This window comes from Eleutherodactylus coqui, chromosome 5 (assembly GCF_035609145.1).
Source record: "Eleutherodactylus coqui strain aEleCoq1 chromosome 5, aEleCoq1.hap1, whole genome shotgun sequence".
In the NCBI taxonomy this organism is placed as follows: domain Eukaryota; kingdom Metazoa; phylum Chordata; class Amphibia; order Anura; family Eleutherodactylidae; genus Eleutherodactylus; species Eleutherodactylus coqui.
In genome coordinates this window covers 176926795-177180510 of record NC_089841.1, presented here as the reverse complement: position 1 = coordinate 177180510, position 253716 = coordinate 176926795, and the positions used below count along the sequence as shown (strand labels likewise).

General features: G+C 44.5%; 6 protein-coding genes across 10 annotated transcripts; 3 read left to right on the top strand and 3 right to left on the bottom strand.

The window, feature by feature from the left end:
* Positions 1 to 28236: 28236 nt before the first annotated feature.
* On the bottom strand, positions 28237 to 100018 carry TPCN1 (two pore segment channel 1). 2 transcript variants are annotated; one of them, XM_066603828.1, is made up of 28 exons: positions 99843 to 100016; positions 94826 to 95080; positions 92181 to 92290; positions 83034 to 83210; positions 81584 to 81697; positions 80520 to 80650; positions 76341 to 76429; positions 73700 to 73734; positions 72994 to 73052; positions 72801 to 72900; positions 70074 to 70190; positions 59659 to 59783; positions 57798 to 57846; positions 54932 to 54995; positions 52906 to 52950; positions 46360 to 46416; positions 43379 to 43432; positions 41784 to 41856; positions 41146 to 41253; positions 40196 to 40267; positions 40034 to 40123; positions 36929 to 37044; positions 36540 to 36586; positions 35227 to 35295; positions 35057 to 35141; positions 33425 to 33552; positions 30915 to 30995; positions 28237 to 28854 (listed from the first exon to the last, which is right to left on the bottom strand). In XM_066603828.1, the coding sequence occupies exons 2-28, from the start codon at positions 94929 to 94931 to the stop codon at positions 28756 to 28758; spliced, it is 2400 nt and encodes a 799-aa protein (XP_066459925.1). In that variant the 5' UTR covers positions 94932 to 95080; positions 99843 to 100016; the 3' UTR covers positions 28237 to 28755. The 2 variants fall into 2 exon arrangements, 1 of the variants encoding a protein (XP_066459925.1); XR_010792856.1 differs by lacking the exons at positions 28237 to 28854; positions 35057 to 35141 and having other exon boundaries at positions 99843 to 100018.
* A 185-nt stretch (positions 100019 to 100203) lies between these two features.
* On the top strand, positions 100204 to 108172 carry IQCD (IQ motif containing D). 2 transcript variants are annotated; one of them, XM_066603827.1, is made up of 5 exons: positions 100204 to 100262; positions 103116 to 103921; positions 105186 to 105419; positions 105961 to 106032; positions 107227 to 108172. In XM_066603827.1, exons 2-5 carry the CDS (start codon positions 103193 to 103195, stop codon positions 107524 to 107526), a joined length of 1335 nt encoding a protein of 444 aa, XP_066459924.1. In that variant the 5' UTR covers positions 100204 to 100262; positions 103116 to 103192; the 3' UTR covers positions 107527 to 108172. The 2 variants fall into 2 exon arrangements, with proteins under 2 accessions (XP_066459924.1, XP_066459923.1); XM_066603826.1 differs by having other exon boundaries at positions 100217 to 100277.
* An 8534-nt stretch (positions 108173 to 116706) lies between these two features.
* On the bottom strand, positions 116707 to 123277 carry RITA1 (RBPJ interacting and tubulin associated 1). The gene is made up of 3 exons (XM_066603824.1): positions 123214 to 123277; positions 120748 to 121060; positions 116707 to 118868 (listed from the first exon to the last, which is right to left on the bottom strand). Exons 1-3 carry the CDS (start codon positions 123272 to 123274, stop codon positions 118442 to 118444), a joined length of 801 nt encoding a protein of 266 aa, XP_066459921.1. The 5' UTR covers positions 123275 to 123277; the 3' UTR covers positions 116707 to 118441.
* A 198-nt stretch (positions 123278 to 123475) lies between these two features.
* On the top strand, positions 123476 to 138616 carry DDX54 (DEAD-box helicase 54). 3 transcript variants are annotated; one of them, XM_066603820.1, is made up of 20 exons: positions 123476 to 123619; positions 124412 to 124526; positions 125900 to 125970; positions 126060 to 126248; positions 126381 to 126430; positions 127055 to 127096; positions 127214 to 127309; positions 127400 to 127521; positions 127626 to 127687; positions 128114 to 128245; positions 129874 to 130084; positions 130168 to 130302; positions 130382 to 130609; positions 131423 to 131496; positions 131598 to 131792; positions 134812 to 134948; positions 135101 to 135208; positions 136479 to 136583; positions 136761 to 136855; positions 137690 to 138616. In XM_066603820.1, the coding sequence occupies exons 1-20, from the start codon at positions 123506 to 123508 to the stop codon at positions 137935 to 137937; spliced, it is 2529 nt and encodes an 842-aa protein (XP_066459917.1). In that variant the 5' UTR covers positions 123476 to 123505; the 3' UTR covers positions 137938 to 138616. The 3 variants fall into 3 exon arrangements, with proteins under 3 accessions (XP_066459917.1, XP_066459918.1, XP_066459916.1); XM_066603821.1 differs by having other exon boundaries at positions 123476 to 123622; positions 130385 to 130609; XM_066603819.1 differs by having other exon boundaries at positions 123476 to 123622.
* Positions 138617 to 139492: 876 nt separating this feature from the next.
* On the bottom strand, positions 139493 to 153370 carry CFAP73 (cilia and flagella associated protein 73). The gene is made up of 7 exons (XM_066603823.1): positions 153274 to 153370; positions 150959 to 151064; positions 149747 to 149851; positions 147909 to 148109; positions 146125 to 146346; positions 143430 to 143588; positions 139493 to 139848 (listed from the first exon to the last, which is right to left on the bottom strand). The coding sequence occupies exons 1-7, from the start codon at positions 153327 to 153329 to the stop codon at positions 139762 to 139764; spliced, it is 936 nt and encodes a 311-aa protein (XP_066459920.1). The 5' UTR covers positions 153330 to 153370; the 3' UTR covers positions 139493 to 139761.
* Positions 153371 to 188806: 35436 nt separating this feature from the next.
* On the top strand, positions 188807 to 242571 carry RASAL1 (RAS protein activator like 1). The gene is made up of 21 exons (XM_066603822.1): positions 188807 to 189217; positions 203610 to 203666; positions 209223 to 209336; positions 209465 to 209526; positions 210170 to 210299; positions 219874 to 219955; positions 225942 to 226088; positions 226304 to 226395; positions 228524 to 228641; positions 228733 to 228883; positions 229125 to 229189; positions 230654 to 230766; positions 232206 to 232398; positions 232958 to 233095; positions 234037 to 234181; positions 238401 to 238573; positions 240041 to 240181; positions 240334 to 240469; positions 240549 to 240669; positions 242171 to 242250; positions 242330 to 242571. Exons 1-21 carry the CDS (start codon positions 189153 to 189155, stop codon positions 242449 to 242451), a joined length of 2445 nt encoding a protein of 814 aa, XP_066459919.1. The 5' UTR covers positions 188807 to 189152; the 3' UTR covers positions 242452 to 242571.
* Positions 242572 to 253716: the final 11145 nt, after the last annotated feature.

Below are 253716 nucleotides of genomic sequence, written 5' to 3'. Positions count from 1 at the left end.
CAATTGAACAATCGAGTTGGGACCCATTAACTTTTCCTATTTATGACATAATCAATGCGCGTGCCAAATTTCAAGTTTCCATGACATTGGGAAGCGAGAAAATTAGATTCCGTACGTAAAATTTGGACGCTAATTCTTTGGCGCTTAGAATTGAATAATCCAGTTGGGACCCATTAGCTTTTCCTATTTATGACATAATCAATGCTCCTGCCAAATTTCCTGTTTCTGCGACATCGGGAAGTGAGAGAATTAGTGGCAGTGATGGAAATCAAACGATCTACGTGGGGGGGGCGTAACTGTCGACGACGCTCGCACGCGCGCCATTTCTCGTAGAATAGTCTTACTATGCCTATAATCTTCCCAGGAGTGTACTCAACAACTTCCCAAAGTTTCATGGCGATCGGATGAATGGTGTAGTAGCGCATAAAGGACAAACACACAGACAGACAGACATACACGCATACATTCAATTTTATATATATAGATAAGAGCGTGAATCATCATGGTTTTTACATTTGTCAGTTTTCTATGTACATTTATATGTCTTGCACCTACTATGCCCACTTTAAAATTGTCTTTACAACACAACCATGTTTCATTGGATACTTTGCTAGTAAAAGTGGTTGGTGACAGATATCCCCCAAAGTTCTACCCCTTTTAGCTACAAATGGATACCCATTATCTATCATGCTGGCCAATACATTATCTTAATATAATATTGCTGTATTCCTTTTAACCAGCTCAACTATCTCTTAATATTGATTATATTGATCTGGTTAACTCCTTAAAGACCAGAGTGTTTCGGTCCTAAAGGACCAGACACTTTTTATCGATTTTACCCATGTGGTGGTTTTATTGCCCTTTTTTTCCTGGCTTGCCAAAATTATTTTTGCTGCAGGTTTTTTGCCACATATAGGGCTATTTTTTAAATATATTTTTTCCATTTTTCTTATTTTACTAAGGTAAATGTGCACAAAAAGATGTATAGTTCTGTATGTGTAAAAGTATTGTATTTACGTTAAAACACAGTACAGAAATGGGTTCGTCATTTTTTTATATATGTAATTTGTATAATGTCAGATTAGATGGAGGATTTTTTAATTTTTGTACATTGTGCATTAATTATGAGCCATACAGAAGTTATCAGAAGTTATTCACTTACCTGTTCCGTTGCCGGCGTCCTCGTCTCCATGGTGCCGTCTAATTTTTAGCGTCTAATCGCCCGATTAGACGCGCTTGCGCAGTCCGGTCTTCTTCTTTTATGAATGGGGCCGCTCGAGCCGGAGAGCGGCTCCTTGTAGCTCCGCCCCATCACGTGCCGATTCCAGCCAATCAGGAGGCTGGAATCGGCAATGGACCGCACAGAAGACCTGCGGTCCACCGAGGGAGAAGATCCCGGCGGCCATCTTCACCAGGTAAGTAAGAAGTCACCGGAGCGCGGGGATTCAGGTAAGCACTATCCGGTTTTCTTTTTTAACCCCTGCATCGGGTTTGTCTCGCGCCGAACGGGGGGGCTGTTGAAAAAAAAAAAATCAGTTTCGGCGCGGGACAACCCCTTTAACTGTAAACTCACCTAGAGCAACCAATGTCAGGCAGCTGCTGCCAAGGCAAATAGGATCATAGGGTGCAATAAGTTCAAAAAAGGTCTAGGGGCACATGTCGAGAGCATTGTTCTTCCTATTTACAAGTCACTGATCAGACCACACATGGAATATTGTGGACAGTTTTGGGTACCGGTACCTACGAAGGACATATCACAGTGGATTCAAAGATGGACAACTAAAGTAATAAACAGAATGGGCGGACTACAATACCCAGAGAGGTTATCCAAACTGAGGTTATTTAGTTTATAAAAAGATGGCTGAGGGGCGACCTAATAACTGTGTATAAATATATCAGGGGACAATACAGAGATATTGTAGGAAAAAAATATAGGATAAATAGAGGTTTGTTTTATAGTGATACATCACTGCAAAGCATGATAGACAAAACCACAGGGTAATACAATGAATGTTAATGTGAAGTTGTTTACCAGTACATAATTTATATGTGAATATTATACTCAGTGGAGTTGTGGATACAGTATTGTTTTATACCTTATATGCAGATACAAATCATAATAGTCCTTTAAAACTTAGTGTGAGTGTTAAGTTTCAGTCTGGAGGGTTTAAAGCAAAGTGTTCAAATTAATTTAAAGTGACAAGCTTCACCTGAGACTTCACCTAGGAGGTGCTGTAGAATTTTAAAAGTGAGCCATTGTCATGTCTATTCAACTTTGAGAAAGACCGCAGGAGGGTAGAAACGCGTTAGATGCCATGGCATAACGCTACACAAAGCTTTTAATCTTTTGTCTCAAGCTTTTATGTGAAAACTTCAAATAAGGGAATAAGATTTTTTTTTCACGTTGAACTGGCTATATCTACTTTATTGATGACAGTACAGAAATCTCTGATAGCCCCCTTTCTGATAGCACACTAGCAGCGGGGCAGGCAAGCACCCCTAAAGCATGTTGAACAAGCTCTGGCCATTCATCCAGCTTAGACATCCAGAAGTTAAAGGGGCCACACGGGAGCTGACATACTCTTGTACCATCTTGGATAAGTGCTACCTATGACTGTGAGTCTTATCCTGTGCTATTGCTGCAGGCTACAACAGGATGAAAAAACGATGCCACACCTCTGTTACACTTCCCCTGCCACTGGTGATGGTGCTGTGGCAGCGGCTTGCTGCTCATGCACTATGAGCTGCAGAGCTGCGATCCACTGTGGACGCATTCCCACAGCCATGGGGTAATGCTGTGCTCAAGCTGCTTAACAGTCTATTCTGATAGTGCTGCATTTTGAGGTCCATCTCCGCTGCCGGCATGAGATTTGTAATTTTGGCCTTGTTGCAGGGATCAAGGGAGGGCTATACAACGATCCTTCTGCAAGCACTTCAGCATAAAAGCACTCATATGCCTCAAAGTGCCTAATAGTGATAGCCCGCATACCTTGAGGTGAGGCCTAAGAGTATTGTCTGGCTGGTCCAGCCATCCACATAGAACAGCTGGGGTTAGTGATGAATGGAAGGAACATTGCACAGCCCCCTCCCATGCCTTGGATCCTGTATTATCCCTCACCTCTTCCTCTTCCTCTATACTTCTCCCATGGGTGGAGAAACATGTTGAAGACATCCCCCTTTCTTGCCCAAAGCCACTTCCTTGCGGTGTTAAGTTAGGAGATTGGTATCCCTTCCTCCTGTGACAACACGTCATTGTCCCTGAGTCCTGTAGCAGGTGGACAACAGGGATGGTCATAATGATCAATGCGTCATCTCGACTGACCATGTTGGTTGCTTCCTCAAAGCAGGCTAAAACTCTCCAGAGTCTGATTCTGTCAGGAAAGGCTGCACAATGTTACATTGTACTCGGACACCCCCACCTAGTAACTTCCAGTTGTCAATATATTCATGAATTTTTAGTAGCTCATTCACACAGGGATATGCAGTTTTCACGGACCGAAAAACACTTTGTATTCCCAGCGTATCTTGCCCTGCTTGCGTTTTTTAAGGGCTTCGACAGACAAGCGAATGCTTAAATACACTCGCCACAACGGAGCGGATTTGCGCATGAACAAGACTTGTGCACAGGGTCACACCCTTCACCTTGATTTTTTTAAACTGCCATAGACTTCTATAGCAGCTTTCTGCATAGCAGATCTTTTCTCATGTGCAGGATTTGCATGAGAGAAACATGCTCATGAGAACGAGCCCATTGAAATCAATGGCTTTGCTTCGTCACGTTTTGTGTTTCACACGCGCAAACACGTTCCCCTGTTTAAGCCCTAACAGCGTTTTCAACACATGCAAAAAAAAAAAGCCATACGCATGTATATTGATTTCAGGCAAAACTATGCAATAAATTTGATTTAAGCGCCGTCATTGACTTTGATGGCCTATTTTTATCCTTATTACAGACCAAAATAGGACGCATAAATACGCACATGAAAAACGCAGGTCTGAATACCCCAATGCAGATCTATATGGATTCAGCAATGCATGCTATGCGCAAAAACATACGCACATAATGCGCAGCGTATATCCGCCTGTGTGAACGAGCCCTAACAGAGGAATGGCGCACAACAGAGTTCTAAGAAAAGATGCTCCACAACTGTAATTTCATGACGTAAACATGTATTTAATGAAAACAGACATGTAAGTAGAGCTGATACATCTACGGTAATTTACTACTAGCATATGAGGGAGCTGCTGCTAATCATACATTCCTAGTATGTTCTTGGAAGTAAGTTGAAGCCATGCTAATATGTGGATTGCACGCCAGGTACCAGCTGGGTAGCTGTGCCTGAAATCTGTTGTGGTGATTGATCAATGAACGATATGTGCGCTGCGTGGCGTGCGGCTCTGCAGCGGAAGTGCATGCAGCTCTTGTGCTGTGTCTGCAGCGCTGCCTGGGTGAAGTCTCACTGCACTGTGGTTGAGCGCAGCGCTGCTCACTATGGCTGCCTGCTGTTCCCAAGCTGCTTCTGAACTTCTGACCCCCTTGCAACTCTCATTACTAAAAGCAGCAGGATTCATCCCCCCCTCCTCCCCGACCTACTTTCCACGTACCGCCCCACGATGCTGACACCTCTCAGCTTCCATTAGTGGCGCTGCCCAAGAGTAACACGCCTCATGCTGCTGCTGCTCAGTCCCACAGCCCACAACACATTTGTCTCCTCTGGTGTGGAGTTCAGCTGTTCTCTCCGCAGTCACAGTGTGAGAACATGTTTGTCAAGTGCACCTGCTAAATAACCCCTTTAATATGATATTTAGAGGTGCACATTTATGTGAAGGTCATTCCTCGGGTTTATTCCTTCGGATGGGCATTGAAACAGAATAATCGGCATATACTGCCCAGAATCTGCTTTCTGCTTTTATTACACATCACTAAGCATTCCCCTAAACTGCAGATCTGGGATGTTAACTCCAGCTAACCCCAACTTGTTTGTACACCACCCTACCAAAAGTAATTGGACAGCTGAGCAAGAATCAAAAGTAATATTTATTTTCATTTGTTACTACTTAATGGGGCCTCTTTTGGCCGTAATGACCTCAGATACCCTATGTCACATAGTTTCTACTAGCATCTGATACACTTGAGATGGTATTTCCCTGTATTCATCCTGCAAATGTCTGGTAAATTCTTTTAAAGAAAATGCACAGGTTCGTCTACAATAGTGCAAATAGCGTCCCCACTGGACAATTCAGTCATGGAAGAATGTTCTATGGACAGATGAATCACGCTACTCCATCTTGAAATCTGATGGACATATCTGGGTGGGAAAACTGCCTGAAAAACGTCATTTGCCTGAGTGTGTTGTGCCGATAGTAAAGTACTGCTGAGGTTCTGTGGTTTTAGTGGCAAGAACCATGAACATTGTAAACATGTAATTCTTCCTACAATGCAATACACCTTGTCACAAATCTATCGCTGTTTTATGCTGCTTTGAAGATATGGATGTTCCACGATTGACTGCCTGCCTGCATAGAATCCCGTCTTGAACCTTACTAAGCATCTTTGGGATGAACTGAAACGTTGGGTTAGAAAATATGAACAGTGTCCATCTACTTTGAGAGCACGTGCCAGACGTTTGCAGGATGAATGGGGGGAAATACCAGCTGAAGTGTATCAGATGTTAGTAGAAAGAATGCCACAGAGAGTATATGCCATTAGGACCAAAGGAGTAGGAGCCCTACTAAGATTATATGGAAATAAATACTACTTTTGATTCTTGCCTAGCTAGCCAATTACTTTAGGTAGGATAGTGTATGTTGCTCTCTTTTTAGCGTTTTCTTCAGGTACTTCAGTTTCCTTCCACACTCTAAAAGCATACTGCTGGGCCAACTGACACTGACCCTAATGTATATGAGAAATAAAGAAAATGGATTGTGAGCCCCACTGGGTTCAGAGGCTGATGTGAGTAATGACACTAATTGTGGGCACTGCAATATGAGCATTGGGAGACAAAAAAGTAAGTGAGTAAGCAGTGCGATGTTACTATCAGCAAAGATGACAAGATGCTGATTCACCCAAAAGCAAGGAAACAAGTTAATGGACACATGTAGAGACTCCTGTTCCTACCTGTATTTAACACATTAAAGACAATACACTATATACTTTTACAATTGTAAGGGGTTCAGTCCTTACGAGTTTTAGGACCCCACTCGAGGATGGCACAGATACTGACATGGACGCAGCAGGGCTAGGGCTGTATCACACGAATGTATTTTCACGCAATACATAGAAATTAGAACCCATTGATTTCAATGGGTTTGTTCACAAAGGAGTATTTTGCGTGCGCAATTGCATTACACAAAAAAACGCGGCGTGCTCTATTTTCCTGTGCACTTGCATAGGAAAAAAACACTTCTTAAACTTATTAAACTAATTGGCCATTGCAATGGCTGAAAGCATCGGCGCATGTTCTTTTGCGCATGCAAAAAGTACAGTAAAAAACGCTGTTGTGCCCACAAATACGCAACACCGATGTGCAAATATGCATATACTATATGACACGGACATTAACCAGGCCTTAGTCAACACCGCTGATAGAAGCAATTTGATTGTAAGTGGCTGAGCAGTATCTGTGGGTAGTTTTTGCAATGCCACGTGGCCATATAATCTGCTTTTATCTGCACTCAATAATAAGTGCATGCTGAACCATGATTCGTTCGTCATTCGGATTGTGCAGGCAAAAAAATCAGATGACGATTGGGCTGTGTAATAAGGCAGTCGTTCATCTATGAACAACTGCCTGTTTACTGTTAATGAAGGTGAACAGGCTGGAATGATCTCTGGCCGACTCAGCCTAATGATGGCTCCTGTGTAAAAGCACAGGCGCAATTTCGTTGGGACGGCTATCAGATGTTTGTGCATCCGGCAGTCATCCCGTGTAAAAGGGTATCAGTGGTTAAAGGCCGTTGCCGGTAAGTCTCTGCTTTAGGGCTCTTCCCCACTGGTAATAAGATTTTCCAGTGATGTGAGAGTGAGTTAAAACGCATGAGTTTGAAGCCAATGACTTTCAATGGTTTCATTCTCACTTGCGATGTTTTCACTCACTGCAAGTTGTTGTAAGAATATCTACGATATCGCTGGCAGCAGCGCCGGCCCCAATAAAAAAATGAGAGAAAATTGCGAAAGAGCAGTGAAATCCCTCATTGCAAGGAGAGAGATGGTGGTAGAGCTACAGGGGATCTCTTACATATCTCCCCATATTTGGAGAGATAGGGGCGGGGCTAGAGGACTTTTCCAGGGCTTCCCTGAGAGCGGGGGATGAGGGGCGGAGCTAGAGTTGTTCTCATAGTCACTATGAGAGGTACACAAATCTACCCCCTTGGAACTCTGACACAGTCCAGATGCCTTTCCAAGTTGGGGATGCAGCACGATTTATTTGTCAAGCATTTCCCAATTAATAAGAATCCACTGCGCCAAAATTTAACACAAATTTTGGCACACATGGCAATTAGGGACACTTTTTGGTGCACCTCACAGTCCATTATTATAGCAACACTTTAAGCCTTTGGGGGAAGCCCCTTGCAGTATCACAGACGTGTCAGGAGATTCTCTTATCAGGACTCGCTTTCGCCTCAGGTCTTCAGTGCAGCAGACCTCAATTCACACAATTCACAGTACACACTTTCCACAAGTGTTCCCAGGGTGGCAGATTTGCTAAACAGCACGGCGTAAGTTACACGTTAGTGTGTCTGATAAACATAAGCTGAAAAAAGTATGCAAAACATATACCTGTGCAGTCATACACAGATAGCTGTCAGTCACTGATAGCTCCACCCATTGGACTGTTCAGTTCAGGATGCGCAGAGATATAAACGAATAGAACACAAGGTATTCTGAATTTTTCCCCATGAAATTATATATCAATCTCCTCAGCTCCTCCTGCTCTATAATATACCTGCTCATGATACCTGCAGTTTGGACAGCTTGCTCCAGCTGACAGACTCCCTTTAAATGGTTTTCTGGGACTAAACTATGGATGAGCTATCCTTAGAAGGCAACGCTGAGTGCCGTTGCCTCTTCAATCGGCTGATCGTCAGGAATCCCAAACGGTGGACCCCTGCCGGTCAACTGTTTATGAGTACAGATGAGCGAACGTACTCGTTAAGGGCGATTTCGCAATCGAGCATCGCTATTTTCGAGTACCTGGTTACTCGGGTGAAAAGATTCGGGGGCGCCGGGGGGCAGCGTGGTGGAGCGGGAGGTAGCAGTGTGGAACAGGGGGGAGCTCTCCCTCTCCCCCACTCCCCTCTGCAACCCCCCGCTCACCCCCGCCGCCCCCGAAACTTTTCACCCGAATAGTCAGGTACTCGAAAATAGCGATGCTCGATTGCGAAATCGCCCTTAACGAGTACATTTGCTCATCTCTATTTATGAGTTATCCAACGATAACATCCATCAATATTGATATCCATCAATAGTTTAAGCCTGGAAAAAACACTTGAATGTTACCGTGAACAATCATCATCATTATGACAGCGTGCAATAATACATTCTCTGCCAACAACTTGCGAACAAAGTGCATATCAGAGCAGCAAGGACTTTACTAACAGTGTAATATATAACTTTGCCACGCATAATGGTGGCGAATGTGCCAACAGTCAACTATTCACAGTTCAAGGATACAGTGATTGGCAACTAGTCATAATAACAGTCCACATCAATGTCCAATGTTTTTCCACATAGGGGAAAGCTAAATATACCTAAAAAGTATATAAGTATATATAAGTAGATGTTACAGTACTTTCGCAAATTATCATTATCTGGGGTAGAATGCCTAAAGGGGGCGTATCATTAAGACAATCCCTTTTCATATATAGCATGTTATCATTGGAATTTAAAATGGGTCCCCCACTAGGGAGCCCATTATATGAGTGAGCAAACCCCATGCTATAGGCCAAGGTCCACCCCTTTAAGGTTGTCTTCAAGTGTCTATTGTTTACAGGGATTATCCTACAATGTCATTTTTTCTCCAAAAGCCCTTTGCCCTAATATCAAAAGTAAACAAACCCAGCTATGACATAAGTAACTTTGGGCACATTGACCTCTGCATTGGAGGTTCCGTTCGGAGCCTCTGTCGCAGATCTGGCAGAAAACCTCAATCACTTACATTGTAGTTTACATGGTTGCAGAATTGTGTCATGTATTCCGCGGCAATCCCGTAATGTGTGAGCTCTTCCATATTCTCAGTGGCTGGCAGAATGCATTGTGAGAGAACTATTACTCTTTCTGTACAAGTGTTGATATCATCTAATAAAGTATCTTCTCTAGAAAATGATTATGTAATTATCACAATTTAATTCATGAAATTCACATTCATTTAATCTAGCGCTAAATATTTTTAAAAGTGTATAAAATAAAGTAGGTAGGATTTAACTTTTATACACAAGAAAGTGCACAGAGTTGCTTTCTGGCAGGTGGCATATCAGAAGAGAAATTGTCCAAAGGTGCCCACTGTTTCGTCCAATCAGGAACGTGCTGGATCCATAAACCTGAAAGACTCACAGGCTGTGAACAAAGAGACCACAAATGTTACATCCGCTGGGCATACTAAAGCACCGCACCATGGCTTGGAGACAAGATGGTGTCCTAATAAAACCACAAACACACTCAACGTATCTGCAAGTATACATTACACCACTCCAGCCAAAGATGGAAGGAAATCTGTCCCTTACTAATCAAGGACAGTGGGGCACCCCTACCAAAAGCAGGGTAGGCGCCCTAATAAGGACAGCCCAACTATCTTTATCTGGGACCTGGCTATTCCTGATTAGGAACCTGAAGAAATGCACAAAACACAGGACATGGCAATGTTCACACACACTGAATACAGAACACGATACCTCATATCCGGCCACCAGCACAGACATTCAGAACACAGTAAAAAAAGAGGTCCGTGGCAGCATCAAATGGTGCAAATAATCTTCAGGTATTTATTCTTCCATGACCACTATGGTATGTATGGTTCACACCAACTCACCAGGTAATGCATATCACCCAAAACAGGACTGCACATACAGCACATGTCTGGCCACCTGCATAGACATACAAAACACGTCGCTGTTCACATCTACACACCTACACACACCTACATGGTAATGCATACCGCACAGAACAGGAAACCCACCAAGAACTCACATGCATACAGATAGCAAACCATAGCTAGTGCAAATGTCCTCACAACAAGAGGAAAGAGAGTTAGCCACTATGCTGACATAAAGGGAACCATGTCAGGAATCACCCATCTGACCATACGTGACATCAGACATCTTGAGGCCGCACCTGTCAAAGGGGAAGGGAGGGGGGTCCGCATAAGATGCAGACGGGGACTATAGGTGTCCAGACTGTCCTCAGGGAAGGAGAGAGAGACACTACAAACCAGCATGCATAACACCCAGCTCTGAGTGGGAATAACACAGAATGAGTAAAACAGAGTAAAATGACCAGCATCCTCTAATCAGAGAGGCTGGTATTTATATGCAGCAGACCAGAGGGGATTGGCTGGCTGGAAAAACTCCACACCCAGCCAGCTCAATTATCCCTCAGCTATGAAGGTGTGCTCCTGGAACCACATAAAACTACAAGTCCCATAGCACAACCTAACAACAAATGCACACACAAAACAAAAGTAAACAATAAAGAAAACAGAAACCAATAAAAACACTGTCTCTGTAAACCCTTTACCCAGGAAAGGGAACCAGCCTATACATAGATAATCGGCCCTAACAAGGGCGAACCTGACCACGTACTTAGGCCACTGGCAGACCCTACGTGGGAGAGGAGAAAACAACAGAGAACAAGATATCAACAATAGTAACTTCAGTACTTAGCTTAGTAAATAATCAGGAAGATCCGGCACCAACCTTAACTTCCACCACAGTTAGAAGGAGACTGAATTAAACAGCAATAAGCTAAAAACAAGGCCAGGTTAAACCGTCCTCCCAATTACCCACAGGTGAAACCAAGCAAGTCTCGTCTAAAACCACTCGCACCAGATCCAGAAGATGAAGAGAACCAAATACAAGACCAGAACCAGATTATTAGAAAGAACAGATCCCAGAACCACCCCAACACCCGCACACCTTCAACAACTGTCCATTGAACAATCGGGCCAACAGCTGTTTCTCCAGCTCCAACATACACGAGTGTTCGGCTCTGTCAAGCTTTTGTGTGTTTATGAAGGTAAACCACAGTTAGACAGCTCTGGGGGAATGAAAGGATCGGATTGAAATTGATCATCTGTCAGTAAAAAGTTGAGCAGCCGCCATACAGATTAGAAAATTATCAGGTTCGGTTGACTAAACACTAATGTGTATGGGTGTCTTCAGGTTAAAGAAAACCACTCAATTTGCTGAGATTCTTCACATGAACATAACTAGAAGCTCATTAACTCACTACCTCCTAGTATCAGTAGGAAAACCTGTTGTTTCCCCACAATCTCTTCCACCTTCCACAGTACCTGGGCATATAATATGCAATATGTAGTGTAATGTATTGGAGAGAAGTCTGATGCTTCTAAAACAACATGCACATTCTACAAACGTGTTGCAGATATTTCTGCAGTGCTACCATTTCTCTGAATAGCACTTTGCAAAAATCCATTCACTTACTGCAGTAGCTGTCCTATTCCGATATGTGAAACCCATTTTCAATTGCCAAAATTTTTACAACAAATCTACTGTATCTGCTAGGTGTAAATATATACCATAATTTCCAACAATTTTTCTTTAGCAAGGAGGAAGCCTTGACAAGAATGTTTTACTCTTTGTGAACTTCTACAACTACAACATTCCCATTTTAAGGGCAGCAGCTCAATCACCAACTCTAGAGCTGTATAGGTTAAATTATGTTCCAAGCTCATTGGTCTGGGAGCTTCATGGCTAAATATTACATGACTAGGAGATAGCAGCTACCTACCAACTTGAGGCCCATTTAGACGGGACGAATATCGGGCTAACAATGCCCGACACTCGTCCCCACATACATTCGCTCCAATGCTGTTGCACAGGAGCTAGTATCACTCCAGGGGGAGGGGGCTGCAAGAGATTTCACTTCACTCCCCCGCCCCTCTACATTGCCATAACATAGCGGCTGTTCAATACTGAATGGCTGCTATTTACACTGAATGATCAGCTCATCGTCCATCGTTTATGCAGAATAAACGATGGACAATGAGCTGAACGCTGAGCATTCAGTGTAAATAGCAGCCGTTCAGTATTGAACATCCGCTATGTTATGGCAATGGAGAGGGGCGGGGGAGCGAGGAGTGAAATCTACAGTCGCCCCGCTGTGAACCAGTGATACTAGCTCCTGTGCAGCAGCGCGAGAGCGAGTATTTTCAGGGATGAGTGTCAGGCATTGTTTGCCCAACACTCATCCCATCTAAATGGGCCTTTACCTCTCCAAAACTACACAAACTCCATTATGTGATGGAAAGGCCAGAGCAACCATTTATTAACACAAAATATACAAGTACAAAATCACTATAAAATAACTTTTGATACTATTAGCTCAACCATGCATTAGTAAAATGCAAACAATGATCTATGAAGTGCTTGAAGGCCTATCCATATGAGTGAATTTGCTCCTCAACCCAGCTCTAGCTGGTGCATGTAGCAAGAAGACCCATTGTGGCTCAGAGTGACCATCCATCCTGGGAACCCTATCTACAGGAAATGACCATGGGGACTGTGTACATCACCCAAGCTCTAATTCCCAAATTGGGTTTTTAGCGCCACATATACATTTAAATTGATAAATTTAAAATGTTGTTAAATTCTCTACCTGCAGAGGAAATTCCACCCTCCCAACAAAGATTAAGTATTACACAACTTTAACATCCTAGACCGCGTCTCTAAAGCCACCACTGCTTGTAGGTCCCTCACTTTTTCCTATGGCAAATGACATTCCATCCACTCAGTTTTGTCAGAGGTCAAGGGAATCTAACCACTGCCTGCTCCATTGTATGCAGCAAAACTGAACACACTCTAGACCTCTGTGGACCTACATACAAAACATCTTCAAGATAGTATACTGCCAATGTAGTCTGATGTTCCAGATGCATTACCTGCTCCAAAAAAATGCTAAATGTCTCAAACTTGGTGCAAAAATTGAGCCCATTGAGTGACCATAGTCTACAGAATACTGGTCCTGCCATAAACATCCCGACAACCTGCAGCTGTCTGGGTGAAATGGCAGCATGTGGAAAGCCACCACAGAGTTCGATTTGGTCAACATCCTCTTGTGTACTTGTGCACCAACGCTAAAGGGATATCGAAGGATATATGACACCTTGACAACTCTGGTTCAATTCACCAACATACTTGACATGTACAACAGGTAGTAGGTAACCTGAAATTTGTGCAGCTCTTTCTTGAGAACTAAACTCAGGGAAGAAATGTGCAATCCCACAATTGGTAACTCATCAAAGAGGCCTGCCATGCTCCCCAAAGAAACCCCTTTAAGCAGTTTCTCTGCTGCAAATTTGGTCTACACGAAAGTCGTTGGTGAGTTTTGCATTTTCCTCCTGGGCTGGGGAACAAGGAATCGGCCTGACCATTGTTTGTGTGTATAGCATCCCTCACTCTTCACCTCACCATACCGTGTACATCTCCAGCCCCTTTACCTTCTGTATCACCCCATTATCTGTAGTATGTAAGCTCGTTGGAGCCCCTCACCCCTACTGTCTCCATCAATTGATTACTTCATGTAACCGTGGTCTTGTTTTTATTCCCTTGTCTTGTAAGTGCTGCGAAATATGTTGCCACTATATAAATAAAGATTATTATTAGTAGTATCTTAAACCCTTCAGTGAAACCCTCGTTCAGAAGGACAGCTGCCCATTTATTTGGGTACAGTCCTAGAAACGGGAGTAACTTTACTACCTTCACTGGTGTCTCCCCTTTCTTGTTCAGAGTCCCCTCTTTTTCATTTCTTAAAATACCTTCCCCTACACCCTGAACATTCATGTTTGTATCTACAGTCTGATCCGAACATGCAATGGGCCTCGTTAAATTGCCAGCAACATCCTTTACCAAGCATAGCCAACTGACCAACATAGAAAAGGGTTCTCAACATAGAAAAGGGTTCTTTACTGTTAGAGCAGTGAGACTGTGGAACTCTCTGCCTGAGGAAGTGGTGATGGCAAAATCCATAGAAGAGTTTAAAAGGGGACTTGATGTCTTTCTGGAGAGGAAGGATATTATAGGCTATAAATCTAAGATTATTTGTTAATCCGGGTATACAGGCAGGTAGGAACTATTAGGGGTTGATCCAGGGAACAGTCTGATTGCCATTAGGGAGTTGGGAAGGAATTTTTTTCCCCAAAAGGGTTAATTGGCTTCTGCTCTTGGGGTTTTTTGCCTTCCTCTGGATCAACAACACAGGAGAGACAGGCTGGACTAGATGGACATTGTCTTCATCCGGCCTTACGAACTATGTTACTATGACCTGTTGTTGACCCAGAACTGCCGTCTGTCCCTGAAAGGACTGACCCGTCACTCTGGTACTTCCATGAGGACCTTGCAAAGACTAATATTATTGTGATCCAGGCACAAGAAAGGGTGCACTGTCTTCTGCTGGTGAAATTGCTCATCATAACAATTTTCTGGTGCTTTTTTGCCCACAATGCATGCCAAAATGGTGAAAATCTGCAACCAATTGAAGAATGCACAAGGAATACGTTTATTCCACCTATATCCCCCCTTCTTCAATCTTTTTTTCTTTGTTTTATACCCATTGACACCATTCCATTTTATGGCACCCTTTGACACAATTGCAACTTTCTTTTTTTTGCTATTGCGATATATACCCTTGTATTTATATTGTCCAAATCAGATGTATGAATTGCTGTCTTTTTTTAAAGATGAAATTGAAGTTTTTCACATTCTGCTATTCTGAGCGCTGTACACAGACACTTGTATGTATTATGCAACTCTTTTTGACTACATTCGCAAGTGGGATTTCAGTGTTTGTAACATTGCATATAACAATTTATAACATATCTGAGTGCAATGTGTTACTTTGTCCACTTGTGGTTTTTGTTCTTAACCTCTTCCCGCCCGATGCTGTACAAGTACAGCATGTGAGGGAGGCAGTTCCCATGAAATGACGTAAATGTACGGTAGCAGGAGCTGCCTGAAACTGATAGCCGTAATCCCACTGCAGCGACCAGGATCGGAGAGAGCGGCAGGGATGCAAGTTAACACATTACAAGCCGTCATCAATGTTGACCGGGGTATGTAAACAGTTAAGAGAAGGGGGTCCCTTTCTGACATCATGGGCCCTGCACCATCCTATCGTAGAGGGATGATAGGGTGTCATTGCAACCAGACATCTCATGGTGGCATCTTGGTCTGCCATGGCTGCTATTGCAAATGAAAAGAGATAATACACTGCAGTACAGAAGTACTTCCAGCTGCAAATTAGAAGTGCAAGCCAGAAAGGCATAGTGGAAGATTTTAGCTCTGACGCCTTCAGAATTGTAAATGCAGCTTTGAATTCTAATATTAAGTGTACTTAAGATTGTAATTGAACTCTCCCTGCAGATTCATGTTATATATTAGCTTACATGGTGTTCATACCTGGACATTCACTTTTAGTGTGAATCCACTTCAATGCTGTCACTTTTTTTCTCATCCGATAATGCAGAAAATCCTGTATGGTTCAATTATGCTGGATTATCAGAATGATACTGAGTAAATAGCGGTCAAACTTACATGGTCTGCTCATGACAGGTATATCTGTATGTTAACGGAAGGAATCAATATAATGTATTCTGTGTAATGTACATCTGTTCTACACCTGGCGTAGTAAATCTAAATATCACATTGTATCTCAGCCATTCTACCAGATAACTGTTTAGAGGAAGAGACGGTTCCCACTGTACTTCAGCCAAGGCAAAGAGGGGGTCAATTAAGGTCACAGTTTCAGACGAGTGTATTGTCACACGTCCATAATACCCATCTGTAATACAGACATGTTACAGATAACATTGCAGCCGTATGTATTTTCATATGTATTCGCTTCCTTTCTTTTCTTCATTCATTTTATTTTCTACGGATCCGTATTTGCCCAATAGATAATAATACCAATAAATGCGAATAGGGAGGCAAAAACGGACAAAAATAATTCATGCTACAGTATTAAAACACAGCTGTGAAAGATATGTGACTAAATACCCAGATTTACATTAGCTCCATATTCCGGTCTACTGTGATCTGAGGGTTGGGGTTAAGTCACCTAGACAGGTACTTCAATCCGACTAAGGCCGGGTTACACGACCAGGTCTAATTCTGCATGTCGGAGGCCCGCAACAGATTACCTTGCACTAACCTGTATTGCAGATGACCACATGGGCACACAGGCGGTCAAGCACACTACAGGTTTTTTATTTTTGTATTTCCCGCGCCGTCGCTTAGCGATGATGCAGGGATCCACAGTCCATATGCAATGTTAACTGCATATGGGCTGCGGGTCGGACACCTCCATTGACATCGATGGAGGTCGTCTGCGCAGAATTAGCGGTAAAATAGAGCATGCCGCGATTTTTCTTCTGCTCATGGAATACGCAATTTGTATCCGCAAAGGTGAAGAAAAAATACATGTCTTTCAATGCCATGGTTTACCGCAGATCGTCCTCACAGACGCCAATTGCGGAGTCCACAATTCAAATCCGGTCGTGTGAGCCCGGTCTAATACCCTTATACCTAGTAAATATCAAGCTGTATTGAGATGCTGCAAGCTGTCATTTACACAGGAATGTTTGGAATGATAACATAGGCGCATAACTGAGGCGAAAGTATTATACAGGGCATTGAGTGTTTAGATCCCGTTAAAAAGAGCATTACTACCAATGTTTGAGGTTTTTTCATGTTCAACGTTTCTTTCATATATATATATGTCATTCTTCAATTTAATATGGCCACAATTAAAAGTTGCACAAAGCTAATTTCAGAATGACAAGTCATTTTGGGCTACATTTCCGCTTAGTAATAATTATTAGTGGCATTCAGGATTCTGGGAAAGCTGGGTGAGGGCTGTTATGGCAGCCAGACATATATTACTAAGAATTAGCTCAATTAGGTAGAAAACATTTTAGGGGGAAAAGCTTTGGAAAATCCCTTCTGGTTGCTAATATTCTAGAGCGCTTGTGCCCCAACAGTCTGTAGTGTTGTCATTGAGAGAGGCAGACAAAAGCCAGGCTATCATGGAGTTGGAATACATTTAATTCTTCTGCAGAGAACTGGAGAGCCCAATAAACGCTCACCGCGTGAGTTTCTACGCCCTCTATTTATGCTACCTACCAGGACTGTGATCTACTTTTCACACTGTTCACGAGGACTGATTTATTTAAGTAGGGGGTTGGCGTTAGCAATGGCACATATGCTTAAGGCAGGGGGCCTCACATAACAACAGGCCTAGGGGGCATAAATGTCAATCTTGGCCGTCGTCCATTTTACTGAAGTAATATTAATGAGAATGCAATTCAGAAGTAAAGAATAGCTCATTTACATCAGTTCTCATGCATATTAATCAGCAAGTAGATCAGTAAAGTCGCTGGCTCCTGACAAATTGATAGATTGCACGCTGGTTCAGTCCACAAAACTGGTACTTTATAAAGCGGTGGAGGTGAGGTCCATATTTAGATTGATGTCAGAACAAATGCTGATGTACAGTTTAATCTGTCAAAACAGTTGTGTGGCTACAGGGGGTGCAGAGATTGCAGCTGTACGCAGACTTTGTGATTAGGGGGGCAGGAAGGTAGATTAGAGGCAAGACAGCAGCAGTACTAGAACAGGTGAGTGTGTAGAAGTGAGGACAGGTAATAACTGCACAACACGCAAGAGCACTTAGCTCACGGAGTATAGGGACCCCCTGTAGTGTGAAGTCACAAGTTAGGAGGTGGCTCAGGTACAACTTTTGCACCAGGGCCATAGAACTTAAAGGGAATCTGTCAGCTGGAACATGCTGTTCACACTGCCAGCATCATGTTATTGAGCAGGAGGAGCCGAGCAGATTGATATATAGTTTTATGGGAGAAAGATTCAGCATAACTTGTACTTTATTCATTTATATCTCTGCTCATTCTGAGCTGAACAGTCCAGTGGGCGGAGCGATCAGTGATTGACAACAACCCCTGTACAGTCATAAAGGGGTAGCTGTCAATCACTAAGGCATAGCTCCGCCCATTGGACTGTTCAGCTCAGAATGTGCAGAGATATAAATGAATAAACTACAAGTTATACTGAATTGTTCCCCATAAACCATATATCAGTCTGCTCAGCTCCTCCTGCTCTACAGCAGTTTGGACAGCTTCTTCCAGCTGACAGATTCCCTTTAAAGCCTACAAGTCTGCTGTTAACATTATAAAATAACTCAACAAATTGGAGTAAGAAAATCCTAACAAAATTGGAACAAATAGTATTACTATTATATATTGCACAAATAAACAACTGAATTGGGAACAGCAGACCACATTTCTAGATTATATAAAAAGTAAACTTATTTCTCATTGTAACCCTGATGGAGACCACTCAAACATTCACTGTCCGGTGAATGGTGGTCTATGAATACGCTCATGGTGCATATGGATTCTGGCTTGGTTTTCAATTCCCAGTTATTGTTGCCTAGACCTGTATAAAGGGACATTGCTTTGCAAGAATGCTTCCATCCAATAGGTGGCGCTGCAGAGGTATTGTTCCATCTTCCTTATTTGCAAATATTACCCAGAGGAGCTTGTATGGCCTTATAATTCTTCTCACTCACGTTTTCTTGGTGCTCTCCTTAAGGAGTGATGATACCCCTCCTGACCCATGTCATAGACCTCTCACCAGCCAAGTCAGAATCCTACTGATGAGGGGCAAACACCCTGAAACAGCTGTCTGTGTATGGTGTCTGGCTTGTTTTTTAATTCCCAGTCATTGTTGCCTAGAACTGTATAAAGGGTCCGACATGGATTTGAGGGAATGCTTGCATCCAATAGGTGGCGCCGCAGAGGTATTGTTCCATCTCCCTTATTTGCATATGGTAAACCTACACTGTGAAAAGAGCCTAAGATTGTCAATAATTAAATGAAGGTGAAGAGAAAAACATCACATGGAACTGTGGGAAACATTTGGAGATCTCACAGTACTATAATAGGAAATTCCCTAATATAGATTTATGACATTGGGTTTTACAGGCCTTAGTAGACTCAGATTGAAGCTGATCCTGCACTGTATTCTAAAGCTAAGACACCTGAGCCATTAAGGACCGCCACATGTTCTGTGGAGCCCAGGCCTCATAGTAATTGTGGTCTTTTTTTAAAAAGAGAGTTGTGATAGTAACATGTGACGGTTGCAGAGAGTTCAGCTTCCATGTGACTAACAAGTAGACCTATCTGCTGAATGCAGGCTGTCATTTGTGTGTCTTCTGCTAGGGTGGGAACAGGAAAACAAAGGGAACAATTGGGAGAATGCTGTGCATTTATGCAACCGAAAATTGCTTGCACCCACGTATTTTGCCATCTCCTAAGGGCTCATGTCCACGGGCAAAATAAGAATTAAAATCCGCAGCGGATTTTAACTCTTCTCCTGCCCGCGGGTCCACATCCCATAGGGATGCATTGACCACCCGCGGGTAGATAAATACCCGCGGATCGTCAATAAAAGGGATTTAAAAAAAAATGGAGCATGGAAAAATCTGGACCATGCTCCATTTTCATGCGGGTCTCCCGCGGGGACGGCTCCCTCGGGCTTCTATTGAAGCCTATGGAAGCCGTCCGGATCCGCGGGAGACAAAAATCGGATTTTACTCACCCGCTCCGTTTCTTCTCTTCGCCGCGGCGCCATCTTCTCTCCGTCGCGGCCGGATCTTTTTTCTTCGGGCCGGCGCATGCGCGGGGCACGTCACCGACGTCATCCTGCGCATCCGCCGAGCTGAAGAAAGAAGATCCGGCCGCGACGCAGAGAAGATGACGCCGCGGCGAAAAGAAGAAACGGAGCGGGTGCGAGGTAAGTTTATTCTTATTTATTCTTCTTTTCAGCGCTCATGTCCGCGGGGCAGGAGGGACCCGCTGCAGATTCTCCATGGAGAATCCGGAGCGGGCCTGATTTTCCCCGTGGACATGAGGCCTAAGGGTTTGGTGTGTGCAAAAAAACCCCACAGAATGGCCCATGTATTTATTGCACTAATGTTTATTCCCTGTGTATTTGTCCCAGCCCATTCTTTTAAATGGCCTATTGCAGTGGGTAATACGCACCAAAATAGAACATGCCATGTATTTTTCATGCAATCAAAGACCGAGTAAAAAATACGCTCATGTGAACAAACCTATAGAAATTGTAGTGGCCTGAAACAGATATATCTGGCCCCTCCATAATTGTCAGACATGTCATGTCTATTATGTGGATGCACTGTGTAAAGTGTCTTGTCTTCAGTCATGTGTATTGCACAGCTGCAGCATGCAAGAGGTTAATGTCTGCAAGTGGCTGGGATATGTCTGGGAAATGTAACAAGATTGTCTAGTCACGTGGTGTCGTATGATTATAAATATGAGTGATTGAGAGTTAGGTGGGGTCTTCTGTCTTCTTCAACGGTAGTGAGAGGAGTGAGAGTGCCGGCCACATGAGGGTACCTTCAACCCTCATGTGGTGAATGGATGGAAGCAGAAGAGAGTTATCCTGAGGTCCCCAATTCCAGGAACCGTGTGTGAAGTGCGAGGGGAAGCAAGGAGTCTGCCATGCAGTGTTCATGCTACAGAGTACAAGTGAGTGTCAGTGGGGTGTTCCCTTCCCTCCTCCCGAGTGTTCCCTTTCCAGAAGTGGAACTTACAGACAACTTAGCCTGAAGGTCCGATGTCATCCGTGTTCTCCTCCCTGACCTTGCCTAACTGTCATTCCTGGTGTATGAAGTTTTGTATTATAAGAAGTAAAGTTCCAGTCACTGCCTGTTTCTAGTGATTGAGGTATTTAAGTGTAACTGTGTGTGGATTCTTATTTCTACCGCTAGAGAATCAACGGTGTGAAGGAACGGTGGTGTCACGAGTGACAACTCCTACCATCCACTACACATCCCTATACAGGTAACCGCTGTCCCAGCGTTGCCTGGAAGAGGCCTAGCAGTGCCTTGACCGAGGTTTCGTGCGTCCCTCTAGGTAGGAGTCTGGTAGAGCCACCGTGACAAGTGCCAACTCTACCTCGCCAGCTCCTCAACGTGGGCCTCATGTCTCAGCCGCTGCTAAATCACTGGATTCTATTCCATGTGTATTACGCTAATGTGAACGAACCCTAAACTTTGGGGTTGTTACTTTTGCAGCTTATACAGTGTATGGCTGCAAAGACTGATCTAGCGCTATATCCTAATACTGGTGTCCTATATTGAAATAACTACCACGGTTTCCTGAAAATATGACCCTGTCATATCAATTTTTGCCCCAAAAGAGGCACTAGGTCTTATTTTTGGGGGATGTCTTGCTATAATTACCTAGCAGGCTCGGTCAACGCAATGGCTGTGATTGATTCTCGATCGCTGCTCAGCCAATCAATGCAGTCATCGCATTGGTTTATTGAGAGCTGCATTGATTGGCTGAGCAGCGCTCAAGAACCAATCAGAGCTATTGCTTCCTGGAGGCGGGATTTATGAATCCAGTAACTAGGAAGTGATCTTCTGTGGGTGACCAAGGCCTGCAGGAAGCGTGTTGGAGCTCCGGAGAGCAGTGCGAGGGGCCTGGCCCGAGTCTGCTAGGTAATGTATTGTTTTTTTTAACGTAGTGCAGCTAGGGCTTATTTTCAGGATATGGCTTATATTTCAAGCCTCCCCGAAAATCCTGAACAATCAGGGTAAGCCTTATTTTTGTGGAAATGGGATATAGCATAATTGAATAGTAAGGCATGAATGGGCCACACATTGGTATGGCACAGGAGCCCCTGTGGGCCCCAGAACATGGATTTCAATTTTGTGTTGTGGCCCTTGTAAGAGATAGAAAGTAAAACCCAATTACAAAGTTGAAGAGTAGCATATGAGAAGCAGAAATCTGCCTTCCGCTTCTCTCTAGGTCCCATGGGACTGCTGCTGTGACTGAAGTAAGGAAAGTGTACATGAAGTGGCCTCCGTCTGCTACAATAAGAGCAAATCTGCCAGGAAGTCATCCACCGTTGTCTGCAGGAGATCCAGGGTCCAATCCACATTAAGAGTCCCTGGAATGAACACAAGTCCAACAAAGCGATTGTACCAAATTCCAACCCACACAGTCACGCCAAAATTTGCGCTGTCTTCCGGTTGGGTCATGCTCTTACTAGTAATCTGCATTGCATCTGCACTTCATCGTTCACCAAAACGGTCCCGCAATGACAGCATCGGCCCTGGACTGCACTGCTGAACGGCTCCATGCCTGTATCGTCACAGGAGGCCACTTCAAGTACGCTGTCCTTACTTCAGTCCTAGCAGCGGTCGCACAGGACTCAGAGATGCAGAAAGCAGATTTCTGCTTCTCACATGCTACTCTTCAACTTTGCAATTGGGTTTTGCTCTCTATCTCACAAGACTGAAATCCATGTTCCGGGCCCCCAGGGTCCCCTGTGCCATACCATCATGTAGTGCATCCATGGCTTCCTATTCAAATACACTAGTGTTATTTCAATATAGTACACCAGTGTTGAGATATAGCGCTGGATCTGTTTTTCGACTACACCCTGTATTGATACTTTAGTGTATTTAGGCTGAAATTAAGCCTTCATTTAGAATACAAACGACCCAAGCAACCAACGAAGCCAGATGTTTGTAGAATCTTATGTGAAGATAGTATTTAAAAGGATTATTTCTTTAAATGAAAGTTATTCAAATCCGCCCGTCTTGGCTAGTAGTAGATTTTCTAGTAGTGTCTCCGTACAATATTGTTCTGTTCTCATTATTGTAGAAGAAGCCAAGTAAGAACATGTTTGCTTATGCAATCGTCTCAGTTAAATGACACCATCAGAAACAATATTTCCAAAGTAGCCACCGCCCACAACCTTCTTCTTACTAAGTGCTGTATTTCGTCTCTAAGACCTTATTATTAGGCAGTAATTTGTTTGTAAAAAGGCTTGTCATTTTTTCCCCTATTAACATACTGCATGTTATGGGAGTTTTTAGAAACTAGTGGTTACCAGGACTGTTTCCAAGACTCTGTGGCTTTCTGCCCATGTTACAGAATGCATGAATATTCCAGACAAGGCAGAGAAAGCCCTGACTTCTACACATCGCGCAGTTAGATCATCCTGACACAAGACGCATAAATCCTCAGCGCCACCTGCTGGCCACAAGCAGAAGTCTCCGTTTCAAAAACATTGGGGTGTGTATAGCAAAGCATTATTGTTCCAAAGTGCTTCTAGAAGGGTGATGTCATGCTACTGTATAACAGTTTCCAATACCGCAGCAGTCAATTTCTACTACATAACAGAAGTGAAGGTTTTCGGATTCAGTAGGGCAGGAAAGCGGTTAATGTAATAAATAACAATACTGAATCTAAGTGTTCCAAACCTTCTATACGGATTTGTTTTGCTGACCAAAGCAGGATAGCACTTTGTTTCTAGCGTTCGTATATTACGGTGAACGGACAAGCCGCGTAAATTTAAGTTATGGAACTACGAGTAGTTTTTAGTTTGAACCAGCATCCCATATATCCATAGGTGGAGATCTATCGTGCTATCATAGATGTCCTAATACGATGGTGCACGTAGAACAGAATTTACCCACAGAGAGTAGAACCCATTAAAGTCAATGAGTTTGTTCTCTTTTCTGTATTTTGCATGTGCAAAAAAATAGGACCTGCTCTATTTTTGTGCGCATGTGTGTGCCAAGGGCCTCATAGAAGTCTATGGGAGGTGCCCATATGCGCACTCAATAACTGTGCAATTCCGCAGGAGAAAGAACACATGTGGACCTCATTAGGCTAAATGGCCTTTTAAATCAGGGAGGGTGGGATGTCGCGCATACATGTGAAGTGGCCCTGTGTGCGCAAAATATATAGTACTATGTGCCAATATGCGTGCAAATTTTACTCATCAAACCTCATTCAGTCGAGCGTGTTTTTTGCACGCCTACGTGCGTGAAAAAACCCACTACTCGCATGAATGGAAAACGTGTGAACGGGCAAAGTTTCATATGTGTAGCACATGAGACTTTGCCCGTTCACTGGAGCAGCTGCTTCACAAAGGTGCCCTCATCACTGAACACTGTGACAGCACTGTCACAGTGTTCAGTGATGAGGGGACTACAGCGGGGATAAAAGAATCCCGTCACAGCTGTGGCAAAGGAGTGCAAAGCCATCCCATTACTTTCAATGGGGCCGGTGCTGCTGCCACCCCATCGAAAGCAAGGAGATGAACGCAACCCCCGCAGCGATAATTTTCAGAGGGGGGGGGGGGGGGGGGAGGGAGGGAGCTTGAAATATAAGCCCTACCCCGAAAGTCATCCTTAACTGTAGAAAAAAAAGTTAACTCACCTAGAAGCGCTGTCTGGCTCTTCTTCCTGTCCCCAGCAGTCTTTCTCTGTATTCTGGTGGCCGGGGATTGAAAAATACCCGCCTCCAGAAAGCGCTGCCTCTGATTGGCTTAGCGCTGTGACCAATCAGAGGCAGCGCTCAGCTGTCATTCAATGGCTGAGTGCTGCCTCTGATTAGCTGAGAGCTGTGATCAATCAGAGGCAGCGCTCAGCCAATCATTGAATTCATTTGCGTGTTTTCTTACTTATATAAACCTCAGAATCCTCAAATAATTGGCATTGTTGAGCTCCGTTATATATTAGGGTGGTGATTTTGGGACCTTTTACAGAGAGCAATTAATTGTTGGAACGAGCAAACAAGTCATTTGCTCTCAAATGACATCCATTTACATGTGCAGATAATCATTTCCATTTTTTCGGCATTCATTCCATCATTGGAAAAACCCACAATGCCCATTGCGCAAATGGGTGGGAGAGAGAGAGAGATCTCCCGCTGCCCCCCGAGCACGCTCGGACAAGAATGTAGTTACCCAAGAAGAGCGAGGCTCGCTTGAGTAACTGACTTATCCGAGCGTGCTCGCTCATCTCTAGTGCTAGTCACTGTGTTTTGCGCACACATATGTTGTGTGCGCAATACGCTGAGCAAATGCGTTCGTGTGAATAAGCTCTCAGGTTTAATTAACACATGGGAGATTTGCTGCAGAAGTTTCTGTTAATGGGTTGTGCAGAAATCCATGTAGATGATGTAGAAAAAAAACACATTTCCAGTTGCAGAAAGATCTGCAACAAATCTGCTGCATGAAGTCACCCTGAGGCCTATTTCACACGAACGTGCTTTTCTCAATAACCCATCTAAGTGAGTGCAGCAACTCTAAGGCAAGTTTCACGTGGGCGATCGCAATTTTGCCGCACAATTTTCTTTATCGCAAAAGTCAGTAGGACTTTCTAATCTTAAAATCACATAGCATTGCAATAAAAAGAAGCCTCCATAGGGAAACATAGTAGGAGATTTAAAAAAAAAACAAAAAAAAAAAAAACGCACATCGCAGAAAGATAGAGCATGCCGCAAATTTTTGTCCTCTCAACACCGCATCAGTAAAAACATCGGAGATGGGAGGGAAACCGTTGTAGAGCATTGGTTTCCTAATCTGCTTTTTTACCGATTTTTACTGACTATCGCATCAGGCAAAAATTGTTCGATTTTCTCGCCCGTGTGAAACCACACTATGGCTACATTTACACGCCGAGCGTGATATTGAGCTTGCCTAGATGCGATTTTCATGGCAATGCAAAGCGTTTTTGATTACATCGCCTCTGTGAAATTGCGATTCTCTCGCGTGTGATTGTTTCACATGTGGGACAGGATAGCAAGTGTTTCCCATTGACTTCAATGGAAAACATCGCATTGTACTCGCATACACATCGCACAGCATACGAGTGCCATGTGATGGCCTTTAAGGTTCCATTGAAAACAATGGGCGAAGGAATATCCAAAGATAGAATGTGTTTAGATGTTTTTGTCCTCAGAGCATCGTGTGAATAAATCTGTTCAAAGGAAGGGATTTCATATTTGTGCGCGTTTTCTACACATCGCAGAAAATTCATGGTAAAAAAAATAGCGTTCATGTGAATAAGCCCCAACAGAGTGTCTAAAATAGTCGTGGATAAGGAATGATTTACAATCTTCTGCTTTTGGCTCCAATATCTAAAGTATTGAAATGTTAAAGATCTCCACAACAGCGCCACAGTTGCAGCTTTTTGCGCCAAAGCCAGAAGTGGATCCAGCAGGAAGGAGACGTCCTTCCTTTATATTTTTCCAGATCTTTTCAATCCACTGTTGTGGTGAAAGCCCATGACATACTGTATGTGTGAGAACCACTCATAGGTTGTGGGCTTCACCACAGAATGGTAAAAAAAAACTAAAGGGTCAGGACATTCAGGGGGTGTAAACCTCAAAATGGCAAATATAACCTTGAACTGTTAAAGGGAACCTGTCACCTAGAGACACCATAAACTAACTTTATGGGCTTATAGAACAGGGGCTGACAAGTCCAGGGATGTGCTTTTCATACTTACCTGTCTCCCTCGTAGTCAGCTAGTGGTCGGTGCATCGGACTCACCTGAGCCATCAGTGCAAGGTGCAGACTGAGCCCCGTTGCCAGGACTGACAGAGAGGGACTAGTAAATATAAAAAGCACACCCCTGGACTGCTCAGCCTCTGTCCTATAGACACCATAATGGGCTTATAGAGGATGACAGGTTCCCTTTAAATGGTTTCCATTCGTCCTCGCTATAGCAGGATTAGATTTCAAATCTTAAGGGTACATCCACACAATCGAAAAAATTTGTTGCAAAAGAGTTGTTTCTGTAGTATTTGCATGAATCTCTGTCGCTAAAATTTCTGCAACAAATCTGTTGCATCTTAATTCACCTTAAAAGGCTTGTCCCCCTTCTAGTTGTGCTGCTGCACAAAGCAGACAGCTCCATACATTGCACAGTGGTCTGAGTTGGTACTGCAGGCTGACTCCTACTGAAGTAATGAGATTCAGACTGCAGTACCAACGTAGACCACTGTGCAATGTGCAGAGCTGTCTGTTTCCTGCATTAATACAGCCAGAAGTGGGACAAACCTTTCAAGGCTAATTTCAGATTAGTGTAATGTCACACATCCATAATACAAATCCATAACATGGATGTTTTACAGACAACATTGTAGTTGTAGGTCATCAGCATTTGCTTCTGTATTTGTTGTCATTGCTTTTATCTTTTACAGGGCAAATATGGGTCTGTATTTGCCCAATAGAAAATAATACCAATAAATGCAAAAAAGGAGGCAAATCCAGTAAAAAAAAAAGAAAAAGAAAAAACAGGTCATGTGGTGTTTTCATAATATACCAGTGAAAAATATGGCAATGCAAATAGATATTTGTTTTTTTGTTTCATTTAATGAAAGCTAATTCTTAAGGCCCATTTACACACAAAGATAATCTTTCAAACGAATGAAAGTTTGAGCAATCTTTTTGCATAAAGTGTTAATGGCCACTGATGGGCCAATTTATCATCTTCATTTGCATGTAAATAGGCCTCCAGGAGCTGTTTGCAGAGCCCAGTGTGTAATTAATCCCACACCCAGCTGTGTGCACAACTGCATTGTTCTCATCAAGGGTGTTGGCAGAATACAATGTAAACTGATGACTCCCTACACATGTAACAGCCTGTGGTCTACTGACAAATAAAGCACACTGCTTTAGCTCCAGTAGCTGAACGATGGATTTTAAGTTCACCTTAAAATCATTGTTCAAACCCAATGCCGGCGTTTACACGTAATGATCATCTCTCAAATTCGTAAATTTGAATGAATTTTGAGCGATAATCATTGCGTGTAAATGGGCCTTAACTCTATATTTGGACCATTTTTTTGTGGACTGTGATAAGAAGCTAATGTAAATCTTTATATTTACCTCGTTAATCTGTGTCGGGTAGCAGAAACTTCCATTTTTTAAAGAAATGACTGCATGATTATACATGGTAGTCCTTGTCTATGTACAGCGCTAGAGCCATCAGACGCCACGGTCATGTAGCAGCTACACATGAGGATACATATCAGTCATAGTACTTACAGGCTAATATGGGATTTTCACAGCAGAAAAAAAAATGTTGAATTGTAGAAAATTGCTGTAAGTGCAAGAGTGCAAATATGTCCTCTAGTACCAAAAAACATCTAGACGTTATTAAAAAAGAGGTTTATTAATATGTTACAAATATAGGTATCTGTATATAGCCGTGTCTTCTTCTTCACTGCTGGAGAGAGAACTAATGAATGAGAGGGTTGGAGAAGTGGCCAGCACAGGAACACGTTGAGGTCTGATTGTCTGTAGTGGAGGGAATACCCTTCATAAACGCTAGGGGAACATCTGGAGAAAAATGTCCATTCATCATATAGTGTAACAGAAGCAATAAGAAACCCACCCAACTGAATAGAGGATGGGTTGCAATTTGTGTTTCACAGTAACGATGCAGGAAATGAAGCTAAAACCTCATTAAAAACATTAAGCAGCTTATATAAAATAAAGTGTTAATATGTCCCAGTAATATACCTCCTGGACATGTTAACAGTACTTCATAGGATTCTAGAGGGTACTACACCCTCCTGGAATATCATCCTGGTTACTAGCTCTTGGAGCAAAGTTTAAATATTAATACTGACACTATTGCATAGTCATACAAGAAGTAGATGGCGGGTACGTTTAGTTAACGGTACTGGATCGAGGACGCAGGACTTCCTGTGGAGGCTGAGGCTCTACCATCTTCTTCCCCTGTGCCTGAGCATGCTCCTTGTACCATTCCTGAAACGCAGAGAAGAAGGTCAATCATTGGGAAAAATACAACATAGCAAATGGAGTCTAATTGCAAATGAGTTCTAGAAAGTGATTGCCAGTATTCCATAGATAGAACACTTGAAGTGCAATCCACCTTTATTCAATATTGGCTCCATAGTCCGCAATTCTAAAATCTCCATATGAAATCTATCCTTAGAAAAGAAATCATCTTTTGCGACCTGGAAACAGTTACCAAGTTGATGTCAACACATCTGATATTCTTATTACAGAGGTTTATTTAGTAGTTTTACATTAGGATGGTCAAGGGAGCTGTGCCCGTGCAATCCGCATCAGGAGCCTGGTTGTGAATGACCGCCTGACTCTTGCTTTAACAGCTGGGATCAGAGACCTCCGATTCCAATAGTGACCGAGGAATCTGAGGAACTTGAAAAAGGGAGGGGCATTTTCTGTCAGACCATCAACGCCCATGATGCAATCGCAGGGTGCCATCATGGCAGCTAAGGGACTAACAAAGGCCCCAGGTCTGCCGTAGGTATCTGTCTATTAGGCTATTATCTCACCGTGAAAAAATACTTATTTGGCAATGGACAGCAAAATAAAATGTATAATGCACAGCACAAGGTATTTAAAAAAAGGACCCCATAGTGTTACATCAAAGACAAAATAAAAAGGTTATTGCTTTTGGATGCAGAGACAAAAATGAATTTATTTCACACAAAAAAAACAACGTTTTTCTTATTGAAAAATACCAAAACTTAAATTAATTAAAAAAAATTTAAAAAAAAGATACAAATATCACTGGAATTGTACTGACCCATAGAATAAAATTAACATGTTTATTGCATAGTAAAAACAAAAGACGTGTGGTACGGTGTTAGCCAGTAGAGCAAAATGTGATTGTTCTCAGTAAGAGAAACCAAGTAATCTTGTAGATATGATACCTTTTAATGGCTAACAAAAATACATGATGGTATAGCGAGCTTTCCATACTACTCAGGGTTCTTCCTCAGGTTTAAATGGAATAGATGAGATATGTATATATGAGGTATGTATATAAATAAGGCAATTTCAAATCCCAATGGCACAGAATAATTTGGGAGTACAAGTTTATACCAATATTTGACACTGTCACGACCCGCATGAACCTCGGAGGGGGCTTTTTGCATTAGTGGAGAATAGGAGAAATCTGGAGCAGAGACAACACGCTGGCCTGATTTTCTAGTCTGGTGGTAGTTGAGCAGGTTATTAAAACTGTATTATTTGGAGGAATGAACATTGCTGCGAGTATATATTATCACTGCTTTATTGAAATAATGTGCTCATGGAACAAAGAAGGACGCGTTTCGATTCAACAGAATCTTGTTCACCTCTATTGAATCGAAACGCGTCCAGGAGTACATTATTTTAATAAAATAGTTATAATATATACTCGCGGCAACGTCCATTCCTCCAAATAACTCTGCTTAAAGACAAGTGTAACCACAAGGCCCGAGTGGTAGGATGGACGTGAGTATATACTGCACTGTGCACAGCATTTATATGAGCAATGGTCAACAGCTAAGAGGTGTGGAAATTAGATGTGTATTAAAACTGCAATTCTCCTCACTTCACAGCTCCCCGTAAAGGCTGGTAATGAGTTCATATCAGTATATGTTCTATAGACATTATTACGGTACTTATAATCGTTAACATTCAATCTAGTTTTCCAATAGGTCCATAGAAAATGAGGACCTGTGACTTTTAGATACCTTGCACAGGAAAATGAAAAATTGAGGTTGGGAACCGTTCTGCTCTTTTAGAGATAAGAGGTCCATGGACCTTGGCTGCCCTATCAGGGGTCACATATATGGTCATCTGGATGTGGCTCAGCAGTTCAAGTCAATACATAAACTCAATAATGGACATCAGCAATCACTTGTAGCTACTGGCTCCATGTTGATATTTATTGAATATATTCATATAGGACTATAAATCAAGGTTACATCTAGCCGCCAGAGTGTAACAAAACTACCTTTATACAGAGTAGTATTATAATGAAACAATCATAGAGCGGGTTCCCAGCTTACTTGGATTTCCTCCTCGTACATCTTCATGCTGAGGTCACTCTTTGTTTGAGATCTTCTGCCCACAAACAGCACAGTAGCAGCCTGGAAGCAAATGATTGAAGGTGGTAAGAGCGTTGCATTCAACATAGAAAGATGCTTCGAATGATCAGCAGGCAGATCATTCACAATGCAATAAATAATGGAACATGTCCTATTGGTGCGGCACTGATACCTGAACATGGGGATATGCAAAGTGTCACAGAGTTTAAGAGAAAGTCCAGGAGCCCGTTTATAGGGAAGCAGCCTGGCCATAAGAACTTCTGTGGAGACCAATAGAAAACAACCTAAAAGTTATGGGCTCTTCTACAAGGAGTGAAAAACTGTTCAAACGAGCAGACGATCAGTCATTTGCTTCAAAATGTGCAGATAATTGGTTAATTTTTTTCAACATTCACTCAATCACTGGTCTTTCGGGGGATTGTGCCAATGAATAGGAAGGACTGAACGATGGCTTTTTATATATAATGACTTGCAGACGACTGAATGATGATTTTTACGCTTGTATAAAATGAACGGCGAACATTAAGCAAATTAATTATTGTTGATCATTCCATTGTTGGTCAGGGTAACACTGATTGATTAGCATTCAGAGTCGCACAAGCCAAACATTTTTTTTTTTTTTAACTATAATCATTTGATATAAAAGGGGCATAAGGTGCCAGCTGAAAATTCTGCACATTGGCCATCTGGCTCCATGAATTAAGTCATCCATGGCTGAAGATGGCTGTTGGGTTAACACGACAAGTGGCGGCTATGTATCCTGTCATATAGTGGTGCACATTCCTGAGGCAGAAGTGTACTAATTTGGGAGAAAATATGAGTGATCCTGCTGCAACACCATCTGTTAATTTAGAGGTGAACTATTAATTTAGGATAGGAGAAATCACACAGATGTGTACATGTATGGACGGCCCAGCCTGGGTCGCTGCTGCACCAACATGGAGATCGGCACCTTATTCAAACTGATGAAAGGCCAGATCTAGCGGTTCAGTCCAGAATTTTGGGCACTTTCCTGGCAAGTCTGCTGCATGCCTGGAGAGCGGTTTCTACGTGACTACATCACCTTAAGGCCTCATGTCCACGGGCAAATTAAGAATTAAAATCCGGAGCGTTTTTCCTGCACGCGGATCCGCGCCCCATAAGGATGCATTAGACACCCGCAGGTAGCTAAATACCTGCGGATGTCATTTTTCCCTGCAGGCACGGGTCCCGCGTGCAGGAAAAAATCCGGACATGCTCCATTTTAGTGCAGGAGACCCGCACCTGAATTAAACTCACCTGCTCCAGACGGTACGGGTCTTCCCTTCTTCGTGGCCGGATCTTCTTTCTTCGGATGCCGAGCACATCCGCCAGGCCGAAGAAAGAAGATCCGGCCACGACGGAGAGAAGATCAGGCCCCGAAGAAGGGAAGATCCGGAGCGTCCGGAGAGGTGAGTAATTCTTATTTTCAGCCCTCATGTCCGCGGGGCAGGAGGGACCCGCTACGGATTCTCCATTGAGAATCTGTAGCGGGCCTGATTTTCCCCGTGGACATGAGGCCTAACAGTGAGGTTTGGAGGAGGTTCTGTTATGGTGTGGGGGTGTTTCTGCTGGAGAGCACTAGGACCATTGGCTATAGTGAAGACCACCCTGAAGGCTAATGGGTACAAAGACATTCTGGACAATGTGGCATCACCTACCCTGTGGCAGTTCAGTGTTTCTACCAACGGGACCGATCACCATGTCATACAGCACGCAGTGTTGAGACTTGGTTTAAGGAGCAAACCGTCTGCAAAACTTCATTGGCCAGCCCAAAGTCCAGATCTCAATCCCATTGTGCATCTTTGGGATGAACTAGAATGCTCTATCCATGCACACCCTACATACCATCATGCCCTGCATCACTATCTGAAGCACTCTTCAATAAAAGGAGAAAAATCTCTCCAAACATCTATCAGAATTTGGTGGGAAGCATGCCTAGGAGGGTTACTGCAGTCATTGATGCCAAAGGCAACCCAACACTGTATTGAAAAATGTGAATAAAATCAAAATTTCATCACCTTCTATGCAAGTCCCCATACTTTTGCCAACATCGTGTATATATCAAAGCTTATACACTATGTATAACACACATAGAAGGTAATGAAATTCGATTTTATTCCCATTTTCTATACCAGAGGTCATGTCAATAAAACACCCTGTTTTGAGGTTGAAGCCACTGGTTCAGTTACAGTAAGTTACACCGTGGAAAGGTTATCTTTCCCCAGTGTAACTTACTGTAGCCGAATGCTTAGATACTAAATATTCAAACGAATGGTCCACCATGAAATATATGGAATGACTTGTTCCAGCAGAGCAAGAGACAATCTGTGTTCATGGCTCCATGCTCTGGCTAATATAAGGTGGCTCCAAGTAGAAGACCCCCTTCTACTACTATATCTACATGCCCTAACAGGGGGTTAACACTATAAGAAGACAGCTATATGACCCACCTGGTTAGACTGTAAGTGAGAGAGCAGTTTTCGCACTTGATTTTTCTCCTCGCTGTTTTGTGCATGTCTGAGAATCATTGTTAGCTCTTCTCTGCCTACTTCCATCTCCAAAGTGATCCCCTTTTCATCTATGTTAAAGAAAAAAAAATGCAAAATCTCACTAAGACCCCCTTTAGACGAGCCGATTTATCGTTTGAATGAGCAAATGACATCATTGCTAGCCCGTTCATTCATGCACCCCGATTAGACAGGCAGATACATCGTTGGCTCGTTCAAATAAGAAATTGTTCTGAGTTGTTCAGTCTTTCACATTGGCTGTATAAGTGAATGAGGAGGACTGAACGGGGGCTGTTTAAACTGAACAATAAGTGAATGGGCTAACGATGATTTTTATGCCTGCTAAAATGAACGAAGAGCGAAAAGTGAGCGATTGTCATGCAGTCGTTGGCTCATGTTTAGACTGAATGATTATCGTTCACTTTCGCTCATTTTATCGGAGATTGTTTCGTCTAAAAGCACCCTTAGAATATGTACTGAAGTCAAGGGATGTCAACTTTTAAGGCCCATTTACACAGAACGATGATCGCTCAAAATTCGTTCAAACGACAGTTTAAGGCCTTAGTCAGACGGGCGTTTTTTCGCCCGATGTGCGCATGCTCATGCGTCCGGCGATTTTTTAATACCATTGCTTTGCAATGGTATTGGACACATGAGCGCTTTTTATGCGCTCGTCCGATAAATTATAGAACAGAAATCGCAGATCGCACCTATCTGCGATCTGCGATTCTTGTTCTCTTCTCTATATGCGCTCAATGGGGCCGGCGGCAGCAGCGCCGACCCCATTGAGAACATATAGAAGACAAATCATTCTTCTCTGCCACAGCTGTAACAGCTGTGGCAGAGAAGAACGATGTTTGCCCATTGAATTCAATGGAGCCGGCAATGCAGCCGGCTCCATTGAAAGCAATGGGCTGCGGGCGTGCGCGGGATGAATTGTCGGGAAGGGCTTAAATATATAAGCCCTTCCCTGCAATTCATCCAGAAATGTGTTAAAATAAAAAATATATATATACTCAACTTGTCCCGGCAGCCGGAGCTCAGCGTGGCCGGCCTGCAGTGGGTGTGAAGGGGGTGTGAGTCAGACTTGCCTCTGATTGGCTCTAGCTTGCTAGAAATCACCGATGAGCGAATAGTGCATGAACAGTGCACAATGGCCACACATTTAGACGCAACGATTATCGCTCAAAAGATGGCTTTTGAGCGATTTTTGAGCGATAATCATTGTCTAAATGGGCCTTTAATCATTACGTCATTTACACGTCACTGCTCATAGACTGGCTCTCTGCATTCAGAACCGCCTGTATTTTCAATCTACTTCTACAAATTAGTTGTACAGTAGTAAAGTCTGTCTAGAATAATCATCCTGATGAAAAAGGAAAACATAGCCCTTATACTTGTGCCAACTATAGAAATGCCATGGGGAACAAAGGCTGCCTGGATGTAATTCTACACTGCAAAATAAAATCTGTAATCTACATACTTTAAGCAAAAAGAAGAGCGCACAATACACAAAGTACAAGCTATTATTCTACACTAGAACTGTGTGTCAGCAATCTTATCACTTTACTGTACCTTCCGCATCTTTGTTCTTCCTGCAGTAATTCATTCGGAAAACAAAAGCATCCAAAATGCAGGCAACAATAATGGTTATTACAACCTAGGAACATATCAAGGACTGAGCTGTTAAGAATGAACGAGACAGATGAGATACAAGTATAAATAGTCTGACAGGTTATACTCACCATGGTGACAATATAAAACACCATGAAGTAAAGTCGTGCCCAGTGGGATGTTTGGGAAGTCACTCCTTCCTGAAATTAAAAATGATAAAGTGATACATAGATTGTCCCCGAACTGAAAAATGAGCAGTTAGCGCAGTTTACAAAGTACAGACAATATGCTCATTGCTTTGATTTTCAATTCTCTATCTAGGTAAGTTAATGAAGACTTAAGGTGCTTTTAGACGGAACGATTATCGTTCAAAAAATCATTCAAACAAGCGAAAGTGAACAATAGTTGTTCAGTCTAAATGTGAGCGAATGACAGAATGACGAACAAAAAGCACTCACTTTTCGTTCGTCATTCATTTTATGCAAACATAAAAATCATCGTTGGCCCGTTAACGTCTCATTCGGTTTAACCAGCGCTCGTTCAATCATTCTCATTCACTCATCTGCCCTGTGCCGGTCACTGCACTGGCTGCCCGTTAAATACAGAATTCAATTTAAACTCACTACCTTCATCCACAAAGCCCTCCACAGTGCAGTGCCCCCCTACATCGCCTCCCTCATCTCAATCCATCACCCAGCCCGGGCTCTCCGCTCTGCAAACGAAACTAGACTGCGCACCACTCTAATTCGAACTTCTCACTCCTGCCTCCAAGACTTCTCCAGAGCAGCACCGATCCTCTGGAACGCACTACCAAAGGCTACCCGGGCAATCCAGGACTCGCAGAACTTCAGGCGTGCTCTAAAAACGCACCTCTTCAGGGAGGCATACCGCATTTCCTAAACAAACACCTCTGTACTCCGCCTGATAACATGCTCCCTGACCTACTGACTGCAATCCCTGCTAGCCATCATAAACGGCTCCTGCAGTCATACTGATCCTGCCGTCACACGGCTAAATGTCTGACCATTGTCTATGTGTATAACATCCCTCACTCTCCACCCCGCCATACTGTACACATCTCCAGCCATTTTACCTTCTGTATCACCCCATTACTTGTAGTATCTAAGCTCGTTTAGAGCAGGACCCTCACCCCTATTGTTTCTATCAACTGATTACTATGTAACCGTCGTTCTGTAATTTTTGTCTTTCTGTATTCCCCCTGTCTATGTAAGCGCTGCGGAATATGTTGGCGCTATACAAATAAAGATTATTATTATTATCATATAGCGAATGTGAAAGACTGAACGACTTTTGTTTGAATGAGCCAACTAAGTATCTGCTGTATAAACAGGCTGCCCGAGAGCCAACGAGTCTGAGAGGACGTCATTGACTCGTTCAAATGATAATTGGCTCATCTAAAAGCACCCATAGATGAAACGCTTACCATGATGATATACCAATTGTTCACCACAGTCAGCTCAAATAACGTCACTGCAAATAAAGAGAGAGACAGGAAACACCATTGAAGGACTGAACAGCCAGAAATTTGAAAGAAAGTCTATCTTGTTCCGCTATGCGTTACTATATACAAAGCTAGTAAAATACATGGGATAGCAAACTGAATACATTTGGGCAGGTATGGCAGCTCTCCCTGGTGGTGGACTCACTACGATCCTCTGCAAACTAAATGAGGGTTGTTCACATAGCATAAAACCCTGAGGCTGCCTTTAAAGTGCCCAAGCATTGTATAATCCCGACAACTGATAAACAGTATCTTATAGGAAGTATACTTTACCATGTTGGAAAATGGGATTTAATTTCACCTCCTCTTACCAAAGCTGATAAGGATATTGTCAAAGTTGTTCAGATAGTAGTATCCTTCTTCTACCAACGTTTGGTTGCCCACAGTGTGGTTCTGCAGCCGGTAAGACTCTGCCACCGTACTCGTACTAAAAAGAATACATAGTTATACTTGAGTTGGCTGTTATTTGCGGAATACTTTACATGGTCATTCAAGATCTAGTTGATCACATTTGATATGGAATCTGCTAAGTATTTTACATATGATGGACTCATAAAAGCAGTCATAAACCTTCAACTGCATTACGTTATCTATGGAGAGATTTATCTATTCTACACATTTATATATCACTTACATATTCAGCAGGACTGTATATCACTTGATATTGAGTTTTGTCCCCATTGGGGTTCACAATCTAAATTCACATATTTGTATGTTTTGGGAGTGTGGGAGAAAACTGTACTACCCGAAGGAAACCCACACAAACATGCAGAGAACATATAAACTCCATACAGATGTTGTCCTTGGTCAGACTTGAACCCAGGACCCCAGCAATGTAACACAATAGTGCTAACCAATGCCCAGATATGTCACTTTAAGGGGCACTAACCCTTCAGACAACTTCTGCTCATCTACTAGCTTGTGCTACTCGCATCATTTCTGTAATATACTTGCATTAAAAGTGTTGATTTACCACTGTAAATTACTTTTGAAGTGGCTGCCACTAGGGGTCTCCCTTCCAGCTTCTCTGCAATCCACTCTCTGTCATTAGGCACATAGCTTCAATAGTAATAAGGACACAGGGATGTTTCCATAGCATCAGGGGTAGAAGTTATCTTAACAGACAGCTCCCATGCACTTACATGCTGACAGATCTGCAGACACTGTGATAACAAGCTCCATAGTCTCTTGCCTCTCTTGCTCTTATAACACGTATACATTACACACACATTATAATGTTTTTTTTTCTAAACATTTGGCCAGAATGGCTCTAAATGCCTGATTGTCCTGTGAGAGCAGAGGGATGGGCATTTAGGTACTGCCTCCCTGCTGACTGGACCAAAGACAGTCCAATGCGGCGTGAAAAATAAAGGGCAAGGACGTCAGGACAGTGAACTACTGGTGAATGCTAGACTTGCTACATTCCCCCTCCCTGAAAGTGGATTGCAAACAGCAGAACAAGAGAAAAGTGTGGAAGACCACCCGAACATCAGAGCGTACAGACACGAAACAGAAGCAAATGAGCGGGTAAGGAGAACATAGTATATTTTAGAAAACTTCTTGAAAACTCAGGTACGCTTTAACTACAGCACAGTACACTGATAAACATTGCAGCATAAACTAATGGATCCTCTGAAAAGGACAGTGTTGGCTGAACTCTGCTGGTTCCTGTCTAATGGACAAGGGCTTTATCTTACATATATTTCCTTTCAGTGACTGCAGTAATGTTTTTTTACAGATTTTTTTTTTCCGCTTCAAAGTAAGACAGAGATGTTACATAGCAATGGCCCTATGCTGGCAGTGGAGCATCAGTACTACAACTGTACTGCTTCCCTCCACAACACACACCATAGCACAAACCGTGAGCTAGGCTACCCCCCCCAATTGTAGGGTTGCAGTTTGGACAGGGATGATCACTAGCTGCTAAGCAGTTACAGCAGTAGTGATAATGACCAACTCCTTTTGTGCTCAGGAGACAAACATTTTTTAAGTTTTACGTAGAGAAAAATAGAGGACAACGTAGATTACCTTTTTTTAGTATTTAAAAGTGAGTTGAACCACACAAACTTTCGTCACAAAATAATCCCCGCACTTTTCCCATGTACAGTATGACATTACTAAATCGAAGTACTTTGCCCAACTTGCATTATTGCCATAACCCCAAGAATAAAGGTCTCCAGTAGAGATGAGCGAGCATACTCGCTAAGGAAAATTTCTCGATCGAGCATTGTCCTTAGTGAGTATCTCCCAGCTCGGAAGAAAAGGTTCGGCTGCCGGCGCAAGTGAGAGGTGAGTTGCGGCAGTGAGCAGGGGGAGAGAGAGATCTCCCCTTCGTTCCTCTCCGCTCTCCCCCACCGCCGGGCAGCCGAATCTTTTCTTCCGAGCGGGCAGGTGCTCGCTAAGGGCAATGCTTAATTGTCCTTAGCAAGTATGGTCGCTCATCTCTAGTCTCCAGTCTTCTATTCCTTCAGGTAATATATGCATTCAAGACATCCATATAAAATGCGCCAATGTCACAGAAAATAGTACCTGGCTGCATAGGTGTGTTGGAGGGGGTTAGAAAAGTTTTTTTTTTTTCCATAGGCTGTTTTAAAAAAAGTTTCTTTTTTTGTGTCTTGGAGAAAGCTGTGAGGACAAGTTGTGTTATACCAGAATTACTCTGTATAGGTAATAGTAATCTAATGCCTGCTGGCTATTCTGTGACAGGAAGCTGACCATTTATAGATGCTTTCCGGGCTTTTACTTTTGGTGACCTATCCTTATGATAGGTCAGCAATAGTTGATCAGTGGGGATCTGCCATTCAGGATCCCCAGCAGTGGGCTGAGCGATCAGCTTCATCGTTAGTGCACTGGGGTCGGACGTCATCATCGGGGTTGCAGCAAGAAGTCTAATAGTTATCTTTGCTCCCATTGAAATCAATGTGAGCGAAGCCACCCATTACACTTCCAGCTCTGATCAACATTATCCAGCTGGAAGTTTAATAACTGGTTTTGCTCCTTTTGACTTCAATGAAAGCATGGTCACTTATTAGACTTCCTGCTCCGCCCCCGATAACGACGTCTGGCCCCTGTGCAATGACAGTGGGCTGGGCAATCAGCTGATAGGAATTCACCACACAGGATCCCCATCTGCCGACAAACTATTGATGGTTTGTTCGGAAGACACGTCATCAATAGTAAAAGCTCTTAAAACCCCTATAAGCGCCTTGTCACTTCAAAAGGATTAGACTGACATCGTGGCAGCCTGCTCTCTTTAATGGCAGTATGGAGTGGTGGTTGCCACTAAACAGGACCCCATATATTCTCGCTCCAGATGCATGGGGCATCAGTGGATAGAATATAAATATACATAAAGTGGTTGTCCACGAGTTAAGCCATCAGATCAGCTTTCAAGAACATCTCTCTACACTACTCACCTGCAGCAGTTGGGGTAAAGTACACCAGAGAAAAACTCCATACCCACAATGGAAAAAGAATAGTAGAAGATAAGCAGCGTGAGTCCCAGGCTGCGGAGAGAGAAGAACACAGTTCAGTATCTTATAGGGCAGAAGACCAGGGCATGTAGGAGACTTGATTACCTGGCCATCCTTGGCAGTAATTCCAGCATGGTGTCCAGCACTGTCCGGTAACGCTTCTTCAATTTAAAAAGCCTGTAAAATATCGGGATGTATATTATATGAAGTATATTAGTACAAAAAAGGATAAAATAGGCCAGCACTACCCAATGGAAATCTATCTCAATAGAAATAGATAAGTGCCCGTTAAAACATGGCTGCAACATACAGTAGAAGCAGAAACCAAAAATGGCAACAGCACACAAAATAAATTTACTATTAGAGGCATATGTACCTAGAATCAATACTGCAATAATAAATAATACAAGGTTCTTGGTATATAATTTGATCAAATTACATTCGCCCCTCTATATATTTATATTGGGAAGTGCTGGCCTATTTTATTCTTTTTTGAACAAATAGTGTGAAGTTTTGGCTGCCTTCACTTGGCCGTGCACACCTGCCGCCCATTTACCTCCTGTCCCTCCTACTGGAGCATATGAATGGTATCCTACCTTCCCTGGTTTTATTTGAAGGTTTAGTCCCAAGAGAGGAGCATTGTGAGAGGTAGGTACCCATCTTTCCCAGGTGAAGATTAAACCACCTGGTATTAGCGTTAGGACCCACCTGGTAGCTTGGTCACCTGGATGTTGGTAGATGGGCCAATGTAATTTGATCAAATTATATACCAAGAACCTTGCATTCTCTAATGTGGTTAGAGCATGGATTATAGGTATATATACCTCTGATAGTAAATTGATTTTGCGTGCTGTTGCCATTTTTGGTTTCTGCTTCTATATAAAGTATATTAGACACAGCTAAGTCCCTGCAGTCAATATTAGGGACTACGCTACTACAATAATGATTTCACCCTAGAAATAGTTACCATAAAACAGATTTAGATCGAAGGCGACTGATTATCAAGCTGTTAAGTTAGGTATTCTACAACATATATTCATATATTACATACTCACCTGAGCAGCTGCAGAGGTCTCAATACCACAATGAAGTAGAAGGGCTTCATGTCAAAGGCCAAAGCGAGAAGTCCCAGCAATGCCAGCATGGTCACAGAGAAATCAAACCTAAAGAAGGAAGAAACAAGCAATGTAAACCGAGTAACTACTGTGAGGTCAATGGACCTACACCCAACATATGGCTGGTAATGTAAAAGCTGTAGTAAAGCCATAGACACCCATTTACTCCCTATGTGACAAATCGTACATATATCCTGGTCATTTCTAATAAAATGTACTTAGATTTCATTTACTGAAGAGGAAATTACTACACTTACATAGTAACATAGTATGTAAGGCCAAAAAAAGAGGTATATCCATCCGGTTAAGCCTATTACCCCCCCCCCCCCCCCCCCCATGTTGATCCAGAGGAAGTCAAAAAACAACTTCAGGCTATTAACCCCCACACTGTATTATATACTGTATAAATGTAACAGTATCTGCAGAATAGCAAATGTCCCTAGATCAGTTTTTATACATATATTACATACATTGTGCAGATTTCCATTGATTGGAAAGCTTCTCATCACAGACACAGTGTCTGAGGTTCACTTAATATGAGATGTAAATACTATTGTTTGCTGTCCGTTCACACTCACAGATTCCATCCTGATGTGAAGTATTCCAGTGGACCAAGGCCTGTCACCTTCAGAAGAACTTCAGCCCCGTATACTAGAAAGGATGGGGGGGGGGGGTGGAAAGTATTTTAGGGATGTTCTGAGGACTGACTGACATTGTCACAATAGTGTACGGAAGTTTAAACAATGTTATGATAAAAGTGGATGACAGTTTCTCCATAAATGCATAGTAAATGTTAATCAAAACCTTTTGAAAAAGTATCATGAGCAATAAGTCTTTCTTTCATATAGAGATCCAAATCCCTATCCCCCTGCACCAGTTATATAATGTAAAGTCACTACTACAAGGAGCAGAATGAAATCAAATTAATACTGATACACTTGGGTCAAGTTCACATTGTGTTATCACTTCACGTTCTACACATTCAACCAGGGAAATCTCCTGACCTACGCCAAACGTAAATCTCACACAAATAGAACTGTATGCCATACAGTGGAATACAACATAGTAACATACTATGTTAGGCTGAAGGGAGACAATGTCCATCCAGTTCAGCCTGTTTCCATCCCCCCTTGTTGATCCAGAGGAAGGCAAAAAAAAAAACCAATGAGGTAGAAGCCAATTAGCCCATTTGGGGGAAAAAAATTCCTTCCCCACTCCATAATGGCAGTCAGAATAATCCCTGGATCAACATTTGAAAGTTCCTACCTGACTCCAAGACCCGGATCAAACGCCCATAGTATCCCATGTAATAAAAATAATCTATTTATGTAGCGCCAACATATTCCACGGCACTTTTTGCCAATGAGAGGAAATGTGCCAAACAGACAAAATACGATGTTAGATACAGTAACAAACTAATAAAGTGTTTGAATAATAGAAACCAGGGTCCTGTTCACAGGAGCTTGCAATCTATGAAATAAAAGAAATGTTATCATGACGTTTCCTGGCCTTGGACCCAAAATTTCAATGTTTTTCTCACTGAGCCACTTCGTTATAACTTTTGCCTTGTGACATGTCCTCCATCATGCTGGTAAAAGGAACATTCCCAGCTCATATGCTGAATATAAAGAGGTGAATATAACCTATAAAGGACTCTGTCACTAACGCCTAGCAATCAGTGATGGGAGATACTGCGTCAGAGAGGGAACCATAAAGCACCAAGGCCACTCCTGCAGCTTTTTAAATCAGAGGACAAAACGAGAGACGTCTTCTGGAATACATTACAAGCTTGCAGAGGTCATCATCTGTTACTGGGTGCTTCACAAAACATGACAGGATTAAGAAGTACCAGATCCTCCTTGGCTCCATCAGGAAGGGTACGGCTTAAAAATACCTAAAGCCTAATGCACAACAATTTGTCTTTGGTCAACTGACCCTTTGTTTCATGCTTTTCCTCATTAATCTGATGGCCCGATATGAAATAATGGAGGGGGAACGGAGTTGCTGATTTATTGTTGCCATTTACTAAGCAACACAGGCCCGATAATGTCATCAGGCCAAAAGTGGAGTGGATTATCTGTTAAACACTGGAGCATCTTTTTACACGTCTGTAGATTGCCTACTTGATACAATCCCACCTCCAGCGTGAAGTTACAAGGTAATGGAGACTTACTTGTGAGAAAGACAACGTAGCTCCAGGGAACACCTTGAGGAAAGAAGTTGCCACCTAAAAAGAGAAGATATTCTGGGTGAAAGGTATTTGTAATTTCCCACTGTAGCACAATACACAAACCCCATGCGGCAACACTCGGACACCCTGCAAAGTATCTGCAAGCCGGAAGATGGAAAAAAGTCACATGCTTCCTTGCAGAGCAAGTCTTCCCCACCATGGTGGTAAGTGCGTGCCTGCGCTTCCCTTGCACCACTCATTTGCCATAAGTTTCTATGGCAAACAAATGCTGATCCTGGTACTGTGCGCCTGCGTCATTGCCGACATGACCTAACTAGAGATGAGCGAGTATACTCGCTAAGGCACATTACTCGAGCGAGTAGTGCCTTAGCCAAGTATCTCCCTGCTCGTCCCTAAAGATTTGGGGGCCGGCGCGGGTGACAGGTGAGTTGCGTCGGGGAGTGTGGGGGGGGGGGGGGAGAGGGAGAGAGAGATCTCCCCTCCGTTCCCCCCCGCCAGCCCCCGAATCTTTAGAGACAAGCAGGGAGATACTCGGCTAAGGCACTACTCGCTCGAGTAATGTGCCTTAGCGAGTATACTTGCCCATCTCTAGACCTAACACTTGCATTTTGGCTTCTGCGCATATGTGCATCCTGTCAGTGGACACCATGTGCTTTGGGAACTGTCATGACGTACAAACACCGCGGGATGAAATTCGATTAGGTAAAGAGCACCTTGTTAACCCTGTCAGGGCCACAGATTTTTCAATTTGGTTTTTCCCAACCTTTTAGGTTTTCCTGTTGATTTAGCCATATGAGAGCTTCCTTTTCGTAGGACGAATTGTATTTCTTGATGGTATCAATTAACATCCCATAGGTCCTTTGCATCTTGCAATGCATAGATGTTGAGCATGAGAATCTCCCCCTGAAAACGATTTTCGCCTGATGCGAGAGTTAGTAAATAAGCATATTTCTAAAACCAATGATTTTCAATGGTTTCCTTCCCATGAGCAATATTTTCACTGATGTGATGTTGCGAGAACAAAAAAATCGTGGCATGCTCTATCTTTCTGCAATGTGCGATTTTTATTTACTCCCTAGGTTTCCCTATGGAGCCTCCTTTTTAATCGCATCACAACACACGAACTTGTTGCAATGCAATTTTAACATTAGAAAGTCCTGTTGACTTTCGTGATAAAAAATTGCGTGATTTTATTGCGGGAGGCAGCGATATTTAAAAAAAAAAAAAAAAAAAAAGCATTGCTGATGCTCAAACATTGCAGGGATAAAGACGCGATTTTCTCGCGGCAAAAATCGTGATTGCCTATGTGGAACTAGCCTTAGTTGGATGTGAACCAGTTTGTTATCAAAACAACTCTGCCCTCATGTGTATGCATTATGTAACTACCACATAGCATCTACAGGGTAGGCCACAGAAAAGCAGGCTGCCACTTTTTTGCTCATAGCAACCAATCACAGCGCAGCTTTCATTTTGTATACTGCTGAAATAAAATGAAAGCTGTGCTGTGATTGGTTGCTACGGACAATATAGATTTTCTTTCATTCAGCTTTCATAATAGTGTTGTGTCGAGCTAATTTTCCATGCTCCACCCTGTAAAACAAGCTTAATTGGAATATTGTTTACCGGGAAATATTTTAATTAGATCCCGTGGAGGTGTCTGCAAAATTTGACCAGTATCTAAAAACGTAGGCCAGTGAGGCAACACGAAAACGTTCAACTAGTTTGGAATCACTTTTTTGCCACCTTCTACATGCATGCCCCTACAACACTATGAGTAAATCTTCCCATCTCCCACCCCCATTGTATTTGTGGCAAAGTACTGAAATGATCATTCTACACAATGAAAAACGTATCACTACTACCATAGGTCCCTTATACACAGAGCGATTATTCTTCAAAAAATCGTTCAAACGAGCAAAAATGAAACGATAATCGTTCAGAGTAAATGCAGCCAGCGACCGGATGCCAAACGGTAAATTTGTTCGCTTTTCGCTCATTTCATGCAGGCATACAGATCGTCGTTAGCTCGATCACTAATCATTCGGTTTAAATACTGATCGTTTAGTCGTGCTCGGTCACTTATACAGTTAATGTGAACGACTGAATGATTCTTGCTTGAACACGCCAATGATGTACCTGCTGCAGGGGCGTAACTAAAGGCTCAGGGGCCCTGATGCAAAACGTGAGCTGGGGCCCCCCTCTATCTGTATCTGTACCCGTACCCATACTTAAACCAAGCTGCACAGAGACATAACTTGAAGCTCCTGGGCCCCAATAGAAAACCTGTAACAGGGCCCCCAACTATAATGCTATATTCGTAGTACTGGGCTCCCTATATGGAGAAGAGAGGTCTTATGGGCCCCCTAAGGCTCTTGGGCCCCAATGCAAAACCTGTAACAGGGCCCCCAACTATAATGCTTTATTCATAGTACTGGGCTCCCTATATGGAGAAGAGAGGCCTTATGGGCCCCCTAAGGCTCCTGGGCCCGGGTGCAACCGCATCCCCTGCACCCTCTATAGTTACGCCCCTGATCTGCTGTATAAACAGGCTGCCCGAGCGATTCTGACATCGTTAGCTCATTCAAATTGTTTGGTTTGAACAGACCCTAAAAATTGGGGATTCTGCCCTTTTTAATATTTTGCATCATTATTAACTAAAAAGTCCTGAAGACCCCTTGCCTTGTTCTTCTCCCTCTGTCTCTTCCTATAGAATTGCTCGTACTGGCTTTAGGAGCCTTTCTACACCACGGCATGACTACACAGTCTTTTGTGAGGATCTGTGCCTAAAAGTGACCCACCGTATTACTTCAGATAGGGCCACAGATTTAGCATCATTCAAGTGCTTTTTGTTACATCCCTGAATTATAGATGTCATTTTGAAGTGAAATGGAGTGAATTCTGCAAGTATGAGATCATGAAAAATGCCATGTATTACATTCACACCTGTATAAATGTAGGCTCACCTTTCACCATGAAGGTCTCAATTAGAATCCACAATCCATTAGTAGCAACAACAGCATCTGGAGAGAGAAGAAATGGTGGGGGTGATAAGACAGACTAGAATTCAGGGACTTCTTCTCCGACAATTGACAGGGTCATGACAGGAATCAACAGTCTCATCAAACTTGGAGAACAAAAGGCTTGCACTATTGCTGTGTCATCTACTTCCTTTACTAAAGGCCCATTTACACCAGCCGATGATCGCCAAAAAAAAAAAAAAGAAAGCTAATCGGCAATTGTTTTAGCAATAATCGGTGCGTGTAAATGTGCACCCATCGTCCGCTTTTTGGGCACTGCTGGCTGATCGTTAAATTCGGTCCAACCTACAAATCGTTGTTCACTTTTATCAGTAGTTCTCCATGGGGAGTGCTAATAGCATTGTTTCCCCGTGGAGAACAAAGATCTGAGCGCAGATAATAGCCTCGGCCTTAAGGCTGGTTTACACGGGCCGATGATTGCTCAAAGATCGCTCCAATGACAGTTTGTGTGACAGCTTTGAGCGATCATTTTGCATAAAAATTAATTGGTACTTAAGTAGCTATTCAGCTACTTAAATAACAATTAGGTATGCAAATGAAGCCTTCACTGAACACGGCTAATAGCCGGAGGCTATTATCTGAGCTCAGATCCTTTGTTCTCCACGGGGAAACAATGCTCTCAGCACTCCCCATGGAGAACTTCTGATAAAAGCGAGCAACGATTTTTATGTTGGACTGAATTTAACGACCAGCCAGCAGTGCCCTAAAAGCGGACGATGGGCGCACATTTACATGCACCGATTATCGCTAGAACGATAGCCGGTTAGCGATTTTTTTAGTGATAATCAGCTGGTGTAAATGGGCCTTTAAGAAGGGCAATTAGCAATCGTGATCAAGCATTATCCATATGCCTCCATTATGCCGTATAATTAAATAAAATTCTCCTCCTGCACTAGAGGGGTGGAAGCCTTTCTTCACTACGCATTAATAGGGATTGCCCACCATATTGTTTTATGGCATGCCAATGGCTCCCAAGGCAGCCCATACACATTAAATAGATGTCTGCTGAAAGATCCAAACTCATGAAGTCAGACTACCGCTTTCTTACATGATGCACATAGTCTTATCCTCCACAGTCTGTGCTGTCCCCAAATTCTATCAACTATGGGACAGATTTATCAAAACTGTCAAAAAGTAAACCTGTCTTTGTTGCCTATAGCCAATCAGAACTCAGCTTTTATTTTACCACAGCAGTTTAAGAAAACGGGAATTTTTCTTACCGATAATTCCCTTTCTTAAAGGCATCATGACAGCATACACCTGGAGGTTGCTCACCTGCTGACCTGATGGGACAGGAAGAGGCAGAACATAAAAGGCACCTCCCCTCCACCAAACACCAGTGTGTTCCAAATAACCACAGTGACAGTATACTTAACCAGAAGGTGTGTTTTATTGGCACCACACACCTTAGACAAAGAAATCATAAGTATACACATTACCTCATGTGTTTAAACCAACAAGGGTAACCGTGTTGGTAGGGGGGGAAAAGCCCGTATGCTGTCATGATGCCTTTAAGAAAGGGAATTATCGGTAAGAAAAATTCCCGTTTTCCCTCCGACATCATGACAGCATACACCTGGAGGAATACCAAATAACTGGCATGGGCTTTTTTTAGGGAGGGATTACTGCTTGAAGCACCTTCTTCACGAAGGTTGCATCCTCACTAGATTTTAATGTCCAGCCTATAAGGTTTAATAACCGTATGACTAGAAGTCCACGTGGCTGCGTTACAAATCTGTTCGATTGAGGCGTGCGCTCTTTCTGCCCAGGAAAATGCCACCGCCCGAGTGAAGTGGGCTTTCAAACCTTCTGGGGGAGGAATGCCCTTGGCCTTGTAAGCCTCCTGGATGGCTCTTCTGAGCCACCTGGCTATTGAATCTCAAGAAGTGGCCTTCCCTTTGGCCTGCCCTGAAACTGAACGAAAGTTAGTCTTTCTGCAACTTTCCGTTGCCTCTAGGTACGCTAACGCAGCTCTTTTAACGTCAAGATTATGGAGCCTCTGCTCCATTCCGTTTTTAAAATTTAGACAAAGGCTGGAATGACTATTGGCTGGCCTCCGTGGAATTCTGACAAGACTTTGGGTTGGAGGGAAGGGTCTAAGGAGAATACGATCTCATCGGGGTGCATAGTCATATATGGGGCCCTTTGCGAAAGGGCCTGAATTTTACCCACGCACATAGCCGACATAACTGCCACAAGGTGGGCTACCTTGTACGTCAGCAAGGCGATGGATAGGTCTCTAATAGGTTCAAACGGGGAAAATCGCAGAAGGCCTGAAGGACTATAGTCAGATCCCAGGGGGGAAAGCACCATCAGCTTTATAAATGGATGCAGTCTACTCGCCCTTCTAGGAAATTTCCTGATCCCCTTGTGCTCAGCAAGCGTGAGATCAAAGAATGCCCTCAAAGCCACTACTTGGGCTTTGAGGGGATCTGGACTCAACCCTTTATCCGGGCCTGACCCATCCATTCTGAAATTTTTTCCCGACTTTGGAATAAATCTTTTCTGTCGAGGGCATAAGGCTCTCGTACATAGTGGAAACCCCGTTAGATGATGGACCTTTTCCTAGGAATTTTACCCGTTCAAGATCCAGACTGTAAGCCTGAACTTGTGAACCTCCAGGTAGAGGAGAGGACCCTACAGCCAATAGGTCCAGTCTTGACGGAAGATGGAGAGGCTCTCCCACTGACAGATCTCAGGAGAGGAAACCAAGGTCTTTTGGGCCAATAAGGCGCTACTAACGTTACTGACAGCCTTGGCCGCAGTAATTTCTTAGGAGTAGCGGAATCAGGGGTAAAGGGGAAAAAGCGCAAGCTACGTCCCAAACCCAGGGGTGAGAGGGGGCGCCCGTGCCTAATGCTTGTTTCTCCGAGTCTCGGGAAAAGAGAAGACGGCAATTGGTATTTGCACTTCACGCAAACAAAACTATTTTGGGTGCCCCCTATTTGTCCCGAGTAGGCTAGACACTTCGGGATGGAGTCCCCACTCTCCTGCGTCTACTTTCTTCCTGCTTAGAAAGCCCGCGACTGAATTCTCGGCTCCTTTTATACGGAAGGCCGACAGTTACTTAGTTGTGAGTTCCGCCCATTGAAGGAACCTTCCCGCCAAATGCTGAAGTAGAGGATTCCTGGTGGTACCCTGGTGGGGAATGAGTGGCACTGCCATCATGTTATCGGAAAAAATCCTCACATGCTTCATCCCTAAACGGTTTGCAGGCTACGTCGGGTTTCCCAAACCTCATTACGTTCTCTAACGTTAGATAACCTGGATCTCTCATGAGGGTCCTAAGTACCCTGTATATGGCCCCCTTCAAAGGTGACCCCTCACCCTTTTGCGCTGGCATCAGTTATCGCAGGATCCCCATTAAAAGGTTGTCTGAGGACAACCGCCAGCGGAGTGAGGATCTAGCCCTAATGGAAATAGAGATTGTCCTGTCAAGTGAGGACTGACTTGTCCCCATACTGGAGGATAAGTGTCTGGAGATCACAGCTGTGGAACTGGGCCCAGGGAACCACTCCAATGCATGAAGTCATTAGCCCCAGGATCCGCATCGCCTCTTATTGAAACTGTAGATTTCTTATAGAGAGCAGAACATTCTCTAGAATGAGCTGTTTCCTTAGAGGAGGAAGGGACGAACATTGGAGACGAAAATCCAAAATGACTCCTAGGAATTTTTTCCTGGTGTCCGGATCCATATTGGATTTCAAATCATTAATGATCCAGCTCAGACCCTTAGATAGCCGAAGCGTGGACCCCCAGTGTGACCTCAGAATAGTGAGGGGATCTGCCACCAGTAGGAACCCATCTGCTGAGCTATGCCCCCTTTCAGATGGGGGATGATGATAATCCCACGATTGTGCAGAAAGGCTACCATTTCAATCACCCCTTTGGAAAAGATCTGTGAAGCAGAGGAGATTCCAAAGGGAAGGCGCCATTCTCAGCGCAAATTTAGGAACTTTTTGCGAGTTGACATAATTGGGGGTGAGATAATACTCATCCTTTATGTCAATCGTAGCCATAACGTTATCCCTACCAATCAGGGGGGTTGCGGTTCTGATCGTCTCCATCGGTGGGAGCCATCTGGTTCAGAAAGAGAGGGGAGTAAAACCCTTTCCCCCCATTCCGTGTTAGGGATGGGGATAACTGCACCGATATCCAGCACGATCTGTTCACCCCTAAGTAGAGCCTGCTCTAGGGTTGGTGCCATGATGACGGTCACGGTGGAACCGGAGCCCGTACTTGGACCCAGGCCCACACAGTCCGAGGTTAAAATGAATCTATTTGGAGGGCGGGGTTCTAGCTCAAATCTTGTACCCCTCCGTCACCTGTGCTTGTGGGATCGACTCCTGTCATTAGGATTGTTTCCCAGCATGTGGTAGGCGCCGTCAGTAGCTATGTTTCTCCAACTAGTGCAGAAGTGAACTAATCTTCTGCGGACATGAAGATGCAGGTTGAGGGACAACAGTAAGAGCCTTACCGCTTCCTCCGGTCTTTCCATTCCCCACTTATAATATAGACGAGGCACATGGAATTAAGGCGCTTTTTGCGGAGTCTGATGACTAGCCGCCCCGAAAGGGTAGGGTACACAACCTATTTTTGGAGGTCATGTCTCTTGACCACTACTTTACCCCTGAATGACCGCCGCAGTGGTGCCGGAAAGCCCGTCCTTGGACCCAGGCCCATGCAGTCTCCGGTTAGCTCCCAGATGAGGTACTTCCCACTGGGGCAACCGGGGCTGGCAGAAGAGATGCTCGTGTTGGATAGGGCTGCCACGCGGGATCCGGAGCAGACCGTTGAAGCTGACCTAGTCAAACCGCCGTAGAGCGAGCCACCAAGGTGGCCGCAGTATTAGCTTTATAATGAAGCTGGACGTGGACCCAGCCTTACGCCTGGTCATGTCTACTTTGTTGCCTTTGAGTGGGACGTATCCTCAGATGGTAGTCCAGTTCTTTTAGTGTCAACATTTGGCGTCTCCTCAAGGATAGCCACTTCATTGTCTGCAAATAAAGGACACTCCTAAAATTCTTTTAGAAATTAACGGAGCTTGATCCATACAATTCAAATCATTAAGGATCAATGGTTTAAGTGTGGCGTTTACAGGGAATGTAGATTTACGTTGTGGAAGAGTGCAAGGTTTCTCTGTTAGCGTTTTTTCAAAAACGAGATATTTTTTCTCTCCCTGCGACACTTCCAAGATCTACAAGATCGAAATCTTCTGCCATGTCAGAGTCGGACTCTAACACTGCCGGAGCAGACCCTCTTGTGGCCCCTAAGGGCCCTGGTTGGAGGTCCGAGAGGTAGGACTGTTTCTTCCCGGACAACTGACTGGATTTCAGACATGGGGGAAGATTTTTCTTCCTGCAGAATTGTCGCTGAGCAGGAAGCGCATAATGTTTTAGAATAGGAGTCATCAAGATTTGTAAGCGTACAGGACGCTTTTTACTTCTCCTCCTAGCCTCCCTAGGTTTTGAGTATCCCTGTCGTATATGACAAGGGAGAGCTCTATTAGTAAGGGAAGTGTAGTGCAGGTGTCTGTAGGTTGGCCCACAGGACCACTTACAGCTTGGAGATTCTCTGGGTCCTCTCTTGGCCGACATCCTGCGCTTGTGGGATCCATTCCTGTCCTTAGAATCGATTCCTAGCGTGAAAAAACAAAACACCAGCCGACTCCCCCTGGTGCAGGGGCTTTAAATTTTGAATCTGGCGCCAAGCCGCGCCAGGCCACGCCCCCTTTGTGCGCTCCATCGAGGCCACGCCCTCTTGCGGAGCGTCTGGCGTCACACTCCTTGTGTTCCGCCCGCTACAGCCGGGACCCAGAGATGGCGGTCGCCGCCTGGTTGACGACCGCGGTGGTGCCGGAAAGTCCGTCCTTGGACCCCGGCCCACCCGGAGATGGCGGCCGCCGCCTGAAATGACGGCCGCAGTGGTGCCGGCAGCCCGTACTTGGACCCCGGCCCACGCAGTCCCCGGAAAGCGCCCAGATGGGGTCCTTACCACTGGGGTTGCCGGGGCTGCCCGAAGAAAAACGCCGCCGCTTCGCCGGTAAGTCCTCCTCCGGCATGGGACAGCGTCGCTGGAGCTCTGCCGTTGCTGTCCTGAAGGGACAGGAAAAACACTGGTGTTTGGTGGAGGGGAGGTGCTTTTTATGTTCTGCCTCTTCCTGTCCCATCAGGTCAGCAGGTGAGCAACCTCCAGGTGTATGCTGTCATGATGTCGGAGGGAAATGAAAGTTACTCTGTGATTGGCTGCTATGGGCAACAAAGGCAGTTTTACTGTTAGACAGTTGTGATAAATGAGACCCATTTTGTTCAACACTCAGAACACAACTCCAGTCTATGCGATTGGGGTTCTCCTTTAAGTTATGCCTCAGATGGCTTCTACTGCCTCTGACCAGCTTCAAGATCACAGACTTTGCTCCAACCTAATCACAAGGAGAAGTTAGGATAATGATCGTTAGGTTACTGTACTCACATACTGCATACTGAAATGCTTTGGAGTTCGCCAGGACATTAATACCTAAAGAAGAAAGTAGAGTACACCAAAAGTCAGAACAAAATCTCATAAACAATGCGTCAGACTAAAGACGGTGAGACTCTAATATTGTAGTTTTTTTTTCATTCTTTTTTTTGGGGGGGGGGAGGAGGTGGACTGATTTAAGTGGGTTATGTGATATATTAGAAACTCTGTGATGTGTTTAACAACAAGAATTTGTCTCCTTGTTATGTACAATCCTGGATGATCTCCTCTGCAAACAGCTTCTGCCAGCTGCTGCAGCTCACTGTTTCTGTGTGAAATCCGTATACGACAACTTAGTAAGTCATTAGGAAGTGCAGAGTCTCTGCAGAGCTTATCACTTCTTCCACACACTACAGGCAGGTTTTTCTGAGGCCAGTGATCTGCAGCAGCTGGCAAAAGCCATTGGCAGTCAAAGTCATCCAGGAGTTTCAGTTCTATTACAGCTCTTTCCAGCTTTGCTGTGTAGACTGGGGCAAGGTCACCTCATTATAATTAGACAGTGGTCAAGTTAATGTCAGCTCTAGTATACTGCCTAAATAAGGCAGGATAGTAGCATTATACACACAGATAAGATCCATATGCATCTGTCATCCTACACCTTGGTCTCTGGGATAAGGGTAGTACTCGATCCCTTTCTGGAAGCCACAAGGGTGCTCTCACATGTGCCATTTTGATTTTTAAGTTTTTTTTATGAACTCTTGGAAGCCAAAACAAGTAATGGATTTGAGAAAAGTAGACTCTTTCCTACATACTTCTACCTCCAAGCTCTTCTATGGGCATTGGCTTCAGAAACGGCAAAATAGCACATTTGTCCACTGAAACTTTTCTGACCATTAACCCCCACCCATTTCATCTACCGTAAAGCACGCAGACAATGCATGAAGGAAGTGTGGATCTCCAATATAGCCACCCCTAGGGGAACCTTTAAAAATAAAGAATATATAGTTACAAAGTTTAAAGAAACCTAACAAACATTTTGTCTTTTCTACATACTTACATCTAATGGATGAGACTAAGGCCAGAGTCATAACTGCACAGGAGATATTAGGAAGCCTCTAGCGCACATACGGCACAGAAGTTGAGCTGGGACAGCGCAGCATGCTGCACTATTTCATTCTAGAAAAATTGGGCTGGCATGCTGGACGGAAAACTTTATAGTCAATAGGGTCCAGCTGGTGCGGTTTGGATCTGGCATGTGCTGCACATGGTGGTTACACTAGTTTCGCTATTCAGCTCTAGAGCCAATCAACAGAAATCTCACTAAAGACAGGGCACTAGTGTGAATCAAGGCCAATAGAAAATACATTTCCTTTAAAGGTAAACTGGTTATCGCTTAAGGCCCATTTAGATGGGACGAATATCAGGCAAACGATGGCCGACACTCGTCCCTGCACATACTTGCTCCCATGCACCTGCACGGTAGCTACTATCGCTGGCTCACTGCGGGGAGGCTGCAGGAGATTTCTCTCCTTGCTCTCCCCAACCCTCTCCATTGACTTAACATAGCGGCTGTTCAATACTAAACGGCTGCTATTTACACTGAATGATCATCATTCAGCTCATCGTCCATGCTGCATAAATCATGAGCTGAACGATGATTGTTCAGTGTGAATCGCAGCTGTTCAGTACTGAACGACTGCTATGTTAAGACAATGAAAGCGCCGGGGGAGCACAACATTTGTCCCATCTAAATGGCTCTTTAGTAATGCCACAGAAACAAAATTAAGTCTATTTAAGAGGAATATGTAAGGAATTTGTATGATCTCCCTATGTTGACATGGGTTTCCTCCGGGTATTCTAGTTTCTTTCAACACTCCAAAATCATAATAGGCACATATAAATTGTGAGCCCCCCTCGGGTATACACCGGCCCAATATAAGTGATGACCATTTCTGTTCAGTTCTGCAGAATATGTATGCGGTATATAAATAAGCACAATAAACTAACAGTGTATCTAGCGGAAGGAAACAGCTGCTCACACCTTTAAAGATAAGAAGTGCTGTAGGAGACAAGTCATCAAACCAGTGCTCTCGAATGCGTTGCACCTGTTCAGAAAAGACAATGGTTATCGTAGAGGTCAATCACAAACAGGACTTTTACTACAGTAATCTACTGAAATGTTCAAAACAATCACATTCAACTTAAAGTTCTGTTAATAAGGACTTTTGGTGGTAGTGAGAGGTTAATTGGGGGTCTTAGTAGACGGTGTTCCCTTTAAGCTGCTCATCTGTAGACTGCAGTGCAGGAGGAACGTGTCGGCTCAGCTCTGTACTGCAGAAACACACAAGGAAAACTTAGAGGGGTTATCCAGGGAGCGCCCACCAGGATACTGTGAACTGGTGTCAGTTCATATCTGCGGACTATGTTGTCTGCAGTCACCCCTCCCCCAATCTAGGTTGAGGTGAGTGGCTGCATATTAGTCTGCACTGAACATTTAGCTCTCCCATATTGCAATCTGGCTCTCTGCATGCCACTAGGGTATAAGTGATTGAGCTGCCCTGCAGTATCAGGTGATGCATATTGGCTTCTTTTTCTCTGAGTTATGTCTTTGTACATTTTTTTCCTCTCACCTCTGTGATTTTATATTAATGCTGTGTTCATGTGTTAAGGTCAAATTGCATATTTTGCAGTGAATTTTGCATAATCTCAGAATATGTGAACCCTAATAATAACTCCATGCACTTTACATTAAGGATTTGTTCAGACACTACAGCAAAGTCACTTTTTTAACATAAATGTAGTGAAATAAAAATCAAAATGTAGGTTTGCAGGAATTTCACAAAAGTGTCATTCTGGCCCGGTGCGGTAGTAATTGCATTTAAAAAAAACTAACCAAAAAAACATGCCTTGACTGTACCATCTGAATAAGCCCTGATGAACAGGTCTCCCATCTTTGATGGATTATGGCCAGCTCCCTAACTGTTCCGCTCAGCAGCTACAAAGGTTTAGAGGAAACAGTAGTGGTAGGATGGGGAGAGTGCATAGAGAGTCATAGTTGGAGACTGCTGTATATACTAGAGCTGTATCTAAGCCTGACACATTAGGAATATGCTGTTGCTAATATACATATAAAAAAATGTATATAATTTTTTTTTTTTGGGGGGGGGGGGGTATGGGTGGGAGCCTTATGACCTCTATGTATGCTCTTTGATAGCAGCAATGTTAAAGGTAGCCATAACCTTATAATTCTGTTGGCCAAATCCCCCATACGCATGTATGTTCAGCTTGTCTGAGCGTGCAAGTATTCCCATAGGAAGAAGTGAATAAGCTGCTGCTATGCACCTCTTTGTCTATGTGAATAGCTACCTTTACTCTGAACAGCTGTGTAATGTGTAGGATTGCAGTACACAGGATAGCCTGCAGAGACCTATAGAGACAGGCATTCTGGTACTACAGAAAGAGTTAGGGCCCATTTAGACACAACGATTATCACTTAAAAGATGTCTTTTGAGTGAGTTTTGAGTGATAATCGTTGCGTGCCTTTACAGTGCAAGGTGATTGCTCAAACGTTGAGCAATCACCTTGCGCTCCGAGTGGGGTATGCAGAAGAAAAGCAAGGCCGCTTTTCTGCTGCATCCAGCTGTTCTCTGCTCGGAGCGCCCGACTGTTATACAGCTGATCGCTCCGAGCAGGGGATGCAGAAGACAAGCGGGGCCGCTTGTCTTCTGCATCCAGCTCTTCTCTGCTCGGAGCGCCTGTCTGTTATACAGCCGAGCACTCTGAGCGGGGTATGCAGAACACAGCTGGACCCCTGTGTTCTTTATACCCCGGCTGTTCATGGAGCACTCAGGTACTATACAGTTGTGCGCTCCGTGCGGAGTATGAAGAACACTGCTGGAACGCTGTGTTCTTCATACCCCGGCTGTGTTCAGGAAGCAGGATACAGCTGAAACAATAGTATCGGCTGTATCCTGCTGTGAACTCATAAGGCTGATCGTTGTTTTTCAGCATGAAAGACAACGATCAGCGACTAATTAACGAAAACTGCGCAATGTCAGTGCAGTTACACACAACGATTATCGCTCAAAAGATGGCTTTTGAGCGAATTTTGAGCAATAATCATTGTGTCTTTAAATACCTTTTGGGTGTGGCAGGAAAGCTTCAGCTCCTGCCACACTCAAGAGTGAGAGTACCAGCACAGCAGAGCTGAAGTGGGGTACAGACCAGTTTGCGCCAGTCACCCGTCTGACAGAGGAGGATGCCCTGCAGATGCCCCGCAGATGCCCCAGGCGGGGTTGGTGACTAGGACCCTGTGGGCTGTGAACCCTAGGTTATGGACTTTGTGCTACTATATGCTGTAGAAGTTTGCTGTATTGCTGTGAATAAATGCTTGCAGGTGACAGTTTTAAAAGAAATCCATCCTCCTGAGCCATTGTCTACATGTGTGGTGCCCATTTCCGGACCGAGAGGTCGGTGATCTGCAGGCAAGTGACCCCAGCTTGCCACAAATGTTTAAGGGATCTTTTACACAAGCAGATTTTCTGCCTGTAATAAGCATTAATAGACAATATTAGCATGCTGATCAGCACTCGTTATTTCCATTTACATGAAGCAATCATCATAATTGTATGTGACCAACTGATCGTTAGTCTGTATAGTTTTATTATGGTTACAGCACACCCCATTTCATGAGGATGTGTGCTGCTGACAGATGATGCTTGCAATGTGCGCATAATATATGTGACAGGTGACAAACGAGCCTTTGCTAATGTTTAGCCCGATTACTGAGATATTTACATGGGACGCTGATAGGAACATTGAATGAACCATATAAACAGGGCCCTTATGGAGAGTACACTTTGCTAGGACTACGTTCCAGAAGTAAGGCATCGTCTCCGTACACTTACCTTCCACTTCAAATCCACCACTTCATAAAAATGGTAAAATTCTTTTAGCCTGCAAAATACAAATTCCGTGAAGCTGTGCTGTATGACATATACCAGCATGCAAACGTTTAACAACTTCAGGACCAAGGCATTTAAGCCCCCATCTTCAAAAATTCACTTCTTGGAATGAGGAATTCCAGATATAAGTAGATGAATGTTCTATTTCTTACTTTACTTAAATAGGTTTTCTCTTTTGCAGACCAGATGGGGATTTGAAATGTTCCAGAAAGGAACAAGTCGCTTTAAGTTCTGTACATTTTATATAGCCGATAATGGAGAGAAATGTTACAAAGTATTACACAATTGCAGATACCATATATCTTCAAGAGTATCCTGTGTGATATGGACACAAAACTCTGAAGATATATGCATTAGTGTCTCCAGAAAGATCTCCAGATCCCAACCCCATTGAGGTGCTGTATCATGAGCATCAGCGGGGACCATTGGCACTTTGAGATTCACTAGAATCATAAAAGCATGATTAAGGCCGTCTTCACGCGAGAAAAAAAAAACAAAAAAAACACCCAAGATTTTTGCTTGGCGCACGAATATGAACCCTTATTTTTCAGAATTACAATTATATTGGTTCAGTGGGTAGCGTGGAGTGTGTGTCTAACCAGGGGCCCCAAATTTTCTGGTGTTTGTCTGGGCAACCTCTATTCTGGTATCTTATTTTTCAGAATTAGGTCATACACATGATGCAATGTGGGAAAGTAATCGCGGCACGTCCTATCTTTGAGTGTGCCATCGCATCTCCCATAGTTGTTAATGGGGCCAGCGGCAGCATCGCACCATGTTAGGTGCACGCATTGTGATGCGAGGTTTCCCCTTTGAGAAGAATGGGAGAAACTTGGTTTTGATATAAAAATGCCTTGCATCCACGGGAAAAGAAAAAAAAAAAAAAATCGCATGTTGGCGAGCGCAATATTGGGCCGTGAATCACGATGCGATATTGCACTTGCCTGTGTCAGAGGCGTAACTTGAAGCTCCCGGGCCCCGATGCAGAACTTGTAACAGGGCCCCCTAATTATAATGTTTTATTCATAGTACTGGGTTCCCTATATGAAGAAGAGAGGCCTTATGGGCCCTCTAAGGCTCCTGGGCCCGGGTGCAACCGCATCCCCTGCACCCTCTATAGTTACGCCCTGGCGTGTGTAAAGTTAGCCGTAGGGTGCTTTTACTCAGGATGATTTGTCGGGCAATAGATGCGCATCAGGTTGTCCGAGCGATAATAATTGTTCCTGTGCATTTACACAGGAACATGCATCACTGACTGAATCCTTCTGGCCCACCGGCCTCAATTCACAGTAAGCAGACGGTCGTTCAGAAGCGAACACTGCCTGTTTACACGGAACAATAAGCCGTTCAGTTTTCTGCATGCAGAAACTGAACGGTGAACAAGAAGCCCTTCACATCTCGTTTGTCAGTTAGTCAGTGCATGCATTGACACTGAACGCTAATCCTTCCATATAAAAGCACCTTTAGAAAGCTTGTCTTCTCCTCATCCTCCCCTTATGTAGCTGTAAATGAGACTGCTCCCCCCGCCTGCTGTCTAGTACATCTACAGATCTCCCTCTCCTGTTATTACATCCACAGTCCATCTGACTGACGGATAGTACAGGAATCTCAGTCCTCCAGCTATCACTGCAATGGGACATGTGGCGAGCCTAGAAAGTGGTTGCAATTTACATTCAATTGCAAATATAACTTTTATGTAAAAAATACATAGAAAAAAGAAAAGCGTCTAAAGTTTTTTTGGCATATTTTCTACATTAAGTACTCAATTAAATTGAAGACAAACACACATTAACCTACTTGTTACCTTAAGTTATCTGTCCTGTCCTGTTTCAGAGCCCTAAAGCATAAGTATCGATCACGTGTTGACATTCGTGGCTTGTAGAATCTCATCATTCCATCGAACTGTCGGAAAGAAATTCCTGGGGGACCCTGCAATATATATTCCAGGTAAAGAAACCTGAAGCAGACCACAGATGTACAGAAAAAGTTACAGAACGGGTCTGTGTGGGTATAAATGAACCTTTAACGCTCCAGGTTGAACAGTTACGTCACGAAGGTTTTGGGTTTGTATGGAGAGGGATTGGGGGTCGCTACAATGCAGGTATTGGCTGTCTCTGACAGCTGACACCCACCTGCAATAGCTATGATCAATGCTCATGTTGATCACAGCTGTTAACACTGTAAATACCAATTCTGACATTGGCATTTAAATGCCCCAATCAGAGTTCGGGGGTCCTGAACGGCTTTCTCGCGATGAGCTCATGGGGTGCCATTCCGTTGGCAAGGCACGCAGGGGCTTTCTAAAGGCTTACAGGGCTGCCATTGAAAAAGTCCAGTGAGAGCCAAATACCACAAGAAGAAAGATGCATTCCTTGGCTTTGTTATTGCTCCCGATTCTGTTTACCCATAAATATTAGTTAGCTAGTGAATAGATAAGTTCTGGCCCAATAACCATCTATTTAGATCTATTAAGACTTGCCATCGTTAGCAGTTCCAAAAGGTTTCCCAGACTGGATCTTACACTATTCTATCTGCAAAGGCAGACGTTAGGAGGAAGGACTGAGAAATTTGGAATTCAACATGCCTGATCCTTTTGCAACTTGCTCCCTTCCCCCTATTCAGAACACATCCACCCTCAACCAAGCAAGCCTGTGTAAGGAGGGCCATCTAAAACATATGGTCAACTTTCCTCCTGTTCGGCCTCCGGTGACACCAGCAGGGGGTACATGTACTTTCTCCAAGTTACCAATCGCAAAGGATATGTGCTCTTAATGTCAAAGTTAGGGGGATCCTTATTTTTTACTAAATGAGTGAGCAGTTGCACATTTAATCGATGCAAATAAGGAAGATGGAACAACACGTCTGCAGCGCCACCTATTGGATGGCATTTAGAGATGAGCGAACGCGTTCGTCCGAGCTTGATATTCGTGCGAATATTAGGGTGTTCGGGATGTTCGTTATTCGTAACGAACACCATGCGGTGTTCTGGTTACTTTCACTTCCTTCCCTGAGACGTTAGCGCGCTTTTCTGGCCAATTGAAAGACAGGGAAGGCATTACAACTTCCCCCTGTGACGTTCAAGCCCTATACCACCCCCCTGCTGTGAGTGGCTGGGGAGATCAGGTGTCACCCGAACATAAAAGTCGGCCCCTCCCGCGGTTCGCCTCAGATGCGGTGTGAGTTAGATGAGGGACAGTGCTGTTTGTACCGGAGCTGCTGTAGGGAAAGAATTGGTAGTTAGTGTAGGCTTCAAGACCCCCCAAAGGTCCTTATTAGGGCCACTGATAGCTGTGTGTTGGCTGCTGTTAGCAGTGGCAAATTTTTTTTTCTCAAAATCGCCTCTGCAGACCGTTGCACCTGGCATTAGGGACAGAAGTGCTGCATAGGCAGGGAGAGTGTTAGGAGTGAGTGTAGCCTTCAAGAACCTCAACGGTCCTTTCTAGGGCCATATTTATCCGTGTGCAGTACTGTCCAGGCTGCTGTTAGCTGTGCTGCATTTTTTTTTGCTTCTCAAAATCGCCTCTGCAGACCATTGCACCCTCCATTGATACTGCAGGGAAAGAATTGTATAGGCAAGGCCACAACACAGTTATTATTCATAGAATATACACAGTGCTGCCTTTTGGTGGAAAAAAACTGAAAACAAATCTATTTGTCCAGCCTCTGTCCGTCCTAAGGGCGGTGGACACGTGTGAGCTGCTTGAACAACATTGCTAAATCAGACGCACCCAGCTACGCTTTACTGCTGGCTTCGCCATTTGCTTTCCTTAATTGGGAAAAAAATACCTGCTCTCCAAGAGTTATAATAACTCTGCTACCCTCACGTTCTGTGACACATAAGCAGGGACACAGCACAGTTATTAAACTTCTCATGTTCATTGAATATACGCAGTGCTGCCTTTTGGTGGAAAAAAACTGAAAACAAATCTATTTGTCCAGCCTCTGTCCGTCCTAAGGGCGGTGGACACGTGTGAGCTGCTTGAACAACATTGCTAAATCAGACGCACCCAGCTACGCTTTACTGCTGGCTTCGCCATTTGCTTTCCTTAATTGGGAAAAAAATACCTGCTCTCCAAGAGTTATAATAACTCTGCTACCCTCACGTTCTGTGACACATAAGCAGGGACACAGCACAGTTATTAAACTTCTCATGTTCATTGAATATACGCAGTGCTGCCTTTTGGTGGAAAAAAACTGAAAACAAATCTATTTGTCCAGCCTCTGTCCGTCCTAAGGGCGGTGGACACGTGTGAGCTGCTTGAACAACATTGCTAAATCAGACGCACCCAGCTACGCTTTACTGCTGGCTTCGCCATTTGCTTTCCTTAATTGGGAAAAAAATACCTGCTCTGCCAGAGTTATAATAACTCTGCTACCCTCACGTTCTGTGACACATTAGCAGGGACACAGCACAGTTATTAAACTTAGATAATTCATTCACTAGAGGCAGTGGGGCCTTTCGTTTTCCAAAAAGGGCAAAAATTATATTTGGCCTGCAGTCTTGCGCCAATTTATTTCCTGCCTGTGAAATCAAATCACTGGTAATACAGCATGCTGAGGGGTAGGGGTAGGCCTAGAGGACGTGGACGCGGCCGAGGACGCGGAGGGCCAAGTCAGGGTGTGGGCACAGCCCGAGCTCCTGATCCCGGTGTGTCGCAGCCGACTGCTGCGCGATTAGGAGAGAGGCACGTTTCTGGCGTCCCCACATTCATCGCCCAATTAATGGGTCCACGCGGGAGACGGTTATTAGAAAATGAGCAGTGTGAGCAGGTCCTGTCCTGGATGGCAGAAAGTGCTTCGAGCAACCTATCGTCTACCCGCAGTTCTGCGCCGTCCACTGCTGCCAATCCGAATCCTCTGTCTGCTGCTCCTCCTTCCTCCCAGCCTCCTCACTCCACTACAATAACACCTGCTCAGGAGCGGGAACACTCCCAGGAACTGTTCTCGGGCCCCTGCTTAGATTGGGCAGCAGCGGTTCCTCTCCCACCAGAGGAGTTTATCGTCACTGATGCCCAACCATTCGAAAGTTCCCGGGGTCCGGGGGAAGAGGCTGGGGACTTCCGCCAACTGTCTCAACAACTTTCTGTGGGTGAGGAGGACGATGACGATCAGACACAGTTGTCTTGCAGTGAGGTAGTAGTAAGGGCAGTAAGTCCCAGGGAGCAGCGCACAGAGGATTCGGAGGAAGAGCAGCAGGACGATGAGGTGACTGACCCCACCTGGTGTGCAACGCTTACTCAGGAGGACAGGTCTTCAGAGGGGGAGTCAAGGGCATCAGCAGGGCAGGTTGCAAGAGGCAGTGCAGTGGCCAGGGGTAGAGGCAGGGCCAGACCGAATAATCCACCAAGTGTTTCCCAAAGCGCCCCCTCGCGCCATGCCACCCTGCGGAGGCCGAGGTGCTCTAAGGTCTGGCAGTTTTTCACAGAGACGCCTGACGACCGACGAACAGTGGTGTGCAACCTTTGTCGCGCAAAGCTCAGCCGGGGAGCCAACACCAACAGCCTCACCACCACCACCATGCGCAGACATATGATGGCCAAGCACCCCGCAAGGTGGGACGAAGGCCGTTCACCGCCTCCGGTTTGCACCCCTGCCTCTCCCCCTGTGCCCCAACCTGCCACTGAGATGCAACCCCCCTCTCAGGACACAGGCACTACCGCCTCATGGCCTGCACCCACACCCTCATCTCCGCTGTCCTCGGCCCCATCCAGCAGTGTAGTTCAGCGCACCGTTCAGCCGTCGCTTGCGCAAGTGTTCGAGCGCAAGCGCAAGTACGCCGCCACGCACCCGCACGCTCAAACGTTAACCGTCCGCATAGCAAAATTCATCAGCCTTGAGATGCTGCCGTATAGGGTTGTGGAAACTGAGTCCTTCAAAAGTATCATGGAGGCGGCGGCCCCGCGCTACTCAGTTCCCAGTCGCCACTACTTTTCCCGATGTGCCGTCCCAGCCCTGCACGACCACGTCTCCCGCAACATTGTGCGCGCCCTCACCAACGCGGTTACTGCCACGGTCCACTTAACTACGGACACGTGGACAAGCACAGGCGGGCAGGGCCAGTACATCTCCCTGACGGCACATTGGGTGAATTTAGTGGAGGCTGGGACAGAGTCAGAGCCTGGGACCGCTCACGTCCTACCCACCCCCAGAATTGCGGGCCCCAGCTCGGTGCTGGTATCTGCGGAGGTGTATGCTTCCTCCACTAAAGCACCCTCCTCCTCCTCCTCCTCCTCTGTCTCGCAATCAAGATGTGTTAGCAGCAGCATGTCGCCAGCAGTCGGTGTCGCGCGGTGTGGCAGCACAGCGGTGGGCAAGCGTCAGCAGGCCGTGCTGAAACTACTCAGCTTAGGAGATAAGAGGCACACGGCCCACGAACTGCTGCAGGGTCTGACACAGCAGACCGACCGCTGGCTAGCGCCGCTGAGCCTCCAACCGGGCATGGTCGTGTGTGACAACGGCCGTAACCTGGTGGCGGCTCTGCAGCTCGGCAGCCTCACGCACGTGCCATGCCTGGCCCATGTCTTTAATTTGGTGGTTCAGCGCTTTCTGAAAAGCTACCCACGCTTGTCAGACCTGCTCGTAAAGGCGCGCCGGCTCTGCGCACATTTCCGCAAGTCCCACACGGACGCTGCCACCCTGCGCACCCTGCAACATCACTTTAAGCTGCCAGTGCACCGACTGCTGTGCGACGTGCCCACACGGTGGAACTCTACGCTCCACATGTTGGCCAGGCTCTATGAACAACGTAGAGCTATAGTCGAATACCAACTCCAACATGGGCGGCGCAGTGGGAGTCAGCCTCCTCAATTCCTTTCAGAAGAGTGGGCCTGGTTGGCAGACATCTGCCATGTCCTTGGTAATTTTGAGGAGTCTACCCAGGTGGTGAGCGGCGATGCTACAATCATTAGCGTCACCATTCCTCTGCTATGCATCTTGAGAAATTCCCTGCAAAGCATAAAGGCAGCTGCTTTGCGCTCGGAAACAGAGGCGGGGGAAGACAGTATGCCGCTGGATAGTCAGGGCACCCTCCTGTCTATTTCTCAGCGCATACAGGAGGAGCATGAGGAGGATGAGGAGGAGGGGGAAGAGACAGCTTGGGCCGCTGCTGACGGTACACCGGCTGATTGCCTGTCATCCTTTCAGCGTGTATGGCCTGAGGAGGAGGAGGAGGATCCTGATAGTGATCTTCCTAGTGAAGACAGCCATGTGTTGCGTACAGGTACCCTGGCACACATGGCTGACTTCATGTTAGGATGCCTTTCTCGTGACCCTCGCGTTGCACGCATTCTGGCCACGACGGATTACTGGGTGTACACACTGCTCGATCCACGGTATAAGGAGAACCTGCCCACTCTGATTCCCGAAGAGGAAAGGGGTTCGAGAGTGTTGCTATACCACAGGACCCTTGCGGACAAGCTGATGGTAAAATTCCCAGCCGACAGCGCTAGTGGCAGAAGGCGCAGTATCGAGGGCAAGGTAGCAGGGGATGTGCGTAGATCGAGCAGCATGTACATCCCAGGTAGTGCAACAGTCTTTAAGGGCCTGGCCAGCTTTATGGCTCCCCACCAAGACTGTGTCACCGCTCCCCAGTCACGGCTGAGTCGGCGGGAGCACTGTAAAAGGATGGTGAGGGAGTACGTAGCGGATCGCACGACCATCCTTGGTGACGCCTCTGCCCCCTACAACTACTGGGTGTCGAAGCTGGACATGTGGCCTGAACTAGCGCTGTATGCCCTGGAGGTGCTTGCTTGTCCTGCGGCTAGCGTCTTGTCGGAGAGGGTGTTTAGTGCGGCTGGGGGAATCATCACAGATAAGCGTAGCCGCTTGTCAACCGACAGTGCCGACAGGCTAACACTCATCAAGATGAACAAAGGCTGGATTTCCCCAGACTTCTGTTCTCCACCAGCGGACAGCAGCGATACGTAAGCAATACGTAGGCTGCACCCGCGGATGGAAGCTACGTTCTCTCTCACCATCCAAAACGGGGACATTTCTGCTTCATCAATCTGTGTCTAATATTCCTCCTCCTCCTCCTCCTGCTCCTCCTCCTGAAACCTCACGTAATCACGCTGAACGGGCAATTTTTCTTAGGGCCACAAGGCTCACTCAAATAATTTTTCAGAACAATTTTTATAAGTTTCAATGCGCTTAAAAGCATTGGAACTTTAACTTGAACCAATTTTTCGTTACACTGGGCTGCCTCCAGGCCTAGTTACCATTTAAGCCACATTAACCAAAGCGATTAATGGGTTTCACCTGCCCTCTTGGCTGGCCATGGCCAATTTTTGGGATGTACATTAGTACTGTTGATACAGCAATTTTTGTGGGCCCTCGCCTACAGTGTAATCAAATTAATTTTTAGGCCACCTGCATTACAGCTGACGTTACCTCAGCTGTGTTGGGCAATGCAATGGGATATTTCTATGTACCGCCGGTGGCTTCCTGGCACCCACCCAGGCTGTAGGTGCACACGGAGTTTTTACTACATCTGTACACTTGAAAAGAACCCCAGTCTGACTGGGGCATGCAGTGTGGGCCGAAGCCCACCTGCATTAAGCACGACATTACTACCTCAGCTGTGTTGGGCAATGCAATGGGATATTTTTGTGTACCGCCGGTGGGTTCCAGGGAGCCACCCATGCTGTAGGTGCACACGGAGTGTAACCTACATGTGTCCACTTGTAAAGAACCCCAGTCTGACTGGGGCATGCAGTGTGGGCCGAAGCCCACCTGTATTACGCACGACATTACTACCTCAGCTGTGTTGGGCAATGCAATGGGATATTTCTATGTACCGCCGGTGGCTTCCTGGCACCCACCCAGGCAGTGGGTGCACAGGGAGTTTAACCTACATGTGTCCACTTCTAAAGAACCCCAGTCAGACTGGGGCATGCAGTGTGGGCCGAAGCCCACCTGTATTACGCACGACATTACTACCTCAGCTGTGTTGGGCAATGCAATGGGATATTTTTGTGTACCGCCGGTGGGTTCCAGGGAGCCACCCATGCTGTAGGTGCACACGGAGTGTAACCTACATGTGTCCACTTGTAAAGAACCCCAGTCTGACTGGGGCATGCAGTGTGGGCCGAAGCCCACCTGTATTACGCACGACATTACTACCTCAGCTGTGTTGGGCAATGCAATGGGATATTTTTGTGTACCGCCGGTGGGTTCCAGGGAGCCACCCATGCTGTAGGTGCACACGGAGTGTAACCTACATGTGTCCACTTCTAAAGAACCCCAGTCAGACTGGGGCATGCAGTGTGGGCCGAAGCCCACCTGTATTACGCACGACATTACTACCTCAGCTGTGTTGGGCAATGCAATGGGATATTTTTGTGTACCGCCGGTGGGTTCCAGGGAGCCACCCATGCTGTAGGTGCACACGGAGTGTAACCTACATGTGTCCACTTGTAAAGAACCCCAGTCTGACTGGGGCATGCAGTGTGGGCCGAAGCCCACCTGTATTACGCACGACATTACTACCTCAGCTGTGTTGGGCAATGCAATGGGATATTTTTGTGTACCGCCGGTGGGTTCCAGGGAGCCACCCATGCTGTAGGTGCACACTGAGTTTTTAATACATCTGTACACTTCTAAAGAACCCGTCTGACTGGGCCATGCAGTGTGGGCCGAAGCCCACCTGTATTACGCACGACATTACTACCTCAGCTGTGTTGGGCAATGCAATGGGATATTTCTATGTACCGCCGGTGGCTTCCTGGCACCCACCCAGGCAGTGGGTCCACAGGGAGTTTAACCTACATGTGTCCACTTGTAAAGAACCCCAGTCTGACTGGGGCATGCAGTGTGGGCCGAAACCCACCTGCATTAACCATTTCCAGTCCACTGTGTGACCTGTGAAGACATTAGGGTTTAAGGCTGTACAGCTCCGTTGTTGGTAGACGTCCGTCGGGGTTCTCTTACTGTATATTGCCAGCCTCTCTGCTGTCGGAGCCTATCCTACGTGTCAGCTCATGCAGTACTGGCTTTAGCCAGCATATAGCGCCGTTGTATAACGGCAGAAAAAGAGTAAGCCCCCTAGGAAAACCATATACAAATTGGATTGGAAAGGGTTAAGCACAACATTACTACCTCAGCTGTGTTGGGCAATGCAATGGGATATTTCTATGTACCGCCGGTGGCTTCCTGGCACCCACCCATGCTGTAGGTGCACACGGACTTTTTACTACATCTGTACACTTATAAAGAACCCCAGTCAGACTGGGGCATGCAGTGTGGGCCGAAGCCCACCTGCATTAAGCACGACATTACTACCTCAGCTGTGTTGGGCAATGCAATGGGATATTTCTGTGTACCGCCGGTGGGTTCCAGGGAGCCACCCATGCTGTGGGTCGACAGGGACTTCACAATAGGGAGTTGTACCTGCCTGTGTCTATGAATTAAAAAGCCCGGTCTGACTGGGGCATGCAGACACCTTGACAGAATGAATAGTGTGTGGCACATAGGTTCCCCATTGCTATGCCCACGTGTGCAGCTCCTGATGGCGGTGGCACAGGATTCTATTTCTCATTGCTTCTGTACAGCATTGTGGGCTATCGCTCCGCCACTTTTAAAGAGGGTCGCTGCCTAGCCGTGCCAACCTCTGCAGTGTGTGCCTGCGGTCCCTTGTCATGGCAGACGCAATTCTAAATAGACATGAGCGTGGTGTGGCATGAGGGCAGCTGAAGGCTGCCCAGGGACACTTTGGTGTGCGCTGTGGGGGGGGAGGGGGGGCGGTTGGGCAGCATGTAACCCAGGAGAAGTGTCAGTGGAGTGTCATGCAGGCAGTGATTGTGCTTTGTTGGAGGTAGTGTGGTGCTTAGCAAAGGTATGCCATGCTAATGAGGGCTTTTCAGAAGTAAAAGTTGTTGGGAGGGGGGGGGGCCCACTCTTGCCGGTATTGTGGCTTAATAGTGGGACCTGTGAACTTGAGATGCAGCCCAACACGTAGCCCCTCGCCTGCCCTATCCGTTTCTGTGTCATTCCCATCACTTTCTTGAATTGCCCAGATTTTCACACATGAAAACCTTAGCGAGCATCGGCGAAATACAAAAATGTTCTGGTCGCCCATTGACTTCAATGGGGTTCGTTGTTCGAAACGAACCCTCGAGCATCACGGGAAGTTCGTTCCGAATAACGAACACCCGAACATTTTGGTGTTCGCTCATCTCTAATGGCATTCCTTCAAATCAATGTCAAACCCACATTTAATCAACTCCTGGCACCCCACCAGGATAGTCGTCCGCTCTGTGACTCAAATGTTTACGGTCATCTAAATCATGGAGAAATTTGGTCTCTTCAGCTGTGGTTGATATGCAAAGATCTGTGCATGTAAATGTAGGCAGAGTCAGGGGCATGGCTAAAGGCTCATGGGCCCGAGTGCAAAAGTTTATCTTGGGGCCCCCCCAAATTCTCTTAAGGCGTAACTTGAAGCTCCTGGGCCCCAATGCAAAACCTGTAACAGGGCCCCCAACTATACTGATTAATTCATAGTACTAGGCTCCCTATATGGAGAAGGCCTTATGGGCCCGCTAAGGCTCCTGGGCCCGGGTGCAACTGCATCCCCTATAGTTATGCCAGTGGACAGAGTGACATGCATGACATCTGCACATTTGTATAGTTCTTAGGAGGTGTTGTGTATATGAAACTCTACTTGGGTCAGACATTTAGCTACAAACATTAACTTTTATACATGGTTTACAAAACATTACATTTTGATGCAAAATTGCATGAAGGCGCTAATGAGTGTAAAGTGCTAGGTAGAATAAGTCTAAAGGCTATTAATAAGCATGGAAGACCGAAGGAGTATCACAACTGGAGACCAAAGGCCTAGGAAGAATGAAAGCAAGCACTTAGAATGGGATTTTACAATGTATGAAAATAAATGTTCTAGGACCTATTCGGAAGAGCTGAATGATCACAGGAATATCCTTTAAGATTCCTCTCTCCCAATTTAAATTTAGCTATCTAGACTTCCACACTACTAAAATAAATCTAGTGTCTTATTCTGCATTGACAGGTGAACAGACAAGGCACAGACACAGAGAGAATGTGCTTGTCTTCCTTCCTCCAGCATCTGCACTGACATGTAGCGTCAGTGATCTATTGGGGAGCGTCTGAGCTCTCACTTGTTCATACTCCTATATAAATCACCTGCCTAACAAAGGAGTAACATTAAGCACAGGCATAGTATTATTCTCTAGCATGTCCGTATACCTGTGGGTTGTGTAGCAGCTGGTAGCTGTGCTGGGTAGCGGTACGTTTGTGCAGAAGCAGAGATTTGAACTTCTTTTTCTCTATGTCATTGAATGTGTCGAACACAACCGCCAGCAGCTGAAGAATAGAAAGGCAATGGAAGAAAGTCAACTTTTACCATAACATTTTGCTTCCTGAAAACTAACCATCAATGCAAGCTTTGTTAACACTTGTGTTAGGGGGTCCCTTTGGGGTTTCTGGTATTTTGGAAAGCAAGAATAACAGTGTCTGCTGCACTATTATTGCAGTTAAAAGTACCGCAACCCCAAATGTAACCCATTCAAGTCAGGCTGCTGCAACCAATCACAAACCTCAGTGTTCGACTAGCAACAAGAAGTATTCTGCTGTACACAGTAAAGGAAAATTAGACCGAAAAGTAAGAGAATGGACTGAAGATGGATCCAAAAAATACACAGATTTGTTGAATATGCAGCCTATGGCCGCCTGCACACGGCCGGGTCGGGTTCCGCATGCGGGATCCGAACTTGTGCCCGGCCGGTGACCCCTGCAAACCTGTTCAGATCTGTATTGCAGATGTACAGCCGGCACACATGCGCAATACAGATTATGCCGCGTTGTCGCTAGGCGATGACGCGGATCCCATGACCTTTTCGCAATGATGATTGCGGAAGGGTCATGATGGCGGATGGCTTCCATTGACTTCAATGGAAGCCGTCCGTACGGGAGCCGCATAGAATCGTGGCATGCTGCCATTTCTTCTCCACGAGTGGAAAAATCGCAATCGATTTCCGCTCATGGGTAGGAAATCACGTTTTGCCATAGCAATGGGTTCAGCTGTTCATAGGAGGTGTTTAACCCTTTAGTGAGCAAGTACCATAAATATTTGGTGCATGGTCCTGGACTTTAAAGCCGTGCAATTGCAAATTTACGGTGAGGGTTTAAAGCTCCTGCGATCTCACAGGAGCAGGTTGGGTGTTCAGCTGTTTACTGACAGTCGGGCTTCTACTGTAACAGCCTTTCAACCCTTCGATGCCACGATCAGTAGTGATAGCGGCATGTAATAGAATGACACTCATCGTCACCTCGCAATTTGATCGCACCATGCTAATGGGTTACCATGGCAACAAGAGGCAAGTATTTCAGCCTATCAAAATCTGATAGGGCTTATGCATAGAATACTGCATTACAGAAGTAATGCTGTGTACTGTGCTAGAAATCCAATGATGACGTTTTTAAGTCCCCTTGAGGGACTAAAAATGGCGTTCAAAGAAATTCAATATAGTAAAAAAAAAACCACCAAAAACTTGGTTTATGCTCATATCTGGCGACAGGTTCTTTTTAAAGAAGCGCTCAGTTTTTGTTTTTTAGGGCAGGGGAATCCATCACAGTATCAGTGACCTCTACTGTGTAGAATCCAGTTTTGTAGCTCGTTCCCTCCAAGTTGTGTATTCTAAACTTTTGTTCCACCTCCAGGTCACATGACCTGCACTCTGACAACGCTCTGCGCCCTGCAGTTCATGGGGCAGATATATGTCAAATCCCATATAGAAAAACTGCCTTTCTTGCCTTTAACTACCAATCACAGAGCAGCTTTCATTTTGAAGAAAATACAAAGTAAAGCTGTTTTGCGATTGGTTGCTATGAGCGTGAAAAGCGCTCATAAATCTGCCCCATTAAAGTGACCTTCCAGTTTTGGGAAAAAAATTCTGTCCCAAGACTGGAATGGGAGTGGGGGGATGGGGTTATATTACCTACAGTTGTTCTTCTCTGCCAGTTCTGGGTTTTATTTTCAGTCATTCAATATGGCCGATGCAATCTTCAGACTATCTAATCCCACAGCGCATTGATAATGTTTGGACTACCAATGCACTACACTTGCTCTCCAATTGGCCAGAGCTGCTCATGTGATCAGCACTGGCCAGTCAGAGGGCAGTATACAGTGCACATTAGCTAGTTGGAAACTTGGACAGCTGAAAGCCGGACCTACAACTGGTGGGTTGGAGGGGCAGCAGAGAAGAACAACTGCAGGGAATATACCCCATTCCCCTCCTGTGCTGGGACAAAATGTTGTCCCAAAACTGGAGGGTCGCTTTAACTGCAGGACACAGGTCTTTGTTAGAGTGCTGGTCATGTGACCTGCAGGCTGGAAGAAAAGTGCAGAGTACAAGGCCCAGGGGGGCGAGCTACAGAACTGGATTCTTCACAGTAAAAGCATGATGGATTTCTTTAAAAAAAAACAACAACAACTGTGTCTCTATAAAGGGAACCTGTCACATCTGATAAGCACCATAAACTAAGTTATGGTACTCATGGGTCAGTGAACGTGGAGTCCCAAGCTGTAATTCTTATACTTCCCCGCCTCCCCATTCACTCGCTGTCACCCAAGAAGTCAGTGCCCAGTTTGTGAGTGTGATTCCTTCTCTTAGTCAGTGCTATTCTCTATGGGGATGTGCTCATTGACTGAAGAACAGAGTCCTGCTCACAGACCGAGCCCCGACGTCCAGGGTGAGACAAAGTAAATAGAGATCTGGGTGAGTTTATAGAAGTACGCTCCTGTACTCTACTCCATAACTTACTTTATGATGCTTATCGGATGTGACCGGTTTCCTTTAACATTTAGGGGTGCAGACGGTTTTACAATTTAGTCACCTTATTAACAACTCCTACATTGGACATATTTTGTGATTGTCATTAAAGCCTGACAAGGAAATGCAGGTGTCGGCTCACCAGATTCATGATGAAATAAAGCTCAATAGACAAGTAGACAATAAAAAAGATGCAGGACCATCGATTGCGTGAATATGCTGGCATCATGACGTCAGGGAAACTACAAGGCAGAAGACAAATTGTTAAAAAGATTTTTTTTTAAGCATCTAGAAGGTTTTATAGGCTATTAAGTATAAGAAAGAGGTTCACTTACTTTGCAGTTGTCAAAAGTACAAACAGACTGACCAGACTATTCTCAAGAGTGCTGAAATACTGCCAACAAAAAGCATTACAAATAGATTTTTCAGGAATACTGTGTTTCCCTGAAAATAAGCCCTACCCCGATTTTGGGGGGAGGCTTGAAATATAAGCCCCCCCTGAAAATAGGTCCCAGCTAAACTACATGAAAAAAAATATTCAAAACCCCGTCACCGAAAAGAATGCTGTGATTGGATCGAGCGCCAGCCAATCGGAGCCGGCGCTTGATCATTCACAGCCATTCAGTGAATGTCATCACTGAATGGCTGTGATTGGTTCATCGAGCACCGGCCCTAATTGGCTGTGCCAGCGGCGCTCGTGATCCAATCACAGCACTTGCTTCCTGGAGGCGGGGTATTTAAAGCCCCGTCACCAGAAAGAGAGTGATATTTCAGTGCAGAAGACATGGAAGCCTGCCACAGCGCCGGAGACCAGCGCGAGGGACCAGGTGAGTAAAAGCCCCCCCCCCCTCCCGAAAACCCAAAAAAGACGACACTGTGCCTCTTTTGGGACAAAAATTAATATAAGACAGTGTCTTATTTTTGGGGGAAGCACAGTAAAAACATGTATTTCAGGGTTTAGCAATGTGAATTCAATCAATAGCATTAGTAATATCAAAATCCACCCAAAAAAATGAAACACAAAATTGGTATATAACTTACCGGATCAGCTGGATTAGGAGAAAACAAGTAGAATCCTAACAAGAGAAGAATTAACAAAAACATTTATTAATACAAAAAGGGATTTATGCCATAAAAGGGGAATTCACATCTTGGCCAGTTATTCCCTGTCCACCTGATAGGGAATAACTGGCCGATTGTTGAAGGACAGACCTCTGGTACCCCCATCGATCCTGAGATATTACTCCCACCACATTGCCAATTACTGACAGTGGTGCCATGCATGCAGTGATTCTGAGTACTACAGGCTTGAGCCATTCACTTCACATAAGACAAGCCTGCAGTACTCTGAACAGCCGTTATAAAAAATTTGGCATTTGAGCACTCACAGGTTTGTCCTCAGATGTAAACATCGAAGAGACTGCAGTGCTTGCAGGAGAACAAGAACCCCTTTAATCATCTGATTGTAAACGGGATTGTTCAAACCACTACACAATAATAACAGTATGTACCGTAAACAGAAAATCCTAATGAGCACTGGTGGACTTGCTATATTGTTGATTGGTGCTCATTCTGGCAAAGATTTGCCCAAGTAAAAAGACCCAAAGGGACCTTTTATATGTGCAGAATATTTCTGCAAAAAGCACCTAAGGGTGCATTCAGACAAGCGTGCTTTACACGCTGCTACATCAACGTGTAAACCACACTTATGGAAGTGCTCACACAAAACTTTTTTACCTGCGCAGAATCTGCGGTGGTAAAAAATATAGGACAGCAAGTGCCAACTTGCCTGTCAGGTCCGTGCTGAGGCGCTGTCCATGGTGCTGACCACAGGCTCCTATGGGAGCCACGGCAGCACTCTGCTCGAAGCACGGACACGTGAACGGGCTGCTCCGTGGAGCACGGACCAGCTCGTTCACCGACGAATTCCTGCATGTCAGCAGCGTGGTTTACACATTGCTCTAGCAGCGTGTAAAACATGCTCATCTGAATGCACCCTAAAGGCTGGCAGACAGAGTTGTAGCTAGTGCAGCTGAACTACTAGAGACCGCAACCTGTTATGGTGGACTCACACGTGCGGTTGTTTTACAGCCTTAAATGCTGAATTTGATATGGGTTTGTTATTCACTTGCTGCACATTTCACAGTTTGTAAAAAATTATAATGACCACCACTTTACACAGCTAGACATATTAGAAGATCTCAGGGAGACAAATGTTCACAAGTCATGATAAATGAGATTTGTCCCAAGAGGTGGACTCCCACTGAACAATTATGACCTATCATGAGGATAGCTCAACAATACTAGAAGTCCTGGACAACCCCTTTAAGGCTTCCTTCAAATGCACATTTTTTGCAGCTATATGTTTGGAGCTTGTAAAAAAAACATTCGTGCTTGGGTAGCATTTTCTCCCCTCCCCCCCTCCGTGCACAGTTTTTGCATACTTCTTTTCAGGAGATTTTTTATAGAAAAATGCATGGAAAAAAAAAAGAAAAAAAAGATGCCATTGACCTGCCAAAAACAAGATACAAGTTAACTTGAAGCAAACATCTGGCCATGGTGTTTTTGTATAAGAAAGAAAAAAAAAAGGCCACTAAAAACCCAAAAAACTAAAACAAGATTTTTTGTTATTCACCATAAAATCCTTTTCCTGGATGTTCATTGGAGGTCATAGTGAAGCCCTTGGGTATAGCTCCTGCCACTAGGAGGTGGACATCAAGCAAAGGAAGAGTGGACTCCTCCTACCAGCTGTAGCCACGCAGCTAAATCAGTTTGTACACAAGCAGAGGGAGAGGTAAGGCCCACAGGTTAAAGGCCCTTTTACATGCAAGGATTATCATTCAAACTTCGTTCTAACGGCCAAAACTAACCGATAATTCTTACATGTAAACACGGGTTGTCGTGCAGTTTTTCGTTGAGCGATGGATTTCAACCCGCACAAAATCCATCGTTGAAGCCGCTGATAGACGGAGGGAATTCTTTCATTTAAACACATTTCGCTTGGTCTTTCAAAAAACTCCAGAATGAATATGTTTACCTTGTATACACAATGAGTTCATTGATTATGCAAGGCAAACAGATGCCGGGGGCACAGGAAATTGGAGGCAGGATCGATCATAAGTAGCGGAAATCCCACGCAATCGTAGGAGGGCCAAATTCAAGCGCATTCCCTGTGCAAATGCGAAGGAACGCCTCTTTCTCATGACTGAACGAGGACAGGCTCCAAGAGGAAGCGACCGAAAGAGCATTTGACCAAAGGGGCGTAGGCAGGCTGGAAGGGGTGCGACCAAAAAAAGATTGGCAAGCCAGAGGAGGAGGTGACCAAAAGGGGAGTGGGCAGGCGGAAAGGGGAAGCTGAGAGTACGTCATCGAAGTTTGATGCGTGGTTGCAGTGACTGAAAGCGATCACTGGGTCCGAATAAGTGGTCATAGTTCCCATAACACTGTGTAGCCCAAGACAACCAGTCCAAAGGTGGCTACAGGAGGGGTATAGCTGGTGGGAAGAGTCAACTCTTCCTTTGCTTAGTCTCCACCTCCCAGTGGCAGGAGCTATACCCAAGGCCTTCGCTATGTTCCCCAATGACGCCGCTGAGAAATAACATTTTTCATAGAAACACTGTATGAGAAAACATCCTAATACAAGTTAGTAGTGCACAAATATATCTTCAATGAAATAACATACCTAGGATAGCAAATATAACCATGAAGAACAAGAGGAGAAGTAGGATATCTATAAAAGGTGGCAGAGACTGGAAAATCTGACGCAGGTTCCTATGGAATAAATGGAGTAAAAACACATTCTTAATACAGAATTCTTACTGACGGACAGCCTAGTTATCACTACAGTCCTAAAAGATACCGCTCGCTGCTCAGCTGGCCTGGTGTTCAAAAACTAGTGCACAAGATCATGCATAAAGGCGCTTTTATATAAGGTTCATTTACCCAATCATTTGCCTGTGTAAAGCACCAAACATACAGCCAACAAACAAGCAAAGGCTTGTTTTTAGCTAATGTCCGCCATGTGTGAACGGTATAAATGAGCGCCGAACAACATGCTTTGTCGTTCAGCACTTGTTTACAATAGCCGAGGATAGTGCACGGTAAATGTGCCTTTAAGTTATGTGTCTGGTGAAATGAATTAAGCTGCTGCTGTTTACTGATCTGCAATGTTTATTGTGTGTCTCAGTTTAGTACTTTGTACGTTTTAGTGCTATATATGGTTTGCTGTTATTGTTTACGGGTTGTTCTAGGTTCACATAAGCCATATATAGAATAAAACCTAAGCTAATGGAATTTCTATTTTCTAAGCTGCATGGCATGAAATATAAGTCACATGAAATACTGCAAACAGCCTCAACATCAACATCATCTCAGACTATTTTTATTATCCCAATGTATCCAAGATGAAAAATGAAGCAACTTAGTAATCCGGCTTTTCTTTCTATAGCTCCTATGCAAACATATGCATCTTCATGGCAATAGACAATAAACCAAGCATTGTGTGAGCCCATAGTCATAATCTCATCCATCTGCCTTTACTTTTTGCTAACATACAGTTTAGCAAGAAGTAGGATATAGATGTTATCTTCTATAATGGAGACACATCAGTCTGCAGAGGTACTCAAAATGTCTACTAAGATTTTGAAACTTAGAACACAAATAGATAAGTATACAAGTGGTATTAGAGTGGTTTCACACTTGCGCCTGGGGGGGGCGGTTCTGCTTTCCTGCCCCATTCGGGGAGCAGGAAATTCCTGTAGCCATAAGGGTACGTCTCTGGATGGAACTGAACAACGTCAGGCAGACCCCATTGCCACCTGCGTTCCACCCCAGCTACCCAGTTTTAGGACGGAACTTAAAGTGCTTCTTCTTCTGCTTCTCGTAGCCGCATCCGTGACGGAAGCTCCGAGGTTCCGATGCTGGTGTGAAACCACCCGTACACAGAATGACAAGGTGTTTAACAAAAGAACTGAATATAAAGGGGGAAGACAGGATTGGGTAGGAAAGGATAAGGAAGGTGCACAAGTAATTCAGCATCAACACTCATAAAGACTATGTTCTAACGCGGCAGTTGTTGGTGGAGGAGAGTGAACCAGAAGGACAAAACACTGAGGAGGCAGACATGAAACCCCGCATTTGCTTTAAATCTGAATAGAACGACACGAGTCAGAATACTGGAACACCATCAAGTCCCTCCGTTTGTTGAAATATTTATCTCAAAGAGCTAGCGTTCTTCCATTCTATTTAGGAGTAGCATACTGTTCCTCTAAGAGGGGTTCCTGACTCCAATGAAAAAAGGAGAACATTTTTTAATGTGCAAAGGAGACTGTATGTCTGGGAAAGTGCGTGGGGATCATGTAGGGTTTCTGAGTGTATGGAATAGAGATTCTGGTCACTTCAGAAGTAAGGGTGAAGACTCCAACTGGACATTGTGTATCGGCGCACAGCTCCACCATGTGTGACATCATCCCCATCCCTACACCACAGCTCCACCATGTGTGACATCATCCCCATCCCTACACCACAGCTCCACCATGTGTGACATCATCCCCATCCCTACACCACAGCTCCACCATGTGTGGCATCACCCCGATCCCTACACCACAGCTCCACCATGTGTGGCATCACCCCGATCCCTACACCACAGCTCCACCATGTGTGGCATCACCCCGATCCCTACACCACAGCTCCACCATGTGTGACATCACCCCCATCCCTACACCACAGCTCCACCATGTGTGACATCACTCCCATCCCTACACCACAGTTCCACCATGTGTGACATCACTCCCATCCCTACACCACAGTTCCACCATGTGTGACATCACTCCCATCCCTACACCACAGTTCCACCATGTGTGACATCACTCCCATCCCTACACCACAGCTCCACCATGTGTGACATCACTCCCATCCCTACACCACAGTTCCACCATGTGTGACATCACCCCCATCCCTACACCACAGCTCCACCATGTGTGACATCACTCCCATCCCTACACCACAGTTCCACCATGTGTGACATCACTCCCATCCCTACACCACAGTTCCACCATGTGTGACATCACTCCCATCCCTACACCACAGTTCCACCATGTGTGACATCACTCCCATCCCTACACCACAGTTCCACCATGTGTGACATCACTCCCATCCCTACACCACAGCTCCACCATGTGTGACATCACCTCCATCCCTACACCACAGCTCCACCATGTGTGACATCATCCCCATCCCTACACCACAGCTCCACCATGTGTGACATCATCCCCATCCCTACACCACAGCTCCACCATGTGTGACATCATCCCCATCCCTACACCATGTGTGACATCATCCCCATCCCTACACCATGTGTGACATCATCCCCATCCCTACACCATGTGTGACATCATCCCCTCATTCCTACACCATGTGTGACATCATCCCCTCATTCCTACACCATGTGTGACATCATCCCCTCATTCCTACACCATGTGTGACATCATCCCCTCATTCCTACACCATGTGTGACATCATCCCCTCATTCCTACACCACGTGTGACATCATCCCCTCATTCCTACACCACATCTCCACCATGTGTCACATCAACCCCTTATTTATACACCACATCTCCACCATGTTTCTGGAACTACTGTGTACCAGCGTTGTAATAAGGTGGGCACCCTGTACAAACATTAAATAATTTTGAAAGATGTCTCTGTACCTTATTGGAGATGAGCGCTTTGTGGGCAAATAAGAAATAGTTTGTCCACTGAGGCCCATCAATGGTTTTCCTCAACTCACTTTCCAATGGAGTAGTAGGAAAATAGGAAATTGTTTAATTAAGACTATTTGTAAAGTTGCTTCATTTTTCATTTGAGATGCACTGTCCCAATAAAGAAAAAACAGGTTGTAAAGGTGAGCATAGCCTTTAAATAAAAAGCGGAGCTTCATTTCAGTCTCCTTGGTAAAATTGTTATACAGATAATATCATTTTGGGAAAATTAGCAAACATGATAGAAATGATAAATTATAATAATAATTATAATCTACAATGCTTTCTTAATAGGAACTTGTTAAGTCCTATAAGCATCTCAAACTAAGTTTATGGGCTCATAGGGCAGGGGCTACTGTTTATACTCACCTGCCTCCCAGGAAGCTGATATACACATCAGACTCATCTTTTTATTCAGTATGTGCGCATACATTTTGTCCTCAGTGTGTGAGCATGCAATGAATGTATTAGGTCATGTATTTATTTGTTTGCTGCCTCCCCGTCTTTGTTCGGATCCTGCCGCTGTCCTCCTTGTCGGTCCTTCAGTCTTTAGCCCTTGTCTGTGTACGCTTGCCATTGCACAGTTCCAGTCTCTGTGGTTTGTATCGTCCAGTCCTGTGTCCTATCAGGGATACTAAGGCCCGAGAGGAAGACCATGTGGCCGTCCTCGTTAGGGCGCCTACCCCACTTTTAGGCAGGGGCACTCCCACCTTTTTGACTAGCAAAGGGCAAGATTTACCCTCTGACCACCAAGAGTTAGCTGCTAAGCCCAACGGGTAGGTTGGCACAGTGGATCCACACTTACAGTCCTTAACAGAATGCAGACATGAATCCAATACATACACCAAGTGCTGACTTTCCGAGTGTACAGCAAGGGAAAAGAGAGGCAAGAAAGCATAAATAGCATGTCCTGGACCCCAGTGGCACCTGTCCTATGAGGCCACAAACTTAGGTCTTATGAGCACCATAAACTAACAGGTTCCCTTTAGATATGCATTAATTTTAGTTACTTTTGTGTGTAACATTTATGTCTGAGCATTTTAATTATTGTGTGTAATACTAGAAATAACAAAAATTAAGAACAAGATACAAACTATTCTTACCTTCGGACAGCCCCACAATATCTGCAGTCCACTAAAAAAATAGGTCGCAATGCTCTTGTTACACGTACATGGGATGTTTGCCTGATTAGAACCACAATAGCTTCAACAAACTGAACCCATAACACCAAACTCTGCAAAGAAGTAAACAGAAAGTCTAAAAATCCAAAAATTAATCACAAATTAAAGAGTCTATCTTCAGTTGATAACAATTAGTTTACAAAAATGTCCCTACATTTAAAGAGAAAGCAACACTGTTGGCCTATTAGCATAGGCCACTGATGTGTTATTGCTGAGAGGGCTGATCATGTGTCATTGCTGAGGGGGCGTCTGGAGTCCTTTCACATGCGATGCCAACGCCAGATTCTCCGTGTCCGTTGGTTTGACTTCATCAGAAACAGCGAGATACAGGCCTGCACAGGGCTTGAGTCATTCACAAAAACAATAACAAGGAGACGACTTGCACTTTTTGGTCATGCTGCACACTTGTCAGAAGCTGTCCCGGCCCACGGTGGTCTAACCGTAGCAATTGCTAGGATAATCGAGAGACGACCCCCTGCCGGATAGCGGAGGCCTCCTGGTTTGCCGCGGGGCTCCTGGGTGCAACAGATAGGCAACGGTACCTCCTCCGACATCAACCCCAAATGGAACAATGCTCTCGGTCGTGGTCATTCTAGATCAGAGCTACGGACCCGTGTCGTCCAAGCGAGATAACTAACAAACTGATCAGCAATGCAAAAGGATCACAGCACACGAGCAAGTGAGGTGGCCCCTTCCATGCTTATTCTGTCACATCATCCTGTCCATACACGCATCTGTGCCTGCTAATGCAGCACAGCCCCTTGGTTCTGTTGACATTGGAGTCTTGGTGGTCGGATCCAACATTAACCCATGGACAGCCATTAATACTTTTTCTAGAAACCCCCTATAGGTAAAAAGCTATGTAAAATAAGCATAATAATAGTATTTCTTGATGACAAGGACCCAAGTTTTCCATTGAGGCGATATCAAGAAAGTGGAATGAAAAATACAGTAAAGTTGTGAAGGAGAACGGTTTAAAGACTAACCTTCAACACAGTCCTGCGATGCCTAAGAAATGTCCAAAAACCAAGCCATCTCATCTTCATGCAAAGTTCAAAAACAACCAGCGCCAGGGCCAGCAATTCCAGCGTGGCATGAACCTTAAATATCAGCATTACAGAAAAAATAAATTAGGAAGGTAAGGGGTACACATATATAATAATTTAAGTCATTTTCCCACTTTCGACTCCTGTTTTTGGTCCAAAGAATACAGTATAGAGTTTCTATATAGATGGTAAATACAGCCATGTGAATGATGCTTCTTCAGATATTGACAGTTCTGCTTTTTGAAGCCTTTTCTATCGATTTTTGAAAAACTGATTGCTGCAGCATTCAGCGCCACACGCGGAGCTGCTCTTGCCAACACAGAGCACCTCTGTCGATTGAATAAGGCGAGGGCTATAGGGCGACTTTGGCCGCAGTAGGGGCCATGCAACCAAAAAGTGTTCTGTAGCCCTGTGACCTTGTATTGCCAGTGACGCCAATGCGGTCATGGAGTGAGTCGAAGATCGTTGCAACTGCAACCTGCGTAAAAAAAACTGTCTCAGTGGATTTTTTTTGTGGCCTGCAGGTCGCAGAAACCTGCAACTTGCACCACAGACTCATTGACTTCAATGGTAGTGTGAAGTCAAATGACCAAAAGCTGCTATGTAGTCCTCGCCTAAAACAGCTGATTGCTGCTGAGAGAGACACTAAGCAAGTCCAGGATCCAACAGAACTGTCCCAGATTTCGGGCGCTGTCCTGGGAAGACACCTGGCAGCATTAGCTTTCCCAGCAAGCCAAAGAGTGAATATACCATGTCAGCAATGGCATGAAATCAGCATTGCTCACTAACTGTTCAGTTGATTGCATTTGGAAGAAAATAATGCGGTGCTTAGAAATGTTGCTTGTACAGATTATTAGGGACACTGACATCCTGTTGGAAATGACTGCCTTGCAGATCAAGAATAGGAAGCACATCGTAACTATCAAGAACTAGTAAGAAATTCAGATTGGTGCATGAAAATGGCACTATAGCTTTGTGTTAGGGGGTCTTCTTCATTTGTGTTCCTCTCTCAAGCCTTTACTTACTCAACCCCATTTTCCCTAAAAGGCATGCTCATAGGAGTGACTAATATTGGCCATTGAATCATCACTTTTGTAATAATGTGTGATTGTTTTCAGTAGATATGATACCTTTTATTGGCAAAAATACATCATGCTGTTGTGAGCTTTCCAACCTCTCAGGGTTCTTCCTCAGACCCCGAGAGGTCTGAAAGCTTGCTATAACATTATGTATTTTTCTTAGCCATTAAAAGCTATCATTACTACAAGATTACTTGGTTTCTCTTACTGAGAACAATCACACTTTGCTCTACTGGCTAACACCGTGCCAAACTTTTCTTGTTTTATGTAATAAGGGAACTACTGCAGACATTCAAGGACTTCATACGTACATAGATGTCAAGGCGAAGGAAGGGGACAGCCGGTGCCTCACACAGGGAAAGCAGTAGCAACAGCAGCCCAGTACTTAATTCCAGCATGTAGAATAAATGATTGTGAGCAAAAAGGTAAGCAGCAAGTGCCTTGGGGTCCCGCGGATGTGTGTAAAACTTGTCATTATTCTTTCCCTCCTGAAAATCAGAAGAAACAGATTATTGTACAAATGGAACAGTTTAATGTTCTGTGAATAGATAGGAGAACTACAGCTTATAAATTTGGGTAAAACCAAAATATAAAATCCGCAGTTTCTAATCGACATAAACGACACGTAAGAAATGATTCATCTCTCAAAGCCACAATCAACTGAAACCAAACCTGGATACCAAAAAGCTGTTTTATAATAATGTACTCATTACTGTAACTTATAAGAACATTAAAAAAAGTTCCAAAGAGATCGATGACCACAAGGATACAAGCCGAGTGATAGTATACAGATTACAGAACACTGAGGTCAGCCACAGCTCCTCCAGTCGGAACGCTTACCTTGATACATTACAACGTTGGATTTCCATGAACAACAGGCGGCCGGGAGCGCCACTGAGTGGGGAAAATGTATGAAGAGACTGCAGAACTAAAACCAGCGCTGCTGCATCTTCATGTGTAGGACAGCTATGATTCCCAACATTGTGACCTCCAGCGATCAATAAGTAAATGCATTTCTTAGCAAAATGCCGTCACTTTCTTAAAAATAAAAAAATACACCTCTTTAAAAAAAAAAAATAAAAAAAATAAAATTAAATATCAGGAGTTGTTGTTTTGCTGTAGATCTCGGCATGCAGTTACGTCTCGCAGATATGCAAATGATTAGAGTTGTGGTGTGATTAGATGAACGGTCTTACCACCATGGCCCTAAAAGTGGTTCCACCCTAGAAAAAGGCTCTCAGATGCTATTTTTGTGTAGTGACCTCTTTGTCCACTTGTGTAGAGCTGGTTGACCACTAGACATGCCTTTATGATGCAATCGAAGAGATTTTGTCCAGTTAACAGAGTTTGAGAAGGAGAGTATTATTGATATCTGAGAAGTTGGTGTTCGAAAAGACGAATAGCCGACCACCTGGGCCATTCTTGGGCCGTTCTAACCAGACTGTTAGATGTTGGGACCAGTGGATGTGTGAAGGCATGCACACAAGGTGAGCGGGCTCAGGATGCTCTCGACAGACCACCTGCAGGGAGGATTATCCAAACAAGCAGCACGAGCAGCGCCAACTGTTTCTTTGTCCGCCACCATCGTTACAGGTCCCTGTGTCTGTTGGAACCATTTCCACATGCTTGGCTGAGGGATATTCGGTCTCGCGACGCCCATTACGTACACGGCCTTTGACAACCACCGTGGTGTTGTGAACAATGAAACTGGACTGCTACAGAGTGGAACCAAGTTGTCTTCAACAACGAATCCAGGTTTATTTTGGGCACCGATCACAGCCGTGTTTCTGTCTAGAGACCTAGGATTAAGCATCTCAATCTTGCCCTTGCTGTGAAATGCCACGCTGCTCGTGTGATGGTCTGGGGCCTATAGCATACAACAGTCAGTCACCCCTAGTAGTGTTACAAGGAACAATAACAGCTCAGCGATAGGTTTAGGACATCCTGCAGCCACTTGTGTTCCTCTCATGGCGGCTTCCAAGAGGCATTTTTCGGCAGGATAATGCTTGGCCGCACACACAAGGATGTGACAGGAGCCGCCACAACATTGTCACACTTCCGTACTTGCCCAGATTTAATCGCCAATAGGACATCTATGGGGCCATCTGGGATGCCAACTTCGACAGCCTGTGAGTTTGCATGATGTAGAGGCTCGGTTATAGCAAATGTGAACCGTTATGCCACAGGATACCATATGGTGTCTGTATGCTTTCATGCTCACCTGTATCACATCTTACATTCAAGCTAGAGGCGGCACAATAGGCTACTAGAGCCTTCCTTCTGCAATAAATTATCATTTTGCTTCAATATTTTAATCACTTACATCAACGTTATAGTCACACATAGAAAGTTTAATTCTATTCCGACTACTCCTTCTACATGCTCGTTTCTTTTTTACAATGAGTGATTATATACTAATTATATATAGACACACACACACGCTAGTAAATATTAGGAAGTTATAGTACCAGTGTTTCTGGTGGGCCAATGTGCCACACAGCTCAGCTACATGCACGTCACACACACACATGCACACGCACACAGCCCTGCTACGTTGCTTTTGCATTTGAGCTGCGCATGATGTATGTACTTCAACTGGTGGTTGAGGTGAAATTGTGGCTTGTCGCTGTGTCATGTAAGCTGCATTAGCCTCACGGCGGCATTGGACCCTCTGTGGTGACATGTTTGCACTACATCGACGGTCTGTTTCAACACTGGAGAACGGTTGACGATTAGATGAAGGCTGGACTGGTGTTGGTGGCATCAGCACTTGAGATAACATGATATCATGTTCAAGAGATCTGAAGAAAGTGGAGAATGACTATGCTTCAATGTTGTTGGTTAATATGCACCGCCAGATATGTAGGTGTATATTTTTTGGAATCTGAACACAGGTGTGCAGTAGTCTGACAACCAGCTACAAACTGCCAAACCGAGTACTGCTGTATCCATAGCAACTTAGGCCACAGGAGTTTGTGGGGGATGTAGCCCATAATTCCTCATTCAGTGCCGCAGGAGCATAAAAGACCTGTGATGACGTCATAGTCATGTGATCAGGGGGCAGAGCTGACGGTAACTGACATCACAGGTGCTGTCAGGCTCTGCATGTAACTCACACAAACTGACGGACAAGTGGTTGTTAGTAGTTTGATTTGGCTTAGAAAACTCAGACAGTTCATTATTTGTATGTGGATGTAGATCCCGTGTAGAAGACTCAGAAGAGGATTTTGGTATTAGATTTTAATTACACAAAATAGGCCAACAAAGTAAGCAGTTAAGGAACGGTTTACATCACATTTTTAATGCATATTTAGCCAATATGTTAAAAATGTACATAAAAACATATACAATTTTATTTTAAGCATACATGTAGGTTTTATTAGCATACATGTTAAACACAGAGTCATACATTTTTACATTAAAAAAAAACACACGTGTGTTTTTCACTAAAAAGTCTACCTTTAGTAATACATTTTTTTTAAATAATGGAGAGTAAATGAAAAAAAAAAAAAAAGATATTGCAAACATACAACTTTACATTTCCTTTTCACTATAATGTAAAATAAAAGAGTGCATGCATCAAGCATAGTTTTTTGTGGGACTGAAAAGAATGTTATGCTACACTTTTCTATCCTATCAAAAAAAAAAAGGAAAAAAATGTTAGGGAGTTAAAAGATACTAAAAAAGAATGCACTTGTCAACTACGCTTGACCAATTACAGTCTATATGTACGTCAAGCAATAGGTTTTAATAGTTTTTGTATTAAAACATACACAATGGATGGCTAACACATGATGTGAACAGTCCCTATATAAAGAGCATATTATAAACATCCAGCTGTAATTACGACAGTAAAAACCTTCAGTTAATTATTTGTTGAGTTACTTTGTTGCCCTTTGCTCAGCATTTATATCTGTAAGGATTACTGTTCACATTTCAGAATGCCCTGTGCAAGATCATAGAATGGGAGACTTGGAAGGGACCTCCAGGGTCATCGGGTCCAACCCCCTGCTCAGTGCAAAATCATTAAATCATCCCAGACAGAGGTCTGTCCAGCCTTTGTTTGAAGACTTCCATTGAAGGAGAACTCACCACCTCCCTTGGTAACCTGTTCCACTCATTGTTCACCCTCACTATCTACTTTGTGTCTCCTTCCTTTCAGTTTCATCCCATTGCTTCTAGTTTTTCCTTGTGCCGATGAAAATAGGGCTGATCCCTCTGCACTGTGACAGCCCTTCAGATATTGGCAGACAGCTATTAAGTCTCCTCTCAGCCTTCTTTTATACAAGCTAAACATTCACAGATTCTTTAACCGTTCCTCATAGGTCATGATTTTCAGACCGCTCACAATCTTGGTAACTCTTCTCTGAACTTGCTCCAGTTTGTTGAGGTTTTTTTTTTAAATGGTGGTGCCCAGAAATGGACATGGCATTCCAGATGAGGTCTGACTAAGGAAGAGTAGAGGGGGATAATAACCTCATGTGATCTAGACTCTGTACTTCTCTTAATACATCCCAGAATTGTGTTTGCCTTTTTTGCTGCTGCATCACACTGTTGACTTATGCTCAGTCTGTGATCTATTACTATACCGAAGTCTTTCACATGTTCTGCTTCAATTCCTCCCATTCTGTATGTGCTTTTTTCACTTTTCTTGCTCAGATATAGGACTTTGCATTTTCCCCTGTTAAATACTATTCTGTTAAGTCGCCGCCCACTGCTCAAGCTTGTCTAGATTTTTTTTGAATCCGCTCTCTTTTCCCCAAGGTTAGCTATCCCACCTAGCTTTGTGTCGTCGGCAAATATGATCAGTTTTTCCTCATCTAGATCATTTTAAAAAATGTTGAACAACACTGGTGTTGCGGCAGTTCTGGGATCGCTTCCCTTCAAGGTGGTCTGGTGCAGGTTTTGTATGTGTTTCTCTGTCTTCTGGCTTGGTGGATATGGTGCTAGGTGAGGCATGCTTGGCCTCACTTGGGGCATTTGTCAGGTCTTGTGCTTAGCTGAGCTGATTATTCTCAGTGTCTTCCTGGCTTTGGGTGTAGTCAGAGCTGGGAGCTGCAGGTCCTGTTTAACCTGTGTTTTCTAAAGCCAAGTACAGTGGTTTCTTTTCATCTCGTTTGTTGGATTTTTCTCCTATCCAATATAGGGTCAGCTAGTGGTCGAGGTACGTGGCCAGGTTCACCCTTCTCAGGGTGGGTTATCTGCATTTAGGTAGGTCCCTTCCCTGGGTTAGGCTATTTAGGGACATTGCTTTCTGTATTGCAGATGTCTGTATTGTTTTAAACTGTTTACTGTGCGTTTGTGTGAGATATGCAAGTTACGGATCCAGAGCGTCCTGGGTGGGTGTGACAATTGGTCACAGGCAATGCCTTGTTGTATCCCATTTGAGAAATTCTTCCAGTTGGATGTGTAGCCAATTCTGACCACTCTTTGAGTACATTCACTCAGCCAATTGTGAATCCACCTAACAGTTGTCTTGTCAATCCCATATTTGGTCATTTTTTTCAATAAAAATGATATGGGATATGTTGTCAAGTGCTTTACTAAAGTCAAGATCTACTATATTTACTACATTTTCCTGATCAACCCCGTCGGCGATTATGTCATAGAAGGAAATTAGATTAGTCTGGCATGACTTGTTTGTTACAAACCCATGCTGGCTCTGGTTAATTACTCCATTTTTATCCAAGTACTTGCATACATGCTGTTTTATGATTTATTTAAAGATCTTTCCTGGTATAGAAGTCAGACTTACAGGCCTGTAGTTTCCTGGATCCACCTTCTTCCTCTTTTTGAAGATAGGGACAACATTTTTCCCTCTTCAATCTTCTGGGACTTCTCCTGTTCAGGAATTTTCAAAGATTACAGCGAGTGGTTGTAATTCATTTGAACCTGGAGACTTGAATTCATTTAAGTTAGCTATGTGCTACCTCACCATCTCTCTGCTTATAGATAGCCAGCATTCTTTTTTTTCCCCAATAGCACAAGGAAAAATCAGCTGAGGTTACATCTACTTTTTGAGAGAAACCAGATACAAAATAGAAATGTAAAAGTTCGACCTTCTCAACATCATTTGTAACCAATTCATTGTTTTGCATCCTGTAAAAATCCTATTGCATATCTGACTTTTCTTTTGCTTTTGACATATCCGAAAAATCCTTTTTTTATTGCTTTTGACCCCTCCCCCATGCAAGCCACAAATCATTATCAGCTTTAGCTATTCTAACACTTGTCTTACAGATTCTGCAGACCGCATTATATTCTTCTTTAGATATCCCCCCTCTTTCCATATGAGCCCCATGTGGCACTGAGTGTTAAGGCAGCAGAAATACAGTCCTAAGTTCTCGCTCACGACCTGAAGGTTGCAGGTAGCCGGCTCTAGGTTGACTCAGCTTCCATCCTTCCGAGGTTGGTAAAATGAGTACCCAGCTTGCTGACTGGGGAAGGCAATGGAAAAAACAGTTTGCCAAGAAAAGGTCATGATGTACCATCACCCTAGGAGTCAGCCCTGACTCGGTGCTTGCACCAGGAGACTTTAACTTTACCTCTTACCATTTGATAAATATATTTTTCTTCCTTTCAACATTCAAGTTCTGTGTTCATCCATCCTGGTCTCTTTAAATGCTTCCCATTCTTCCTTCTTTTAGGGATTGTTAACGATTGTGCTTTGAGAATCTTATTTCACAATATTTCCCAACCTTCTTGGACATTTCTGTCCTTGAGAACATCCAGCCCTTGGATTCTTATCCTCTTTCTGAGTTCATTAAAATCTGCCTTTCTGAAATCCAACCTTGAAGTCTGAGTTTTCTCAGGTCTTCCTTCCCTTGTTATCTAAAATTCAAGGATAACATGATCACTGCCTCCTAAGGTCCCAGCCACCCTGAAAATGAAAATCCTGCAAACATAAGTTTCTTCTAGTCATAGGTAACAACATTTTATACAGCATTCCATAAATTGGGCATCATCACTACTTTAGTGTCACTCACACAAAAAGAAGAAAGCAGCAGGCATCACTAGACAAGTTTCTATAATACTCCTATCAATGTGCTCAGAATGTGACACTAAAAAGCAGCGTGTTCAAAATGCAGAAAACGCAGTGTGTATAGACAGACTGACACAAAGAATACGACTTGGAAATAAATGTCACAATATTTATTGAGACTATAACACCACATAACGTAGAGTTACAAATATTTAAAACAGTGTCCACTTACGCTCTATATTACAAGAAGAAGTCGCCCGTAGTGAACCATGTGCGTCCGCACTTCAATTTACACATTTTTCCGGATTCTGCATTCAGAGACAAATCGCAGCATGCTTTATTTTAGTGCGGTTCCCATTAAAGTCAATGGAAGCCGTCCGATCCGCGGCCAGTCCACAGTTGAAACTGCAGACAGGTGGCAGATTCCGCAGGAAAGCAGGGGTTTGAAAAAAAAAAAAAAAGTACCATATATGTGCACCGGCCGGCACTTCCTCACACATCCACATTACAGAAAAAAAGGCCCGGACAGGTACGCAGGGTCCTCGGCCGCGGGCAGGGTCGGATTCTGTTGTACACTCCCACATGCAGAATCCATATAAACATGAAAGCGACTGCTTCCAAACCCTGAAGAAACCTCTCTCAATGGTGCTAAGAGACGCCCTCATTATGTTCCATCTATTATAGCCAGCCACGTAGAATTAAAGCCATATACCACACCTTTGCAGTTGGGAGTGTTGTAATTGACTTCTATGATGTCCACTTCAGAACTGAAACTGTTGAGGACTAACTGTTGGACGCCCAGTGCACCATGTAAAAAGTGTTCTCCACGTTTAGGGAAAGGAGAACACTGAAAACAAAGTCTTTATGTACTAAATTAAACCAATTATCCTTCTGGTTAAGTCTATGGCTTGTCTCGCCATGGTGAAACTTGATAGGTCTACAGTGTTAAGTAATTTCATAACAATAGCTTCGATGTCACACTGTGATATAGCAGTCTTCATGTCACACGACCAAGGTCGCCACGTTGCCATAGCCTAAATATATTGTATTTGTAGGTTCTTCTGCACTTTTTATTACTAGAACCTCATGTTTACCTCATAAAAATTACATAAAAGTTACAAAGAAAAACGTAAAGAATAAAACATCAAGTAATTATTCTCTAGTAACTTATAAACATTATCAAGAATATATTAAGAAAAGCCAGTATACAGAATTAGGGCCCATTTACACGGAGTGATGATCGCTCAAAAATCGCTAAAAAGCGATAGTTTGAGCAAAAGCGTTGCGTGTAAATGTGCGCTCATTGTACACTTTTCCTGCAATGCTGGCTGATCGTTAGATTCAAACCAGCCTAAAAATCGTCGTTCAGCCTTATCAGCAGTTTTTCATGGGGAGTGCTGATAGCATTGTTTCTCGCTGGAGAACAAAAGAACTGAAAGCAGATAATAGCCCTATGGCTAAAGGTTGATTTAGACACAACGATAATCGCTCAAAAGATGTCGCTCAAGCGACTTTTGGCCGATCATCGTTGTGTCATTTACAGCGCAATATGATCGCTCAAGATGAGCGATCACCTTGCGCTGCCAGCGGAGGCTGCAGAAGAAAAGTGAGGTGTCCCGTCAAAAGTTCCTATCTTGACAGCACAGCATGGGCGGCTCCCATAGACTCCTATGCGGCACACTCGCTAATAGCAGCCACAATGTGCTCGCGGCTGCTATTCGTTCACCCAATTTAATGACGCTTGTGTGAAAATTAGGGCCCTTTTATATGGGCTGACAAATCATTCAGATTCCTGCATCCAGTGGAAATCTAAATGATCCTTCAGTGTAAGTGCATGCCCCGACTGAATGAGAATGCATTGGCTTCCCGTTAGTGGTTCAGTTTCTGCATACATACATCTGAATAATGGATCGGCCTCTGTATGAACGACTGCCTGTTACTGTGAATGGAGGCGGGTGGACTGGAACCATCTCGGGTCCACTCTACCTCCATTCACTAGCAGGTTGTCCGGTGTAAAAGGGTCCTTGATGTGGATTTCACCCCCTCATTGGAAAAGGTGGAATCTGCACTGAAATATGCAGCATAAATTGACATGCTGCAAATGTAAAACTCCTCCCACATGTCAATTCTGCAGTGGATTTCGTGTGGAACTTTCTGCATCGCGTAGACGATATTTCGTAAAGGTCATCCATATGGCTTGTGCTGTAGATGCTTTGGATTTTATGCAGTATTTCTGTCACGTGTGAATATACCCTTAGATTCTTGGTATAAAAATGCCATGTACCACACTTGCCCCCGTTTCGTCCCCGCCCCCCTCTGTGTGAGCTTTCCACGTTTGTTCCCAATTATTTTAGATGGCATTAATGCATTCTGTAAAACAACCAAGTCTTTTGTGCTATTATGGCTGCCTTATTGTAAGTGTACTTCCAAGACATTGTGCATGAAATAGAAAGGTCCGCCATATTGACTTTCTGACCTGGAGGTAGATAGCAGCTTCCTCGTAGCGCGTCTCCCAGCTGGGGTCTGCATCCTCCGGCACATGCACTTGCTCCATGCTTTCTACGTGGCATTCATACTCATCTGTGGCTGGAAGGAAAGTTTACAGATGTTATGTGTTTAAGAAAAGGAAGCGGGTCATGCAGTTTACAAATGATCACTAACAGCTTTGGTACACATTAACAAAAACACTAAAAATAACTCTGTACGCCTCGTGTGGACTTAAGAAGGTTATCTGGTATTCAGGTTTACACAGCTTAGACGTGCAGAATAATAAGACTATTTGCACTAGAAAAAGTATGTATGTCCCTAAACTACGTAATCTGTGTCTGTGCCATTCTGCAATGATCCTTCTCTCTCTCTCTCTCTCCCCCCTCCCTCAACACCCACCGCCTCCCGCTCACCCCTGACGCGCCCCCCAAGCCTGCTCAGACCAGTAAGCAGTTACTCGAGAAGAGCGATGCTTGCCCGAGTAACTGCTTTATCCGAGCGTGCTCGCTCATCTCTACCCTTAAGGTGCAACTAGTGAGGAGCAATGAAAGTGTCATATGATATCAGCCTGGAACAGTGCAACATGCAGACCTATGGTAGGTCAGAGACCCCTGGAGGCAACAAGGGGCTAAGGGGTGCAACAGGGCTGCCTGGAAGTAACGTGGCCAACTAGGTGGGGAGGTTGAGAAAGGGTGTTCCATGGAGAGAGGGTTCCTTGTTGCCAATATCATAAAAATATGCAAAAAGAGGCTTTGGAGGAGGGGCAGACAATGGCTGTACGGTAAGCGAGGGACATAGGGCATTATATTTACCTAATCCCATCTACTTACCTCATTTTCATCCTCTTTTCTTCAACTCCCCGAGGGCACCAGCATGGTCACAGTTTCAGAGACTACTGTGTTTCCCCAAAAATAAGACACTGTCATATTAATTTTTGCTCCAAAAGAGGCACGATGTCTTATTTTCAGGAGCGCCTTATACTCACTTAGCAGACAGCGTCCTGATCCCTTGCGCTGGTCTCCAGCGCTGCGGCAGGCTGCCATGTGTTCTGCACTGACAGCTTTCTCTTCCTGGTAACTAACCAGGTTTGAATACCCCGCCTCCAGCAAGATGAACCAATCACAGCCATTCAGTCATGTCATTCAATGGCTCTGAATGATCGAGCGCCGACTCTGATTGGCTAAGCCAGCGGCACTCATGATCCAATCACAACACTTGCTTGCTGGAAGCAGGGTATTCAAAGCCCCTCTACCAGAAAGAGAATGCTGTCAGCGCTGAGGATACAGCAGACTGCTGCAGTGTCGGAGACCAGCGCGAGGGATCCGGATGCCGCTGGCTAGGCGAGTATTGCTGTTTTTTTAATCTGGTGTAGCTAGGTCTTATTTTGGGGGGAGGGCTTAAATTTAAAGCCCCCCCCCCTGAAAATCAGGGTAGGGCTTATTATACTGGTAGGTCTTACTATCGGGGAAACACAGTAACACTTAATAGTGAAAAGGGGAAACTGGCAGGAATCTCATGTGAGCCCACAACTGGTGGGAAGCAGAGTGGTTACTGCCGCTCTGTTCCATTTTGTATTCTTGGAGGAGGGAGTAACAGTGTATCTGATGCAGCACAGTTTGTTCTCCCCACATAGGGAAAACCAGGGAAGGTAACTCATCCCTGATGGCCCGCTAGAGGGGAAAAAAATAATAAACGCAGAGAAGACCTGCAGATTAGGAGATCTGTCTCCTATGGACACTAAGCTAAAATGGATTTAGCTCAGTGCCTGCAGGAGGGGTATAGCTGGTGGGAGGGATTAACTCTTGCTTTATTTAGTGTTCGCCTCCTAGTGGTAGGAGCTATACCCAAAGTCTTCTGTGTCCCTCAATGACACGAATGAGAAAATGTTTTTTTAATGAAGACAACACCCTATAAGGACACATGGACATTGTAGAACAGAGTCCATCATTTGAGCTGAAACAAAGAACCAATTTGTACAAGCAGCTCCATTTCTGGCATCTTTGAAAACCCCTTTAATATGGGCCAACATTGTGGTTATATTTATCTGACTGCTGGGCATCCTTTCTTTTGATTGTTGCAGAGTCTCAGCATGTCCGGGCTGCTGTGTATGCACCATTGGGTGGGTGTGCAGACTACTGCATCTGTTTTATGCTTTTAAGATTAATCGGATTTCTTAAGTCCATGAAAGTAATATGAATAAAAATAACTCACATTCTTTTATTTCATGACTTCTTCATTTTAGGGTACTGTGGTTTGATACGGACTCCTACATAGAGTGAGAGTGATCAATGCGTGGAACAGGTCGCCACGGGAGGTGGAGAGTTTTCCTTCAAACAGAGTCTGGGATGATTTAGTGAATCCTGCACTGAGCAGGGGGTTGGACCCGATGACCCTAGAGGTCCATTCCAACTACCATTCTATGATTCTACACTACATATGCAGCAGGAGTCACAGTAACACTTAGTCACCGGCTTCAATCCAACTGCATGAGAAGTACAGAACACTACGGAACGATGGAAACTCTCACCTAGTTACAAAAGGAGCTTCTTATGGCCGTTTTGGCCGACTAAAAGAAAACACATTATCATCCCTATGTGTTACTAGCGGATATGACTGAAAAATTCAGAATCTTACCTAGTGGCACATCACCGCTGGTATCCACCTCGGGAAGATTAGCGCACCCTCCATTTTCTTCTAAAATGAATAAGAGCGGTTCATCGTCTTCCTGCTTTCCAGACATGGTGATTATAGGTCTTTCATCTGCAGACTAATCTCATGTATCTGAGGAATACAATGTAGAACCGGATGTGCAGCAGCTCTCACATTACGGAAGGAATGTAAAGAATTGCTCTTTCAGATCTTCAGGCTACAACGTTAATCACAAGGGTGCTGCGGATAACAAGGTTAGAACCATCAACAACACAATATGGATCTTAGACCGCCTGCATACGAATGACTTTGAATTATGGAATTTGCAATAGATACCACGTAGATGATGCACGGCATTACGCACAAATTCAAACCAATAGAGCAACCGCATGTCTGCTCACACGAGCGGACAACAACAGCAATTTTCCGCTCGCGATAAATAAATCGCAGCATGCTCTATTTTTTTTCGGATTCCGCGCAGACGGCTTCCATTGAAGGTACGTGCTGACCCCCGAAAGAAACAGGGTCGGATTCCGATGCGGGCTCCCACACGCGAAATTCGACTCATTTGTGTACAGGTGGCCTTAAGGTCCATTTAGACCTGCCGACTGAATGAGGGAACGATGTCAGCAATCGCTCGTGCAGCCAGTTTATACAGCAAATACATTATTGGCTCATTTAAGCAAATGAATAGCGAATGAGCCGACGAGGGTTTTTACAACTGCATAAAATGAACAGTGAGCAAAAAGTGAGCGATTTATCATCCGCCATTCGTTCGTTGGCTGCATTTACACTGAATGATTATTGTTCATTTTTGCTTGTTTTTTTAGAGCGATTATAATCCGTATAACAGAGTCTTTAGTAGTAACTAGAGATGAGCGAGCGTACTCGGAAAAGCACTACTCGCTCGATTAATTTGCTTTATCCGAGTATCGCTGTGCTCGTCCCTGAAGATTCGGGTGCCGGCACGGAGCGGGGAGCTGCAGGGGAGAGCGGGGAGGAACGGAGGTAAGATCTTTCTCTCCCTCTCTCCCGCCCGCTCCCCGCTGCGTCTCACCTGTCAGCCGCAGCGGCACCCGAATCTTCAGGGACGAGCACAGCGATACTCGGATAAAGCTAATTACTCGAGCGAGTAGTGCTTTTCCGAGTACGCTCGCTCATCTCTAGTAGTAACCATGTATAGAATGAGAACAATCACAATCTCTGCCTGTTGGTATAAAGCGGAACAACAAATTACATTTTCAACAGTTTCACATTCACCAAATCAAGATGCAGTCAATGTAAGAAGCTGTAAATACATCCCACCTATTGATCAGAAGCTTCATCTTTCAAAGTCTTATGTGCCATAAATACCCCGTATACACCAGAAGATGTCCAAGTCACATCACTTTCATTTGGAGTCTCCATCACTGTATCTATGTCATATTCATATAAATATGTAGCCTACATATCCGCTAAGTAGGGGTCACATCCTTCCCTGCTCGGGGCACCTCGTAAATCTACCACCTTTATATCTCCTATAAGGCCTCATGTCCACTAGCAAAATCGAATTGCGGATTCCCCTGTGGAATCCGCATTCAATTTTGCCCATAGGGATCCATTGGCCATCCGCGGGCAAATAAATTGAAATTTGCACCCACAGATGGCATTTTAATGGATTTGCCATCTGGAAGCCTATGGAAGCCGTCCGGTCCCGCGGTACACCCGCAGCTGAATTTCTGCTCTCCGGCGCGGGAGAGCAGGAGTTCAAATTAAAAAAAAAAAAAGAAGACTTTTTTAAATTAGTTAATTTCACATTGCTTTCTATGCTTGGATTGTTTTCCAAGGCACTGTAGACTGGACGACTGAAATCTTAGCAAATTCTGTCAGGAGAGCAGAAAAAGCTACTATTACAGAGGGCTGTATGAAAGTTCTAAGGGATGGTGGAGAACAGAGAAAGCTACTATTACAGAGGGCTGTATGAAAGTTCTGGGGGATGGTGGAGAACAGAGAAAGCTACTATTACAGAGGGCTGTATGAAAGTTCTGGGGGATGGTGGAGAACAGAGAAAGCTACTATTACAGAGGGCTGTATGAAAGTTCTGGGGGATGGTGGAGAACAGAGAAAGCTACTATTACAGGGGGCTGTATGAAAGTTCTGGGGGATGGTGGAGAACAGAGAAAGCTACTATTACAGAGGGCTGTATGAAAGTTCTGGGGGATGGCGGAGAGCAGAGAAAGCTACTATTACAGGGGGCTGTATGAAAGTTCTGGAAGACAGTGGAAAGCAGAGAAAGCTACTATTACAGGGGGCTGTATGAAAGTTCTGGAAGACAGTGGAGAGCAGAGAAAGCTACTATTACAGAGGGCTGTATGAAAGTTCTGGGGGGGTGGAGAGCAGAGAAAGCTACTATTACAGAGGGCTGTATGACAGGAGGTGCCAAAAACAGATAAGCGCAGCATTTATTTCTGCAGGGACTTAGGCCGGTCTTACATGAATGGATTTGAAATGTGGATTCTGCAATCGACGATTTTCAAATTTTTCTTCACACTCACGAATGCGAATTGCATTTTCTCTGTGCGGAAAAAAAATTGCAGCATGCTCTATTTCCATGGAAGGTGGTGAGTTCTCCTTCAATGTAAGTCTTCAAACAGAGGCTGGAGAGACATCTGTCTGGGATGATTTAGGGCTCCTGTCCTCGGGTGATGATTCGCTGGCGGTAAATCGACGGCGAATCACGCTGTCTGAAGCTTTTTCATAGCGTTGCTATGCAAAGTGCAGCCCCCCTGTAAACGAGAGGAGAATCACTGCGATTCTCCGCTTGTGGCTGGAAATCCGCAGCCGCGGTCATCTGCCGCGGGATACTGCAAAGCCCGTGGACAGGTAGCCTGTGAATCCTGCACTGAGCAGGGGGTTGGACCTGATGACCCTGGAGGTCCCTTCCAACTTTACTATTCTATGATTCTTTAATTTCACAGGAGATTCCACGCGGACGGCCTCCATTGATGTCAATAGATGTGTAATGCCCGCAGCCCATACACTAAGCGACGGCGCCGGAAATGCAAACAACAACAGAAAGAAAACCCTGTTATGAGGATGACCGCCTGCGTCCCTACGCGGTCATCCACAATAGTGACTTGCAGTTTGCAGGGTCACTGGCCGGGCTCACAGCCGGTATCCGCTGCAGGCCTCCCACATGTGGAATCCGACCCACTTGTGTGAGCCTGGCCTTAGTAAGATGTGGGTTTATAGATTTTTCATGCACAAAGGTTTCTATGGTACTTAACCCTTTCCAATCCACCATCTGACGTCTGAAGACATTCAGATTGAAGGCTGTACAGCTCCGATGTCGGAAGAGGTCCGGCAGACTATTCTTACTGTATAATAACCCTTTCCAATCCAATTTTGGATTCAGGCTTTCTCTTTTTGCTGTTATACAACGCTGCCATTTGCTGGCTAAAGCCAGTGTGTGTGCGCCAGAGAGGCTCCGACAGCGGAGTGGCTGGCAATAGACGGTAAGAATACCCTGTCGGACGTCTTCTGCCATTGGAGCTGTACAAGCTTCAATCAGAACGTAGGAAGTCTTCAGACAGTGGATTGGAAAGGGTTAATAAACGCTCTGTTGTCGGAGGCCTCTCCAGCATGTCATATACTACAGTACTGGCTCTAGCCAGCAGATGGCGCCATTGTATAATGGCAGAAAGAGAAAAAAACCCTAGGAAACCCTGAATCCAAAATTGGATTGCAAAGGGTTAAGATGTGCAAAAATCTAGATGGCTTAAAGCGACCCTTCAGGATCTACTACACTAAAAGGCCTCTTACAGGAGCGCATGACTGGGAACAAACATCTGCTTACCTGATCATCTGCTCATGGGAAACTGCCGCCAATCAGCTGACAACAAGCAAACGCTTATTAGTCGGGTGATCGCATCTTTTATGTGGCACAATCCAACTGATGGCAGCGGATATCCCATGGAAACACGGATGTGACTATAGAACTGTATGGCTGGGTTTACACAGGATGGCATTGCCGCAGAATTTCCATGCGCCAATTCCGCCCGCAGCTCCTAATCCCGGGATTAGCCAGCCATGTGGACGAGATTTTGCAAACATCCTGACCACACGGGGCGGCCAATTCATTGTGGCAAAGCCGGGCAGAAACAGACATGCGGCGCGGAATTCAATTCCACAGCATGTCAATTCTTTTTTTTTTCTGTTGTGGCCTCACTCCTCTCAATGGGAAGAGAAAACCGCAGCGGAATGCCGACAGCCGAACTGCACCAAAACCCGCGCCGAAATGCCCGCGGAAATCTCGTGTTTTTTCAGTGCGGCCAAGCCACGGGATTTCCATCTCGTGAGAACGCAGCCTATATGTCAGAACACCTACAAAATCAAGATAGATTAGAGTTTGGTAAACCCCTTTCAGGCTCCTTCCACTGTGGGAGTTAGCAGACAGTCTACTAAAAAAAAAAAATAAAAAATCAGTCCTCCATGCACAACCTTCTGGGGAGTATGTGATGAGCTTGTGTTTATACACAGCAGCCAATCAGAGCTGCAAGTGAGGGAGAGGGCAGCAGCCTGGACCAATGAGGAGACAGGGGTGTGTCTCCTTGAACCAATGAGGAGACAGGGGTGTGTCTCCTTGAACCAATGAGGAGACAGGGGTGTGTCTCCTTGAACCAATGAGGAGACAGGGATGTGTCTCCTTGAACCAATGAGGAGACAGGGGTGTGTCTCCTTGAACCAATGAGAAGACAGGGGTGTGTCTCCTTGAACCAATGAGGAGACAGGGGTGTGTCTCAGACTCCCTTAGGTCTGGTCACAGATCACTGCTCTGAAGCCAAGTGTTAAAAAGCATCCAAGGAGCAAGGACTACAGAAAGTGAAGAGCAGGTAGTCATGCCCTATAGGTGGTGCCTTCCTTCATCGCCATGGAAACACATGCATCACTTCCTCCCTCCTCTCTGCAGACTACTGTATGTACACATGCCAGCCACCCCACATTGCACTGCCCCAGCCGTTACCGAGCAGCCGCACACGTCACCGCTGGACTTCTGGGCTTCACGTTAGCATCACGTGATGCGAGGATCTCGTGCCGCGGGCTTCTGGCATCTAGAATCAGGAACCATTTACCACAGCATCACTTTATCACCCACAGACCTCGCCGAACCCTTCCGCACATGCGCCTTGGAGAGGAGAAGTTATGTGCAGCCACAGCACGCATGCGCAGCATTCCTTTGCAGCCCTGCCTACGTTTTACGAGTCCCCCTGCCATATGTTGTTGCCGAAGCAGGACGAGATTTAGCGCTTGCGCACTAGGGAACAGTCCGCTATTGGCTCTGTGCATCGCCAAGTCACGTGATTAGTTTCCATGGAAATTGTACACTAAAAAAGTATACAGGTGGACGGTGCTGGGAGGAAAGGAGTCCATCGGCTGTCCGCAGGTGCCCGTATACCATGTATGCCTCTGGGGGGGTGTAGTGTCCGCAGAGCTGCTGGTCCGTTACACGAAATAGCCCCTACCAGCCATGTCCGCAGTCCCGGCTCTTGTATTGCAGCTGTTAGATGTCATCACATCTACAGACTGTTAGGGGAATTAGCGGGGTCTATGGGAACAGTCCAAAATGTTGTAGAACTGCGCAGATCCAAGGGTGTGCGCCCCACTACAGGCTGATCTCAGGGTGTGCGCCCCATTACAGGCTGATCTCAGGGAGTACGCCCCATTACAGGCTGATCTCAGGGTGTGCGCCCCATTACAGGCTGATCTCAGGGTGTGCACCCCATTACAGGCTGATCTCAGGGAGTGCGCCCCATTACAGGCTGATCTCAGGGAGTGCGCCCCATTACAGGCTGATCTCAGGGAGTGCGCCCCATTACAGGCTGATCTCAGGGTGTGCGCCCCATTACAGGCTGATCTCAGGGTGTGCGCCCCATTACAGGCTGATCTCAGGGTGTGCGCCCCATTACAGGCTGATCTCAGGGTGTGCGCCCCATTACAGGCTGATCTCAGGGTGTGCGCCCCATTACAGGCTGATCTCAGGGAGTGCGCCCCATTACAGGCTGATCTCAGGGTGTGCGCCCCATTACAGGCTGATCTCAGGGTGTGCGCCCCATTACAGGCTGATCTCAGGGTGTGCGCCCCATTACAGGCTGATCTCAGGGTGTGCGCCCCATTACAGGCTGATCTCAGGGTGTGCGCCGCATTACAGGCTGATCTCAGGGTGTGCGCCCCATTACAGGCTGATCTCAGGGAGCGCGCCCCATTACAGGCTGATCTCAGGGTGTGCGCCCCATTACAGGCTGATCTCAGGGTGTGCGCCCCATTACAGGCTGATCTCAGGGTGTGCGCCCCATTACAGGCTGATCTCAGGGTGTGCGCCCCATTACAGGCTGAACTCAGGGTGTGCGCCCCATTACAGGCTGATCTCAGGGAGTGCGCCCCATTACAGGCTGATCTCAGGGTGTGCGCCCCATTACAGGCTGATCTCAGGGTGTGCGCCCCATTACAGGCTGATCTCAGGGTGTGCGCCCCATTACAGGCTGATCTCAGGGTGTGCGCCCCATTACAGGCTGATCTCAGGGTGTGCGCCCCTTTACAGGCTGATCTCAGGGTGTGCGCCCCATTACAGGCTGATCTCAGGGTGTGCGCCCCATTACAGGCTGATCTCAGGGTGTGCGCCCCATTACAGGCTGATCTCAGGGTGTGCGCCCCATTACAGGCTGATCTCAGGGAGTGCGCCCCATTACAGGCTGATCTCAGGGTGTGCGCCCCTTTACAGGCTGATCTCAGGTGTGCGCCCCATTACAGGCTGATCTCAGGGAGTGCGCCCCATTACAGGCTGATCTCAGGGAGTGCGCCCCATTACAGGCTGATCTCAGCGAGTGCGCCCCATTACAGGCTGATCTCAGGGTGTGCGCCCCATTACAGGCTGATCTCAGGGTGTGCGCCCCATTACAGGATGATCTCAGGGAGTGCGCCCCATTACAGGCTGATCTCAGGGAGTGCGCCCCATTACAGGCTGATCTCAGGGAGTGCACCCCATTACAGGCTGATCTCATCGTGTGCACCCCATTACTGATCACTAGAGGAGGCCAAATATCATCAATGACATAGCAAGCTGTTCACAACCTGTTCCCTCCATACATCCTTGATCTATTATACCTATACCCCCACACATATGTAATTTCCTATATGCGACCTGCTCCTCCATACATCCCTGATCTATTATTCCTATAGCTACCCGCACATATATAACCTCCTATATACAACCTGCCCCTCCATATATCCCTGATCTATTATCCCTATACCTACCCACACATCTGTAATCTCCTACATACAACCTGCCCCTCCATACATCCCTGATCTATTATCCCTACCCACACATATATAACCTCCTATATATGACCTGCCACTCCATACATTCCTGATCTATTATCCCTAGACACCCCCCACACACATATGTAATATCCTATACACAACCTGCCCCTCCATACATCCCTGATCTATTATCCTTATACCCTCCACACACACACATGTAATATCGTATATACAACCTGTGCCATCCATACATCCCTGATACCTATACCATCTCCCACCCACCCACACACAATTTCCTATATACAAACTGTCAGCTCCATACCTCCCTGACTTATTATCCCTATACCGCCACACATGTAATCTATATCCAACCTGTCCCCTTCATATATCCCTGACCTAATATACCTATACCACCCTCGTCACACAATCTACATCCAACCTGTGCCCTCCTAACATCTATGATCTAATCTCCTGATACCTCCCACACATGTAATCTATCTCCAACCTGCCCCCTCCATACATCCCTGACCTATTATCCCTATACCTCCTCACATGGCATCTCCTATATACATTGTGTCCCCTCCGATACCTCCTCACACGTAATCTCCTATATCCAATCCGTCCCCTTCATACATCTCTGGCCTAATCTTCTGATATCTCCTTGATCTACACAAGATCCTAGATGAAATAGTGCTGCATGCTGCGTTACTTTATCCATGAGAATAGCAGCGTGCATAACAGCTCCAGATGGAACCCTTTATGGTTAACAGGTTTCGTTCGGTGCAATTCAAGTCCGGCATTTCTGCTTTTGCCATTGTTCACTTCCTAGGATGGAGCCAACAATGGAAAAAGAAGTGCAGATGTGAGCAAGCCCTGCTACATGTTCCTAGGCCACTGCCTGTGTAGTACAAATATGCATTTTATTGGACTTCCTGTGTGAACTTATCCTGTCCTTTTCTTATGTTTGTGTTGATCCCAGGCCCCCATCATTAGGCAAGTATATATGCATGAATAACCGTCTAGAAGGAAGGTGGAGAACTGTGCACTATTAACACCATGGCATCAGATGTCCTCTCCATGACTCAGCCGGCCATGCTGCCTTCCCCGCAGCCCTTACAATCTTCACCTGGAAGTGTTGGGAAACTCCTGAAGCTCTGCCCAGTTAAAATGCTTCCAAACATTGACAGTATGGCGATGCTGGAACCGGGCCGTAAAAAGCTAACATCCATAGAAACACAGAGGGTAGTGGCGGTGCTTGATGAAAGCATCCGAAAGCTGGAGCTGGTCAGTCTGTTTCATCACGCCATCGAGAACCTGGAAAGATATAGTGTGATTTTTGGCTTGGAGCTGACGGGAGCATTGCGGGAGCACAAAAGGCTACAGGATAACATGCAGAGACATCTTCAGCGCATGGAAGGTGGAGAAGATGAGTCCGGCTTCCAATGGGGAAAAATGGCAGAAACAGCTGACGTGTACTTTGATGCCCTCCGTCAGGGTGTTGAAAGCTCCGTGAGGAATATTGTAAGGTTATTTTTGACCAATCCAACAGCCAGTCAGGCATTGAGATCTGAAGGAAGAATAAGGGATCAGGCCTCACAGACAATGATCCACTTTCTGTCAGAATTAAGGACATTTGTCTTTGAGATGCTCCTCACCAGGCCGCTGGAGCAGAATGACAGGATGACTTATCTCCAGGAAATGACACTGCGTGACCACAACAACCGGGGCGTCTTGGTGGCTTTGGAAGAAGAACTGAATGCAGCTATTCTTGACCGTGACACAGAGGTACACAATGACTTTTTCTTTTCAAGTTGAATTAGCCCACCCTCCCACACAATGCTGGTAAAACGCTGTGATTTTGATCACAGCGATTTCTATCGACATTTTTGAACACAAGTTACTGCATTTGATAGCCTTTTTAATGCACCCCAACCTTGTGATGGGTGATGAGGTGTGTTAAAAAGCGTGAAAACGCCCTAAAATAGAGCAGGCAGCACTCGAACATCACAGCGTTTTCTAATAAGCGCAGGTCTGTGAGGCCCCATTGAAATCAATGGGAGCATTGTACCGCAATTAGTCTTGTTTTTTGGGACATTGATGACCTCTGCTGTAATACTAAGCTGGGCCACTGCAGTGGGAATGGAGCTGTGCTTCCTGCATACATGGCTGCATCCAGCTGCCTGGCAACCAATTGATCAGTGGAGGTCATAAGCAGCAGACCCCTCCTGATCTACTAGTGATGATCTATCCTGGAGATGGGCGATCAATAGTTAAACGCGGGATAACCCTTTTACATTGACAATACATATTAGACTTATGTTGGCCGAACCAGCTGATTTCAGTGTAACCAGCTGACCTTCTAAAGTGTATTAGATGTTCAGCCGAAGTTCATTTACAGATGTGGATCAGGCATGTAAATCAAGGTCATAATCTGTTGACCGGTGTCTGGTGGCAGCAGCTTGTTCACCTGTCCCGTTTCAGAACACATGCATTCTTGGCCCACCCATATGTGTATGATGGCGGTCTGCAGGTGAGGACATTGGGGACAGGCATCTGTATGATAGGTGTTAAAGGTCTATAGCCACCTTTATACAGAATCCTACCATGATAGATCAGGCATAATATGAAGAAGTAAGAGAACAAAGATTCCTAAAAAGCGAAAATGAAACATGATAAATCCGACCCAGATATTCCAATCTGATATTATACATACTATACAAGAACATATTAACCCTTTCTAATCCACTGTCTGACCTGTGAAGACATCATGATTTAAGGCTGTACAGCTCCGATGTTGGAAGACGTCTGTCGGGGTTCTCTTACCGTATATTGCCAGCCTCTCTGCCGTTGGAGCCTATCCAACGTGTCACCTCATGCAGTACTGGCTTTAGCCAGCTGATAGCGCCGTTGTATAACAGCAGAAAAAGAATAAGCCCCCTAGGAAAACCAGGATACAAATTGGATTGGAAAGGGTTAAAAAGCTATTGTAAACTTTAGTATTAAAGAGCAGTATAGTACATCATAACAAAACTTGTACTGCTGTCTCTAGATCGCCAAGAAAAATGAGGGTATCCGGCAGCTAAAGATAAACTTGCACCAGTTGGAAAAGTTTTCAGAAAACCAGGTGAAACGCACGATACAGGAGGCGGAAAAGCAGCAGAAGTCAGACAGCCGAGCCTCAGAGGGGAAAATTGCAAAACTTGAACAGGATCTACAACAGCTGAGATCACAGCTCACCGGTACAATTGCGGAGAACCGTGAGATAGAGCTAAGTCTGAGAAAGGTATACATTATATATACTTTTTTAGCATCTTGTGTCTTAATTTAAAGGGCCGAACTCCTACAACAGCAAAGGAATGCTGTGTGCTAGTTCAGGTCCTTACTACCCAAAGACCTTAATTAGATCTCAAATAAGTTGAAGGAATCACATCAAAAGCTTGATACGCACTTACAATATAGTATTTATGACATTAGGGATTCAAAACAAATCCAGGGAGTGTAGCAATGTTTCGGATGTTCAGTGCTTTTTCAAGTGCCAAAAGCGGTTACATCTGCCAAAAGAAAAAAAACATCCATGGGTTTCCTTTTTTTTTTTTTTGCAGATGTAACCACTTATGGTGCTTGAAGAAGGACTGAACATCTGAAACATTGCTACACTCCCTGGATTTGTTTTGAGTCCCTAATGTAATAAATACTATATTGTAAGTGCATATCAAACCTTTGATGCCATTCCTTCAACTTAATTGATATCTAATATTAATTTAAATAGAGACTTACCTTATATTTTAATCTTTCTTCTTTATTTCTTACCTATAATTATATAGAAAAAATATAAAGTTGAAACAGAGATTGAAAACTGGATTCAGAAATATGACGGTGACATGGGAGAAAAACAGGTATGAAATGAAGGCTACAATATTTTTTTAGCATTTTCTTCATAGTTTTTTTTGCCAGTGGACAGTTTTTGTGTTTACAACTTCTTTAGATATTGATATCCTATGAAGTTACATTTCAATAGCCAATCCTTTGTTCTTCATGAAATAAGTATAGCTAGATGTATCCGGAAGTGGATTGTCTCCTCCTTCCTCTGGCAGTAAACACACATGCTTGGATCTACTGCTTCTTGTATAGTAAAGAATGGTTGCTGTATCCCTTGGTACAAATAAATCTGCTTCTTGGGCCTCATGTACACGGGCAAAAGAAGAATTAAAATCCGCAGCGGATTTTAACTCTTCTCCTGCCCGCGGATCCGCATCCCATATGGATGCATTGACCACCCGCGGGTAGATAAATACCCGCGGATGGTCAATAAAAGTGATTTTTTTAAAAATGGAGCATGAAAAAATCTGGACCATGCTCCATTTCCGTGCGGGGCTCCCACGGGCTTCTATTGAAGCCTATGGAAGCCGTCCGGATCCGCGGGAGACCAAAATCAGAATTTACTCACCTGCTCCGGATCTTCCCTTCGCCGCGGCTTCATTTTCTCTCTGTCGCGGCCAGATCTTTTTTCTTCGGGCCGGCGCATGCGCGGGGAACGCAACCGATGTGCCCTGCGCATCCGCCGGGCTGAAGAAAGAAGATCCGGCCGCGACGGAGAGAAGATGAAGCCGCGGCGAAGGGAAGATCCGGAGCGGGTGAGAGGTGAGTTAATTCTTATTTTTATGCCTCATGTCCGCGGGTCAGGAGGGACCCGCTACGGATTCTACATGGAGAATCGGTAGCGTGCCTAAAAAGCATAACCGGTGCAGCGATACACCCTGCTAATTATGGTTACTAATTACTGTGTGTTACCAATTCTACATATCAAAAAGGTTCTGCTGCCCATGTAAGCAGTGGAGACCTGCTGTCTTCTCATTCATAACGGAGAAGCAGTAATCAGGCTGGCCATGGCTTCCCTGGCAAAATCAGTTGTTTGCTGTGAGCTGCTGAGGATGATTGGCTGATCGCCCCGAGACCCTCATTCTCAAGGTGGTTGTGCTTCTTGACACAACTTCTTTAACTTAGTAGACACAATACATACAAAGTAACTGCCTAAAAAATAAAGTGGAATATGTGTGCTATGAGTTTCCTTTTTGTCTACTTACCCACAGGCAGAGTTGGAGGAACTTGAGGGGATGTACGAAGAGGAGAAGGCTCAGTTGGCAGAGCTGAAGGAGAAGTTGGCAGTGCTGGAAGTAGAATATGTTCAGATTATGGAGGAAAGACGACAGGCCCAGTTGAAGAAGGAAGAAGCAGAAAAAGAGCTGGCCAAAATGAAGCGGGCAGCAGTAGTTATCCAGGCACATTGGAAGGGGTACCAAGTTCGCAAGTCAATGAAGTCCAAGAAAAAGAAAAAGAAGAAAGGAAAAGGAGCAGGTGGAAAAGGGAAGGCCAAAAAGGGCAAGAAATAACAATATTGTGCAGCAAATTTCTCTTTGCATGGAAAAAAGTAGTTAATTTATAAACCTTTTACAAATACTTCTCCTTAATTACAGAACCCATCTTACGGTCCTGTATAATACCATTATTGTAATAAAGAGGTAATTTAACATAAAGAAAGGCTAAAACGGTAAATTCCAGATTTATTTCTGTACAATGAAAGAATATATGTCTCAATAAAGTGCTGTTCTGTTACAAAGGTTGCCTCTGGGATTGGGAAACTGCTTGAGGGAGGAGGTTAGTATAAAAGTTGGAGACCTTTACATCTCAGGACTATTTCCAGACATATGCCACTCCTTTGGCCACTGTCAGGTTAATGGGGGCCTATTGCTATGTTGCGTTTATGCCAATGCATGGAAAAATGGTACATGATAAATGGAAAGTCGATGTCTGTTTTGACAGACTGTTATGGCAAATTACTGAGAGCTTGGAACTCATGGATAGACTATCCGGTTTCCAAGTGGCATTGGTCAGGCCACTCATTCTTGCTTGACCATCCACGGAAGATCTGAACTACACCGTGATGTACTGACATTTTCTATAGATTAGCTCATACTCCCTAGAACACTACCTGGTGATCACGATTTTATAATGTTGACAGTCTCATATCATCTATTTGTTCCATATGTTTTTATTGTAAACTATAAAACCAAACAGAAAACAAACATATGAATGTGGTACATTCCCTTCAACCCTCAAAATGACCAAAAGCTTTTGTGACTACAAGGAACTTTTCTATACAAATGCTTCTTGTAACGCAAACTATATTTCTATCCCTTACCATTACCATAAAACTAACTAAATCGATCCTTTTGTCATTAGCATTAGAGATGAGCGAGTATACTCGCTAAGGCACATTACTCGAGCGATCTCTCTCTCCCTCCCGCTCCTCGCCCCAACTCACCTGTCACCCCGCACCGGCCCCCGAATCTTTAGAGACAAGCGGGGAGATACTCGGCTAAGGCACTACTTGCTTGAGTAATGTGCCTTAGCGAGTATACTCGCTCATCTCTATTTAGCATGTTAGCATATCCAAAATGGATATGCATGTTACTATTTAACCCCTTAATGACACAGCTCTTTTTTTTTACTTTTGGCTTTACCGCCCTACTTTTAAAAATCATAACTCTTTAATTAATCTTTTTTTTCACCGGAAAGTTCGCTTAAAATATAACTTATTTCACAAACCTATAAAATAATGGGCTAATAATGCCAAATTAAAAGCATTGAATCGCTTTTTATCAGCAAATAGTAGGTTGGCCTTAACCATGTATAGTTTGGTATTTTTAGGGCCACAGACCCAAAGATAACACAACTACCTTAGCAGGAGAATTGACGATCAACAGCTTTTTCAGTGCTTTTGACTTGGCATTATTAGCCCATTATTTTATATGTTTGTGACATGAAAGTTATGTTTTAACCCTTTCCAATCTTCTGTCTGACGTCTAAAGACATTCTGATTGAAGGCTGTACAGCTCCGATGTCGAAAGACGTCCGGCAGAGTATTCTAACTGTATATTACTGGCCTCTCTTTTGTCGGGGGGCCTCTCCAGCATGTCCCATACCGCAGTACTGGCTCTAGCCAGCAGATGGCACCATTGTATATTGGCAGAAAAAGAAAGCCCACTAGGAAATCCTGAATCCAAAATTGGATTGCAAAGGGTTACGGGAACTTTCCAGTGAATTTTTTTCCCAGAATAAAGGTTCTTTCTGCCACTGTGAAATACGCTTTTATTTATCAATTGACATGGCTATATGAAGACTTATTTTACGCGTGACAAGTTGTATTTTTTAGGATACTATTTAATCTATTAAAAATGTTTAAAACATTTCAAAGTTCAAAAAAACCTCAATATTGCCATTTCTGGGAGGGTGGAGGATCTTGTTATGGCGTACACACTGCGGCTAAAATGACATAACAACTGTATTCTGTGGCTCAGTACAATTACAACAATAAGATTTATACCGCTTTTTTTTTTTTTTTTTTGCAGCACTTTAAAGAAAAAAAAAAAAGAAAAAATATTTTCTACTGGCGTCCCCTAACAGCCATGACTTATTATTTTTACATGGATACAGGTGTGCGAGGGCTTGTTTTTGGGGGACGTCTTGAGGTTTCTATTGGTACTATGCGAGTTCATGACTTTTTGATCGCTTTTTATTCAATTTTTTCTTGGAGACCGGGTGATCAAGAGTGTAATTCTAGGGCTGTGTATCTTCTTTCTGGGGACATTGAGCATGCAGGATAAATGATGCTTTTCTTTGATAGATCGGACTTTTAGAGAAGCAGCGATACCGAATGATTTGTTTTGTATTGATTTTTTAATTATAAAATATGGGGAACGGTTTGTTTTTTAAAACTTTTATTACCTTTAGTTTTTCTAATATTAAATAAAAATTGTTTTACTCATTTTTACATCTTTTTTTAAGTCCCCATAGGGACTTGAACTTGCGATCACTTGATCAGTCATACAGTATAATGCAATACCACAGCATTGCATTATACTGCGTTCTGACAGGCAGTTTATCAAAACATGCCACAGGCAATCAGTCAGGGATGGCAGCCTTGAGGGCCTTTGAAAGGCTCAAGGCTGCAATGGCAACTGAACAGCACCTTGCAATACCATTGTGGAGGGGCCATTCGGGAACCCCTCTAATCGAGGCTTTTAAATGCACTGATCATGGCTGTGGGCTGTCAAGGGCAGCCGGCACCAGCCTTGTGCATTTGTCTTCAAACAAACTCCATGCGTTCAAGGTGTATCGGTCTGCCCTTGATGTGATTGTTCTCAGCAAGAGAAACGACGTAATCTTGTAGCTATGATACCTTTTAATGGCTAACAAAAATACATGATGTAATAATAGCGAGCTTTCGTACCAACGCAGGGTACTTCTTCCGGCTTAAATGGATTGGATCTGAAGAGGCATGCATATTTATACACACTTCTAACATACATACTTATGACAAGGCACAGATATGGATGTGATTGGTTCGCACTTAAAAGGAATTCTGCAAACCAGAAAACAAACTTTTTTTGTCTAGGCACTGATAGCGGAGTGAAAGTTTTATGGTCCCTAAATTACTGTTGGAGGGGGGGGGGAAAGGTCAACAGGCTCGAATTGTTATAAGAGATACACAAACATTTTTAGCTAAATACTGATAAGGGAGTGAAAGTTTATGATCCCTGAATTACTGTTGATGGGGGTCTTATCTGTGCAATCAAGTCTCACACTTCCCATTCACGCATAAATCCTGGGGAATAGTTTAACCCAGTATTCAGCATGTCAAAGGTTGTTATCAATTTATATTCCCAAATTCTTCTGTGGTTTTGTGACTTGAAACCACCCTTCAATATCAAAACTCTCATATCTCCTATGTCATGTCCACGGTTAGAGAAGTGTTCGGCCACAGGTAATTCTCTTCTTCTGTGTTCAATCGTGTGGCGATGAGATCTCATCCTGGCTTTGAGTTTCTGTCCTGTTTCTCCAACATAAAGACCCCCAACAGGACATTTACTGCACATGATCAGGTACACAACATTGGACGAGGAACATGTAAATGTCCCTGGGATCTTATAGTCCTGCTGTGTGTTGGGGATCCGTATCCTGTCCGCAGTCAGTACATGTGAGCAGGTCTTACAGCTCCTTACATTACAGGGATAAGTTCCTTTTTGTGTGTCAGAGGGTAATGCACTCCTGATTATAAAGTTCCTCAAGTTAGGAGGTTGCCTGTAACACAGAAGCGGAGGGTCCGGGAATATGGTTTTCAGACGGTCATCCTTGTGCAGGGTATGGTGGAGTTTTCTTGCGGTTTTCCTTAGTACCTCTAGTTGCGGATTGTAGGTCACTACTAGAGGCACACGATTGTTTCTTTCCTTCTCCTTGTATTGAAGTAGTTGACTTCTGGGTATCCTGGTGGCTCTGGTGATTTGGTCATCAATTGAGGTGGGATGGTAGCCCTGATTTATAAATGTTCTTTTAAGATGGTACAAATGTTCCTCTCTGTCTGTTGGGTTGGAGCAGATCCGGTTGTATCTGATGGCCTGGCTGTAGACAATGGACTTTTTGATGTGTTTAGGATGGAAACTGTCCCATCTGAGGTATGTGGGCCGATCAATTGGTTTTCGGTACAGGGATGTCTGTATTGAGTTATTTGAAATCTTTATGGTGGTGTCCAAAAAGTTGATTTCTGTATGCGAGTAGTTTAATGTCAGGTTTATGGTGGGGTGGAATGCATTGAATCTTTCATGGAATTTTATTAATTCTTGTTCAGTGTTGGTCCAGATGATCATGATGTCATCAATGTAGCGGAAGTAGGCCAATGGTTTGCTGGGGCAAGAGGCCAGAAAGTCACTCTCCAGTTTTGCCATAAAAAGGTTGGCATATTGCGGTGCCATTTTACTGCCCATGGCAGTCCCTGTGAGTTGCAGGAATTTCTCTTTGCCAAAGGAGAAATAATTGTGTGTGAGAATGAATCTTGTGAGTTGTAGCACTGCATCAGAGGCGACCCCATTGGCCTCAAGGTGCGCCTGGCAGGCAGTCAGTCCATCCTCGTGTGGGATGTTGGAATACAAGGATTCCACATCCATAGTGGCCAGGATGGTGCCATTGGGGAGGGGACCTACAGTTGACAGTTTGCTCAGTAGGTCCGTGGTGTCTTGCAGGTAGCTGGTTGTGTTTCTCACCAGTGGTTTGAGGATGCCTTCCACCCATCCTGAGATTCCTTCAGTGAGGGTTCCCACACCTGAGATAATCGGTCTTCCTGGGTTGCCAGCTTTGTGTAGTTTTGGAAGCATGTAGAATGTCCCCACCTTGGGGTTCTCCGGTATCAAATCCAGAAGTTTTGTGGAGCCCACAGACAGGCTTCTAATGACCCTTCGCAATTCCCTCACATATGTCTGAGTCGGGTCTTGATTCAGTTTAGTGTAGTATCTGGTGTCCGTCAGCTGTCTGTTTGCTTCCTTTTTGTAGTCCGATGTGTTCATGAGGACTATAGCACCACCCTTATCTGCAGGCTTAATTGTGATTTCCTTGTTGCTCTTAAGTGCATGGATGGCCCTTCTTTCCTGCATATTGATATTAAATGTTTCACTTCCATGCTTGTCCAGTATAGTGGATTGCACTGCATGCCTAAAGGAGTCTATGTATTTGTCCAAAGTGCGACTCCGGCCAGGAGGGGGCATCCAATCAGACTTCTTTTTGGCCCCAAGTTTATCCTGTGTTTGTGTGCTTGAAAGGCCTGTGTCCTCTTTATCATGAAAGAATTCTTTCAGTCTTAGTCTTCTGAAATATTCCTCCATGTCACTACAAAGTTCTGTTTTGTCAAGTGTTTTAGTGGGACAGAATGAAAGTCCCCTGGAGAGGACACTGAGCTCCACCTTACTGGGGTTGTGAGATGACAGATTGATAACACAGCTGACTTTACCTTTGTCCGTGTCCCGTTGGGGGTTCTGTTCCCTCCCGCCAGACTCGGGGTGCTCCTGATCCGTGTTTGGGCACAGACCTGCTCTGAGTCGAAGTCTCTGGAGTTTCTTTTCCTTGTTCTGAATAAGGCAGCATCGTAGTGTTGTATAAAAGTGTTGCATTTCCAGGTTCACATCCTCTGTAAGTGTATTTGGTACGAAAGCTCCATATTATTACATCATGTATTTTTGTTAGCCACGACGTAATCTTCTAGATATGATACCTTTTAATGGCTAACAAAAATACATGAACGGGACACGGACAAAGGTAAAGTCAGCTGTGTTATCAATCTGTCATCTCACAACCCCAGTAAGGTGGAGCTCAGTGTCCTCTCCAGGGGACTTTCATTCTGTCCCACTAAAACACTTGACAAAACAGAACTTTGTAGTGACATGGAGGAATATTTCAGAAGACTAAGACTGAAAGAATTCTTTCATGATAAAGAGGACACAGGCCTTTCAAGCACACAAACACAGGATAAACTTGGGGCCAAAAAGAAGTCTGATTGGACGCCCCCTCCTGGCCGGAGTCGCACTTTGGACAAATACATAGACTCCTTTAGGCATGCAGTGCAATCCACTATACTGGACAAGCATGGAAGTGAAACATTTAATATCAATATGCAGGAAAGAAGGGCCATCCATGCACTTAAGAGCAACAAGGAAATCACAATTAAGCCTGCAGATAAGGGTGGTGCTATAGTCCTCATGAACACATCGGACTACAAAAAGGAAGCAAACAGACAGCTGACGGACACCAGATACTACACTAAACTGAATCAAGACCCGACTCAGACATATGTGAGGGAATTGCGAAGGGTCATTAGAAGCCTGTCTGTGGGCTCCACAAAACTTCTGGATTTGATACCGGAGAACCCCAAGGTGGGGACATTCTACATGCTTCCAAAACTACACAAAGCTGGCAACCCAGGAAGACCGATTATCTCAGGTGTGGGAACCCTCACTGAAGGAATCTCAGGATGGGTGGAAGGCATCCTCAAACCACTGGTGAGAAACACAACCAGCTACCTGCAAGACACCACGGACCTACTGAACAAACTGTCAACTGTAGGTCCCCTCCCCAATGGCACCATCCTGGCCACTATGGATGTGGAATCCTTGTATTCCAACATCCCACACGAGGATGGACTGACTGCCTGCCAGGCGCACCTTGAGGCCAATGGGGTCGCCTCTGATGCAGTGCTACAACTCACAAGATTCATTCTCACACACAATTATTTCTCCTTTGGCAAAGAGAAATTCCTGCAACTCACAGGGACTGCCATGGGCAGTAAAATGGCACCGCAATATGCCAACCTTTTTATGGCAAAACTGGAGAGTGACTTTCTGGCCTCTTGCCCCAGCAAACCATTGGCCTACTTCCGCTACATTGATGACATCATGATCATCTGGACCAACACTGAACAAGAATTAATAAAATTCCATGAAAGATTCAATGCATTCCACCCCACCATAAACCTGACATTAAACTACTCGCATACAGAAATCAACTTTTTGGACACCACCATAAAGATTTCAAATAACTCAATACAGACATCCCTGTACCGAAAACCGATTGATCGGCCCACATACCTCAGATGGGACAGTTTCCATCCTAAACACATCAAAAAGTCCATTGTCTACAGCCAGGCCATCAGATACAACCGGATCTGCTCCAACCCAACAGACAGAGAGGAACATTTGTACCATCTTAAAAGAACATTTATAAATCAGGGCTACCATCCCACCTCAATTGATGACCAAATCACCAGAGCCACCAGGATACCCAGAAGTCAACTACTCCAATACAAGGAGAAGGAAAGAAACAATCGTGTGCCTCTAGTAGTGACCTACAATCCGCAACTAGAGGTACTAAGGAAAACCGCAAAAAAACTCCACCATACCCTGCACAAGGATGACCGTCTGAAAACCATATTCCCGGACCCTCCGCTTCTGTGTTACAGGCAACCTCCTAACTTGAGGAACTTTATAATCAGGAGTGCATTACCCTCTGACACACAAAAAGGAACTTATCCCTCTAAGGTAAGGAGCTGCAAGACCTGCTCACATGTACTGACTGCGGACAGGATACGGATCCCCAACACACAGCAGGACTATAAGATCCCAGGGACATTTACATGTTCCTCGTCCAATGTTGTGTACCTGATCATGTGCAGTAAATGTCCTGTTGGGGGTCTTTATGTTGGAGAAACAGGACAGAAACTCAAAGCCAGGATGAGATCTCATCGCCACACGATTGAACACAGAAGAAGAGAATTACCTGTGGCCGAACACTTCTCTAACCATGGACATGACATAGGAGATATGAGAGTTTTGATATTGAAGGGTGGTTTCAAGTCACAAAACCACAGAAGAATTTGGGAATATAAATTGATAACAACCTTTGACACGCTGAATACTGGGTTAAACTATTCCCCAGGATTTATGCGTGAATGGGAAGTGTGAGACTTGATTGCACAGATAAGACCCCCATCAACAGTAATTCAGGGACCATAAACTTTCACTCCCTTATCAGTATTTAGCTAAAAATGTTTGTGTATCTCTTATAACAATTCGAGCCTGTTGACCTTTCCCCCCCCCCTCCAACAGTAATTTAGGGACCATAAAACTTTCACTCCGCTATCAGTGCCTAGACAAAAAAAGTTTGTTTTCTGGTTTGCAGAATTCCTTTTAAGTGTGAACCAATCACATCCATATCTGTGCCTTGTCATAAGTATGTATGTTAGAAGTGTGTATAAATATGCATGCCTCTTCAGATCCAATCCATTTAAGCCGGAAAAAGTACCCTGCGTTGGTACGAAAGCTCGCTATTATTACATCATGTATTTTTGTTAGCCATTAAAAGGTATCATAGCTACAAGATTACGTCGTTTCTCTTGCTGAGAACAATCACATTTTGCTCTACTGGCTAACACGGTACCAGATCTTTGTTTTCATTATGTCTGCCCTTGGGCATGAAGAGGTTAAAGTAGCTAAAATACAAACAGCAAACATATGCATGGTGTAACAGCACACTAAAAGCACTATGACTATGGCATACATGCTGTTCACACAAGGGAAAATATCCTCCTGCCTGGAAAAGCGTGAACAATGCTGGGGCGATTGTGGTGACAGTCTTGATGTGCCGTCTCATTCTGAAGACTCTGCAGGCACATCTTCATTCTCCATGGTTCAAGCTAGGTACACCATAACTACTCTACTAGGTGCCCTCCGGTGGAGGTGTACATGCTCAATACCCGTTATTGGCAACTGACAGAAAGGGCAGCAATATATACTATGGCCAAAGCATTAATAAATACCAAATTTATACATGCTGCAATTACATTACTAGAAAGTAAAGTACAGACCAGATTGAACATTGACAGCCAACTTTTTGCAACTTTCCTAGTTTTGTCCCAAGTTGAAAAAAAACTGACTGGAAAGGCAGAATGCATATTTCTCTGATCCTAGTTTATCATTAAACATTGTTGTCAGATCCTGTGGCTTACGGCCAGCCATTGTAGGAGATTACACTGAAACAGCGCCACTCTTGTCTATGGGCTATGTCTGGTATTACTGCTCACTTGAATGTACTTATCTATAGTACTAGAGACAACCAATGGACAAGAGTGGTGCTATTTCTGGAAAGAAAAAAAGGATGCAAACTGATAAAAATTTATTATTTCATTTATTTATTATAAACAATTATAAAATACAAATCACAATCATGTAATACATAAAAATACAGAAATCAGTTATGTCAACTGAAAATCCAAACGATCATGAAATCATAGAAATCTTATGAAGGCAGATGATTTTTTTAGAACACTTTTTTAAACAATTTAACAATTAAAATCAAAAGACACACCGATGTACCATACCGGCTGAAAAAGGCCTTGAAGACGCAGCCATTTTTTGTTTTTTCCTGCCTGGTTTCAAAAATTCATCCCTTTATTTTTCTGTTGACATAGCCGCATGAGGGCTTGTTTTTTCCGGGACAAGTTGTATTTTTCTGTTGTACCGTTTAATACATCAGTATTGCAGTATATTGTATTTGAGCAGGCATTCTATTAAGCATTGCCACTGGCAAAGTGTAGTAGGCAAAAAGTCATAGCAGCAATTGGGGCCTTCACAAGGATGCCATGATGTATGAGCCTGCGATTTTGTCACAGGCAAGCCATTTGGGTGACTGAGGAAACTGCTTCCCTCAGTTGGGCCATTTAAATGCCGCTGTAAAAATTGGCAGCGGTATCTAAATGGATAGGGGCTGCATTCAGACTTATCACCAATCACAGCCATTTCAGATGGGCATTAGCTGTCATGGACAGTTGACGTCCGCCATGTATGGGGTGGGTTCAGCTCCTGAGCCCACATCATACAAACTTTGTACACATCCAACAGACATGTAGGTTGGATATCGCCAAGGGCATAAAGCACACTGATCCAACAAGGACGGCATAAGGCACTGCCAGTAGTTTGGTAAAGGGGGATGTCTTATTAAGACAACTCTAAGACAGGGTCCAACTTCTTTAATCCTAGAAATCAGCTGATATGCTTTAAAAAGGCATAAGGGCAATTGTCTTCATGAGACAACCCCACTGATTATGTTTATGCAAGGCACCCAAATACTTCTATCACTGGTGTAAAAGCACACCACTGTATTTTAAACTTGATGCTAATGCAACAACCAAATCTTGCTGCTTTATCTCTCAGGATTTTTTCTAACTCCTATACACTTAAATATGGATGAGCCCAGACCATTCAGTCCCTCAAAGGGCTTATTCTCGCAAGCGATATTCTCGTGCTTCAATGAAAATCACACACTGGCAATTGTGATATCAGGGCGAGTTTCTCAGCCCAATATCATGCTGTCTGTGTGAGTGTAGCCTAACTGATTGGAAGAATTACTGCATATTCCATGTAGAGCAAAGAGGACATGGATGTGTATATGGACGCATCATGATCAGCATTGACCATTCTGTTTATTCATGACCTTCTTATTTCTGCTACTTTTTTTCATTTTAAGCCCATGTTGTGTTGTCATGGGAATAGTCTGGTGTATATGGACATCTTCCGCACACTTTTAACTAGTTCTATGGAATATACAGTATAAGTTGAGTTGTTTTATTAATAAATTAGGCTCTGTTCATGTTTATAATAGACACCATGATATTGTGTCACATCCATCGTATGACAGGTCCAAACGGTGCCTGATGGACCCTACTGACTTATAATAGAGCCCCTTTGGTGTCCCATCAAGATTTTCAACATCGTTACAGCAAAAAGAACCTAACTTTTTATTTTTTAGAACAAAGAAACAACAGCTGGACCTTGTTGTGCTGTTGGGCGTAGCACAAGGTTTTCTGTGACTAGCTCATAATATGTACTATCCATAGTCAACCAAGCTGTATTTCTGAATTAAAGGCACGGATTATTTCCATGGTGGTCTGTCTGTCAAATAGCCTCTCCTCGCAGTCAGTCTTCCTGAGCAGCTTGCTGACCGAGTAGTGTCTTTTCTAGATGAGCTCCAGCGAGGGTTGGCACTAGTTGGTGGATCGCCCACAGAAGGGCATCCACCAGAATCAGAGTCACTTTCTGGGGGCTTCCAAAAATTCCCTTTCACTTGATGCATCCCAAGGGCACCGTTTCTGTCATCTGGAGGGTGAACAGCTCGAATGGGTTTCTGGTTGGCATTTGTCTTATAGCTCTGGGGTCGTATTACTGGTGGTGGGCTCCAAAGAAGGGGACGAATCCGGACTGAATCCTCTTTTTTTACCCATGGCGCTTCCCAACTACAGTCTTCTACTTTTGGCCCGAATAGAGACTCATCACAATAAGAAGGAGAGCGGCTCTTCACCCTGAACGAAGTAGGATAAAATAATATAGAATTAATATTCACTCTTATCAAGCCTTGAGGCAGAATAAAACCATAAGCACTACCCAGTATTTGTGCCCAAGATGCAATATGGTGGAAAATGACATCTATTTTACAGACTATATACTTCCTCTAGGTAGAAGTCGAACAATTCATACATTTCACCTTCAATGTTGTCCAAACTCCAGAATAGATCATTTTCAATGTTGTACATCCAGTCGACCAACATAGTATTTACAGGCACAACATATATGGGTGTCTGCTACATGCAAGAGTACAATACTTATTGTAGTGGCAGAGACAGTCTTAGAGTACAGTGGATATAAAAAGTCTACACACCGCTGTTAAATGCCAGGTTTTGTCATGTTAAAAAATCCAACAAAGAGGAATCATTTCAGATTTATTTCCACCTTCAATGTGACCCGTTATCTGTGCAATTCCATTGAAAAACAAACAGAACTCTTTCAGGGTGAAATAATGGAAAAAAATTAAAAACTTTTTCTGCGCTTCTTGGGAGTTGCCTTATTTTCCAAAAGCCTCCAGATGACTCAAATCCAAAATAGGAATTTTTATTGCATAAATAAAAGCCAGAGGTGATTTACCTCTCTTTTACAAAGACAAACAAAGTGTCCAATAACCATGCGCAACGCGTTTCGGCATTCACAAACGCCTTTATCAAGGAATAGATGAAATACAATAAAACTAAAATAATGTGGTTGCATGAATATGAACAGCCTAGAACTAATACTATTGGACAAATCATCAGGAGATTTGGCTTTCAGTACCACCTCTATGCTGACGACACCCAGTTATACACTTCTTCCCGTGACATCACAGCACCAATCCTTCAGAATGCCACCAACTGTCTGTCCGCTGTCTCTAAGGCTGCCTGTCCACGGGCGAATTTTCATTGCTTTCCCCACGGCGATAATCCAGCAGCGGGGAACGCAGTGAACGCTTTCCATAGCGTTGCTATGGAAAGCGCAGCCCCCCTGTCCACGAGTGAAGAATCATAGTGATTCTACGCTCACGAGCGGAAAATCGCAGCATGCTGCGATTTCCTGCGATTCTCCGCAGTCAGCCTATCTGTGAGATAGGCTCAGTGCGGAGAACCGTTGGCTGTCTCCTGCTCCCCGGCGGTGGAGATCCACCGCGAAATATCGCTACGCCCGTGGACAGACAGCCTTACACCATGTCCTCTCTTTCGGACACCTCTGCCCTGTGCCGGTCACTGCACTGGCTGCCCGTCAAATACAAAATGCAATTCAAACTCTCACCACCTTCATCCATAAAGCCCTCCACAGCACCGCCCCGCACCGCCCTATATTGCCTCCCTCATCTCAATCCACCACCCAGTCCGGGTCCCGCTAACGAAATCAGATTAAGCGCCCCTTTAACTCAAACCTCCTATTTCTGCCTCCAAGACTTCTCCAGAGCAGCACCTGTCCTCTGGAATGCGCTAATAAAAACTATCTGGGCAAAACCTGACACACTAAACTTCAGGCGTGCTCTAAAAATGCACCTCTTCAGGAAGGAATACCACATCCCCTAAACCAAACCCCTCTGTATGCAGCCTGATAACATGCTCCCTGACCTACCAACTGCAATCCCTGCTAGCTGTGATCAACTTCCCCCTGCAGTCATACTGATTCAGCCACTATACGGCTTAAGTCTGACCATTGTCTATGTGTATAGCATCCCTCACTCTCCACCTCACCATACTTTGCACACCCCCATTACCTTCTGTATCACAATTTGATTAAATCAGATTTCTCAAACAGAGTACCTTGAATGAAGCGCCCGTGATCAGAATTATTACTGGTACAGTCTTTATTTACTTTCCAATCATAAGCCACTTTTACCTATACTGTGTCTTCTTCCGAGGAGTCCCTAAGGGGGAGCAGGGAGTTCTTGCAGTGGCGGCACTGCTCGCTGCATTCTTGTTCTCTTCTGGGCGACTCAACAATGATTCTTGGACAGGTGTTCCTATGGTCCACTGAAGAGCCGGGTCTACTTTACCCCCAGATCTGCCAAAAAGGGTCTCATCAACAAAGGAGTTGGAAGCTTTAAATCTGTAGGCACTTCTACTTTTTCTTGGCGGCGCTAACGTGCGCAGCCCGGTAATGGAGAGATCCAGGGACATGTCTAGATCATTGAGATCACGGCTCCTGGAATCTGCAAAAAATTCACAGCAAGTTTTATTACCAGGATCACGTATGTTGGCAACATGTTATCTCCTCATCCTATACATTAAGGCCCATTTAGACAATGATAAATCGCTCAAAATCTGCTCAAAAGCCATCTTTTGAGCGATAATCGTTGTGTTTAGACGCGCTGCCACCGTGCACTGTTCATGAACTATTTGTTCATTAGTGATTTCTAGCTAGCTAGAAATCAAAGATGACTCTTATCAGCGCCGCACGCTGACTTGCTCAGCGGGCAGCGCTGATAGCATTCTTTCAGCTGGTATCCCGCTGGGACTTCCCAGAGGGATACCAGCTAAAAGCTCCGAGAATAAAGGAGCTGTCAGCGCTCCTGCTATTTCTCGAAGCTATAGGCTCAGCGGGACACCGCTGATAACTGCAGGAACAAAGCAGCTATTTTGTATATGCAAACAGCTGCTTTGTTCTCGCAATCAGCGGTGTCCCACTCCACCTGCAATCAACTCTAAGTAGCTAATTAGCAAAGATGATCGTTCAAAACTGTCACTCAAACTGCCGTTTGAGCAATCATCTTTCAGTCTAAATGCATCTGAACCCTTTAGAAGTTATTAAAACTGGTACCACCCATGGTGAAAACAGGTTACGCTGCTGTATCTGGGAGAACCAGGGAGGGAGAGTTCAAATTACTCGTACTGCCTCCACTGGAGAAAAGAAGAATTACAAGCTGCCATTGAAATCAATAGCCTACCCAAGTGATATATGGACATAGTAGGTCTTCAAGAGACTGTCTGCAGTTGTTCAACACCGTTTTGCTAATGAAAGGTGGTCCTGCATAAGCCCCTCCTTGGTTATCTCAGAATGCCCTTTATTGGGTTCAGTAGAGGAATAGAAGAGCAAAAGAAGAAAAGGTGATTGAGAGGGATGGAAGAAAATTATGATAGTTAGGGCTAAGGCCGAATGCACGCGGCCGGGTCGGATTCCACATGTGGACTCCGACCCGGTGCCCGGACGGTGCTCCTTGCGCCCCCTTCTGGATCAGTCTCGCGTTTGTGCCAGGCAGCACATGCGCAGTACATAGGACGCCACGCCGTTGCCAGACGATGACGCGGATTCCGTGGCCCGTCCGGGAATGGAAGCCGTCCGCCGAAGTAGAACATGCTGCGACTTTCCCTCTGCAAGCAAAAAATAGCAATTGCTTTCCACTCGTGGACGGGGAAGAGCGATTTTCCATAGCATGTCTATGGACAGTATTTGCTGCGGAATCCGGAGACGGGCGCCCGCTCTGGATTAAGTAATGCAAAGATGCCCGTGGGCATTTGGCCTAATTCACATGGCCACATGTTTACCGCATATTCCGTGGTCTCTGTACGCCCATGTGATGCGCGGTAACTACGCAGGCAATCAATTACAGCGTGTTCTAGTTTGCTGCGTACCTATGCGATATAGAGGCCATTCTCTATGGTCGCGTATATAAACGTGTGTCGTTCTCAGTCACTTATACAGCGAATGTGAAAACAATGTCTGCCGGCATAAACAGGTCGCCCGAGAGCGAACGAGCCGACGATGACATCACTCACACATTCTAACCGGACTCGGCTGGTCTAAGAGCAGCTTTAGGGCCCTTTTACCTTGCTGATAAATGGTACAGATTCCCGCAGGCAGTGAGTGTGAATGTATGAGCTGACTCAACGGCGAATGATAATTAGTTCACTTCTCGTTCGCCGTTCATTCAGGCACGCAGAAAACTGAGCCGCGGATTGGCCGTGTAAACAGGCAGTATGACTTATGAACAACTGCCGGCTCACTATGAATGGTGGCGGGTGATCACCGGCCCGCTGCGCCTCCAGTCACTGATGGTCGCTCCTCTGTAAACGTGAAGGAAGGATTATCGCTGGGATGACCTGTCGGACATCTGTGTCTGACGAGTCATCCCATGTATATGGACCCTGGCTCCCGCCATGATAGTCCAGGATAGGATTACCCCTTTAACAGAACCTAAACCAGATGTGCTTGGAGAACAGCACCCCCCAAAGCCTCCATGTACAACCACACCGCCCCCATACAACTCCTTAACCTCTATGAGGGGGGCAGCAGCTAGAAGTGACAACTAGGAGGCTGTCTATAACAACGTCCAGGTCTCTGTGCCCTCTGCCAGACCCCACTGACCTCCTGCTCTGCAGCCCCGGCTCCATGGTAATAACACAACCCTAGCCATGGACCATACCATTCCTCAGGACCACCCCGTGCCGCAGCTATATAGACAGGCGGCATCTACCCTTATCTAGCCCTCTGTGCTCATTACATATACCGGTAGCGCGGAAACCCGAGAACGCGTTTATAGAGAAATAAACTATGCTAAGAGAATAGCAGCTCCCCCTGTGGGGGTAATGGTGCGGTCCCGGAAGTGACGCGCCTTTTCCGGCTGCCGGGGACACGTGTGTGAGGGTCGCTGGGGAACATGGCGCAGAAGAAGCGCAAGGGAGCGCGGGCGAGGAAGCAACGGGATGAAGCGGGAGGGGACAGCGACACCGGGGAGTTTGATGTCAGCGCCGGAGTCCCGGAGCAGGATGAGGTGGTGAGCGGACACGGGGATTGGGAGTGCACAGAAATGTCCTAACGGGCACCCGTCCTCATGTGTGACAGCGGGGCATCCGCTAGAGAAGCGCACACAGATATCGCACTAATGTGAATGTTCTCGGATGCAAGCGGTATTCCGTGCAGATATACGCACAGCGTAGCGTCTGCGCAGAAGAAGCGGCTGCGGCTTTTTTATGGCCAAATGCCCACGGCCGGGTCATATCACTGCGGGATCTTGCAGTGGAATTAGACCCTGTGCCCCGGCGGTGCCCCCCGCATACCTGTGTAATGTCTCTGTGCTGCGGATGTGCCCGCTGGCGCACCGCAACACATGCGCAGTGCAGAGAATGACGCGATTTCGCAAATCACCACGGGGCGAGCAGCCTCCATTGACTGCAGTGGAAGCCGTCCGTGTGAGCCTCGCACAAGAATAGGTCATGCTGTTTTTTTCCCCCTCCGCGAGCGGAAAATACCCGTTGATTTCCGCTTTTGGGCGTGGAGAAGTGTTTTGCATAGCATGTCCTATGGGCAGTATTTGCTGCGGGGTCCGGAGGTGGGCAGAGTATTGCACAGGTGATGTAATGGTCAGGCCACCGACGCACTGCTGGGATGTGTTCGTGGGGTCTGTATGAGTACAGGAAGGCTCTTTGTACCCCTATGGGCATGTGTTGTGGCTCCATACAACAGCGAGCCATAGTTTGGCTGTTTGCATGAGGCTGACCTCCAAGAATATGCCTGTTTAATTGTTTTTAAACGTAGGTAACTAATTATTATTTTCCCCTTTTAGCATCTCCCATCATTCCCGGCAGCAGACGAGGGCTCGGACACGGAGCTGGATACTAGACAGTTGGTCCGAGCTCAAAACAAGAAGAAAAAGAAATCTGGAGGTTTCCAGTCTATGGGTACGTCATGGGCAGACCACATCTATGATCACATAAGATTCTCGTCCGTATCACTGGGGGACATGGCTTCAGCCACGAGGAGGTGACACCAAGCAAAGAAAGACTTAGTCCCTCCTACCAGCTCTACCCCTGCTGCAGGCACAGGTCATCAACAGAGGAAAATCAAAGGAGTCCTGAACAACCCCTTTAAAGCCAGTTCTCTGCTATATAACACCTGGCCCTTAACCCCTTCCCGCTCCAGGACGTACATTTACGTCCTGGAGCGTCGGAGTATGTATGCAGAGAGGTCGCGGGGCGATATCTATCCGCTATCCACAAGGCAGGTGACAAATGTGGACATCACTGATCACTGCGTTCAGGCTCCCAGCCCCCCGTTCCTTCTCGCTGAATTGAGGAGAAGCTGCGAGTGGGGTAGCAGTTGGGCACGTACTCTGCCATTCGGTTTATGGGACTGGCTCGGGCAGCGGAATGCACTGCTTGACTGTTGTCAGTCCAAAAGACAATGAATGGAGTGGCAGAGTGCATGTCTGACTGCTGCTGCATTCACACTACTCCTCCTTGTGGTTGTGCAGTGAAGGTGGGGGAGGGGTGGGCTAAGGATCACTGTTGGGGGCCTTCACATTGGTGAGAAAATCAGGCAATCTTCTCGCAATGCGAGAGTGAATGAAAGTGCATGATTATGAAACCAATGAATTTCAATGGTTTCATTCTCATTTGCTATGTTTTCTCTCCTGCGATGCGATGTGCAAAAAAAAATCCCAACATGTCCATTCTTTTTGCAATATCGCCCATTGTTTCTAACGGGACCGCCGCCGTTGGGAGAAACAATGGAAGAAGATTGCGATCCCCTGCCATGGCTGTGACAGCTGCAGTAGGGAATTCCCTCAGATCCGCAGGAATGCGAAGCTGTCGGTTCACCTTGTTCCCAATAGGGCCAGCAGCAGCCGCGCCAGCCCCACTGAGAACAAAGGGAGAACATCGATCGTGATTTTCTCCCATTGCTTTCAATGGGGCCGGCGCTGCTGATGATGCCCATTGAAAGCAGTGAAGGGATAGCCCACAGTGATGCGAGGCTGTTTTCACATGAAAACGCCTCGCATTCAGGGGTTTCACATGGATTGCACGGGCAATATCACGCCATGAAGCACGGCCCGATCTCGCGCAAGCGTGCAGGAGCACTTATTGTGATTAGGTGAGGGTTCAAGCGGTGGGTTTTTCCAGATGACATTGCTCGCCTATTTAGTGGACATTGGATTTGTACGACAACCCCTTTTAAGACATTTTTGTGCACGAACACGTGTATATGGGAATGTTCGTTTTTCTGCTTTTAGTACCATGTTTTGTTTAATTCCATTTTATTCTTTCCCGTTTAGGTCTTGGCTATCCTGTCTTTAAAGGAGTGATGAAGAAAGGTTATAAGGTGCCAACACCTATTCAGAGGAAGGTGAGTGTAACATAACCTGCTTCCTTGGTGCTTTATCTTTGAGCTCCTGCAATGCCCACAGCTAATAAAATGTATTCTCTTCTTACTAGGTAATCCCAGTCATTCTGGATGGCAAAGATGTGGTTGCTATGGCTAGGACTGGCAGTGGGAAGACTGCCTGCTTCTTGATCCCAATGTTTGAGAAGCTCAAGGCTCACAGTGCGCAAACCGGAGTTCGTGGGCTCATCTTGTCGCCTACTAGAGAGCTAGCTCTGCAGACGCTCAAGTTCACTAAAGAGGTACACAGCATTGCTAGGACTTCTGAATGATCACTTCCTCTGTCTCTTCTGTCACATTTGCATTTATTTCTGATTGTAGCATATTTTAATGCGGCTTTGTTCATGTGTATAATACCCTTCCTTCTCTTCCAGCTCGGAAAATTTACTGGCTTGAAGACCGCCCTTATCTTGGGTGGAGACAGGTAAGTGAACAACCATCTTCATTTGCAGTGCTACTGTAAAAACTAATAAGTGGGTGCTAGCAACTGCAGCTAGTGTACACCTTTTTTCCCAACAATTGCTGGGCTGCACTTGCAGATGCAGTCTAGTAATTGACACTGTTATACGAGTATTAATAGAGCTCATGTAATGGCACCCTAAAGCCGGCCATACACATTAAATGTATTCTGGCTGCAGCCGCCAGTTTAGGTGGGCCTGGCCAACCATCTAATGTGTATGGGGAACAACAGACTCCATCAAGGGTAGAAGTCGGAGTAGATAACGATCAGCTGCTGGATCCTTTTCATCTTGGGGAGGTAAGCCGCCACTAGAAGTTTCTGACAGCATCTTCTAGCCTCCTCTATTGAGAGCACCTGGATGCCTCGTGAAATCCATCATGCATATTTATGCGGCGGAATGGGAGAGATGGCTGTCGGCCGACAGCTGTCTCGTGTATGATCAGTAATTTAGTCTTGCCTGTAGTTGTCTTTTTGTTTAAAGTATAGTCACGGTTGTAACTTTTGTTGTGTACAACTATACATAGTGCTATTGCTTTGTTTGACTGGACTCTTCTAAATACATTCAGTATTCCTTCTTTTATATTTCAGGATGGAAGATCAGTTTGCAGCTCTCCATGAAAACCCTGACATGTGAGTTTTTGCCTTGCGCATCATTGATGACTCATGTTCATCACATCTTGGTGTTTTTATCTTTTCCTTTAGCTTGCTGCTGTTCTAGCATCTGAACTATGTTTTATTGTCCTGCAGAATTATTGCCACACCTGGTCGTCTTATGCATGTAGCTGTGGAAATGAACCTGAAGCTGCGCAGTGTGGAATATGTTGTCTTTGATGAAGCAGACCGGTGAGTTGGTATTGTGTCTGCAAAATCTTCACAACTGCCCCCTATTGACGATTATAGACTGGTCATTGCCTGACTTCTTATCACTGACAGGCTGTTTGAGATGGGCTTCGCTGAACAGTTGCAAGAAATTATTTCCCGTCTTCCAGACACTCGGCAGACGTTGCTTTTCTCTGCAACCCTTCCCAAGATGCTGCTAGAATTTGCACGTGCTGGTGAGCTGCTCAAGTACATTTTGTCCACTATTAGGCCAAGCATTTATTGTCTCCAACACTTCAGTTATCACTCTTCATTCTCTTTTATTCTTTACTTATAATAGGTCTCACTGAACCAGTGTTGATCCGTCTAGATGTTGACTCTAAGCTAAGTGAGCAGTTGACGGTAAAGTCTTCTCTTATTTAGTATTCTGGTTATAAGTCATTTTTTTTCAAGCTTTCACCTATCTACTGGAAGGGTACAAATAGATTGGAGGGGATCCGACCACTGGGACCCTCACTGACTCCAAGAATGAAGGGTCGTGCAACTGGGAGGAATGGACCCTCTACTGCGCACATGCAACCAGCAGCTCCATTCCCTCACTACACTACAGACATGGGAGCTTTCATCTACAATGGTGAAGTAGAGGGGACACCGGATCCTCTATTCTCGAAATCAGTGAGGGTCCCAGCAGTTGGGCTCCCACGATCTATCCAGTGGATGGGTCAAAACTTGACTTACAACTGGAATACCCTTTTCAAGTACCATATAGTGAATGTTCTATACTCGTGCCACGTGCGCTCATCCTTATTTTTTTGTCTTCCATTTTAGCTGTCCTTCTTACATGTGCGTGCAGAGGATAAACCGGCTGTGCTCCTTCATCTGCTGCGCTGCATTGTAAAGCCTCAGGAACAAACCGTTATCTTTGTGGCCACCAAACACCATGCAGAGTACCTAAAGGAGGTAAATTAGGAAAACCCAATGAAAAGGGTCAGCGTTTCAGCTAGCAAATGAATGTCTTAAAGCGTACCTAACTTTTGAGAATAATCAGTCACGTCTGTGTACATGAGGAATAACACGGTTTCTGGCCATAACATGACTTGTAGCCTGCATTTTCCCCCATCCCTCTTCGCAGCTTGAGTCTGATTCTCTGTTTTATGTCCTTATATATAGAACACAGAAATCCAGATCCTGGTCTCTAGCTGACCGTAACACACACACACAGATAGCATCATGTAGTGATGTAGCATTACTGAGCAATGGAGATGTGAATAAACAGCAGTAGACAACTCGCCATTAACTTCTGCAATACATTTGGATGTGCCTGTCTCTTCCGGCTCCCTCCTCTCTGCCCTTAAGGACTCTATCACACGGGCTACAAAATCGTGAGATTTTGTGAAGGTGCGACATCGCTACAAAACGCATGTATGTGAAGCCCATGGTTTACAATGGGCTCTTTCACATAAGAGATGTTTTGTAGCCTGAAAGAACCCATTGGAAACTACGGGCTTCACATACATGCATTTTGTAACAATGTTGCATCGCTAAGAGGAAGAGGAGATCCAATAGTTGCCAGCATTTTAGAGCTGTGTTTTTTTTTTTTTTGTTTGTTTGTTTTTCTATTAAGGACAAAAATGTCATTTTAGGTAAATAAAGTAACTAGCAAAACTGCATTTCAATGTCCATCATATTAGCACAAGTTGTTTGAAAAGTTAGTGACCATTTAACCCCCTTCACGGCCTATGATGTAACTTTACGTGAGGTAGCGCGGGGAAGAGGGGGCTTATTAAGCCCTGCCAATTGCAACTACAGCTCATTCTGCAAAAAAACAAGCCGTCACACTGCACAATCAATAAAACAAAACAAAAAATGATGGGTCTCCGAATATGGCGACAGAAATGCAATTTTACTTCTTTTCCATAAAGTGGTTTTCATTTTTGAAGTGGAACAAAGTGAATTTGTCTTTTTTCTGCATTTTGCATGCTGTAAAAACAAAACACGAAACAATAGTGCAATTATGTTAGTTTTCTGTTTTACCCCACTTTTTAACGTTTAGGCTATACAATACGTTTTATGGTACATTACATGGGACCATTGAGAATTGAGTCTTGCAAATGACAAGCCATCATAAGGCTGTTGATGGCAAAATAAAATTGTAGATCTTTAAAGTTGGGGATAAAATAAAAAAAAAATAATCGGGTTTTCATGTTTGCTTTATTGTTCTATATTGCACGGTGATAAGTCGTTAGGAGTACCGTATTTTCCAGGGTATAAGACAACCCCCAACTTTTCGTCTTATATGCCGGGAATACAGTGTGAAAAAAATAAATCAATACTCACCTCCGGCGGCGCTGCTGCAGGCTGTCGCTCTCTCGTGCACGCCAGCAGAGCATTGCTTTCTGCAAGTGGGGCTTGAGTGCCCCGCCTCCAGAAAGCTAATGCTCTGATTGGCTAACTTAGTCTGGCGTTAGCCAATCACAGCCATTCAATGTCATGAATGGCTGTGATTGGCTAATGCCAAATGTGTAAATTGTATAACTGAGCATCAAGCTAATTCTGCTGAGTTGATTCTATCTATTGTGCTCCCCCAGCTGCTTGACATGCAGGGTATTCCCTGTTCCCACATATACAGTGCTCTTGATCAAACCGCTAGGAAGATAAACCTGGGCCTATTCCTGCATGGGAAAGTTCGTGCTCTCTTGGTCACTGATGTGGCTGCTCGTGGCATAGATATACCGATGTTGGACAACGTAATTAATTACAATTTTCCACCTAAGGCCAAGCTTTTCCTCCATCGTGTCGGTAAGATGCAATGATTTCTAAGCTATAATGTACTCCTTCTATTTTTAGGTGTTTTCTTACCTTTTGCTCTTTCGGTTAATCAGGTCGTGTGGCTAGAGCAGGTCGGAGTGGGACGGCGTATTCCCTTGTAGCGCCAGATGAAACTCCATATGTATACGATCTGCACCTCTTCGTGGGAAGGCCCTTGAAACTGGCAGGCGATCCAGAGATTTATTCAGGTATATAGCAGGCTCTAGTGTTTGCTAATTTGAGAAAAGCTTTGGAAGTTGTAGCTTATCATTCTTTACTTCTTTACAGAAGTAGACACAGATGGCGTCATGGGACGAGTACCACAAAGCTTGATAGATGATGAAGATGCATTGCTCATCACAGACCGTGAAAGGTCTTTGGATCTGCAAAACCTCCATCGCGTGGCTGAGAATGCATATATACAATACAGCAAATCTAGACCAGCTCCTGCTCCCGAGTCCATAAAGAGAGTCAAAGCAGCCAATTACACTCAACTGGGTGTCCACCCCCTCTTCTGTGAGTGTTATCGGCCCTTTTTTTGATATGTAATGCTTTCTTAAATATTTGCAACTTTTTTCTTTTCCATGTTAAGGCCTTACGCACACATGCAGATTTCATTTGCTGATTCCGCGAGTGGAAAATAAATCGCAGCTTGCTCCATTTTAGCGCAGATTCCACACAGACGGGCTCCATTAATCTCTATGGAAGTGTTTGATCCGCAGTTAAATTGCGGATGCATTGCAGATTTGTAGGTGGATATTTATCAGGTTGCTTGTACACCAGGCAGGGGGGGGGGGGAGGCACCATTGGGTTAGCATGTTGTGGTTTTTTTTTCTCCCCTACTTCCCCCCCCCCCCCCCCATTTGGATGATCCGCTGTACATCCGCATGGAAGAACAATTGAATCCGCGATTGCCCGCAAGTTTTGTAAATTACTTTCCGCAATGACTCACAGGTCATCCTCGGTGGAAATCCATGCATGCTGTGTGCATGAGGCCTATAGGAGTGTTTCCATGTTGGCCCATTATGACTGTGATTTGGAATATTCCTTTGTAAGCTGCAGCCAGAGTGGCCAAGGGTACGGAGAAAGCAGAGCATGTTCTGTACTACATAACTCATTTACATTTACGGTACCTATAGAAACTGCATAAGATAACTCGCTGAACTATTCTTGTGTAACTCCTAACCACTCCCTGGCTACTGTATACAGCCGGTCCATTATAGCTGTGGATCCCACAGGTGGGGCACACACCGCTATCAGACTTTTATGGCATAACCAGTGGATATGCCGATAACTCTCTGAAATTCTGAACAACTACTTTCTTTCCAGGGTCTCGACTTGGTGGAGAAGAAATGCAGAGATTGAAATTTGTGGACTGCATTAAATCTTATAAATCCAAGGCGGTTAGTGATACAGAATATGGCCTTTCCTCTTGTCTTGTGTGATGCAATGTTACTTTAACCTCCCGTGAGTAGCTAATATAAGGCTTATTTTGCACCTTCAGACCATCTTTGAGATAAATGCCAGTAACAAGACCCCTGCAAGTGAGGTGATGCGAGCAAAACGCAGTCGTGATTTAAAAGTTATCACCAAGTTCCAGCGGCTGCAAGATGAGAAAGTGAAGAATACACTGCAGTCTGTTCCTAGTGCCAAAACCAATGTTGAACCCATCCAGGATAGCGCAGAAGAAAGCATTGAGGTAACCAACAAGACAGTGTTTAAAGGAACACTAGTAATAAGTGAATGATAAAAATGTATCCACATCGTTTATCAGTCTGCGCATTTTTCTGCATGCTTCTGAAACTGGAGAGGACGATATTAAGATGGAATTGCTAGGATGTAATTAATTTAAAAGAAAAGTGTTCTTTTTAACCCCTTGAGAACGTAGCTATTTTCGGCCTTGAGGACAAAGCAATTTTATTTTTTTCAACTGCTACATCCCGAAAGCTATATCATCTTAGTTTCTACATAGATGTGTCCGCCTTTTTCTTTACTATTGGCATGTGTATTTGCCGTGTTTACTGAGCTGTATAAATGACAGGATAGCTTTACTCAGCATGATTATGCCGATCCCAAATTTATATGGCTTTTCTTGTTTTGCTACTTTTGCACAATAGAAACACTGAATATAATCACAATCCTTACTGCTCATTTCCTAATACTCCTGAATTGCTAACGTGGTCAATAACATTTTCAGCCACCTTACATATTTTCATACATTTGGCCTCTGGTCCCCTGCACGTCACATCTTACCAATATAGCCCCATGCACTTCAGATCTTTCTCCCAGCAAATCTGTGGGTAAGCATGGAGCAAGTGGTCGCATGATCACAACTATGCGTGGCAGAATACACTCCCCGGAATTCTTCTGGTCTGCAGAACACGCTCCTTAGCTCTGCTTGTTAGACCACATCCTGTCTGAATAGCCATGATCTTTCTCTAAATTCATGCCCAGCCTTTCCAAATGTCTGCTGCTGGGCAGGGAAATGGTGTAAATGCAGACAAGGCACATTCACGAGGGGGGAAACGCTAAGGTTGGGACATAGAAAACCGATATATCGCTAATGCTTTGGCGATACCTTTCATCGATATTGTTATCATGATATAATATCGTTTTTTGGTTGTTTTTTTTTAAAGAAGAAATGCGTCTTGTCTAGTGAGTCATTAGTAGTGACCTTATATTCTTTCTTTACATTACGCCCTTCCCTTTGTGTTGTGCAGGATGTAGTTTTGCTTTAGACACTAATGAACTTATAAACAAGTTCTAGAAACTTTTGGAAAGTGTGAGGTGACTCTTTGTCACCAATAAGGTTTGCTCCAGGCAAAACGACTCTCAGAAAAAGTGGGGTCTTAGGCCCCTCTTCCACATGCGTTTGTTCATCGCGTTAGACGAAGGCTCTGAGCGCTTGTCTAACGCCATAGCTGTGGGCAATGCTTTCTAAATGAAAGATGGAGGGCTGCACTGAATGCATGAAGGTCGCGTCCAGAAAAGGAGACGAGACATGTCGTGCTTTCAGTGTCTAATGCGAATGCAGTGCCCATAGAAAAGATAGGAGACCCGTCTAACGGAATTAGAATTGCGTTCGGGGCACTGCGTTCGCGTTACCAGGACCTGCATTGTTTAAAAGTTGCCATGGAGACTGTTGGTCCCTCAGCGGCAACTTGAAAAAATGCAGGGCACGCAGCCCAACAAAAAAAAAACAGATCATGCTTACATCCCGTCAGGTCCAGCGCCCATCCTCTGGCTTCCTTGTAGTTGGCAGGTCCTTATTTCAGTGTGTTTACCTCCAATCATCTTTCTGCACTCCCGGCCAAGCTGGTGAAATTATGTCTGCTGGAAGGAGCATTTCAAACGAAGAGCATGCGAGCAAATTAATGTTTCTTGGCTCATTAGATAACGATTATTGGGGCCAATGATGAAAAACTTCTCTTCATATACCTCCTTTTATGTTTCATCTGTCATTTTTTATTTTCATTTGTAACTTTAATCTATTTTCATGATGTTATTAGTAGTTAGAAGCTAATAATAAATTTAACAGTTTAAAGTTTTAAAAGAAAACTATATTTTTTTTTTGTTGATTTCGGTTGCTTTTATTAACCCTAGACCTGTTTTTATTTTTATACAGCATTTAAAAAAGTCGATATATTGAAATATCAATAGTTTTCCACCGATATTTTACAATAATCCATAGTTTGTTTAGCGATAGTTGATACTATCGATATTTTTGTGTCGATGTCCCAACCTTAGGAAACGCCATCCACTGACACAACCTATAATTATCATAGATAGAAGAGCGCCCCTTGCTCTGGTCCAAGGGCAACAGAGAATCGCAATTGGACTGCTGAAACTTAGAAAGGCTGCATTTTATTTCATTACCTTCAATTTACAAAATATGTAACTTTTGTGAGGAATTGCCTAATCATTTAATTAGGATTAGGTTTCTGGACAAATCCCATTTAAAGATGATCTGTCAGCTCTATTGACTTGCCTACTTTAGTAAATACTTGGATTCTCCATGAAGTAACAATTTTGGAGCATCCGTGCTCATACCTCTAAGTCTTGCTTGTTCCTCTGTTATTTCTCCTTTCAACGCCTACATAGACTGGTACTGACTGGGCAATGTAGTGGCATACTGTATAGTGACACCCATTGAACTGCTAATACCCAGTTAGGAGGAACAACACCATATAAAATTATAGGCAGAGATGCTCCAAAATGATTGTTTCACAGAGAATACAATTCTTCACGAAGACAGACATGGCAGCAAAGGCCGACGGCTCCTCTTAAAGACCTCTCAAATTAAAGCTAATCGTTTTAATAAAGGGGTTCTGTGGCTACATTTTTGAACATGTAATAGCAAGTAAAGATGTGTGAAATAACAAATACAAGAGTACTTGTCCTCTGCAGTGGCAAGCCAGCGTTGCAGACCCGTGTTTGTCCCGGTATTTATTAATGATGGAAGTCAGGTGACTACTGCCTGCCAATCAGAGGCCGCAGCGTTGCCACCCGTTTTCCTGGCATCATAGCACTCACATCCTGGGTGCCATTATGCCAGGATGTTTTGAAGAGCGAGAATATCGACCCCTGACAGGCAGGCAGTAGTTGCCTGACAGAGACCAGGACAAATGTGGCACCGCAGTGCTGGATCGCCTTGACCAAGGATGGGTTAGTACTGCTGTTTGTTACACTTACATGAGGTTGTGCTATCTCTGTATCAGGGAGTCTTTTCACAAGTACTTGGCAAGAGGAAGAGGGAAGATAGAGGTGAGAATGAAAAGAAGAAGAAGAAAGCAGTTTCTCAGGATTCAGAATATTACGTCCCATACCGACCTAAAGACTTTGAGAGTGAGCGGGGGTAAGTGGCATCAAATTATGTTTCGGAGTGGTTTGTGACTTTTGGCTTCTTAAAGCTTGACTTCTGTATGGATGAGTTTTTTTACTTGTGGAACGGTCTGCTTTATTGGATGTTCTCCTAGTTCATGTATATTTATCTGTTTTAATGTACAGACTAAGCGTTGCCGGCAACAGCTTTGAGCAAGCAGCTGCAGGGGCAGAACTGGATTTACTAGGTGACCAGACGCAGGATCTCAGGAAGACTAAGCATGTCATGAAGTGGTGAGTTTGTGGTCACATGCACAAAGGACAGAAGGGAATTTGGAAAATGTATGTTGAATATTTATGCATTAATCTCTCAATGGTAATTAAAGGGTTTTTCTGGAGAAAATACTACTGATGGTCTCCCCTCCAGATCTCTCCTCCAGATATATTATCAATAGTTGATCAGCTGGGGTCCAACTGATCAGCTAATTGTGCGCCTGCTGACAGCGCCGCAATTACACAGGGGGCGGAGCAGAAGTCTCCATATCAACCTTTGAGTAGTGACCGGCGCTTGTAACTACAGGCACGGCTTACGTAGATTTCAATAAGAACCATGCCTGCAGTTACAAGCGTCGGCCACAACACAGAGGTTGAAGCAGAGATTTCAATCATCAATAGTATTTTCCCTGGAAAATTCGTTTAAAGGTTATTAAAACACATTATGGAGAACTGGAGGTATAATATGATGGTATTAGTGTATCTTGACGCCACCAGGAGTTCCTGGTGGAGTCCAGATTGAAAGGGGGGTGACGCCCCCTCAACGTGACTGGCTGCAGAGGGGGAGAGTTCCCAGGTCCTGCATGGGCACTACAGTAAAAATAGAGAATCCAAAACTGCGGCCGCCGGCGCTGCAGCCGAGAAACCCCAAGAAACAAGTGCCTTGGCCGGCAGCATCGGCTGTGGCGGCGGGGCAGAAGGTGGAAGCCTTTGTTACTGTATAACCACTGGCAGGAAAAAGTGGATTCCCCAGCGGCAGCTGTCATGAAGTCCCCTCACTGTGGAAGCGCTGCGTGCCGTTGGCGGCATGGGGTGCACACATAAGCCGGGAGCCGCGTACACAGGCCACTGATGCGGCCGCCGCGACACAAATCACAAACGTCGCCTGGGGCAAAAGCGTTATGCCAAAGCGGAGGGGACAGAGGCGTCGGGCAGAACAGATGGGTGAGCGGGCGGCAGAGCATCAGCCTTGGCTTAAATGGCGCCCAAACGGGCCAGAAAAACGCTGCAGTGTCTCCACAAATTTGATTTTCACCGCTGCAGAGTTACACTCACGGTTACTACAGTTATTAGCCTTACATTATGACATGCAAATGTTGCCATGTTACAGCAGTAACAAGCCAGCATTTACAGATTATAATGTACGGCTAATAACTGAGTACCTTTTGTGCCTTCACCCTATTGGGAGCTAGGGGTGTGAGAGAGGGGCGTTTCTCCTGTCAAACTCCTAGCTTCTGGTGGCGTCAAGGTACACTAATGCCTAATATGATCTTCTCTACTCCAACTTTAGGGATAGAAAGAAAAAGAAGTTTGTGGGAGCAGGAGGACATAAAGATACCAAGAAGATCAAGACCGAGAGCGGACGGGTCATTAGCAGCTCCTATAAAACTAACATGTATCCTTTTGGACTTTCACTCACTTTCTGTTATACATGCTGCTGCCATTAAGCAGGAAAGATACATATGATCAAAAGTAAAAGCAAAAAAAAAAAAAAAGTTTATAAACCAGGTATATCCTATACCTTCTGCATTTAGATATGCAGAGTTTGTTTTTATTCCTTTACTCTAACTAGATATCAAGATTGGAAGAAGAAATATAAGATTGATGATCAAGATTCTGAAGAGGATGAAGACAGACCTACTGGAAAACCACATCGGAAGGGAAGAGGTATATAATGTGAAACCTTATAGGTTTACTGTATATTTAGGTGGAATATATTATAATTGGTGAGGTTCTTTTTCCTCTCCTCTCCCCACAATAGTGCATCTTATTAGTTTGTTGAACACTGGGACCCCCTTGGATATCAGATACTTCCATAGTTTTGAAAAGCTTTTGCTGTCTCTTTAAGAGCTGCATGTTTAATAAATCCTGTATTCAGCAATTTAATACTTCTCTGATGAGTCAATGTGCCAAAATCTAGAGCACAAGACATGCAAAAGTCTACTCCGTCATCTCACCTGGCAGTATAAATGGTGGGGTGAACCTGGCTAGTTTAGCCGTGATAAAACAACGCGACCATGTGAAGCATTGAACTCCAATGCATTCATTCACATGGCCGACTATTAGTGGTGTAAAAAAGTTTGGCCGGCTAAGATAAAGCAGCGGTGGCAAAATACGCCGGACGTTGTTTTGACGTGGCCAGAAAAAGATGGGCTTCTATGAGACCTGCTGGCAAAGGGAATGGGAAGGAGTTTAGCAGCGGCTAGCACTGTTAAACTATGTCAGCTGGCTCTATTGAGCCAATTGAAGAATTTATGTGGTCGAAGGAATTCCAAGCTGTTGTGTATATACGCCGCACTCAGCTGTGTGAATGAGCGAGAAAACGAGAGTTTTAGCCGTGACTTGGTCGTGGATTATTCTTCTTAATGCAATTTAGATTTTTTTTTTTTTTTTATATAGTTTTACTAGGAAAATGTGGATATCTTAATTGCATAATGAGGAAGGCACAGTGAAACAAACCATTTTTGTGCTGCCCTATCTGACTTCTTGTGTCTCTGGCAGGTGCTCATAGGGGCTCCCAAGGAACGCCTCGTTCTGATAGTACAGGACCTAGGGGCAAGCCCAAGTCAGAGCTGCGGAACAAGCAGCAGATCCTGAAACAGAGGAAAGCAAAGGCAAAGCAGCTTTTCCTACAGAAAGGTGGAATGAAGAAGCTGAAAAGGACAACGCGGCAAAGGATGCAGCAGATGAAGAAATCTGCTTTTGGCAGGGGGAAGAGCAGCGGTTTCAAGAAAGGGAAAATGCGATGATACCAGTGTGTGGACTGCTGTACAATTAGCCTTAATGTCATTTTCATTTTTTTTATTACTGTGTGAAGCAGAAAGCAGTGCTCGGCTGTGCGATAAGCCATTACCGCTTGTACACCGCTGCGGTTTATATGGTTACATACAGTAGCTAGACCAAGGATTCAGAATTTCTCTGTTCTGGTTTGACATTATATGAGGAAAGTAACAAAGCCTAGCAAAGGCAGACCTCTTATGAATGATTGCCAAAACCATTACCATCCCATAGAAAACAAAGCCAATGATTGATGTATATAAACTTTATTAAATACAACTGTACAATGTACTTAAGTGTTTCTATTGTGATGGCAACACCAAATCCAAAAAGCACATAGGAGGATCGTCGTAGTAAAAAATAAACTCTACCCCCACTCAGGGAGAGAGATGTAGATCTCTATTCTATATAATATATATTATACCACTCTCCAGAAGTCTGGAAACGCCCCATGTTAAACGGCTGATCACTGGTTAGAAGTCTCTCTGGAAGGTTTTCCACCGAGAATGGAGATGTATCACAACAGAAAAATGTAAAAGGGTGGATACTTCAAGGAATCCAAAACTTGAAGTAATCTCCAGATTCCAAGATCCGTCGGAAGACTGATGTTTTTGCTTTGCAGCTCAATAAACTATTTTCCTAAAGGATGAATATTTTTGACTATTTCTTACCAATTTGTAAGGGTTGTTTCCAAGCTTCTGGAATTTGTTATATATATCTATGCATCTGTATGTGGGGGTGACTGCAGACAAACTTCAACTTCTCGTCCTTAGGGATACAGCAGAGACCTTGAGTATTGGTCCTGCCATTAGAGGGCAGAGAAGTAGTGTAGGCTCCTCCTACCAGCTATACCTGTCCTGTAGCCACCAAGCATGGTCCAGGTAGCCAGCTCAAGGTTGACTCCAGTAAAATGAGTACCCAGCTTGCTGGGGGTGATAAATTGCCTGAAAGCGCTGTAGAATAAGTTGGCACTCTATAAATAACATTTATTTTGTTTTAGTGTCTAGGATGTTGGGGTGGGGTACTGGTGACCACCACTTCCAGTGCCTGCGTCTGCCATGTGGGCTTCCACCTCCGTCAGAATCATCTTACGCTTTCAGTGGGGGTGGTACTTCCTTTCAGGGAGGGGTTGCGGGTCCTTGGTTGAGATCTGTCCTGCGCAGCTGGTCAGGCTTATCCCTCTTGTTGCCAGCACTGCACACAGCACCCCCCTTCATTTTCTGCATATTATCATTGAACTGGTAATCCCTGTACAACTACCATGTTAAACTATAGGGGTGATGTAAGCGCTGATGATGCTCATACCAAACCACGGTCCCTGTTTCTGTTTAACATCCTTTACAGCATGAAAGCTAAATACGGGTTGTAATGAGACCATTTTGATATAAGGCTCATATCTCCTTGCACTCTTTGAGGTTTTTGGTAATGTTTTTCCTTAACAGCAGGTGGCGCTGAAGCAGCTTTCTCATTCAGTTGCTAATACATTAGTGTTTATACAGATCCGTTACCATATTGTAAGATAACCCCAAGATAATATCTTTATTAGTTCACATTTAATATGAAATCTGACAAGTACAAAAAGGCCCATAATATAAATCACTTATTCTATTGTTAGCCCAGCCCATCTCTACATGTGCCATAGAAACAAAGTGTAATAGCCCCAGTACTGACAACAACCCCATAAACTGGCTGGTTCTGTAGGTATATTCTGCATGGTGTGAAGTATTTTGGTAAGAACTGTGATCTCCTTTGAACTTTGGTCTATGCCCCTTCCGGATCTCCCAAGTATAACTAGGTCAGTTCGTGGCGGGCACGGTTGTAGTCACGTCACTCTTCTTCAGATCCTTAAATATAGCATCCAGATCCATGAAGCACATTTTAATCTAAATGGAAAGGAAGGTGGTACATATGTCAGAAAGTACAATTCCCATTAATGTAGCTTTAAACACCCAAGATTGCAGACCAAGTCCATTCTGCTTTATTAGAATCTAGTTATGTTCATTCCATTGTTCTTACAGTGACATCTGTTCTTAAAGGGGTTTCCACGTCTGAATTACTGATGACCTATCCTTAGGTTAGACCATTAATAGTTCGCTGGTGCCCCCCTCCCCTCCCTTTACTGCACCGACCTGGGCTGCTGCAGGCACCGCTCCCATTGAAGTCAGCCTCTAGAGACTAATTCTCCCAGGTGCAATGCTTTCCTCTAGGACAAGCAGCTTCAATTGCAGGTTGCATGACAACAGGAGAAGCTTATGGTCCCACATCGCAGCCAGTACGTGGGTGGATTGTGGCAGACAACCTCGCAGTAATGAATTAAGTGATCACTGGCTGTTCAGTGTTAATGACTGTATGGTTTTAGGCAGACTGTGTGGCCATTAACCACCTACAGCTAATATACATTTAATTCATTAGCTAGCCATGCAGACTGGCTTATGGAGAGTCGTTGCCACAGAGCTGATGCAACCTAGCCGTATGGCGACTGCTATGTGGGACCATACCCTACGGGTGCTGTAACAGGTGTTGAAGCCAAAACCAGGTGTGGATTCAAAAGAGAAGTCTCAGACCTTTTACGGTATCTTAACACAGGGTGGAAATGCTGCAGGATTTCTATGGCATTTTCACATCCAAAAGTCAAAATCTACACTGCTGGAACTCCGCTGCATAGCAGAAGCTGTCGTCAGTACGCCCCGGCACTTTATGGCCTTTAATGAGCGCCAAACTGCTGGTCAGGTGATGCAATAGTTTTGGATGCAGAATTTGCCATGGAATTTTCGCACCATGTGACTGTACCCTTTAACTTTCTCTCCTTGTATGGTCTGGCTTCAAAAACAGCACGTGTGGCAGCACCCCTACAAGCCTTGGGATAAACATCCAGCATCTGCTAGAGTAAACTCATATTTGGGAAATGGGTTACAGAACAGCAGTTTTCAAACGTTGATCCAGGGACTATTCTGGCTCCCATTATGGAGTCAGGAAGGAACTTTTTCCCCCCAATTGGGCTATATTGGCTTCTGCCTCTTTTTTTTGCCGTCCTCTGGCTCAACGGGGGTGGATAGACATTGTATATTACAATAGGTAATGTGGGTACTCGCAGCCATCAGGCAATTATGGCATATGCCCTGAGTATTAGCCCCTTAAGATCAAGTCCTAGTTTGGTACTTAGGGAGACAGTGATTTTATGGGGGCACTTTCTTCTCCACTTTCGAAAAGTCAAAACTTTATTTTTCCGTTGACATAGCCATATGGGGGCTTGTCCGTTGCATGGTGAGTTGTTTTTTTAAAAATTTTTTTATTATTTGTATCATTTTTGGGAACATATAGGGCCACAGTCATTTAACTTTTTAAGCCAGTTTCTGGCATTAAAAAAGCTGCAACTGAGTGCAGGCTATATCCACAAAGGAAACCAGAGTACAGAAGTTTTTCGAAAGCTGGGAAAACTGGATTAACATATTGCCCCAATGAGTGAGGGGCACTATTAATGAATCCTTTAAACTAACATCTTGGTATGTAGAGAAAATATTGGGGGGAACCTCCCCGATAGTCTTGTGATTGATGTGATCTTGAGGGCCCCACTACACAAAACTCTTGGGCGCTATCCAAACCCTGTTCCAGCCATGCGGGAGGGGAGAGACTCTAAAACAAACTAACCTTAAATCACTCATGAAGCCAACAAAGATTCCTATTATCTAGTTTACATTTGTTCTAAAGGTCTCGCTACAAGACCTCATACCTCTATTCCTACCCTATCCTATCCACCCTGCCGCCCCTCCCCCCTCCCATCCATTGTTTTCCCAAAAACTCTTCCTTTGTTTGTTATAAGCTAAACTTGCATCCTCAGAACCAGATATATGTACCATAATACTTGAAAATGATTACTACAGCATCTAGTATGCTATTGTACCTCTATCATGTATAACATGCATCTACACCTTACCCTACTCATGAAAAAAAAAAAGCCACAACTTTTGGCATTCTGTACTTCTGTCCACCACTTTTCCAAAAACGGGGAGTAACTATCAGACCAACACATTTTTGTATACTTTATGCCAGAAGCTGGCAATTATACACCAAGTTGTACCTGGTATACATTCCTGTATAGAGGCACGGAGGTGGCTATATGTGCCTAATTTATGAAAAGGCATTGGAAATGCAAGGCTTAATAAATTTCCCCCACCCTGTATAGCTTTTACTAAAGGGGTTTTCTGAGATTTATTTATATTTTTTTAATTTAAAAATAGCTCTGCCTACTATAAAACAAGAAACAGGCCTATCCTCATCGGGCCCGGCTGCGGGTCTCCCTTCTGATGTCACATTTACAGGACGCCACAGGCGCTGCAGCCAATGACAGAGCTCAGCAATCAATTAAAATTAACAAAAAAAAAGCATTTGGGCTCCATTTTTTTTGCCTTTTTCTTTTACATACATTTTATCCTGCACAACGAAAGCTATGTTCAATCTATTGTATGGATGTGGTTATATCAAATTTATTTATTTCTTTTAAACACAAGAAGGGAAAAGTGTGCAGAAGTGTTTTTTTAACCTCTTTCCATAGGCCCATTTACACCAGCCGATGATCGCTTAAAAAAAAAAAAAAAAGCGGCGATCGTTTTAGCGATAAACGTCGTGTGTAAATGTGCGCCCATCGTCCGCTTTTCGGGCACTGTTAGCTGATCGTTAAATTCAAGCTAACCTAAAAATCGTCCTTCACTTTTAGCTGACAAGTAGCTGATGATCGCTCAAAGCTGTCACTCAAACTGTCGTTTGAGCGATCTTTGAGCAATGATCGGCCCGTGTGAACCAGCCTTATGTTCCTGTAGGATAGTTGAACCTGTGATGTACTGCAGTGTATTATCTCCATTCATTTACATTAGAAGCCATTCACTGGTGTCTGATTGCAATGGAAACCCATTGGGGTCAGTGCGGGAGCTATTCCCTCTGTTAACCTTGCACATGCCACAATCAATATTGGTCGCAGCATGTAAGGGCTAACTGGCGGGAATCTCCATCCCAGTGAGAACCCATAGCTGTCAGTCACAGCTACCTCCAGGTCTGATGGCGCAGGTTCACTTCCTGAGCCTGCACCAGCCGTATGCTGTACAGGTATGGCATTTCACAGGAACGCTTTGCTCCCTCCGTTGCAGGATCCAGAACACTTACCTGGTCATGTTCTCACTACAAGTGCCTATATAGGCGCTGTACTTTAAAAAGAAAAAACTTTCGTAAATCAATACTACAAGCGAATATAAGAAAATTTGTAAAAAAAGTGCAATTAAGTATCCCTTACAAACAAGAAGATTTTCTGCAAAGCATATGACTCCTTTAACTTATGGGAAATATTGGGAAGGGGAATGTTTTATTAGAGGTTTTGTTGAGATGCTCTGACTTGCAGTGGGTAGACTTTTACTTGCCGCCTGTGCTTTCAGACAGAGGGGTTATGAATAATGCATGTCTAATGAATAGTCACCTTCTCCAGCTGCAGTTCGGTGTCCTCTATAGATATGTCAGACTTGATATGCATCTGTTTGGTGATTGTCTGGAAAAGGTTCAGCGCTGCCATCCTGATGCGACCCAAACGGAGGGTATTTTCTGCTGCTGTGTTTTGAATTTGTGCCCAACTTGACTCCTGAAAAAGTTTTCCTTACATTACTGATATGTCTTTGTTTTGTATATTTGTTTTACAAAATGTACAACTGAATAACACTATAGTGAAAGTGCATAAATGAAACTCCCGATAGCAGGGCCATAGGCACTTTTAGTACTCGCACCCGTTACAGAACCAAGCTTACTACATAGACACAGCACCAAAAGCAGGCTTATTACATAGACACTGTAGTAGAACCAAGCTTTTTACACAGATACGGTACCAGACCCAAGTTTATTACATAGACACCTTACTAGAACCAAGCTTACTGCATAGATACGGCACCAGAACCAAGAAAAATACGGAAAGTGCACAGTCTATTACACTACAAACCATGTGGATGAGATTTCAAGACACTGATCCAAATGCTGTGGGAAAAATCTGCAGCGTAAATTAACCAATAGTGCAGATTGTAAATTTATTCTGCAGACTTTCACCTCTTCGAATGAGGAGATGAAATCCACAGCGAATCTGCACCAAAATACGTGGCAAATCTGCATGTAAAGATACATTTTGCACCGAAAGACAGAACCCTAAACCATTCCATAGGCTGCTATCTCAGAAGGTTTCCGTTCGTTTCCAACATTTTGGCCAGACAGAATAGCATATATTATTTTCTATGGAAAAATGCTGGAAAACAACCAAAAACCTATTGAAAGGGAGACCAAGGGTCTGTTTCAGAAATGACAGCCTATGGAGCCATCCAGGGTTTCGTCTGAATGCAGTTTTTGGCACGCTAGATGGAATCCTTGAATGGGAAGCCTAGATGGATCTGGAAGATTTCCGTGGGTCTGCTGACTCTCCCCGGTGGGTGATGTTTGGGGACAAGAAGGATAAGGCATGTTGCATGTCAACATGACCGATTCCTTGTTTCCATCAGAGGTAAGCCTCCACCAGAGGCATCCAGCAGCAGTGTATTCCCAACAATGCAAAGACATCAAAGACTGTCTGAGCGTGAAAGTTAATATGGGGTAAGTCAGAAGACTGGTATCTAAGGTGTATGGTCACCTCAACAGTCCCCATACACATACACGTTCAATACCTGTTGGCTGGATATTCATTCGGCCAACAGCTATTTCCCCCATCCCCCAAATACATTTGGCCAAGCATTCATGCGGTTTACGAAAAAACTCGCAGCCAGACGCCTCCGGCGGTGGCTTATCTTCAGGGGGGGGCAAAAGGATCAGTTGCTGAAATTCAACGCGCCCAATCCTTCCTTCCTCCGACAACATCTGTTGGGGATACATTGAGAGGCCTCTCCCCCATACACATTGAACAGTCATCTAGTCCCACTGAAATTGGCGACTTCGGATGACTAAAGTCTAATGTGTATGGGGCCTTAAGAGCTAAAGTTTAAATAATAACGGAAATACTATGAATAATGATATCCCAAGAAAACGCCATACAAGCCGGTTAATGCTGAGAATTGGGTCCCTGGTCATAATCAATTGCATGGTAGTTCTGATTTACATTCTGAAAAGGCTGGGCACCCTGCAGGGTACAATATTACACAATACATGATGAGACAGCTTTTTGTATTAGTGCTATCTTCGGCACACTACAGTTATTCTCAGTGTGACCTCTATTGTCAAAACCCTGAGAAATGCTTTAGGGAAATATTACATGTCATATCATGTGCGCCACGCTTTCTATCAAATGAAAAATCCTTGTGACTTGTAATTATGCTGCTGGCAAATGTAAGAAAAAAACAAAAAACCTACAAAAAAGTTGCAAGTTATCTCAAAGTATAACAAATGTTGACTATAATCACGTGCATAAGGGGTAACGGTGAATACACTCTGCTGCATAGAAGTGCATTGTGTAATAAAATCAGCCGCAAGATATTAGAGTGTTTTCTCGAAAATAAGACTCAGTCTTACATTAATTTTTGCCAGAAAGGAGGTACTAGGTCTTACAATACTTACCTAGCAGGCTCGGTCCAGGTCCCTCCCGCTGCTCTCCAGAGCTCCAACACGATTCCTGCAGTCCTTAGCCGCTCATACAACATCATAAATCCCGCCTCCAAGAAGCGATGGCTGTGATTGGTTCTTTGACTGATGCTCAGCCAAACAATGCAGTGCGGGATGAACCTCTTCGATGGCTTCGACTGGTTTATCCACCGCTGCTAAGCCAATCGACAGCCATTGCATTGTAGAGGCGGGATTTATGAATTGGCTGAGCTGTGTCCAATCACAGCCATCGCATTGGTTCATCCAGCGCTGCATTGATTAGCTGAGCAGCGGTCGAAGAAGCAATCACAGCCATCGCTTCCTGGAGGTAGGATTTATGAATTCCGTAATCAGGAAGTGATGTTGCATGAGTGGCTGAGGACTGTGGGAAGCACGTCAGGGCTCTACAGAGCAGTGGGAGGGACCTGGACTGAGCCTGTTAAGTAAAATATATATATATTTTTAATGTAGTGTAACTAGGACTTATTTGGGAGGTAGCGCTTATATTTCAAACCTCCTTGAAAATTAGGGTAGGGCTTATTTTGGGGGGAACAGGGTAGCATACTCACCCATTCGAGAACCACAGCTCCTGCACCTTCCAGCCTTCCCTGCAGATCTGCTATCTGATTATTGAACTCCAGGATCTGACTGTGTGCCTCTTCCTGGTAGTGAAGCAATTGCGCCCGTTCCCTCTCAATCCTCTCCTGGTGCTCCAGCTCCCGCTTCAGCAACTTTTCTTGTGTAGCCATTAAAGTGTTAAACCGATCAATCATCTCCTGAACTTCCTGAAACTAGAGAAAACGTACGGCGTGTTTATGGTTTGGTATTACTGAAGAATACATTTAATTTTTTCTGAAAAAAATTCTGTTAGATTTTATAATGATTACCAACTTGAACACCTCGGCCCGCAGGCTCGCTCTAGGGACCGTTCCCATACAATCTACTAGATTTTGGATGCAGAACCTGGACCAAAAATCTGCACTGTGCAATGCAGTAAACGGGGTTTAACAAACTCAAAGCATCAGCAGCAGAAAAAAAAAATCCATGCAGCACGACCCATCCGTTTCAGATGTTTTCCAGATTTATAGCGGATGTTAAAGCGCAACCGTCGGTTAAAATTTTTTTTGGTGTGATGTACAGAATAGGGGACTATAAACATTTTTGTAATATATTGCAATCACACATTTTTACTAGAAAACCCCTATTCAGTTATGCAACTGGGAAAAGTCATCGCTAGGAAAATCCATCTTCAGCTAGCTGCATTACACATTAAGGATCTTCCTTCTTCCCCGGCATGTGTAGTGATAACTCCATATCACACTTTATTAATAATTGCTGCTTTTTATTTTATTGCTATACATGCATATGTCCCCAATAACTGATATTCCTGCTGCCTTCTCTGCCACTTCTCCCCCGGTGCTGTGAAGAGAAGAAGCCTTCCTTTGTTGCCGATGACTTCTCTTCACATCATGTCCGCACCCCACTGGGACCCAAAGCACTATGACAGTTGTCATCCCCTTTCTCCAAACTATTTACTCACTCTGAAATATTGCTAAAATTTGACTCGAAATGTACCAATTCACTAAGGGATCAGGTTACATGCTGCCTTTACAAGTCTATGGAGGAGGAAATAACTGCATAGCGAAAGAGAGGCAGAAACCTACAGACGCTGCTGCTAGTACTATTATATCAGTTATCCCACCGCAGTACTGGATTCATAGCTAGACTTCTGTATAATGTCCTCCGTGCTACTGCTTCGGAGGATATGCTACAGTGAGATAGGGGAGCAGGATCTCCTCTTCTCCGTGTGTACTGTGAGCAAGACACATCATAGCAGCTTGTCCTCACCCACCAGCTCAGGGGAAACTGAGAAGTAGTGATCAGGGGGAAAACTTACTGGTAAAAAATGCCATACACAGGTAATATAACGGACAGAAATAGTGCTACGCCTCATGTACACACACAGCAACTTATACTGAAGAGTCACCTGAAATGACATGTTTATCAGCTTGTGTGCTTCATTACAGAATTCCTTTTAATTAATTTACCTATTGCCTCTACTTTGCTAGCTTTATTTTCCTCCAGAGGAATATAGGATTCCACCTGTATAATATTGTGGGCAGTATATCTGCCATCCATACAACATAGATCCCAAATAAGCTAGTGTGCTGTAACCTTCCCATTATAGCACAGCAGTTGGGTCCTAAGTTCAAACCTGACTATGCCGTGTATTACAATGGTGATTGCACGTATGTTCGTTCGCTATATTCCTACGGACAGAAGAAATATCTTGCGCACTCACTGGCCTGCACTGGATTACTGCATACATAAAGGCTTTAAATGGTCTCCTTACCTCTTCAGTCCGCTCCAACACCGTCTGCAGGTAGTGTTGATACAGGTTATTCTTCTCCTGGCGGTGTCGCAGCTTCTCCTTACGGGTCTGCAGCCGTATGTTCTCAGCCTGTAAACGTATTGCTTCTCGCTCCTTCTGTGTGGCCAGGTGCCGCTCGTCACCTGCTTTACGTAGCGCACGCTTTCGTTTTGAGTCATTTTCCTAGAAAAAAAAAAGTGTACAGTGTGAATTTCACCAATATGTATACACTGCTCTCTATGTGGCCAGATTTGACAACCTCCTAGAAGTTCTACTGTCCTGACAGACATGGTGACTCTGCCCTCTGTATACCTATACAGATTCCCTATAGGAATGCTATAGCAGGGCTGCTTTAGGCATCAGGAAGCAATAATATTCGGTCAGGAAATACCAGTGCTTTCCTCCATTACTTCAGCCAAGTATGAGCAGGATTCAGAATATCTAAGGCAACACAAATCGAAAAAGGATTCTTAGACCCCAACTTTTATCTTAACCCTTTCCAATCCACTATCTGCCGTCTTCAGACATTCTGATTGAAGGCTGTACAGCTCCGATGTCGGAAGACGTCCGGCAGGGTATTCTTACTGTATGTTACTGGCCGCTCTGTAGTCGTGGGCCTCTCCGGCATGTCCCATACCGCAGTACTGGCTCTAGCCGGTAGATGGCGCCATTGTATAATGGCAGAAAGAGAAAACCCCTATAGGAAACCCTGAGTCCAAAATTGGATTGCAAAGGGTTAAACAAAAAGTCATAAGCAAATCCCTGGAGTTTCTGTAGTGGATGTCCACTTATGGGCTTTCAAAGTGCATTTAAGCTATTATCTATGAGTAGTGCTAATCTACATTCATTTTCTTTAACCCCGTGGTGACATCCGCCGCACATGTTCAAGATCACTACTTTATCCTGGAACATTATATACAATGAATAATGAAAACCATAGGAGGAGGGGTTTGCTTTTGGTTGAACTTCCCGAATCCCGTGACTATTGAGATGAGGCCACCTTATTATTTCATCACAGAGTCAAGTGTCAAAATAAATGGCGATTTATTCAGATTCCACTTTAACACGATTAAAACAATCTTACACTGTGGGCTCCTACATTTTAACCCTTCGAAGAGCATGACGTACTTGTGCTCTGGATGGAGCGCTAAAATGTCCTCTCGCAAGCGGATCTACACTCCTAAGGCCTCATGTGCATGGGTGGGTTGGATTCCACATGTGATAGCCTGAAGCGGAATCCGACCCTGCCCGCGGCCGAGGACTCTGCTTACCTGTCCGGGTCTTCTTTTCTTCTTTACTGCGGATGTGTGCGGAAGCGCCGTCCGGCGCACATGCGCAGTAGAGTTTTTTTTTTTCCTTTTTTAAACTCCTGCTTTCCCCGCAGCCCGTCTGCAGTGTCAGCTGCGGACGGGCTGTGGATTGGACGGCTTCCATTGGCTTCAATGGAAGCTGTCCGTGCGGGAACGGCACTGAAATAGAGCATGCTGCGATTTGATTTCCGCATCCAAAGATCCGCACAAAAAAGATGGCAGGTCAAAAGTTCTGAGCAACTCTGAAACTCCTTCCAGTTTTCTATGAATGTACAAGAAGCTTCCTAAATACAGATATTCAAGTGTAAATACATTAATCTGCCCTACTGGACCTCCGTTCCTAAAAATGTGTAACAAAATGTAATCAATCACATCTCCCTGCGGATTTATGGCCAACAGGACCGGCTTTTTTTTGTATTTTGATAAATGAGACTTCATGCTTCAAAGAATAAGAATCTCAATGTGAATGTCTTCACAGCAATCTATAGAGTAGAGCGGCCGCTGCCTCACCTTCAGGAACTTATCAAACTTGAACAAGGAATCCTTGAGTTTCTCCTCTTTGTGCTCCAGTTCTGCACGGCGCTGCTGCAGACTCTCCGCCTTCATCTGAAATTCCTGTCAGACACAGTGAGACAACATGAGGCATCTTACAAGGCCACTCTCAGACATGTGATTCTTACCGCAATTACTGTACCACGGCGTTTTGAACAACGTGGTACAACACTCCCAATTGATTTCAATCGGGCCTTGCAGACCTGCGCTTGAATTTGATTTTCGAGACCTATCTGCTCTATTTTGGCTCATTTTCACGCTTTTTAACGCACTTCATCGCCCATCACAATGATGGGGTGCGTTAAAAAGCGCTGTCAAACACCGTAACCTGCGTTCGAAAACGCAGATAAAAATCGCGACAGAATGCAGTGATCAAAAGCGTGGCGTTTTGCTGTCGCCGTGTGCGAGTGTGCCCTAAGGGTGGGTTTACATAAGACAACTATCGCCGAATAGTCACTGGAGAAAGACGCTACAGCAAGTTGTTAGCATATAAGGATAGAACTGAACAGCGCCGGATGGACACCATTGACTATAACGTGGTCCGTTCGGTTTCCGCTCAGCTGCCCGGCTTTTAGATGGAAGGAAAAGCGCTGAATGCAGCGCCTTTTCTTCCAGTATTGTGAGCTGGATCTGTGGTTCACAAATGCGGCTGAAAATACCGGAAATGCAGCACTTATTCTTTTGTCCAAAAGTTGAGCAGCGGGGCGGAAAGCAGGCAGAGCCCACTATAGTCAATGGAGTTTAGCCCCGCACTGTTCAGTTCCGTCTATAGATGGAGCTGTTTGGCCGCGGGGATTCCCCTTTCCTGCTTCATGAAAGGAGCAGAAAAGTGGAATCCCCAGCACAGATGTGAAACCCCCCTCAGGGCTTATTCACACAACCGGATTTCTGCAGATATTTTGGATTGTTAAAAAAAAACCATTTTTTTAACATTCACACAGCAGCGCCCCATGTAAATGGATTTAAATACGCTAATTAAGATCAGGACTCGATCGTGTCAAAAATTCATTCATGCGTATATACACTGCTTATGGGCGAACGTAACAACGCATGCGGTCCTGTGAAGGAGGGATAAGAGTTCTACTATACAGACTACTGATGTGTCAACTAGATTTATGGCAACTCTTGTGTCTGTATAGAGAAAAAAAAAAGGAGAAATATGGGATTGACCTCTTTTTGGGTGTTTAAGGCTTGTTCAACTTCAATCATCTCCCGCTTCTTCTCCAGAAGTCTTGTAGCTGGGGTCAGGAAGTCATCCTCTCGCTCTGGCATTCGCCTTGAAAAGAAGACCAATATCCCATTACTACACCAAGACTTAACGTTATCCTCTATTATAGCACTATTATAAGCCCAGCCACAAACACCAACTGGCATCTTCTGGCCCCTGCGCCACAAATACATACTTGTGTTACCCATTCAGCAATGCAGACTGGCACCAGGCTCGGGATGGAAGTATTGCTCCACTGGGGAAACTTTACACTACTTTTGAAGTACAGAAGTTGACTAAACTGAACGGCACAAATCATACGGGACAATTCAGCTCTGCCTAGTTGGATCTGCAAGGAGATCCTATATTTTGTGAAGGTGCTTGCAGGGAAGCAGCGGGCAATATAATGGGTTCCATACCGGTGCTTTACTGACCCACAAATAAAACGTAATGGGCAGACTGATCAGTAGTGCTGTAGGATACAAGTGTTTATCAGTCATTGAAAATGGGGCAAATTGTAGCAAATTGGCACAGGTGGCATGATAGATGAGGCTCAGCATATCAGACATACTGCTCTTCCTTCTCATTGCATCAGGATATTGTCTCTTAGAATGGCGCACATTTTTTAACCCCCAGGACGTATTTATACATCATAGGTATGTGGGGTTAATGTGTCTGCAACAGGTATTAATAGATTTTCTGCAGAAATGCCATAGACTGCAGTACTGAAGTATTTCAGTATATGGCACAAGCAAACAAACGATTATATGTTAAAATCCCCCATGGAAACTAAAAGAAAACAAAAGGTTTATTTTTTTTATTATAAAAAAATATAAAATATTAAAAGTTTACCCCCCCTTCCCTTATTTATAATAATAATAATAAAAAAACAAGACATATTTGGTATCTAAAAGGCTGGAATCACACGAGGCAGAATTGACGCAGAATATCCATGCAAAAAGTCCGGACGTCAATTCCGCTCACGGCTCCTAATCCTGGAGCCTAAATCTCATCCACATGCTGCAGCCAATCCGTTGCGGCCAAACCGCACGAAAAGTGACATGCGGCGAGGAATTCAATCCCGCAGCATGTCAATTCTTTTCTATTTTCCGCAGTGGCCTCTCTCCTCTCTATGGGGAGAGAAAGCCACAACGGAACGCCGACGCTAAAGGCCGCAAGTTTTGAAGCTGCGCTTTTCCAGCGGAATTCTCGCGTTTTTTCGGTGCAACCATTCCAGGAGAATTCCACTGAAATTCCGTCCTGTGACCCCAGCCTAAAAATCTGGTGAAAATGACATTTATCCCTCACGGTGTACATCGACAGGAAGAAATAAAATAGATACACAACGCCAGAATTTACTTTTTTAGTCAACTCGTCTTCAAGAAGAAATTTAATAAAAAGCAATCAAAAGGTTATGTGTACTCCTAAATACTACCAATAGGAACTACAAAAAAAGTGAACCCTCACACAATCCCATTGATGGAAAGATTAGAAAAATGTAAGTTATGGCAGTCAGAAAAATGGCGCTGAAAATAAGTTTAAAGGCTATTTTCCAAAAGTAGTATAGCAAAAAAATAAATGAATTAGTCATCATGGAATGGTACGGACCGCAGAATACAGTTATTGTGTCACCGCAGAGTGCATGATGTATAACCAATACCCACCAAAGGTGCCCCAATCGCATCTTTTTCACTCCACATTTTTAAAACTTTTTCAGTACATTATAGGGTTCATCAGAAAGTACAACTGAAAAATACAACACGGCCCGCGCCAAACAGATTCGTTGGCGGAAAATAAGTTACGATTTCTGAAAGTGGGGAGTAGAAACCAAAAATAGAGAAAATAAGACACGCCTGAATCATTAAGGGGTTAACATATTTGATGGCTTCAATCTGCGCCTTTTTTTGACACTTTTTTTTAAAGCGGTTGAGATAGATGTAAAGCGTAAGGCGATGATCCCGCCCATATTGGTATGAGGGACCAATGATGTTCTGTTTATGGGGGCTGCAGACTGCCCACATGGCTGTACTGAGAAATGCAGGATCGTGCATGCAGGATTTCAGCACGCCCGATCCTTTGCTCTGGCTGTACCTCCTGGTAGATGATTCGCAGTAAGGCTGAAGGGACTCCCCTGAAAGTACGGGTCACAATGTGCCGTTATCTCTGCAGCTCCTCCACTGCTGGAGGGGAATGATTAACCCCAGAGGGTCCGCGGAACAGCTGATTGCCCTCACCGCCCCCCGTAGAGACCCTCCCCAGGAATGGCGGCCAAGCTCACACCAGCAGCTGCTCCTCGAACGCCGCGCGGAAATATTCCCGTAGTTCACCCTCCATGCTCCCGCACCGGCTCAGTGTACTGCAGTTACCATAGAAACGTTCCGCCTCCGTCTACGTCACTGGGAGACAGCAGGAAGTCTCCTAGCAGCCATCTTTAAATTGGGCAAGGTAAGCCCTACTTGAGGAGAGAGCAGTCAGCGAATGCTCGGCTGTTCCCAGAGATTCCGTAACAGTGTATCAGCCATGGCTGCACATACTGTGTGGTAGAATATCAGTCACAGAAGCATTTGCTCTGCAGTTTCTTATTCACAATACATGGCTTTTGGTTTATTTCCATGTGCATATATGAGGAGAACTTACTTTAATAATGAATTATATGGCAGGGAGGGAACATAGCTCGAAACTGTAAAAAAAAAAAGTAGAATTGGTTCAAAAATAGGCTTTAAAGTGGGCACCCCGAAGTATGATTTAAAGGGTTAAAGGGGTTGTCCCGCGGCAGCAAGTGGGTCTATACACTTCTGTATGGCCATATTAATGCACTTTGTAATGTACATTGTGCATTAATTATGAGCCATACAGAAGTTATAAAAAGTTTTATACTTACCTGCTCCGTTGCTGGCGTCCTCGTTCCCATGGAGCCGACTAATTTTCGCCCTCCGATGGCCAAATTAGCCGCGCTTGCGCAGTCCGGGTCTTCTGCAGTCTTCTATGGGGCCGCTCGTGCAGAATGCCGGCTCCGTGTAGCTCCGCCCCGTCACGTGCCGATTCCAGCCAATCAGGAGGCTGGAATCGGCAATGGACCGCACAGAAGCCCTGCGGTCCACGGAGACAGAGGATCCCGGCGGCCATCTTCAGCAGGTGAGTATGAAGACGCCGGACCGCCGGGATTCAGGTAAGCGCTGTGCGGGTTGTTTTTTTAACCCCTGCATCGGGGTTGTCTCGCGCCGAACGGGGGGGGGGGGGGGGGTTTAAAAAAAAAAAAAAAACCCGTTTTGGCGCGGGACAACCCCTTTAAATGCATTTGGGCCACTGATCTAATACAGAGGGTGATGCCTCACATCAAATACAGTTGTGTTTAGCCCGGGCCAAAGTGGTTCAGGGCATGAAAAATGGCATTAAAGTGGGTAGACTGCTACTTAATATTGTGCTCGCCCGTGTGTAGGTAGCCTTAATAAGTGATAAAAAAGAGTTCAGAGAAAATAGGTATATTAATTATATAAATTTAATGATAATCAATAAAAAGTTTTTTCTACCGTTTACAATAATCCTTATAATGAAATTGTTAACATCATTAAAAAAACGTGCATTATTTACATGAAGACAGTAAACTACATTGTATCTTGGAACATAAGTTTGCAGGAAGACTTCCACTATTGGCAATATTCTGCTTGTCAGTTGGACTAGTAGTAATACGTGGCTGATGAGTGTACAGTAGGTTGTTATCGTTGCTGCCGTTCTATTTGTAAAGAATGTAGTTTTGCAAAACCAACAAAGAAAGTTTATAATACCCAGAATTCCATTAATTGTAACATTCTAACATTGTCTGTTTGATAACATGTTCAGCTTGTAACCTGCAGGATGTCCACTGAAAGCCCAACACCTCTCAGATGTTAATCGTGCTGGCCATCCATACGCCTCTACAGCTTTCCCGTACTTTATAACGTCCATGAAAGTGATGTAAGTTCATTTTCTTTAAGGGTATCTAGGGGATGTGTCATCCATTAAAAGGTGGTGATCGTAGAAAAAAGTTGTTAAACAGGGAAGCTAAGTGGATCTTTGAATTGAGGTATAGATCTCCCGATGGTTTAAATGACCAGGACATGATGTTTGTTTTCACGCAGAGCCGATATACGGTGTCCTTGTGTGCAGGGGGAGGAGGATGAAAGAGCCAGGAGCAGGACCTAAGCTCCCGCCCCTTCCCGCCCCTCGCCACTATTTGCAATGGGAGGGGCGGGGGCGGAGCTAAGCACCAGGACTTAGCTCCGACCCTGTCTCGCCCCCTCCTATTGCAAATAGTGGCAATGGGCGGAGATGGGGCGGGAGCTCTGTTCCTGCTGCTGGCTCTTCCATCCTCCCCCCCCCCCCTGCACACAAGGACACCGTATATCGGCTCGGCGTGAAAAACGAGCCGATATACGATCGTCTGAATCCACCCTAATACTGACAGGTACCTCTAGTTAAGAGATTTAAAAGTGATTACTAGTAGTTCTGCTGACAAAGGTATTTCAGGGCTGCAGCACGATTTCCCTGCAGCCAGCTGTGTGAATGGATGGAAAAATCGTGAATAGCAGATGTGACTTGGTCACGGCCATTTTTCGTTCATGCGATCTTCGGCAGAGATGATCGGATATATTGCTGCAAAATAACACTCATGTGAAGGAGGCCTTGCTTTTAAGTTTTTCTAGTGTCTTTTTGTGTAGCATTCAGCCATTCGTTTCATTGGATCATGTGATGATTTTTAATACGTATATCAATAATGTCAGTCTGCATAGTCCCTAGTGATGGACTTTTGCTGCTTATCTTTGGCTGTTAGGATCTGTCATTTCCTCCAGGGATCCTGTAAAAACAGAAACTATGAAGTCAGTGTGAACAGAGCTGAATCCATGTATTACAACAACAAGATAAGTTCTTCTTTGTATGCAGAAAAATCCAATGAGGAGGATAGAGCCCATTGATTTCAAAGGGTTCATTCTCATTTCGTTTTCTGCAAGTACGGTTTCTGCGGGCGCAAAAAAATAGGATCCGCTCTATTCTGTGTGCATATGTATGTGCAAAATGGAGCACCATTAGCCATTTGAATCAGGGCGGGGGGATTCCCCCGCCTATGTAAACTAGCAGGGCCTGCGCAAAAAGCGCACAATATTTGCATAGGCTTGTGTGCAAAGTACGCTCGTTCTCTGAGCAAAAAAGTTGCGCAGGAGCGAGCGTATTTTGCAATACGCTCGTGTGTCTCTGCCTAGCTGAAACGATAAGGGAAATATTACTTTTGTACTAAATAGGAAGCTGCAGAGAGGTTAATATAAAAATGCTTTTATTATGCCAACTAGAAGGTTATATAGAGCTATGTGCCCACCTCATTTTCGGAGCCCTCCCCACTGGGGCTGTACATCCTTGTATTCCCAAGGTACCCATTTCTGCTTCACATTCTGTTGCTGTGGCAACTACTGGTTGGATGGCGAGAGACAAGGACGCATTCACACGCCAACTCTCCTTTATTACAAAAGAGCTGTGGGATTAGCGGAGGCTGGAAACTGAAAAGTGCCGCTTTTATACATCAATCCTGGCAGAACCATGGGATAAAACAATTACCGCCAGCTCCACACTGTCAGAGGGGCCACGGTGCTACAGAGAACAGTCCAAGCCTATACCGTGTGATGGCACAAAAGACCAATGCATTGAGAGCGAGGAAACCCTTCATCAATTAAGGCCTCTAAGGGACAATAGAGCGAGAAGCATTCATTTAATCACATTTTCTTCATTGTTCTCAAGACTTTTCTGATTCTTTTGCAGATTCATGAAATCTGTCACATTTCTACCCATTATAGAGCCCAGGTCAACAAGCCATTCACTGTGGGCAGGTGTTTAGTTCAGTGCTGCCTTATACTAATTGATTCTGACTTTTGCTTCCATCAGTTTCTGGAACAGAGCATATATGTCTCATATGGTTAATCCGTCAAGTAACAGGTTGCAACAGGCCTGTGCAGTGCCCTATATGGTGTATCATATAGTGCCCAGTCAACACAATTTACAAAGTACCAAACTGCACTGTGCCCAAAAAAACATTGCTGTAGGATGCCAAGATAGCCAAACCAAATAACACAGCTCAAATAATAAACTGAGGAACATAGCTGTATCCCCTGCAATTTATTTTCCCAAAGTTTAAGCACAAAGTGTAGCACTCTCGGTGGAAGCTTGAGGGGCCAAGCTATGAATGCCAGCGGTGCCACCCTTCGTAGTGACAAGTGATGCATTTCTGCATCAAGTTCAACCAAAGATGATTCAGGGGAAGGCAAAAACCACTCTTTAAATGGCATATACCCAATTTACCATAAAGTGGAAAAAAGTTCTTGCTGACAATTGTACAGATCGCTGGATCATCATTGATCAACCTATATTGATACCAGTAGCTCTTGGATTTTACAAGAAAGATGCCCTTTTCCTTATAGAGTAACTGCACTTTTTAAAATTTTTTAACACGTCAGAGCAACATCTCAAAGGTTTTGATTAGAGATGAGCAAACATACTCGTCCAAGCTTGATACTTGTTCGAGTATTAGCGTGTTCGAGATGCTCGTTACTCGTGACGAGTACCATGCGATGTTCGAGTTACTTTCACTTTCATCTCTGAGACATTAGCGCGCTTTTCTGGCCAATAGAAAGACAGTGAAGGCATTACAACTTCCCCCTGCGACATTCAAGCCCTATACCACCCCCCTGCAGTGAGTGGCTGGCGAGATCAGGTGTCACCCGAGTATATAAATTGGCCCCTCCCGTGGCTCGCCACAGATGCGTTCTGACATACTTTAGGGAAAGTGCTGTTGGTGCCGGAGCTGCTATAGGGAGAGCGTTGGGAGTTATATTAGGCTTCAAGAACCCCAACGGTCCTTCTTAGGGCCACATCTAACCGTGTGCAGTACTGTGGAGGCTGCTTTTTGCAGTGTTGCACTTTTTTTTTTTTTTTTGGTATATCGGCCGTGCAGAGCATTGCGTCCTGCAGTAATACTCCAGGGCCAGAAATGGTGGTTAGGCAGGGACAGAAGACATATTTATTGAATATAGGCAGTGGGCCTTTGCAAAAACATTTGGGGAAAAAAATCTATTTGGGCTGCCTGTGACTGTCCTCAGTGTTCTGGGTCTCTGCTGGGTGTAGTAGTCCTCCTAATTCATACGCAGCCAGCTAAGTGTTACAGCAGGCTTGCGCAAAATTATTTCCTGGCTCTGTGTTGGCTGTTAAATCACCGCTGTATTCCAGTCCACAGTGCAACACTCTGCAGTTATTTGACATACTCCAGGGCCAGTAGCGGTGACGCAGAGAGAGAAGAGATATATTTATTGAATATAGGCAGTGGGCCTTTGCAAAAACATTTGGGGAAAAAAATCTATTTGGGCTGCCTGTGACTGTCCTCAGTGTTCTGGGTCTCTGCTGGGTGTAGTAGTCCTCCTAATTCATACGCAGCCAGCTAAGTGTTACAGCAGGCTTGCGCAAAATTATTTCCTGGCGTTCCGTAAGCGAAGTCAGCCTCCAACCACAGGCCAATAAGCGGCACATTTAATTACAGCGTTCTGTTTCTGCACTACTGGTAATACACCATGCTGAGGGGTAGGGGTAGGCCTAGAGGACGTGGACGCGGGCGAGGACGCGGAGGCCCAAGTCAGGGTGTGGGCACAGGCCGAGCTCCTGATCCAGGTGTATCGCAGCTGACTGCTGCGGGATTAGGAGAGAGGCACATTTCTGGCATCCCCACATTCATCGCACAATTAATGGGTCCACGCGGTAGACCTTTATTAGAAAATGAGCAGTGTGAGCAGGTCCTGTCGTGGATGGCAGAAAGTGCATCCAGCAATCTATCATCCACCCAGAGTTCTGCGCCGTCCACTGCTGCAACTCTGAATCCTCTGGCTGCTGCTCCTCCTTCCTCCCAGCCTCCTCACTCCATTACAATGACACATTCTGAGGAGCGGGCAGACTCCCAGGAACTGTTCTCAGGCCCCTGCTCAGATTGGGCAGCAGTGGTTCCTCTCCCACCAGAGGAGTTTATCGTGACTGATGCCCAACCTTTGGAAAGTTCCCGGGGTCCGGGGGATGAGGCTGGGGACTTCCGGCAACTGTCTCAAGACCTTTCAGTGGGTGAGGAGGCCGATGACGATGAGACACAGTTGTCTATCAGTGAGGTAGTAGTAAGGGCAGTAAGTCCGAGGGAGGAGTGCACAGAAGATTCGGAGGAAGAGCAGCAGGACAATGAGGTGACTGACCCCACCTGGTTTGCTACGCCTACTGAGGACAGGTCTTCAGAGGTGGAGGCAAGGGCAGCAGCAGGGCAGGTTGCAAGAGGCAGTGCGGTGTCCAGGGGTAGAGGCAGGGCCAGACCGAATAATCCACCAACTGTTTCCCAAAGCGCCCCCTCGCGCCATGCCACCCTGCCGAGGCCGAGGTGCTCTAAGGTCTGGCAGTTTTTCACTGAGAGTGCAGACGACCGACGAACAGTGGTGTGCAACCTTTGTCACGCCAATGTTAGCCGGGGAGCCACCACCACCAGCCTCACCACCACCAGCATGTGTAGACATATGATGGCCAAGCACCCCACAAGGTGGGACGAAGGCCGTTCACCGCCTCCGGTTTGCACCGCTGCCTCTCCCCCTGTGCCCCAACCTGCCACTGAGATCCAACCCCCCTCTCAGGACACAGGCACTTCCGTCTCCTGGTCTGCACCCACACCCTCACCTCCGCTGTCCTCGGCCCCATCCACCAATGTCTGACAGCGCACCGTCCAGCCGTCGCTAGCGCAAGTGTTGGAGCAGAAGCGCAAGTACGCCGCCACGCACCCGCACGCTCAAGCGTTAAACGTGCACATAGCCAAATTTATCAGCCTGGAGATGCTGCCGTATAGGGTTGTGGAAACGGAGTCTTTCAAAAGTATGATGGCGGCGGCGGCCCCGCGCTACTCAGTTCCCAGTCGCCACTACTTTTCCCGATGTGCTGTCCCAGCCCTGCACGACCACGTCTCCCGCAACATTGTACGCGCCCTCACCAACGCGGTTACTGGCAAGGTCCACTTAACAACGGACACGTGGACAAGCACAGGCGGGCAGGGCCACTATATCTCCCTGACGGCACATTGGGTGAATTTAGTGGAGGCTGGGACAGAGTCAGAGCCTGGGACCGCTCACGTCCTACCCACCCCCAGAATTGCGGGCCCCAGCTCGGTGGTGGTATCTGCGGCGGTGTATGCTTCCTCCACTAAACCACCCTCCTCCTCCTCCTCCGCAACCTCTGTCTCGCAATCAAGATGTGTCAGCAGCAGCAAGTCGCCAGCAGTCGGTGTCGCGCGACGTGGCAGCACAGCGGTAGGCAAGCGTCAGCAGGCCGTGCTGAAACTACTCAGCTTAGGAGATAAGAGGCACACGGCCCACGAACTGCTGCAGGGTCTGACAGAGCAGACCGACCGCTGGCTTGCGCCGCTGAGCCTCCAACCGGGCATGGTCGTGTGTGACAACGGCCGTAACCTGGTGGCGGCTCTGCAGCTCGGCAGCCTCACGCACGTGCCATGCCTGGCCCACGTCTTTAATTTGGTGGTTCAGCGCTTTCTGAAAAGCTACCCACGCTTGTCAGACCTGCTCGGAAAGGTGCGCCGGCTCTGCGCACATTTCCGCAAGTCCCACACGGACGCTGCCACCCTGCGCACCCTGCAACATCGGTTTTATCTGCCAGTGCACCGACTGCTGTGCGACATGCCCACACGGTGGAACTCTACGCTCCACATGTTGGCCAGGCTCTATGAGCAGCGTAGAGCTATAGTGGAATACCAACTCCAACATGGGCGGCGCAGTGGGAGTCAGCCTCCTCAATTCTTTACAGAAGAGTGGGCCTGGTTGGCAGACATCTGCCAGGTCCTTGGAAACTTTGAGGAGTCTACCCAGATGGTGAGCGGCGATGCTGCAATCATTAGCGTCACCATTCCTCTGCTATGCCTCTTGAGAAGTTCCCTGCAAAGCATAAAGGCAGATGCTTTGCGCTCGGAAACAGAGCCGGGGGAAGACAGTATGTCGCTGGATAGTCAGAGCACCCTCCTGTCTATATCTCAGTGCGTTGAGGAGGAGGAGCATGAGGAGGATGAGGAGGAGGGGGGAAGAGACAGCTTGGCCCACTGCTGAGGGTACACATGCTGCTTGCCTGTCATCCTTTCAGCGTGTATGGCCTGAGGAGGAGGAGGATCCTGAAAGTGATCTTCCTAGTGAGGACAGCCATGTGTTGCGTACAGGTACCCTGGCACACATGGCTGACTTCATGTTAGGATGCCTTTCTCGTGACCCTTGCGTTACACGCATTCTGGCCACTACGGATTACTGGGTGTACACACTGCTCGACCCACGGTATAAGGAGAACCTTTCCACTCTCATACCCGAAGAGGAAAGGGGTTCGAGAGTGATGCTATACCACAGGACCCTGGCGGACAAACTGATGGTAAAATTCCCATCCGACAGCGCTAGTGGCCGAAGGCGCAGTTCCGAGGGCCAGGTAGCAGGGGAGGCGCGGAGATCAGGCAGCATGTACAGCACAGGCAGGGGAACACTCTCTAAGGCCTTTGACAGCTTTCTGGCTCCCCAGCAAGACTGTGTCACCGCTCCCCAGTCAAGGCTGAGTCGGCGGGAGCACTGTAAAAGGATGGTGAGGGAGTACGTAGCCGATCGCACGACCGTCCTCCGTGATGCCTCTGCCCCCTACAACTACTGGGTGTCGAAGCTGGACACGTGGCCTGAACTCGCGCTCTATGCCCTGGAGGTGCTTGCTTGTCCTGCGGCTAGCGTCTTGTCAGAGAGTGTGTTTAGTGTGGCTGGGGGAATCATCACGGATAAGCGTACCCACCTGTCAACCGACAGTGCCGACAGGCTTACACTCATCAAGATGAACAAAGCCTGGATTTCCCCAGACTTCTCTTCTCCACCAGCGGACAGCAGCGATACCTAAGCAATACGTAGGCTGCACCCGCGGATGGAAGCATTGTTCTCTATCACCATCAAAAACGTGGACCTTTTAGCTTCATCAATCTGTGTATAATATTCATCCTCCTCCTCCTGAAACCTGACGTAATCACGCCGAACGGGCAATTTTTCTTAGGCCCACAAGGCTCAGTCATATAATTTTTGTAAACAATTTTTATACGTTTCAATGCTCATTAAAGCGTTGAAACTTTCACCTGAACCAATTTTTATTTTAACTGGGCTGCCTCCAGGCCTATTACCAATTAAGCCACATTAACCAAAGCCATTAATGGGTTTCACCTGCCCTCTTGGTTGGGCATGGGCAATTTTTCTGAGGTACATTAGTACTGTTGGTACACCAATTTTTTGGGGCCCTCGCCTACAGTGTAATCAAATTAATTTTTAGCCCACCTGCATTACAGCTGACGTTACATCAGCTGTGTTGGGCACTGCAATGGGATATATTTATGTACCGCCGGTGGCTTCCTGGCACCCACCCATGCTGTCGATCCACACGGAGTTGTAACTGCATGTGTCCACTTCTAAAGAACCCCAGTCTGACTGGGGCATGTAGTGTGGGCCGAAGCCCACCTGCATTAAGCACGACATTACCTCAGCTGTGATGGGCACTGCAATTGGATATATTTATGTACCGCCGGTGGGTTCCAGGGAGCCACCCATGCTGTGGGTGCACACGGAATTCCCATTGCGGAGTTGTACCTGCCTGTGACTATTTATGAAAAACCGCGGTCTGACTGGGGCATGCAGACACCTTGACAGAATGAATAGTGTGTGGCACATAGGTTCCCCATTGCTATGCCCACGTGTGCAGCTCCAGATGGAGGTGGCACAGGATTGGATTTCTCATTGCTTCTGTACAGCATTGTGGGCTATCGCCCCGCCCCTTTTAAAGAGGGTCGCTGCCTAGCCGTGCCAACCCTCTGCAGTGTGTGTCTGCGGTTCCTCCTCATGGCAGACGCACTTATAAATAGACATGAGTGTGGCGTGGCATGAGGGAAGCTGAAGGCTGGGCAGGGACAGTTTGGTGTGCGCTGTGGACACTGGGTCGTGCGGGGGGGGGGGGGGGGGTTGGTCAGCATGTAACCCAGGAGAAGTGGCAGCGGAGTGTCATGCAGGCAGTGATTGTGCTTTGTTGGAGGTAGTGTGGTGCTTAGCTAAGGTATGCATTGCTAATGAGGGCTTTTCAGAAGTAAAAATTGTTGGGAGGGGGGGGTCCACTCTTGCCACTATTGTGGCTTAATAGTGGGACCTGGGAACTTGAGATGCAGCCCAACATGTAGCCCCTCGCCTGCCCTATCCGTTGCTGTGTCGTTTCCATCACTTTCTTGAATTGCCCAGATTTTCACAAATGAAAACCTTAGCGAGCATCGGCGATATACAAAAATGCTCGGGTCGCCCATTGACTTCAGTGGGGTTCGTTACTCAAAACGAACCCTCGAGCATCGCGATAATTTCGTCCCGAGTAACGAGCACCCGAGCATTTTGGTGCTCGCTCATCTCTAGTTTTGATCAGTGGGTGTCTGTGTACTGAGGCCCTCAATGATTGCATAAATAAAGGAGCTGCAGCAATCGCCCAAACATTGTGCCCCTTCAGCTGGCGTCATTCGTAACTGGCTCCTCAGCATCTGAAGACAGGTGTGTCCATCTTCAGCTGCCGGGATGAGCCGACAGGTAGGGAAGACAGCCAAAGGGGCACAGCACATAGGTGAGCATTTCAGCAATCAGTGTGCGGTCTCGGTTCCCAGCCTCCCACTAATCAAAACTTTTGATGTATCATTCTGACATATCAAAAGTTTTTAAAGAGGGCACTCAGTCTTTAACTCTATCCACACTTGGGGAAGGGGGTATGTGGCTTAGCTATGGCAGGATAGGACATGGACCCACTGAGCTTGCAAACACCTAAGCAATCACTCTACAATAAGGCACATCACAATCTCCCACCTGACAATGGAACGCAGAAGGAGGGTTCCTGCTGCTCCCATAGCAGCAGGGGGACCACCGGGCTCCATTGTGCGTTTTTTCTGCAGCTAAATCCAGTATGATGCCCGCATTTGCACTATTCTCTCCTGGTATCCTGATTAGCATCGCCCCAGTGGCACCAGCCTTTTCCCTTAGTCACACAGTTCAGATGGCCAGACAGCATCTGCTGAGGGCACCGCTTCCTCTTCTTGAAATCCTCCAAACCTTTACCATCTATGGCACATACACCTGCAGTGGTCCCCTTCTACTAACAGCACTCCCTCCGTCCACCTGGACAGAGAAAAACTATAGCTCCCCTGCTACAGGTGAGGATGACTGCTCGGAAGGCCCATTTAAGAGCTTTTCCATCCAAGCTAGAAATGTTTAACCATTTGGAGGCGTTACATTAATGGTACATGGAGTCCTTGCAGAAAGAAATACATCATGTGGGCCACCATTTGGCAGAGACAGAGAATCCACAGGAACGGATATTTAATCAGCTTGACATACACCGGAAGGCGCTTCAGGCACATTCTCAGCAGATTTCTGACATTCTTACCCACTTAGACGACATAGAGAACTCTGATAGACGTAATAACATTTGCATATGGGCCCAAGCAAGGAAAACGGAACCTGCTAAATCCGAAAAGTGGTTATTTTTCCAGCAGAAATGTGCAGCGTACTGCGCATTTGCGCACACATTTAGCGCACCTCCCATAGCCTATAAGGACCAAATGCGCAGGAAAATAGATTAGGTTCTATTTTTTTTCTGAGTAATGCGTGTGTAAAATCAGGACATGCATACGAAGCCATGTAAATCAATGGGTTCTATTCTCTGCATATTGCGCTCGCAAATTTTGCGTATGCAAATATGCTTGTGTGAAGGAGTTCTAAAGGGACATGAAGACAACTGATATTCGGAATGTTGGCAGGAAACCAACAGGATAATGTACTAGATGATGATTACACAGGGATCATTTCTAAAGGCATACTATGGAATGAAGCAGAGCAAGTATTCTGAAATCGAATGTTTGCGAACAAGATGTTATACACTGAAGTGACCACTGCGGGCTGGGAATCAGTGTAACAAGGTGAACAGGTAACATGAGAATCAGGGGCATACGTAGAACTTGTGGGGTCTCATAGCAAACCTCTGAATTGGGGCCCTCCAAGAGAAAAAAAAATCTATATATGCTCTATTAGTCAACACATTGGGCTTACTTATATCAGCTTAGCTCTAAATATTGCAGTCACCAAACAGTCAAACCCATATTTGTCATTAGGCACTGCAGGACACGTACCTAGCGTGAAAGTAAAGTGGTGGAGCTACTCCATGGGTGGATGTATATAGCTCATTGTGGATAGTGGTACAGTTCTACGTGGGAGGTGCTACCGGCCAGATGTGTACCTGTACAAAACAAGTCAAGAGTACACAGTGGGAGTGAGAGAAAAATGGCTCAATGTGCAATGACTCCAAAAATGGTGATGATGGTAAGATCAAGATTTTATCATATGAGGAGTAAAAGCAGCAGAGCAAACGTGTTTCGAGGAAAAAACTCTTCTTCAGTAATTGCTGGGACAAAACATGCTGGATAGCTACAGTGAGTGTTTATATTACCATGCCAGCACGCCCAGTAGGGAAAATATAGGGAGAGGACCAGGCTGCAGGTGTGGCCCCTGGTGTCTGAAATGTAGATATCTAATGAAATATATACATGTTTTTATTAGCAGCACCTCTATGGCTCCCTGTTTGGCTCAGTAGTAAATATAGGCATGATTTGGAGGAGGTGAAGACACATACATTGGTGGCAGGACTGACACTGAGAGCTATGCTCCTCCCTCTGCTGGGCACTGCTGTCAGAAGCTACAGTGAGCGCTGAATGATGGAGCAGCACTCCACTTGCTCCACTAATCAACGCAGCCTGTTAGACTATAGTGCTGCCGCTCCTTTTATTTGGATCCTGCAAGGACTGCACCATGGCTTCTCCTGTGAACACCCAGAGTCTCCACGTTTGCTTCTAGATCTCTCCTGCCACTAGTGCAATGCCATCTCTTGCCACCACTATCGGACTGCTCCCCCAGGTCTGCTCTCTGCTAACAGTGCAGGCCCCGTCCATCAGCCCTGGGTGTCATGTAGGGTGTCGGCTCTACCCTGTATGTTCCTCACAGCAATTCCTTCCCCATTCCCCATGCTGGTCAGATCGCAGTCGAAAGGGCAAGGGAAGGAGTTTTCAAATAGAGGAGAAAGCAGGATTGAAGAATCCAGAAGACTATGGGGCAAATGTACTAAATCCAGCATCTTTAACACGGGACTTAGAACAATTTTCTCCTGGTCATGGTGCATGTCTCTTCATGTATAAGGCACATTCTGGCAGCTCTGTGCCTTTTCAGAAATGTATGCCAGATCCAAAATGGTGTACACTTCTGGCATAATTTACACTAGTTCCTGGCATAAATTATACATAAATCTGTCAGTCTTTTTTTAAGTGGTGGGGACAGCACAGAAAGAAGAAAAGTCACACATTTTTTAGCAAAAATGGGTAACTTTTTTACACCAAAAAGTGTCATAAATGTGCCCCTGTGTCTTGTGCTCCCTCATCCACTCTAGTTTATGGATCCCCTACACTAGGAGAAGTGAATTATACTGGCTACATGACCTATGTCCAACTGCAGAAGAGGTGTGTATGTAAAGGCCCATTTACACACACATATCTTTCAAAAGATTGGAAGATCAGCGATTCTTTTGAATAAAGTACTAATAGGTACTAATTGCTATTAGTACTTTATTAGCTTCATTTGCATGCAAATAAGCCTCTGGGAGCTGTTACAGAACTCAGCTGGAGTTCTGGTCTGAGCTCCATAATTAGCTCCATTGTTCAGCTACGGGCTCCCTGTGGAGAATTCAGCACCATGGACAGCAGACACAGCATGTGGTCCTGCTTATCAGCTGTTCTGCTGAACAACAGTTTTCAAGCAGAACTGAAAACCCTTGTTCGGCCGATCAGTGAAAGGTGGGCACATTTAGACACAATGATTATCGCTCAAAAGACGGCTTGAGTGATAATCATTGTGTCTAAATGGGCCTATAGTGATTCTAGGGTAGGTACCTCCAGTAATCACAGATGATGTCTTTTCTGATGTTGACGCATGCTTTCCTTTCTCTTCTATTTGTGGCCCCCTGCCTATCATATAATGGTAGATTTGGAAGGGACCTCCAGGGTCATCGGTTCCAACCCCCTGCTCAGTGCAGGATTCACTAAATCATCCCAGACAGATATTTGTCCAGCCTTTGTTTGAACACTTCCATCGAAGAAGAGCTCACCACCTCCTGTGGTAACCTGTTCCACTCATTGATCACCCTCACTGTCAGAAAGTTTTTTCTAATATCTAATCTGGGTCTCCTCCCTTTCAGTTTCATCCCATTGCTTCTAGTCTTTACTTGTGCAAATGAGAATAGGGCTGATCCCTCTGCACTGTGACAGCCCTTCAGATATTTGTAGACAGCTATTAAGTCTCCTCTCAGCCTTCTTTTTTGCAAACTAAACATTCCCAGATCCTTTAACCGTTCCTCATAGGACATGATTTGCTGACCGCTCACCATCTTAGTAACTTTTCTTTGAACCTGCTCCAGTTTGTCAATGTCTTTTTTTAAGTGGGGCGCCCAGAACTGGACCCAGTATTCCAGATAAGTTCTGACTAAGGAAGAGTAGAGGGGGATAATTGAAAAGTGAAAATGAAAATCCCCCCGAAAATTGTTATGTCTTTAACTCCAAAATAAGCCATGTCCTTAAGGGGTTAAAGATGAAATTCCAATTCTGGTTTTGATAACCCTTCATAATAAACGTAACACTAAAGAGAATTGGAAGAAACCACTTATTATATTGGCTTAGTAATAGTGTTTCTTTGTTGCCCCCACCTAATAATAGTGGCCCCTTCATAGTAACTGTGTTCCTGTTTATGGCCTCTGTTTAGTAAAATTGTCCTATTTGTAATAGTAGCCCTTACTTAGTAGTGGTGGATCCAGGACCGTTCCACTGAACCGCCAGTAAGGCCTCATCTACACGGATTCCGCATGCAGATTTCCGCCGCAGATGACCTGCGAGTCATTGCATTAATGAATTTTAAATGCTTGCGGGAGATCGTGGATTTAAAGGGGTGGTCTCGCGAAACCAAGTGGGGTTATACACTTCCGTATGGCCATATTAATGCACTTTGTAATATACATCGTGCATTAAATATGAGCCATATAGAAGTTATTCACTTACCTGCTCCGTTGCTAGCATCCTCGTCTCCATGGTTCCGTCTAAATTCGCTGGCAGCTTGCTTTTTTAGACGCGCTTGCGCAGTCCGGTCTTCTCCTTCCAGCACGAGCCGCTTCAGTGTGCTCCCCGCTACAGCTCTTCTGCGCATGCGCAGACGAGCTGTCACTGCTCGGGAGCGCGCTGGATCGGCCATTCTGTACCTTCCTCTGTTAGAGGAAGGTGCAGAAACTGGAGCTGCCCAGCGGAGAAGCCCAGCCCAGCCCAGCAGAGCAGAGAAGCCCAGCCCAGCAGCCCCGAGAAGCCGCCCAGGTAAGTGATGGGTCGGGGGTGATCTTGACTAACAGGTGAAGGTCCCGGGCCACAGCGGTAGGCCCCGGAGCCCAGCGCTGGGCTCCGGGGCCTTCACCTGGGCTCCGGGGCCTAGCGCTGGGCTCCGGGGCCTTCGTCTGTTGTCAGGGTCTAGCGCTGGTGAGCCGGGAGCGTAGCGCTGGGGAGCCGGGGGCTAGCGCCGGTTACCTGCTGCCTGGCGGTGGGTGACTGGTCGGCGGCTGCGGTGGGTCCGGTCGGCGGCTGCGGGGCGTCTGGTTGCCATGGAGACACAGCTGGCAGCGTCTCGGGAGCGCGCACGTCGGCCTGCAGCAAGCGAAGGGAAAAGAGCCGGCGGCCATCTTGGGGAAACTTTTATAAGTTGTTGAAACGCTGGAACGGTAAGTACGAACCAGCTAGAAAAGTCATTTACAGGGGGGCTTAGTTATGTATGCTTAATTAGGGGGACTGGGCAAAAAAAAAAATTCACTGCTTCCTCGAGACATCTCCTTTAATGTTTTTTCCACGTGGATGTGTAGTGTCCAGAAGTCTATGTTGCTGGCACCTCCATAAATGTCATACATGTCAGGTCTTTTGTAGATGCGCTGTGCAAAGTTGTCTAGTCATTTTGTTATGTGTATTGCACAGCTGCAGCAAGTGAGAGGTTAATGTTTGCATGAGACTGGGAGATGCCTGCATGTACAAATTTATGTCCAGTCACGTCATATTTGAGTGGTAATAAGTAAGAGTGATTTAGGTGTGGTAGGTAGTTCATCATGGAGTCTGTCACAAAGAGTGTTTAGAGAGCTACATAGGGGTACCTTCAACCCTCATGTGCTAAAGTATGGAAGAAGAGGAGTGGTTCCTGAGGGTTCATATGTCAGGAACCATGGAGGAGAGAAAGCAAGATAAGTAAGAGAGAGAGATTAAGAGTGAGCCTGTCCAAAAAAGGCCAAGATCACCGTGCAGAGGTACTGACCTACGTGAGTGTCTGTGGAGTGACCCTTCCCCTATCCTCCTCTGGAGAGTTCCCCTGCCAGAAGTGCAGTGCCTGTCACATAACTGAGACTGCAGGACCGGTGTCATCCTGTGTTTTCCTGCCTAACCTACAATCTGCTGTTTTGCCTGCACGGCTGTCTTTTGCAATTTGTGCCTTGTACCAAGCGTTTCACAAGTAAAGTTTTGCCAGGCCCTGACCATTCCCAGGGACCTGAGGTACTTTAATACTGTCTACGTCTCCTTTATTTATTTACTGCCATACCGCTATTTGCTTGCAAAGCCATGGCTGCGTGCATCCTGCTGACTACATAGAAGCATACTCATGACAGGAACAGTCCTCTGTCTGTACAAGGAGTCAGTGTCATCTTAAGGCATGGGCCTGATGGGCACTTGCCCGGGGGGCCCCATTCTAATCTGTGTATGTTAACTTTTCAATGCCCCTTGTATCATATATGATAATGTTGGGTCGCGGGATATGACCTTGGCTCCTATCTGTCTATGCCATGTGTGAAGAATTTAATTTTATCACTTTCTGTTTCACTGTCAAATTACCCATAATTCTTTTTGTAAATTACCCATAATTCCTATTGTAAATTATCCATAATTTCTATAATAAGAAGAGATTTCCCCCCCCGTAAAGTAGTCTGACAATATGAACAAAGAGACGTCTACAGTGTCGGAGGAAAATGGACCATAGAGACTTAGACTTACAGTTCTCTGGTCTAGGTCGCCGGTTACTAATTCACTCGTCCTCCCGACTTTTCTTGACGTTGTTCCGTGCCTGCCACATCCCCATATAATATATATTTCCAGGTGAATAACCCTTTAACCATGTTGATTGGTGCTGCACAGCATGTTTTTAATATTTCAACACTGATTTTGTTGGAAGTGCCAGTAAAATAAATATATGTTGAATTTTACCTCCAATTTACATTTTTATTTCTGTGAGTAGTTGTTATATGGGTCCCAGTACATTGCTTTACCAGGGGGCCCATAATGCCATTAAGACAGCACTGCAAAGTTCATGGGATGTATGCAGCTGTGGCTTTGCAAGCAAACTGCAGGGAAACACCGAGGAAGGTAAATGACCACATCCCTGGTTCAGCAGTCAGCTCATAACTTTTATGAGTTTGTGACTCATACAGTAAGAGCTGACAGATTTCATATTTGTTGCATTTCACTTCAGTGCACTCTTTACTTCAGGGGTGTCAAACTCATTTTCACCAAGGGCCACATCAGCCTTATGGTTGCCTTCAAAGGGCCGATTCTAATTGTAAGACAGTAAAGTAAAAGTGAATCCCACAGTGGCCCGATTGGTAATAAGGTCCTCCATAGTGGCCAGTGACGCACACCATTCTGCGCATACACACGCACAGACGCACACATTCTGCGCATACTCACGCACAGACAAACACCATTCTGCGCATACACACGCGCACCATTCTGCGCATACACACGCGCACCATTCTGCGCATACACACGCACACCATTCTGCACATACACATGCACAGACGCACACATTTTGCACATACTCACGCACAGACGCACACCATTCTGCGCATACACACGCACACCATTCTGCGCATACACACGCACAGACGCACACATTTTGCACATACTCACGCACAGACGCACACCATTCTGCGCATACACATGCCATGCACACCATTCTGCGCATACACACGCACACCATTCTGCGCATACACACGCACACCATTCTGTGCATACACACGCACACCATTCTGCGCATACACACGCACACCATTCTGCGCATTGACACGCACAGGCGCACACCATTCTGCGCATACAGATGCAGACCATTCTGCGCATACAGACGCAGACCATTCTGCGCATACACACGCACAGACGCACACCATTCTGCGCATTCACACGCCCACCATTCTAAACATATACGCACACTATTAGACATATATACATACAGACACACACATATATACATATACACATATGCACACAAGGACACTTCTGCATTTTAATACACATATTTACACTTACCTGCATCCAATATGGTCCCACTGGCTGGTATACTGGCTGCTCTCAGTCCTTCTTGGGCCGCTGAGAGGAGGTCAGCGCTGACTGGCTCTAACCCTGCAGCTACTCTTCCTCAGCGTCGCTCTCCTGCTGCAGAGATCATGTTCTCTGCACTCCCCTTCCCTCCTCCGCGGTCGTTGTCAGTCTGCTATCGGCACTCCTCTATTACTGTCTGCACTAGACAAAACAAGCTGAGTGAAGATCGCCTACTGACTTCAGCACGGAGGTGAGGGAACTTACTGCATAGCCGGCGGGCCACAGAAAATGAGGCGGCGGGCCGGATTCGGCCCGCGGGCCTTGTGTTTGACACCTGTGCTTTACTTATACCAGTGTGTAAAACACCAGTCCAAGGCCTCTTTCACGAGAGTGTCATTTTAGCGCTCCCATAGCTGCGCTAAAAAAAATCGAAGCTATCGGAGCACTAAATCATGCGGCGTCCGAGCCGGAGGCCAGCCGTTGTGGGGCAGACCATGGGGAAATAAAGATGGATGTCATGGGTAGCTTTGTAATCTCTCCCGACAATGGCGGAGAACGAAGCCTAGCTCGGTTGCGCGCAGTGGAATGCGTACAACAGCTATAACAGTTTGTTTTAACGGTGTTGTCACGTGACACAAGTACCTTTGTGTAAAGAACTCCAGTTGATGGTGTTAAAATAATTGGAAGGGTTCCACGTAGCTTTGTTGCAAACCGAAGGTACACAGTTTACTAAGCTTTTCGTAAAGGCACGTATTAACAGTTACAATTCACAGTGTGCAGTCATATCTTGAATTTAGGTACACGTTTCTTTGAACACTTGAATACACATATAGTTCCACTTCTCTGCTCTAAGGAAGAAACCCACCAGTCTTAGTTATCTGCATGTTTGTTTTCCGAAAGATTAGCGTAGCAGATAATGAAGTAACTATGATAGGGCCGCTTGCACTTTCCCTGGCTTTGCATTTACAGGGGCTCGTACAACTCACTGTGTAAACGGTTCCCAGTTCTGTTTTCCTCCACACTGCACTTGATTCTGTAGCTTTTGGTGCTCCTATTCTCCATTCCAGCAATATTCACTTCAGCAGCACAGCTACACACCTCCTCTCTTGTCCACCTCTCGACGACAATGTCCAACCTCTCTACACACTCCTCCTTCACTTCCTCCTGCTTCTCGAGCCTTTTCTCACAAACCACACCTCACATCCTGTCTCGCCCTGCTCACTTTCCCGCTCCTGTATCTTCTCCTTCTCCCTCTACCAATGAGGGATTTTATATGGAAGCAGCCAATCCAGAGCAAGCTGTAGGGACAAGGGGCAAAAGGTTTCAATAATGACTTATGAAAAACCCTATGAACCCTCCATCTAGCTGGCAAATCAAGTTCATAAGCAAGCAGATTTACTACCCGCGTGATGACAAAGGGCCGCACATAACACAGCGCCAGTTGTGACGGAACCTTCAATTTGAGATTTCTAGAAGACAAATATACCTTCTGTCCCATCCTGTAAGGTTCAGATACCGACAGACTCCTCCCACTACGCAATTGCATACAAGCCCCCGTTGCTTCCAGGTTCTTCTGTACTTCTTTCCATAACCCCTGCAGTGCATCTGTAGCGACATCAGCTGCAGGACAGGCCGATGGAGTAGAAATAGCTGTACGGAAGCGAGGATGCTGACCATATACACAAAAGAATGAAGATACCCCAGTGGAAGAACAAGTACGGTTGTTTAGTGGAAAATCTGCCAACGGCAGGCATTCTGCCCACTGATGAGCCTTTTCGCTAGCAAACAACCATAAATATTGCACTAAATCCTGGTTCTTCCGCTCAGTCAGACCCATAGTTTGTGGGTGGAATGCTGACGAGAAGGAAAGCGACGTTCTCAGGTTTCTACAGAAGGCTCGGCCAAATTGCGCAACAAACTGAACACCACGATCAGATACGATGTTCTTGGGAACCCCATATAGAGGAATGATTTCTTTTACAAAAATCTTGGAAAATTCTATAGCAGAAGGTAGCTTCTTTAACGCCACAAAATGTGCCATCTTTGAGAAACGGTCTACAACAACTAGGATAGTGGTGGACTACTGAGATTCAGGTAGATCGGTGATAAAATCTACCGACAAATGCGACCACGGACGAAAAGGCACCGGTAACGGTCTCAGAGGCCCCTCAGGACACCGACGACGACTTTTACCGCGTGCACAGACGGAGCATCCCCTAACAAAGTCCCGGATCTTCCGAGACATGCCTAGCCACCAGTAGTGTCTAGTACAGAGATCCAGAGTCCCCTGAGCCCCCGGATGGCCTGCGAGAACAGATGAGTGAGACTCTTCAATGACTCTGAGACGCAAGGTCTCTGGCACAAACCATCTGCCCTCCGGCACCACTGAGGGAACATCCTGCTGGCAATTTTGTAGATGAGGAACAAGATCAGATTCTACATCTGCCACCACCACTCCAGGTGCCAAGATATTCTTGGGAGCCACAGTCTCACTTTCTGGCGAACTGAAACTCCGTGAGAGGGCGTCTGCCTTCATGTTCTTCTTCCCTAGAATATATGTAACGACGAGGTTAAACCTGGCAAAAAACAACGCCCACCTGGCCTGACAAGCTGTGAGTCTCTTAGCATTTTATGATCAATATACACGGTAATGGGATGCCTTGCCCCCTTAAGATAGTTACACCACTCTTCTAGAGACCACTTAATAGCCAATAACTCACGTTTATCCACGTCGTAGTTACGTTCCGCCGAACTGAACTTCCGCGAGAAGAACGCACATGGACTATACCTAGATCTCCTGAGACAATACAGCCCCGGCCCCCACCTCAGACACATCAACCTCAATGAAGAACGGTCGCCACGTGTCAGGCTGTACTAGCCTCAAGGCAGTAGTATACGCCCTTTTTGACCCTTTTTGGTAAGATCGGTCAGGGGTTGAGCAATAACAGAATAATTCTTAATGAATCTACGGTAGAAATTAGCGAAACCTAAAAACCGCTGGAGAGCTTTCAGGTTATCTGGTCTGACCCATTGGGAGATTGCTGCCACTTTATCAGACTCCATTTGAATCTCCGTGGGTGAAATCCCATAACCAAGGAAAGACACTTGTTTAGTACCAAAAATGCATTTCTCCAACTTGACAAAAAGTTGGTACTCATGCAAGCGGGTCAGGACCAGCCTTAGGTACCGCACATGTGAGTCCCAGTCTGGGGAGTACACCAGAATTTCATCGAGATATATGACCAAAAATACCCCCATGAATCCCTGGAACACAGCGGGGGCATTACAAAGTCTGAAGGGCATGATTAGACATTCAAAATGTCCGAACGAGGTGTTGAACGTGGTCTTCCACTCATCTCCCTTTCTGATGTGAATTAAATTGTAAGCCTCCCTCCAACATGCCCTGGATGAAGCGACACCCCCTAGAACCCGAGCCATTCGATGTAGAACGCGGCAACCCTGGCTCACACATCAAACGCGCTTCATCCAGCGGTGCTCTAGAAGTGCTGAACGGCTGTGGAGGAAATCGCAAACGTCCGCAGACTTCCTCCACTACAAATTCATGTTTAGAACCTACAACCTCGCCCTCTACCATGCCAAACAAGTCTACTTCACCTCTCTAGTCTCCTCATTATCGCACAACCCTAAACGGCTCTTTGATACTTTTCACTCCCTTCTCAGCCCAAAACCGCAGCCCCCTGTGACGGATCTCAGTGCTGAAGAGCTGGCTGCTTACTTCAAAAAGAAAATAGACGTCATCCGTCAGGAAATAACTTACCAATCCCAGACTAGCCCTGACCCTAGTCTTGTCAGCACTGCATCTAGCTCCTGCTCACTGTCTATACTCAGACCAGCAACAGAGGAAGAAGTCTCCAAATTGCTCTTCTCTGCTCGCCCCACCACCTGCGCTAGCGACCCTCTCCCCTCACACCTCCTCCGTTCCTTCTCCCCAGTGGTCATCTCCCATCTCACCACTATATTCAACCTCTCTCTGACCTCTGGCATCTTTCCCTCTTCTTTCAAACATGCCATCATATCCCCACTGCTAAAGAAGCCGACTCTGGACGCGACCGATGCTGCCAACTACCGACCCATCTCAAACCTCCCCTTCATCTACAAACTACTAGAACGCCTGGTTTACTCCCGCCTTGTAAGCTATTTATCAGAGAACTCTCTCCTAGACCCCCTACAGTCTGGCTTCCGACCTCAACACTCGACAAAAACTGCCCTTACTAAGGTATCCAATGACCTACTGACAGCCAAATCGAGGGGCGATTACTCCCTACTGATCCTCCTCGACCTTTCTGCAGCGTTTGACACTGTTGACCACAAACTCCTCCTCAGTATGCTTCGCTCCATTGGCCTGAAGGACATTGCCCTCTCCTGGTTCTCCTCCTACCTATCTGACCGCTCTTTCAGTGTCTCCTTTGCTGGCTCTACCTCCCCTCCTCTTACCCTTGCTGTTGGGGTACCCCAGGGCTCGGTCCTCGGCCCCCTTCTCTTCTCTATCTACACAGCCCCTATTGGACAAACCATCAGGAGTTTTGGCCTCCAATACCACCTGTACGACACCCAGCTATACACCTCTGCTCGTGACATCTCTGCACCCTTCCTCCAAAACATCACCGATTGTCTGTCCGCTGATTCTAACACTATGTCCTCTCTCTACCTAAAACTAAACCTCTCTAAAACTGACTTACTGGTATTTCCACCCTCCACTAACCGACCTCATCCTGACATCTCCATCCCAGTGTGTGGCGCCACCATAACTCCTAGACAACACGCCCGCTGCCTTGGGGTCATATTTGACTCTGATCTCTCTTTTACCCCCTACAACCAATCTCTGGCCTGAACATGTCAGCTGCACCTCAAGAACATCGCAAGAATCTGCTCTTTTCTCACTGTGGACACGTTAAAAACGCTTACTGTCGCCCTCATCCACTCCCGGGTCGATTATTGCAACTCGTTGCTGATCGGCCTCCCCTGCACCAGACTCTACCCTCTCCAAACCATCCTGAATGCGGCAGCTAGGCTCATCTTCCTGTCCAGCCGCTACTCGGACGCCTCTGCTCTGTGCCGGTCACTGCACCGGCTGCCCGTTAAATACAGAATTCAATTCAAACTCGCTACCTTCATCCACAAAGCCCTCCACAGCGCAGCGCCACCCTATATCGCCTCCCTCATCTCAATCCATCAACCAGCCCGGGCTCTCCGCTCTGCTAATGAAACCAGACTGAGTGCCTCTTTCATTCGAACTTCTCATTCCCGCCTCCAAGACTTCTCCAGAGCAGCACCGGTCCTCTGGAACGCACTACCAAAGGCTATCCGAGCAATCCAGGACTCGCAGAACTTCAGGCGTGCTCTAAAAACGCACCTCTTCAGGGAAGCATACCGAATTCCCTAAACAAACCCCTCTGTACTCTGCCTGATAACATGTTCTCTGCCCTAGTGACTGCAATCCCTGCTAGCCATCATAAACCGCTCCTGCAGTCACACCGTTTCTGCCGTCACACGGCTAAATGTCTGACCATTGTCTATGTGTATAACATCCCTCACTTTCCACCCCGCCATACCGTGCACATCTCCAGCCCCTTTACCTTCTGTATCACCCCACCATTCGTAGAATGTAAGCTCGTTGGAGCAGGACCCTCACCCCTATTGTTTCCATCAACTGATTACTATATGTAACCGTGGTTCTGTAATGTTTGTATTTTGTCTTTCTGTATTCCCCCCTGTCTATGTAAGCGCTGCGGAATATGTTGGCGCTATACAAATAAAGTTTATTATTATTATTATTATTATTAATAAGTCCAATTTGGAAAACCAGTGGGCCCCTACCACCTGATTCAATAAATCAGGAATCAGGGGCAAGGAGCACTAGTTCCTCACTGTAATTTTATTCAAAACCTGATAATCCACACAAGGCCTCAATGTCCCATCCTACTTCTCTACAAAGAAGAGACCTGCCCCGGCAGGGGAACTGGACGGCCTGATATGTCGTTTGGCCAGAGACTCTGAGATATAGGACTTAAAGGGGTTGTCTCGCGGCAGCAAGTGGGGTTATACACTTCTGTATGGCCATATTAATGCACTTTGTAATGTACATCGTGCATTAAATATGAGCCATACAGAAGTTATTCACTTACCTGCTCCGTTGCTGGCGTCCCCGTCTCCATGGCTCCGTCTAATTCTGATGTCTTCTGGCGTTTTTAGACGAGCTTGTGCAGTCCGTGCTTCTGCCTGGTGAATGGGGCCACTCGTGCCGGAGAGCTGGTCACCACGTCGTCATCGTAGCTCCGCCCCGTCACGTGTGTCGATTCCAGCCAATCAGGAGGCTGGAATCGGCAATGGACCGCACAGAGCCCATGGTGCACCGGCGGCCATCTTAGGGAGAAGATTTTTAAAACTTCATATTTCATCAGATCGATGAGTAGCAAGCGGTTTTAAAACCACTTTAAATTGCTATTTTATGCCAGGGGGTGACAGGGGGAATGGGCTAATGTAAAATTTTGATGTTTGCCGCGAGACAACCCCTTTAAGGGCTTCGTGCTCATGTTCAGGCAAATTGAAAATGGCTCCCTTAGGGATGGGACTGTCGGGGATCAAATCAATACCACAGTACCACTCCCTATGGGGAGGCAAATTCTCAGACAGTTTTTTGGAAAAGACATCATGAAAATCCGACAAATACTCAGGAATAAGTATGGTATCTGCTGAACACATGGATATAGTAGCTAAGTGACTATGACAGGACAACCCCCAATGTGTCAATTCCCGAGTGGACCAATCAAATTGTGCAGTGCCAACCAGGGCATACCAAGCACTACATCAACAGACATCCTTTCTATTACCAAGAACGACAGATTCTCAGAATGGAGAACACCCACAGTGAACTGTAACATGGGAGTCCTCCATTGTACAACACCTGCAGACAGAGGGGTAGAATCAATACTAGTGAAGCGAATGGGAATCTTTAACGCCAAGAATTCAGTCATCAGAGGTCTGACAAAACTTAAACTAATCAAATTGGCGGCAGACTCTGAATCAATAAAAGCTTGACCGAACCGAGTGAAATTCCGGAAGCCAATCTGACAAGGCACAAACAACTTAGGGAGTACCTGCGATCCTAGGCGATCCTCCCAAAAATCGCCTAGGATCTGAAGTTTTCCGCCGGTTCAGACTGATGTTGTAGACGCTTCTGAGGACAGGTCGCTACACGATGTCTGGCTTTCCCACAATAGAGGCAGAGGCGATGAGTCATCCGGAACCGTCGCTGTTCCTCGGGACTTAGCTGATCCACTTCCATAGGCTCAGCACCAGAAGTTGGCATGGGAGAAGGGGGAGTGGGCCTGCCAGATTCCCTAGCCTTACGGGCCTGACGTTCTTCCTTTCTAGATCTCAGCCTCTTGTCAGCTTTGACAGCCAATTCCATCGCATCATTGAGTGTCACGGGAGCGGAATGAGAAATGAGTAGATCCTTGACAGCGTCAGAAAGACCCAACAAGAACACATCTTTAAGGGCGCTATCATTCCAAGAGGTTTCACCTGCATACTGTCTAAATTTAGAGCAATAGTCCTCTACCCACTGTTGCCCCTGACGTAGAGACATGAGATGAGATACCGTCAACCCCGCACGGTCCGGCTCATCAAAAATACCTCCACGTTCCTGAAAAAACAAATCAACTGACTTCAGGCAAGCCGAACTCTTGGCCAAGGAGTAGGCCCATGTCTGGAGGGGACCCTGAAGTAAGGACATAATTAATCTAACTTTCTGGGATTCTGACCCGGAGGAGAGGGGCAGCATCCAAAAATACAATCTACATGCCTGCTGAAAAACAAAAACCTTGCTCCTCTCCCCTGAAAATACCTCAGGAAGAGGACACCTGGGTTCGGGAATAGTAGGGCCAGTAGAAACATGCACTAACTCCCGTTGCTACTGGGCCACCATACGACCGGACAGGTCTTGGATCACGATCACTAAATCCTGCAACTGACTTGTGAGGGTACTCATGGCCTCCATTGGAGAGCACGGTTTACTACCCTTGATACGCCAGCCCGGGTGCCCTAGATCTCACCCAAAACCCCTGTCTCTGCCTGCTTGCCTCCACTCCTGACTAACCCCAGGCGGGCAACTGGGTGGCGGTCCCTACTCTCACTAGGGACTGAAAAGGGACGCTGGTGTACCTGGATGGAAAGGGTAGAATACCAACAGAAAAGGTAGATGTAAATAACCAACACGAACAATACTAAGCAGAACTGAGGCAGATGGAAAAACCTGGCGGACAATAGCAGACAAGATGACAGAGGAAGGAGACCAACCGAGGCAGACTAGCTAGCACACTGAGGAAACCAATAACTGGCAGTGATTTCAAGTCACTGCCCGACCTTTAAACAAAAGCCTCTACCCAGGGGCAGAGAGAGAGAGAGACAGCCAACTCCCAACAGAACATGATAAAAGGGAGCTCGTGCACGGCAGCTTCACTCACAGGTGCGCGCATGCACGGCGCCGCGCCACCAGCACCACGCCGCCCACGCCGGCTGGGCACCCGCACACCCGGCAGCCGGACAACAAGCCGGGGGGATGCGCCCCCGACCGCGGGACCGCGCACACCGCCCCCCCTGGGAGGACCAGCAACCGACGCATGGCAACATTATGATTGTGTGGCTATCCTGTAGGACCCTACAATTCCCCCTTATTTAAAACACAACCGTCCTCGGCATGAAGCAAGGTCCGAGGGATGGAAAGATGTATCTACTGGAGTTAGTGACAGCATATTATTTTAGGATTTGAGAACTTGCAAGTATACATTTTTAAAGGAATTTGTTGGGCTAAGACAGAGTCTCATGTCCCAGCTAGCTATGGGGTCCTTACATTATTCTTCTCCCCACATCCAGACAAGTTTTGCATAAAACACATTAATGCAGTAAATAACACATTTTCTGTAAAGCATGTACTGTACAGTAGGCAACCTGAAGGAAAAGAATTCAGGTGTTAGATAATAGACACACAACATTATTTTTGAGTCCTTTCAAAAGAGTCCACATGCATGAAATAACCTGCAACAGAACATGCAATATGACAGTAGTTCAGCTTGGCAAACCTTCTAAATGGCTGTCTTTCCATAACGGATAAGAGCAAGTCCGCTGGGCAAGATGAGCATATAATAAGGAGTCCAGGAAACAGAATGCCATACACTTAGTCCATTGTCTCTGTAAACAATTAGTTCAAAGTGAACAAAAGAATCATGAACATTAACAATAAAACTTTTGAACTCATCAAGAAGTCTCTTGAGGCACGCACTTGAACAGTTCTTAATTCACTGAGACGTCTCTCAGAGCGCAAATCTTGATAAAGACATTTTTAATAAATAAAAGGTATCTGTGATTCCATAGGAGTCAATGAATAAAAGTAGCAAGATTAATCTTGAAAACACATGGGTGGTTGTTCATGGCTGCTTCTAGTTAATCTCCGTAAAACTGGTATACCTGAAAGTCTCCTTCGTGGCACAGATGGGGTAGGAGTAGGTGGTGGTAAAATTGGTGTTGGAACCACGGGTGGTTGTGGTGGTGGTTTAGACAACAGTCTTGAAAAGGGGTTCTGATACCACAACAACTGGTTAGTCAAATCAAATGGGGATGGACATACAGTGTCCTGCTGAGTTATTGTCTCAGTCTCTGAATCTGTTTCAACTTTCTTAGTGCCTGAATCGGTGGATTCTGATGATGTTGGGGTGGCCAAACTAATTTTAAAATGGTTGCGGTGCACCACTTGGGAACATCCATTAGACTGTGCTATACAATAAAGTCCATTCTTTAGGGAAGGCACACCTGAAATAGTGTACAGTTGTAACTCCCATCGTGAGTCTAGTTTTCCTGTACAATGTTCTTTTCATAGCCATACTTGATCTCCAACTCGAAGAGTAGGGGCATGAGCATTTTTGTCAGAGTCTCTAGCTTGTTTACCCTGTACACCCTCAAAGCAAGTATCTACAATGTTTTGAGCCTCCTTAAGACGATGCTGGGGGTCTTGCACCCATTTAGTTTTAGGTAAAGGAGTAATTTTGTCCGGAACTTGAATTCCAAGTCTCAAATCTGCAGGTAATTTTCCTTGTTGACCAAACATCAGAAAATAGGGAGTGTATCCAGTGGAGGAGTGTGGAGTATTATTGTAAGTGTAGATTAACTCAGAGAGCAACTCAGGCCAGCAAGATCCTTGATGATGAGGTATAGTTTTCAACAGGTCCAATTTTCTTCGGTTGGCTTTTTCACATTTCGTTGTGGATGATAAGCAGTGGTTCTCAACTTTTGACATTTATATACTCACATAGTTCATGAAAGAGTTGAGACTCAAATACAGAACCTCTGTTGGACAGAATTTTGTCTGGGCAACCATAGCAAAGGATAAAGTGTTTCTATACCATAGCAGTGGTGGTTTTTGAGGTTAAGTCTCTGATTGGGACAGCTACTGTGAATTTGGTGTAATGGTCAATCAATGTTAGCACATAGCTATATCCAGAGGCACTAGTCTCTATCTTGATGTGATCAATAGCTAACAGCTCAAGAGGTTTGCTAGCAACAATAGGATGAAGAGTGGCTTCTTGGTCATTTTTGGCTCTTCTGTGGGTTTCACAGACAGTGTACTCCTGACTCCATTTCTCAGTGTCATCTCGCATTCCAATCCAATAGAAGCGGTGCCTAATTGTAGCTTCCGTTTTATTCAAAATTAATAGGTATAGGTTTTTTATGAGGCTCTTTAGAATGTCCCTTTAGTGCCTCTTGCAAAGGTTCAGCTATACGAGCAAAATTAGGAATAAATCGAGTTTTGGAGTGGGCCAATTTTAAACCATGTCAGTCTTCTCAGGATCAGGATACACACCGTCAGCACTAACAACCTGACCCAAGTATCAGACTTGTGTTTGTAGCAAATGGCATTTGGAGGGTTTTATTTTGAGACCATGATTCACTAGGATTTTTGGAAACTTCACTTAAATGCTGCAGATGGTCCTCATAGGTTTTGGAATAGACAATGACATAATCTAGGTACAGCAGAACGAACTCAAAATTCTTATGCCCCAAGAATTGCTCCATCAGCCTCTGGAACGTGCCTGGTGCATTGCAGAGTCCAAATGGCATACAGTTGAATTCATACAAGCCCATCGAGGTTAAGAAAGCCGTCTTTTCTCTATTGGCTTTGCTCATGGGGACCTGCCAATTACCACTAGTGAGATCCAGGGTCGAGAAGTAGGCAGCGGAACCTAGTTCTGTTAGTGATTCTTCAATGCATGGTAATGGTAAGCGTCTTTATGGGTAATATTGTTTAGCTTACCATAATAGATGCAAAATCCTTTACCCCCATCCTTCTTTACCAGCACAATAAGTGCAGCCCAAGGACTATAACTTTCCCAGATAATATGACTATCCTTCTTTTCTTTGGTCATGGCTTTCACCTGTTGGTAAGAAGAAGGGGGAATAGGACTGCAATGCTGTTTGATTTGGGCATGACCATTAGTGGGTATGGTATGAGAAATGCCTTTTACATGTCCAAAGTCCATGCTATTTTTGCTGAAAGCAGAATGCTTCTCCAAAGCTACCTTTTTTATGCCCTGAATATGAGCCTCGGATCTCTGCTCATCGCCTATATGTTGGTCAGCAACCCAGGACTGTTGGCTAGGAGAAACTGAATTGATTTGTTGGTCATACTGTTGCACATTATTTTCCTCACAATTGAGTACGTCTTCGGGGAACAGTAATGAAACTTGGGCTACAGCAGTATATGTTTTTAGTTGGACAGGAACATTGCCTGTGTTTATAAGATGGATTGGGACTCTTCCATCCATGACTGTGACTAGACTTCTAGCAGCCATTAAAAAGGGATAGCCATCATTGTGGATGGGCTCAACTATCAACTAGCGCCTCATATGCCTGCTCCTGTAGACCCGGACAGGTTTGGCACCAGAGTAAGAATTCTGACTCAGGAGGGACGATAACTGTTCATATGTCTTTAACGCTTGCTCTTCCCACATGGCCTTTTAGGTTAGGAAACTGTTGGTGTGCTGACAACACTTTAATAGCCATTTTCAGTACTGCTCATAGAGCTTGGGATGCAGCCGAAACGGATTGCTTTAAAGCTTCCAACATCTCTGTGTAGCAGTTGCGCAGAATTTTCATCCCCAATGTGATAATAGGGGCGTTTTTGTTAGAAACATCAACTACCAGGATGCCCTGTCTATGCAGCTCAGTTTTTCCTGCTGTAACAGTGGTCTCCCAGTATACGACTATAGGTACAGGCATACTATTGCTGGCCACTACATTAATTAGTTATTTTGGTGGGCAACTCAACATATCTGGTGACCAACACAAAGTCTAATTTACGAATAGTAGTCACTTGGGATCCTTTATCCAACAAGGCGGGCAAAGGCATGCCGTCCACATAGAGGGTTATCTCTGTACGTGGGCCAACATACTTAGCAATCCCATTGGGTGTTTTGGAGGTGCCTGTTTAAAGCCCAGCATGAGTTTTCTTGGTGGCCATATTTACAGCAGTGGTCACAATGCAAACAGAGTACAGGAGAGTAACCTCCAACAGACCAGGGCGACCTAGGCTGTAGCCTACGTTCTGGGACTTGTGGTCAGGGTGTTAGAACCTGGCTTTCAAGGTCTCACAGCATTTTGCATAAAGTGGCTACATTGCGAGTTAACTCAGCCATCTGCCGCAGCATCTCTGGCAGAGATTCATCAGTGGGTACACTGACCTGTGTAGCTTGCCAGTATAATTCCTGTTTATGGGGGCGGAGCAACTTATCTTACCTCATTAAACTCAGGCAGGGCTTGGAGTCATCCATTTCAGGTGTCTGGGGTTCCCAGTACCTGGATGGCTAGCTCTATAAAGTTTATGAGGCTACTATTGTGGCGTTGTATAGATAATATCTTGAGTTGGCTACGGAGAGCTTCAGTTAAGGTCCCTTCAATGAACTGTTCCCTCAACGCCTGATCAGCACTATCAGCTTCTTTAGGATCTGCATGAACTACCGCCTTAATCTCCTCCTATAATGATAGAGTGTACTTTCTGAGAGATTCACAGTTTCTGCTTCTAATAAAACATTTCTTAATCTCTGACATGGTCTGTATATCAAAGATATTTTGTAACCTCTCAGAAATATCCTCTATTGTCTTTTTGTGCTTCCGGAGCCAGGTTTTCACTTCCCGAGCTGCAGCTCCCTCCAACTGCCCTATGAGAACCTCCACTTTCTGTTCTGCCGCAAGCGGGTAGAGTTGGAATACAGCTCCCATTAGCCCTTAAAGTCTCTGAGAATGTGTTTCTCTCCATTATACCGCGACAGCCATGCGGCACCTAAACAGTATGGCAGGGTCAATGGTGCAAAACTGATTGCGCTAGGGGCTGTCGGAGCGGCAACTACAGGAATAGGAGCAAGTGCTGGGTTTGCGGTATCGGCAGGTGTGGCAGCAAGTGCTGGGTCCACGGCAACTACTGAAGCAGCAGCAAGCACTTGCTGATTGTTAGGCTGATTGACCTCACTGTCGGACATTTTGCAGCAGTTATTCAACAACAGTCTTTAGATTTTTCCTTTTTTATGCATTTTCCAAATCGGGCACTGGCTGTTTAAAGTTCCAGCCTTAACGCAACAATCTGTATGAGGAGACAGAGGCAATTATCCTGTTCATGGCGTCAAAGCCATAGGTCAGCCATTGTGGGAGAGACCATGGGGAAAGCAAGATGGATGTCACTAGTGGCTCTGCAATCTCTCCTAACAATGGAAAGCAAAGGGGCCTAGCTCGGTTGCGCACAGTGGAACGGGTACAATAGCTTTACCAGTTCGTTTTAACAGTGTTGTCACACAACACCAGTACATTTGTGGGGTGAACTCCAGTTGATGGTGTTGCAAACCGAAGGTACACAGTTTACTAAGCTTTTTGTAAAGGCACGTATTAACAGTTACAATTCACAGTGGTGTAGTCTTATCTTGCATTTAAAGGGGTTGTCCCGCAACAGCAAGTGCAGTTATACACTTCTGTATGGCCATATTAATGCACTTTGTAATATACATCGTGCATTAAATATTGGCCATACAGAAGTTATATACTTACCCCCTCCCGGTGTTGGCGTCCCCGTCTCCATGGCGACGAACAAACTTCTTCTCTGGTCGCAGGAACAGTCGCGCTTGCGCGCAAAGGATTCTTCTCCTGGATGGTCCGGGCTCACGAGCTGCGTCCTGGCTCCTACCCCTTCTCAGCGTCATCGCGTAGCTCCGCCCCCGTCACATGGTGTCGATCAGCCAATGAGGTGGCTGGAATCGGCAGTGAAGCGCAGACAGCAGAAGAACATCCACGGTGCACCATGGGAGAAGACCCGTGGTGCACTGTGGGAGAAGACCAGCGGCAGCCATCTTGGACAGAAGATTTTTAAAAGTTGCTGAACGGGGATTCAGGTAAGGGAATTTTTTTTTTTTTTTAATAACACATGGCAGCGGTTTTCCTTTACAGGTACTGGGGGACTGGGCAAAAAAATTTTTTTATCTTTCGGCGCGGGACAACCCCTTTAAGTGTACATTGCTCCGAACACTTGAATAACACATACAGTTCCATTTCAGCACTCTCTCTCTATTATAAGGTTACTCAAGGAAGAATCCCACCAGTCTTAGTTATCTGAGGGTTTGTTTTCCAAAGGATTAGCTTAGCAAATAATGGCATAACTATGATAGGGCCGCTTGTACTTTCCCTGGCTTTGCATTTACAGGGGCTCGTACAACTCACTGTTGTGTAGACGTTTCCCAGTTCTGTTTTCCTCCACATTGAACTTGATTCTGTAACTTTTGGTGCTCCTACTCTCCGTTCCAGCAATGTTCACTTCAGCAGCATGGCTACACACCTCCTCTCTCGTTCTACCTCCCGACGACAACGTCCAACCTCTGTCTAAACTCCTCCTTCACTTCCTCCTGCTTCTCGCACCTTTTCTCACAAACCACCCCTCATCCTGTCTTGCCCTGCTCACTTTTTCCCACTCCCGTATCTTCTCCTCTCCCTCTACCAATGAGGGATTTTTTATGGAAGTAGCCAATCCGGAGCAAGCTGTTACTGTGCAGATTAGTTTAAGCCCGTGAAGAAGGGCAAAACAGGGTCTCTCCTCCGTGCAATACCTTCTATGTCTCCGTAGGAGCCAGGTATTTCAGGACTTATGATTGTGCTGCTATCCTGTAGGCCACTGGACTGGGCCACTGCAATCACGTGAATGAAGAAAAGCTGCGACCCAGTCGCAGCTATTTTTCATAGTTTTACCTGGCCGTCCGTGGCGTCTTGCAGAGCCCTGACACCGCAACCCCGAAATCCCTCGGCCACCAGAACACTGAGAGGCATCCCCGCGGGGATGAAGGAAGTCTCCGCGGAGATAAAGGGAATCCCTGTGGCACGGGACTCTCTTGATCCCCGCGTAGATGTTAAACTCCCACCCCATTGCTTTGCCGGCCAGCTTGCATAATCTCCCATAGGAGTTTATGGAGCCGCCAGCGTTGTGCTATCAAAAGATAGGACAAATCCTATCTTTTTACGAAGAGATCCCTCAGGGTGTTTTCACATGGGCGAGAAAATCGCTCAATTTTCACCTGATGTTATAGTCAGTAAAAAAGCAGATTATGAGACCAGTGCTTTTCAATGGTTTGCTTCCCATCAGCGATGTTTTCACTGATGCAATGTTGAGAGAACAAAAAAAACCCCGTATGCCCTATCTTTCTGCCATGTCCGATTTTTATTTTATTTTTTTTAATCTCCCATGTTTCTCTATGGAGCCTGCCTTTTATCACATCGCAACGCAATAAACATGCATTGCAACGCAACGCGACTTTAACATTAGAAAGTCCCATTGACTTTTGCAATAAAAACATGCGTGATTTTATCATGGGCGGCAGTGATGCGATGCGAGATTATCCTAAAAAAAAAGCATCTCCGATGCACAAAAATTGTGGGCACAAAAACAATCTCCTGTGTGAAATTAGCCTCAGCGTCAAAAAAATCTTTTGAAGCGCATCAAAAAAATCGTTTGTCTGAAAGAACCCGTAGGAAACCATAGGTTCTTTTAGACGTGACTTTTTGACGTGCCTCATCTGCGTCAAAACGACTCTCGTGTGAAAGACCCCTTAGTGTGGCTTCAGACGAGCGTATGCACAAATACATTTGCCTCAGCACAACATATTAGCTCAGTGATCGAAGTTGATTAGGTTGTTTTGCTTGCGTATATGTTCAAAGAATTGTGCTTTTTCGCACATACGGGACCTGTTCATATGCGTGAGCGACCACTCCCCACCCCCCCATTTAAATGGCTATTTAACCCAATGAGGTCCACATGTGTTCTTTTCCCGCCAGTTTTCCTCAGCGTTCCTGCATATTGCGCACGCATTTCCACACCTCACATAGACTTCTATGGGGCTTTTGGCGCCCCGTCATGTACCAAGGTCCATGTGAAACTACTACTTTACATAACTGCACTCCTGTCTTAGGGCTCCTTCACACAGGCGCCTGATGACAGTGTATTTTGTGCACTGGTTTGTGCGCATTATACACTGTACCAATCTGCCATAGGCTCCCATGTTGCCGCTCACACACATAGCACACAATAGATTATGTCTTGTTTTGGCGCGTATTACACGTGCATACACGCCAAGATAGTGCATGACTATTGGCGGCGCGCAGCAAGTATGCAATATCATTGCTTACTTGCTGTGTGCCAATCACGTGTCTCTCATGGGTGGCGCCCTCGTGTGAAGCTGCCCTTACTGTCCATTGGCTTCACCCTTCATAAGTATTTTAGACATAGATGCTCTTTTTGAAAGTGAACAGTTTTTAGATATACCCACTTTACTACAAATAATCATACGTTGTTTTCCAATATATGAGATTATAGACAACCTATAAATGATCTCCAGCAGTCATCCAAATGAGTGGTTCTCAGAGACTGCATACACAGCTCTGCTATCAAGCGCACATTCAGCTCAGCTACAGTGCATGATCACACAACTGTGCAGCTAGGTATTCATGGCAGGCAGGCAGCAGGGATCCTGGCATCCTAGCAGCAGGGAGCGTGTTCCTTGCAGCAGCATGTACACAGGTAACAGAGGCTCCTTCTTCTAACACAAGGCTACCTGCAGGCGGGCTGCTTTCTCCTCCTACCTCCTGCAGTTCTCCTTGCTGCACTGTGGAGGAGGCAGAGACAAGCAGCAGAACAGCTCAGACCTGTGGATAGTGTCTCCTTGTACAGATCATGGCACTCGTTATCCTCTAGGAAAAGCCTTATCCGTCAGTCTTATCCTTCCACATCACAGGGCACTGCTACTCCTCTCATGTACCAATAATCGTGTGCAGGGCTAGTGCCTACTGAGCTTACCTAGGAGTCAGCATTGGTCTAGCATGGCATTACTACTATAGAAGAGTATTCTCTTACCCACCCCTAGGGGTGCTGAACTGCAGCTGGCACAGCATGGGTGAGAGTGCACTGCCAGGGTCCTCTGATGATGGAGTGATGGAGCTGTCTGTGGGTTCCTTCTGAGTTCTGCCACCATCCTCAATCTGAAGATTGCCAACTTGAGTCTTTCTCAGCTATGGCAAGGAATACAGCTCTCTATTTCAGACTGGTGGAGGGGAAGAACCTGCCTGCTAAGGATGTGTAAGTCTCTAAACCTTTTGTATTTTATGTCTTAGCTCATTTCTTTGAGACCTGCTCATCTTCACCCTATTCATGAAGTTCATACAAGTGGGAATATACAGCTGCCTGCAAGCACTATGTGAGAGCTGAAGGGTTTTACTCATGGCTGAGTGTTTGTACAGTATCTGGCACACACTGGATATGCTCCTGGCCTCCCTCCATCTCATCCTAGTCTTCGCATTTTATATGTAGCAAAATATATAAATGTGTTTACATAAGTCCAAGTCCAGGTCATTGGCAGAGACCTGCATTCTTCAAAGAGCAATGTCTAATCCGACCGTACACCACAGAACTAGGTTAGAAACTGTTTACCTGTGATAGCACAGTGCTAAAATTTCATCTATCTATCTATCTATCTACCCTGTTTCTCAGAAAATAAGACATACCCTGAAAATAAGACATAGCACGATTTTCCAGAATTTTTGAGGATGCAAAATGATTTTTCAGACTTTTTGAGGATGCTTGAAATATAAGCCCTACTCCAAAATTAAGCCCTGCTAACAGTTAATTTAAAAAGTCAATTTAAATAGTGTCCAGGCAGCTATACATGAACAAAAATTAATATAAGACACTGTCTTATTTTCAAGGAAACACGGTATCTATCTATCATTCCTATATACTTCATATCACTATATGGATTAATTTTTTATTTAACTCTTTGGGATTGTATTGTTTGTGCATCAGGATAACTCCTTTTCAGAAACGGTACTGTAGAGTAGGTCATGGTACCCCTTTCGGCCAGCCAACTAAAGTGGGACTGTTTTACATAATGCCCATGCTCTTTTTCTGCTGTTTTTGGTGCATATTTCGTAGAAACAAAATCACACACAAGCTTACTTTTAATAGGGCATGAACTGGGTTCCCTTTATATGTATCTTTCTGGTGACATCCTCATGGGCGGTCCATTTTGGAAATCCTTTAGATTGTAGATGCACCTTAGAATTGTGGAGGACATGTCACATGTCACAATCAACTTCTTTGGCCAGTGGCAATAAAATCACACATAAGCTTACTTTTATTAGGGCATGGGATGGGTTCCCTTTAAACGTGTCTTTTTGGTGACATCCTCATGGGTAGTCCATTTTGGAAAGCCTCCTTTAGATTGTAAGTCTACCTTAGAATTGTGGAAGACATGTCACTGAGACACCTCACAATCAGCTAGTTTGGCCAGTGGCAATGTAGATGCTCATTTTCCTGTGATACATGGCAACTGTAGACTTCTGAAGTGCAGAGTTGCAGACATCCCTTTTAAGATAATGTACATTTACCTGCAATCCTATATAAAACCATAGCTAAAGGAGTATTGCAGCCTTTCTCACAACTGTTGACCTATCCTCTGTATCCGCCACTTGGGATCCCTGTCCATCAGCTGGTGACCAGCCTGCTGTCAGTGCAGCAGGTCAGATGTTGTCATAAGTGGTCAGGGCAAATGTGAAAGTTCCGGCTACATCTGGTCTTGTCCATAAACAAGGAGCAGGAAGTGTAATAGAAAAGTGGTGTTCCCATTGATTTCAGTGGAAGTGAAGCTGGCGCTTTCACTTCCTGCCCTGACCACTGATGATGTGGTCCAGCATGCTGCACTAACAGGGGGCTTGACGATCAGCTGATGGATGGGGATCCCGAGCACTGGATCCCTGTCGATCAGCTACTGATAACCTATGCAGAGGATAGATCATCAGTTGTAAAAAGGCCAGAATAACCCTTTAACACATTATGATGATGACCTTATCTGCTGTGGGTTCATTAAGTATAACTATATGTCTATGTAATAACATCATTCAAGTTTTGGGGAGATTTTTCAGGACTACACTATTGATAACTGATCCACAGGATACATCATCAATAGCTATTGATTGATAGGGGCCTGACACTGTGGATCCCTGCCAATCAGCTGGTTGAACAGCTGAGACTTCAGGCCATGTGACTGATGTAGTGATGTCAATGGCCTGAGAACAGGCCGTAATGCTCTCTCAAGCCCTGTGGCCTCTTCAATCAGTTGATCGGTGGGAATCCCAAGCAGCAGATCCCTGCTGATCAACTATTGATAACCTCTTCAGTGATATATCATATCATATCTGTGTATCCAAGAATTGCATCTTGATAGCTATAATGGTTGGATTTCTACATTTATATAATGATATCGTGAACTATCCTCCTTAATCTTTGGTCTTCTGAGAAGCAAATAAAAGGGCCATGGACAATAGAAGAACATCAGCTAAACCCGTTAAGTTCAGCAGGAGTGGCTGACTATGTAATGTGTATGGGAATAGCCCAACTTTCCTCTGACAAGAGAAATACAGAGCTGGCATTTTGCATTTCAACATACCCGATCCTCTACTTTCAAGGGAGATAAGCTTATTCCCCTCTCCCTATTGAGGATAGATGCATGGCCAAGACAAGTGTACATGTGTATTGATTGAGGGATTGGAGGCAATAGCTGTTGACTGAATGAATGTTTCACTGACAGCTATCTAAGGCTATATTCACATCTGCAATGGAGGCGCCATTTGGAGCAGATCTGTCATAATACCAGAAGAAATAGTGCAGCTAAGAAAGGCCAGGAAAACAAGCACCAATATTGTTGATCGGCACTCATTACATAGCTCAGATCGAGTCGTATAAAAGGACCTATAGTTTTAACAATTTGGCATAACTCAGCTAACCCCCAACAGGTCAGATTCTCTGGATATTCTTATGATTGCATAGCTACTGCCAATTAGTTATTAAAATTGCCACATAGTAACATAGTATGCTACGCTAAATGAAGAGAATGTCCATCTAGTTCTCTTCAATTGGAAGTCCTCAAAATGTGAGAATTGTAGGCGAGGAACACTGGTCCATAGTGCTTAAAGGGGTTGTCCCGCGAAACAAAGTGGGGTTATACACTTCTGTATGGCCATATTAATGCACTTTGTAATGTACATTGTGCATTAATTATGAGCCATACAGAAGTTATTCACTTACCTGTTCCTTTGCTAGCGTCCTCGTCTCCATGGTGCCGTCTAATCTTCAGCGTCTAATCGCCCGATTAGACGCGCTTGCGCAGTCCGGTCTTCTCCCTTCTGAATGGGGCCGCTCATGCCAGAGAGCGGCTCCTCGTAGCTCCGCCCCGTCACGTGTGCCGATTCCAGCCAATCAGGAGGCTGGAATTGGCAATGGACCGCACAGAAGACCTGCGGTCCACCGAGGGTGAAGATCCCGGCGGCCATCTTCACAAGGTAAGTAAGAAGTCACCGGAGCGCGGGGATTCGGGTAAGTACTACCCGTTTTCTTTTCTTTATCCCTGCATCGGGTTTGTCTCGCGCCGAACGGGGGGGCTATTGAAAAAAAAAAAAACCTGTTTCGGCGCGGGACAACCCCTTTAAGTAAAATATGATGAGACTCAAATCCTATGATTTGTCTGGAAAATGTATTGGATGTGGTACATTTTTAATTATTATTACATGCAATCTGTTAGCATATGTACTGGACAAGCCAAAAACATTTTTAACTTCTAGTTCTTTGGCCTGCTTAAAAAGTTAAAGGCTCTGTAGGGTGAACCATTATCTGCCGGTCCCCTCTGGACTCAAGACGGCAGGTGATTTAAATGTTTGAGATGAATGTAAATCCCTATTAATAAGGCCACTTTCACACGGGCTACAAAATCACACGATTTTCTTGCGATGCAGCATTGCTACAAATCGCATGTATGTGAAGATCATGCTTTCCTATGGGTTCCTTCACTTTAGCAACGTTTTGTTCGATGCTATCTTGCGAGAAAAGAAATTGTGGCATGCCCTATACAACCGCAATTTGCGATTTCTTTTTTTTTGTAGCCCATGTTTCCTTATGGAGCCTTCCTTTGTGTTGCATCGCATTGCATGAAATCACAGCTTTTGTGTGGTGTCGTGCGATGCAACTTTAACAGTAGGAAGTCCAACTGTTTTCCCTAAAATAAGCCCTAGCTGCATTTAAAAAAAACAAACACATTACCTAACAGGCACTGTCTGTGACATCCTGTAAACTTGCTGCTGCAGCCAATGATTGCTGAGAGCTGTCATTGGCTGCAGCAGCTTGTTTTTAGATGCCTCAGGTTGACTGCAGCCTACAAAGATGACATCAGCAGTGAGTCCTGGAGCCGCTGGTGGAGACGAGCGTGGAGAGGTGAGTATCAGCTGCTTTGTTATTTTACAACATAGGAGACCTGATGAGGGGTCCTTTCATAACTTGAACATCCCGTTTAACCCTTTAACGCTCCAGGATGTAGATTTATATCATTGAGGTTTGGGGTTTGTATGGAGGGGGATCGGGGTTGATGCAATGCAATGCTGTTGCCGGCTCTTTCTTACAGCTGACCATCACCCGTAACTTCTCTGATCTTAGCTGTTAACCCTTTAAATGCCACTATCAATTCAGACAGCAACATTTAAATGGCCTGATTGATGTGCAGGTCTCCAGAATGGACCACCTTGATCTCTTCAGTTGTCAAGGCATCCGTGGTCCTTCTGAAAGCCCCCAGGGCTGCTATTGCAGATTGCGGTATAATGTAATACTATGGTATTACATGATACTGAAAGAGGACTAAAAAAAATGTAAAAATCAGTTTTACATTTTTTATTAATTATTAAAAAAAAAAAGGTAATAAAGTTCAACTCCCCCGTCCCTCCGTTTGCCATATTTATAATGCAAAAATCTAAATAAAAAGCCCCGAAAACATATATGGTATCGCTGAGTCCATTAAAGTCTGATCTGATCCATCAAAGTAACGCATTTACCCCGCAAGGTGAACGTCATTAATAGAAAAATGATCAACACCAGAATTGTGCATTTTTGGTCACCCTGTCTCCACAAAAAAAAAAAAAGGAATAAAAAGCGATTAAAAAAATCATATTTATTCCAAACTGACACCAATACAAACTACAGAAAATGAGCCCTCGCTCCACTATATCAACGGAAAAATAAAAAGGTTGTAGGTGTCAGAAGATGGAGTCTGAATCAATGGGTTCTTTTCTCTGTGCATTGCGTATGTAAATTTTGCACGTGCATATACGCTCACAAATACGTCTGTGTGAATCCAGCCATAGTGTGAATATGAATATACTTAGATGAAGTGAGGCAAGTCATCCTTAGATCGCATTAGTTGAACGACTTGCAATGGTTTCTTTTTAAGGAGGCCCATATAAAATTAAAAATAGTCAGAGGATTATGCAAATTAGTTGGAAAATATAAGTCAGGTTTACCAGAAAACATATTTATAGCAAGCAAATTAGCAGTAGAAATATTGTGTCGCAGTTTGTGATTAAAGCTCGGCAGCAATCATATGGGAGAAGTGGCGGTTCTATTTTATGTTCTCTATGGCAATAGCGACTATTTATAGACAATTACAGCTGCCTGATACATTATAGCAAAAAATGCGTGTGGACTTCTCGCACACTGAAATACAGCAGCCCCTCCTTTGCCAGAAATCAATTTAGACAAATTTACTAATGATTTGCCCCAAATAGAATAGATGTGCCTCGAACTCCACTTTTCAGAACCGTCCTGAAAAGGTGGCAGGTTATAAGTAAAGTGAGGTTTACAGACAGATTTAAAAAATTGCGACTTTTTATAAAGTCACAACATTTGTTGCAATCTCACTGGGAAAAGGGCATTAGAATTACTTTTGTTCAGGTTTTTAGTATGAGCTGCACTGAGAAAACGCTCCATTGACCTTCCCCACAGCTCCGATTGACAGCTGTAGCGGTCTCCTGGTCTTCTTGGACAAAGGTAAATATAATATCATCTTCCGTGGCCTTATATAGAACTGTCAACAGGTTTGCATCACATTGCAAAACTTCTGACGGACTCCTTTTAAAGTTTAACTGTGCTTTCTAAAAACTTTTGAAATGCTATAGGGACATGTCAAACGTTTTAATGTCTTCATGACCTGTTGCTGATACCTCAACTGATCAAGTGCTCACCCAAGCGCTGTCAATGCCCGCGAGCTGAAGATGGGCTCAGTAGAAAGTCTGAGGTTTGATATATTTTTTTTGCATCTTACTACTTTTCTCTTCCTTATGTCACCTTTTGATTGGTTTACTTTTCGCCATTATTTTGTACTATATGAAAATACTCTGGAGCTCATTTTAGAACCTCTCTTAACTAAACACACTCTTCTAGATACTTTTCAAAAACAACTAGCGAGGTGCAAAAGCTGTCAGCAATGCATGGACACTAGTATTTTGGCACAGTTTGAGCCAGAATTTTGGCACATTTTGCTTAGTAAATCTGTCCCACTCTCCATCTGACCTATTTTACATTGGTAAATCCACACCAATTAGATCTGCTGGCTTGACTCTAAAGATGCCTGTATGTATAGGAGGGAAGACCCCCTTCACAAATGCACACTTATTTGTGAATATGCACATACATACTTGTGCATGCGATTGCTCACCTGAGCAAACGTTTTTGAACTGATGCGAAGCCCGTCCCCAGAACGGGATTTCGAGGTGTGGTCACTCTTCTCTCCTCTCTATCTCCGACTGGAAGCCGGAAAGAGGACGTAGTTGATGGACTGCAGTGTAGCTGAAGTTAGTTTATGTGTGTGTTTTGCAATTCTCTAGGGGACATGAGCATAATTCCTGCCCTATGGGTTATTTGAGGCTGTCTGTGCTGACACACATTCTAGAGCGGACATCAGCCACCACCCCTGAAGAAACCTGTCCTGTGGCTTTTGTTGGGCTACAGCCCGTGTATGGCCTATACTGAAGCAGGAAGTGATACTGCTTTCCTGGATAATTTGAACGGCTTTGAGACACTGGTAACTACCATCCTATGGACTTTGTGAATTAGTTCTAACTACTGAGGATTCTACGGTCAGAAACGACCTGGTCCATTTATTCTTCTTGAGAAGAGGGAATTCCTTTTTTCCCATATTTCGGTCAAATCTGGCCAACTTGAACTGCTCATTAATAGTTGTGGGCATTGTACAATGTCCAACTACACAAGCTTTCCTCGGCGTCCCACTGGATTCTTCAAGGGTGTTCCATAATGAGACCAAAGACCTCCCCACACCAGACCTTAAGTTGCCCAAGCCTGGGCATGAAAGCTTAATATCCCTGCTGCCTGAAACGCAGGAACGTGGTACCATGACTCCTACCCATAACCATAGCCAAGTGCAAACCAAGTTAAGTGACTCTGTAGCTCCCTCCACATTAGTGAATGCAGATTCTGTCCCAGCCAGGATTACAGACAACCTGCACCTTACCTCGGGTCCTCCCCCTCTTCATATGCACACATCATTAAAAGATGGCAAAGATGGAATATTTATAGGACACAAAACAGAGAAATAATAGATGTGGAATAAGCAAGAAGAGCTCTTATCTTCTATCCTCTGTATATCAAATAATAATCCAGAAGAATGCCTATTTAAACACAGCTTGCAATTCCCCCAGACAGACCCTCCCTGCGGGGGACTGCAAAGAGAACGATCTGCGTGCCAAAACTTGTTTTTTCTCCTCCAGATGGGTCCTCCCCATCTCTTCTCTCTCACCCACTCCCTCTCCCTATTCTAATCAGTACTCATTATTTAATTAGAAAACCTAATTAAAAAACAGCTGATGAAGGTTGGTGGGAAGCAGAGGAGATGAAGACTAGCTAACTCATCTTCTAAAAACTAAAACGGCAAGAAAATGCCTTTTTAACTCCATATGTGACGCAGTAGTGTTCACAGTTCTATGCCACCACGCATATGTAGGTTCTGGGGGTGAGATATAATGGAGAGGAATTATATATCCATATTGTGGCTGTCCGGCACCTCCATCTTCTGCCGCTCTACCTCTTTATTTTGTAACGCATTCATTATTTTTTATTTGTCATAGTGCACTATGTTTCATATAACTTAATGAGTGTTTTATAACAAGATTTCTACAAAACACGAATTTTAAAGGAAGTCAATCACATGCATTTTACATATCCAGCTTCTCATTGCATGTAATGTGCCACAAACAGATGAATGCTATGCTACTATTTTATCTTCCTCAGTGTTGCAATTTCCTGAAAATCTATTTTTCTGTGCTCCCACGTGCCATGTGAGTGTCGTCTGAACCATTCAATGGGCGGTCACACTGCCCAACTCTTTCAGGACTTACACTTCTTTTCAAATTCTAACCATGCCCCAAGCTGTTGATTGATCTCTCCTGCTCATGGGAACTGGAGATACCGTGCGTCTCTGAAGGCACCGCAGTTCGGCACATGTGCAGTGATGTCTGTAGCTTTTTCCCAACTCAATGATCTCACTACACAGAAGTGGAAGTGTGACATTGGCACAGTCTGAGCTGGAGATGTAAGTCAACAGCCTGAGGGTATGGTTAACATTTGGATAGGGTAGTGAGTCCTGGATGAGTTGGGCAGTTGAGCTGCCCATTAGACAGTTTAGAGCAGACCTGGGCAAAGCACGGCCCGCGGGCCACATCCGGCCCGCTGAATAGCTCGGACCGGCCCGCAAAGAGTGTCCTGGTGACTCACCAATGAGTCCGGTGTCAGCAACGGGAAGCAGCGAAACTATGCACTCCGAAGCCTTGTCCATTTTGTTCACTTCTGTGCTGTGCTAATAGTTATTCAGGCCTTACTTATTCAAGCACCTCTACCAATGACGTAGGCTTGAATAACTTTATTAAACAGCACATAAGTTAACAAAATGGACAAGGCTTCGGAGTTTGTAGTTTCACTGCTTCCCGATGCTGAGTAAGTGATGCCACTGTAACTTCTGAGTGCCAGGATGCTCGTTGCGGACCTTGGGGAGTGCCAGGACAATCGTTCCACGCTCGTCATTGGTAAGTGTCAGGACTTTTCCCTTTGCATTGTAATTAGAATAATAATACTAATAATATTCACTTTTTAATCTCTCTTCTTGGGGCAGCTCTCTGTGCCCTCTCGGGTGTTCACCGCGCCGTATTACAACGCCATTCATTTTCAATGGCGGCCGTATTCTGGCCGCAAATCGGGCGGCTGGAATACGGCCCCATTAAGGCAATGTGCATGGAGCCTTCGTATGTTGGTCTGGCCCTCTAAAACCATTCCAATTTCTCATGTGGCCCCATGGGAAAATTAATTGCCCACCCCTGGTTTAGAGGTTACTTACCTACCACGTGGGAAACGCTAGAAAACTGATTTGGGGGGAATTGTGTAAGAGGGGTGAGCAGTGCCCTGCTGCCCTCTTACGGATTATAGCAGCTCTGCTGCCATGTACTGCGTTGAAGTCCCGTAAATTGCCTGTACTAGGTACTCTGTGACATCCAAAACAGAGCCCCAGAATTGTTACATGCTGCACTGTCAGGGCTGGCCACAAGAGGAAGCTCCAACACAATCACAGGTTATTGCTGATAGAACTGAATTGAGTTATACTAGAAGCTTCTAGAGCAGGATTGTGATTGGTTGTGTAGCCCTATGTGACTCTGTGAAAAAGGGCCAGTGGCCATCTTGGAACTGATACACAGTTGGTACAGTGTGTTGCAGCAAGAGATACAGTACATAGAAGGACTGAGCAGCCTGGCTAGGGATGTTGCACAGGCAGCTGACTGCCAATGCTATGCTATCCACATGCTGGCAAGTAGTCAGTATGACAAAAAAGCCCTGATGATCTGGGGGCTGAAAAGGGAACACCAGACATGGACCGGCCAGAGAGACTACTGGGGCAAATAATCCCACAGCGCAAGGGAGGAAAGGGCGTCTCCCTTCTCACCAATGCCAGACACCGAGGTTGCGGTATAGAAGTTAAAGAGCAATAGGAATGGGAGATGCCAATATTCGGCAAAGAAGACACTCGCAGTTTAAGCACCATGGCTAAGTGCATAGTGCAAGGACTTGCAGTGGTTGGTTATTACTACATGTTCATGCATAAAGTTAGGATGAATTAATGCGATGTGTCTATGAGCTTTGTAATGGCGCAGCAAGGCACCGAAGAGAGAGGGCAGCAATCCTGATGTAAAATTATCGTATATGTGAGTCTTTGTTTAGGAAGGTGCCTATAATGTCATACGTCCTGTGTGTCATGGACGCGGCTCCATGAGAGGTCAGTCTATGAAGTGAGGCTCAGTGTAATGTATTTGTCTGCATGCATTCGAGACTGCTAATATGCGTAGTGCTGCATTTTATTGGGCAAAAGACCGCAGCACTAATGACTTCAACGACGTTGGGACGTAAGGAAAGGATGCAGCTCTTACAGAGCATAAGGGGTCAGTATAAAGATAGTATAATCGGTGTTGGCCATGATATAAAAATCATATGCCTTGTTGTCGCCAATCGGAAGAGATGAACAGGTGATGTATATGCCAGTGTGAAACAATGGGTAATGAGTGCGCATAAAATGGGCAATGAGTAATTGGTTACTGTCCCTTAAAGAGAAGTCATACTAAGTCTTATCATGCAATGTTCAAGTACATTGTGCTCCTATGGAGTAAAAAAGTATTATTCATCCAATTACTGTTCAGTAAAGTTTATATATAAAAAAAATTCTGCCTCTGTCTGTCACCGCCGCGCCATACAATACCATCACCTACTTGCAGCACTGAGGAAGACTAGAAAAGTATCGTTTGTTCATCTCTTAGTGTGATTGTTCCCAGCAAAAGAAACCAAGTAATCTTGTAGATATGATACCTTTTAATGGCTAACAAAAATACATGATGTAATAGCGAGCTTTCGAACCAACACAGGGTTCTTCTTCAGGCTTAAATTAAATAGATCCAAAGAGGCATGCATATTTATACACACATAATTCTGACAAGGCACAGACGTGGATGTGATTAATTTGCACTTAAAAGAATACTACAACAGAAATACAAACATCTTTAAATAGTCACTGATAAAGATGTGGTTTTATGGTCCCTGAATTAGTGCTAGGGGGTCACCAGGTCAGAAGTGTTATCTGTACTATAGATGTCTCATAGTTCCTAGTCATGCATGAACCCTCTCAAACTATTTAACCCTGTGTTGAAAGTTGGTACCAAACTTTTTTCATTATTTCATCTCTTAGTAGCACATTATATGTAATCATAAGCTGGAAATGCAAAACGCACGTGACAGACTTCTTTTAAGTATTGCTTGAAAATGACTAGATTGTACAGGATGACATTTAGGTTTGTAGTTCGTATATCTTTCCAACAATTACTACTATTACAGGTAATTTTCTTTTAGTTGAGTCTAAGTGTTTTCGGATAAAGCTTTAGCTACTTTTTCAGCTTTCAACCACCTTGCTAATGGTACATATCCAAGTGTGACCTGGGGTCTGCCTCCTCCTGCTGTCCTATGACTAGCATGCCTAGCCACCATTGCTGACAAAGCATTGATGTAAGGTTTCTGCTTCAGCATTTGTACCTTTTTTATTTTAAAAATCTCCCAAATTATCGCTGAAAACATTTAATCCTGGAAAATGAGTACCTCCAAGATGAGTAGTGTGACAGCATGCCTTAAGTCAGTCCTGTCAACAGTAGAGGTACATGCTCAAACAGGAAACAAGGATGCATTAAAGATTAAGGGGACCATGGGCCCGGGACTCTTTACACAACGTGGGATCCCCCCAGTAGAATATTCTCTAGTAATACATTAAATAAGCAACCACAACAATAAGCATTTGGTTTGGACCTGCCCCGGTTTTAACCCCTGCAATTGTGAGGATCTGTACCAAACTCTGTGTCAAAATCCAAACCCAATGTTGTGTATTTTGGTACAGATTTTCTGTGGATTTTTCCGATGTGCAATATCCACAGCAGATCTGCCATGTATGAACTTGCCTCCTGTAAAACAGTGTGCTCCACAACAGGAGTATGAAAACCAGTATGTAAAGCCAGTGTAACACAAGAGTAATACGCTCGTAATAAGCACGGCGACAGAGAACGTATATACTGCTCGAAAGAGACGCTCACCACGCTATGCTGAACAGTAGCACCACTCCAGGGAGAAAGAAGCCTGGCCCTAACCTAACAGGTGGGTGAAGGGTCCCTGCCTAGAAGTGGAGTAATCACCTCGATAGAGGCGGCCCCACGGTCTTCTTCCTGGCCCTGATTGTCCCTATAGAGGCCCCTGGAACAATGAACCAAACAGCAATACAATACAGAAATGAAAACAGAAAATACAACTGAAAAGTAAACTGCAGCAACTTATCAGGAAGTAGCAGTACACCCAGCACAGAGGAGCTCCCTCTCCACTTCTCCTCTATAGAGCTAAATAAGCAGCACTGAGCACAAGGAAGGGTGAGAATATAAAGCTACTTCACACCTGAGGACTGGCAGAGCAATTAGAGAAGCACACATTCAACCTGCTCCCAGGCATGACTAATCCAGCATGCATGATGCAGCAAAGAGAGACAGTACCCAGCAGTGTCTGCACATGGAGCATTAACTTTTGTCCTGCTTAACAAGACGACAGGTCTTGGCCTGCATCGAGGCTACCATGCCACAATGCTGTCGTGACCGACAAACAGACAGTGCACATGTAGCAAAAATTGGTTTGGATTTTCCACAGCAGAAAATCCACAACAAAATCGCAGTCAATTCCACATCATAAACTATGTCAGAATCCACACCATTGTTGCAAATTTTGGTGTAGATCTACTGCTGATATTGCTCTGTAAACTGAATGGGTAAAAGCTGCTGTGGATTTGCACCAAAATCCGCATGAAAATCCACACAAATGATGTGGATTTTGATATGGAACTGACGCGATTTTCTGATTTTCCGCTGCGACAATTTCCACACCAACTTCCACTAAGTGTCGCATACCCTAAGGCCACTTTGACACGACCAATAGAATCGCGTGAGAATACAACTGCCACCAGTAACCACAGTACTTAACTTGAGATGAGGAGGGAAAAACAGTAGCATAAATCAGACCTCCAAGAATGAAAACCAAAACCTGTCGCAATAGCCTTCCTCCATACCTCAACTACTTCAAATAGGGTCCACCATTCTGCTGATATATGAGGGGACTAGAGATGGCAACTTAGTGCAGCATCAGTACTCGCCTATCCCTGTGCCCGAGCTGCCACTCCTCTCTCACATGACAACTACATATGAGCAGCTACATACAGACAAGCATTTCTGTGACACACAAAATGGCATTATGGGCCTAATATAGCACCTGGATCTCAGATTGTGCCTCCCTGTTATAGAGGACACTAATATAAGTGGATTACTATGGACACCAGTGAGTTCTAATTCAAAGTGATTCATTAGGGTAAGGCCCCTGCAAACTAGCATTTTTTGGTCCATGTGCTGTCCGATCTAATCTTTGGACAATATACGGCCCCGGTGTATGGCTATAAGGACACGCACACTGATGGTTTTTCAGGTGGACCGCTGATCCGTGTGAAAAAACTCATACCATATCCTATTCCTCATGGACGAGAAATGGGACATACCAATGCATGTCAATGAGCTGCCTCTGCATAAATCAACATGGACTCCTGTCTGTGTGCTGTCTGATGCAAGTTGCGCTCGAGTCTGTCTGGCGCAATTCGAACACACGAATAGTGTGCACCTAGCTTAAGGGGTTATCCTGGAGTTGTTTTTTTTTTTTTACTCCGACTACCACTAAACCTTGGCAAAAGGCTGTGGTTTTTCCTGTGACTTGGCAAAAAAATGTGGCATTTTGTCACACTTTTGTGGTAGTCATGGTACAAAATGCAGCATAACTGTATTGTCTGAAAACATTGTAAAAACAGCCAACCTCTGACTGCGCTCACTACCTTAGACGAGCTGTTTGAGCCAGCTCACATGTTTCTGGGTTAAAAGACACCAATTACATTTTTGCAGCAATTCTAAACCACTGTGAGCACCCGCACATTTGACTTTTTCTATAGATGGGTTATGCTTATTGTCTGTTTCGACTTCTGATCTCTGGTTTATATTCACTCCGGACAAGATATATAAATTGGGTACCTCTAAATCGCAAGTTGTTTTTCTTTATCATACCCTATTCTATGCCAGGTCTTTTAGGCTCATGTGGTTCATTGGCACATTATATTGGCACATCAAGAGTGCCTCTTTGAAATCTAGATGTAATTATAAGGAATTTTATAGCTCGCCTGAATCACGCAAAGTGGAACTATCACTCCGTGTACTTTCCTTTTTCATAAAAGTGAGGTCTGCTAAACCAGCCTCCTCCAGACCCACATATCAATGGACACACTATTAGCAGATTGACATTCAGGCACATTAAATTGCTTTCAACCATGAGATATTTTTCCTATGTTTTGCAAAGCACTCAGATATGGACTTTTCTCATCAGTTCAGTGGTGGCTGAGCTAGATGTAATAAGATAGTGGAACATTAGCTAGACTGGACAGTTTTGTCTCTGTTGTAACTATCAGTAGCTGACCTTTTTCGTTCCTCTTTTAAAGGTCAGGCACAAGTGACCCGTACTGCATTGTGAAGGTGGATAATGAAGTTGTGGCACGGTGAGTCATATAATATACTGTAATGGTATAATGTAATGCAGCAAACATTTGTAATGTGCCTTTCTCACACAAGGGCTCAACAAACAGCCTGCAAATTCTTGTGGAGCCGGGGCCGCCATCTAAGTGTTCAACACCCACTAGGGTAAAGTTTTCACTGGAAGTTAATGAGGCTCTCAGTATACTTTGGAGTGTAAAAAAAACTCATACAAACAGGGGAAAACATACAAACTCCATTCAGATGTGGTCCTTAGTCTGATTCAGACTCAATCATTGGAAGGCATCAATGCTATATACTGAGCCGCCATGCAAGTATTTGGCCATGTGTCATAAACAGTGCATTCGGAAAGAGGTAGAGGTGTTAATGACTGATAATAAGCGGTGTTTGGTTTCCTCCAGACATAAAGCTTGACAGTAAGGCAAAGTAATTGAATCTTGGATTTATCAGTCGAGAGAATCTTGGTCCCCATGGTCTGAGAGTTCCTTAAAGGGTTTGTCTAGAAAATTAACAAAATGTTCACCATCTGTAGCTTTAAAGAAATCTGTTCTAGAATTCAACTAGGACGGGTTGATGAGACCTGAGAGGAAGTGATGGAGATGTAGATGTGGGGCAGAACCTAACACCACACTAATCGTTCAAATTTCAATGCTGTGGATTTTGACCTGATTTTTGGTGTGGATGTTGGTGCAGATTTTCCACTGCGGAAAATCCGCGCCATTTCCGTCATGTGTGAACGTACCCTAGAACAGATCTTTTTCAAGCTGCAGATGGCATCCATTTTGTTAATTTCCTATGCTACCCATTTAAGTGCCCTTTGTCAAACTTCATGGGGCCTGTCATGTGCCTTTTAGTGAGAAGTGGCCTCTATCTGACCGTACTAACGTAAAGGGCTGATTGGTGGAGAGATATTTGTCCTTCTGAAAGATTCTCACAGCGGGTCCCAGGAGCACTCAGAGTGACCATTATGTTCTTGGTTATTTTCCAGACCTAGATCTTTCTTTCCAGGTTACTTAGTTTAGCAGGGTAGAAAAATCCTGGTGGTTCTGAACTTCTACCCATTTAAGAATTATAGGCAACATATGATTTTTTTTTTTCAGATCACAAAAAGATTGGCCAGCAAAACATCAAGTGTACATGTGATTTCATGCAACCCCCATAGATTACTATTAGCATTGATAATGCGCAATACTGCACAGCGATCTACTGCAATTCTAAAATGCACATAAAAATGTAAAATGATCCTCAGAAAGATTGTATTGCCCTTTAATCTCTTTCCTTTCCACATCTAACTATTCACAGAAAGTAACTACAACCTGCTCCTTGTAGGTATTCCAATGATGAAGGGAGGATAGGATGCTGTCAGCTACACCTGCTATTCCTTATGTGATGTTGGGGGTGTAGCAGGGTGGCAGGCTGCCTCTGCTACAACTAGTATAAAGTCAGCCCCTTTAAAGTCAGTGTACAGTGATTTAGACTGTAACATTAAAGTTGGCCACTAGAAGATGTTCCAGTACAGGCTATTGCCAATGGAAGTGAATGGAGCCAATATAGTCTATGGATTTTACTGAGCATGCTAAATAGGAATGGGCTGAAAACTTCTAGAGAGGGGATCTGAGGGACTGTATAAAAAGGCTGAGCAGAGCAATGAAAGTTGTTGTTAGTGGAGAGTTCAGGAGAGACAGTTTTGATGTACTGACAGCTGAGCAAAGGAGCTGTTGCTGAGGACTGCTGGTGCCAAGAACCATTTGTTCATTAAGCTGCTGGATCGCCCAACTTCAGGAGCTGTTTACTTGCCACAGATGGGGACTCCCTGTGACTGTCCAGGAGGGTAGTAACCAAGTTGAGACATCAGCTGCTACAAAGCTCACAAGAAGGACTTGCTTGAGCTATGCATCAACCAAGACACAACTGCCGGACACATAAGAGACCGGTCTCCAACTAGGCAGTGTGCGCACAATAACGGAGTCTATTGCTTTAAGGACTGTACTGCTCATGAGGTCCTGGTTACTCTAGATTGAGACAGGTTAAGGAGGTATCTCCTCCAAAAGACTTTGGCTAATGTACCGATTGAACTGTGTCATTTGAAACCATTAAAGGGGTTTTCCTGGGGGAGTACTATCCTTAGGATAGGTCATCAGTAGTTGATCGGCTGGGATCCATCGCTCGGGTTCCCGACCGATCAGCTGAGCAGTTGCATGCTGTCAGCGCTGCAAATACACAAAGGTTGGAGCTGAAGCAACCAAAGTCTCTGCGCCAACCTCCATGTAGTGGCCGGTGCTTGTAACTGCAGGCACGGCTCACGTTGATTTCAATAAGAGCCGTGCCTGCAGTTACAAGCATCGGCCACTATACAGAGGTCTGTCTACACAGAGACATTCGCTAGTTCAGCCCCGACCTCTGTATATTTGTCGCGCTGACAGCATGCGCCCGCTCAGCTGATAGGTCGGGGTCTCGAGCAACGGACCCCAGCCGATCAACTATTGATGACCTTTCCCTAGGCAGTTAAAAGTAGTCGTACTATTCATTTGTTTTGCTGGTGTAAACTGTTTCATCCTATCTATCCTTGACTGAATACATTTTTATTTTTGTGCTCCTTATCGCGCATCCTATCCTGAAGGAACCAGGTCGCCTTAACTGCCACCCATTACAGGGGTGTGGTAAATAAATTAGACAAGAAATAATCCAACATCGCAAATTTGTTTTCTTTGTAGGAGCAGACACCCAAGGAGATGTGGCGGTTCCTATGCTGATTAGGTTTAAATGAGTAGCATGGAACACTGAAATAGAAATGCGTTAGCACATAGAAGCTGTGCATTGAAAGCAGAACTGGTTCTTAAAAAGTATATACCATTCATTTAATGAAATAAACCTTACAGTATGAATTTTTTATTAATGTCCTTTTAGAAACCGAGGACAAGATGCAGCTGCCAATGCTAATTGGCCTCTAGACACTGGCTTTTTCAGACTGCAGTAATCTTACAGCAAAGAGCCCCAAAGTTCAGTGAGATGAAGCAGAGTAGATCAGTGCTTTTTCTCTGTGCAGAGCAATTAAACACAACTAATTAAAGAGGTTCATGAGATCTTTTTTTCTACAAATCACAGATTCCCTTGCCATAAAACAACAAATAGACATATACTTACCCCTACCTGCTATCTGCTGTGTCCTACACCGCCGGTTTGGGTCTCCCCGTGATGTCACATTTACAGGCTTTTTACACAACATCACAAGCTGCTGCAGCCAATGACAGAGCTCAGCGATTGAGCGCTGAACTCTGTCATTGGCTGCAACAGCCTGTGATGTCCCGTAAACAGGCGGGACTGCAGCTGGTAAATAACCAATGGGAGCAGGGACTAAGTGGTGGCTCCGGACACAGCGGGGAGAGGTGACTGTATGCCTATTTGTTTTTTATGGCAGGGGAGCTGTGATCTATAGAAAAAAAAATCTTGGACAACCCCTTTAATGGAAGTCAATACTGATAGGCTATGTGCATGGACATATGCATGTCTAATGTAGTCTACTGTATCAAAGAGAGCTAGAAGGGTCCTACACGCCTGCCTATACTGCATATTGCTGATTTTCAGTAGCCGAAGGTCCTGTGTAGGTGATGTACAAGATATTGGGTAAAGAAGGAGTTCTCTAGATTTATATAAATGACGCTTCAGATTTTCAAATAAAGAGTTCGGCAATGTTGTGCATGTTATATTCCAATTCCTCACCATTATCAAGATGTTTGTTTGCTGTCAGTGGATTGAAACATTCTTGCTTACATTCAACGGCTGGAAACCCGTACAGGTCTAATACGGTACTTCTTACATTTGAGAGGTGCGTACATTTTTAATGACTCACAGTGAGGGAATGCCGATAAATTGTAACAAAATCAGGGCTGTAGAAAGATTTGTAGCACTCATGAACTTACCTCGCAGAGGGTGAGGGTGGTTTCACACCTCCATTGGGGGTTACACTTTCCATTTAGTGCTGTTGGGTTCCGTCCTAAGACAGAGTCATTCGGCCACGGGGATTCCCTTTTCCTGTTCCTCGAACTGAGCAGGAAAGGGGAATCCCCGTGGCTGAACAGCTCCGTCTTAGGACGGAAGCATACCGTGCCGAACGGACCCCATTGACTGTAATGCGGTCCATTCACTTAACGCTCAACCGTCCAGCTTTTAGTCAGTAGAAAAAGCTTCGAATGCAGCGCTTTTTCTTCCGGTATTTTTTGCCGAATCTGCGACGGAACCTCCAACCGGAGGTTCCAACACGGATGTGAAACCAGCCTAACCTAGACCGGGAACAGATGTATCCAGCTGTCATCTGTGAGCTGTGTTAGGTCTGTACAGGTTTTCATTTTAGCATCTGTGCGGAAATTAAAATCTGTTCATCCACTGGCGGCAAAAAATGGTGATACTCGGAATATATTGGAAAGTTGCAAAATTTCCATTCTATAATACTTAAATGTTATTTGAATAAGACAGGAAACATCACGGGCCACATATATGTGCGTTACAGTAAATGGCGGACAGCCCTGCGCTCCCTCTGTTTGCTCCTGACCTAGATGGTGCCGCATGCCATATTGCTGCACACTATCATTTTATCCCTTGTGTTTGTTGAGGAGTGGGAGTCGTGAAAGATGTCGTCCCCCTCCTTCACTTATGAAGTGTGAGTTTCTCAGTATCCCTTCTTCCTGTTTCCATGGAGACCGGCAGGAGTTATATTGCTTCCCAAAGCCAGTTACCAAGCTGAGAGTAAAGCTTTGTTATACCCATGGGATGCATCGCACCCCTGACGTATCTGTACATCAAAGCCACTGGAGTTGTATGAAAGTGTATTAACCCCTGCGATTACACGTTATTATTGGTATGCCTTGTAGTATGTATTCAGAGATTGGCTTGCCTGGCAAACGGGATTGGCCTTCCATTATGTAACACTGAGAGATGGCATATCTTTCTTCCCGCTATGTTGGTGAAAGATAACATGTTCATGGTAATCTTTTACTCAAAGAACATACTTAAATGGAGAAGACCCTCTTCAAATAGTGCTTGCTCAGAAGCATGCCTACAATGTGTATACTTTAACAAACAAAATGAAAAGAACATTTCTTGGTAAGATAATAAATCACCCATAAACATAAACCCTTGAGTTGTCCTCCTCAATCAAGATTTGAAAACTTCTTAGTGATGCAGCGGTCCCTCAACAAATTTGTTCCAGCACAGCCATTGTGTGTTGAAAATATTGCCTCGTACTGTAGATGAATTGTAGACTGTGATCAGTACTACATAGACAACACTTCCCCAGGACAGGATTCGAGCACTCATTGAATCAATACCACATTGCGTTAATGACTATATCTCCCAACGTGGCGGCCTCTTCTTTACTGGTCATCCAGTTTATTGGGTCACAGAAGACGTGTAATTGTTTGAAATTAAACTTGATCATACAGAACTTAATTCTCTATCTGTATGTTGAGTATTGCCTCATTTCGAGCACTTCTTCATGGTATGGCATGTTCTCTGTGAGGCAGTGTGTATATTTATGCACAATGTTATGTTTTATGCACATACAGAACAGCGACGGTATGGCGAGACCTGAACCCATTTTGGGGCGAAGAGTTCACCCTCCACCTGCCCCTTGGTTTCCATACACTCTCTTTCTATGTGATGGATGAAGATACCATTGGGTGAGATTCATGTTTCCGTAGTTGAATGTCTGTGTAACAGTACAGTTGTATGCTACCATCCATGTTTTCAGCTGTTTTATGTTTTTTGCCATGGTACAGCATCCTGAACTCTTTTTTTTGTGTTATAGACATGATGATGTAATTGGCAAGATATCACTCAGCAAGGAATACATTGCATCACAACCACGGGGTAAGCAAATTCTGTTGGCTCTGATGCATTTCCGGAAGTTATAAAACGTAAATGGTGACATCAGTGTAGGAGCTCAGAAAAAGATACAACAAACAGAACTCAAGGCACATATGCCCCCGAAAACACAAAAAAAGTTGTTGAAACATTTAGGGAAAAGCTGGTCTCCTCAAGACAACCTCCAGAGAAACTATTCTCTTCTCTGGACACAACAACCTACTTAGCGATGCTCCTCTGGATTCCACGGCAGTTTCATTGGGCCATCAGTCATTTGGTTTACACTTGTTACTGACCTATATAGAAATTCAAGAACTACTGTTACCACAAGATATCTGATGTTTGCATAACCCTTTGAATATGTTTTCTGCTGCCATACTGCACAGCACCAACTAATGTGGTCAACCAGAGGACCAAAGTGAGCAGCTATACCTTCTTCACTCCTGAGTCAAGGCTGCAGAGGCTCTTGTTGGCCTTTTGTTTCAGATGGGACATAGTTGTTTTGATGTAAAGGGGATATGGATACTTCGGCAGATGCATAGTCAGTACCCAAATTGTACTGTATTTTTTGACTCCCATATCTTGAACTTGTATATCTTCATGGCTATGAAACCTGTCAACTATAATAAAGTTTTCAAACTGTTTCCAGGTATTGACAGCTGGATTAACCTGAGCCGTGTAAATCCAGATGAAGAAGTCCAGGGGGAGATTTACCTTGAACTGCACATAATGCAAGACCAGCATAAAAGCAACTTGCACTGCCATGTCCTGGAAGCCAGGTACATTATAATGTACAGCCAAGAACTTACAACACAATGTTGTTACAGCCAGATAGCTACAAATCAATGTTGGAGCAGTTTCACTTCAAATGTGACCTATGTTGTCATTCATATTGTGCACATGTCCCTATGAAATTCCTGTGGAGGTCAATGTGAATCTCACCCTTGTAATTGTCTGTAGAGCTTAAAAAAAACACCTTGGCTATACCTGTGTACAAAACACATGCTGTTACAGCCAATCATAGACCTTGGTGATTGAGCGTTGAGTTCTGTGATTGGCTGCAGCAGCCTGTAACATCCCATACACAGGCTGCTGCAGCATGTAAACAGTAAGTCACAGGGAAGACCCGGAGCTGCCAGCGGCGGACATGCGGGGACCCGGGAGAGTTGAATATTAGCTTGTTAATATTTGGAAGTCATCTAAGGATTCTGCTACCACTGGGTGGGGATAATCTACGGCAGGGAGCACATTTTTCTTTAGATACACCTACTGAGAATCGGTGAACCTGAAGATTAAATAGAAAGAGGATTTATTTGAACTTTACCACACCCTAAAATAGAAGTTGTCGAGTGAAGGGTATTCTCTCTGAACGCTGATTCATTCTCATTACTTGGTAAAATGTTGATAGGAGCCATCTGTGTAGTATTCTTCTATATTAGCCATAGTGGCCTTGTTACACCATTAAGGCCTGATTGTCAGGAACAATACTCAAATGCTGTTCTTGAAGGTAGCCATGGTGTAAAACGGAAGACTGCTCCTCTAAACAGGGGGATTCCACATCCTGGCTCTAGCCCTAGCTCTAAATGAAAGAAAATAGCTGCCTTAGGCTGTGGCCTCCTCTTCTTCATTTCCAATGTATGATCCCATAGTCCTAGTTCCCATAGCCTACTTAGCCACTTGTACAGAATGCATCATGAAATAGTTACTTGTTCAACATCCTAGCACATGAATGGGAATTTGGGGGTAAGGCTGATATGTTGTACATAGGATTGTAGCTTTTTACTTAGGCTGTGTGGACTTATTTTAATACAGGTCACTCATTATTAGTCAACTGTATTATCTTTGAGTGTAAGGCTGGGTTCACACAGTGCGGATTTGCCGCGGATTGCTGTTGCATAACCGCACTGCGGCAAAACCGCTGCGTTTGCAGTGCAATGCAGCACAAATGAGATTTGCCAAAAAGCTGTTCTCACAGTGCGGATTTTTTCCGCACAGCCGCGGTTTTCAAAGATGCAGCATGTTCATTCTACGGTCTTGTCCATAGACCTCTATGGATGCAGTCAAATACGCGGCAAAAAGTAAAAAAAGCGATTTGGAAAAAAACACTTGCGGATTTTTCCGCATAAAAATCCGCAAGCCCAAATTAACCTTTGAAGCGGTTTTGCCACAGAAACAGTTCTTCTGCGGAAAAACCGCAACGGAAAAACCGCGGCAAATCCGCCCTGTGTAAACCCAGCCTAAAACTCCAATGTTTATAGTAAATACTTTTATATTTTGATGTTTTGCGAGTTCTCCAAAACCCTAATGAATATAGTGCATGAATCAAGATGAGATTTAACAGCATATTGTTTCCTAATACTCTATCACAGGTTATCCTGTCCGTAGATATTTGATAAGAATCTGCCACCTGATATATGATTGATCATATGACTACACTTCTGCGTAGAACCACTAAGAACATTTCTGATTAATGTGTGAACTCAGGGGCAGGACAAGTGTCATTCATGCACAAGTAGTCAATGAGTTAGAAATTGTTTTTTTAAATATCAGTCAGATTATCAGCTGTAAATTCAGAAATGTGAATCAAAATGATAGATTAATAAGTGAAAATTGTACATTTGTCTCATGCCTATAGCCACCTTCATATTAGGGTGTTTAGAACATTTCAAAGTAAGGCCTTCATAAAGCAGACAGGCAGATTTACTCATACTGTCTAATATGTAAGATGTCATACAACCGCTTTAAATTGTAATTGAAATTGTAGCATGCATGTCTTGTTATGTTTCACCTTGTGTGTAATAGTGAGTTTCTGTATTTTCTGTGATCCTATGTTTTCCCTCCTTCTGTATGGTCAGGCTCACATGACTGTGCTTACCTGCGGGCTGTGATTTTTTTTGTGTGTGAGTAATATGTGCAAAAAAACCACAGGTGTGAGTGGCCCAATAAAAATCAATGGGTTATTGTGTTGCGTGTGTGAAAATTGTACACACAACGTGCAATGACAATCCGCCTGTGTGAGCCCAGCTTATGTCTCATCTAGTGCCTGTTCTCATTCTGTCTGGTATCTCTTTTATCCTGTGTGCAAATCAGTGGTGGATGCAACGGTTTACAGCTGCGCTAACATGTAACTGATTGCCGCAGCGTTACACCCTGCTGCTTCAGTTTCAGATACAGCTGGGACAGGGAGCAGAGACTGGCTGAGCGCCAGTTTAGCGCTTGCCAGTGCCAGTTTAAAGGGGTGTTTTGGGCGCAGAGTAACATTTTAAAATCTAATATACAGTATCATAATAAGTCATTTTGTAATAGGTTCACTGTACCTGATCTAGCTATGTTCTTCATTTTTGATCTATGCCACATGACCCTCTGCCTGAAAATGATCTCCACTTCCTCTGACATCTTGTCTGAATTTGCTACGTCCCTGATGGGAGGACAGAAGTGGAAGCACTCCATTCAGAGTGCTGGAAGGTCCTATCGGTCTGCTTCAGCAGGCTTTCTCTGAGAGGGAGGTTGGTGGTAGTAAGTTGTAGGACCTGTAAGCTGTGGGCGGACCTACCATGCTGACCAGTAAGCAAACTCTATGCATACTGGAAGTTGTAGGTAACAGTCTGTTGCTGTGTTTACTGCAGAAGTGATGCATGCAAACAGCGGCAGATTAACGGCTGCACGGGACAAAGGAGAGGGTCCAGAGGGGTAGGAAAAAGGTACAGGTTGCTGCTACTTTCCTGTACCTCTAAGATTTCAGCAATTTCAGGATTTCCATTGAGTGCCCAAAAACCCCTTTAAGGCCCCTCCATACCAGCAGACAAACACATGACCCTGCTGTTAGTCGTGGCCTCACCAACAATAAAAAGGGGATTGATCACAACGGTCATGTATTTTGGTCATATAGCTGTTAGATCAATCCATATATGTTCACTTTTATAAGGCTATGCTCACAAAGGCTGGATTTACTGAAGAAAAATCTGAGGAAAAGCTGCACCATACTCATGTGGATTTTAATGCAGATTTGTATGGATTTGAAAATTTACTACAAGCCCTAAAATCAGCAGATATTTTTCCTAATGATGTTTTGAAAAAACCATTAACATGCATTGCGCTGTAGTTTACTGCAGGCATTTGTTGCAGAATTGACACATGAAATGTGCAGCAAATCTGTGATGATACTTGACCCTGGCATAGGAGAAAGTTGGACTTCATGTACTGTAGCAATGTCTTCCCAGTTAAATCAGGCATAAGACGACCCTGCAACTGTTGCTGTTGGCTTGTGCCATTTTTATAAAAGTACTTTTGAGAATGTTAATGATGACACTTAAGACAAATTTAAATATTGTATTTTACACAGGGAGTGGGCCGTTTGTCACAGCTGGTGTAACAGGTTTCCATATGGTGGAGCATGTACTCAGCAGATCAGTTCTGGCACACAGTGTCTGCCTGGGTTGTAACAATATGAGTACAATATGTACTCAGATTTAATTGGGGGCATATAGAGGTTCATACAGAGATGTTGTAGAGGACCATGTCTATGGCAAGCCAATTACAGCTCTGTACAAATGGAGCTGTAATTTAACCGAGAACACGAGCCCTAAATTTGTTACATAATGTGAAATGGTATCAGCACAGCTTCTGGGTTTGTATGTCTTTCTATTGGAGAAACACACTTGGAGACATATATTCATATAATAATAATAATCTTTATATAGCGCCAACATATTCCACAGCGCTTACAAAAGCAGGGGGATACAGAAAGACAAAGGTAGGAAAATACAAAATCCACGGTTACATAGTAATCAGTTGATGGAAACAGTAGGGGTGAAAGTCCTGCTCCAATGAGCTTACGTACTACAGATACTGGGGTGATACAGAAGGTAAAGGGGCTTGAGATGTGCACAGTATGGCAAGGTGGTAAGTGAGGAATGCTATACACATAGACAATGGTCAGACTTAAGCCATGTGGTGACTGAATCGGTATGACTGCAGGGGGCAGTTGATGGTGGCTAGCAGGGATTGCAGTCACTAGGACAGGGAGCATGTTATCAGGCGAAGTACAGAGGCATTTGGTTTAGGAGATGTGGTATGCCTCCCTGAAGAGGTGCGCTTTTAGGGCAAGCCTGAAGTTTTGTGAGTCAGGGATTACCCGGATAGTTTGGGGTAGAGCATTCCAGAGGACCGGTGCTGCTCTGGAGAAGTCTTGGAGGCAGGAAGGAAAGGTTCGGATTAGAGGGGCACTCAGTCTGATTTCGTTAGCGGAACGGAGGGCCCGGGCTGGGTGGTGTATTGAGATGAGGGAAGCAATGTAGGGTGGCGTGGTGCTGTGGAGAGCTTTATAGATGAAGTTACTGATTTAAATTGAATTCTGTATTTAACGGGCAGCCAATGCAGTGACTTGCACAGGGCAGAGGTATCTGAGTAGGTGCTGGATAGGAAGATGAGCCTGGCTGCCGCATTCAGGATGGATTGGAGGGGGTAGAGTCTGGAGCAGGGGAGGCTGATCAGCAGCGAGTTGCAATAATCGAGCCGAGAGTGGATGAGGGCAACAGTGAGCATTTTTAGCATGTCCACAGTGAGAAAAGGGGGATTCTTGCGATGTTCTTGAGGTGCAGCTCACATGTTGGGGCCAGAGAATGGATGTAGGGAGTAAAGGAGAGATCAGAGTCAAATATAACCCCAAGACAGCAGGCGTGCTGTTTGGGCATTATGGTGGTGCCACACACTGAGATGGAGATCTCAGGATGAGGTCAGTTAGTATAGGGCAGAAACCCCAGTAGGTCAGTTTTTGAGAGGTTCAGTTTTAGGTAGAGAGAGGATATAGTGTTAGAGACAGCGGACAAGAGGTGTATAGCTGGGTGTCGTCAACGTAGAGGTGGTATTGGAGGCCAAATCTCCTGATGGCTTGTCGAATAGGGTCTGTGTAGATGGAGAAAAGGAGGGGTCGAGGACCGAGCCCTGGGGGACCTCAACAGCAAAGGGAAGTGGAGGGGAGGTAGAGCCAGCAAAGGAAACACTGTATGAGCAGTCAGATAGGTAGGAGGAGAACCAGGAGAGGGCAGTGTCCTTTAGTCCAATGGAGTGAAGCATACTGAGGAGGAGTTTGTGGTCAACAGTGTGAAATGCTGTGGAGAGATCAAGGAGGATCAGTGGGGAGTAGTCACCCTTGATTTGGCTATCAGGAGGTTGTTTGACACCTTTGTAAGGGCGGTTTCTGTTGAGTGTAGGAGATGGAAGCCAGACTGTGGGGGGTCAAGAAGAGTTTTCTGATAGATAGCTTATAAGGTGGGAGTAAACCAGTTGTTCTGGTAGTTTGGAGATGAAGGGGAAATTAGAGATGGGTCGGTAGTTAGCAGCATCAGTCGAATCAAGAGTCGGTTTCTTTAGCAGTGGGGATATGATGGCATGTTTGAAAGAGGAGGGAAAAATGCCAGAGGTCAGAGAGAGGTTGAATATAGGGGTGAGATGGGAGATGACCACTGGAGAGCGGGATTGGAGGAGGTGTGAGGGGAGAGGGTCGCTAGCGCAGGTGGTGGGACGAGCAGAGGAAAGCAATTTAGAGACTTCTTCCTCTGTCGTTAGTCTTAGTACAGAGAGTGAGCAGGAGCTGGTACTGACGAGACTAGGGTTGGGGCTAGTCTGGAATTGGGAGGTAACCTATTTCCTGCCGGATGTTTTAGATTTTTCTTTTGAAGTAAGCAGCCAGCTCTTTAGCACTGAGATCTGTCATATTCGCGAGGCAGCAACTCGCTGGGCTATCATGCTTACACTGATTTTATAATGAAAGTTAAGATACAACTAGGAAACAGCTGGGAGTGGCTACTCAAGTTAAGCTGATTAGAGAGCTGGAGTTAGCTTTGTACACCTACTGACTAAAAGGTGGGAGGTGGGGTGGAATTTATTGCTCTCCTTAGATAAAGCAGAGTAGATTCAGCTTGGAATTGTAGGGCACATTGCTGATAAAACTGCTGTAGCCATAATGGTAGGTCAAAATTGATGTTATTTCCAACTTTAAAAAGTGTCAGAAAACTTTGATAAATGCACTCAATATGACTTTGAAGCTCTAGCCACTTTATTCCAACACTTCCTAAATACATTGATAAACCTATCCTGGTATTTTGGAATGCAATGTGCCCACGGAATTTGAAGGTTTTCATTAAACTACCATTAAAAGGGGATTCCCATCTCATTAATCATCATTCATTGTGTCTAATAAGTGACATGGAGCAGCTCACCCATTTGCATCCTGTGTCCAAATGCAGCACTGCACAATATCTGAATTTTGTAACTTCACAGCGTGCAGCTCATTGCCCAGGAGACTGTCCAGCACCCCGCCACTGCTCTGCAATTCAACTTAACAGGACACTTCTGGGCATGCTCAGAAGCCGTTCTATGGAGGTCAGTAGATCTTCTGTCTACTGCGCTTATCAGAGCTGTCAGTGTGCGGGCTCTAATACCCCTTTTACAATGAACGAGAATCAAAGGATTCTCTTTTGCGCAAGCAAACGATCTGGTGACGTCATCACCAGTTCGTCCAGTGTGTTTAGACTGCATGATTCTCGTTGAGAATTGTGCAGTTTTCATTGACTATTAGTTCAGTGTTTCACATTTTCTCTACTCATCCTGTTGTGGTATTCTTTTAAGTGCACATTAATCACATTCATGTCTGTGCCTTGTCATAAGAATGTGTGTATATATTCATGCCTCTTCGGATGTATTTCATTATGTCTGAGGAAGAACCCTGAGAGGTTCGAAAGCTTGCTATAACATCATGTATTTTTGTTAGCCATTAAAAGGTATATCTACAAGATTACTTGGTTTCTCTTACTGAGAACAATCACATATTCCTATGTGAAACACTGAAAGATCAGTGTTTAAACTGCACGATAAGTGCACAAGCTGGCGCTGAATCATATGCCGGCTGAAGCACACGATTCTCGTTCGTCGTTCAGTTGTTGGCTTGCATTTAAACTGAACGATTATCATTCAGCTTCGCTGCCTTGAATGATTTTCCAAACGATAATTGTTCAGTGTAAACACAGCAGAAATATCTGTTATCTCTAACTAAAATGCAGAGATAACAGTCCGGACTGTAGGGCCTGTAGCATGTGAGTTAAGCAGGACCAATGAAGCAGCTGAAGACCAAATGAAGAAAGGTGGTACTGAGTGGCAAGGGGGACTGAAGAAGGGGAATGGGGAAGAGAAACAAGGCAGTAATTAGCATAATTGGATGAACCATGCAGGTTGACAATGATGTATCTACAGTTTATACAAGGACAGGACATTCAGCCTGGTAATCAGTAGGTGTGGTCCTGCCCAGCGGAAACCAGGAAGTAGTCACAGAAGCTACATAGGAGGTAAAACAGGCAGATGGAACACTCCTTTGATTCTTCCTAGGTAATTTCCTTTTTATACAGCAATATCCAGTATAAATCTAATCTAAATATAAATGAAATTGCTTGTGTCTACACAGCGTTGCCATGTTCTCCTACTTCTGTTGGTGATGAGTAAATTAGACATTGCTAGGTTTAGGTCCACTTGTTCCTGAGCCCGTGTTGGATAAAGGTACTTCTTTCGTATAACAGCGAATCGCTAAATGGCAGCATCCAAAATACCAAATATTCTTGACAAATGTCAGTTCTGTGACCAAAACCTTTATTTGCATCCCTGTGGAGGTCATTGAACTAATTAAATTGGATGGTTCACCAGTAACCCCTCCCAGCTAACAATTGTCAGACGGTGTCCTAGAATTCTGCACCTTTTATACTCTCGTGTCTCTATAAAGGTTCCCTTCATGTTTTTTTAACAAATGTATTTGTCTGAGAAATATGACCCTAGATCTAGACATATACTGACAATTTGCCAGCTCTGAGTGTGAAGCTGAAAAGATTCTGGTTTCCTAGCAACAGGTTTATGCGCATAGCAACACGGGAATCATTAGAAGTGTGGGGATAGAGAGAATCAAAAGAGATGGGAAGTTTATATAAGGTTATTCAAATGCAGCTCCCATGGGTATAGGATGAAAGCGAATTATGGCATTGCTGTTTAAAGTAACATGTTGGGAAGAAGAAGATAGTAATTGTTCTGGCAACAGGGATAGACAAGTCTGAGCCAGCGTCAGAGCTGTTAGATGTGTGTACAGTATAATATTCCCTTTACAGTGCATGATACTAGCCAAGCATGCTAAACTGCAATCTAATAAATTAATAGCTTTACATTAGTGCCCTGTCCCCCTGAAAATAAGACCTACCCCAAAAATAAGCCCTAGCATGATTTTTCGGGGTTTTTGAGGATGCTTAAAATATAAGCCCTACTCCAAAAAGAAGCCCAAGTTACAGTTAATAAAAAAGTACATTTCAATAGTGTCCAGTGCAAGCCTTAGATAAAAATTCTAAAAACTTGTAGTTTATAAGACTTTGTTAGTTTTTTGTATTATTTTAGTTTTTTTATAGTTATTGTGAGTACTGTAAATAAATGTGCTAGGCCCAATGTCCACGTGTGGATTTGATGTATTAAAATGCAGGGATCTTCCACGCGGGAGATCCGCAGCTCTAGCCACCCATAGGAAACAATCGCGGAACTAAAATCGCAGCATGCTCCATTTTATCATGGATCCCGTGCGGATGTGGCTCCATTCATCTCTATTGTAGATAAAGACACACAATCTGTGATCACCTGCAAGCCAATAAAAAATATTTTTTAAGATGATCCGTGGACATTGGGCCTACTGTATATAAGTCTAATAAAACTAAGCACATGCTTATTGGTCTACACAGCATTGCCATGTTCTACTACTTCACAAGGGTTGGAATATTCTGCAACAGTGTTGCGGAATATGCTGTCCCTGAATTCTGCACCAAAATCCACACAGCTAAAGCCTCATGCACACGGCACGACCTAATTCCGGCTGCAGAATCCCACACAGAATCCGGCTTTTCCCGCTGAATTCGTGGCCCATCCGCAATGTCATTTCCAGATGGGCCGCGAGTGAGACGACTTCCATTGACTTCAATGGTAGCCGTCTGTGCAGACACCGCAGAAAAATGGAGCATGCTGAGATTTTACCTTGGTTTCTGCTCGTGTGTAGGAAGAATCACTTTTGCATAGCATACTATGGAGGGTATTTGTTGCAGACCCCGGAGGCGGATGCCCGCAAAAATCCGCCCATATGCATGAGGCCTAACTGCGGATTTGATGCGGACTTGCAGGCAGGATTCTGCTATTTTCAATTCCGCACCAAAATTCGCACGTTAACAGTTTTTGGGGGCAAAATGTTCTGCAGTATCCACATTGCTGTTGAGGAATATTCCATGTTGTGTGAAAGGTCCCTGACAAATACATTATTTTACCTTTTTGTATCTTATTCAGAGATTTAGCACCACGAGACATCTCTGGAACTTCAGATCCATTTGTGCGAATCTTCTGCAACAACCAGACCTTGGAGACCTCAGTGAGTGTGCTGTTCTTCTAGCCAAATGCATGTAGATTTTGAACATCTACTTCCTGGACGTCTCTTAAAGCAGAACATACTTTATGCGGTTAATACCCCTGCAGCATGGTGGGACAGGTGATGTTACAGGGTTAAGCCCTTTTAGTACAAAAGAACCCTATCTGCTTCCCAATGTTGTGTTTTCTTTTTGTCCTCCATGCGGTGTGCGATGGATTGCGCTCCTCCCCCTCTTCTTCCTTTACAGGTGTATGGGTCGTTTTAAGGGTTTTGCTCTCTTGTTTATGATGGCTTAGGCTTTGTTTTAGTTAAACCTTTCCTTTTTGCAGCTTTGCATTGGCTCTCAAAGTTTGTATTCAAGGTGTTCTGGGGCTGTGCTCTGTCTCATCTGGCTGTAGCACCTGCACAAGTGCGGCAGTTGCGGCACCTGTCATGGAAATGGACATCGTCTATTTAGACTTCCACTTTCTTATTTCTGTTATCTGGGATCCTTTTGTGTTGGCCTAGATTGACTCTGGACCCGTGCCTAGGTGTTGTAGGGGCTTATTTGACTGAATCTCTGCTAGCCACTGCCTGCACATGTGCAGCAGTGAGCTTGGGGTGGCCATCTTAGTTGTGGGCAGAAACATCTTTGTATAGACTGCTGCCCTTCCTGCTACCTCCAAGCGCATAAGCCGAACCTTGATTTAGTTTAAAGTGCCATTTGCTTAGTTTATTCATAGTTGTGCTACATATATATTTTAAGATTAATTGGATCTACTTTGGACATGCAGATCCCACCTTTTCCAGGTTCCTATTTATGAGTCTGAAGTTGCCAGTTTGTCTATTTTGTTCTAGATAAACTGTTTGGTGAGGGTGTGTATAGATGTCTGTATTTGTAGATCTTCTTGACATTATCCATGTGTATTTATTCTATTCATCATATCTAGTGATAATTCTGACCACCCTCATCGTGGTTCAGGTCATGGGAAGTGCTGTCATATTTCATGTAGAAATTGTGACACCCTTTAACCAGATTATTGTGAGGATCATCTTTGTAGTAAGTCTTCTCTTCCGCAAGTTAGTCATATCATTTAGCAACAGCTTTCATAATATTATTATATCCCTATGACAGTATTTCCCAACTCCAGTCCTTATGGACCCTCAACAGGTCATGTTTTCAGGATATCCGATAGTAAGAACACCTGTGGCAATGTCTAAGGCACCGACAATAATTACATCACCTGTGCAATACTGAGGAGATCGAGGAAAAATGAACTGTTCGGGTGCCTTGAGGACTGGAGTTGGGAAACAATGCCCTGGGGATTGCCTTAGACAAGAATCTAGTTGTGGATCAGCTTCAGTTTATCCAGAGATGACGCCCTTGGTCAAAGATAGTGTCCATCTCCCCTCTCATAGTCATAGATGCCGCAGTACTTAGTCCAACCCTTCTGTGGTGATCTCAGAGTAGAGTCTTCATCTTTTGAGGACGTTTTCAGTGGATTGTCTTGAAGATCCCAAGGACATAGCAAAACTTCAACAGCCTGTAACACTTTCAAACTCAAGAACACATGAAAGGTTTTCATGGTAGCAGGTGAGTCCCACTTTGCTTTTATTATGTATTCCAGAGTGGAGAAGTCTAGAGAGACAAACCACCATCATCAGTTCAAGATCTTGTATCCGGTGAGAGAGAATTAATGACATCAGTGGGGAGTTCCCCCTCAAAGTTGACACTGCCATTGCTAAACCTTCCAAACGCACAGTAGTTCCATCTAAAACTAATGCTAGTTTGAAGGACCATAGGGATCGCAATATAGATTGCATCCTTAGGAGAGTTATATGGTTATATGTTATGGTTAGTGCAGTCCAGGCATGTGTGTCCACAGCTTCTGCAGACACTGCCAAGGTATTAAGTGCCTAGCTTATGTGTAGGATACACAGGATGGTGTTCATACAGAAGATTTAATTGTTTTCTTTAAGAACATCTCAATAATGGGCCTTTCCACTGCAGGGAGACATGTTGTGTAGTCGAAACCCTGGATGGCAGATAGCACCTCTAAAAATACATTATTCACTATGTAGTTCCAACTGGGAATTTGCGCCTGCTTAGATGAACTCCTGTAGGTGGCTTTCTTTCTTTCTCCAAAATGGCAAAGTTTAATTCAGGATCCATGGGCTGCAAGAATTGCAGAACATGGCTAATCAGTAGATTTTATTTCTGTTCCAAGAGACACATTCATCTTAACTTGTCTGCCCTCTCTACAAGACAGAATAGCAACTGCGTTACAAGTCCTGGAAGAATTTTGACTCAAGCACGTTCTAGATGACGTGGCAGTGGACCACTTTTATCAGGGCTTTTATTTCAAGATTTTTGTGATCCCCAAGCCAGATGGGAGGTTCAGAACAATCATAGACCTGAGATACCTGAAGAGTCCCAAATGAATGATCGCTTCATCTGGAGGTGTTCTTTCAAACTCCTATCCAGATGGGGTCAACCATAGAGAGACCTGATGCAATCAGACAAATGCCAAGGTCCAGAAGTTCTCTTCTCTGTACTGACATGACCAACCATATCCCTAAATGCCTTCTCTATCATATGTAATTTCCAACCGGCATACGTAATTCTTTCTTTGATGATGGTCTCAAAAGTCCTGGTGAAGGTCAGACGAGACAGAGCCTCAGTGATAGTTGTCATTCCATTTTGACCAAAAGAGCTTTGTTTTCCCTGCTCCTCAGTATGTGTCAGGGCAACTACTAGAAGCTCATGCTCAGATCGGACCTGGTGTCCCAGACAGACTCTTACTAAAGTTGCTTGGTCTTCCAAGTGTGTAATATCCACCCTAGTGTGCTCTAGATTTTTTGCAGTGAATACAGTCTACAATTGAATTAAAGCCTAAGCAACTAATCCATCACGACATCCTACAATTCTCAGAGGAGGGATATGACAGGGATCTAACCCCTAACACCATTAAAGGCATTACAGGGCAAATTTCAGCATTATCAGCTTTTCTGGTCCTCTCCTTGATGCAGACGCCCTTGTAAAGAGATTTGTGGTTGTTATCTAAAAGCTGCACCCAATAAGGCATAGTCCCATTCTAAAATGGGATTTGTCTTTCATTCTCAAAAGCTTATGTGATAATGCCTTTGAGCCTTTGCAAGATGTGGATAACATAACCAATTACCTACCTCACATAGAAGGTAGTGTTCTTGGTTGGTAGCTGTCACTTCAGCAAAACATGTCAGTGAACTTTAGGCCTTGGCTTCCAAAAGAGCCTTATTTATCATTTCACGCTGATAAAGTGGTACTTTGAACCACACCTTCTTTTAGACCCAAATAATCCTTCTTCACGAACTTGTATTTTGTGCTGACCCTTCAGGTGAACTACATGAACATCTACAGTTCCTGAATGTTGGGGTGTAATGTTCAGGTGCTGGTTCGGAGCCTTGTGTTGCAACCCGAGCAGACAGAAGTCATGGTCAGTAAAGCCAGAGATCAATAACAGTAGGTATCTATCGCAGCACAGAGGAGCAGGCAGGTTGCGTAGTCACAGGAATACCAGGGGTCAGTAATGATAGGAATCTGTTTGGTTACAGAGGAGCAGGCAGGTGGAGGAGCTTGACTATCTGCTGTGAGGCACAATAACCATGCAATGGTGCAATGGAAGGGCCAGGCTTATATAGTAAGTCCAATCAGGAGAGGCTGGAGCTAAGACAGGAAGGCAGGAACTGGATTCAACCTGAGCAAGGACTAGGTTATGATTCAGCAGGGGAGCTGTCCAGCAAGCTGCACAGCTCAAAAAATAGAGCTGTCGCCTGGAGCATGGAAGTTCCCAACTTTGAGTCCTGACAAGAGGACTACCTAAAGGTCTGCCTGTTTTGGACAGAAGAATTCTTGGAGATGGATCACCTGTTTGTGCTTACACAAGGCTAAAGGAAACCAGATGACAAGGAGACATAATCACTGTCTGTTATACGTTTCTCCCTGCGCATGGGGACACAAGCATTTTCGACCGGACCTGCAGCAACCTCTTGGGATAACGGGCACAGATCCCTATAGAGTCGCTTTTTGAAGTTCACCTAATACATTAATCTATAATTAAAGACTAGATTTTTCTGTCAGAGAACATTCTTCTTTTGGGCATGCTGTTTTGGGTGAAGGTACTTCCTAACTAGAGATGAGCAAGCCTACTTGGTAAGGACAGATACTCAAGCAAGTATTGTCCTTACCGAGTACCTGCCTGCTCGCCCGCAAAGATTTGGTGTGCCGGCGGGGGGGGGGGGGGGGGGGGCGCGGTGAGCCTCGGGGGAGAGCGGGGAGAACGGGAGGGAGATTTCTCTCTCTCTTCCCCCCACTCCCTCCTGCTCACTCCCACAACACAGCGCTCACCCATGCTGGCACCTGAATCTTTGCGGGCGAGCAGGCAGGTACTCGGTAAGGATGATACTCGCTCGAGTATCTGTCCTTACCGAGTACGCTTGCTCATCTCTACTCTTAACCCTAGGGGATCTTACTACATCCCCATATGTATGTGCTGATATGAAGACGTCCAGGAAAGATAGAGTTTACTTACGCAATTCCTCTTTCTCGTAGACCAAACAGCAGTATAGTTTGGCACTCCACCCTTAATAAAATTGTAGATTTTTTTTATTAATACCTTGGTTGTCTTTTTATTAACATGGGGTGGGGGAGGAGCTAGGGTTCTATTTGTACCAAAAAAGCTTAGTCCTTTTGTGTCAGCCTTTCTGACATGCAGGAGGGGTATTAACCCTATATCTACGGTATGCACTGCTGTTCGGACTACACTAAAGAGTAGTTGCGTAAGTAAATTCCACCTGTCTGACTACCTCCTGGACTGTTGCATTCTGAATGTACAGCAAACACAGTCTATGAATCTTCCTATCTTGCCTTTGTCATTTTGGGGATTGTTTTTTTTAAATCCAATTTGATTGAGCTACATATTGCGTAGCGATGTTTGCTATACAGTGGAAGCAGCGAACACTAAATTGATTCCTAACTCTAAATAAGTTTTGCACTTCTATTCCTGTTATGTAAAAGTTTACAATTACATTGTGTCACTGCAGTTGAGTCATTTAAAGGGGTATTCTGGTTTCTACAAATGAAAGTTGTATAATAAGGTATTCAGTTTTCCAATATTTACTCTTTCTTTCTGTATTAGTAGTTCGTGGTTTGCAACATCTCTGTTTGCCCTTATTGAGTAGGAAACTTTTGTTGTTTGCTCAGATTTACACAAGTACATGGCTTGTTACAAGACCTCTGATAACTGTACTGTAAGTGTAATTAGTCATGCACCTATGTTTCTATCACATAAAAAGGATAGATTTCTATCCACTGAAAGTAGCGATTGAATGCCAGCAAGCAGAAATCTTGGTAACTATGAAGAATTACTATTACAAAAATATTGGAAATTTATATACATTTACATTATACAAGGAATAACCTTTGGTTGCTAAAAACAGAATAATCCTTTAATTATTGCATTCACTGAGCATGAAAATGTACATTTTGTGGATAGTTTCAATAATTGAGTCTAATACATTATCTAACACTCAATTGGCTTCCAAAATACCAGTGTTAACCCTTTCCAATACATTGTCTGACGTCTAAAGACATCATGATTTAAGGCTGTACAGCTCCGATGTTGGGAGACGTCCGTCGGGGTTCTCTTACTGTATATTGCCAGCCTCTCTGCTGTCAGAGCCTATCCAACGGGTCACATCATGCAGTACTGGCTTTAGCCAGCATATAGCGTCATTGTATAACAGCAGAAAAAGAGTATGCCCCCTAGAAAAAACAGGATAGAAATTGGATTGGAAGGGGTTAAAGATAATGGGGGAGCAGTTTATAGTGTGCATCATGTCTGTGGACATGTAGGTGCTTTGACAACCTTGGTAGCAGTTTCTTCCCAAGTACATGTATTGGTAGTGCTTTTTCCTCTCCTGTTGCTGATGCTGTAGATTTGTGCTATATTACCTAATAGTTTGTTTTTAGGTGATCAAAAGAACGCGTTTCCCACGCTGGAATGAAGTATTAGAATTTGATTTGCGAGGAATAGAGGAATTAGATCCTGGAGATCAAGTAATCAGTATTGAAGTTTGGGATTGGGATATGGTTGGAAAGAATGACTTCCTTGGCCGTGTAAGTATGTCATAACCACCTTTAAGGTTTTGTTTGCTTTCATTTCCTTATGCTTGTTCCTATGTTTTCTAAAGTTTTCTATCCTCTTCCTACTGTATCATTTATGTGCACCATCACTTACTTGCTTTTTCTATCTATGAACCTTTCAGTATTCACTCACTCCTTGCATGTTTGAACAATGTCTTCCATCACTCACCCTGTTAACACCCCTTCAGGTGTGCTTTCCCTTGGAGCCCCTACACAGAAACCCTGCGGTGACTGGCTGGTTTCGCCTCCTGCCTTTTGGAAACTCGGAGGAGGAGAATGGGTAGAATGATGTTTGTTGTGTGACGTCATAACGTGATAATGCTCTCAAAAAAGGAGAGAAGTGGGACAGCTCCTTAAAGTGTACCTGTCACCATGATATAAAGCAACAGTTCTGTCTTCGAGGTATTATATAGACTGACAAATATAGTGATCCAGTTTACAGATATTATCGCTTATTGATATTTGGACTTCGAACACGTTTCTCAGGGATAACGGCTTCAAAGACTCAAGCTTTGATGCAGACTGACCAATTGAAGCTATGATCCCAGATGAAAAGTAATTGGCCCAAGCAGATGATATAAAATGAAACGATATAACCTTGGAAAACTCCTTTAAAAATTGACAGTTCTAAATCTTCTCCTAAACAAAGTGTTTTAAGGCAATCATATTTTATTAATATACTTGTAACTTGCCAACTTTTGTACTTAAATAACCAGCGATAAAGGGCAACTACAAATCGTAAAGAAATGTAAAGATATAAAAAAACATACAATTTTTTCAGGAACTGAAATTCATGGTGACAGGAGCGCTTTAATCATTTTAATATACTTTTTTTATGTTTACCTGTGGAAAATTTAGTTACTACACAAAGACAGTTATATAGGATGTAGTAAAAAAAAAAGATCCAGCGCTATATCTCAATACTGGTGTACTATACTGAAATAATCATAGCATACTTCAATAGGAAGGCATGAATGCTGCATATGATACCGTGGCACAAGGGCCCCTGGGGGCTCTGGAACATGGATTTTAATTTTGTGTTGTTGCCTCCTAAGTGATAGAGAGTAAAACCGAATTGCAAAGTTGAAGAGTAGCATGTGAGAAGCAGAAATCTGCCTTCCACGTCTCTTCAAGTGCCGTGGGACTGCTGCTAGGACTGAAGTAAGGAAAGTGGACTCGAAGTGGCCTCCAGAGCATTTCAGCCAGGAAGTCATCCACCGTTGTCTGCAGAAGATTCAGGGTCCGATCCGCGTCGAGAGTCCCTGGAATGAGCACAAGTCCAATGAAGCGATTGTATCAAATTCCAACCTACTCGTTCACGCTTAAATTTGAATTGTCTTCCGACTGGGTCATGCTCTTATTAGTAATCTGCATTGCATCTGCACTTCGCCTTTCACTGAAACAGCCTTATAATGACAGCATCGGCTCTGGGCTGCAATGTTGAACGGCTCCATGCATGTATCATTGCAGAAGAAGGCCACTTTGTGTATGCTTTCCTTACTTCAGTCCTAGCAGTGGTCGCGCAGGATTCAGAGATGTAGAAAGCGTATTTCTGCTTCTCACATGCTACTCTTCAACTTTGCAATTGGCTTTTACTCTATCTCTTACATTGGCCATAACACAAGATTGAAGTCCATGTTCCAGGGCCCCCAGGGGCCCATGTGTCATACCATTGTGTAGCACATCTATGCCTTTCTATTCAAATATATTAGTGTTATTTCAATATAGGACACCAGTATTGAGATATAGCGCTGGATCAGTCTTTTTGACTACACCCCATATACATCAGAGTATAGGTAAAAATCCATTTTTTGGCATTACTCAGAGGAATATAAATGAAACAATTATGAATCAGAACAAATACATGTCTGACAAATTCTAGTCCTATATATAAAATACTCCCCTCCCAAGCAGAGCTCTGTTTTCTATCTAGATTGGTGCCCTTTCCTACAAAATACTACATAGAAATACCTGTAAGCTGCCATTCATACATCAAGTTCTAGTTCAGCGGCCCGGTCATCAGCCTGACCTGCCACAGTCCTGATTATTGCTCGCACTACTCTGCTCTACAAAATAAAATAATATTTATGCCCATTTTTATTGAAATTTCTGCTGGTGCTAACAACACAACCTTTACCCACCACATTCAGCACCCGGGGCAGATGCCCCGCAGATCCTGCTTCCAAAAAGAATACACTGCTTAATGCTTTAAACTCTAACACATCAAATATTAGCTTATATACCATACAAATGATTTATATAGCTTCTATACAGTCTGCGGCTTTATAGTGTAATTGTGAGCAACATGGCTTTGTGTAAATGCAGTTGCATTTGTGTCCAGTAAATGTGCATGCATGTCTGTCTTCAGTGATTTGGAGCTGGTATCACATTCTTCTATTGCCTTTCAGAGGTAAGCTTGGGTCTTTACGCGTCAGAGTTATCCTGTCTGAGGAGCGGATCTTACCTTCCGTCTATTACCAGAACCTTATCCAGCTCCTTGTGGAATCAGTCCAATCCCCTGACCAGGTGGGCTGCTTAGTAACTCATTAAGAACTTGTATCTCCTGTGGGTTCACAGATGATGTGCAATAAACGTTCTTTTTCTGCTTTTCATGCAGGGAGACTCTACTGTTCTGGATCTCCTGGAGGAGATGTGCTCAGCTGAGAGCCGACAAGAAATGGCTGTGAAGCTGGTGAAAATTTTTCTAGGCCAGGGGTTGGCAGTAACCTTCCTTGACAAACTCAATATGCGAGAGGTGAATCGAACTGGTGAGGTCACCTTAGTCAGATCCTCCCCTTACATCCTCATACTCTCCAGTCATCCCAATATCATGTAATTTCTAACTCCTCTACATTCATCCTCCCTGAAAAGCTTGCACACAAATGGGCTTCTGAGACATTAAGAAACATTTGAAACATCTCCTTGTACTTGTCCACTTGTCCATGTGAGCTCAAAAAATGGACGTCAAGCTTATTTTATGCTAAGCAATTCTCTTTCTGTCATTAATAGGTGACCCAAATACTCTTTTCCGTTCAAACTCTCTTGCTTCAAAATCAATGGAGCAATATATGAAGGTAATGTGAAACCATGCTTACTCTCCTCAATCCTTCACATTTTCAGTAACCTTTAGTTTTGCTGTTGTTTTCGTCCTCTTGTTGTATGGCTATGGTCAATTTCTAATGTCGTAGTTTAGGGTCCTTATTGTGGCTGCAACACTTAGAGACCCTACATGGCTCTTTTGAGCTCAACTTTAAGTGGTTTCCCAAGGAAATATTATTGATAACGTATCCTCAGGATGCTTTGAGGAATGACAAAGACTTTCAGGCGATGACTTGGCCTCCAAATTCTCAGATCTCAGTCCATTTGACCATCTGTGGGATGTGCTGGAAAAACAAGTCCAACCTATGTAGATTATACCTGCTGCCAGATGCCACCGAACACCTTGAGAGGTCCTGTGGCATTCATGTCTCGATGGGTCACTGTTCTGTTTTGCTAATACCAGGGGGATCCATACTATATTAGGCAGGTGGATTTTAATGTAAAGTCTGAGCAATGTATATTCTCTTAGACAGGATTAGTAAATCTGTCCCAATAAGTATAATAGTTAAACACTGCTAACTTAGACAGAGTCCTAAAATACACCAGATTTATTACAGTGGCTTATGCTAGATGATAACTGTGGCCCATCTCTAGACTGCCTAGTCTCTAAGTTTATATTGCCTATTAGTTGGTTTAGGCCGTATTCACACAGCTGAGAGAGAGTTGTGCCGGAGATTCTCTTTCACACGTACTGGAATTTGGTGCAGAATTGCTAATGGCTTGATCCTACCTGCAACTCAAGTGCATTTTGGGGCAGATTTCCGCTGTGGCACATTCCACTGTAAAATACTGGTAAGGCTTCCTGTGCATGCTCTCTGAAGCTTTCCATAGCATTGCTAGGGAATTCACAGTACCGGCGTCCATGAACGAAGAATCATAGTGATTCTCCGCTCACGGGATTTAAATCGCAGCATGCTGTGATTGACGCGATTCTCCACGGCGAGCCTATCAGTCAGATAGGCTCACTGCTGAGTGAGACCTGTCAGCTCTCCCCCCTCATCTCCCGCGGCGGAATATCGCTAGCGATATTTCGCCTCGGCCGTGGACAGGGAGCCTTAGTGTGATAGAGCCCTTAGAGTGCCTTCATAGATAGATAGTGTTTAGAAAAAAGAAAGTGGTTTTTGCAATGATTTTCCTGTAGTTTTTGTTTGCTTTTTATCCTTAAAAATGTTAAGGCAAGATGTTTATTGTATGTCATCGGCAAATTGGGGGATGTTTTTTGGTGTTTGCCTGCCTAAATCATATTGGAAATGTATGAAGAAATAAAGATAATGCTTATAAATTTCTAACTATAAGCCCTTCTTCCCTTTTGGGAAAAAAGCTACAAAAAATATGTGTGAAGGAAACCTAAAGCAGGACGTTAGTAAGAGCACTAGAGAAAAATGATAGGGTCTTTCAATTTTGGAAATGAGACCCACAGTCTACCATCCTTCTGCCAGATAGTGGGAATGCCATTCCTTCATGAAGTACTACGGCCGATCATTTCTAGAGTCTTTGAAGAAAAGAAGTACGTTGAACTTGATCCCTGCAAGATTGATCAGAACCGCAGTAGGTAAAAGGCTAACAATTTTATTATTTTGCTTTGGAAACTCATGCATGACATCCATTAGAACATGGACAACAATGACGGCATAGAGAACTTTTTGATAAATTTGCCTTACATATTGTGGATGTAGGAATAATTAAGAAGTCTGTGGATCGTTACTCTTAATGGCTAGCAGCATGTCTTCGGGTGCTGTTATGTGACCGATAGCGGCCATTGATTGCACTTGTGATTTACTGCCAACTGCCGGGCTGCCAGTCCAGGTGCAGACCTGCAATAACTGCAAATCGTGAGTGCTATCGGTGCTCGTGTAGTAGCACTCCAGGGTGCTATTACACAAGTGTTAGAGGATGCTGAATGCTCACGATTTAGCTCCAATTGCCGGGCTGAAGTTGCAAGTTCAGCTGCAGCCCGGCAGTTAGTGGTAAACCACAAGCATTACCGACGGTCACTAATGTCTGTGTAGTATCACCTTTAGAACTACGTAATTGTAATGCATATGCGGACAGCACACGCTCTAAATAATGTTTGCTGTAAGTTGGCTTCTGAGTTTTTGCTATGACATTTTCAGTTCAGTTATTTTTCATTTGCCTGTAATGTTAATGTGAGCGTTTCCCTGGGTCCATTGTAATCATTTATTAGCTTTGGTACATAGTGCATGGTGTCCCGTTTTCTCCCAGATGCCATACTATCTTAAAAAGGAGCTGGTTTCTACTATAAGCAAAAATTGGATCCAAATGAGTGAGAAAACAATTAAACAAAGGGTACTTACTGGTCCTCAGCCCTGGCAACCCACCACTGTAGCCCGCAATCCTCCTGGTCTGTGTTCACAGCAGAAGTCAGGTGACCTCTTTCTGCCAGTCCGAGGCTACAACCTCCCCGTTCGGAACTCCTGGTATCCTGGTGCCCAGGATATGAGCGCTGATTCTAGGAGAACGGGCGGTGATGCTGCAACCTCTGATTGGCGGGCAGCAGTCACCTGACTTCCACTGCCAATGCAGACCGGAAGGATCGTGGGGCTCCAACACTGAAAATGATCCATGGAAAACTTGGTCACTTGATTTTATGTTGCACTCCGGGGTTATGTGTCTAATTTGCATACAGGGACGCTCCAATTGTGGAAAGGCAGGTGTCTCTAATAGAGTGTCCATTTAGTGCATATTATTAGGGTGCATTCACATAGGTGACAGAGAGGGGCGCCGCACATTCTCAGGTGTGACTCACATAGCACAGCACAAGGACACCCTGTCCATGTGCTATGCAATGTGCCGGAGACTGCACGGTAATATTTTCTTGCCTATATGAATGCACTCTCGCTTAGAGACACTTGGAGGCTTGGAGATGTGGCACACGTACACTTGGAGTCCCTGCATTACAAAGTACAGGAAGCTGGCGCACTGTCTACTGGACTATATTTACAATGAAAATCTGTTGCCACTTCTTTGCAGACGCATCTCCTTTAAAGGTTCAGTTTCAGAGCAGCAGATACGTGAGAGCAGTGTTGAGTTTTTGAGGGGATACCTGAGCGACATAATTGATGCCATCCTGGGTTCAGGTGAACGGTGCCCTCCAGGTATGCGTCTTTGCTTCAAGCAATTGCACAAACGGGTCGAGGAACGTTTTCCAGGGCCGGCCAATCAGGTGAGCATGACAATATTATTTCAGCATTACATTAATACATAGTTAGTGAGGATGGTTTATGGCAAAATCTGTCATGTTCAATTTACTGTGTAAATACTATTTGTGAACCCATAATTGAGAAAAGATAATGATTTCCTTAAAAATGTCTTAGAGATGAGAAATGAATAGAGATGAGAGTATACTCGCTAAGGGCAATTGCTCGAGCGAGCATTGCCTTTAGCGAGTACCTGCCGCTCGAGACAGAAGATTTGGGGGCTGGCGCAGGGGAGCGGTGAGTAGCGGCAGTCAGCAGGGGGGAGCGGGGAGGAGAAAGAGATCTCCCCTCCGTTCCTCCCCGCTCTCCCCCGCAGCTCCCTGCCCGCCCCTGGCACCCGAACCTTTTGTCTCGAGCGGACAGGTACTCGCTAAGGGCAATGCTCGCTCGAGCAATTGTCCTTAGCGAGTATACTCACTCATCACTACTTATGAATATGGACATACAAGCAGATGGCATATAGTATAGTGGGTGGTAGGACACTGCACTGGGTAAACAGTAATAATATTCTCTGCTCCAACCCAGGATGTGAAGTATGCGGCCATCAGCGGTTTCCTTTTCTTGCGCTTTTTTGCACCTGCCATCCTCACTCCTAAATTGTTCCATTTACGGGAGCAGCATGCAGATCCACGCACGGCTCGTACCTTACTCCTGCTTGCTAAGGTATCCTTTACAAGAAGTCAACACAAGGGTCTCTTGTGGGTTTGTTTGTTCTGCATGCAATCTGTGTTATTTATACATAATAGGTCAGAAACGCTATCTTTTCTTCTTAGGGAGAGCACCTAGACAGTGGGGGAGGAGACTCAAATGGCCATGCATGCTCCTCTGGGTAATATGCAAATAAGGGACTGGGAATTGTTACAAGGCTTGTATAAAGAGTCTGACTTTGGCTTGAAGGAATGCTGCCTTCTAGAGATGAGCGAGCACGCTCAGATAAGCCAGTTACTCTAGCAAGTCTCGCTTTTCTCAAGTAACTGCATTCTTGTCCGAGCGTGCTCGAGGGGTAAGGAAGGGGGGTAAGGGGGTGAGCAGGGTGCTCGCTCATCTCTACTGCCTTCCAATAGGTGGCACTGTGGAGGTTTTATTCCATCTCCCTTATTTGCATTTATTCATACTATACATGCTAATAGCTATTCTTCTCCTTCCAAAGCCATGTATACTGGCACATTAAGTGCAACATGCTAAGAATTGTAGTGCTAACACACATGCACAAATATATTGATAATATAGTTATTGCATCCAGACTATGTTCACATTGACCCTCACTGATTTCAAGAATCCTTTTGGCATATGTCTGGCCATTACACAGCAGTATACTTTTTCACTTTATTTAATTGCATAGTCAACTCTGCCATTTCATATAGAATTCCATTACAAAATCTAAGACCTGTGGTATAGGTTTTTATCACAATGGGACTTTATACCTATTCAGTAGCAATGTCAGAGGCTTCCATAGGAGGTGTACATTGGGGGAAACTCCCGATGTATACAATGTGTTGAGAGAAACTTTAAATGAAAGTCTCTGGGGTGATTTTGAACAGAGCTTTATCGATATCTTGCCAGCCATAGCTCTTCCCTTGGTAATACCCATTTCTGTCTTTCAGGCAGTACAGAGTATTGGAAATCTTGGGCAGCAGCTTGGTCATGGAAAAGAACAGTGGATGTCTCCTTTACATCCTCTCATTCAACAGAGTGTTGGGCGTTTGCGGGACTACTTGGACAAATTGGTAGACATGGAAAGTGATGTTGGTATGTAGTACTAAGTTTATTAATTCGCAGTCCATTTCATAACATTATATTGCACTTCCATCCTGCTATTTATCCCTACTCTACTGCTTGATGATGATATGGATGGTGATGATGACATGGATGATGATCTTATAGATGGTATCGATGACAATGATATGGGTGAGGACGAAATTCCATAGTACATTTTCATAAAGTTACATTTATGTAGTGTGGGCGTAGTGTTAGTGTAGTGTGATCAGTAGAGTAGTGTAGTGTTAGTGTAGTGTGATCAGTAGATTGGTGTAGTGTAGGTGTAGTGTTAGTGTAGTGTGATCAGTAGAGTAGTGTAATGTAGGTGTAATGTTAGTGTAGTGTGATCAGTAGATTAATGTAGTGTAGGTGTAGTATTAGTCTAGTGTGATCAGTAGATTAGTGTAGTGTTAGTCTAGTGTGATCAGTAGATTAGTGTAGTGTTAGTGTAGTGTGATCAGTAGATTAGTGTAGTGTAGGTGTAGTGTTAGTCTAGTGTGATCAGTAGATTAGTGTAGTGTTAGTCTAGTGTGATCAGTAGATTAGTGTAGTGTAGGTGTAGTGTTAGTCTAGTGTGATCAGTAGATTAGTGTAGTGTTAGTCTAGTGTGATCAGTAGATTAGTGTAGTGTAGGTGTAGTGTTAGTCTAGTGTGATCAGTAGATTAGTGTAGTGTTAGTCTAGTGTGATCAGTAGATTAGTGTAGTGTAGGTGTAGTGTTAGTCTAGTGTGATCAGTAGATTAGTGTAGTGTTAGTCTAGTGTGATCAGTAGATTAGTGTAGTGTAGGTGTAGTGTTAGTCTAGTGTGATCAGTAGATTAGTGTAGTGTAGGTGTAGTGTTAGTCTAGTGTGATCAGTAGATTAGTGTAGTGTTAGTCTAGTGTGATCAGTAGATTAGTGTAGTGTAGGTGTAGTGTTAGTCTAGTGTGATCAGTAGATTAGTGTAGTGTTAGTCTAGTGTGATCAGTAGATTAGTGTAGTGTAGGTGTAGTGTTAGTCTAGTGTGATCAGTAGATTAGTGTAGTGTTAGTCTAGTGTGATCAGTAGATTAGTGTAGTGTAGGTGTAGTGTTAGTCTAGTGTGATCAGTAGATTAGTGTAGTGTTAGTCTAGTGTGATCAGTAGATTAGTGTAGTGTAGGTGTAGTGTTAGTCTAGTGTGATCAGTAGATTAGTGTAGTGTTAGTCTAGTGTGATCAGTAGATTAGTGTAGTGTAGGTGTAGTGTTAGTCTAGTGTGATCAGTAGATTAGTGTAGTGTAGGTGTAGTGTTAGTCTAGTGTGATCAGTAGATTAGTGTAGTGTTAGTCTAGTGTGATCAGTAGATTAGTGTAGTGTAGGTGTAGTGTTAGTCTAGTGTGATCAGTAGATTAGTGTAGTGTTAGTCTAGTGTGATCAGTAGATTAGTGTAGTGTAGGTGTAGTGTTAGTCTAGTGTGATCAGTAGATTAGTGTAGTGTTGGTGTAGTATTGTAGTATTAGTGTAGTATGATCAGTAGATCAGTGAAGTTTTAGTGTAGTGTGATCAGTAGATTAGTGAAGTGTTAGTGTAGTGTGATCAGTAGATTAGTGAAGTGTAGGTGTAGTGTTAGTCTAGTGTGATCAGTAGATTAGTGTAGTGTAGGTGTAGTGTTAGTGTAGTGTGATCAGTAGATTAGTCAAGTGTGGGTGTAATGTTAGTGCAGTGTGATCAGTAGATTAGTGTAGTGTAGATGTAATGTTAGTGTAGTGTGATCAGTAGATTAGTGAAGTGTTAGTGTAGTGTGATCAGTAGATTAGTGTAGTGTTGGTGTAGTGTTAGTGTAGTATGATCAGTAGATCAGTGAAGTTTTAGTGTAGTGTGATCAGTAGATTAGTGAAGTGTTAGTGTAGTGTGATCAGTAGATTAGTGAAGTGTTAGTGTAGTGTGATCAGTAAATTAGTATATTATTAGTGTAGTGTGATCAGTAGATTAGTGTAGTGTTAGTGTAGTGTGATCAGTAGATTAGTCAAGTGTGGGTGTAATGTTAGTGCAGTGTGATCAGTAGATTAGTGTAGTGTAGATGTAATGTTAGTGTAGTGTGATCAGTAGATTAGTGAAGTGTTAGTGTAGTGTGATCAGTAGATTAGTGAAGTGTTAGTGTAGTGTGATCAGTAAATTAGTATATTATTAGTGTAGTGTGATCAGTAGATTAGTGTAGTGTAGGTGTAGTGTAGGTGTAGTGTGATCAGTAGATTAGTCAAGTCTAGGTGTAATGTTAGTGCAGTGTGATCAGTAGATTAGTGTAGTGTAGATGTAATGTTAGTGTAGTGTGATCAGTAGATTAGTGTAGTGTTAGTGTAGTTTGATCAGTAGATTAGTGTAGTGTAGATGTAGTGTTAGTCTAGTGTGATCAGTATATTAGTGTAGTGTAGATGTAGTGTTAGTGTAGTGTGATCAGTAGATTAGTGTAGTGTTAGTGTAGTTTGATCAGTAGCTTAGTGTAGTGTAGATGTAGTGTTAGTCTAGTGTGATCAGTAGATTAGTGTAGTGTAGCTGTAATGTTAGTGTAGTGTGATCAGTAGATTAGTGTAGTGTTAGTGTAGTTTGATCAGTAGATTAGTGTAGTGTAGATGTAGTGTTAGTCTAGTGTGATCAGTAGATTAGTGTAGTGTAGCTGTAATGTTAGTGTAGTGTGATCAGTAGATTAGTGTAGTGTAGGTGTAGTGTAACATAGTAACATAGTATGTAAGGCCGAATGAAGACATTGTCCATCTAGTCCAGCCTGTCTATCCTACTGTGTTGATCCAGAGGAAGGCAAAAAACCCCAAGGCCAGAAGTCAATTAACCCTTTTGGGGGAAAAATTCCTTCCCGACTCCCTAATGGCAATCAGACTGTTCCCTGGATCAACCCCTAATAGTTCCTACCTGCCTATATACCAGGATTGACACTTAACCTAAAATTTATATCCTGTAATATCCTTCTCCAGAAAGACATCAAGTCCCCTTTTAAACTCCTCTATGGAGTAGGTGTAGGTGTAGGTGTAGGTGTAGTGTGATCAGTAGATTAGTCAAGTCTAGGTGTAATGTTAGTGCAGTGTGATCAGTAGATTAGTGTAGTGTAGATGTAATGTTAGTGTAGTGTGATCAGTCGATTAGTGTAGTGTTAGTGTAGTTTGATCAGTAGATTAGTGTAGTGTAGATGTAGTGTTAGTGTAGTGTGGTCAGTAGATTAGTGTAGTGTGATCAGTAGATTAGTTAGTGTAGATGTAGTGTTAGTGTAGTGTGATCAGTAGATTAGTGTAGTGTAGGTGTAGTATTAGGGTGGACACCCACTGGCGATATTTTCTTTCTCGCCTCGCAGCGCAAGAAAGATGCCGGAATAGAACCGGCATATCGCTAGTGCATTCAATGGGGCCAGCGGCAGCAGCGCTAGCCCCATTGAAAACATAGGGAGAATGCCGCGGACTTCTGCCACAGCTGTGACAGCTGTGGCAGGAGTTTCCTTCATACCCGCGGGAACCGCAGGGATGAAGGAATCCTCTGCTACAGCTGTGGCAGAAGTCCGCAGCATGCTATCCCTTTGCTTTGCAGCAGTGCCGATCCCATTGAAAGCACTGTTTTCTGGCAAGCCCCACAGTATGATTATTGGGGAAGGGCTTGAAATATAAGCTCTTGCCCGATAATCATCAATAAGTGGTAAAAAAAAGTTTTTAAAAATTACTCACCTCTCTGCCGCTCAGACGCGTCCTCCGGCTGGCTCCCTTGCACTACTGTTAAGCTCTTCCAGCAGGCTGGGATTTAAAAATCCCCGCCTCCTGAAAGGGCTGTGCTGATTGGCTGAGGGCTCAGCCAATAGCAGCTACTGCTTAGCTATTGGCTGAGCACTCAGCCAATGACAGATAGCCCTTAGGTATTCATTCATGAATAGCAATATCTTAGCTAGGCTTTTGCTGGGTGCCGTATATATGGATATATATATATTCAGACAGAGAAAAGTGCTACATGCTTTCATACAAAATTGGAGTCCATACAAGGTGCAGAAGAGTGCAAATATACTTATACGGAAGCTCTATTATGGCTTTGTACAAAATGAAGCCATAATAAGCCCGTTGTATGAGCTTTTATAACTTTGCAGTTATCACTTCCTGTTCTCTTACTATACAACATATACTGTATATGATAACTTTTTCACATTTCTAATCTTGAGAATTACCGCTAAAATCCATGTTGTTCTCCATTGCATGTCTTGTAGAGTGTGGACATACGTCTCGCACACTTTTCCATCCATCAGTCACTATTAAGGAAGGATTCCTGCACAAGCGCAAAGCTGAAGCTGTGAATCTAGTTACTCGTTTTACCTTCAAGAAAAGATACTTTTGGCTGAGCAGCCAGACATTCTCCTACTCCAAATCCCCAGACTGGCAGGTAAGGTGGTTTTTAGGACAAAGTTTTTACACTAGCATTCACAGTTTACATCAAACCACAAAGAGACGACCTGATATAGATCTGGTATAGAATGTATCAGTTGGCTGGAAATTGACTATATACTCTATCTTCTTGTAGAAGGCAGCCATCACTATATACAATCAGATTTAGAAAGTCTATGGTAATTTGGAAAGTACAGTGAATACCTGACATCTAGTCCAGCATATGAGATAACCCAGATAATATCGTCCCAGTGTATGACTCCTGGCCAACATTCTGCTTCACCATTCTACGTTTTATTTAGCAGCCATATAGTCAACAGCTTACAACCAATATGGAGCCTGGAAATAAAGAATAAGTGTTCACATGCTCAGTGCAAGAACTGAGAAGCAATAACTGGGAAATCTGTGAATGTTTTGCCATTTTTAACTCAAGTCCCATGTGTTATTACTAGAGATGAGCGAGCGTACTCGCTAAGGCAAACTACTCGAGCGAGTAGTGCCTTATGCGAGTACCTACCCGCTCGTCTCTAAAGATTCGGGGGCCGGCGGGGGAGAGCGGTGAGTTGCGGGAGTGAGCAGGAAGGAGCAGAAGGGAGAGATCTCCCCCCCATTCCTACCCGCTTTCCCCTGCCGCGCCCCGATCCCCGACGGCACCCGAATCTTTAGAGACGAGCCGGCAGGTACTCGCATAAGGCACTACTCGCTCGAGTAGTTTGCCTTAGCGAGTACGCTCGCTCATCTCTAGTTATTACCAAGAAGAGGCCAAGTCATGCTTTTATATTAATTACCTCCATTCTGATACATGTTCCTTGTTTCTGTGATATCGCTGAGCACCTTATTCCCTTAGGCCGTATTCAAATGGCAAGTGTGATTTTGGTCAGTGTAAAACTGACCGTTGCCCTTACGATCCTCATACGATTTTTCACGTGCTTTAAGCCCTACAGGCCCTCAGTAAAAACATTGGCACATGGAGAGCACAAGGTGTATAGGGGTCAGAAATATTTACATAGTAACATATTATATTAGGCTGAAAAAGACATATGTCCATCTAGTTCAGCCTATTACACCCCCTCCACCCTTCTGATGTTGATCCAGAGGAAGGCAAAAAAAACCCAATGAGGTATTAGGCATTTAAACAGGACTGCAATAACTACCGTAATAAGACTATGTCCATATCAGTGCCAGAGGCTCCATTTAGTCACAAAATGTTGGACAAAATAGCACAGCATGCTGCGTCATTTTGTCTGGAAACATGCTAGAGAGCTGGATGGAAGCCAGATAGACCCCATTATAGTCAATAGGGTCCGTCCAGTGCCTGTTTCCACCATAGAACGGATCTGGCATTCTGTTTTCCTTCTCCCATGACGGTCAAACGTTGGTGTGAGCCCACCGTAATACTGGTCTGTGCATTCAGTTACACCAGTGCAGTTATAAATTCTCACTCCAATTTCTTTCCTTTCTGCAGGTCCGCTCCTCTATACCAGTTCATCGGATCTGTGCTGTAGAACGGGTGGATGAAAATGCATTTCAGCAACCCAACATGATGCAGATCATTACCCAGGATAGTGAAGCCCAGGGAGGCCACGTCATGTACATACAATGTAAGGTGAGAATCCGGTCTGTATTTATCAATTCATGGACATTGTGCAAAATTAAATGAATGTTTGCACAATACGAGATACTATTTACACAGTTTACCCTATTGTAGTGTTGGAGAGAAATTAAATGTTATATATATATTTTATTCTGCCCAAACAGAATGTAAATGAGCTGAACCAATGGCTTTCTGCACTGCGCAAAGTTAGTTTATGTAACCAGCGCTTGTTGCCAACCTATCACCCAGGGGCCTATCGTAATGCACACTGGACATGCTGCTTGCAGAACGAGCGTACAGGTAGTAAGCATATATAACCCTCTTGAATATATTGCAGGCACACGGTTTACAGTCTGCTTGCACTTTGCCTGTTTTACAGTTCGGGGATGCAGTCGTACACATTTGGCTGTAACTCTAGGGGATTGGAGTGATCCTTTGGATCCTGATGCCGAGGCTCAGGTTCTATATCGACATCTTCTGTCTGCAAAGGACATACTCAGGTCTGCAAATACAATATTTTACTGTAATGAAACATTGGGTTTTCTTCATAACAGTGATTGTTCATGCATCGGGTGAATCATATGTTTTGCCTATCTTGTATTTGATTGTGCAGGGTGGGCCATGGAAAAGTAGCCCACCTCCGATCCTGGTACAGCACTCTTTGGAGGAGGCTTTAGCCTTTTTAATAAACCTCAGCATTATAAAAAATGAAAGCTGCGCTGTGATTGGTTGCTATGGGCAACAAAGACAGATTATCTTTTAGACAGCTTTCATAGATCTGCCCTGGGGTGTTCTTCCTGCAACAGCAAATAGTTATTATGGAAGACTATGTGTGAAATGCATCAATTAAGGAAACACAAGAGGCCTTTGATGACAAGTACGCAGGTACAAAAACACTTGTTAAGTGTTGTATTCAGAGTCGGGTTCCGAAATGGTACCAAACCGAATCTGTTGCAGATATAAAGAAACCAAGGCCACAGTCAGTCTGAACATCCAAAGCCAAGCATGACATTCAGCAGCAGATTGCAAATTGCGCTCGAAAATCAGCTTGAGGTCATCCCAGCAAGTTGGTGTATCATGGACGACATGTCGGTGAGTGCTGAAATCTCTGAACTTGAAACCATACCGAATAACATACAGGAACTGAAGGAACTTGACACAGCTAAAGGCGTAAATTACTGTACGGGGTACCTGACTATGATTGCTAGAGGACTTTTGGACCCATTGTTGTACTTTAAGAATGATGAAGCGTGGTTTCATTTATCAGGTCATATGCATTTACAGAATACAGGGTACCAATCTACTGCAAATCCCCACCTGACTCATAAAACACCACTGCACGACCAGAAAATTGGTGCGCAGTGTCAGGGCCTAAGTGTTTTCAAATCAACTGTGAATAACGCAGTTTATCTGGACATGTTTCAACAGTTTTATGACCAGCTAAACCAAGAATAAAGAAGGTACTGCTTTTTCCAACAAGATGAGGTAATATGTCACACCTCCCGTGAATCACTGGTACGGGTTCATGAACTGTTCACAGAAGAGCGAACTGTGAGCAAGGGGTTATGTGCACCACATTTCCCGGACTTGTCCACATGCCCTTTTTTATCTGTGGGGAAATTTAAAGCAGAAACTCTATGCCAATAATCTGCTTACCCTGGATGATCTCAAGGAAAACATCACAAACACTTTCTGCAGCATCACCGTTGAAGAGCTGCATGCATTATCAGCCAACATTTGACATTGTGCCCAAAGATGCATAGAAGTGCACAAGGACTACTTCCAGCATCTGCTGTAATGTGGGTAAATCAATAAAGATTTTGGAAAAAACAATCCACTTGTTCATTATTCTTGTTACAGTATTGTCAGAGGCAGGCTACTTTTCTGTGGCACACCTTGTATATTGTAACTATTTTGCAAAATAGACCCAATATGTTTCCATGCAGGCAGTTGCAGAGCTTTTTGTGAAACCTTTGATCTGTTGATTTCTTTTTTCATTAGGAATAAGTATCTGGAGGGAACAGAATGTGCAGCTGTAGGAAAGCTGGAGGCCATAGGTCACAATGACAAAGGGTTTGAAGGTTCGCGATGGTATCTCTGTAATATCCATGTACACCAGGATAGCATCATATTAGTAATGTACCATTTTATCTTTCACAGGTTCCACACCTTGTTCTCCATCCAAACGATTACTCTCTGTGATTGAGGATTTACAAAAAGCCCACCAGGCCTTTGAGAGGAGAGAACGAGAGGAGACACCTAATCACAGTCAATGTACCTAAAGCACAGTCCATTACAATCTGTATTCAAGCTCTTTTTATTGCTCTTCACACTTGGCCAATCTTCCGCAGATTTTTGTACTTCTTTTTGAGGTTCTTGATTCCAAAAATAAAAAAAATCAAATGATGCAGATAATTTGCTGTGTTTTTATTTATATTCTCTCTAAGGAGTGAACCACAAAGTCAGAACTAATTTGTTTCCTTGGCGTAAAGGGAAATGTATTTGTCAGCAGTTTCGAGCTTTGTCCTTGTAGGCCTGAGTTGGGCATGTTTTAAATACCATCATTTATCACTGAGTGACTTGCATTTTGCCTCAACCTAGTTGTAGCTCACTCTGGAGATTCTGGTGTATATATTACCCTGTTGAGTATCATAGTAATTTATTGGCCATCCATTTTTTATCACCAAGTCTGCCGAATAAGGCGTTATCTACACTTACCAGTTATACAAATGTCATCATTCCTGACTATGGTTACCAAAGCCAAGTTAGTCTAGGAATTGCAAGGAAATAATTGATGGGTCATAGCAGGGGCATAGCTAAAGGCATATAGGTCCCGATGCAAAACTTCTGCTTGTACACCCCCCCCCCCCACGAATTCTTCTCCCACCCTCCAGCTGTACTATGCCCATACCTTTGAGCTGCATCGCTGGCAATGTTCCTTGTGAGCCTTTTTATCTTACAAGCAGTTAAGGACTTGGCCGCTGTTCCTTCTGAGTCAGGCAATACGGAATTGTAGCAAATAAATAGTTACGTTCAATACCTTACTATTTAGCTATAAGGCAGTCAGATATAAAAGGCCTTGTAGCGTGGTAGTCTAGGGCAGTGAAGTTAGTTAATGTCTGCATGCTTGGTAGTCTATGGCAGTAAAGGTATTAGTGTCAGCATCCATGGTAATCTATAGCTGTGAAAGCGTTAATGCAAGAATCCCTGGTGGTCTAAGACAGTGAGGGGTTCCCTGGTGATATGTGTAAGTCAAATGATTAATGTTAAGAACCCTGGTGGTTTAGGGCAGTAGAGGGATTAATGCTGCATACAAGAGGTCCAGAGTACTGATGTATCTTGTCTCCACCACAAGTATGGGTGGAGACCTAGTGATGGGTTGTATCCGCCCAGTGTATGCCCACAAGCTACTGATTGGCTGCCTGGAGCAAGGTCCTAGCAGCGTAGGGAATGGGGTTTGCCTTGGATGGATGGAGGGTTAGGGTTACCATTCCCGGCAGCCTACCATCATCTCGGGTGACAGCTCTGCTCTTCTTCACTGGCAAATAATGCATCCAGAAAAATGCCTTCCTCCGGCAGGGCTGGCAAGTATGCTCACCTTCTCCACGCTGACCTGTAAAGGCCCGCCGGCATGACCCCTCTGCAGTGCCAGCGGCGCTTGTGACATCAGCCTCTTGAAGTACAGCCGCTCACTCTCCCCTTTCGCCCTCGGAACTCTGCTGGGCAGTGTGCTGTCGGCCTCTGCTATGTGGTCCCCGCTCCCCTGCAATGTGTTCCTGCCACGACGGCCTCAGAGAACGAGGACGCTGTTCCATAACAGCCACCCGGTCAGTCTCCCCTTCTGCCGCAGCACGCACCGCTGTAAGCAGTTCCATCGCAGGGCACCCGGTCACTGTCCCCTGGAGCAAGTTCCTAGCAGCGTAGGAACTCAGGTTTGCCTTGGATGGAAGGTTATGGTTAGTTTAAGTGTTAGGCTTACATTATTAGCTGATAATGCTTCTATGTGAATGCTGCCCCGCTCTCACATGGAAGCATTTACAGCTAATAATGTAAGCCTAAAACTTAAACTAACCCTCCATCCAAGGCAAACCTCAGTCCCCACGCTGCTAGGACCTTGTTCCAGGCAGCCAATCAGTAGCTTGTGGCCATACACTGGACGGATACAGCCCATCACAAGGTCTCCACCCACACTTGTGGTGGAGACAAGATACAACAGTACTGGGGGCCAGTGGGTTACTCAACTACCCAGGCTCCAGTTTTGCCTTGATTGTCACAGTGTTCAGTTTCACTGATCATAGAGATGGGTACAGAGAGGGGATAAAGAGAATTGTGTAGGTATATACAACCATACAGCTCTGTCCAGTACTTAAGAGGAAAGTCAATATGTGTTGTGGGGCCCCCTGACTTAGGGGACCGGTTACAACTGTGTCCTCTATAGGGCCATAGAATTATCTTTTTTTGGGGGGGGGGGAGGAGATGGTTGAGGGCACACACAAGGAACCTTTGCACGGAGCCCACAAAGATTTTAAAATGACCCTGCTGTCCATGGCATGGATCTGGTATTGTTGCTGAGCTTCACTGAATGCAACTGAGCTGCAATACCACTGGACAGGCATGGCAGTATTTTGGGGAGAAAGCAGCCATGTGTTTCTAATCATTTGCAGTCCGTATCCTTATCTCGGTGTCCTTGGACATTCAAAGTCAAGATTTTAAATCTAAAGTTGTTACTCCTTCATTTAGCATGCCTATGAATTCCTGATAGCAGCTGCTGCACAGATGGGAAAAGTACCTTGTCTCTGCTTGTTTGAGCAGAAGTGTTGGTGGTAAGAAATGATCGGTTCTTTAAATCTCAGTTAAGACTGGCTGCTAGGGCTATCCTTCTAATGTCTATAGGATGTGTGGCTTATGTGTTATGTGATCCAGGTGCCCTATGACAATACTAACAATATTAACCTCCTTACTTAAAGCATAGCCCTGCTCCAATGAGCAGCAAGGCAGCATCCATGGCTGAGATTAAAGGCCTGAATAAAGAGACTAGTCTCATGTCACCAGTTTCTAATTTTGTAAGTAACTATTCATATTGATAAATATATCCATCACCAGTGTTTTCTTATACACAGTAATTAGGGTTTTTCCGGGAATTTGCTATTGATCGTGGGGGTCCCCACCAATCAGCTGATGCTCTGCTCCGCTGGCACTGGGGTCAGAGACAGGAGTGTAATAGGAGGCATCACTCCCTTTGATATCAATGGGAGTGAAGCCTTCTATTGCACTTACAATGCACACATCCAGCTTGGCTGCACTCATAGTAGGACGAAGAATTGGCTGATCAGCGGGAATCCTGTACGGCGGACCCCCAAAATCAATAGTTAATTGCCGCAAAACCCCTTTACTGTGTATAGGAAAACATTGGACGAGAATAAGACATGCAGTGATTTTTTTCACACAGACCATCAGTCCATGTGAAAATCTTCATGTGAATAGCCTCATGGGCTATAATGGGGCTGTGTGCTGTCAGGAATACATGGACAGACCTTTAGAGCAGATGCTTCTGCCCGAGAACTAAACTTGCAGTTTCTTGTCCTACTAGAAATAGGAAATTGCAAGTATAATTAGCAACAAGTGCTGCTGTCACCCATCTACATTCAAAGATATGCTGTCCTTGCTCCTTCCCTCTTCATGTATGTTAACTTTGCCTATGTGGCTTCTGTGTCCACTCCAACGAGAATGCCCATTTCACAGCCCAAATGCATTTTATAGCAATGCAAACATTTTTCTTAATTGTTGTAATATATGTAGAACCATTATTTATAGTCCACCCTAAAACACATCTCACTAGATCTGAACAAATAATTAGAAATATGCTTACATTATAATAATGAAAACTGAACAATTGATATCCTTAAATGAGTTATTTTGGAAAGGTCTTTTGTCCTCGAATGGGTCCCAATATGATTAGCAGATCATAAGGTGTTCCACCGCCGGAACTTCCGGTCACCAGCTGTAATCTGTAGGAGAACCCAGCAATTAAGTATTCAGTTTCCTTGCAGCGCCACCACAAGTGAAATCAGTATTTAGGGGCAATGCTCAGGGATAAAGAAATGTATGGAAATAAACATAAGGGACTCACCGAGGACTTGTGGCTACACCTAGTAGTAGCGAGCCACAAGTCAAGGAAACATCCCCAAGGTGCCGTCAGTATGATGGAATCCTATGTACCAAGTACATCCACAAAGTGGAGAGTCGTCAGGAATCAACTCCTGATCACAGTGGTAATCCAGGCAAGAAACAGCATAAATCAGGAAAAAGATAGATCCTGCGCTCATAGCAAGCTATAGCATATATGATTGTTGAAAGAGACTTACTTCCAAGGTAGGTCCCAGTCCTTGAGATCTCCCTGAAACATCAGATGGCAGAAGAGAAATATGAGATTCCACTGGTCTTCCAACGAACGGATTCATTTTCTCCAAAAAACTATATAAATTTCCAATCTGCAAGCAATACAAAAAAGGTGCCAGAGTCCAAGTAGTACAGGCAATGCAACTTGGACTCTGGTACCTTTTTTGTATTGCTTGCATATTGGAAATTTCTATCATGTATACGGGCAGGACTCCTTTTAATGGATTGTTCAAGTAATACATTGTACTGGATCCTGTAAATAGGTTTTCTAAACAAAAGAACCCATTAACTAAAGCTAGAACTTACAGTTTACGAGTTTTGTGGCTAGCATTCACAATTCTAAAGCATGCAACCATTGTTTTGTGCATGTCCATATCATCCAATTGCTATTGGTTCCTCTAGGAACACGTTGCTGCTCAGATACCCAGTAGTGTTTCAGCCACCAGTCTATACTGTATACTGTAATAACAATGCAGTTGGGAACAGTGCTATGACTCTATGTGCTTTATTCCAGCAGTCTCTAACCACCAACCAGTGGAAATAAGTGGCATTTTGGTGCCACCTATATGGTTTGGGCTCCCTTGGCAGAAATGATGTACCAGAGATCTCTTCTGTCTGGTGAGTTTTCTGCCATGCCAACCTGTGCCACCGGAGAATGCAGTTACATGTGGGCAGCTGCTGTTAACTATAGAGAGCGTGAGTGTAAATCGTTGTATGGTGATGATCGCTGTTACTAATACAGATGTTTCATATGCCAGTCTTAATATAAAGTATGCAGAGGTAATCTATACTTCATTTATTAAGAAAAAAATTTGGCGCATATTTTACCTGTCCGTGAAAAGGAAATCTATGCCGGCTATGAACTGGTGTAGACTTGTGCTAGAATGTATTTCACACCCCCTCTGCTAAACTCTACCTACTTTTTACAAAATGCCGAGCAGAAAACTAGCGTAAAGGCCTTGATAAATTCCCCCCGGAGTGTCACAGACAGATACAGTAGTATTGAGTTCAACAGGGATTTTATTCACATTTGCAAGGACATGCCGAGCGTGGCTGGGATGTGCGGGGAGTGAGGTTTTCTCCATGCATGCCACGTTGCGCTGCATTCGTAGAGGTGGCTATGTCGCAGTCTTTTTTTGCCAGGTAAGGATCTGTACTTTCCTTTTATGCGTCAAAGGGACCAAGAAAGCAGCCTCCATTCTGCCATCTTCTGGGTGATCGCCAACACATCACAAATGTGACATTAACAACATTCAATATACATTACACATTCACACAGTATCCACATAGTAGCAACTCTTTTGCCCACCCTATATTCTTTTCTAGAATTCAAAAGGTCATTAACCACTTCAGTACCATAGTCTTATTTTGGCGAAATTACTGTTTTATTTTGGTGGAATTATTTCGTTTTTTTTAATCCTCGCATTTTAAGAGTCATCATCTTTAAATTCTTCCATCGATGTGGCAACACAAGGGCTTGTTTTTTGCAAGATGAGATGTATTTTTCAATGGCACTATCTGGTGTACACACAATGTATCCATTAACCTTCATTAACATTTTTTGGGGAGTGAAAAAAATAATAAAAAGTAGAAATTCTGCCAATTTTTTTTTTGCATTTTAAATTTATGTCTTTCACCATGCGGCATGAATAACATATTGTGGCAATACCAACATTTTTGCAAAACACTGTGCTTCTTTTGGGCATAAATTAATATAAGACAGTGTCTTATTTATGGGGAAACACGGTATTAGACATGGCCTAATGGGCATATAGCTATGGAAGACCTGGGAGCCTTTGTTAGACCCCCAGCTACCATGACAACCTCTGTCACCCCGTAATCAAATTCTGAGACACCAATGATCGACAGAAGGAGCCGCCTTCCTCTATCTGACCACCCAGATGCTGCAGTAAATAGATAATGACCATGGCATCTGAGTGGTTAGCCCAACAGTTATGTCCTGCTTTGCCCGCCCCATGAATGCTGCTGTACAGGACAGCAGTGGTCACAGGGCTCATCAGTGCAACCCGCATGTTCGACCTTCGGCTGACATTTAAAAATGACACTGAAACAATAAGAGCACCACGACAACGTAGAAAGTAGGTGAGCAATTCTCAATTGTTTAAGAGATGCCAATGAATTACTAGGTGATTAAGCCTTGGCGAACGTCTAGAAACGTTGTTGTCATGCATGTTCTATACATGTACACTGACTGGCCACTTTATTAGAGAAATCTGCTCTTTCACGATTGGAGCTTTCCTTTATGGAAATTAGACTAATTAACTCCGGAGTATAACATCGACCAATTTGAGGCCATCACTGCCTAAAAAAAAAAAAAAAAAGGCAAGACTCCAGTGGGCAGCAGAGCATTGATTAGAACAGAGTAGTGAACAACATCACTTGGTCAGATGAATGTAGATTCTATTGCACGGTACTGATGGGAGGGTCGGAATATGGTGCAGGCTGTATTAATTGATAACATTTTTCTGGCAGGAGTCAATACTTCAGGTCTGGGGCAGGGGCGTAACTATAGGGGATGCAGGGGATGCAGTTGCACCTGGGCCCAGGAGCTTTAGGGGGCCCATAAGGCCTCTCTTATCCATATACGGAGCCCAATACTATTAATAAAACATAATTAGGGGCCCTGCTACACATTTTGCATTGGGGCCCAGGAGCTTTAAGTTACGCCTCTGGTCTGGGGAAGTGGAGTTAAGGGTTGGAAAGGTTTTTGGCATACCCCAAAACCTCTATTTGTGGACAGATGTTACAAGTTGCTACAGTTCCGAAAGCCAAAGGCCCTACTAAATGAGTATCTCTAATAAAGTGTCATTTAGCGTATATGTGGAATACCTTTCATTAGTCTGTATCCCTGTCATCATGCCTCACAGTGGACCTGAGGTTTTACACTTCGAGAGAATTTTTCTCCAGCATTCATTGTTCACCCCCTGCTGAATAATAACAACAGGAATGGGAGAAACCGAGCAATAATTGTTGTGAGGACATTTCAGGTTCTGCCAGTCACGCAAGGTATTATTGTATCTTGACGCCACGTCACACAAGTCCATTTTGTAGCTTATCTATTCTTTTCTGCAATCAAAAAGACATCTTGAAATTTCTATTATGAAGCACAAGTAACCATATAGTTCCAGCACAGCAATCTTCTACCCATTCAGATTCCTGTTGCTGTGCAGTTATCATTTCTTAAAGGGGTTGTCCCATCTTAGCACTTCCTGGCTGAGATAAGAAACCCGCTGCTGGTTTCCCGACCACCTCGCCAGCTGTTACAGAAACAGCCATGGTAGCAGCCTCATGCGCTGTGCTACTCTGTTTCCGTATTTCTATTCACTTCAATAGGAGTAACCGAAACAGCGTGAGCCTGCCACCGTTGTTGCTTGTGTAACAGCCCGCGAGGTGGTAGGGGAACCAGCAGCGGATTTCCCAATCCCATAAAAACTACACTGTGATTGGTGACGGAAAATATATATATTTTTATGTTTTGATGAATAGCTTTGCTTGGCAATTCATACTACTATAATACTGTCGCTATAGACAAGGTCATGGATCTGAATGGATAGAAGATTGCTGTGCTTGAACTATATGGTTACTTGGGCCACATAATATGATGTACAATAGTTAGGTCATTGAGTAGGGTTACGCTAGAATGAAACTTTTGTGCTACTATAGCGTTGCGTCTACCGCAGTATCCGTAGTCAACAGTTCATTAATCACTATTGGAGGAGTTAGGCTTCATGTCCACTGGACAAATAGATTTAGGAAATCCGCACGGGTGTCCCGCACGCGTGATCCGCGGCCATAGGGATGCATTGGACACCCGCAGGGAAGTAAATACCTGCGGATGTCAATTTTCCCTGCCACGCAAATCGCACATGCGGGAAAACACCCGCAGCATGCTCCATTTTCTGTGGGTCTCCTGCACAGACGGCTCCCGCAGGCTTCCATAGAAACCTACGGAAGCCGTCCGGTCCCGCGGTACACCCGCAGCTGAATTTCTGCTCTCCAGCGCGGGAGAGCAGGAGTTAAAAAAAAAAGTGCAAGGCGCGGCACGCTGCTGGTGTGCCAAGCACATCCGCTGGGCCGAAGAAAGAAGATCCGGCCGCGACGGACGGGAACCCACAGTGTCCGGACAGGTGAGTTAAATCCTTTTTCAGGCCTCATGTCTGTGGGAAAGGAAGGACCCGCTGCGGGATTCTGCATGGAGAATCCGCGCGGGCCCGAATTTCCTAGTGGACATGAGGCCTTAAAATTACTCTGAGTCGGGTCCCAATGTGTAGTCCCCCCATCCTCCTGATCAGAGGAGACATTACGTGTCCTAGTAGACATTAGGCAACCCAACATACCATCCCTGCCTCATGGCTGAAGAACAAAGCCAGAGTCTAGTGTACATTGGGTCCTGATGGCGTAGTCCCTGCCTCCTCCTGATTGGCTGAGAGAGCAAGAAGTCTTCCTGATTGTCTGAGAGAATTAGCATTTAATGTCCTGGTAGACCACAGGCCATAGTACAAACGTCTTGGTAGACTTCATGCTATAGCAGCACTGAAACCTTTGCTGTGACTCTTTGATCATGTCTTGTACATCACATGTAAAGTAATATTACTCTTGAAACACACAACAGTCTTACAACACAAGTAGCCATCAAGCGCTAACTTAATAGATATCTATGAAAATATTAGTTAGACCTGCAGATGACGAACACTTGGTGATTTTACCGCCATCAGATCTATTCTAAGCCATTCTAAATTAATAATAGTATAATAAAAAAAAACCAATATGGCTGATCTGGGAAGGCTCAAGCGATGAATCAGAGTAGCTTTGCTTCGTTACCTGAGTGAACTTGTCAACACCACATCTTATTTACATGTATTGTCCAATAACAGACATGCCGTTTTTTTTATAATTATTACAATTGTGTCTTCATTACATAAAGCAGAACTGTTTTTACCAATATGTAGCAATTTCATTAAGAATGATGTCACAACTGTAGCTGGTGCTTAATGTGTACATGAAAAGAAGAAAAGGGGCTACTGCAGCATAGAAGAAATGTCATGTTATGCTCGAAAACCATAATACTTGTCGTGCCATTTACACAAAACGTAAATGCTGTCCAAAGCAAATAGTACTAACATTTGACATCTGCAATCTGATGGGCATCACCTCCACCTCTGCTCTGCAATAGTTTACATCTATCACCCCCTATGTATTTTATAGAATTATCATACATGCAGATTCCACAAGCTTTTAACAAAGCCACATTGTATTGGCAAATAGCAATAATAATATTATCAGTGAAAAATGATTGGTTGATTGATTGATTGATTAACCCTTTCCAATCTAATTTTGGATTCAATGTTTCCTAAAAGGCTTTCTCTCTTTGCTGTTACACAACGGTGCCATCTGCTGGTGTGTGTGCGCCAGAGAGGCTCAGACAGCGAAGTGGCTGGCAATAGACGGTAAGAATACTCTGTCGAACGTCTTCTGACATTGAAGCTGTACAAGTTTCAATCAGAATGTAGGAAGACGTCAGACAGTGAATTGGAAAGGGTTAATACCATCTAGGGGTCATGATTAGCTATTTAGATTTGGGTGGATCATAGGAATGCTGCCCTATATAATAAGTCATTGGGCTATAAATGCTAGTGTCATAGGTGTAACTCCTGATTCCCTCAAATTGTTCTCACTGTTCCAATTAATTTCTAAAGCTGGCCATACACATAGGCTCTTTCCGCCAAGCTCCTCCTAAACATGTATGCTCAGATCAGCCAAGCGTGCATGGACCATTTCAATAGGTAGGAGCCAGAAACTTCTGACAGCAGCTTTGCTTCTACTGGCAGTACCAATGATAGCTTCGTGGACAGCTTTCTAGTAGAAAGCTTTATAAAGCTGTTGTGCTTTGCTTTTTATACAGAGTTATATAAATCACACACAGGATTAGGCAAAAGTCTGTACAAACTCGTTTAACTGGTATAATAATGAGAAAATTGACTTCCAATGTGTGAAAGTATTAATTGGGAGGGAGGCTGCATTTGTTCGTGGAGATGTTTTTGGCAGCCATTTTGAACTCTGAGCTGAATTCAATATGGCAAATGGGAAGGGGGTCATGTGATATATTAGTCTTGGATAGAATTTACTCAAGAACGCACTCAAAGTGTCAGTGTTACCCTATCTTTACTTGTTTAGGCATTAAGTGAGACAAAGTTGGTAAATTGTGTCTGACATCCAGGACCATTTTTTATTGACAGATCACTTAATGGGGAAAAGTACCTCCAGATGTTACAGGATACCATATTCTCATCACTGCTTAAAGAGAACAGTAAGTTCTCATGTCACTTTTGGCAGGTTGGCGCACCTCCACAATTTGCTGTGGCTGTATGCAGATGGCTGGATGTGCAATTACCTGGGCTTTAGATTGGCCGTAGAGGTCTAGTAGAATGGCTGTCATGGTAGCTGAACTTAATGCCTTTGGACTTTTCTATCTGAGTCCATTTAAAGTCTTTTCTGTATGCGGGAAAAAAATACACAATATGGTTCACCAGAAACAGCGAATCCTACAGTGTTGTGAAGAAATATCACCTGCAGTTCTTTAGCATGTTAATGAAGAATGGATTAAATGTTTAACCATGTGTATCCAGCAGAATGGTCAATACAAAGGAACACATCATGTAAAGCCCTTTATGAAACTTTGCCCTCACTTAACTCCTAAACAAGTAAAGATAGGGCAAAACTAACACTTCCAGTGTGTTTTTTGAGTAAAGTCTAGTCAAGACTGATATATCACACAACCCACTTCCCATTTAAATAACCTAAGCTGGATTCAAGACAGCAGAATTTCAAAATGGCCATCAAAAACATCTTTTCCGCAAAAAAAATGAAGCCTCCCTCCCACTTACTACTCTCACACATTGGAAGTCAATCTTCTCATTATTATACCAGTTAACCCCTTGAGTGGCACGCCCGGAAATTTTCCGGGACGAGCTCCACTGCCCATAGTGATATACCCCGGAAGATTTCCGGGCTATGTATCACTATGGGAGCTGCAGAGCACAATGCCACAAGCTGTAGCAGTGTGCTCTGCCTGCACAGTCCCACAGAGAACAAAGCAAGGGCTTTGAAAAACCAGCAGAAGATATTGC

Bases quoted from the DNA above. Each gene is read 5' to 3' on its own strand.
- TPCN1 (XM_066603828.1), bottom strand. From the start codon at position 94,931: ATGTCTGGAAAGCAGGAAGACGATGAACCGCTCTTATTCATTTTAGAA. The intron at 37,045-40,033 runs GTGAGTAGTGTA...TATTCTTTTTAG, and splicing joins CTTTACCCCAACTGCTGCAG to TACGAGTACGGTGGCAGAGT. The intron at 30,996-33,424 runs GTGGGTCATATA...ATTTGCTTCCAG, and splicing joins CTCACTTACAGTCTAACCAG to GCTGCTACTGTGCTGTTTGT.
- DDX54 (XM_066603819.1), top strand. From the start codon at position 123,506: ATGGCGCAGAAGAAGCGCAAGGGAGCGCGGGCGAGGAAGCAACGGGAT. The intron at 127,688-128,113 runs GTAAAGTCTTCT...CTTCCATTTTAG, and splicing joins AGCTAAGTGAGCAGTTGACG to CTGTCCTTCTTACATGTGCG. The intron at 136,584-136,760 runs GTATCCTTTTGG...TACTCTAACTAG, and splicing joins AGCTCCTATAAAACTAACAT to ATATCAAGATTGGAAGAAGA.
- IQCD (XM_066603827.1), top strand. From the start codon at position 103,193: ATGGCATCAGATGTCCTCTCCATGACTCAGCCGGCCATGCTGCCTTCC. The intron at 105,420-105,960 runs GTATACATTATA...ATAATTATATAG, and splicing joins TAGAGCTAAGTCTGAGAAAG to AAAAAATATAAAGTTGAAAC. The intron at 106,033-107,226 runs GTATGAAATGAA...ACTTACCCACAG, and splicing joins GTGACATGGGAGAAAAACAG to GCAGAGTTGGAGGAACTTGA.
- RITA1 (XM_066603824.1), bottom strand. From the start codon at position 123,274: ATGGTATGGTCCATGGCTAGGGTTGTGTTATTACCATGGAGCCGGGGC. The intron at 121,061-123,213 runs GTCAGTGGGGTC...AATTTTTTGCAG, and splicing joins CCGGGGCTGCAGAGCAGGAG to ATTCCAGGAGCCGTGATCTC. The intron at 118,869-120,747 runs GTAAAAGTGGCT...TACTTCGTTCAG, and splicing joins CGGAAGAAGACACAGTATAG to GGTGAAGAGCCGCTCTCCTT.
- RASAL1 (XM_066603822.1), top strand. From the start codon at position 189,153: ATGGCAAGGAATACAGCTCTCTATTTCAGACTGGTGGAGGGGAAGAAC. The intron at 209,527-210,169 runs GTAAGCAAATTC...AACTGTTTCCAG, and splicing joins CATTGCATCACAACCACGGG to GTATTGACAGCTGGATTAAC. The intron at 230,767-232,205 runs GTAAAAGGCTAA...ACTTCTTTGCAG, and splicing joins ATTGATCAGAACCGCAGTAG to ACGCATCTCCTTTAAAGGTT.
- CFAP73 (XM_066603823.1), bottom strand. From the start codon at position 153,329: ATGGAGGGTGAACTACGGGAATATTTCCGCGCGGCGTTCGAGGAGCAG. The intron at 143,589-146,124 runs GTGAGTATGCTA...AAACTTTTTCAG, and splicing joins GAGCTGTGGTTCTCGAATGG to GAGTCAAGTTGGGCACAAAT. The intron at 139,849-143,429 runs GTGACTATTCAT...CTTTCCATTTAG, and splicing joins CCGAACTGCAGCTGGAGAAG to ATTAAAATGTGCTTCATGGA.